The 233,271-nt window shown below is 40.2% G+C and overlaps 11 protein-coding genes across 22 annotated transcripts; 4 read left to right on the top strand and 7 right to left on the bottom strand.

Moving 5' to 3' along the window:
- The first annotated feature begins 7,298 nt into the window (after nucleotides 1–7,298).
- Nucleotides 7,299–26,355, top strand: LOC148356700 (solute carrier family 2, facilitated glucose transporter member 4-like). 2 transcript variants are annotated; one of them, XM_088346712.1, is made up of 11 exons: nucleotides 7,299–7,513; nucleotides 12,853–12,948; nucleotides 14,288–14,448; nucleotides 14,509–14,633; nucleotides 14,708–14,823; nucleotides 14,887–15,049; nucleotides 17,149–17,336; nucleotides 19,732–19,836; nucleotides 19,919–20,020; nucleotides 20,090–20,293; nucleotides 24,133–26,355. In XM_088346712.1, exons 1-11 carry the CDS (start codon nucleotides 7,481–7,483, stop codon nucleotides 24,343–24,345), a joined length of 1,506 nt encoding a protein of 501 aa, XP_088202838.1. In that variant the 5' UTR covers nucleotides 7,299–7,480; the 3' UTR covers nucleotides 24,346–26,355. The 2 variants fall into 2 exon arrangements, with proteins under 2 accessions (XP_088202838.1, XP_088202837.1); XM_088346711.1 differs by having other exon boundaries at nucleotides 19,919–20,293.
- Nucleotides 26,356–27,842: 1,487 nt separating this feature from the next.
- On the bottom strand, nucleotides 27,843–35,118 carry LOC148356699 (Y-box-binding protein 2-A-like). The gene is made up of 10 exons (XM_088348293.1): nucleotides 34,950–35,118; nucleotides 33,824–33,887; nucleotides 33,717–33,750; nucleotides 33,562–33,651; nucleotides 31,159–31,362; nucleotides 29,849–29,931; nucleotides 28,724–28,904; nucleotides 28,549–28,662; nucleotides 28,430–28,487; nucleotides 27,843–28,364 (listed from the first exon to the last, which is right to left on the bottom strand). Exons 1-9 carry the CDS (start codon nucleotides 35,041–35,043, stop codon nucleotides 28,449–28,451), a joined length of 903 nt encoding a protein of 300 aa, XP_088204419.1. The 5' UTR covers nucleotides 35,044–35,118; the 3' UTR covers nucleotides 27,843–28,364; nucleotides 28,430–28,448.
- A 3,025-nt stretch (nucleotides 35,119–38,143) lies between these two features.
- serpine1 (serpin peptidase inhibitor, clade E (nexin, plasminogen activator inhibitor type 1), member 1) lies at nucleotides 38,144–60,876 on the bottom strand. Of its 5 annotated transcripts, XM_088346854.1 has the most exons (11): nucleotides 60,471–60,876; nucleotides 57,863–58,001; nucleotides 57,604–57,720; nucleotides 49,420–49,668; nucleotides 46,777–47,015; nucleotides 43,925–44,149; nucleotides 42,604–42,798; nucleotides 42,317–42,515; nucleotides 41,424–41,524; nucleotides 40,078–40,164; nucleotides 38,144–38,472 (listed from the first exon to the last, which is right to left on the bottom strand). In XM_088346854.1, the coding sequence occupies exons 5-11, from the start codon at nucleotides 47,012–47,014 to the stop codon at nucleotides 38,348–38,350; spliced, it is 1,170 nt and encodes a 389-aa protein (XP_088202980.1). In that variant the 5' UTR covers nucleotide 47,015; nucleotides 49,420–49,668; nucleotides 57,604–57,720; nucleotides 57,863–58,001; nucleotides 60,471–60,876; the 3' UTR covers nucleotides 38,144–38,347. The 5 variants fall into 5 exon arrangements, with proteins under 5 accessions (XP_088202980.1, XP_088202979.1, XP_088202981.1 ...); XM_088346853.1 differs by lacking the exon at nucleotides 57,863–58,001; XM_088346855.1 differs by lacking the exon at nucleotides 57,863–58,001 and having other exon boundaries at nucleotides 60,475–60,876.
- Nucleotides 60,877–60,911: 35 nt separating this feature from the next.
- On the top strand, nucleotides 60,912–71,357 carry trmt10a (tRNA methyltransferase 10A). Its single transcript, XM_088346858.1, has 7 exons — nucleotides 60,912–61,318; nucleotides 63,319–63,487; nucleotides 63,547–63,618; nucleotides 65,740–65,814; nucleotides 69,172–69,321; nucleotides 69,392–69,497; nucleotides 70,711–71,357. The coding sequence occupies exons 1-7, from the start codon at nucleotides 61,131–61,133 to the stop codon at nucleotides 70,890–70,892; spliced, it is 942 nt and encodes a 313-aa protein (XP_088202984.1). The 5' UTR covers nucleotides 60,912–61,130; the 3' UTR covers nucleotides 70,893–71,357.
- Nucleotides 71,358–80,907: 9,550 nt separating this feature from the next.
- Nucleotides 80,908–123,752, bottom strand: slc1a1 (solute carrier family 1 member 1). 3 transcript variants are annotated; one of them, XM_088347625.1, is made up of 13 exons: nucleotides 123,583–123,721; nucleotides 123,335–123,418; nucleotides 106,612–106,752; nucleotides 105,094–105,186; nucleotides 104,387–104,501; nucleotides 102,029–102,071; nucleotides 101,859–101,957; nucleotides 98,943–99,127; nucleotides 96,682–96,789; nucleotides 93,160–93,282; nucleotides 90,718–90,912; nucleotides 89,538–89,672; nucleotides 80,908–87,104 (listed from the first exon to the last, which is right to left on the bottom strand). In XM_088347625.1, exons 3-13 carry the CDS (start codon nucleotides 106,664–106,666, stop codon nucleotides 86,864–86,866), a joined length of 1,392 nt encoding a protein of 463 aa, XP_088203751.1. In that variant the 5' UTR covers nucleotides 106,667–106,752; nucleotides 123,335–123,418; nucleotides 123,583–123,721; the 3' UTR covers nucleotides 80,908–86,863. The 3 variants fall into 3 exon arrangements, with proteins under 3 accessions (XP_088203751.1, XP_088203750.1, XP_088203749.1); XM_088347624.1 differs by lacking the exon at nucleotides 123,335–123,418 and having other exon boundaries at nucleotides 123,583–123,752; XM_088347623.1 differs by lacking the exons at nucleotides 123,335–123,418; nucleotides 123,583–123,721 and adding an exon at nucleotides 111,864–112,130.
- rap1gds1 (RAP1, GTP-GDP dissociation stimulator 1) lies at nucleotides 123,201–144,041 on the top strand. 3 transcript variants are annotated; one of them, XM_088347619.1, is made up of 15 exons: nucleotides 123,201–123,607; nucleotides 126,538–126,645; nucleotides 126,893–127,015; nucleotides 127,137–127,262; nucleotides 129,325–129,471; nucleotides 129,747–129,875; nucleotides 132,028–132,153; nucleotides 133,587–133,730; nucleotides 133,796–133,927; nucleotides 135,983–136,117; nucleotides 137,412–137,537; nucleotides 138,791–138,930; nucleotides 138,997–139,123; nucleotides 139,218–139,346; nucleotides 141,370–144,041. In XM_088347619.1, exons 1-15 carry the CDS (start codon nucleotides 123,604–123,606, stop codon nucleotides 141,495–141,497), a joined length of 1,824 nt encoding a protein of 607 aa, XP_088203745.1. In that variant the 5' UTR covers nucleotides 123,201–123,603; the 3' UTR covers nucleotides 141,498–144,041. The 3 variants fall into 3 exon arrangements, with proteins under 3 accessions (XP_088203745.1, XP_088203747.1, XP_088203746.1); XM_088347621.1 differs by lacking the exon at nucleotides 129,325–129,471; XM_088347620.1 differs by lacking the exon at nucleotides 129,325–129,471 and having other exon boundaries at nucleotides 138,791–139,123.
- A 10,182-nt stretch (nucleotides 144,042–154,223) lies between these two features.
- LOC148356694 (tetraspanin-5-like) lies at nucleotides 154,224–173,220 on the bottom strand. Of its 2 annotated transcripts, XM_088347631.1 has the most exons (10): nucleotides 172,792–173,220; nucleotides 167,657–167,707; nucleotides 165,869–166,015; nucleotides 161,967–162,137; nucleotides 160,157–160,282; nucleotides 160,030–160,077; nucleotides 158,830–158,946; nucleotides 158,699–158,760; nucleotides 156,549–156,651; nucleotides 154,224–154,488 (listed from the first exon to the last, which is right to left on the bottom strand). In XM_088347631.1, the coding sequence occupies exons 1-9, from the start codon at nucleotides 172,870–172,872 to the stop codon at nucleotides 156,576–156,578; spliced, it is 879 nt and encodes a 292-aa protein (XP_088203757.1). In that variant the 5' UTR covers nucleotides 172,873–173,220; the 3' UTR covers nucleotides 154,224–154,488; nucleotides 156,549–156,575. The 2 variants fall into 2 exon arrangements, with proteins under 2 accessions (XP_088203757.1, XP_088203758.1); XM_088347632.1 differs by lacking the exon at nucleotides 156,549–156,651.
- Nucleotides 173,221–178,540: 5,320 nt separating this feature from the next.
- LOC148356693 (eukaryotic translation initiation factor 5A-1) lies at nucleotides 178,541–183,588 on the top strand. 2 transcript variants are annotated; one of them, XM_088348076.1, is made up of 5 exons: nucleotides 178,541–178,828; nucleotides 180,787–180,956; nucleotides 181,083–181,187; nucleotides 181,256–181,387; nucleotides 182,090–183,588. In XM_088348076.1, the coding sequence occupies exons 2-5, from the start codon at nucleotides 180,789–180,791 to the stop codon at nucleotides 182,150–182,152; spliced, it is 468 nt and encodes a 155-aa protein (XP_088204202.1). In that variant the 5' UTR covers nucleotides 178,541–178,828; nucleotides 180,787–180,788; the 3' UTR covers nucleotides 182,153–183,588. The 2 variants fall into 2 exon arrangements, with proteins under 2 accessions (XP_088204202.1, XP_088204200.1); XM_088348074.1 differs by having other exon boundaries at nucleotides 180,784–180,956.
- A 2,369-nt stretch (nucleotides 183,589–185,957) lies between these two features.
- Nucleotides 185,958–192,262, bottom strand: gps2 (G protein pathway suppressor 2). Its single transcript, XM_088348659.1, has 11 exons — nucleotides 192,006–192,262; nucleotides 191,795–191,931; nucleotides 191,582–191,691; nucleotides 189,144–189,256; nucleotides 188,987–189,066; nucleotides 188,825–188,904; nucleotides 187,963–188,131; nucleotides 187,799–187,882; nucleotides 186,487–186,563; nucleotides 186,329–186,424; nucleotides 185,958–186,241 (listed from the first exon to the last, which is right to left on the bottom strand). Exons 1-11 carry the CDS (start codon nucleotides 192,089–192,091, stop codon nucleotides 186,149–186,151), a joined length of 1,125 nt encoding a protein of 374 aa, XP_088204785.1. The 5' UTR covers nucleotides 192,092–192,262; the 3' UTR covers nucleotides 185,958–186,148.
- A 6,015-nt stretch (nucleotides 192,263–198,277) lies between these two features.
- On the bottom strand, nucleotides 198,278–204,264 carry gabarapb (GABA(A) receptor-associated protein b). The gene is made up of 4 exons (XM_088348660.1): nucleotides 204,045–204,264; nucleotides 201,438–201,516; nucleotides 201,202–201,320; nucleotides 198,278–198,703 (listed from the first exon to the last, which is right to left on the bottom strand). The coding sequence occupies exons 1-4, from the start codon at nucleotides 204,132–204,134 to the stop codon at nucleotides 198,623–198,625; spliced, it is 369 nt and encodes a 122-aa protein (XP_088204786.1). The 5' UTR covers nucleotides 204,135–204,264; the 3' UTR covers nucleotides 198,278–198,622.
- A 4,528-nt stretch (nucleotides 204,265–208,792) lies between these two features.
- LOC148356690 (serrate RNA effector molecule homolog) lies at nucleotides 208,793–227,769 on the bottom strand. The gene is made up of 17 exons (XM_088347159.1): nucleotides 227,564–227,769; nucleotides 226,838–226,960; nucleotides 222,634–222,744; nucleotides 222,430–222,573; nucleotides 222,307–222,367; nucleotides 221,144–221,441; nucleotides 220,221–220,372; nucleotides 219,883–220,161; nucleotides 219,746–219,807; nucleotides 218,837–218,915; nucleotides 218,596–218,760; nucleotides 216,627–216,779; nucleotides 216,391–216,544; nucleotides 214,823–214,935; nucleotides 214,515–214,746; nucleotides 209,102–209,294; nucleotides 208,793–209,034 (listed from the first exon to the last, which is right to left on the bottom strand). The coding sequence occupies exons 2-17, from the start codon at nucleotides 226,954–226,956 to the stop codon at nucleotides 208,959–208,961; spliced, it is 2,391 nt and encodes a 796-aa protein (XP_088203285.1). The 5' UTR covers nucleotides 226,957–226,960; nucleotides 227,564–227,769; the 3' UTR covers nucleotides 208,793–208,958.
- Between the last annotated feature and the right edge of the window lie 5,502 nt (nucleotides 227,770–233,271).

Raw genomic sequence — 233,271 nt, 5'->3', positions numbered from 1 at the left:
GGCCGCGGCCATAGCACGTCGTTCCGCGTCATTTCCGCGTCATTACCTCGTGTGCCGCCCGCGGTTAACACGTGGTCTAAAGTTTTGAGCAGCACAAAACTTTTTCGCGCGGCCAACCACGTGTGAATTTCCGACCGCGTGTAAAGCACTGCTGTATCTCGTTTATATGGCGATCTCAAAGCGTCCAACAGCGTCTGCTTCACGGGGCAGAAATTTTTGGCCGTGATTCAGCCTCGATACACCCGTGAAAGGCTGTGTGACCGGGCCCTAAAGTTTTGAGCAGCGCAAAACTTTTTCGCGCTGCCAACCGCGTGTGAATTTCCGACCGCGTGTTAAGCACTGCTGTATCTCGTCTGTATGGCGATCTCAAAGCGTCCAACAGCGTCTGCTTCACAGGCAGTAATTTCTGACCGTGATTCAGCCTCGATACAGACGCAAACGGCTGTGTGACCGGGCCCTGGTGAGGGCAATGGGTAATCATGACGGAAGTTTTCTGTATGGGCCACATAACTTTTCCCTTCTCTGGGTCAATTCGTGAAAAAAGTGAATGTCAAGTGTGAATATTGCAGGCGGTCCTAAATGTAATCCTATGCTTTCTCCCACATATTAGTCATCCCAAAAAAAAAAAAAAAAAAAAAAGAACTCCTACATTTGCAACAGAGTCAATCAGTTTATGAGACGTCCAAATATTTGTTATGCCCCCCATTCACTCTGGCTCTTTGCATTTTGTTTTGACATTTTTAATTTGGGAACCTTTGTTTTTCCTGCCACAAAATGTGGCGCTTGGACAAATAATACATGGAATCCTTCAGGGACATTCCTTGCATGACATTTAAAACTAGGCAAAACCAAAGTTGAATCTCATCTCATCTCATTAGCTGCACCGCTTATCCTCAGTAGGGTCGCGGGGGTGCTGGAGCCCATCCCAGCAATCATCGGGCAGTGGGCAGGGAACACCCTGAACTGGTTGCCAGCCAATCGCAGGGCACACAGGGACAGACAACTCGCTCGCTCATTCACACCTAGGGACAATTTGGACCGGCCAATCCACCTGAAATGCATGTCTTTGGAATGTGGGAGGAAACCAGAGTGTCCGGAGGAAACCCACGCAAGCCCGGGGAGAACATGCAAACTCTGCACAGGAAGTCCGGTAGCTGGATTTGAACCCATGCAGGAGGTTCCCAAGACCTTAGAATTGTGCCGCACACGCGCTAACCACTGCGCCGCCGTGCTGCCCCCAAAGTTGAATATGAAGTATTATTCAAAATTAAACGTCAGGAGGTCAAAAAGGCAGGATTTGTACGAGTGCTTGAATTTGAATGTGCTCTCAAGGATTGAAAAGTGTGTGTATTTTGGGTGAAGTGGTCAGAAATGCTTGAAATTGTGGCCATGTTTCTCAACAAGTCTACTTAAAAAGGACGCTGGAACTGCTCTCCGGTGGTTCCTCTTCGCCATTACATTTCTTCTTACCTTGTTAATAACTTCAGCTGGCATTAGTTTGTACGGAATTGTTCTATGAAGCGTCATTGCCCCCTACGGGTCGTGCCCAAGAGGACAGGTGCATGCTACACCTAAAAAGGGCACTATGAGTTGTTTATAGAAAATATATGTTAAAATATAACTAATTTTATTTACCAATGTGGTAACATTTTTATTCTTTGATCTATTTGAAAATTCCAGTAATTGTTTTTCTGTAAACGATTTGCTTTATAGAAGCTCTTTGAAATCTTTGCTCTCTGAAGATTCTATGAAACATTGTTGTGTTTTGAAAATTAATAAATAAATGGTAAATGGTCTGCATTTATAAGGCTTTTCAAGTCAATGAAGACCTCCCAAAGCGCTTTACAATGTGCTTCACACTTACCCATTCACACACACTCACCTGAATCTTGTTAGTTGAGGGGATCGACCTTCTTCACTCTGGAAACTGATAAAAATAATGCTTTTAAGATGAAAAATTTTCAACACTCAAAAAACAAAGAAAATGTAGGTTTTAGATCAGGGGATGGGGTAATAATTGTCTGTAGTTTGCAATAATCTGTGGTCTGTGTAGCCCTTTGAGATTCCTTGTGACTTAGGGCTATACAAATAAACATGACGACTATCGTTTTCCAAAAAGCCACAATCAAATAACTCATCTGGATTCTTCACAGAAGATAAGTAAGACTGTTTATAAAATGAATAATAACCAAATAACAATCTGTGGGATTTCCACAAAATAAAGGTCAATGGTACTTGAACTGGGCTGCACGGCGGGGCAGTGGATACAGCGTGTGCGGCACATTTCTGAGGTCATCAGATCGAACCTTCCTGTGTGGAGTTTGCAAGTTCTCCCCGTGCTTGCTTGGGTTTCCTCTGGGCACTCCGGTTTCCTCCCACATTTCAAAAACATGCATATAAGGTTAATTGGCTGGTCCAAATTGTCCGTTAGGTATGTACAAGCAAGTGATTTGTCTGTCTCTGTGTGCCCTGCGACTGGGTGGCAACCAGTTCAGGGTGTCCCCTTCCCACTGCCCGAAGATAGGTGGTATGGGCTCCAGCACCCCCGCGACCCTACTGAGGATAAGCGGTGCAGATCTTTACAATGTACTTTACACTTTTCCCTTTTACACACTAACTAATGGATAGCAGCGTCAGCCATGCAACTACCTGCTATCGGGGGCATTACGTGTTCAGTGTCTTGCCCAAAGACATTTCGACATATAATACGGAGGAGCCAGGAATCGAACCTGCGACCTTTTGATCCCAAGATGAGCGTAGTCTTAACAGGTCTAAATACAGCTTAGTTACCAGCACACTGGACCATCAGTGGTATAGATGACCTGTGAAAAGCCAGTAGATTTCATCTCATTAACACACTATTCAGGTCACAGTACCAAGCCAAATATTAGCTTTGTTATGCACTACACATGTAACGATGAAAACAATTTCCACTCTCATCTTCTATTCAATTACTCTGATCTATTCTAAGCTCTGAAAGTCACCAATGTATTGATTGTAAAGAATTAAACGGGCCTAAAAAAAACCAATGCCTTTTCATGTGTTATCTATATCACTGGTAGTCCAGTGGTAAGAGTTTGGCGCTCTCACTGCAGCGACCTAGATTCGAATACTGTTACACGCAAACACAGCACCCAAACTTCATTTAGGTAACGCTGACGTTAACTGTTCATAATAGTCAAAAAAACTAAAAACTGTGCGCACTAATAGTCAAGATATTGAACTGGCATCCTATGCAATCTCCTGTGCAGGTGTCCAATATTATCTGAAAGGACTTACAAGTAACCGAAATGATCCTTGCATTTAAAGTTATATTTTGGTGCTTAAGCCCAGACACTATGTCATTGATGAATTAACATTTTATTTTTTCAAATCTACGGTTACAATGAATTCAAAATCAACAATTCTATGAAACGATTGAAAAAACAAAAAGAAAAACTGGCAGACATCTTGGCTGAAATGTTCTCTTCTCTTTATGTAGACTTAATGGAGCTGGACGGAATTTGCAACTTTTCTAATTGCGGGCGCCATCTCCTGGTTTCTGTCATCATTGCCACCTCGATCAGCTTTTTCAAGATTTGTTGAAAACGCTTTAATAAAGCGTTCCTTTTTCATCTCCATTGGGGTTTAGGTTGGAGTTTGGAATGTAGTTTCACCATTTTCATGCTACAATAACAAATGGAAAGAACAAAACCCAGGGACAGGCATGACGCAACTCTCCAGCACCCCTTGCCGCCTATTCCTCCTACCTAATGTGTTCCGCCCCGAAACAGCTTTGCTAATAGTCAGATCAAAGCAGATAGGCGCAGTGGAAAAGTAGCAAAAGAGATCTTTGAACTCTGTTGGGCATTGCTAACACATTATTAAAACTTCTAAAAGGACCAAGACGGAAGTTGGAGTATTTTAACTCGTGGGCACCATCTTCTGGCTTGTGTGATCATTGCAGCCTCTGTCAGCTCGTTCATGATGCACGTGCAAGTACATGCATTTGTTGGACGCGCTTAAATAAAGCCTGTTTTTTTCATCTCTTTAGGGGTTCAAGTTGAAGTTTGGAGTGTAGTTTCACCATATTCATGCTACACTAACAAATAGAAAGAACAAAACCCGGAGACAAGCATGACGCAACTCTCCAACACCCCCTCTATTCCTCCTACCTAATGTGTTCCGCCCCGAAACAGCTTAAGGGATCTTTGAAATCAGTTGGACATTGTTAATGCACACTTGATAGAGAACTTATTTAACTTCAACAGTTCTAAGGACCCCTCAAAAGATGCACCCAACCTTTAACTTTTTAGCCCCCCACCAACACTGTGAATTGGAAGTTGACGTGCAACACCTGCTGGTGGATCATGCGACTGTTTAACTGGAGCTTGATTTCAGAGCAGCTGACCCTCACACGCACACTCACCCCCACGGGACCGGTGGCGTCAAAGAGCAGGGGAAAAAACCTTCAGATACCAGGTATCAGCACGTATATTTTCGGAAGAATGTCTTCCCAAGCTACCCTAACGGCAGTGTTGGGCACGTTACTGAAAAACAGTAATTAGTAACAGTTACTAGTTACTTCATTTAAAAAGTAATTCAGTGAGTTACTCTGAAAGTAATTACAGTTAGTTAGTTCTTTGTTCCTTTATCTCTTTGTTTCCTTATCCTCACTGTAAATGTGGAACTGGAGTCATCCAATTTCGTTGTCACAGCATATCCCATGTTGTAACAATGACAATAAAGGCATATTCTATTCTATTCTATCTAGTTACAAAATGTCTTACATAATCGCATACAGGTTTGGGTAGGGTTACTTTAACTTGATTACTTTCAATTAGTTTTGGTTTACTCCAATACCAAATATGCTAATAAAAGACAAAAGAAACTAAATATGAATAAAATGATGACTCACAACACGTGGTAAGCTTTCTCTCCTGGCTTTGATCTCTTTGATCTCCGGCAAAACTAACATAAAATGCGACAGAAACAAAATGAAAATAAATCCAAACAGCTTGCCAACATCATTTTTGCCGTTCCATGTGTTCCGTTACTCCCCAAGCCTGCACAAAATTTAATCATTTTATTAATATTTAGTTTCCTATGTCTTTTATTAGCATATTTGGTATTGGAGTAATCCAAAAGTAATTCAAAGTAATCAAGTTAAAGTAACCCTACCCAACCCTGCTCACATAGAAAGCAACCCCGTTAATTGGTTTAAAATAGCCGCACAATACAAGAAATAGAAGAAAACGTGTACATTTGGGGTGTCCAAACTTCTCAGAAAGCGGACCCAATTTGGTAAACTGGCATTCTTTGAACAGTCTTTATCAAATCCACCCCGGTTTGCAGTGCTTGGCGATCAGCGTCGCGACCTGGTAGCTCACCTTTGTAGCATTTTCATTTGACTCTCAGGGTCTCTTGCAAAAGTGCTGCTGTGCTATTAAAACAGCTTCCAGTTGCTTCACGTTTTCACGGCGTTTGTTTCCAGTTAGCTTTTTGTTGTCGGCTTGTTTCGTCTTGATATGATATTCTTTGAAAACAGCCTCTTGAGGAATAAGGCAGACGCAGTTGTTTTGGAATTTGGCGGAATAATATTCCAATTTCCACTTGACCTAGAAGTGGCAGCCTTCATAATCAACTTTCCTTTATTTTATTTACAGCTGCCATGTCAAAAATCAGCTGGGCTGAAATTCTCAAATAAAGCCAAGGGCAAGGTGGCCATAAGGATACTGCCAACATCTGATGAAATGGTGGTTATAATTTTATTCTTTTTTACAAATGCTGCGGTCAACATTACTGGCAGGTCACATATTATTAGATTTATGACTGAGACCGTGGACCAGTAAAAGTCTAATCATATGCCATAACTGGCCCCCGGGTTGGACTTTGGACATGCCTGGTGAACACCAACCTGTGGAAGCAATGAACCCTTTATATTTCTATGCTTGTGCAATATTGAGAACTTTCTTACAACCACTTTTTTATATTTCTTTTTTATTTATTTCAAATCAGTATGATTAAGGTGATTTCTATTCATAACTCCCATTTGAGTTTGCTTATGTTTACGGTGAGTTGGTTCAGATGTAAAACTGCTTTTACTTAACTGTTAAAATAAAGAAACAACGTGTTTCTTCACGTTGTTAATCCATCTAAAGCCAAACATGAAAATAATATTATTCCATTGTTTGTGAAGAAATGTGTTGAACTTACAAAAGATCCATTATCATTTATGATTGAAATGTGTCGTGATTACTCATTACACTCACCTGTGCCCGCCCGTTAGGCGCCAGCTGCTGCTGGTTTCCTGATTGGTTCACCCTCCTATTTGAGCTCAGTGGTCTCACTCGGCCTTTGTCAGTCTGTCAGCGAACCTCTGTTTACACAAGGCAAGCATTTTTGACTCTGACTCCCGCCTGTCCTGTTTTGTCACCCGTATCCTCTGTTCCTGATTCCTCGTTTTTCTCCGGCTACAACTCATTTTTGACCCCCGACCACGTTCTGATATCCCGTTCCGGCTAACAACCCGTTTCTGACTACCGACCACGCTCTGATCCCCGTTCCAGCTATTGACACGTTTTTTTTTTCCCGTTTGACCACGCTACGATCTCCCGCTCCGGAAAATCCACTTCTGCATTCCGAACACGCTCTGATCCCGTGAGCTTCTTGCTTCCCTCGTCCAGCGAGAACCGGATTGCTGGCGCTTGTTATTCCTCTATATCTCAATAAACATTACGCATCTGGGTCCTCCTCCTGTTATGGTCTTGACAGAAATGTGTAGGGTAGGCTACTAAAGTAGGCTTAACGATAAAGCATAATACTGAAAATCGAAACTAAATATCGACACATGTTTTTTACTGATCCGGTCCACCTGAAAACATAAAGACTGGATCTGGCCCCTGAGCCAAACTGAGTTAGTCCCAGCAGTGGTCCCAATACCAAAAAGCAGGTGGACAAATTTAGTTTACACCTGTTCTCCTAGGGTTTTGTTGTGTGACTATTCCAAGGGGGGGCAAGGAGGGACGTGGAGGGCAGATGTCTGAACCTGTTGTACCTCAAAATAGAACATCATTTGTGGGTAGTAGAAAGTACGGACAATGGCAGGGGGTGGTGGAGATGAGACCCTCTACCGCAACCGCACTCTTCTATAGAAAGACCAGGGAAGAATATTGTCTTTTTGGACCTTCCTCTTCACAAGCGACGCCCCGACCTTGCAAACTTCCATCCCACCGCCGTACCTCCCTGCCACTCCCAGGACCAACCATCCAACACCCCTTGTCCCCCTCCCCTTTGGACAGAGACACTCACGTGGTTGCGCTCAGCCGGTGTCACTTTACAGTCCAGTCGTGGAAAGCGTTTAGTTTGGTGAAAACGCAGGAGAGGCTCACCTTTGCTCACTTGTTGGGATTGTGCATTTCTTTTTCTTTTTTCAAACCTTAAAGTCCGAAAGAGGGGAGGCGCTGGGCAAGCTCTCTCTCCGGTGGAGCTGCCAAAAGTCATGCCGGCGGGCTTTCAGCAACTTGGGGGAGAGGTCAGTGAATTGGAGCGGTCTCGAGGGTGGGGGGGATTTTGACAAAGTACTCGATTACCGTCAATGTTGAATTTGGCAAGTGTTCTGGGTGTAAAAGTCAGGCATCCGGAAGCAAACCACGTCTGACTTTGACCTTCAGGTCACCTTCTTTAACACTTCCTGCGCAATGAAACTACTTCCTGTTCTGCTACGTTATTCGGACTTGATGAAATAATCTTTTTATTGATGAATTTTGGTCAAAAAGGTCTTTAACCCTTGTGCTGAGTTAGGGTCTCCAATGACAGGTTTCAAGGTTATAAATCTGATGTTTCTCCGGGGCAATAATAATAATAATAATAATAATTTCCTTTGTATTGTCATTCTTTGTAACAATGTACACAGAACGAAATGTCGATACACCTGACCCGTTGTAGCGAGCCGATGCAGCTGCAGCCAACAGAGGGCGCCGCCATTTTACCAATGTTATAATAAATCACATTGCAATGATAAAATATGGTTATCTGTGCGTATCATATTTGTGAGGATATAGTAAAACCATATTGGGCGATACTTCTTTCTTTTTGGTGGTCGAGACTGAGTTAGACCCCGGGCAAAATTGACCCACTAACAATGGTTAATGGTGCCAATTCCTAACGCAACATGAGGGTTAAATGTAGTTTAATTCAGAATATAAATATATTTTTTTATTATCATTAACAAGAAGCAAACGTTTTGAGTGGCGGGCCTCATTTGGGTAAAAATTAAGCCTGAGGCAGGGGTTGATATGATTTTCTCGATCCTATACCCCGGCAATGCATTAGGAAAAAGAGATCCCATTTTTCCCATGTATATGTATATAAAATTGCATGTATTTTTTAACAACTTTATACTTCAAATATATCTCACTCATTTTGAATCGTTTGATTCTGCAAGTCATATATTATATTATACAATCTTGGGTCGAGTTTTCTTCCTTTATATTGAAAGTTTTAGTTTTTATACAAATAATTGCGACTTAAAGTATAGTATGATAGTAATTACAGTAATTTTAAGTAAGTATGATAATCACGATTATCACTGAGTCACTGCTTAAAGGGTATTATTCTATTACATCTAAAAGATGATTTCTTATGCATTATAATATAGTTTTATGGAAAATTTGGTAGTTATTTGTTTAAAATTTGAATAATAGTGCAAATATTGAATAATTTTCATACTATAAGAAATACATCAGGAAGCCACAATTCTAGATTTATTTTTCTCATCCTAAATGTTGATAAACACAAACAATAATCACCATTTAAAATATAATTACAAATATTTTAATGAAATACTTTTTATTCTTTAGCTTTTAAGTCAGCGTAAAGACAAGTTTTGTTGTGTTAAAGGGACAGTATTTGTTATTGGACCACTAGATGTCGCTGTACAATGTACTGCAACAGAAAACGAGTGCTAAAAAGCACAAGGATGAATCACAAAGACTTAAAGGTGACCAGACCTCACCATTTTACTTCTCTATTTTCCTACTTTTTTTAGGTTTTTGGGTACCCGTAGCAGCAAGATGGCAGGCTATTATGCCACCTCCCATCATGGAAAATACATTTCTCGACCCCCTAGCATTTAAAAAAAAGTTCATACGATAGTTTGTGTAGTTTTACTTATTATTCAAATCAATAATTTTTTACCACTAGAAGGTGCCAAATAATTCATACTGTCCGTTTAAGGGTTTTGTGAATTTACTGACACATTTGAATTTTGTCAATGTACTAAATTAATTTATTTTGTAAAGCCTCTTGATTCTATCTTATTCTCTTAGTTCATTTGAAGTTTTTCTTGTTCGGATTTCATTACTTGTAAAGACTTTAAACATACCGATAGTTTTATTAAACTGCTGTATTGATAAAGTTGAGCAATTAAAAGCTCACATTTGACATAGAATAGAATAGAATAGAACTTATTTTCATTATAACTTTTCAAATTCACATTGAATTTTAAAAATGCAAAAGAAAATAACAACAAGATAAAATACCACATTGCAATATAATAGGTTAAGTGTAATAGCATAAATAATAGTAAATTGAAAAAAAAATGAAATAATCCTTCGTCTTTATACATTTATAAAGTTATACATATACAGTGTTTTATTTTGCAGTGTTGAAGGTAAATATTGTCTTACATGCTATTTTTCAATCTATTAGTTCATGACTTGAAAGTCCTGAATTGTGTAGCAGCAATTCTGTTAGGCAGAGGGAAGAAAGTTAACTGGACTAGTTCTACGTTTGATGAGTGGTAAGATTAACAGAGGGAGAACCTAAAAAAAAATATTTGGACAATAGCCGGCAATTTAATAAACAATGGACAAGACAATAGACAACATTTAACATACATTATAATAAAAGAACACTTACTTAGTTAAACGTGTTGAATGAGAAATTCTAACTGGTTATTCTTGGTTTAATAACCTTGTTTTTTTTATATTTTAGTTTGCTGACTGGTCATCCCTAATTTCGGTTAGTAAACATATTATGAGTCGCTAGATTTACATTTATGCTCACCGATAGGCTTCTAGAAACAACCTAAATCGGTTTTCCTATCAAAACTGGTCACACTTCAAATTTGAATCCGTCACGGTTGCCATGGCGCCCAGTCTATTTTGTCCTGTTTAATATCGATCTTCAGTTTCGATCTCGTCTAGTTTGTCCTGTTTAATTTCGATATCCAGTTTTGATATCAATCTGTCCCGTCCTGTCCGGTATCGACCCCATCTGCCCGATATCTGCTCGTGCAATTGGTATTGATCTCGTCGACCGCTGGATTCCTGTCATTCCACGCCAGACTGCTGCCTTACGTCTTCCAGCGAGCGCCCAGGATCTGGTGCTCGCTGGACGCGGGAAACGAGTCGCTCTTGCAATCGGATTGCGATCCGAACACGGAAGTGAATCTTCCGTAGTGGGCGATGGCGGTGTCAGAGACGGAAAAACAGGTCGATAGCCGGGACAGGAGAGCAAAAACGAGGTCGGGGTCAGAAACGGGTCGTAAGCTGGGACGGGAGAGCAGTTGTGGTCGGGATCAAAAACGGGTCGTAGCCAGAGACAAACGGGGAGATTAGGAACGGGCAGGTGGAAAAACGGGTGCAAAAACGGGACAGGCGTGAGTCAGGGTTAAAAAAACTTGCCTTGTAACAACAGAGGTTTGCAGACAAAAGGAGAGTGACAGGGGGCTTAAAAAGTGGCTGGCGCCAAATGAGCAGGTACAGGTGATCCAAATTGGTACTCATGACAAGGCTACATGTCAAGGACATGAGAGGGGCAACTACTGCACTCGTAGCCCGAGCTAGTTACAACAACTTGAAAATTCACACGGGAAAATAAGCAAGTCAAGTAACAACATTATAATATAATCAACAGAGACATAAAATATTTTTTTTATAATTACGGCATTGAGGCAACATTTTAAAATCTACAAAGAGAAACGGAAACAAACTCGCCAAAACTCGTCTAGTTTGGATTTTTTGTTATTTGTGAATGGCACCATCAAAACGAAGGTTTTCTTTGAAAAGGAGAGATTTGGTTTGTCAAGCGATATTAACAATTGCTATGATAATCGCAGGTGTTATCTTTCGTCTACTCTGGAGTGCGTGTTTTTGGAGCTCTCTTTTAACTCCTTAATGTTAACATTGATAAACAAAGTAGTGTCTTCACGACATCACCAGTCAATAAAATACTTCATGCCACATTTCATTGCTTAAACTCTTGGGATTCAAAATGAAAATATATACTCATCACAGAAACATCACGATCAGTTTAAACAAGACACCCGAAATTTATAAAGCTGACGTAGTTCACCTATAACATTTCCTGGGAGTTAGCTAATAATACAATTCTCTGCATATTATGGTGTGGTTACATTTACAAAAGTCCAGTGAATCCACCCATGTAAAATATTTGATCCAAAACACACGATAATGCCGTCAGAAAAAAAGAAAAATCCGCCAAAAAGTATCTCTGCATCGATAGAGGTTGATAGCTGTCTGTTTAGCCCCATAATTCCTGTTTACAAATAAACAGACTCATAAAATCATTTTCTGTAGACAGTTAGCCTCTGAATCTTTGATTCAAAATCTTTTCAGCCAATTACAGGCATTTTTTCACGGCCCATACACCGCATTAGCCTATGCGGGCCTGTATTGCTAAGAAGGAGAACACTTCCTTTACTTCCGAATAACTTTAGCCAATAGTGACTGATTCAAAGGATGATTGACACATTGGTTAGGCAATGAAATTCCCAATAAATCGATATGAAGATGTCCCTATTATATTCAAATTAGACCCAGAAATAAGTGTGCGTAACGCCACTAGTGATTAATTTTTACGCACCATTTTTACGCGCAAGTGTGCAGAATAGTGATAAAGATGTGGAAAGAGAATTCAAACATTTACAACTCTTTCACAGGGTCTAAAAAAAAATGGCCAAAGTAAAATACACATTTACATAGGTTTTAGTGTTCGTCTCCTAATATCCACTTTTGGAAACGCCTAAACCTACCCTTAGAAAAATGTGTAAAATACAATGTTTAGTTTTTCAGATCGCAATCGAATTTGACAAGGCACCAGGTAAGGCCTTAGGCTATTGTCTCACCTGTTTTCCAGCCAAGATGCCCATCTGACACTCTTTTGCAGACATTTAGTTTCAAAAAAATTCAGGCGAGAATAAAAACCTTCTATTTTTGCGTGTTCCAACTCCGATTACTCAATGTTAGAAGCACTAGCAGTGATTATTTCAGTTGGGGAAATAATTTCAGAATCTTACATTTCACGAGAAACCAAAACAGTCCGTATTCTCCAAATGGTTGGCCTGGAGAAGGATGGGCGTCACCAGGCTGTACTTGCCCAAAACACACTAGATTAACTGGTGCCCCTGCGACCCTAGTGGTTAAGGGATCCAATCAACCTACCAACTACATCCTGGATTGGGAATTTAGGCGAATTTTACAGGAACTTTAAGGGGTTTTAATACAGTGAGCACTGTTCATTTCTTCAAGTTAGGAAAGGGGCCAGTTCACAATTTTCTGGGCTGTGCTGATCTTCTGAACTGTCAAACACACCATTTGTCTGAATGCCGGAATTTCACAAGCATGGCATATTATCTTAAAAGGAATTCAATATTTTATCATCTGTTTATGCCCATTATTGTGCATTGATTTACTGAGGGGTCCTATTTGAGTAAAAGATGACTACAAAGACCGGGGTGAAGGTATGTCCATCACTGTAGAAGCAGGTGCCTGCATTGTGGCCTAATGGGAATATGGGTTATATTTACTCATGTCAACGTTGGTGTGAGACTGAGTGTGCTTGTTCCAGACGGTGACTGGAACCCTCGCCTTATCCGTGTTCACTGCTGTACTGGGATCACTGGAATTTGGATACAACATCGGCGTCATCAATGCACCTCAGAAGGTACGAGCGAGAGCATCAAATTTGACTTTCTTTCCAATCCATTGAAGTAAAACCAAGTGGCTTTTGGTGGCCAATCATGTGAGCATTGTTGGGCATCTTACTGAAAATTGTCATTAGTTACTTTACTTTAAAAGTAACTCAGTTACTTGCCAGATCACTGACACCAAAAAGTAACATGTTTCCCCAAAATCAACTATATATTTACTAATTACTGTAAACACATTCGCATGACAGCCGACCCCATAAAACTGCATTAGGTAGACACATTTACGGGAAATAGAAGGAAATATGTGCGCCAACCTGTGGATCCAGTAAAGTCTTGACATCTTCAAACGATTTCTTGGTTTCGGCAATATTTAGAGCTTGTGAACAAATACTTAGCCGAGACACCCCATATCCATTTCGTCTCTGGGCTTTAAAACACTTGAAGATCTCCTTTTGCATTTCTGGGAACTGTCCAAGACATTTTTTTAATTTTTTCTCCAGGCCTGGTGTATTGCAAAATATTTTCTAAATAAATTACATTCTGTGCTTATGCTTGCCCCACTGTTTCCGCGTCCCTCCGCCTACCATTTGCTACTGGTGACCCACAACCAAACATGTGCACACAAGCTGACCCCCTGATTTTACAAATTAATTTTTGGTCGTGAATTTGGCTTGGATGAGAATTGATACAATAGGGAGATTATCTCCATGAGGAGAAATTCTGCTACCTCACACTATGTGCTTGAGACGGCACCACCATTACTGTATTCAGTTGTACTTTGTGTGTAACCATAAACAGGCCCACCCTTCAAAGAGTGTTGCTAGCAAAATAATAATAATAATAATAATAATAATAATTTCCTTGTATTGTCATTCTGTGTAACAATGTACACAGAACGAAATGTCGATTACACCTGACCCGTTGTAGCGAGCCGATGCAGCCGCAGCCAACAGAGGGCGCCGCCGACCACTTTTTAAGTCTTAGGAATGACTCGGCCGGGGCGCGAACCACCGACCTCCCAGTCTAACGAGGGTGGGCTGTGACAATATGAGTGGTGCAGGGGATTTAGCAGTCAAAAGATATCATAATACAAGATCTGCATTTAATGAGTGTCGGAACAATGCAGTAACGCACCATGTAGTAACGACTGTAGAGTTACGAGAAAAGTAATCGCGTTCCCTGAACAAGTTCCTTTGTAACACGTTAGTCCCAACAGTGCATATGACCCGTTTATCCTTGAGCAACCACCAGCTGCCATCCCAAACCAAAATAGGGGCCGATATATTTATGCTGAACACAGGCCTCGGCACACACCGAGGCTGGGCTTGTGACTTTGTGATTTTGTTTACCCAGATCATTGAGAGCGACTACAATGCCACGTGGGCGCACCGTTACGGACATGCCATCCCAGGGGGGACCCTCACTACTCTCTGGTCCCTTTCCGTGGCAATTTTTTCCATTGGAGGCATGCTATCCTCTTTCTGCGTCGGCTTTGTTTCCGAGTGGCTTGGCAGGTCAGAGTGCACTTCTTTACACTTACTAATAGTTGATAAATCCAAAATACCTTATTGCAGGAGAAAGGCCATGCTGATTAATAACCTGTTGGCCTTCGTGGGTGGCAGCCTGATGGGCCTGTCCAAGCTGTGTCGCTCCTTCGAAATGATGATCTTAGGACGCTTCGTCATCGGCGCTTTTTGCGGTGACCACCGCGGCCTGACTTTGCACTTTTCTTCGTTACCTTGCCATTTGACAGCGCTCCTACTTGGCTCCTAGGGCTGGCGTCCGGGTTGACCCCCATGTACGTTGGTGAAATTGCACCAACCAGTCTGCGCGGGGCGCTAGGCACGCTGCACCAGCTAGCCATCGTCACGGGAATTCTTCTGGCACAGGTGAGATATCCCAGCGAAGGACGGTCTGAGAACATCCAACAATTTTGAGTGGCCTGGGTTCAGATTCTGGGGCTGGAGCAACTTCTGGGAAGTGAAGACCTCTGGCCTGTCCTAATGGGGCTGACAGTAGTCCCAACCGTCCTTCAGATGGCATTGTTGCCATTCTGTCCAGAGAGCCCCCGATTTCTCTATATTGTCCGATGTCAGGAGCACCACGCCAAGAGAGGTGAGCACTCCATTTTAGTGACATAACGCGAGCTTCTCTTAAATGTAGGCATGCAGTCACAAATTGAGACACATAACGATTATTTTAAAGTCAAGTCAAGCCAAGTCATGTTTATTTGTATAGCCCTTAATCACAAAGAGTCTCAAATGGCTGCACAGACCACAGATTATTGCAAACCACAGGCTATAATGACACCATCACCTGATCTAAAACCTACATGAGGGCAAATAATACACAGATATTGTCAGCATAAAATACAGATTATTCATATTCGATAGAATAGAAGTGTGTTTTAAGTTTAGATTCAAACATTTCCACTGAGGCTGCAGATCGAATCTCAGGGGTAAGAGCATTCCACAGCATTGGGGCCCGAATGGAGAAGGCTCTCGAACCTGCGGATCTCTTCTTGGCTCTTGGGATCACTAATAGACCAGCATTTTCAGAGCGAAGGCTCCAGACCGGAACATAGGGGGAAATGAAATCCGAAAGATATGAGGGAGAAAGTCCATGCATGATTTTGTATACTACCAACAGAACCTTAAAATCACATATTAAGCTAATAGGGAGCCTATGCAGGTTAGCTAAAATGCAAACTTTCTTGTCTTGGTTAAAAGCGTAGTAGACATGCAAAATCACATCACAAAATGAACTGATCACCTGAAAGGTAAAGAGGGATTACAGGTTGAGACCAAAAATTTATAAGAGACCTGTCCCCCCAAAAACTTTGGACGCTTCTTCTATCAATCATTTAAGCAAATTATCACATCTTAACTCTTTATAACAATCATTTTTTAGTCTGTTTAAAAAGGATCTTCTTGTTTGAATCACGATATATATTTTAAAGTTTCCCCATCCTTCATTTCCTTACTGTCTAATAACAATACACTGTGTAAATCCTGAGGCAAATAGGCATTTACCGTATTTTCCGCACTATAAGGCCAGCGGGTTTTAGGGCGCACCCCGAAAAAATAGTTTTTGGTCCTATTTTTGACATACATAAGACGCACCGGATTATAAGGCGCTACAATGGGAACGTCGAGAAAACAGTCAGATAGTTCAGTCCAACTTATTACCCCCTTAACATTCCCAAAGCTTGCAAAGACGCAAATACGTGTCGAGAACACGTGCGGATGCGGTGTCCGTACAATGTCACTCAAATGCATCGTTCCATCATTCGAAAGGTTAAAGTCTTGGGATTCAAGAAATGCCAACCATTCCTTAGTTTCTCTTTTCTTTTTCGCTCGCAACTTTACTGTGCATATGACAATAAACACTTGGAATTGAGTTGAATTTAAAAATAGACACTCCATTCCATCCATTATCTGCACCGCTTATCACAGAAACATCGAGTTCAGTCTGAAACAAGATACAGGGACAATATAAAACCGGGAGTAGCTCACCGAAGTCGTTGTGTTCATAAAAATGTGCAGCCAATGTCCTCTTATATCCGTGAGTGCAGTAAATCCAGGAGAATAAAATATTTACGAATACAGAATAGAAAAAAATGCTTTCTGTGTGCCGTCAGCCACGTGCTATACGCATTCATCTTTTTCGGCTAATTGCAGCCTCTGTTTTGCTGTTTAAGCCAATGCCAGCCTGTAAATGATAAAAAGGATCCGCCCCTTGACCTCCGAATAACTTTAGCCAATAGTGATCGATTCAAATGATGATTGACACATTGGTTAGCCAATGAAACGCGGGTAAATAAATCCCAGCATACACCGCGTACTACTTGGCGTTCGGGGGAAAATCTAGTCGGCGACTGCAAGTTAGTTGGAAAACTTAATGTTAATCCATAAATGAGGCGCACTGTATTATAAGGCGCATGGTCAGCTTTTGAAAAAAATAAAGGCTTTTAGGTGCGCCTTATAGTGCGGAAAATACGGTACTTGGGAAACCTTTGAAATTAAATTGGACGTGAAACAAAAGAGTGAGTTACAAGGCCCCAACGAGACCAACGAGAGCTTAGGCCCAGCCCTTGACTTTCATTAGGTTATTTTTCGCAGAGAGAGATTGAGAGAGATTCCTAACTTTCTCCTTCCCTTAAAAAAAATGGTCGACGTACTGAAGTTTGGGAGCTGTTGCCTTCTTGTTTGCAGGCCTGAGGAGATTAACGGGCCGCGAAGATGTTGGTGACTTGCTGGCAGAGATGAAAGAGGAGAAGAGAAGGATGGATATGGAACGGAAAGTATCCATCCCTGAGCTGTTCCGATCACGGATACACCGCCAGCCAATGATCATTTCCATCTTGCTGCAGCTCTCCCAGCAACTCTCCGGGATCAACGCGGTGAGCCTTTACCAGAAATTACGCATTCAGAGTGAATCGGACTAAAACCCACTTGCTCGAATTTAGGAACGCAACTCAATTTTGTCTTTGTACAAGCCTGACCAGATTTTAAGCCGCAGGCTAAAGAAGCCATTACTTTACGACATTTTAAGCCCGCTGCACACCGGGCCCGGACCGCATGGGGAATTTGGTGTTGACGCCTTTGGCTGCAGAACTTCAAGCCGCTTTTAGCTACATCGTTTTCAGTACTGCTATGAGTTGTTCACGTCTGTGTTTTTGGATCGTTTGGCCATTCACATTGGATATTGTAAAGACGAGCACATATTTATTAATGCACGTAAAATTTGAGCCCTATATTTCTAGATACCAGCTCGGTAGCCGAGACTGGGAGGTCAAGGTTCAAGCCTCGGCCGACTTACAACATTGGTACTCATTGCCTCCCTGCTTGGCGCTTGGCATTAAGGGTTGGAATTGGGGGGTTTGGTCACCTAATGACTCCCAACACCTCAGTTGGGTTGAGCGAGGGGGCTGGGAATCCCCTCCTCTAAATCAATCTCCCAAAAAGAGTCAGAAATGACTATAGCCACCTCCCACTAGGGGGATAAGGGGCTGTGGTCTCATCTCATCTCATTAGCCGTACCGCTTATCCTCATTAGGGTCGCGGGGGGGCTGGAGCCCATCCCAGCCATCTTTGGGCAGTGGGCAGGGGACACCCTGAACTGGTTGCCGGCCAATCGCAGGGCACACAGGGACAGACAACTCATTCGCTCATTCACACCTAGGGACAATTTGGACCAGCCAATTCACCTGAAATGCATGTTTTTGGAATGTGGGAGGAAACCGGAGTGCCCGGAGGAAACCCACGCAAGCACGGGGGGAACATACAAACTCCGCACAGAATGTCTGGAGCTGGATTTGAACCCACGACAGGTTCCCATGACATGAACTGTGCCGCACAAGCGCTAACCACTGCGCCGCCGTGCTGCCCAGGGGCTGTGGTATATATAATATTTCTAGATGACAGCTGTGGAGAATAGTGCCAGATTGCAACACAAACGTGGAAGTTGTTTTTTTGTGTTGCGGTAATGAACCAAATTACATTCACTTATTATTGTTTTTCAAAGATTAAAGGAAACTTCAAAGATCTGACATAGACACAGATGACACAGAAAATCTAAATAGATAAGGTCGACTGCTGTTCAATTTGGAGGTATACATTAAGGATTTGATTTGTGGGTACGTTGTAGATATTGAAAAAAGTACTGTCAACCTCCTGTTTTGTTTGTGTTATGTATTTTGTGAATCAAAGATTAATTTCTCTGGAAGGGTGACCTAAATGTCTGCAGACGTCACTGCAGTGTATTTTGAGCGCATGAGTTGTGGAAAAAAATGCAGCCTGCCGTTTTTTTTGGTTCTTGCTGCTGCCATGAAAAAAATAATAAACCGCACCGTATTTAAGCTATCGTGTGAAAACGTAGCAAAAAAGTAGCGCCCTGTAGTCCAGAATTTACAGTATTAGCATACCTTCTAAAACTACAGCTTTACTTGTTAAGACTACGGCTTTTCGCCCCTTAAAAATAGATACCAGTAAAATCTATTACAGTGGAACCTCGGTTCTCGACCATAATCCGTCCAGAACCCTGTTCGAAAACCGATTTGTTCAATCACCAAAATCGTTTTTCCCACTAAAAGTAATGTAAAATCGTTTTAATCCGTTCCAACACCCTGAATGTTTACCATGAACGTAAACATGAAGCTAACCCAGGCTAATCGTACGTTCGCGTTAGCGTAATCTTCCGTACGAAAGATTACGCTAACATGAACGTGTAAAAATAAAAAAAGAGGATTATGAATAGGATTTCTTACCTTTGTGGTGGACGGTGGGGAGAGAAAAATCATCAAAAGTTTTTCAACTTCTTCCAAAACTTGCGGCAGTTGCTTGCTTATAGCGCTTCCTTAGCCGCATCACTCGATTTCACAGCCTCCTTATTCTTTACTATCGAACTGATAGTAGATTTAGCAAGATCGGAAATTCGTACACCTCTTTCATATTTAGCTATTATGTCTTTCTTAAAGACAATAGTTGGACGAACAACTTTTTTTTTTCACCTGTCCTGCTTGCACCGACCTTCTTCAGAGGCATAATTAGGGGCTAAAACACCCGTACGCCGCTCAGCATCGCACCCTAGCGTACCGGCGTTCGAACTCCGATTTTTTTGACCCAACAGCCAAGCAAGAATTTCTCGAAATTTTTGGTCGAACACCGATTTGTCCGAACTGAGAGGCGTTCGAAAACCGAGGTTCCACTGTACTTTTTAATGTCAAAATGCTGCCATGTATGGAGTATAATGTGAGCAAAATCCATCATGTCATGTGTTTCCATGCCTCTATGTAGATTTTCTACTACTCCACCAGCATCTTCACCAAAGCAGGAGTCCAAAGTCCTGTTTATGCCACAATTGGAGCCGGAGTAGTAAACTGCGCTTTCACAGTGGTCTCGGTCAGTCAGAACAAGTCTACATTTTCAGAAAAAGACGAAATGCTTGTACATCCGAACTGAAAGAAACACAACTTCTCGACAGCTTTTCTTTGTGGAGCGGATGGGACGGAGGACGCTCCACATGCTGGGACTGGGTGGCATGTGCGTCTGCGCAGTGGTCATGACAGTAGCTCTCAGTTTATTGGTCAGTAATTCGCTCCGTCCGGTGTTCTGCAGGCCGTTTTCTTATGCTTGTCCTTCCTGGTCTTCCCAGGACACGGTTCCTGCTATGAGCTATGTCAGCATGTTGTCCATCTTCGGTTTCGTGGCCTTCTTTGAGGTGGGACCAGGACCAATCCCTTGGTTCATTGTGGCCGAGTTGTTCTCCCAGGGTCCAAGGCCGGCTGCCATGGCCGTGGCGGGATTCTCAAACTGGACTGCTAACTTCATTATTGGAATGTGCTTCCAGTATGTGGCGGTGAGTACGCTTCAGCTGCAGGAAAAAGATCATGATCCAAAACATATTGAGTCTGAACTCTAGAAACACCCGGGTCAACAAAATATATAGGGTAAACTTAAAGGAGATGTACTGAATTTGGATTTTTTTTTACTTGCGGCCACCACTTTTGTCTTGTGTCATCATTGCAGCACCTGGTAAGCAGGTTCATGATGCACATACAGGCAATGTTCCCTGTAATTTTCCACGGGTCTGAGCGTTCACACAAAGTCGGTGAGCAACGCTTGAAACAACAGTGAGCAACCATACTCCCAAGTGTGGCAAGATAATTAATTATCAAACATGTCCAAAACTTGACATCGAGTTACATTTTGCTGAGTTTCCGGCAATGCAAAATTATTTTTCTCTTTTGAATGAATTGACTTATGTACGATTGCAAAGGTTGCAGGGCCTACAAACGTCATTTGTTTTTACAATTCTTTCACAAGATTTCCATTTATTTTATTTCCTGACATATTTTGTCGCATAATATTAAAATTTTTGGGGGCTTATTTAGTCGGTTGTAAGATACAGAACTGTACTTAATCACATTTTTTTAGTGGAAGTACAATGTTGGCAACAAGATTCACTTGATATAATTGGAAATTATTTGAATGCAACACAAACTTTTTCTTCTTTTTTCCGTGTTTTTTTTCTACTTTTTTTTAAATTCCTTTAAAAAGAATCTCATTGTGTTAATTTTTTCCTAGCTGGTCCTTTTTTATTTTTGTTCTCTATTTACTTCTTTCCTTTGTTTCTTTCTTTTCTTTTTTTCTGTTTTTTTTCTAAATTTTTCCTTCTTTTTTCTCTTCCTTTTGTTTCTTTTTTTCTCAGCTTTTCAATACTTTTTCATCTGTTTTTTTTTCTTTTTTGTTCTATTCCCCACTTCCTTTAAGTCATTTTGTGCATCATTTTACATCATTTACGTCATGTTGGAATTAAAGAAGCAAAAATAACCTGAAGAGCCGTTTAGTGAGCCGAGCCGAAGAAGCCGGTTCTTGACAAACTGTACTAACTTTAGTCAACTTCGTTCTACTTCAACTCGACTTCAAAATACCGCATTTAGGACACAATGTCAGGGGAACCCGTGTATTTTTACCTTCATGCACTGTAAATTTGACTTAAGTCGCTTCTTAATTAGTAATTTTGAGCCCTCATTTTTGTGCACGCGCGCAGCTTAGAGGGAACACTGCATACAGGTACAGTGCTGTTCAAAATAATAGCATTGCAATGTGACTAAACAGGATTTCCCTGGTTTTTGGTATATTTCAAATCTTTACAAGTTACCAGCATTCATAATGGGCACAGTCCGTAGGGTGTGCAATTGGGCAAATAGTTCAAAGGGTGTGGTAAAAAAAAAGCAGTGAAGCAACCAAAGTCTGAGTTCATCTATTTTGGAAAAACAATTTTTTTTACAATAGTTGTTTACAAAGAGTGTGGAACTCAAAGAACAGCTACATGATAGGCTAATCGTGACAGTGATGTACATAGTTCATAATAGTCAAAACAAATATGTGCAATAGTCAACGTAACAAAATAACTGGCATCTTAAGCAATCTCCTTTGCAGGTGTCTTGTGTTAAAAACTGAATAAACCTATCAAGGAGACACATTAGATAGCTCTATCAGACTGGACCCCAAAAGTATATTATACAGTGGCTTGCAAAATTATTTGGCCCTCCTGAACTGTGTGACTTTTTGCCACATTTCAAACTTCAAACATAACGATATAAAACTGTCCTTTCTTGTGAAGAATCAACAACAAGCGGAACACAATCATGAAGTGGAACACACTTTATTGGATATTTTAAAGTTTTTTAACAAATAAAAAACTAAAAAGTGGGTGTGCAAAATTATTCAGCCCCTTTATTTTCAGTGCAGCAAACTCAATGAGGATCTCTGAATGATTCAATGTTGATCTAAATGACTAACGATGATAAATGGAATCCACCTGTGTGTAATCAAGTCCCTGTATAAATGCATCTGCACTGTGATAGTCTCAGAGGTCTGTTTAAAGCGCAGAGAGCATCATGAAGAACGAGGAACACACCAGGCAGGTCCGAGATACTGTTGTTGGAGAAGTTTAAAGCTGGATTTGGATACAAAAAGATTTCCCAAGCTTTAAACATCCCAAGGAGCACAGTGCAACCAATAATATTGAAATGGAAGGAGTATCAGACCACTGCAAATCTACCAAGATCGTCCCCCTAAACTTTGAAATGTGGCAAAAGGTCACAAAGTTCAAGGGGGCCAACTAGTTTTGCAAGCCACTGTAAATATATCAGCCTTAATATAAAATATTCATTCGTCTCGCGATAAATCAGGACGATACAGACACGCTGCCGCCTGAAAGTTTAAAGGAACAGTGTGTATTATTAGGTGTAATTTAATAAGAAAAAACATTGATTTAAAATAATTAATCAATAATACATGAACTATCAGATAAACTTGCATGTTTTAAAATGCTGGTAGTTTGAGAAATTTGTTTTTATTTTACACAACCTGAATGAAGGATCTGACAGGATTCTCCCCCATCTTGCTGCTACAGGTACCCCAAAATACAAAAGCCTGGCAAAGGTCTTGCCAAAAATTGTGTGAATAATTGTGCAGTTTGGTCTCTTTGAGTCTCCGTAGTTTTAGCACTCATTTCGGTTACACTACACGATAAAGCGACATCTTGTGGTCAAATAAACAATACTGTACAAAATATGGATTCGTTTATTACCGATTGATTTTCATTTTAATTCTTGATGTTTTTTAATTTTGAAATCTAATTTGGCTTAATATTTTTAAAATAAATTGGGACCCTAGCTCCAAAGGCAACCTTATCATAGAGTTTGAGACCCCATTGCACTGGATGGTTCATCCTAAGATTTTGTTAACAAGTGGTAAGTTCCAATAGAGGGCGATGTTGTGCACTCAAGATTTTTACTTTCTTTTGATTAAAAGTGATCTATTGAACCAAATCTCACCACGTCACAATCAATGTTCCCTCTAATTTTTCACGGGTCAGAGCGTTCACACAAAGTCGGTGAGCAACGCTTGATACGACAGTGAGCAACAGCAATCCCAAGTGTGGCAACTAAGTCATTAGTAGTACGATACACAACTGTATTTAATCACATTTTTTAGTGGGAGTACAATATTGGCAACAAGATTGACTTGCAACAAACTTTTTCTTCTTTTTCCCTGTTTATTTTTTCTATTTTTTTTAAATTCCTTTAAAAAATTCTCATTTTGTTTATTTTTTCCTAGCTGTTACTTTTTTCTTTTTGTTCTCTATTTACTTTTTTCCTTAGTTTCTTTCTTTTCTGGCTGTTTTCTGAATTTTTCCTTCTTTTTTCTCTTCCTTTTGTTTCTTTTTTCTCAGCTTTCCACTACTTTTTCATCTTGGTATTTTTTTCTTTTTTGTTCTATTCCCCCTACCTTTAAGTCATTTTGTGCATAATTTTACATAATGTTTGGTCATGTTGGGATGAAAGAAGCAAAAACAACCTGAATAGCCGTTTAGGACCCGAAAGAGCCGGTTCATTTTAGTGAGCCGAGCCGAAGAAGCCGGTTCTCGAAAAACTCTGCTGACTTTACCCAATTTCGTTCTACTTCGACCTTGACTTCAAAATACCGCATTTAGAACACAATGTCAGGGGAGCCCGTGTATTTTTACCTTCATGCACTGTAACTTTGACTTAATTCGCTTCTTAATTAGCAATTTTGAGCCTTCATTTTTGTGAGCTGGCTAGATTTTAATGTGCGCAATTGCGCACACATGCAGCTTAGAGGAAACATTGGTCACAATCAACACATTCAACGCTTGCCTTTCAGGAGCTGTGCGGACCGTATGTGTTCCTCATCTTCGCCGCGTTGCTGCTCTTCTTCCTGATTTTTACCTTCTTCCGAGTTCCTGAGACGCGAGGAATGACATTTGACCAGATTTCTGCAAACTTCCACCATGGATCAGCAGACGCCATGATGGACAGGGAGCTCAATAAGACCGGCACAGAACTTGACTACTTGGGGGAAGAAAGTATCAACTGAGAACTGGGATTGTTCACAAAATGACTCAGTTTTGTTGTTCGCGTGTTGTGAATTGACAAAAGTGCTTATTTCCTACGAATACATAATGCACATATTTCTGGTTCTACGCACACTGGACTTTTTGCACTTTAAGGATAGTGGCTATTTGAAATGTTGGAGGTTTTACCCCCCCCCCCCCAAACAAAGTAACAAGTTAACATAGTGATAATGAGTTCCTTACACTTTATGGCAGTTGTAAAAAAAACTAGTCATGGTTGTTTGGCTAGACATCTACTTTTGTGACGTAATGTCACAAATATTAAAAATATATAATTGCTAGGTTTAAGGTTTAGTAGACACCAAAAATAAGGAGAGAATTCATGAATAGAATTTGCACTTGCAAAGAGAACAGGGGCGCCCAAACCTCATAAAAGAAATCCCAACTGGGTACTAAAAGCCATCTCCTGAGCCTTTTTTAAATTAAATCATTGTAAAATATCCATCATTATCTTATCCTCAGTAGGGTCGCGGGGGTGCTGGAGCCCATCCCAGCTATCTTCGGGTAGTGGGCAGGGGACACCCTGAACTGGTTGCCAGATAACTCACTCGCTCATTTACTCCCAGGGACAATTTGAACCCGCCATTTAACCTGACATGCATGTTTTTGGAACGTGGGAGGAAACCCACGCAAGCTTGGGGAGAACATGCAAACTCCACACAGGAAGGTTTGATCTCATGACCTCAGAACTGTGCCATAGACGCGCCAACCCCACAACCGCCATGATGCCGATTGTAAAATAATTTATCTTAAATACTGGTGAAAGAGAGACGCAAGAGTCAAATGCGGGCTTGAAGAATCTGGCCAACAACGTTTAATGTCTGGCCTCCAAGATTACAAAAGTAGATCCACCCTAAAGGGTGTGCAGATCAAAGAACAACAACACGATTGGCCGATAGTGACAATGATGTAAACAATGCATAATAGCCTCAACAACAGTGCACAATCGGTCTAAATAACAAAATAGAATCCTATGCAACCTTCTTGGCAGGTGTCCAATATTAGAAAACAAAATAAACTTTTTAATATTCGAAACAAATTTTTCTTATATCCTGAACACTGAACCAGGAAAAAATGAGCATTATTGACCAACCAAACAAACTTGTCCGTTTATTTTTATTAGCATACCAAAGAGAGCCTCATAGCAGAAATTAATCACTTGGCTTCACAATTACAGATATTCGTCTATTTTCAGTAGGGCTTTGGTGTCTTTGACTAATACAGAATGTATTCCATCAATACCTCGTGTAGATATGAAATTGAAAATATTTTAAAGTGTGATGTTTGTGTACATTTCCTGCCTAAATAATGTAAATAAACAGCAATGGAAACAAGTGGCAGGGCTGAATCAGCGGTGTTGCTAACAATGTTTAAGTCAAAGTGACTTTTGATAAAGGGCGTAGGTTTGGTCTTTGCATTGGTGGGGACATAGCACATTTTCTAAGTGATCATCTAATATTTTGGGGACAAAATAATCATTACTTATATTGGTGGGGACACGTCTCCTTGTCCATGCCGAATCTACGGCTTTGCTTTATATTGCACAGTAAGGCAAGATGTAGCTCTCTGGTTCCACAATGAAAGGCATGGCTTCCGGCTCAAATTTTTGTCTTTGATTAACAGAGTCCTGTTGTTCCGGTCTCATTGTCAAACTCTGTTTACTTCATATTTAGGTAATTACCGTGTCACCATTCTTAGTTGTCCACTCAACCTGACGTTTTGTATGGCCCTTCTTAAAGTTTCATTTTCCTTGCCCACATGTAGGTGTCAGATCAGGGGATGTTGTATTAGGGGGGTGCAGCCCTTTGAGACTTTTAAGAGTGTGACAAATGAACATGACTTGAAGCGTTTGTTTAGTATTGGGTTTTTCTTGCTTCCTTGCATGTGCGCTTAGTTTATTTTCCTGGCCCATTGAGACATTTGTGTTCCTTTGTGTTTTTCTGTAAATAAATCCATTTTATTTTTGTTCCAGATCTTTGTTTTCGTCCGAGTTTTGGGTTTGAATCCACAGGCATTGCATCTAACCCGAACTTCAAAATCAGATTTTAGTTCCAATTGCCTTTAGTGGGAAGCTACACATCTGTGTACAGTAAACAAGTTTAATGTCAGAAGCATTACCATTTATTTTATCAGTGTTGACACAATTTTATTTGTCAAAATATTTGAAAATATTCAGGAATTCTGGTTAATTTCACACAAGATTTTTTTTCCCAATGTGTAAATGTCCCCATGCTATTAAACATACTGTGCCTTTAAGTAACAAATTGAATAAGGCACTGTTGGTCCTTTACTTTTTTTGAATCTTTCAGACGTAACACTCCAATTCTCAGGCTCTCATGAGTCATTGATTACAAAGTACATAAATTCTTTAGCTCATGTGTAAATTACAGTCTTGAAAACAACGAGGGATTTGCATTACTTCAAGCATTTGGATCATCTTTAGACATGCAAGTTTTATGCATCTGATTTTGCCACTTACAATACCCCATGTTCTTTATATTCATGCTTTAATAGATCTGATTGTCAATAGAATGTGGCACAAAAAAAATGAAAAACTTTTAGTCTATATTAATACAGCCATTGCAGCCTGATCATTCTGAAAGAGGGATTACCTCAAAGTTTCTTCATTTTCCTCATACTGAGGTTTTGCCCTGCCCTCATACAGATTTGAAAGCAGTGGATTGTATAATAGTTCAGTTTGCAATAGTCTACAGTCCTTTGAGACTCGTGATTAAGGACTATACAAATAAACATGACACCGTTATGTTAACATACAAGTCTGCCACTACACCCAAACAATAACGATCACTGTTCTTTGTATTGATTTCAAGCAGTGGTGTAGTCTAAACATTCTTTGCGGATAAATGCATGAATCCCTTTCCTTCACACAAATTAGGTCCCCTGGAAAAAACTAATTGGGGACATGAAGATTAAATCAGCCAATCAAATTTGTCTGATATTTAGTCCAATAAGGCTAGCAAGTCCTAGAGTTCCCAAGGGTCACCTTTAATTAAAAAGGTCGTTTTATCTTGCACCTCTTGGTGGTCAAATATTGCATTCATTAAAATAATGATTTGAATAAGTTAAAATCCATGAATCACACAATTTTTTTTAAATACTTGTAGTGAAATTTTAATTTTGGTCCACATCATGAGGCCCATGTAACAAGGAGTGTACATGATTGTTCGCCATTGGTATGACTAATAAGACCTTGTGAAAGGCGGGACAAAATAGAAAAATGGCGCAATTTAAGCAAGTATCCGTAGTCTATAACACCACAACATATGGTCAAATATTACATAATGTCCCTTTACAGGTTACCAGTATGGATTAGTGCTTTTCCTGATAAAAAAAAAAAAAAAAAATAGTCAACTTTTGTATGAAACATGAAAAAATGTAAGGTTCAATGCTTGTGCCAATAATACAAACGAACAATGAAATCAATGAACAGGACTGAATATGCAGAATTGCAAACACTTTTAATTTTGACTTTTCACATTGCACATAGTCCCCTCCATGGGAAAGAAACAAAATGACATTTGAAAGTTTAAAATAAATATCTTTCCATTTATAATCCACTCTCAAACAAGTTAACAAAAAGGAACCTTTTAAGAATTTTCAGGTGGTATCCAATCCCTGCCCCGCAACACACCTGCTTTATTCCTCCCCTCTTGAACTAAAAAGTCAAATAAAAATCAAGGCTAGTTCCTGTAGTTACTACTTGATGGCAATTTAAAGAAAATCTTTAAATAGAGAATTGGACCAAGCTTAACTGGATCCTTGGCCCTTTTTTATGCCCCGTCTTAAGACAAATACACACCAGTGTCAGTCCTGTTTAAAGCGTGAAAGTTGGGCAGAGTTCTGAGGTGAGATGCAGGTTTTTTTGGGGGGAGGGCGGCGGGGATTTCTTAGGGTGAGTGCAGAGAGTGCAAGGAGGGGAGATGCACGATCGCAAACAGGGCCAGTCCTTCAAGTCATTGTCCTACCAAAACAAATAAGAAATGTCATGTAAAAATGCATTTAGGACTAAGTTCAAGACAGACTCACCTCTTTTCGCTTCGGATTATCACTCAGTGGGTACCGGGGCACTTGAGTCTTTGGCTGGCTACAAGTCAAAAAGTCAACTAACCTCTCAACGACAGCTCGTGGTTCACCTTTTACCTCACCTCTTCGGATTTGGGTGAGCCCTGAGTTGAACCCTTGGGCGATTGTGGTTTCACAGCAACCTGAGATGTCGGAGGAGGGGTACCGGATTCTGATGCAGACGTCACTGTACCGTTCTGCAACAGAGCAACATCTCAATTCCTGCCCGAAACCACAACTTTACCAGCGGTTACTCGCTTTAGAGAAAGACGACTCAGAGTTCCTCTGGCGGCGACGTCTAGATTGACGCTGCTGCTTCTGGGCCTCAGCAGTGTCTGCTTTTTCCGATGAGTCCGTTTGCTTCACAGTCCCGGTCATCTGCTGTCGAGTCTGATCTTCCTCTTTGGGCTTAGCTGAAGCAGGTCGTGGACGGAATGGTCTGGGATTGAAAACAGTGCATCTAAAATCAGTTTGACCAAACAAAAGAAAACTTAATGTTGGGACCGACATGTTACAAAAGGAATGACACCCTGGAACACAATTCCTTTCTTGGTAACGAGTAATGCAACGTGCTAGCAAAGTATGAAACTACTGCTGTTACGATGGGATACAGCGGTGTTCTGCTGCTCACTAGGTGAAGGCATGAATTAGTGTTCTGAAAGCTGAATCTGAAGAAATTATGTAATACAACCCTTGATTTGCCAGTGATATTTACTGAAAAGGTGGGCATGTTTATATCTCGCTAAAAAAGTACAACTAAATATAGTTAAGGCACCACAGTGCAAGGAGTTTTGCCTGTGTGATGTTGTTTCTACTTTATATACACTTTTAAGCCAAATTAACTATAAAATACAGAAATCAAAGGGTCAGCTAATTTGCACATACTCAGGTGCATCACCAGTAGCGAATGGTAGGTAGTGTGTGGCCTATACAGGAACAACAATCCCAAGGAAAATCCATGAGGCAAATGCAAACATTCAAAACAGTAAAAGGGGTGTTTAATTTGTTTCATTTGTTAAGTTTTGCAATACACCATGCCTGGAGAAAAGGGAAAATATCCTGGAGTACCCACAAATGGACAAGGTAATATGTGGTTTGAAAGTCTCTGCTGAGTGTTTGCAAAAGCCAATAAACTAAGGGTTTGCCACTTCCACAGTTGGTGTACATGTTCTCTTCCAGTATGTGGCCATTTTAGAGCAGTTTTGGGGGCTCAGCTTCAATGCAAGTGTATACAGAAATTTGTAGCGAGATTGTTACTTTTGGAGTAGCTTGTGACTTTTTGCTAATCTGGCAGGGAAGGGGTGTTATTTCTTAAACTAAGTCACTACAAACTAACCAATTACAGTTTCTCAGTAACGCTCCCAATACTGCTTACAACATTACCGCCGATAAGGCCGCCAGAAGGGACGCCGTGGGGGTCTTTGTGCTTGATCTCCGTCCGTGGCTTTTGGGTCATCAGCTTCACCCTAAAAATAAAAAGACAAGTAATCGGTATTACAAGAATGCAAATACTGTCAATTCCAAACTACAGAGCGCACTTTGTTAAGCCGCATGCTCAATTTTAAGCACAAAACTCAAGCTCCGTGCACACCTGGTGCCAACTGCATGGGGAATTGGGAGTCTATGCCTTTGGGTGCAGCTGATATAACTTTCAGGTCTGCTCGTCGTCATGCCTTTGTGACCTTTTAAGATTGCAATTACAAAGACGAGCACATTTACTACTGTGCAGAAAGAAAAGTCAAATTAAGTTTACACAAACTGAGCCCCATATTTCTAGACAGTGCCAGGGCAACCATACTAAGGAGAATAGTGCCAGACTGCAACACAGATGTGTGTGTTGCCATAGTAACCAAGTTGCATTCACTTGTCTTTGAAGAATTAAAGGAAGCTAGCGATCGGACATTGACGCAGATACAGAATAACTTATCACTGCCGTTCAATTTGGATGGATAAATTGCAAAATGGCTTTGCGGTTAAAAAGTTGAAATTTTATATTTTGTAATTGAATAGACCGTACAGTACCGTCAAAGTTTTGTTCCTTTAATGCATTATATGAAATGCTCCCAAAAACACATTTTTCTCAAAGGGTGTCAAATGTTTCTAGACGTCAAAGTGGCGTTTTGTATTTAGAGCAAATGCATTGTGAAAGCCGCGGATTAATAAAATATTCAGCCGCAGTATTTTGAACTAGTCTCTAGGAGTACAGAATTTCTCATCTCATATCAGCTGCACCGCTTATCCTCAGTAGGGTCGCGGGGATGCTGGAGCCCATCCCAGCAATCATCAGGCAGTGGACAGTACAGAATTTAAATTATGAAAATTCAGGTAGCAGTTATGAAAGTGTCCATCCATTATCTGCACCAGTTCTCCACAGTAGGGTGGCGAGGGTGCTGGAGCCCATCTCAGCTATTTTCAGGCAGTGGGCAGGGGACATTCCGAACCATTTGCAGGGCACACAGACAATTGACTCGCTCATTCACACCTAGGGACAATTTAGACTGGCCAATTAACCGGACATGCATCTTAGAATGTGGGAGGATCCCGGAGGAAACCCACTTCAAGCACAGGAATAACATGCAAACTCCACACAGGAAGGTTCAAACTCATGACCTCAGAACTGCCCGTTATGAAAACAATTAAAAATTGAAAATAAAAGAAATGAATCAAAAGGGCATTTATACAAGTCCACCTACATCTTGGGGCTTCGGGCGCATTGAGTGAGGCCGTTGGGGCTGCTGCTGAGGTCTGCTGTCCTCGGCATTGCCCGAGTCACCGTCTGTCGCTTTATCGCCCGGCCTCGGCAAGAAACGCCGCCGGAAGCGGCGCTTATTTGGCGCGTAGCGACTGCCCTTGACCGGCACTCCTCCGGGTCCCGTCACATTGGCAGCTTCTGAACCCTGAGAAGGCAGTTGTAAATTAAATATAAATTGGGCTTGTTTTTGGTAATTCAGAATACTCCAACTAAACAAAAACCCTGTAAATAGAAGGGGACCGTGTAACACTAGAAGTCCAACCAGTTCTGGGCCGCACAAGATAAAGCGGCTTTATTTTTTCCTTATACCCAGTCTACACACACAATTTAGAAAAAAATAAAAAAAAAACAACGAAGTTGTGGTGTGCATCATACACAAGGCTTTATGGCAGCATATGAACACATTACCACTAACCACTTTTGCTCTACATTTGATGCAACGGGAATCAAACCTGGATCATGGCGGTGAGCTTGCTGAATCCCAACCAGTAGACTATCTAGAATTGCAGGTGAAACTTAAATTTTCTCTCATCGCCACACTATTACTAACAATGCCACATTGTAACGGAAAATTATGGGAAACCGTTCAGCCAAAACAATGTTGTACAACTAGCACGGTGAGTAAAACTAGTGTGAGGAGATCCAACCTCATTCCTTTTCCAATGTCATCTGGATCAGTAGCGATCCAATAACTACACTGGATTTAAAGGTGGGGTTAGTCACCAATGAGTCCTTAAAAAGTTGAGTTAATGATTTTCTTTATCAAGTATATGTTAATGACCCGAATTCAAAGAGCCTTTAATGCTTAATTTTAAATTGCATCCATCTGCTTGCATCATTGCAGTTCTGGGCAGAACACATTAGAGGAATAGGGGGAGTGCCGAGACGTCATGCTCCTCCCATGAGTGACCAAAACACAGACTGAGGACTTTTGTACCTGTAGCAGGTAGATGGTGGACAATCAAGTCAGGTTAAATAAATGCCAAATTCTCAACCGTACACATTTATAGCAATTATTTTAAAGGGACAAAGTAATATTTAGTTCCTCTTACTGGTACCAAAATTCAGTGCATAAACCATTACACCAATGATGCAACAAAAAAAAAAAAAAAAGGGGGGGGGGGTGAAATTCGCATTTTTTTTACACCATGGAATCCCCACCATGATTGTTTTGTATCCTGCTGTGTCTCATTGGCCCTTGCTTGTGCCAGTCAACCCAGGGATCTAATATTACACATTGGGGCTTTAAACAAGTATTGCTACAACTAGAAGGCTAGACTTTCCACACACAGGTGAATTGGGGTTAAAAAAAAAAAAGCCTAAAGTATTTTAGAACTACCATCTAGATTAGCAATTTGGGGGGGGAGGGGCGGAAGTGTGCTAAAAATAGCCAATTTATAACAAAAATTAGGTTTGCAGGTGAAATGTCAAATTTGTTACTCAAGGATTGCACTTAAAAAAAATCTTTGATCATAAAAATGATACCTCCTCATATGCACACTTTGATGTTTCTTGCAGGAACCTTTTCCATCCAGGAGGTGTCAGTAATAGTGGAAACACCCATGACTACTTTTACAATGTTTCTCAACAAATAGTTAAAATTGTCAAATAATATTTATATAGCCCTTAAGCACCAAGTCTGCAAACTAAAGACTACATGTACCTTTGGATGATAGAGGTTTATTTTATAATTCGAAAGAACATTCAGGATGCCTTAAATAGTGCTTGTACCAAGACTGCTTTACTTACGAATTCTCGTCCGTAAATTGATTCAGTGCTATATTTTGCATATTTAAGGTTTATACAAGTAACCTGTATAGTTTTGTGCTAAAAACATGTCATTAAATAAAATGCTCTATAAAGATTGGCCAAGAATTAGGATAATTCCTCCTGCGCGGTTAAAAAGAAATAAGTGCGAAAAACAGATCAACCATTTTCTCAACCGCATCAAGCCTTATTCCACATTTTAAAAAAAAAAAAAAAGGCTCGCCTCTTTACATCAACCATATTGAATGGATGCACGAGATGTTAAACAAAACGGCAAAAGCGCGCTGAAGATACAGTACACCTAGTATGTTTACACACAAACTAGGAAGTAGAAGCCGTATTTCTTCGGGGTGGATGCTGGGTGATACCTGTGCCATGCAGCGGAAAGAAGCACTACATTAATGTCCTGTACTCTGAAAAAGGTGCTCACAATACAAAATCTGACTTACAGCAATGTCTGGCTATTTTGACATTCTGACAAAAAAATGTTCGTATCCATCGCTTTACGCAAGTTGAATGGTCATAAGTAGGGGAGCGTCTGTATACAAGCAACTTTGATTACAATTTTAATAAATACCTTTACAGCTTCAATCACGTCAAATTCAACCACTTCACCGTCGCCAACACTCCGGAGGAACTTCCTTGGGTTATTTTTCTTGATTGCAGTCTAAGAAAAATAAACTAGTATTAAAAAACAAAACAAAACCTGAGCGTCAAACTGTCTGGCTTTACCTGATGGACAAAGACATCTTCTTTGGTATCATTCCTGAGGAAAGAGCAACACATTACCACGTCACTTAAGCTTTTAAGAGGAACACGAAGAACTAAAAACAGACTACCTGTTTATGAAGCCGTAGCCATTTCGCACGTTGAACCACTTGACTGTCCCTTGCACCAAGGAGGCTGAAGCAATATTAGCATGTGGTGATGAAAAGCATTGTAAATAGATCAACACCCAAAATAGAGTTTGCTAAAAATAGAATAAAAACAGCTCAGGGAAACTAGTGGTGTGCAAACGCAACTCTTCTAGAGCTGGCTCCCGTCAAGATGACATTTTCCTCACCCGTGAAGGTCAATATGCAATATTGACAGATTTGTTGAGAATAAAAACGTTAAAAAAATATATACATATTAAATATAAATAGGTTATTTTTGTACATCTGAATATTCAAATTAAGTCTTTTTACGAATTTGTTGTTGCAATAAAACATATATATTTTTTAATTTACATTTAGTTGTGCTATGTGTTTTCCTGGGATTGTGTCGCTTGACTTAAGTTTTAGTATATAAAAAAATAAAATAAAAAAAAGTTGATTGTTTAAATTTTATAAAAGTTCCTTCAGGTAATAGAACACATTTTTAATGTTATTAAGTTTTGTGCATGTTACATTGGAAATCGATTAAAGCAGAAAAATCTGAAGAGCCATATGAATAGACTAGTGAGCCAGATTGCTAAAAGGGGAAGAATATCATTCACAAGAAGAATATTTTTTCTAAGAAGCATTCCAAAAGTTAGTGTGCACCAATCACTAACGATACTTGTAAAGTGCATTTAATTTAAATACATGTATTGAGTCAGACAAAGTGTTTGATCACTATATTGATGGGAAAAAAAACTCAAATCTTTAAAGCAGTGTTTGTCGAGCCATTTTACTTTAGGTCCATTCTTATGAACACTACATTTTATGTGTTGGGCTACTGCTTTTCTACCTTGACACACAGGATTTAAATGCTATTTCTGATACATTTGTGGATCTGCAAAATGCATAATTCACACCATATTTCTTTTAATGGAAAACTGATAGTCGTGAAAAAGTGCCAGAATTTGTCCATAATTAACGCCGTTTAAATATTTGTATAGACCTCATGTTAACGCCTTCCGTGGAATAAGACTACAAAAATGGCGGCGCAGGTGAACTTATTTAAGCATTGATTAGTCAATGAATGAAAGCACTCCAAATTCACCTATGACTTTCCTCTCTTGTGGTTTATCTTCAAGCGGGGCCGAAGGCGGACTGCTCTGAGGCACGGCCTCGACGGCGACTTCGGCGTCGGTCATGTTTTAATCGTCGGGTTGGTGGTTTTAGTGTCTCGTCACTCCGACACCGCAATAAAATCAATTCCGAGGCTAAACGTGAACCTGCTCAGGTTTTTAACCAGGTGGCAGCCTGGATAACTTGTCTTCTGATTGGTGGAACGAGCGAAGGGCGGGATTTTCGGACTGATGGTTAGCGGAAGTACAGATCCGTTTTTTTTGCCTGTCAATCACAGCCAATTACTCCCGTTATAAATGATCGAAATCTCCCTTTCTCAATCCTTACAAACACAACGCATCATTTTTTTTACTCACAGCAAGGCAGAATATGTAGAATAAAAACAAAGATGATTTGTGTGAACAAGTTTATTTTATTTTCAGTATCTTTCTTAATTCTTTTCCCATTTGCAGTAAATTTAGTGACCATACGAAGCAGTGCAGGATGTTACAGACTTCATTTGTTCTGCAGACAGTTTTTCTAAGTAAAAAAAGCAAGTTTCTAGCTCATTTCTATCAAAAGTTATGGTCTCATCTCATCTCATTAGCTACACCGCTTTATCCTCAGTAGGGTCCCAGCAATCATCGGGCAGTGGGCAGGGGACACCCTCAACTGGTTGCCAGCCAATCGCAGGGCACACAGGGACAGACAACTCATTCGCTCATCCACACCTAGGGACAATTTGGACAGGCTAATTCACCTGAAATGCATGTTTTTGGAATGTGGGAGGAAACCGGAGTGCCCGGAGGAAACCCACGCGGGTACAGGGAGAACATGCAAACTTCACACAGGAGACTGCGGTAGCTGGACTTGAATCCTGAACCTCCCAGATATGGCTGTTTTCGTGAATACATCTGGCTTGCGAAACCAAAGCAACACTCCTACTGCAAAAGGGTTAAGTCCAGTATATATATATATATATATATATATATATATATATATATATATATATATATATATATATAGCGCACAGTTTCAACTATAGTTTACAATCACTGTGTCACACCAGCAAACCCCGTTTTGGCTGGACATCGCTACGGAATTCTTATAATGGAAGCTCCTTAAACAATATATATTCACTGTTGACAATTCATAATGAAAACCCACAGAATAAACTGTAAACATCCATACCCATAAACACCCGCAAAGCACTCAGAACAATTTGACTGGGTGAGAAGTAGAGATGGGCGGAGCAATCCAAACATAGCTCAAGCTTTCACTTCGCTCTAAATGTCTGTATCCTTTGTTTGCAGAATTTTGTGACATTTTTGCAAAAGAACTTTGCTAGCACCTTGTTTTAAAAACAGAATTTAGGACAAAAAGATTCTTAAAACCCCAGTGTGTAATATGACCACAAAATGGCACTGTTAAACCAAGACGGCAGACAAACATGGCTTCGGCTTATGTAGCGATTTCACTATGTAAATGATACACAGTGACACACGGCAGAGCGTGGCGGCAGGACGCCAAACAATCATGGCGCCGACTCAAGTGGGGATACCACTGTAAAAAACAAATACAAGTTTCTTGACCTTTGATTTTTCTTTTCAATTAACATGCCTATGATAGTTCATGTATGAATTCAAATCAATGTTGTAGTTTTTTTACTAAATGAAAGTTTTTTTGTCCCACTAGGAGGCACTAACTATTACACACTGCCCCTTTAAATTTCTGCAAGAGGGAAACATTTTTACTGGGTTTGTTTATGATGAAATGGGACACAGGCTCTGGCATTATTAGGAATTCATAAAGGCTATCACATCATCAAATGTCACATAATGAAAAAAATGCACCAAAGAATTAGCTGTTGTCTGAAAACAGGGGTTTGGCAGTTTTGCTGAATTTTGTCTTAAAATATATGGTGAGTCTCTCTCTCAAACAATAAAAAAAAAATCTAAACATTTTGGGTCAAAAAGGTTACCCAACCCCTGCCATAGAGCATTTGTGGAAATATCAGAAAAATGCTGTGCATAATCGATCATGATCAAACCCTATGGAGCTGCCTCGTAAGGAAGAATGGGCCAATATTTCTATTTCTATTTCAAGATGTGCAAAACTTATAGAGACATATCCCAAAAGACTTCCGGCTGTGGTCGCAATAAAAGAAGAATTCAAAGGGGGTCGATCATTTTGCAACATCTACTTATATGTCAGCACAATATATTTAATTAGTTTGGTTTTGTTTGAAAATTGTGCCTCTCATGCTGTTGATTCTTAGAAATTATTTTGAGTTTTTCGCCTTATAAATGGCAAAAGGTTCTAGTAGGGGGGGACAATACTTTTGCAAAACACTTTCGATGTTTTGTTTCGTCATATATGTTTTCAAACACATTAGTTTCATCGTTATCGTTTTTAAACACTCAAATTATCATCTTGTTGCTAAGCTGCGCAATATCTTGTTAATGATTGGAATGACATGTATTGGAGCAGATAAACCACCAAAAACATGCAGGACATTGTTAGGTTTTAAATATTAAAATGTACCCTTTACCAAATTGTTTGAATTAGTTATCTGACTCCATTAACCAAACACAACCAACATTCACCCAACAATGCGCGCTTGTTTCTTGATGGAAAATGAACAAGAAAAACGGACATTTTCACACGGGGGCAGATTTAATTTCATTATTAATTTAACTAAGTGTACTCAATCGAAAATAGCCGAATTAGTCGAATTAGTGTCGTCTGAGTCTCTGGCAAGCCTTTTCTGAAATCTTCCAGCCTTTGCCTCTCGGCCCACGCCTCTCCGCAAGATGGTGTGCCGGCTCCTCCCATGGGCGTGCCAATGAAGCCCAACCAGGGCGTCGCGATGTCTGGAAAACTCAAAGACAACACCGAGCGTTTCTACGTCATCAGGGCCTTGTTCTCAAAACATCGCCTCCGTCAGAGTCCTGTTCTCAAAATTCCCTAGTCAAAATATTCTGCATTTGGAACGGCGTGACCTGTCATTGAACTATAGCCTACTCGGTGAAAATCTTCATTGCACTCAATAAATCTAACTTGTATTCAATCGTATAAAATCCTTTATAGTCAAATGTATAAAATCCTTCAACCTGGATAAATATGTCCCTTGAATTATCAACCAAAGTGGACACGTTTACCTCTTTAACACATATATCCAACCCCTTTTTCTTATGAAGGCTATAGCTTTTAATAAATAGATAATAAATAAAACAATCACAGCATGGGAACAAAACAATGAATAAAAAGGAGTAGAAAAGAGAAGTGCATCAGTGTCATTCATGTCCGAAAAGTCCCGGGTTTAAAAAAGTTGTTTTTTCTGTTGTCCAGCAGTAGTGGGGCACAGCGAAAGCCTGTCAGGATAGCTTCTTAAGCCGGATGATTGAATTGGCCCATAAACAAAATGGCCCCTGTTGGTTTGTGCTGGATCAGGAAGAGAAAGGGCCGGTCCAACGTGTGCTCCTCCACCGCCATTCGGGAAAACATCACGGCAGCTGAAGAGAATCACAAAGGCTGTCAACGATTTTCACGTGGTATAAAAAGAAATCAAGAACTTATTACTGCGATGACCAGGGTTTGTACCACAGCCTATTTTTCCGTTTTTACGGTATGATTAAAAGAAGAAAACCTGTGTTTTTGGTCGAAAATGATCATTCCAACTTCGCGTTACACAAGTTTCCTCTGGTCACTCACACGAGACTCACATTCCACTGAAAAGTTCATACAGGGTTCTTGCCGTTTCCCACAATATTCCCCCTTTAATGATTTGAATGGTAAAAGGACTCCGTTTTATATTGCACTTTGTTGGTGCCTGAAGACCTCCCAAAAGGCTTTTCAATGTATTCCACACTTTCCCATTCACACACACACCGACATCAGTCTTTCTTTCCTTTGTTTCCCTCTTTTCCTTCCCTGTTTGTTCTCTCTTACTCTTTCTCCCTCTCTCCCTCCCTTACTTTCTCTCTCTCTCTTTCTATCTCTCTCTCTCTATTTCTCTCTTGCTCTATTTTCGTATGTATTTAATTATCTCTCTTTCCCTCTCTCTTTTTACACCTCTCTCCATTTGTTTCTTTCTCTTTACGTATTTCTTTCTATCTCTCGATTTCTTCATCTGTTTCTCTCTCTCTGTATTTCTCACTATTTCTTTATCCATTTCTTCTCCGTCCCTCTCTCTATCTATATTTCTCTCTCTCTCTCTATTTCTCTCATGTTGTCTTTCTCTCTTTCTTTCAATCTCTTTTGTCTTTCAGTTTTGTTCTCTTTCTCTCTAGATTCCTCTCTTTCTATTTATCTCTACTTATTTTTTTATCTATTTCTGCCTCTCTCTATTTCTTTATCTTTTTATTTCTCTCTCTTTCTTTATCTTTTTATTTCTCTCTCTTTCTCTCTCTTTTTATTTCTCTCTTTTTATTTCTCTCACTGTCTGTTTTGTTCTCTCTCTCTCTCTCTCTCTCTCTCTCTCTCTATCTCTCTCTATTTATATATATATATATATATATATATATATATATATATACATATATATGTTTTTTTCTTTATCTATTTCTAAGTCTCTCTCTCTCTATTTCGCTCTCTCTCTTTCTCTCTACTTCTCTTTCTCTTATTCTCTTTCTTTGTCTCTCTTTTTCTTTGTCTCTCTCACTCTCTCTCTTTATCTTTCTCTCTCTTACTCTCTCTCTTTGTCTCTCTCTAGTCAAGTCAAGTCACATTTATTTATATAGCCCTTAATCCCAAAAATGTCTCAAAGGACTGCACAGGATTACAATGACACAATTACCTGATCTTAAAGCAACATGCGGGCAAGGAACAACTCAAAACCTCAGCATGAGGAAAAAGAGAAACTTTGAAAAGGGGCCTCACACGTGGTAATCCCCCTTCCAGGATGACCAGAGTGAAAAAAATCATCAACTTAATTCTTTCTCGGGCTCTCAGGAACGCTTGAACCAATCCATGCCTTGAGTCCAGTCCATACTGGCACAATATCAGAAACAGCATTGTTTTGTATGTAGCTCAAAAGTAGCGGCCTGTAGTCCGGGATTTCGGAAAATCAAACTAGTTTCCCCACAAACACACTGATGAGTTTGTGGCCATTTTTTTACCTGTTGCCGCCGCTCCTCTCGTCCCTTGCTCGTTGACCTCAAGTTTAATTGTCTGCAGGACCTTGGACACGCAAAGCTTTTCTTCAGCTAAAAGAAAGAAGCAGACAGTAAATACACTGTAGTCACAAACCGAGGGTTCGGATGCCCCCTTTAATCGGAATTCGCTTTGAAAAAAATGGGATTGAGTGACAGTTTTGGATGGAACCGGATTATTGTGTTTATGCTTCATCATTATGAATTATGGCCGAAGTGGATATTCAGGCCTCAAGTTTTACTTGCTATAAAAAGCTGTGTCTTGTAGAAGAAGATAATTTGAACCCCGTAAATTGGTGGTACTACAAAAGTTAAAAAGTCCATCAGAACAAATGTTTTGTCTTTTTTAAAGCAATATACACTCCAAGGATTTATTACCATCATTTTTGGTTAGGGATTTTAAAACAAATAAATGAGAGAAACAATTAAGTATCCCTCAACGGGACTAAAACAGCATTTGGGCATTGTTAACACATACCCAATCAAGAAATTATTTATCTTTCAACTTCTCTGAGGTGTAAGATGCATTATTTGTCCAAATTAAGCCTAATGCGATGTTATTTAAAGGAGCTGTACAGAATATAGCATTTTTTTTCTCGGTGCCGCCATCTCCTGGCTTGTGTCCTCATGAATCCTCTCTTAACTTGCTCATGATGCACATTCAAGTATGTGCATTTGTTAGATGCGCTTGAAGAAAGTCTTTTTTGGGGTTTGGGTGGGTGTTTCACCAGTACTTGAAGAAGGCCTCCTCTTACTTTCACCATTTTCACATTACAATAAAAAATAGAAAGATAAAAAAAACACAAAGACAAGCGTGACGCAACTCTCCAGCACCTTGGCCGCCTGTTCCTCCTACCTAATGTGTTCTGCCCCGATTAGCTATGCTAAAAGTAGATAGGCGCGGTAGAAAACAAAGCATACAGGCTCTTTAACCTCACTTAGGCATTGTTAACGCATACCTAATAGAGAAAATATTTAACTTTGAACTTTTTAAGGGCAACTCAAACAATGCAGCCTATCTTTAACAAAAACAAGATCAATGCTATGTTTAATATCAGAAATGGGATTGGTGTTAGAAGCCCACCAATCTTGAACAGAATAGAATAGAATAGAATATGCCTTTATTGTCAGAACTAGGAGAGAGAATGGAAAATGACTTTTTAAGTACTCGCACCCAGTTCAATAAGATATCTGAGCGTCAATGCCGTCAATCGCAGTGCATGTTTAGTTATAAAATAGTCAAACATCTTTAAGGGGTCATGGTCTATTATCTTTTTTACAAGCATTTTCATTAGATGTGTTTTTTCACTCACTTGTTATGCGGCTGAAATCAGCTGTGGCCAGATTGAACATATTCCCCATGCCCATGCTAGTAAGTGCAGCCTTCAAGTTCACCTCAGAGTTGAGAGTAAATCTAAATGGAGGAGAAAAAAACATAGATTAAGTGAACCTTGACTAAGAAGTTGAATAAAGTACAGTATATGAAATGGTAAGATACAAGTTTGTCCTTTATTATTCATTTTACAGCACATATGATTTGACCGATAATGGATAATTGATAAAGAATATAGAACAATAAACCTTATTTCAAGAAGCTTTAGCTCCTTTATATAACATATATGAAATCTAACAGTGAAGGTTTCATATTCAGGTATTCATTTTCATTAAAAAATAAAAAGCAGACACTTTTAAATCAAAAAATAAATCATTTAAATTAGTGTTTATTATCTTTTTCTCACTTTCCAGCCGGCATGAGTTAAATAAACTGTAGTGGAAATCAGTTCAATTGTTGTTTTGCCTTTTTCCCATGCATAGTTGATAAACACTACAAGAGATTAAATCTTAATAAAGGAAAAAAAAAAGAGGAAAAATAAAATATATATTTTTTTATTTTGTAATCAAATATTACATTCCAGGCGGCATGGCAGCTGAGGTCATGGGTTCAAATCCAGCTACCAGCCTTCAAGAGCGGAGTTTGCATGTTCTCCCCGTGTGGGTTTCCTCCTGGCACTCAGATTTCCTCCCACATCCCAAAATTATAACTTAGATCCGACACTGCATTTAATTTACTCGTCCGGCCGCTATGAGAATTTCCTTTCAACAATGTGGCCACCGAGCTAAAATGAGTTTGAAACACGTGCCTTACAGAAATTTGCAAACATCCTACTTATCTGATTACCACATTGCCGAATTAAGAATTCCTAACCTGGGCATGATTAACTGCCTCCGAACACTTCTTAGCTCGGCTCTCCACTGCCGGATTCGTTGACTGTTCAAGTCATCGCTGAGAGCGCTGGGCAGCACGTCGGCCTCGAAGGGAGAAACCAGCAGCATGCTCAATGAGTCGCCCTCATAAGGGACCTCCAGCACATCATAATCAATGCCGCTAGCTGTCACAAATTCCCCTGTGGACACAGCAGCAGGAGATTAGTCAATCAAGAAATACAAACACTAGCTCACTGTTCTGGACTAGATGTTTTTCCAGCGGTCTACCGTAGTTGAAGCGGTTGGTGAGGGTCAACATGTGAACGGGTATGGTGCTGCCATTGGCGCAGTGGAACATTCTCTCGTGCGTCATTTTGGGGTCGAACGGAACCTTCCAGAGTCCTTGGAAGTGGAGGGCGTTGAGGAGCACCAGGCGGGTCTCTTCGCTTAAGGATCCTGCGGCTAGGAACTCGGGAATAGTGCCTGCCACATGAAACAAGCCAGTGCAACCGTTACTATATTTCGGAGATATGATTTTTTCGGAGGAATAGAAACAAGAAACGTACCATAAATTCTGGACTACAGAGCGTACCTGATTATAAGTAAATATAAGGAAAAAAACTTGCTTTTTATACAAGCAGCACCGGATTTTAAGCCACAGATTTAAACAGCCATAAAAATAAGTCCTTCATTCATAACTCTCAAGAAAGAAGCGCAGGAATCAATAGTAATTAAATTGGGATTAATATATACGCACTAATGTGACAAAAACATTCTTAAAACAAAACTCAATGCGCTGTACTGACTAAAATTCAAAACCCGGATTAGATTATTTTAATGTACAGTCACATGATCAGTCGGATGTCTCCCCTCCCTTGCATACATGATAAAGTGATCGCGAAAAGCCCAAGTATTGTTACGACTACTACATAAAAAAGTCAAATTGGGCTTCTGAATATTAATCAGTACACTACATCGAGTTTTGTTTTGAGAATGTTTTTGCTGCACCCTCACGTATATATGTCAATGCCAATGTATTTAATATTCACTGCTGCGCTAGTTGATTGGAAGTGACGGTCTGCGAACGAGTCTTAAATGTGTTAATTTCCTATTCTAGACATTTCCGCGCTGATTCTGCCAAGGTTGCGTTCTTACTCCATAGGGACAGTTAAAATCTTGTTTATCCATTCATGAGTGTCACTAATAAGATAACATTGAATTTTTTCTACTGAATGGAGTCACAGTAATTTCCACTGTTTACCTGCGCTACATTAAACTTCTTCATATTGACATTCAAAGCACTGAGCAGAAATTACGTTGCTATGCTTTGTTTTAACTAAACAGTCGGATTCTCCTGGTCCGCACCAGTTCAGAGCCAGCTTCCAAGGTGACCCGGCCAGGATGCGCCATGCCGAGATCCACGGGAAAGGCCCGCCACTGCCGAAATTGCCGCCAAAAAAAATCCGCCTCGCAAAAGAGAGAATAAGTAGCATTGTACTGTAAGCCACAATGTTTAAAATGTGGAAAATTAGTAGTAACTTGGAGTCCAGAATCAATGGTAATCAAAAAAAGTATGACTGGAACATTCAAACTTGTTATTTTCCAGTACCTGCAGTGTGATCTGAGACCCAGGCGTTGATAATGTCCACCGCCTGGTTGGGCCTAGTGAAGTCCACTTGATGCGGGTGACTCCTGAAGGCCTTGGACAAGGCCCGCCTGTATCCTTTCTCCAGACTCATCTTTCTCTCCACCATGACTCCGCTGGCCATCTCCAAGCCCTCCTCAGCGTGCAGATCGCGCTGTATAAGACGCTGCTGTCGCGACATTCCTCGCTCTGAGGGAGAAATGGGCAAAGTTTAATTGCCATTATGAAGATTTGATGCACAGTTATTCTATTCAAGTAATATCCATCCATCATCTGCACTGCTTATCCTCAGTAGGGTCACAGGGGTGCTGGAGCCCATCCCAGCTGTCCTCAGGCAGTGGGCAGGGAACACCCTGAACTGGTCGCCAGTCAGTCGCAGGCCACACAGAGACAGACAACTCACTCGCTCATTCACACCTAGGGACAATTTAGACCGGCCAATAAACCTGACATGCATGTTTTTGGAATGTGGGAGGAAACCGGAGTGCCCGGATGAAACCCACGCAAGCACGAGGAGGACATGCAAACTCCACACAGGTAGGTTTGATCCCATAACCTCAAAACTGTGCCGCGAACGCGCTAGTCACTCAGCCGCCGTGCCGCTGCAGTATTAAATTGAATTGTTTTATTGAAATTTATGTCAACGTTGTGAAAACATTGTACGCAACAAAATCAGACATGTTATGAAGCTTAAACATGTTATGAAGACTTTAAAGAGAAAGTAAGATAGGCAAAAATATTTACAACGTAGTGCTGAGAGACTGGCCTAAGTTATAATAACAGTGCAATGTTTATGAAAAAAGAGAAGTGCAAAAACATTCAGCAGCAGCAAAATCCTCAAACAAGTCAAAAAGTATTTATTTTCACAGTTTTGTGCAATATTATTTCACTGAAACAAAAAATAGGCGATAAATCCTTGGTGCCATAGGCAAGATTAAGTTTTCCACCAACAACTACTATAACTCACTTATTCAAAACTGTGATAGCCTTATACCCACGGGGAAAGGCATGTTGGTATGACATAAAAAGAAAAAGGTATCTCAATTTTTTGTTGAATATGTGAAGATACAGTTAGTGGCGTGTCACTAAACAGAGAGTCCAACTCATTTTAGCTCAGGGGCCACATGGGAGAAAAAAAACATTGTTACGGGGGCCAGACTAGTAGTAGAATAACAAAAAACTCTTAGCAAATAACCATTATGATTCAGGGATGTAATATTCAATTATAAAGCAATTAATGAATCAATATTATTTTTTTGTTTACTAAGATTAAATTTAGTCTACTAAGACGAAAACAACAGTTGACTTAATTCCCACTAGTCTGTTCAACTAAACTCATGCAAACTGGAAAGTGACAAAAAGAGAAGACAAACAATAATTCAATGTCTTTTTCTGCTTTTTATTTTTATACAAAAATATTTATTTGAATTGGGGATTTTAGCTGTTACTTTTCACATCTATTACAGAAATGAGCTTAAGCTTCTTTAAACTTCTGCAATGAGACCTAGGTGCTATGTTTTACTTTTGTGCTTTTTGTGCTAACCAATAATTTCCAATCACTGGGAATGAAAAGCGTAGTTTAGTAGCAAATGTTGCGGTTGAGCGACATCGACGCACCACATTTGAGTGCAATCGTATTGCCTCAAACAGCACATATGTGACTTCTATTTTAAGTAAAATAGTATCGGCATGGGTGTATCCTCAAATGTTATCTGGTTGATGAATGATGGTCAGCAAATAATTTAGTATGCGGTTTTCTTTGAATGTAGTCCCTCGCTTTGGCGACTGTAAGAAAAATTAAAGTTTGATTATAGTTTTGAATGTGCCTTTGTATGATTGTATCCTCAGAAGTACCTTGAAAAAAAATATATCTAGGTTGTTTTTATTCTTACAATTGTATCACCTTGGGGCCAACTATCAATCAAGATGTCCTTCACATTAGTGCCGGGAAGTCTGGTCACAAGCTTGCCTCTTCTGAAATACTCCCTTGACTTTACAGTAACTCATTGTTCTTTTATGTTAAAAAAGTTTTAGTTTTATTGTGCTTGCATGTTATCTAGCGACCAGCATTATATCGCTCCATTTAATAATGTGATTGTGTCTAAGCCAATTAATTTTGTTTCATGTATTCATAATATCATGTTTAAGCCTATCAGATGTGTTGTTTTACGGCTGTGTTTTTAATAAATGAGCCTGCAGTTATCGGATGTGTGTGATTCCTCTTTGACCCGATCTTGGAAGCAGATCTAAGTGGGACGCGCCTTCGATGAAAGGGCTACCCAACGTCAATACCCGACTAGGAGTGTCATTCTTTCTTTACTTTAATACAATCGCAATTTTAAACCATGACAGCTACATCCAGTGGACATATATAAAAACTGCAGGTTATTGTTTGACGCGATGTTCATTTTCCTCTTGTGCTTCTGTCGGCATTGTGGCACAAGCTCGATTAAACCCTCATCAGAGACTTCAGAATAACACTTTGCTGCGGACTTGCAAAAGGCATGGTGCATTAGGTAGTAAAGACGCCTTCAGTTATTACATTTTTAATGATCTAGAAGAGTTAAGTATCAAAATTCGGGGCACAAGAATATAACACTAATAAAAATAATTACTTTAAAAAAAAAAAAACAATATCAGTGCAGTTGGCACAGTGTGTGAATAGTAGATAAAAACGGAATGCAGCCATTCGCGGATTCTTTTCAGCTACATTCAATTTGGCAAGTTGTATTCGAGTTAGTTGTAGAGTTTGCAACGTTAGGACCACAGGCCCGACACACAAACATGAATGAATGAATGAATGTTGTAGGTGTTACCTTGCAGAGAAAATCCCATTGCAGACGTCATGGCCTTGTGAGTGATCCCCGCTGCGCCGAGCTGTGCCATGGCTAGAACGGAGGAAACGCCATACGGGGAGAAAAGCACGTTCTGGTCCGACGAGGATAAGTGGCCGAAGACCTTCAAACCCAAGTCACTCTGTTTGTCCTGCAGAGAGCCAAAGGCCCCTCTGCTTACTGCCACCAGCAGGACAACACAAAGGTATCTGAAAAACATCCTGTTGAGAAAATAAAATGTCACTTTAAGTTTTAGATAAAATTCTGTTTTACAAATGAATTTACTTTGATTTTTCTATCACACCAACATGTTTTAACTACTATAAATTCCGGACTGCAAACCGCTACATTTTTGCTATCTTTTAAACACTGTGGCTTCAAATACGGCTTCTTCTTTTTTTTCATGGCGGCACCAAGAAAAACGGCAAGCTGGTCTTTTCCACAACGCATGTGCTGTAAATACAAAACACCATGGTGCAGCTGGAAACATTTATGACGCCCTTTGAGAGAAATCAGTCCAAATTTTACCAACATTATTCGTATAATAGAGAAAGGGACAGTACTTTGTTAAATATTTACAACATACTCACAATATGTCAACCTTTTTAATCAAAAATCAAGTCCTCACTTTGGACATCTTAATTGAACAGCAGTAGAAGTTCTCTAACAAATATCTACACTTCTCTTTCCGTATCATTGTCAGTGTCAAGATGCTGAAATTTCCTTTAATTCTCGAGGATCGATAATAAGTGAATGCAATTTAGTCCATTACCGCAGGAACCATCAATGACAACAACACAAATTCAGGTTTTCTTTCGGCGCAGTAGTAAATATGTGATCGCAATCTTGAATGGTCACATGATCGGAAAACATGTAACCTAAATAACTTGAAGCAGAGCTGAAAAACGACGCAGCCGAATGGCAATTTCTGATGCCAATAGCGTAGAGGGCAAATTCCCCATGCATTTGGTGCCAAGTGTGCGCCAAGTCTGAAATGTAAGAACTAGATGTGAATTAGCTCATTTTAATGGTTATTTAAGGCTGTGGCTTATAATCCGGTGAGGCTTGTACAAAGACAAAATTGAGTTTCATTCTTAAACTTGAGTATGCAGCTTTTAATCAGGTGCCCTCGCCCTGTCTTCCAGAATTTACAGTTCATTCCGAAAACAGTGCACTGCTTCCTAAAAAATCTGTCTCACAATATGACATTTTTCCATGTACCTGGGAAATCTGTCTGAGTATTTCCTAAACAATTGTAATCACACCATGAAATCGGAATGAAGAAGACATTCCAGTAAATTAGCCTCTCCAAAACATGTTCATATTTGTTCAAGTACGTTTTCCGTCCCAGACAGCAAACAGACTGATGTGGTGACCTTTCCTTCGTGTTTTATTTGTGTAATGACGGACTGATTGCGTAAGCACAAACATTGCAGTCCAATTCACAAATGCATTGACTTTTCCCTCTTTTTAGTTAGACCATATTCTCGAGTTTACTTTTTTAACGTTTTAGGGAGAAGGGTGTTAATTTATATAGCAAAAGTATTGTAGGATACAACAACTTTATACTAGTGAGAAATAAACTTGTATTAAGTAAGGGTCGGAAAGAAAATACAGTATTAAACATCCATTCATCCCTATTAAACTACATTCATTTATCTATTTAGTTTCCTACATTGAGTATTATCAATCAAGTCACACGAAGAAAGTACTTGGATCAGATCGATACTTTTGTCCTGGCATCGATACTGTCTTCTCATTTTAAATATCCCTCTAAAAATGTTGTTGATGAATTGGAAGATTATACATTCATTAGAACTTTCAAAATGGATCCGATTGTGTTTACACTTTATTTGCACTGCTGATTTGATTTTCAAATTTTTGTGAAATGGACATGTATTTTAGCTGTCGTGCTGACACTGGTTTACAGTATTTGTAATTTTCGTTACATTGCCTTTTTTTTGTTTTGACTCTGTTAATTTTGCTCTGAAACAGTTGTAATAGAAACTATTTATATTTATTCAATTAAAGTTTGAATTGTAGTTATTTAAATAGTGGCTAAAATGTTGTGCTGTGTTTATCACAAATACAAAAAAAAAACTCAAGGGGAAGTGGATCAATTCTTAACTGAGCATTTCGAAAAACAAAAAGTATTGGTATCGATTGATACCATCTGGTTATTACCTGGATTGGATTGCTTCCAAAATTCCCAGTATTTCCCACCCAAACACTCAAATATCACACACAACCACGCATGATCAATTGTGAATAGCAAATAGGCAAACATTTGAATTAAAAGAAAATTAGTAACACAAAGAGTATTATAAACGTGTTATTTTGCCCAAGATATTTTATAAGTTATTTTGTTGGGAAATTTTCACAGAAAAAAAGTGAATTATCTCCAAATGATCCATTATTCCTACGAAACGAGAAGTGTTCCTTCTCGTTACAATATCAAAACAGACTTTCATTCATCCTTACAGTGCAACGTTTAAATGTAACATATAGAACCTTTTATAAAAATAAACACTTTTTACTAATTCTACATCTCAACCTTAAAAAAATTGCAAAAGAAACACACTTGATTGAAAATATTGTGCAGGCATTCCATAAATGTCTTCTTACCTTGTCAGTGGCGTCTACTTGGAGGTTTTCGGTTGACTGTAGCAACTGCTGAATGCAAATGACTGCGAGTTTCTTGGCTTTTATAGTTTATACGCCGTCGCCGTGGGGTCTGAAGACTGGTCTCCTCCCCCCTCCTCCTTGGTTTGCACACAGAGCTTATTTTGTGATGATGTCACTTGGCGCTGTCTGGGAAGGTTTCCTTTTAGTAGACTTGACACATCCGCCCTGGTCTCTTCACCTCATACGTTCCTGTTTCACGAGTGGAAAAAAGTCACTTTGCTCTTTTCTTCTAGCCACTAAAACCACACACAAGCACACCCCCACACACATCCCTATGGTATGCTTGAGAGTCACTGTCCCCAGAGAGGAAAGTGCTCGGAGGCCTCTGTTGTAAGAATGAAAAAAAAAAACATCTCCAAAAATAGCTTTATGCTCACATAGTAGGAAAAGGAAAATTCACATCAGATAGTGAAAAATATGCAAGCATCGCTTGCAGTGGTTAAAACAACTTTGTTTTAATAATTACTGGCCACTCAAAAGCTTAACCGGTTAGAATTGAAATAATATGTCTTTATTGTCATTGATAACAAGGTAGTGAACATTGTTTGCAATGAGATTAGACACGGCACTCCAGGGTAAACATCGAATAAAGACTTAAAAGGGAAATAAAAGATAATAAGAATGTCAGGAAGGTGGCACAGCACCTGAGTGGTTAGCGTGTCCGCGGCACAGTTCTGAAGTTAGAGGTTCAAATCCAGCTACCAGCCTTCCTGAGTTTGCATGTACTCCTAGTTTGTGTGAGTTTCCTCTAGGCACTCTGGTATTCTCCCACATTCCATAAATATGCATACCAAATTGTCCCTAGGTGTGAATGAGCGAGTGAGTTGTATATCTCTGTGTGCCATGCCATTAGCTGGCAACCAGTTCAGGGTGTCTCCTGCTCACTGCCCGAAGACAGCTGGGATGGGCTCCGGCACCCCTGCAACCCTCCTGAGGATAATTGTTGCAGATAATTTATGGATGGATGGATGAACGTCAGGATAAATAGGAAAAATACTCAAAGTCTTGGAACAATTACGTTTTTCCCCAGTGATTTAGGATCTAGTATCAGTATTGCCAAATGCCGCTGGCCGTCAATGTAGAGGTCCGGGTTAATCTCTGAAGAACGGAATGAGGTTTTACACTGAAAAAAAAAAAAAAAAAAACGGCAAACAGAGGATGAATGTGTTGTATCTGAGTCAGATAAGGAGGCTTCTCCCGCTACTGGTAACTATGGAAACCAGCCTGGAGTGGGATGGTGAACAGGCCTAAGTTGTAATAATAGTGCAATAAAAAGTAGTGCAACAACATTTAGCAGCAAACCCATTTTTATTTTGCAAAACAGCTGCCGCACACTGGTTCTAGGGGAGGTTGGGCAAAATCGAGTGATCCACAAAAAAGTTTTGATAAAAACATTCCACTGTACTTTTTTTAAATTCCCTACACATAAAAAAAGTTCTCAAAATAAAAATGATTAAGAATTAATTTTAAAATAAATCAATTAATCAGTAATAAATAAATCCATAATCTGCTAGTGCTGAAGTGAGTGAAAGGAAGCTGACGGACAATTTGGAATTATTTAGTATTCATGGACAAAATGTAATTAACATCACATGATTCAGACATTTTTCGTCCAACGGAGAAAGCCTTGCAGGCCCTGACGGCCTAGCACTGATACAAAAACAATTGCCCAAAGGGAGTAGACTGACGCCAAATCTATATATTACCTCCAGAAACAGTCAAAATGATCTACCGTTAACCAGCCAGTAGAGGGTAGAGAAGGCCTCGCAGCTCTAAAGCCAGTCCGAGCATTGTGCAGCATGACCCACTAGCATGGCGGAAGAGAGAGACTCTTTGGGTGTAACACCAAAGTGTTAAATGTTATATAGACAACGGAAGTAAATTATGTTTTCTCTCACTGACCTGCTATTTCAAATGCCAGGGGCTAGAAATTGTTCTTTTTAGCACACCCTCATTGCCCTCTACTGAAGGCTCCATTTTTGTTGATGCTTTGGAATCGCAATGTGTTCAATGTTTTACATTTCAGCACGTTACGTTGACTCAACGAGAAGGTGTTCTCTCATATTAGGTAGGATGGAGCCATAATTTTAGAGAAATATGTCATGAGCTCCTGTTCATTCATTGTCTAATGTAATTTAATCATGGAAAATTATGCTCAATGAAATAAAAAATAAATTGACACACTTGAGTGTCAGAATATCAGAAAAATATTATTATTTTATCACAGTGCTTCATATGCAGTTTGGGACTGAATCATCACAAAGGACCACAATTACTTTTCTCTGTAATTATAACTAAATGATAACAGGTAACTGTACTGTCAATACGACATGGTGCGTTGCTGCATTTCACCGCTACTCGTGAAATGCAGATCATGCAATGTCCTCTACCTGCTCAACACTCCTGCACTGTTATGTTTAAACTTTGGTGGATACTCAAAATAAGGAAAGAATAAATCAATAGATTTTGAACTTGCAAGAAGTACAGGAAGAGAAGACTTCAGATAAGAAATTTGAACCCTGTTCTAAGGCCCTCTCCTGAACCCTCTCTTTTTATTAAATCGTCATGGTTACCAAAAGCAGATCAGACCTACGGGTGTGAAAGTCAAAGAACAGCAACATGATTGGTTGATAGTGTCGACAATGTAAATAAGGTATTGGCGTCCTATGCAAGTGTCCAATATTCAAAACAGAATAAACTTCTCACTCACATATTTACATACAACCCTCCATCAGGCAACAACCTTACTTGAAGCGTAGGCATGCCCCCCTTCCGTATATACTCACAATATGTTTTAACTTTAAAATAAAATACTCATATCAGGGAGTCAACTTATACGCAGATATTTGATTGTGCGTCACCAGTAGCAAATGGTTGGCAGGGCGTTGGGAAGGGTGGCGTGGCTTATACAGGAACAACAAACCAACCGGAAATCAATGGTGCAAACGTATTGCAGAATTTGCAGTAAACGTGCTGGATTGTCGTCTTCTTATTTGTAAACAGTCATTGACAGTACCCAGAATTGAAGGAGGGGATTTTCAAGTGGTCTGAAGCCCAGAGACAAAATGGATATGGAGTGTTTCGGCTAAGTGTTCGTTTGCAAGCTTTAGGATTGCACAAGACAAGAAATATAAAAACTGTTCTTTGCTTTCACAGGATGATGTACCGTATTTTCCGCACTATAAGGCGCACCGGGTTATAGGGCGCACCCCCAAAAAATAGTTTTTGGTCCTATATTTTCCATACATAAGGCGCACCGGATTATAAGGCGCTACAATGGGAACGGCAACAAAACAGTCAGATAGTTCAGTCAAACTTATTACCCCCTTAACATTCCGAAAGCTTGCAAAGAAGCAAATACGTGTCTCAGACATGTACGGAAACAGTGTCTGTACGATGTCCCCTATCACTCAAATGCATCGTTCCAAATATCATTCGGAAGGTTAAAGTCTTGGGATTCAAGAAATGCCAAATATTTTTTAGTTTCCATTTTATTTTTTGCTGGCAACTGTGTGGACAGCAAAGTAAGAATTTTATTGTGCAGGGAAACAGGGTTCTTTACTGTGCATATGACAATAAACACTTTGAATTGAATTTAGTTTAAAAATAGACTCATCACAGAAACATCAAGATCGTTCTAAAACAAGATACAGGGAAAATATAAAACCGCATAGCTCACCTAAGTTCTCTTGCAGCCATCACGTTCAATAATAATACGTAACCATGGTCTTCGTACAACCGTGAGTGTTGTAAATCCAGGAGAGTAAAATATTTACAAATACAGAATAGTAAAAAATGTTTTCTCTATGCCGTAGTGCAACCCAACGTGTGATTCACATTCATCTTTTCTGACCAATTGCAGGCTTTGTTTCGCCCCTTTAGCCTATGCAAACCTGTAAATGATATAAAGGATCCGCCCCCTTTACCTCCGAATAACTTTAGCCAATAGTGACTGATTCAAATGATGATTGACACATTGGTCAGGAAATGAAACGCCAGTATATAAATCCCAGCATACACCGCGGACGACTTCGCCTTCGGGGGAAAATCAGGTCGACGGCTGCTTGCCTTAGTTGCAAGACTTTGCAACTTAATATTGATCCATATATAAGGCGCACTGTATTATAAGGCGCATGGTCAGCTTTTGAAAAAAATAAAGGCTTTTAGATGCGCCTTATAGTGCGGAAAATACCGTACATATTTTCTTCTATTTTTTTCATTATGTTGCTTTCAGAGTAACGCACTACTTTTTGGTGTCAGTAATCTGCGAGTAACCGAATTACTTTTCAAATGAAGTAACTAATCACGATTTTTCAGTCACACAAAAAACACTGTCAATAAAAAAACTCATACACAGTTTTAACGTAAAAGAAGATTTTGTTGACCTGCATTGTTAACCGCTAACCACTATATTGACAGTTTGAGAATTGTGCAATAACAGACAAAGATAGATATTTCTTTAAATACTCTTAAGTACTGTCTATATTTTCTATTTATGAAGACTGACAAGACTACACTAATTTAATGAGAGGTCGTAAGAGAAGTCTTATTATGGAGAGTTAACCTTACAAGAAGGAGCACCACAACAAATTAAAATTAATATGAACATTTCTTAAATACAAAAAAGTGAGCGGTGAGATAAATGGAAGTATTAAAGCATTTGTAACAGTGCACTAATCCCTGAATCGGCATGTCGTTTTCACATTTTTATCACACATGCCATTCCCACTTTTTTCCCCTGAGGTACAATCTTAACTGAATTCTCGTCATATGTCGTTTTGTGAGTTTTACAGCTCTCTTCCAGACAAAATGTGTTACCAAATAGTTATTTCTGGAAGATGACACATTCAAATAAAATATTCAAGGGAATACCAGCATTCCTTATCACCATACTCACTCGCACCACATCTGGAACAAATGGGAAGTGAGACAAGTAATTCCATTCTGAGCAGGGGGTCAGATATCTGGCAACCCCTAAAAAGTCCCAATGGGCTCATTTCTTATCAAACTAACTAGACTTATCGGCACCCACACCATAAATGGAAAGGGAAAGTTTGACATATTTGGACAATAGTGGCGAACAAAGAGGCGACACATCTGCTGGCTATTATTACCACAACTGTTTTTTTTTCCCTTTTTTGTCCTTGTTTTTGTAAATGGTTACTCGTGGCGTAAGAACTCATAAGTACATTTGACAATGTCTTTATACGCAAGCTAAAATGACATTGTTCTACAGAAAAATAATGTAATAATTTTGGAGGTGTGATTATACTGCATTTTCAGGCTTGGGGAGTAACGGAATACATGTAAAAGAGTTACGTAATTAGGATAGAAAACAAATGTAATTGTATTCTGTTACAGTTACAGAAAAAAATGACGTAATCAAACGACAGGGACATTTAGTTAAATAAGGATTAATCTGCAAGATCACAACTTGTATTTACCTATACATTATGCGCCAAAGGACAAATTGTATGTGTCGTGATTTCAATCTCTGACACGACACAGACAGAGATGAGGTTTGTATACAATTTATGTGTGCATCGTGGTTGTCATGATTTGCCCATTGCCTTCACCTGTGGCCGCTTGTTTGGCCCCAGCCTTTGCCTGATTGGTTCCCCTCCTATTTAAACTCAACACTCTCATTTACTCCTGGTCATTACGTCAGCAAACCTCCACACATGCAGGGCTAGCACTTTTTGAGTCTGGCTCCCATCTGTCCCTTCCTGTCCTGTATCCTGCTCGTCTGTCCCTGGCTTCCCGATCTTCTCCGGTTACCTGATTTGATTCAGTCCTCCAACCCCACTCCGATCTCCCGTCCCGGCTGCCCGACTTGTTTCCGTCCTCTGACCACGCTCAGATCTCGCGTCCCGGCTTCCCGACTTGATTCCTTCCTCTGACCACGCTCCGACTCGTTTCCGTCCTCCAACCACGTTCCGATCTCTCATCCCGGCTGCCCGACTTGTTTCCGTCTTCCGACTACACTCCGATCTCCCATCCTGGCTTCCCGACTTGATTCCTTCCTCTGACCACGCTTCGATCTCCCGTCCCGGCTGCTCGACTCGTTTCCGTCCTCCGACCACGCTCCGATCTCGATGGCTTCCCGCTTGTCCTGTACAGCGAGCACCAGATTGCTGTCGTTTGTTTCCCCGCGCCTGACCTCCCCGATTCCTCAATAAAGCTTGGTGTGAAAAGTTACGCGTTTGGGTCTACATTCTGACAGTGATAACGTCCGTATCTGTTGCGCAGCTTGTACAGATTAGCCACTACTGCATGTTTTTCCACACTGTGTTGCAGGTAAAAGCACTTGTTTTGGTCTGTATCATATTTCTTTTTCAACGTAGCACTCATTTTGTTGAATTGGAGCGAGCCTGCAGATTCGTGAAGCTACTAACCTGTGTGCATATTGGAAAGTGCAGTTGTATGCATTCGGGGACATTGAGTAAATCTGAGTGTGTTCTTTTTGTATTTTGCAGTTAATTGTTATTCAAAATCCACTATACGATCACAGCATTGTTATGTAGTGAGAATATTTTGCTTAACAGAGTAAACTTAAATAATCTTAAGAGGTTTGGCATCTTCACTTTAAACAGGTAAAATTTGTATTCAGACGCAAGACAATCCAGAGTTTGTTGGAAATTTAGAAAGGGAACATTTGGTGTGTTTAAAACAATATTGTGTTCTTAATGTCCTCTTAATGTAAAGTAAGACAGAACATATCTGCCATGTAAAAAATCAAGTTTTATTTTGCTTAATTCACTATACTACATGGTCAAAAATTAGAGCACTTTTTTTGTATCCTTCATGTCAAGGGACCGGACCAGATCGGAGGCAGGAAGGATGAACTCAATCGCGTAACGACCAGTTACTTTTATTAAGGAAATAAAAGTCATCCAACACTCAGGGACAAAACAAAACAAAAACAGGCTTAAAGGCAAACAGGAACTCAGACTAGGAATAAAATTTTGGACTATTTGATAAAGTTTCAGGAGCGAGCAGAGAGAGTGGGAAAGGTGAGATGGCACAACATTCATTTGGACAGGTAACTTAAAATTAGTTTTACCTGGTTATATCAGTATCAGAAATTATTTTCCCCCCATTTTATTAACACTCCACTTATTGAACCATAAATATTTTGTTTGTTTGTTGTACATGATTCAATTGTTTGTTTGTTTGTACATGATTCAGATTGAATCGTTTCTTGTACATGATTCAATTGTTTGTTTGTTTGTACATGATTCAAATTGAATCGTTTCTCCGGCGCCGTCACGAATGGCAGCCACTCCAGCAGCTCCTGTGTTATTTTCGATTGTTCTCAGTTATTTTCGATTGTTCTCAGCTTAGGGATGCTGCTGGAAAAGTGAATTTCCCTTCGGGGATGAATAAAGTATCTATCTATCTATCTATCTATCTATCTACTCACAAAACAGGCTTTTACTCAGAACGGGCAAACACAGGTTTCCTCACGTCAAACAGAACAAATTAATCCAGAAAGGAAAACGCAATGAACCAGCAACCGGCAATACCCAAAACCCCCCTTAAGAAGCACACCCGCAAATTAGTCGATCTGCTACAGCCGGTGCCCAGGGGGCGGGGCCAGCTGGTCGCCACGGCGACCATGCTGGACATGACACTTCATTTCTTTTTTTATTGAAATGAAATGATCTGCATTTATATAGCGCTTCGACATGTAACACGGACAAGCCGGGATTCGAACTGGGATCCTTTGATCCCAAGACGAGCGCTCTACCTCCTGAGCTACTGCCACCCCGATTACAAGGTTACATTGTTCATTTATCGTAAGCAAAATGTAGTCATTTTATCTATATTAAGTCTATTTTGTCATATATAAGCATATTCGGTACTGGAGTAATTGAAAAATAATTGAAAGTAATCAAGTTACAGTAAAATGACAGTGCTGATTGAATATTTTAACAGGTAACTAGTAACAGTAGTTACATTTCTAAAGTAACCCTCCTAACGCTGTATATTTTATATTTGGTTATATAATATTTCATTCAAAACTTTTTTCTGTTGCTACTGGTGGCGTCTATTGCCATGGCACCCATCCAATACATACATACAAGCTATGACAGGCCGATTGTATAAGAAAAACGTGCTTGCCTTGTCTTGTGTTGAAGTTGGCCGCCGCCTTGCTGACTCAGCAACACTTCATCCTTTCCATTCCTTCTTACCGCTCATGACTCCTGCCCTGTGCTCACTTAAGTGATTTCTGAAACACTTACACGGGAATAGTAAATACAGTCAGGGATGGGTAGGGTTACTTTAACTTGATTACTTTCAATTACTTTTGGATTACTCCAATACCAAATATGCTAATAAAAGACAAAAGAAACTAAATATGAACAAAATTATGACTCACAACACGTGGTAAGCTTTCTCTCCTGGCTTTGATCTCCGGCAAAACTAACATAAAATGCGACAGAAACAAAATGAAAATAAATCCAAACAGCTTGCCGACATCATTTTTGCCGTTCCATGTATTCCGTTACTCCCCAAGCCTGCACAAAATGTAGTCATAATTGTATTCATATTTAGTTTCTTTTGTCTTTTATTAGCCTGGTTCACATCTGACCAGAACTGCAACAGCTACCCTATTTTACTACAAACAATTGAGTGACAAGGTTGATGGGGGAGGAGAGTTTAACATAGCAAGAGGACACCATTGGAAAACAAGAAACACCAAAAAGAACGCATAAAAATAAACATGACAATGCAGCAGCTTCTCTTTTTAGGTGAATGGTTGAGTGGGTCACAAGGGGATAAAACTATATGAAGCAAGAAAATAATTTAACTCAACTGTAGGAATCCTATATAATTAGGATGAATTCAAATTGAATTCTAATTCTGACATTGTAGTAAATGAATAATAAATGTTTCCAATCATCCCATCAGAGTGGTTAAGTTTTTTGTACAATCCTCTCCTGTACTCCTTGCACGTTCAAAATTCAACATCTTCCCTCCTTATTTTAAGAGTCTACTATCTTATGAGCCGTCTTTTAGGTCATTTTTTTGTCGGGGTCAACAGATGGTGATTGATATTGTGGGTCGGTCAGGTTGGCAAGTGATGTTAGCTGGAGGTCAAAAAGTGCCCATGTGTGTAGGTGAAAAACACAGGATGAGTAAGGACAAAAAGATAAAAATAGAAAAATCAAAGCCCTGTGAAACACTAAATCAATCTTAAGCAGTTGGTTCCAAATGATTCAGTTTTTTTAAGCATGTGACATGAACAGGTGTGGTGAGTCAACAACATTGGTTCGTGAACCAACAAATGTGTGTAAAGCAAATGTTAACATGATTCGGTAGTTTGAAGCGTTCGTTCGACACAGTTGAGTTGAGTGACGAATGAGATGCTTTTTAAAAAATAAACAACAATTCTGATGGTGACAATTGAATGGGGTAACAAGGATGGGAATTTGATTCTTACATAATTAAATTAAATGAAACATTTTTAAGAGAATGTATGAATCAGACTCAGACTTGCCAAGATGGCGGCACAGATGAGTGAAGCGGCAAACGGCTCTTCAGCTACTTTTCGATTTATCACTGTTTTCTTGTCTGTTTTGCATTCTCTTCTGGACACATGCTTAGCCAATAATGCCTACAGTCGCCAGGAACTTATACATTTGGGGCTGTGTCTAAATTACGACTTTTTAAGAACAAACTATGCCACCTTTGATAATCCGAAAGAAATTAAAAGGGCCACGGGATCTTAAAAAGAAGGGAAACTGTCACGGGGGCTGTGATGTTAAGCTAAAGAGAACTCTGACCTCTGAGATTTGATCTGAAACCTCACTGGAACTGTTTAAATCTAGGCTTAAAACACACTTATATTCTAAAGCTTATTGAATGATACCGATCCGATACTTTTTGCTTGGAAATGCAGGAAATGTAATGGTGCTTGAAATCATTGAAAATGCTTAGATTTAATACAAATTGCTTGAATTTGGGGTGAAGTACTTGTGAAATCTTGAAATTATTGCCATGTTTCTCAACAAGTCTGTTTTAAAATGAGTCTGACACTGCTTTCTGATGGCTTGGCTTTTCCATTGTATTTCTTTTTACCTCGTGATTAACAGCAGTTGGTATTAGTATGTATGGCATTGTCTCATAAAGCGTCATCCCACAACGGGTCATGCCCAAGAGGACAGGTGCATGCTATGCCTAAACAAGGCACTATGAAATTTGTGTTAGTGCAAGGATTACGAATCAGTTATGCACATTTATTATGGGCCATGCAAAAAAATGAAGGTAGCGTTTCCCAGTGGTAAATTGTAATGTAAGAACCTGCAACTAAAAATGTAAGCTACATATTACTGTCATGTTTACCCAACACCTATATTGGGAGAGATTTGTCTCAAAAATGAATATATTTATGATTTACTGAAGATCTAAAAATCATATGTCTTGATGAATACACATTTAAGATTGAAAATGACAGATGTAAATAGCAGATATATTTGGGGCTCTGCAAAATACATGATTCAAACCAGATTTAATTTTTAATAGTATTGGAGAAATTGGGAAATCATTAATATACATTTAATAGTGCACGTTTTAGGTGTAGCATGCACCTGTCCTCTAGGACATGACCCGTAGGGGGAGGTGACGCTTCATAGGACAATGTCATAAGAACTAATGCCAGCTGCTGTAAATCAGAAGGGAAGAAGAAATACATTAGCAGAGCGAAGCCACTTGAGAGCAGTGTCAGTCATTTTAAGCAGACTCGTTGAGAAACATGCCAACAATTTCAAGCATTTTTAAACACTTACACAAGATTGAAGCATTTTGAAATCCTTGAAAATACTTCATTACCACACAAGCATTTTCAAGGATTTCAAGCACCCTTACGAATGCTCAGAGGTTACGAACACAACTTTAAAATTAACAAGAAAAACGTGAATTTACTCTATGTAACATTTAATTGAAACGTGTAAAAGTAACTCAAATAAAATGTTTATAGCACATACCTACTTTCGGACCACCCTGTATTAGTAACTTGCCATAAAACACGATTGTAGTGACAGAAAATTGATGAGAAATCCGGTGTTCTGCCGAAACGTCCTACCTTGTGGAGACGTCTTACCGATGCCTAGTGCGCATGCGCCATAGGCTGATTTCCTACGAATTATTTACAATGTTTGTTTTGATTTATTCTTATTTGACTCTTTCATTGCTTCAAAATATTAAGCCAGGCGTGTTTATGTTGCAGCTTTTTAGCGTGGTGTTTGTTGACTACGGTAATAATGCATGCATGCCAACCCCTTGTTATATGTCATGAGTAAAATTTCTGTGTGCAATAATGTTGATAGCTTTACTTGATAAGAAATAAAACAAAAAACAGTTCTCCATAATGTAGGACGTTTGAGCAAAAGACCGGTAAACAGCACATGGCGTGGTTAAATGACGTCACAATCACGCGACGCTTTGAATAAACTTCGCCGGACCTGCGACGTACTCTCTTACGCATGGCTTACAAATTACTTTTAATTGCAATCATATGTGAGACTTTTTATGTGTTGAAACACGTCGTTTTTTTCGGGAGTGGGGATGTATATTTAAATAATCAATGATAACAAAGCGAAACGTTTAGTCAGTGCCTTTTGCGATACGACGTCAACCTTTAACAAATGGATGATGGCGAAAGTGTCAAGATCGATAAAGATACACTCTCAAATAATCTTGATATTCCTAATAACAATCCAGTGGATGCTGACAAAGAAGGCCAAGGAGTCACCATAAAGCAAGATTTGTCCAAACGCCAAAAGAAGAAGCTTCTAAAGCAGCAGAAATGGGAGGAGGAGAGGGAATTGAGAAAGTAAGATGGTAAACAGTAATGTACTGGAATTGACTATGATTTGTTGTATATGTGCTCATTTATTGTCGGGGTTTCATCTAGGGATGTGTTAAAGACAGACGCCAATAACAGGGTTTAAACTCTATGCCACGTTTAGAAAAACGTTTAGAAGTGTGTCTTTATATTTCTTTAAAATTACAACTACCAGGAAAGATATCTCCAAAAAGTAGTTTTGGGGAGACTACAGTTTTACGTTACTTAATCCATCAATACTTTGTCAGTTATTACTTGGATGGCCATAATAACAAGATATTTTACTGACCAACATGTATGCATATGTACTGTATATCATTATGGGTGTTCTCATGTGAAAATGCATAATCTCAGAACATTATAAATGTTCCAACACTAAATGGCACACATGCCTTGGCTGAGAAAAAATATATCAATCGTTCCTATCAAGTAGGATGATATTAGCTGTATACATTAGTAGCTAAAATGAATTAAAATAAATGTACAAATGCCGATGTATAAAGTGGAAACTACATTGAGCAAACATGGGACGATTACAGCCATGGCGGTCTCTTATAGCTGCACACGTGAAGCAAAGTTAAGGCTTGCTCAAGGAGTATTAAACATTAACATACATCCAGCATGTAAGTCTTGTACAGAAAAGTCACACATTAAGTCCTGATTAAGACTCCTCTGTGGACTGTGTCCAGCTGTTGATCAATAAGCCAACGCTTTCAATCATAATTTAAACTTTGTTTAAAAATACACAGTGCATCAAATAAAGGATTCTATACATTTACTCACTAAGGTTCATACAATCACAATAGCCTGTAAACATCTGGAACCATGCGACTGTTTCCCGTGTATAATCCAGGGTCGCAGGGGGTTCTGTGGGCAGGGGACACCCTGAACTGGTTACCAGGACACACCGAGACATACAACCATTCATACGATTATTCACACCTAGGGAGGGACAATTTGGACCAGCCAATTAACCTGACATGCACGTTTTTTGGAATGTGGGAGGAAACCAGACTGCCCCAAAGGAAACTCACGCAGGCTCAGGGAGAACATGCAAACTCTGCACAGGGGGCCGTGGTAGCTGGAAATGAATCCTGGACTTCCGCCCTGTGGGGCTGCACGCTAACCACCCATCCGCCGTACCACCACTGATAATATAATGAATTATTATTAGATATGTTGCAATGTTTATTAGTGTGGGATAGATCATGCCTACAGTGCTATTCAAAATAAAAGTAGTTTGATTGAAGGCAGTCTGTGCTAATTTGCCAATACTAGCAGTGAGTAGAAATATTAATCTTTGGTTTAATTTTGAATTTCTGAGTTAGTGTTTTACTCCATAAAGTTTTGCATGTTTAGACTTTTCAAATTGATACCTGTTTAGGAGGCACAGATGTCTTAAAATGTCGTTTTTTTATAGTTAAACATAATAGCAAATTAGTCGTGAATTCGCAATTTAAAAATGTTTAAAAACGAATCGTTATCCTAATCAGGTTTGCGATTTTATTTGAAACAAATCATGTCGTTTTTCAATACCTGCCACGCGCCGTCTGGAATCAATTCCAACTAGTGCCCTCTCTGAGTGGAGTTTTTCCATATTCACCCTGTGCCCGAGTGGCGGTTAAGTTTAAGGTTTAGTAAACCGGGTGGACACATACGTTGGCCTGGAAAGGGATGAGCGCCACCAGGTACAAGACACACCACAGGAAACAGTGTCCTTATGACTTTAGGGGTTAAGGGATCCACCCTAATATTTATATTGATATGGGACTATTCTTATTTCATAGATTTGAAATAAAACATGCTGAAGAATAACCTTTCTTCTGGATAGCGAGTTTGGTGGTTTTGTTGAATTTAGTTTTCAAATATATGGTGTGGCTCTCTCAAAAAATCTTTTTAATAATTTTTGCTTTTATGGCTCTTTGGGTCAAAATGTTTCTGGACCTCAGATCTAGCTCTAATGCATAACTCAATGTGTCATATTGCAGACAGAAACGTAAGGACAGGAAGCATCAGCGACGCCTGCAGAAACAGAACAATCATCCGGAAGAAGATGGCGAAGACCGTAGGGCCAGGAAGCGCCCACGACGAGACTTGACACCAACTACCTTCAGGCTGGTGGTGGACTGCAGTTTCGACGATCTCATGTTAACCAAGGTGAAACGGATCCATCCCAACCTCTGCTTCTCATCACTCAGTCGTCCCATTTTCTATAGGATGTGCACAAGCTTCACAAGCAGATCCAGAGGTGCTACGCTGAAAACAGGCGAGCCTCACATCCAGTTCAGGTGAGCTGTCTCTCCCTTAGCGCATTTTTGGTAAGATACTACAATGCTCAGGGAACTAAAACAGTGTTTCTTAACTGGTGCGTCTGAGTCACGGACCCATTTTCAGTGAGACGCAGGCTTTTCCCTGAACAAAATAATACTAAGAAAAGAAAAAGAAATATCTGAGGGTGTATATATTTATTAATACTGTATTAATAAAGCAAAACATTCTCTGTTATCCCATTAATTACTCCAAATTCATGTTAGGTTTGCAGCTTATGCGGAAATAAGTACCGCTTAATTTTCTCCAAAGCACATTTTTCTGTATGTACCTATTTATGCGGCGTTTCTGGAAAATAACTGCTACGGAAAGGATTGATTTCTACACCCATAGTGAAGTGTTGATTGTTTGGGTTTGGTGGGTGAGGTTTCTCTGTTAAAAGTACATAATTTGAGTTGTTTTGAAATGTATGGTTGGTTGGGTGGTTGGATCCCTTAACCACTAAGGTCGTAGGGGGATCATTTCTGTAGTGAGTCTTGGGCAAGTACAGCCTGGTGGCGCCCGTCCCTCTCCAGGCTATTTGAAATATCCCACAGTATTTGCACTTTAATTTCATGTCTGTGCATTTCGAGTCTGTGTTAACATGGCTTAATCTACTGAAGTGACGTGTTTTTTGACTTTTGTTAAAACTGTTGCTTACAGAGAATGTTATTACTTAAAGTTGTTCCGGTTTTGCTGGTCATTTTTTATGAACAGGAATTTAATCTTCTATTTCGGGTTTAATTAGCTTCATCCTTTCATTCAATAACTTTCAGAAGTGGAAATTTGTACTTGATTTCGGTCCCGGCTTGTAGTAAAGGGGGATAGTGGGTCCTGAAGTCAGACCAGTTAAGATCTAATGGGTCAGTTGGTTTGGGGTGGTTGCTTATCCACTTCACATCAGTTCTGCCGCAAATAACTGAAAATCTGCACTATGAAAACATCTGTGGTGACAATGTTTTATGTAAAGGGACAGTGTGTATTAGTTGACCTGTAGATATCGCTGTATGGTGTAGTGCAACTGAAAACAGCTCAACTTATTCGATTTTGTCATATTTTTGCGACCATTAGCTCAATTGTTTGAATATGCTAACATTCAGAAATTACTGAAAATTTTCTAGATTTTTTGCAATCGGCGCAGATTTATCTGCTCTTAAACATGCTGTGCCTTTCAGAGACAACTTAATGTTGTCACTGCTGTTTCCTACAGACATGCTCATTGTTTCTTGACATGTTCCGTTTTGCGAAGTAGACAAGAGTGCTACATCAGTCTCTGCCTTAAAGGGACAGTGTGTATTTTTTGACAACTCGATGTCACTGTATAGTGAAGAGTGATCGAAAATAAGTGTTAACAAGCACAAGGAAGAATAAAATGTACGGCGACTCAAAGTGACTAAAACATCTCAATTTTTGGTCAAGCATTTTTTTTCTTTTTGGGTACCCGGCGCAGCAAGATGGCAGACAATTATGTCAGTCCCCTTTTGGTGTGGCTCATATTATGTAAAATAATGCTTATTTCATGAACAACAAGAATTAAAAAAAAACAAAACATTCATATAATAATGAATGGCGCAGTGGTTAGCGCGTGTGCGGCACAGTTCTAAGGTCTTGGGAACCTCCTGTGTGGGTTCAAATCCAGCTACCGGACTTACTGTGCGGAGTTTGTATGTTCTCCCCGTGCCCGCGTGGGTTTCCTCCGGGCACTCCGGTTTCCTCCCACATTCCAAAGACATGCATTTCAGGTGGATTGGCCGGTCCAAATTGTCCCTAGGTGTGAATGAGCGAGCGAGTTGTCTGTCCCTATGTGCCCTGTGATTGGCTGGCAACCAGTTCAGGGTGTCCCCTGCCCTCTGCCCGATGATTGCTGGGATGGGCTCCAGCACCCCTGCGACCCTACTGAGGATAAGCGGTGCAGCTGATGAGATGAGATGAGATAATAATGAATGTATTTTTGCTTATCATTTAGAACAATTTTGTTCTTTTAATGGATGTTTTTTACCACTAGGAGGTGCTAAGTAACACATAGTGTCCCTTCTGCAATGAGAAATTGGGCGTATTTTAATTTGACATTAATGTGTAATAAATGTCTCCCCTTTTTCCAGTTTTATCTGACAAGCCTTGGAGGACAACTCAAACAAAGTATGGATGAAAAAGACAAAGGATGGATCAATTGGAAAGTGAGTAGACTTTGCACTGTTATAAGAGAAGAAATTAAAGACTTACTCTTAGAATTTTTCAAGAACTAAATGTATGTTTTGAAAAAAAAAAAAGGAAATATATATATATATATATATATATATATATATATAAAATAATGACTGTAAATTCTAGACTACATGCTGCTACTTTTAGGCGATATTTTGTGTCTTTATATATATGCTGCGGCTTTTTCGTTTTTTTTTGTTTTTTCGCAGCGCCTCAGAGGAAAATGGCGAGCTGCTCTTTTTCACAAAGTATGCGCTCCAAATACAAAATCCTGCAGTGACGTCTGTAAACATTTATGACGCCCTTTGAGAGAAATTACTCCATGGTTTTGCCAACACTATTCAAAAAAACAGGAGAAAAACGGGCGGTTTGACAGTACTTTACTCAATATTTACAACTTGCTCATATTTCAACTTTCTACCCACAATTTAAGTCCTCAATTTATATATCTAAATTAAACAACAGTGAAAGTTGCCTTTTGTATCATCTGCGTCAATGTCAAATTGTTGAATTTTTCCTTTTTTCAAGGTTTGCACAGGTGCTTGAAATCCTTCAAAATATTTGAGTTTTAATTTTGTGTTGTCAAGTATTGAAAGTGCATGAGTTTTGGGTGAAGTTCTTATAAATGCTTGAAATTGTAGCAATGTTTCTCAACAAGTCTACTTAAAAAATGACGCAGACACTGCTCTCTGGTGGCTCAGCTTTTTCAATGCTGTTCTTCCCTCGTGTTATACGGCAGCTTTTATTAGTTTGTAAGGTATTGTCCTAGGACGTGTCATTTCCCCCTATGGGTTGTGCCCATCAAGAGAGGTGTATTCTACACCAAAACAGGGCACTATGAAATCTGTATTGGTGCAAGGATTATGTATCAATTATGGACATTTAGCATATTCGCCTAGCACGCGAAAGGTCCCCATTTAAATAAGCGTGGAAACATTTCTTGGCCTGGAGAGGGATAGGTGCCACCTGGCTGTACTTGCCCACGACACACCACAGGAAATTGTGCCCCTACAACCCTATGTCACGAAATGGAGCGGGAAACAGAAAAAAAGGACCCATTCGCGTTGACGTACTCACAATTTATTGGGGGAAGGATGAGGAGGATGCGCACACTCGATCCGGGGATCGATGGTCGCGGAGTGGATTAGAAATCCAAACAAAAGACAAGTTGTTAAAAACAAACAAACGGATCAGACCAAAAACAAAACAGGATCAAATACGGGCAGATTCACAGAACAAGGCATTTAACAGGTTTTAACAGAAGTCTCACGGAGTTTAACCAGGTTTAACAAACGTTCCAGCCACGCGCAGTACAAAGGAGCGCGCTTAAGTACTCCAAGAGCAATCAGTCCAATGCGTCTCAGCCGGTGTCAAGGGGCGGGGCCAGCTGGGCGCCATGACAACCGTGCAGGACATGACACCCTAGTGGTTAAGGGATCAAACCAACGGTAAATGTTTCCGTAACTTAGTGGTTAGCACAATCGCCTAACACTTGACAAGTTGGCCTGGAGAGGGATGGGCGCCACCATGCTGTACTTTCCCACGGCACACCACAGGAAACTGCCCCTACGACCCTCGTAGTTCAGGAATCAAGCCAACCAGTTAACAGTAAATATATCCGTAGTGCAGTGGTTAGCACATTTGCCTAACACGTTAAAGGTTGGTCAGGAAAGGGATGGGCGCCACCAGGCTGTACTTGCCCACAACACACCACAGGGAAATTGTGCCCCCACGACCCTAGTGGTTAAAGGATCCAACCAACCAACCATATCACAGTAAATGTTTGCCTTGTAAATATTTCCGTAGTGCAGTGGTTAGCACATTCGCCTAATACGTGACAGGTTGGCCTGGAGAGGGATGTGTGCCACCAGGCTGTACTTTCCCATAACACACCAGAGGAAATTGTGTCCCTACATCCCTAGTGGTCAAGGGATCCAACCAACCAACCAACCAACCAACCATATAACAGTAAATGTTTTCATAGTGTAGTGGTTGGCACATTTGCCTAATACGTGCCAGGTTGGCCTGGAGAGGGATGGGTGCCACCTGGCTGTACTTGCCCATAACACACCACAGGAAATTGTGCCCCTACGACCATAGTTGTTGAGGGATTCCACCCACTGATCATTCTGGGTCAAATCTTTACTTTCTGCAACTGAAAATGTAAGTGATGGATTTAAACTCTAAAGATGTTATTCTACTATTGCACAAGCTTCTTTGCATACAATGCGCCTTTCTTGCTTGTGTTTGAAGAAGGAGGAAACAGGATAACACCTTATCTGCGGCGAGATAAGGGACTTCTCTGACCGCAGGCCCACCTAGTTTTGTTTGCTATAGATAACATGTTATCGTATAAACAGGTCTCAACTGTTTGTTTTGTTACTCCCCTTCCCTTAGCAGAGGAGACCTTATGTAAATTAGGGCCTTCCGAACACAATAAATAGACAAGGAGCATAAGAATATTTCAGAGTATCCAGCAGACTGCCTTAGGGTAGACTATGGATATTTCTCCTTGCAAGTAAATCAAATATCACGTTCTCTCTGTCCTTTTTGTATATAGGTTTTGTACATCTGTTGGGTTAAACCTGACAGTAAGCTAAATATTTAAGTCATTTTTACCCAATACCTATATGTATTGTTTAGATCTCCAAATATAGTTGTAATTTATTCAAGATTAAACAAAAAAATACAGTGGGACCTCGGTTATCGCGTTTAATGGGGACCAAAACCACCCGCGAAAAGTGAAAATCTGCGAAGTAGCGGCGCCCCTTCAAAAAAAAAAAAAAAGATTATTATTTTTTTTTAGACCCGGTTAATGGGGACCAAAACCACTCGCGAAAACTAAAATTCTGCGAAGTAGCGACGCCCCTTCAAAAATGCTTAAAAAAAAAAAAAATATATATATATATATATTTTTTTTTTTATAATTTTATTCTATTATTATTATTTTTTAGACCTGCGAAGCTCTGAACCCGCGAACGTGGAACCACGAAGTAGCGACCTCCCTTCTAAAATGCTTAAAAAAATAAATAAATAAAAAACTTTACTTTATTTTATTATTATTATTTTTTAGGCCCGCGAAGCTCTGAACCCGCTAACGTCGAACCGCGAAGTAGCGAGGTCCCACTGTATTGATAAATGCACACCAAGATTAAAATCGCAAATTTGAATCGCAGATATGTATTTGTCTCTGCAAAACACATGATTCCCACTGGTTTTCTTATATTGGTACTGGAGGAATTGGCAATTAGATTTTGAAAGTCCTTGAGTGCTTGAATTTGGCCATGAATAAGGTGTATGAACCCTGTTCAAATGATTTATTATGGCAGGATATTGACATCAAATCGGAGCACTATAGTGAAGTAATGGCCAAGGAAGATCTAGTCTACCTGACGTCCGACTCCCCCAACGTACTGACGGAACTGGACCCCAAAAAGGCCTACGTGATAGGCGGACTGGTGGACCACAACCACCACAAGGTCTGGACCATAATGCAGACAGCAGCATCCTGCTTGCCTTTATTTATATCTCACATGCGTATTTTTGCAGGGGATCACTTTGGAGCGGGCTGAGAAACTGGGAATCTCTCACGCCCAACTTCCCCTCAACAGCTTTGTCCAGATGAACAGTCGCAAAGTTCTCGCTGTGAACCACGGTACAGAGACACGTTCCATTCTTACTTTCTTGTCGTTGGGTTTCAATAGTTCGACTTTTTCCTCCTCCATTAGGGTTCAGGCAGAGGGATATCCGGGATTTTACGGGTGCTTGAAATCCATAGAAATGCTTGAATTTTGATGTTGTGTTTTCAAGGATTGAGAAGTGCTTATATTTTGAGTGCTTGTAAATGTTGCACAAATTCAGTGGCAGCCTACTTACTCGCTCATTCACACCTAGGGACAATTCGGACCAGCCAATTAACCTGAAATGCATGTTTTTGGAATGTGGGAGGAAACCGGAGTGCCCGGAGGAAACCGACCCAAGCATGGGGAGAACATGCAAACTCTGCGCAGAAAGGCTGGTAGCTGGATTTGAACTCATGACCTCAGAACTGTGCCACAGACGCACTAACTACTCAGCTGCCATGCCAGCGAGGCGTTAATATGAAATAGTAATTACAGGGCTTTTACCGGTGATTGAAATCCTTGAAAATGCTTGAGTTTGAAAAGTGCTTAGATTTTGGGTGCACTTCTTGCAAATGCTTGAAATTGTTGCCGTGTTTCTTAACAAGTCTTCTTAATAATGACGCTGGCACTGCGCTCTGGCGGCTTCGCTTTGCCATTGCCTTTCTTTCCCTGTGATTAACAGCAGCTGCTATTAGTTTGTATGGCATTTTCCTGAGAAGTGCCATCGCCCCTATGAGTCAGGCTTAAGAGGTCTGGTGTATACGGTACATAAAAAGGCAGTAAGAAATGTGAATTAGCAGATCCACTAATACATCTGCTATTTACATACATGATTTATAATCCTGCATTTGCATTCATCACGACATAACATTTTAAGATCTCGAGTAATTTGTGAATATGCACAATACGAGTGTACATTTTTTTGAGACATATCTTTTCCTATATAAGTGTTGGGTAAAAATGAAGGTCATATGTAGCTTACATTTTCAGTTACAGGAAGTTCTTCCCTTTACAATTTACTACTGGGAAACGCTACCTTAATATTTGCATGGCCCATAATAAATGTCCAGAATCGATACATGCAGGATTAAAAATCACATTTGTTGATCTGCACAATAGATGCTTCACACTGAATTTCATCTTTTAATGATACTGGAGAAATGAGAAAATTGGCTTGGAAAATCCTTAAAAGTGCCAGAATCTGTCCATGAGAAATGAGTGGGAACCCTGTGTATTTCCGGTCAGTGTTTGAGATCATCCTGGCGTACGTGGACAAAGGCAGCTGGCAGGACGCATTCTTCTCCGTGCTGCCTCCAAGGAAAGGGGCCAAGGCTGTGGCCCCTGATGCAAAAGATGCTAACGGAGATGAAGAGGACCAACAAGAGAGGCACTCGGACAACAAGGTGCCCCAACCGAGCGATATGTGAGTCTCCAGATCTTGCAACCAGATCACCACACGGATACGTGTGGACATCTTTTGGGTTTTATTACTCGGTTCGACTGTCAAACGCAGCTTTGCTTTTGGTTTCTGTATTGATTTTTATTTTTGCCCGATTGTGCCAAAATTGGTTTTCTAGTAGTTTGGCATCACTGCTGTGTATGTGTCACAGGAATGAAGTTACAATATTGAGTTGGGGAAAGGAGGAGCGGAAGTGTTTTTTTTTTTTTTTAATAAGAAAGTACATTGTGGTATTTTCAACTAATAATCTTAACACTTACAAAAGTTAATCAGGGTTAATCTTGGTTATGTCGCTCCTCCTCATTCCTTGTAAAATTTCAGTTCGACACATTTACTCTTGTGAATTGTTTTGCTTTTGCTCACGAATTCAAAATCAATTTGCACCAAATAATGCAAATTACTTGCCAAATAAACAATATTTTGGGAACATTTACTATGTTTATTTTTTTCTTCTTCTACTTGTATACAGTGGAACCTCGGTTCTCGACCATAATCCGTTCCAGAACCCTGTTCGAAAACCGATTTGTTCGATCACCAAAATCATTTTTCCCATTAAAAATAATGTAAATCGTTTTAATCCGTTCCAACACCCTGAATGTTTACCTTAAATGTTTAACGTAAACATAAAGCTAACCCAGGCTAATCGTACGTTCGCGTTATCGTAATGTTCAGTACGAAAGATTACGCTAACATGAACGTGCACAACAAGTGGTGAGCGGTTCATTAGAAAGGGGGCTGTATCCCGACACCCTGAATGTTGGGCACCGTTCCAACACCCTGAATGTTTACCTTGAATGTTTAACGTAAACATGAAGCTAACCCAGGCTAATCCTACGTTCGCGTTATCTTAATCTTCCGTACGAAAGATTACGCTAACATGAACGTGTAAAAAAAAAAAATGATAAAGAAAATAATTATGCATAGGATTTCTTACCTTTGTGGTGGTCAGCAGAAGGCGCAGGTGGACGGTGGGGAGAGGATCAGACACTCGCACACCTTCATATTTTGCTATTATTTCTTTCTTAAATGCAATAGTTGTACGCACTACTTTTCTTTTTTCACCTGTAGCAACTTTGCTGCTTGCACTGACTTTCTTCGGAGGCATAATTAGGGGCTAAAACACTTGGTACACCTATATTAAAAGCGAAAGCAAAACGAAGCACGTCCGCACGCGATAACAGTTGGTCACGAAAAGAGTCATCTACACCCGTACGCCGCTCAGCATCGCACCCTAGCGTACGCACTCACGCATTACCGGCGTTCGAACTCCGATTTTTTTGACTGAACAGCGAAGCAAGAATTTCTTATATTTTTGGTCGGTCTCCTATTTGTTCGAACTGAGAGGAGTTCGAAAACTGAGGTTCCACTGTATTCCTATTCTTCTTAGTAAGATTTGTTTTAACATTAAAGTATGATTATCAATAAGAGTATTTTTGCCACACTACTTTATTTTTAATGTCTATTATTTGACCGCTTGATGTCGCTGTATTGTGTTGTGCAACTTAAATCAAGTGCTAAAAGTAACAAGGAAGAATATAAACTATAGAGACTCAGTGGTTCAACTGCACCATTTTTCCTCAGCCTTTCCATACATTTTTTGTTTTTTCAAGGTACCGCTAGCCGCAAGATGGCCGACCATGTTCGGCTCACTTTAGGTGAGGCTCATGTAAAAGAAATGCTTATTTCTCAACCTACATGTATATAAAAAAATGCAAGTTTATACATAGTTGTAGTCTCGCAGGGGGTAGATTCTTAAGGTTTAAGAATCCTCCGTTGAAAAGGAAAATCTACGGGGGGTAGATTCTTAACAGAAAAACCCTGACAATTCTAGACTCTATCAGGTAAACAAGCGATGTAAGAGCGTGATCACGATAAAAAAAAAAACAGGACGTCTGTGTGATTGAGAAAGAGCGAATGAAATATAAAGTTGTCTCTGGGCAATTGTATTTTATATATAAAAAAAAAATAATAATAATAAATACTCAATGAACTCCAATGTGAAGACTGGAGAGTCATTTATAGGGAAGATCCAACCGCAATCGAGCCTCTGTGTTACTGGATAAGAGTGAGAAATTTAGGAAAAATATAAATGAGCTATTTAGATGCGTTAAATCAAAATAATGCCAGAATAATACCGAAAAAGATAAAATATTCCTGTTTTCAGTTCAAAAAATTGATAAAAAAGGACTGGGAAGACTAGGAAAAATCTAATTGAGTGAATTGGAATAGATTAATTTGAGATAAAGGCATTTTTATACAAAAAAATATTGAAAAAAATTGTTTATAAATACTTTTTTTTTTTCAATGAAAATGGAAAAAATTGATTGAGTGGAATTCAAATGAGTAAGATAACTCGTAGATAAATACATGCCATTTTCACATTAAATAGGTGAAGCTAAAATAGTAGATTTAATTGGTTTAAAGGAAAAAACAAAAAAGAAAGAGAAACATAAAGGACCAATTAAATGTTAGGTTCAAGTCTCCAACATTTATAATAAAACGCTCTGAAATAAAAGAATAAAGAGAATCGGTTCTTTAGAATTGGTCATTTTATTAATCATCATTATGAGAGCCGCGGAGACCAAGCTGTTACGAATCTCCTCCTCGCTCGCTCTGAAGACGTCTCCGAACCTCCCTTCTAATATTAAGGTTCTTGGAGAAAAACAACTTGAGTTATGGCATGCACAGGTCAGGGTGCACCCACTGGGATGTGAAACAGACTCGTCAAGTCAAGTCAAGTCATTTTTATTTGTATAGCCCTTAATCACAATAAGTCTCTAAGGGCTTCACAGATTAGTACACTATGTTACACAGACTATTTTTCAGCCGACAAGAAGAGTAGGTTATTATTCATATGCAATGGAGTAGAAGTGAGTTTTAAGTTTAGATTTAAACATTTCCACTGAGGTTGCAGATCGGATATCAGGGGGAAGAGCATTCCACAGCACCGGTGCCCGGATGGAGAACGCTCTCGAACCAGCAGAACACTTCTTTGCTCTCGGGATCACCAGAAGACCGGCACTCTCAGATCGTAGGCTTCGGACCGGGACATAGGGGCAGATCAGATCTGAAAGATAAGAGGGAGCAAGTCCATGTATGATTTTGTACAATACTAAGAGAACCTTGAAGTCACATCTTTGACTAACTGGGAGCCAGTGCAAGTTAGCCAAAATCGGTGTTATGTGATCGTACTTTTTTGTCCTAGTTAAAAGCCTCGCTGCGGCATTTTGTACTAGCTGAAGAGACTTGATTCTGGACTTCGGGAGACCGGAGAGTAGTGCATTACAGTAATCGAGACGGGAGGTAACAAATGCATGAATTATAGTTTCCGCATCAGACTGAGACAGTATTGAACGAATTTTGGCAATGTTACGAAGATGGAAGAAAGCGGTTCTAGTAATTTTCTTTGCATGCATATCAAAGGTTAGATCAGGGTCAAATATGACACCTAAATTTTTAACTGAGTCACTCTGTGTGATGTGACATTTGTCAATGTTCACAGCAGTTTTTGAGAATAAGTCACGGCATTTAGATGGACCAATGACTAACATTTCGGTCTTTTCAGAGTTAAGAGGCAAGAAATTGAGTGACATCCACTCTTTTATCTCAGTGAGGCAGGCCTCCAAATTTCCACAGTTTAGTGTGGAAGATTCCTCCAACGGAAGATAGAGTTGAGTGTCGTCTGCGTAGCAGTGGAAGCTGATATTGTACTTGCGAATAATGTCACCTAATGGAAGCATGTAAATGTTGAAAAGAAGGGGGCCAAGCACTGAACCCTGCGGAACACCGCAGGTAACATTAAATGGCTCAGATGTCATTTCACCATATTTAACACAGTGCGTCCTATCTGAGAGGTAGGATCTGAACCACGAGAGGACGGTTCCTGAGAGACCAATCCATTTTTCCAACCGTTCTAGTAGGATATTGTGGTGCACTGTGTCAAAAGCAGCACTAAGATCCAGCAGCAGCAAAAGTGATGAAGCGCCAGAATCCATTGACATTAGGAGATCATTTGTTACCTTGATCAGAACTGTCTCAGTAGAGTGGTTAGCCCTGAATCCTGATTGCATGGATTCAAAAAGGTTATTCTCGGATATGAAAGCATTCAGCTGCTGTGCCACTACTTTTTCGAGTACTTTAGAGAGGAAAGGTAGGTTTGACACAGGTCTGTAATTACTTAATATTTCTGGATCAAGGTTGGGTCGTTTAGTGTGGGTTTAATAACGGCGGACTTAAAAGCTGTTGGTACTACACCTGAGGAGAGTGATATGTTTATAATATTTAGAACTGAAGGTCCAAGGACGCCAAAAAGACTTTTAATAAGTGAACCTGGGAGCGGGTCGAACTGGCAAGTTGTCGGTTTGGCCGCATTTAACACCTGTTTGAGATCATCAAGTGACAGTTCACTAAAACCGGCCATTTTCCCAAGGCAGCCACCCTGTCGTGCATCTGTAAATTTCAGTCCTTAAAAATGTGTGGTATTAATAATTTCTTTAGCAATTTCTTCCTGTATGCATTGAATCTTCTTAGTAAAGAAGACCATTAAGTCCTGAGCAGAGTGTGTCGAACTATCTGCGATAGTCTGTTGCCTTGTAAGCGATGCTACAGTGTCAAAAAGGGCTTTGGGGTTTTTCTTTTGAGACGCAATCACCTTAGAAAGGTAGGCCGATTTTGCAGAGGCAAGGGCCGCTTTATACTTTAACAAGCTGTCACACCAGGTTTGATGGAAAACCTCAAGCTTGGTAGCGCGCCATTTTCTTTCCAATTTCCTGCATTCTTGTTTAAGGGTTCTAGTTTCATCAGTAAACCAAGGCGTGCGTCTTTTAGGACATGATTTTAGTTTTATGGGCGCTATTGAATCCAGCACACTAGTCAGGGTGGTATTGAACTCATTCATGAGTGAGTCAATCGAGCCATTGTATGTAGGAAAGGACGCAACTGCTCCAGGAAGGAGTTCAAAGAGCTCAGAAACTGTGCCAGTGCTTATATTGCGTCCGCTAAATACTTCAGCTTTTTTAACACTACACTTAGCTTGCACCTCAAATGTAACTAAATAATGATCCGAGATAACGGTAGTACACGGTAACACCATAATGTTTGAGGTTAAAACTCCTCGAGTCAGAATCAAGTCTAGCGTGTTCCCATTTTTATGGGTTGGCAAATCAACCAGTTGATTAAAGCCAAATGCATCAATTAGAGACCTAAACGCAATAGTAAGTGAATTGAGTGGGGAGTTCATATGAATGTTAAAGTCTCCCATAATTATAATTTTGTCTGCATAGGACAGACAGAAACAAAAAACAACCTTGAAGAACAGCTTAGGCTGAAAACTATACAAAAAGGGCTGAGAACACTTATAACATATTAATGTAAACTGTAGGATAAATATATGTATATAACTCCAACAATTATTTGCCCTCATGTAAGTTTTAGATCAGGGGATGTTGTTATAATAGTCTGTGGTTTGGAAAAATCTGTGGTCTGTGCAGCCCTTTGAGACTCTTTGTGATTAAGGGTGTCACAAATAAACATGACTTGACTTCTTTTAAATAGAAACCCCTATTTGGCCCAACCTCACCTTGACCAAAGCTCCTGGCCCTCCCCAAAATAATGGCAGATATGTATTTTTCTCTGCAAAATACATGATACATGAGTCTGATTCATACAGGGTTGATAAGGGTGCTTGAAATCAGAGAAAATGCTTGAATTTTAATGTTATGTTTCAAGGATTGGAAAGTGCTTGAATTTTGGGTAAGGTTCTAGTAAATGACATGTTTCACAACGAATCTGCTTAAAAAAGGACATTAACACTAGGGATGGCGGGATGAAGCCCCGTGAATGTATGGAGTCTTTTGGGGCAATTGCTTTGCCAAAAGCCTGATCCATCGAGGCCTCATTTAATATCTCATTTAGCAGTGCTGAAATCTGTTGGTCATTTGATGTAACACAGATGTTATGTGGTTGACAGGCAACAAACCGGTAAATATGTGCAAGTTAAGTCATATTTATTAGTGACACCCTTTATCACAAGGGGTCTCAAAGGGCTGCACAGACCACAGATTATTGAAAACCACAGACTGTTATTACACCATCCCTGATCTAAAACCTACATGTGGGCAAGGAAAAACTCAATAACTTAGGCATGAGGAAAATGAAGAAACCTTGACAACGGACTGCACATGAATAATGTTAGTTTTTTCCATTAAATATTGTCCGTATATTTGTCAGTTGTATGTTCAGTAACTTGATGTGCTTGTGTCACTGGGACACACATTTGATCGAAGGAATAGTGAAATGAAATGAAATGATCTGCATTTATATAGCGCTTTTCAAGTCAATGACTCCCCAAAGCGCTTTACAATGTGCTACACATTTCCCAATAGCGGCCTTGCAGCCATCTAAGGCGCTAACCTGCTTATTGGGGGTATTAGGGGTTCAGCGTCTTACCCAAGGACACTTCGACATGTAACACGGGCTAGCCGGGATTCGAACTGGGATCCCTTGATCCCAAGACGAGCGCTCTACCTCCTGCGCTACTGCCGCTGCATAATACTCCTGGACATTTTTGTGCCGGGAGGGTGGGGCACATTTCTCAGATTGATAATAATCTCACATGTTATTTTTGATGCCTCTTTATTTTTGAGGGACTTCAGATTACTCCTGGACATTTGTATACATGGGGGCGGGGTAAGGTTGCAATGACTTTAAAGACACCCATGAATTCATGCTACACAACAAGCTAGCTGTAGGGTCGTTGTGTCAACCAGTCTGTTTACTCACCCTACAAGGGCACTGACTTTAATCCATGCAATTGTAAGTGCTACTTGTTGGGGTAAAAACACATAGTTGAGCTATGAACTGAACAACATCAAACGGCACTACTCTGTAAATGCAACTGCATAACTTGGATAATGTTTTTAGCAAACTGTGATGTCCTCAAAGGTTGCACTGATGTTTTTTTATTCTCATAAGTGCTTCCTTTTGGGGTTGTCTCAGCTCTGCATTATCCGACTGATGGGTTTTTCTGATTGATAGCAATCTAACATGTTATCTTTAATGGCCTCTTTATTGTTGAGGGACTTCAGATTACTCCTGGACATTTGTATACATGGAGGGTGGGGTAAGGTTGCAATGACTTTAAAGACACCCATCAATTCATTCTACACAACAAGCTAGCTGTAGGGTCGTTTTGTCGAACAGTCTGTTTACTCACCCTACAAGTGCACTGACTTTAATCCATGCAATTGTAAGTGCTACTTGTTGGGGTAAAAACACAGAGTTGAGCTATGAACTGAACAACATCAAACGGCACTACTCTGTAAATGCAACTGCATAACTTGGATAATGTTTTTTAGCAAACTGTGATGTCCTCAAAGGTTGCACTGATGTTTTTCATTCTCATAAGTGTTTCCTTTTGGGGTTATCTCAGCTCTGCATGATCGGACTGATGGGTTTTTCTGATTGATAGCAATCTAACATGTTATCTTTAATGGCCTCTTTATTGTTGAGGGACTTCAGATTACTCCTGGACATTTGTATACATGGGGGGCGGGTTTGGTTTCAATGCTTTTAAAGACACCCATCCTTTCATGCTACAAAACGAGATAGCTGGAGGAACCTTTTGCAGACCAGTCTGTTTATTCACCCAACATGAGCATTGACTTGTAATTATGCAATAGTAAGTGCTACTTGTTGGGGCAATAGCACAGACATGAGCTATGAGCTGAACAGCATGAAACAGCACTCGTAGAGGTCATTGAGCATGGAAATGCCTTAAATGTGTCCTTTTTGTTTTGTTTTATTTCAATACCATCAGTTCATTTGTCACCAAAATTGCTCTGACAAAAGCACTCGGTTGAATTTTGAGAATAGTAAGTGCTTCTTGATGGGGTAGTTTTGTTGTCTTTGTACATTGACTGGTCAGAAATGAAAATGTCTTCTGTGACCACAACCCGACTGGAAGCGCTGACTTAAACTATTTCTGTGGTAAGTGCTTTGGTTTAGGTGATGTTTACGCACAAGTGCCTTGCCCCATTCAAGAAAGCTCGGCTAAGCTGTCTCTTAAGGAAGAACTACTCGATAGATGCAGCCGCATATTTTGGATGTTTTTTGCAAATTGTGATGTCCTCAAAAGTTGCACTGATGTTTTGTTTTCTCACAAGTGTTTCATTTTTAGGGTTGTCTCAGCTGTGCATGATCCGACTGGCGGGTTTCTCATATTGATAACATTCTCACATGTTATTGTTGATGGCCTCTTTATTTTTGAGGGACTGCTGAATACTCCTAGACATTTGTATGGATGGAGGGCGGGATAAGGTATCAATGCCTTTAACGACACCCATCATCTTCATGCTAAACAACGAGAGCTGGAGGAACATTGTACAAACCAGTCTGTTTATTCACCCAACATGAGCACTGACTTGTAATTATGCAATAGTATGTGCTACTTGTTTGGGCAATAGCACAGACATGAGCTATGAGCTGAACAGCATCAAACAGCACTTGTAAAGGTCATTTAGCATGGAAATGCCTTAAATGTGTCCTTTTTGTTTTGTTTTATTTCAATACCATTGGTTCATTTGTCACCAAAATAGCTCTGACAAAAGCACTCGGTTGTATTTTGAGAATAGTAAGTGCTTTTTGTTGGGGTGGTTTTGTTCATTTTTATTAAGGAATAAAACCTGACATATCTACATATATTATGTAGTAAATTATAATTATTATATTTTGTGTGACAGACAAGCACACAAAAAGTGTATGTCTATAAATCTAGATACCTAACCTGTGCTAAATTATACATATCTGGTCATACCTTGTTAGGAGATATCTGTTCAAAATGCTCCCAAACTGGTGAAGTCTTCAGTTTTTGGGTGGCTCCATTCTCATGGGGTGGAAGTAACGCAGCAATGATTCAAGACTCACGTCAGTCATGCAGGGGACTCCTCCTGGGTTTTCTGCACCTATTTGTTGAGCGCAAATCACGACGCGAGTCAGTCACGTGAGCGCTAAAAACGGGGCCTCGTTTCCCTTCGCTCACGTGAGGAAAAAACGAGACGGACCTCGATACAGGCGACATTTAACCAAGCCCCCTTTGTGCGGGGCATGACTTGCAACTCTAGATCCATTCGTAACACCTTACTTAACACTGCTCTCTGGTGGCTTGGCCATTGAGTTTCTTCTTCCCTCGTGATTAACCGCAGCCGGCATTAGTTTGTACGGCATTGTCCTATGAAACGTCATCGCGCCCAAGAGGACAGGTGCATGCACCACCAAAACGGCGCACGATGAAACGTGTATTGGTGCAAGGATTATGTATCGATTATGGACATTTATTATGGGACAAGAAAAAAATTAAGGTAGCATTCTGCGGTGGCAAATTGTAATGGGAAGAACTTCCTGTAACTGAAAATGTAAGCTACATATTACTGTCATTTTACCCAACACCTATATGGGGAGAGATTTGTGTCGAGAATATTTACACACGTATTGTTCGGATACACAAATATATTTTCGATCTAAAAATGATATGCCTTGATAAATACACTTGCTAGATATATTTGTGGCTCTGCAAAATACCCAATTCAAACCGGATTCTTGTTTTAATGGTTCTGGAGAATTTGTAAAATTGGCTTTGAAAGACCTTAATAAGTGCTTGAATTCGCAAATGGAAAAGGTTTACCAACCCTGCGTCATAGTTTTGCGTCTCTGGAAAGGATGAGCACAAGGCGTGTTGAGCTGCGGCTTAGACTTTTTACGGGGCTGCTGGATAACTGCAAAAGCTGGCGTTAAATCAGCGGCGAGGCCATTAACGGCAAAGCGAGCATCTGAGGTTGTACATCAGCAGCTACAAGAGGAACATTAGGATCTATTGCTCAAGATGTGCTGAAGCAGCCTTCTATTACCATCAGCGTTTTTGTCCCCAAACCACCTTGTAAATAACTGGAGCTACCGAATGACCTGTTCGGCAACAATCGATAGTCATCTGTGCTTCGGAAGCGAATAGTTTTTATTCATATACAGGACAGCGAATACATGAATCGACAAAACCTTGTCAATTGCTTTGAAGGACCTTGTCCACTTTCAATGGCAAAATGCATTTGAGGGTATTTACAGTGTTTGTGTAACTATGGACACTGACAGGTGTTCTGGAATTCCTTCCTACCTATATAGACGTCCTACCAATGCCCAGTGTGCACGCGCAACACAGATAGCGATTTGTGCCTTTCAAAGTTACGATGTTCGTTTTTATGTATTGAATTTTATTTGACTCTCACACTGCTTCAAAACACTGTTTTCTGACATAGCCTTTAAGCCTAGTGTGTTTTTCTATGGTAGTCTTTGTCGTAGCCTTCTAGCAAGTCCGAGTTTTAGTGTTGCTAGTCTTGATCATAAAGAGAACAAAATGGCTGCTGTCGGTCCATCTCACTAGAGTTCTGTGACCCTAGAGTTCTGAGTTTCAGTGTTGCTAGTTTTACTTGATTATAAAGAGACCAAAATTGCTGCTGTCGGGGGATCCCAAGGTAGGACGTCACCAGAGGCATGGATGGTTTGGCAGAACACCAGAGTTACCGAGGATAAAACTGTACAGTATGTCGGGCTTATCGCTGTGTTTGTGTGGGTTTACAATTTGGACTGCTTTACAACATCCAAAAAAAAACAAAAACATAAGCACTCCCCAAAAAAGTTTTTCTCGTACAAGGGTAATGAAGCTATGAGCTAGTAATTGTTACTGATTGGCATGAAGAAATACCAGTTTGATGTTGTTAACCTCATGCAAAAATGGCATTATTGATGATAATTGGTTTCGAGAAAAAGGCTAAAAATTAGGGGTGGGATTATCGATTCCAAATACCGATATAATTGATACTAAGTACTCGGATCAGATCGAAACTATTGTCATCGGATCGATGCTTCACCCCTCCACCAATTTCCTCCAAACGTCGCTTCTCTTTGTAAATAGCGCAGCCCCTCTCTCAGCCTTTGTGTGACTGACAGGCACACATTTGGCACCTCTCCCGACCTGGCCTACTGGTGCATCATGCCTGCCACGCAGAAGAGGGCCAAATATACACCCACCCTTATCAGAATTGAAATATGACAGGGGGAAGCGCAGCGTGATGTGGATAATGCCAGGTGTAAAGTCTAGAGAGAGCAACAAGCTGCAACCTAAACTGTAAACATGTTACTGTTTCTGAACAAAACCTGTAAATCCATTATTACTATGACAACAGAGCCAAAAGGACTTGTTTGTTACATTGATAACTTTAGGGTTTGACTCTCTTGACTTTTCTCTGTAACATTCTATCGAGTAGATGAATTTTATTCTTTATACTGATAAAGGATTTTGGATTGGATTGTTTACACCGATCACAGTTTCTGACTTTACTTTCAAAATATTGTTTTATGTAAGGCACATTTGACATGTCGACATTGTTATATTTGTATTTTCGATACATATCTGCTTTTTATTGGGCTTGTTCTGAAACAGTTGTAAAATAAATATCGCTATATAATTTTTTATAGTGGTAGTTTATTTAATAAAAAATGAAGCATTTTTAATGGCTAGTATCTTTGTGCTGTGTATATCGTACATATAAACTAACTCAAGGGGGAGTGTTCAATATTTCAATGCTCATGACATTTCCAAGCAAAAAGTATCTGATCTGTATTGATCGATACTAACCGTGTATTGACTTGGATCGGATCAATATTAAAATTCCCAGTATTGCCCACCCCTGTTAAAAACTGTTCAATTTTGAAAACAATAGTTGCTCTTAGTTATATATTTTGAAATCACCAATTAATAGGTATTGTTACCGCACGAGTTTGTCAAAACAATCGCTAAATAGCCAATAATTAAAACATTTTTACAGATTTCTCCTGCGATAATGAATTTGCATGAAAATACTGGATTTCAAAATATGTGGAATAATAGCCTTAGGGCTGTTATCAGATACTACTCATGTAAGTATTTAAGGCCATTATCGCATGCCAACAGCTAAACTACGGAATTTTGAATATTAATCATTCAAAATTTGAAAAAAAAACGAAAAAAGTATGAATAACTGAGCCAGTCTTCCGACCTCCCGTGCATGAAACAAAAAATTGAAAACAATTCACCAGTGCTATTTTCACATGAGGTTTCTAAAATAACATATCATGTTATTACTATGTTGTTACTATGTTATTACCAGGTTGTCGTAACATCATACCGGTTAGAAACCTAATTTCCTGGAAAATCACAATGACTCATCACTTGTGAGCTATATTCCAAAGCCGCTGGCGGGCTACTGGGGTGTTCCGCAGGGGGCTACCTGTTGCCTGCGGCCTCCCGTTGCAGACCCCTGATCTAGTTTGTAACAACCTAAACACAAGACTCCTGAAAAAACCCGTTTTTTGAAGGTTTTTAGGCTTCATTATTTTTGCATTTTGTATATTATTTTATTGTGTCATTAAGAAATCTCGAAACCATCAACCGTTTTTCCCGCCTATTATCATTCACATATCATATCTTTCAACTTTTTCCCGATATTTGATCATTTCAAATTGTGTACGCTGAATGAAAATTTTGTACAGGAATTTTTTCAAATTTATGTCTAATTTATTGTCTATTTTAGCCCTAATCTCTCATCTGCTACACATAATAAGCAACACAAAATTGACTGCAAGTGGGGAAAGAAATATGAAAGATGCTGATATATTTATATTTGGTAAACAAAATAAAGCTATTAATATGATTACCTTTGTTTTCTACATACTCTGCCTTCATCGGTAAATATAAGAGGGCAATAGAGGTTTGCGTTTGACACGTATGTATTATTGTATTTTTATACATATATACTATATACATTTTTTTACAATAAATATATAACTTTAAATATAGGATGTTGACATTCTCGTCCTTTTTTTTTTTTTTTACATTTCTGCATTTTTCATGTCGTTTTCCATACAATTTTGGGGGGATGGGGGGTGTAATTTAACTAACCTTTATTTGTGAAGTTGCTGTTATTCTGTAATGTTCCTGTATTAGGTTCAATAAGTTTATATTAAATATTTGACATAACATATGATGCCAGTTCGTTTTTTTGATTATTACTGAGCTTTGTTAATGTTTTTTGACATTATGTTGTTGTTCTTTGATTCCCACACCCTTAAAGGTCGATGTGGTTTTTGTAGCCTTTTGTAGATTGAATAGAAAGAGGAATTCTCTGATCTGAAGGACCATCTCCCTATTTCTCCTTGCAAGTTTAAAATCCATTGATGTCTTCTCTCCTTATTTTGAGTGTCTACTTGTTTTTTCATTGAATTTAATTGCAATTATTCCTTAAAGATATCTCATTTTTTTTCATCTGCAGCGCTGACTTCCTACAATAACTCTTTTTGACACCACTTCTTTCTGATTTATTATAGCATTTCGAATGAGAACTCTCTCATTACCATTGCAACTTGTTTTTTGCAGCATTTGTACTTCTTGCAAAATGCTAACGATGTCACTCCATTTCCTCTCACGACTTTTCATCGATATTTACAACCCCCCAACCTTGTAACTCTTTCCACAGTTTTCATTTTCCTCGATCTCATCATTTACACCCACTGCTCGTAACGTGTCAATTTCCTGCAACGTTTCCCTCTAAAAAGGACTAAATTCTCCCGGGAACATAGTGTTTCTCTTATGCGGCCAAATTTCACAGTGTTTCGCCTTCAAGTCAACTCACCTCGTCACAGGCTTGGCACAGTTGTAACATTCTGTACAAATAGTTAACAGTAGCCGTGCGTTTCTACTCCGAAGCAAATAAAGGTGCGTGGCCGAATGTCCCTGCTTAATAAAGACGTCACACATCCGCCCATCCGCTAGAGCAGTGGTTCTTATCTCGGGTTCGATCGAACCCTAGGGGTTCATGGAGGCTTTCTCGGGTTCGGTGGAGGTCATGACATACTGGCTCTTCGTGTCTATGCGAGGAAAAACAAAACAAGAATCACGTCCATACGCGATGACACGCCCCAATTGGCCGTCACTGGCTGCAGATGATCACGTAACATTGCTTGGCCAATCAGTGCGCCCGAAATTTAGCGCGTACAGGGGGCGATACGTCGTGTCAATCTATGTAGTAGTTGTGTAATTTCTCGTACTATAATAGGAGTCAGCGTCCTATCTTCTTATTTTGTTGTGGATTAACTGTAAATCAGCTGGCCTGTTGCGTGCAGACATCTGGCAGAATGTTTTGAGATAATGTTGATACAAGAAATCACAAGTTGTTGACTAAGCGAGCCGAGGCCAGTAAAAACACTTTCGATTCCGGGAAAAAACATCACGTGATCTTGTTGTAAATGCCAGCATCTCTCGGACGAATTTTGAACGTGGCTTGAATGTTGCTGAATAAAGGACGTTCCCTCTCTGTCATATTTCTGTCTCTGCGTGTATTTTGGGGCGACGCCCAACGACGTCCTCTCCAAAAGATTTGTGATGCAAAGTGGAGCGACTCCAGGAACACTTCGATAAGCATGGTGAATTCAATGTGAAGAGAGCCAGATTCGACAATCAGGCCACTTTGCCAGCTTTAGGATTAGTACCTATCAACTCAGCAATCCTCACAACATTGTACAAAAAGTGCTTACTTGATCACAATGCAAGGCAAACCACACACCACTTGTGAAGCCAACTGCATCTAAGTTGGCCAATCCAATACTTGAAACCGCTGCCGAAGGTAAATTATCACAAACTCCTCAGAATAAAGGACATGAGTCTGACTACCAGGTCGGAGGTGCTAGGTGTGTAACTAGTAGGGAGACACCTACATTGTGTGGTAGGAACACTGCTACATAGAACGTCCGCACCTTGCACCAACAAGGAAGGTTGAAAGAACTCATCTATGAGATGGAAATATACTCTTGGGATCTCTTGGGTCTATGTGAGACAAGATGGAAGAACTTTGCAGAGAGGACAACTGATATTTGATGTTATGGTAATCTTCTTTGCATCAGTTACGTAGCCGATGTGACAAACGAAACGGTGCGCAACGCCCTAAGAGGGCACATTGGACCCCACGAAGAACTGTTGTCAACTGTGCGCAAATGGGAACTGTAATGGTATGGTCACGTCACAAGATCATCAGGACTGGCCAATGTCATTCTCAAGGGCACAGTCCAAGGGGGTAGGAGCAGAGTAATACCATCAACAAATGGACTGGTGCTTACTTTGCCACAACACAAAAACAGACCAGGAACCTTCAGCGGTGGAGAAAGCTGTCCAGAGTTTTGTCCTCAGCTGTGGCCCGACGAACCAGGCGATCCGTGAACCGAGAGGACATGAGTAAAGACATCTTGGCTCAAGTTGTCGGAGATGAGTGGATGTGACGCTCCATGTTTGTTTGCAGTTATAAGGTGATCGAATTTGCCTCTCTTAACTCCGACGCAGTGGCCGCACTTCTGTTAGCCTGCTAACTTGCATGCGTTGCATGGCGCGGGTAGGCTGGGCAATACCAAAAAATGGCTGCAAAGCTATCATTGGCTGGACACCTGCCGCTCACTAAACTATAACGCAATGACTTTGTTTGCTTTATTAAAAAAAGCAGATATCTTCTTGTTCTCAGAGATGCCAGACTCCTTCATAATTGCGCTGATGGGCAGCTCAGAGGGAACATTGGTCTTAAATTTAAAAAACCAAAAAAAAAACCAGACGTAATTTATATTACACGATAGCAGGGGTATGGTTAATGCTCACATGAAACTGGTGGGGTTCGGTAGCTCCAACAGGATGAAGAACCACTGCACTAGGGACTTTACCAGAAGTATAAATGTATCATTTCAGTGTAAAAAGGAAGCACTTGAAATCAGCGGTAAATGTCAGTGATAAATGGAAGCTTCTATTGCTGATGATTGGCGCTGAAAGACTCTGTATGGCACTTTCTTCAGGCAAGAGCGAGGGGAGGCTGCAGGGTTCTAGAACTGCGACGTTTCAGTGAAGGAGATGGCGTCTGTCTTGTCGACCGCGAAGCCCCCGTTGACGTAGGATTTCTTGTCGCAGTCGTCACCATCCGGCGAGACCTCCAGGGCGAAGGGGTTGGCCACGTCCACGTCCGAGATCAGGTCCATCCTCTCCAGCTCGCGCTTGGAGAGCTTCTGGACGATTCCGGCGCCGTATGCGTCGCCGAGCACATTGATCATGGTGCGGAAACGGTCGCTGTGGAAGAAGCACATGCGGGACCTACTTCAAGATTGGAAAATTTGGAGGCATTTCCTTGTGATTTTAAACACAATTTCTTGAAATATCCTATTCATTCATGTTTTTTTCTTACTTAAAAAAAGGGCTCACAATTTGGTTTTACGATATAAAGTAATCCCTTACTGGTGCGGTTTACTTTTCGCGGTTTCGATACTTTGCAGATTTTCATCGTGCATTGTGTTCTGCAGCAGACAACACAGCAAATGCCATCACGGGGGCAGGTCGCCAAGGGGTCTGTGTATGTGTGTGTTGGAGGGGCCTGACTGTGATAGGCTGGTGGGTCAGTCAAGGAGCAGGGGGGCGCACAAGGCAATGGGTCGAAATGCAAAGCAAAGCAACAGCAGTATTATAGCAGCCCGTTACATTGAAAATAACTTCATAAATTATATCAGTTTATAATACCTTTGTTACTATTGGACCAGTGCAAAGGAGATTTCATGGGATGCCAGTTCCTTATTTTGATTAACTGTTGTTCGTTGTTTTGACTATTGTATCATTGTCACTATTGGCCAACCATGTTGCTGTTCTTTTATTTCCACACCTTTGGGGGCTGATCTGTCATTTGTAACCTTGAAAACCTTGAAGATGTAATCAAAATGATAAGGCTCGGAGGAGCGCTTTTGGAAGGGATTGGATTTTTCTTATCTGATAGCCCTTCTCCCGGTCCTCTTTGCAAGTTACAAATCAATTGATGTCTTCTCGCTTTGAGTGTCTACCAACGTTTAAACTAAATTTGGTCCTTCGAGCCGGATGTCTGCGTTACGCCTGAGGCATCCAGTCACAGTGGTTCAAGTCGCGCTCCTTTCCTTGGGCATCTGTACTGTGGGGGATTTTGAGGCTGCGCAATACCAGCATGTTGGCACCTGCTGAATTGCCTGTGAGTATTGATGAGGGCAATGATGTCCTGTCTGTTTTGGTACAGGCTTAAAATCTTGTTTACGTCATTGATCGTCCGCGGCACACAAGCGTATCAAATTATTCTTATTCCGAGAGACTTAAAGTAAAACACAAGCACTGAAATGGTCATGAGCTAGTCACAGGGGCAAGTACGTACATACACCCTCACATTTATTCTGCACTGCAAATATGTAATTCAAAAAAGTTCTAAGAAAACGTAATCTTCCCGAGTAAACATTTCTTGTTCCAGTCAAACAATTTAGCTCATTTTAAATATTTGCACTTAAAAAAAGATTTTAACACTATTTTTGACTAAAACTTAAAATACCATTTTAATTTTGATTTCCAAATTTTACAAAAAAAGGTAAAACAATAGAATATTTAATCATTTTTATCCCTATTGTACAAAAAACAAAAACAAAACATTTAAAAAATAATTCTTCGAATTTTAAACCAATCTAAATTTAGTTTAAAATATGGTTACTCTCCTAATCTTAGTTTAATAAAATATTTGAACATCTGTTGGTTAAAAAAGAAAAACGTGTTTCATATGCTGGGAAACAGGTAAAAATAGTAATCCTGAAGTATGCTTTTTGGGCAGCATTGGCTCGGGAGGTAGGTCTTGGGGTCAAGAAGTCGCAGGTTTGATTCCCAGCTCCTCCGTGTTATATGTCGGTGTCCTTGGGCAAGACACTGAATCCCTAATGCCCACAATAAGCAGGTAGGCGCCTTGCATGGCTGACTCCCTATTGGTGTGTGAGAGTGTGTGTGAATGGGTAAGTGTGAAGCACATTGTAAAGCACTTTGGGAGGTCTTCATTGACTTGAAAAGCGCTATATAAATGCAGACCATTAACATGTACATTCTATTATAACATATTTTTTTCTCATCTTGAAACTATAGGAGTTAAAATATAGTATAAAATATGGTAACTGCTTATTCTTAGTCTACCCCTAGAACTTGTTAAACGTATCCACCATAATAAGGTTATATTTACATCAAATGAGCAAAACTATGTTAAAGTAACACGATCTAATTTTCAGAAAACCCAGAACTTTTATCAAGGTGTCTTAATTTCCTTATACTGAGGTTTCGAGTTTTTCCTTGCCCTCATGGAGGTTTTAGATCAGGGGATGGTGTAATAATAGTCTGTGATCTGCAATAGTCTGTGCAGCCCTTTGAGACTTCTTGTGATTAAGGGCATCACAAGTAAATATAACTTGACTTAAAACCCTCAAAATACTAGTCCCTATCAGGTCATCTATAGCTGATGGCATTGTCCTGTCTTTAGTTGACTTAAATTTAAGAGTTTGTTTGAAAAACCACCGAGGAAGTTGCTTCAAATTTGCCGAAGCGTTGAATCGTTCCATGCTTGTTGGAAAGGTCAATCGGCTCGCTACAGAGCTTGCTCATGAATCAGGCGTGTGTAAAGGGAACCTCTAAAACGTGTAGAGCTCCAGACCTTTTGGGAATCGTTTGACGTAGGACACTTACAGCAACCAATCCACGGCGACGATGAGCGTGACATCACTGGCAGGTAATCCGACGGCTGTCAGGACAATCACCATGGTGACGAGGCCGGCGTTTGGAACACCCGCAGCTCCAATACTAGCCACCGTTGCAGTGATACTACCAAGATGAACATAGTGATATGTCATATAGGGCAGTCCCCAATAATGATGACATTCTTGTTTTAGAAGGTTATGAAAACACACAGAAAAGGAAAAAAAAGAAAGCAAGAGAGTCAAATACAGTTAAAGAAAAAAGAAGTATAAAGAAAAAGACAGAGGGACAAAGACAGACAAGGAGAAGAGAAAAAGAAAGACAAAGAGAAATAGAGAGAGATGGAAAAGGCAAAAGAGGGAGAAAATGAAAGACAGAAGATGAGGTGAAAAGAACAAAAGAAACAGAGCGAGAAATTAAGAGAGGAAAAGAAACAAAGAGAACAAGAAGAGGAAGGTACAGACAAAAGAGATTGAGAGAGGGAGGAAAAAAAGGGGAGTGAAAAAGAGAAAATACATATATATAGAGAGAGAGACAGCGTGAGAAAGAAAGAAGAAATGGAGAGAGAGAGAAGAGAAAGAGTGAATAAGAGAGAGAGAGAGGAAAGATAGTCAGAAAGAAAGAAGGAGAAAAGAATAACGAGATATGAGCAGGAAAGAGAAATTAAGAGAGAGAAAGAAAGGGAGAAAGGTACAGACAAAAGAGAGGAAGCGAGGGAGCAAGAAAAGGGGGGAGAAAGAAAAAAATAAATCTATATATATATAGAGACAGAGCGAGAAAGAAAGAAGAAATGGGGAGAGAATAGAAAGAGGGAATAAGAGAGAAAGATAGAGAGTGAGAAAGAAAGAGAAAGAGAAGAAAAAGAAAAGAAAGAGGAAAAACGAACGAGATACAAGCAAGAAAGAGAAATTAAGAGAAAGAATCATACTTTTGTGTGGCTCGGAACGGATTGGCGCATTTACATTCAAAAGGCGTCTCAACTTACAAATGTTTCAGGTTATTACAAATCTACTCTCAGAACCAATTCAATTCATAAGTAAAGGTACAAATGTATTACAAAAAGTTCTTGCGGGGCCAATACTTTCGCGAGGCACCGTGACAACCTATACTAATCTCACTCCCTCAAAAGAATGCGTTTCGAAACCCTGCGGTAGGTGAGTAAACATCTTACCTGATGGTGACAATCTGCCCTACGTCCAAGGCGTAGTCATTGAGCTGTGCGATGAATATGGCGGCAACTGCCTCATAGAGCGCCGTGCCGTCCATGTTAATAGTTGCCCCCACGGGGAGGACGAAACGGGTGATCCGCTTGTCCACGCGATTGTTTTCCTCAGCGCAGCGAAAAGTGACAGGGAGGGTGGCAGAGCTGCAAGACAATTCATATAAAAAGCAGTCCTCGAGGATTACCCCACTGGAACCAGTCCATAACGTTCAACCACGGTAAATTCCGGACTACGAGCCTCTACTTTTACTACATTTTAAACACCGCGGCTTTTGATACAGTGCGGATTTTTCGTGGGGGCACCGAGGAAAACGGCGTGCTGCTCTTTTCCACATCGCACGCACTCTAAATACTACACACCGCAGTGACATCTGGAAACATTTAAGATGCCCTTCCAGAGAAATGAATCCATGGTTTTGTTAAGATTATTTATATAATACATAACAGGAGCAAAACAGGAGGTTTGACAGTACTTCAATTGATGTTTACAACATACTCACGATATTTAAAATTTTTCACCCATAAATCACGTCCTCAATTTATACATTCGAATTGAACAGCAGTGGAAACGCTACACTTTTATCAAGGGTTCATACACTTTTTATTGGCAAATTCAAGTACTTTTTAAGGACTTTCAAATCCAATTTTTCAATTTCTCCAGGATCATTCAAAGAAGAAATCCAGTTTGAATCATGTATTTTGCATAGCCACTTGTCATGATTACCGATATGCTTCACCTGTGCCCGCTCCTTTGGCGCCAACTGCCTCGGACTCTTATTGGCTCACTGTCCCTATTTAAACCCACTCCTATCTGTCCCCTGTGGTCAGTCCGTCTGTGAACCTCAGTTTACTTTAGGCAAGCTTTTCGACCCTGACTCACTCCTGTTTTTGCTCCCGTCTGTTTCCCGGCTTCGACCCGTTTTTGATCTTGACCACGTCTACTCTCTTCTCCAGGCTTTGGACTCGTTGCCGATCCCGACCACGTTTTTTGTTCTCCTGTCCCGGCTACTGACCCGTTTTTTCCCGTTGTCGACACCGCCATCGCTTGCCACTGAAGTGCCACTTCCGCGTTCTGAGCGACCTGCTTCCCGTGACCAGCGATCACCGGATCGTTTGCACAACCCTTTCCCTTTCTTCTAATAAAACTTGTGAGAAACGTCATGCAAGTGGGTCCTGTCTCTGTTCTGGTCCTGACACCCTAATATATCTGTGATCTACATAGAGTTTAAATATCCTGCCTATGCATTTTTTAAAGACATAAGAGTTTTAGATCTTGAGTAAATCGCAAATATATTTGTGGATCTGAACAATTCAAGTGTAAATATTTTTTAGATGAATCTCCCCTCATATAGGTGTTCAGTTAAAACAACAGTAATATGTAGCTTAAATTTTCAGTTGCAGGAAGTATGCCCATAACAATTTACCACAGGAAAACACTATCCTTCATTTTTTATCATGGTCCATAGTAAATGTCCATAATTGGTATATAATCCTTGCATACAAACTAATCACAAGGGAAGAAGATATGCAATGGCAAAGCAACCAGAGAGCAATGTCAGCATCATATTTAGGGAGACTTGCTGAGAAACTTGGGAACAATTTCAAGCATTAACCAGCACTTTACCTAAAATCCAAGCACTTTTCAACCCTTAAAAACACAACTTTAAAATTCAAACATTTTTAAGGATTTCAAGACCCAGTATGAACCCTACCCATCATTGGCATCAAGGTCAGGTTGCTGAGGTTTCCTTTAATCTCAGAGAAACGATAACAAGCGAACGCAATGTGGTCCGAGACTCCAGAAACCACCAATGACAACACAAAAAGACAACTTCCATGTTTGAGTTGCGATCTGGCACTATTCTCATTATGGTTGTCCTGGGGCTTTCCTCTAGACATAAAGGCTCACCATTTACGCGATGCAGCTCTTATTTGCGTTTTCTTAAAGCGCAGCAGTAAATATGTGCTCGTCTTTGTAATCGCTAACTACAATGAAAGCTCATGACGTAAACAACTCTGAGCAGAACTGAAAAACGTTGCTGTTCTGCAACCAAAGGCTTCGATGCCAAATTGCCCACGCAGAGAAATTTATGTGAATGAGTTCATTTTAATAGCCCGGGGCTTTAACTCCAATGTGGCTTGTACAAAGACAAAATTGAGTTTGGTTCTTTAATTGGAGCTTGCGGCTTTTGAACAGATGCACTCTGTAGTCCGGAATTTACGGTAATATCTTTAGGTTTACTGAGACAGTGACAAATAATAAGAACATTTTGGACTGTAATTTGTAATTTTTAGAAAAAAAAACACGAACAGGATTTTTTTATAATGATTCTTCTACACCCGCATGGGTCAGCAGCTGGTATAAGAAAGTTCCAGAAGAGTGCTTCCTACCTGGATGAGATCATGAGGGCTGTCACAAGGGCCTGTGCCATTCCCAGGGTGAAGGTGTAAGGATTCTTCCTCACAATGACGAAAAAGATGAGCGGCAGACAGACCAAGGCGTGGATAGCGAGTCTATTTGGGCACAAACATGCATCGTGAGTGACGCTGCTTCCTTTAGATCACTGGTTCTTAACTGTTTCGACTTCAGGACCCACCATACACCCTAATAACAAGCTGAAAATGAGAAAGGAAATCCACTTCTCAAACTCATCCAAAGAATTGTTCAAAAAACAAACTGACCAGCAAAAGCAGCTTTAAGTATACTCGTATACACAGTATTTCATAAAAGTAGGTACACCCCTCACATTTCTGCAGGGAATTCATTATAATGTTTATTGGAAGGTCACTGAAGCAACATCACTTTGACACAATGAAAAGAAGTATGTACAAAGGCTATGGTTTATTGGAAAGATATCCTCTGATCTAATGAGACAAAGATTAATTTATTTGGCCTAGTTGGTGTGAAGCATGTGTGGCAGCAACCAGGTGAGGAGTACAAACATGTTCTTATCGTGCCTAACGTCAAGCATTGTGTTGGGAATGTCATGGTTTGGGGCTGCATGAGTGAATTGAGAAGTTGCATTTCATTTTGTTTTTCATTAAACTCAGGTTTGTACTGTGAAATACTGAAGCAGAGAATGATCCCCTCCCTCCAGAAACTTGGTCACAGGGCAGTGTTCCAGCCAGACTTCCATCCATCCGTTATCTGCACCGCTTATCCTCAGTAGGGTCGCGGGGGTGCTGGAGCCCATCTCAGCCGTCCTCGGGCAGTGGGCAGGGGACTCCCTGAACTGGTTGCCAGCCAGTCGCAGGGCTCACAGAGACAGACAACTCGCTCATTCATACCTAGGGACAATTTGAACCAGCCAATTAACCAGAAATGCATGTTTTTAGCATGTGGGAGGAAACTGGAGTGCCCGGAGGAAACCCACGCGAGCACGGGGAGAACATGCAAAGGAAGGTTTGATCCCATGACTTCAGAACTGTGCCTCGGACAAGCTAACCACTCACCCGCCGTGCTGCCCTCCAGGCTGAAAATGACCCCAAATACACTGAACAAGGCTTTTCTAAAGGGGCTAAGGGTAAAGGGGATGGGCGGGCCAGGCATGTCTTTGAGGCATCCTGCAGTGGAAGGTGGAGGAGCACAATATCTTGAATATCCCCCCCAGCTTAGTCATGTTGTCATGGAGGAGTGGAAAATTGTGAGGCGGTGGTGAAATCCATGACCAGGAGGATTAAAGTGCTTCTGCAAAATTATGGTGGCCACACAAAATAATGAACTCCAGGATCTTTTACTTAGGGGTGTACTCACTTTTTGTTACCAGGGGTTTAGCTACTAATAGCTGAATTTTGAGTTTTTTGAATGTGATTTTTTTAGACTGGTATATAAGCTTTACACAGACTATCTTTCATTGTGTCAAAGCGATGTTTCTTCAGTGTTGTTCAAATAAACATTATGATGAAATCTGAGGGGTTGTACTCACTTTTGTGACTTACTGTAAGCCTACATTGCATATAAGCAACCATCTAAATAAAACTGCTTTGAAATAGCCACATCCTAAGAGAATTTTCAAAAAATTATATAATGTGTAATTAACATGGATATCCTTTTATTATGTGTTTAATAAAGACTACTGGCAAAAAAGCTGAAAATATACAGATTTTAAACCATTTTCTGTACCTTCCAGCAGCACTTCAATGGCAGACACTCGTACACCATTTTTGTATTTCGTTTCCTTCTTGGAATCGATCATTGTTGTCACTGTTTTCCACTTTTGCTTCCCCTTATTACTACCTTTCTTAGCACTTATTATTTTGGGCAGAAAAATAATTTAAACCAACGAAATCATAATAAATTGTATGTGGTCCATCTCAAACGCAACAATTGACTGTACAAGAGAGATTGAGCAGGGCATTTTTGCTTACTCCTTGGGACTGTTATTGAGCCTCTGTTTTCCTTTTTCCTAGTTTTATTTTGCGGGTCTGTGAGCCACTTTTGGGTCCTGACCCACCAGTTGAGAAACACTGCTTTAGATCAGGGGTATCAAATATGCAGTTTTTTTGGTCTGTTTTCTTTTATGGTTTTTGTCATATTTGTTGTTTTTTTGGGGTGTCATTTTGTTTTTTTTTTGTGGTTTTTCCTTGTTTTTTTTCCTCCTTTCTCGGTCGATTTTCATTTTTAGGTTTGCCTTTCAATCATTTTTCATTGTCATTTTTTCAGTCGCTTTTTGTGGTTAATTTTAGTCGATTTAGTTAATTTCATTCTTTGGATTAACATGTGTTTTTTTAACTAAATTTTTCAAATTCTTCATTTTTGTTTTTTTGGCACTTACTGCCTGTGTTCATTTTTTAAGCATTTTTGCCGTGATTTTGGTTGTTTTCTGTTTTTTTTAATTAATTTTTTGGGTTGATTTTTATTTTTATTTTTGTTTTTTTGGTCATTTTTCTAGCAATTGGAAGGCAATATGAGGATAATGTTAACTGTTCCATTCATGTTTAGAAAGTTACAGAACTGTTAATACAGGCAACTTAACATTATTGTAAATATTTAACGCATTCGCCACAAATATTGAACATTATAGAGACCTTACAGTTAAGTATTTTCCTTGCTTCAGAAAGTCTTATCCTCTTGTTATATACTCAAGCCCATTAACCATTTGCTAGAGAAGACAAGCTGCATTGTCGTGTTGGTGTGATGCCAGAGTCTGTTTGATGTTCCCTTTTTACGATTGTGTCCCTTTGTAGTGTTAGTTATCCCTCTTAAATGATGTGACTGAACTGTTTGCAATTAAAAAAGGGGAGATGTCGAGGTTCAGGTCAGATGAGAATCAGGACTTTAGCTGATCGCATCGCCTCGTGGGCTGAAATTTATGTCTGTTTTCTCTCATTGTGTGTTTTATTCAGACATGTATGGTATTAGACCTAATATTCTATTTGGTCCTTCGAACCGGATTAAAAAAACACCAGAAGATTCCTAATTCGAGAGTCGATGTCCAGGGTGACCGTGGCAATTGAGACCTGTTCAAGGGCCGTTGTTTATATCTTCTTTATACCTCCTGTATTATTTTTATTTGATTTATTAATTTCTGATTGATTGATTTCCTTATTTTTGTCATCTTATCACATGTTAAAAATGAAAGAAATTTGAGAACATTGTAGTGTTTTTATCAGAGCTTTTCTTGTTAAAAGCCTGATGCGGCCCAGCCTCACCCAGACTCTGTTTCCAGGTAAATTAAATTTGAGACCCCTGCTTTAGATATTGGCTAGTAGCCTAGGCGTATACCTGTATCCTTCTCGAGACCTTACCGCAGAGATTGCACTGACCCTTTCTTAGACTTACAAGTGTGAACTTATAGCTTTCATTACGCTATGTGCAGCTTGAGCAGTTTCAAAATGTCCTTGCCTTATCTGTGACCACTGGACGGGAGAATTGGCCCAAATGTAAAACATAAATCCCCGCCCACGGCTTACCCGCTCAGCACCGTCACCATATAAAGCCCCATCTTGCGGAAGATCTCCCAGTCTTCTACTTCGATGATCTTGGCAGCAATTAGGAACAGAATTCCAATGGGCATGTAACTGGTGGGGAAAAAGACAACCATTAGAGGTACCTTTAATCATGTAGCAAAACAAATAGATGTTTTTCATGAACAACTGGAAAAAAACATCATTATTTCTAATTGACATCAAATTATGTAAAAATTTTGAAGAAAAGGTAAGCTCATTGTAACAAGGACAAAAACATCACTGGTAGATCTAAATCTAAACCCCAGTCGTGTTGTTTTACTTGCTATACTAGTAATAAAAACCAGGAGTCTGCATTTTCTTTTTTAACTATTTACTGGATGAAAGAAAGATTGAAAACACAGCCGTGGAGTTTTTTTCAGCATGACGCAGAAGAAGTTTGTTTAATCTACAATAGTGCCTGGTCATATACTTCCTTGCGCGCCCACCCACGCAGGCCTCTTCAATGTGCCTATGTGACTCAATGGTCTTAACTGGTTCAAACGGCATCATGTGTGTAAGAGTGCTTTTAGATAGGAAAACACCAAAGCAAGGTAGGTCACAGCAACCTAGCGGATCAGCTCAAGTCTTTGAGATGCCTGATCTAACAGAGCCGCCGATAATTTTAAGCTGCTCTATGTAAGAAAGAAACTGTATGGTTGAAAATAAAACATCACATTCACTTCTCCGTATGCATTCAGTCTGTAGAAAAAAATGGGAAAAGGTAAGCAGATTAAAACAAGAACAACTACTTCATCTGGAAATATAGAGCATTTTGTGTTTGTGTGCTGCGTTATAAAGAAACACATTCCTGGAACACTATTCCTTTTCTCAGTGACGGGTAGAGTTATTAATGCAATATGTAACCTCTACTGTCATTAGTAGATAATGGGTTACTGAGTGATTCCACTACTTTTGAAATGCAGTTGGTGAAATACAATTTCTTCAAACCGCTGAACACCCCTGCATCACTCATATTGTCACACACCGGTACAAACCTCCATCCACCAGCAAGGTTATATTAAGTGTGGGCGTGTTTATACAGTCTCTTGCAAAAGTATTAGCCCAATAGTTGTCTTATACACACATGGTCCAACCTCAGCTGTGTATGTCTGCATGGGTCTCTTGGTTGCTTCTCTGATGAGTTTTCTCAGAGATAACAGGGGGCCAATATTTTTGCAACACCTACTTTTTACGTTTTACTTGTTAGCACAATATAAAATGTTAAATAAATTTGGTTTCCTTTCAACAATTTTGTTTTATCTGTTGTTGATCATTCAGAAATATATATTTTTTCAAATCTGTAAGGTTGAAACCTGAAATATGGCAATATGTTAAACGGTTATACGGGGGGGGGCAATACTTTTACTAGGTACTGTATTTACATACAAAGCACAGTACAACTAAATACATTCATGCTAAACCTATCTCAAGCACAGAGTATGAGAACGCTGAATTTCTCATCATGGAGATCTCCCTTCCGTATATAAGCGCATCCAAGCCAAATATACTATATAATCTCATCTCATCTCATTAGCCGCACCGCTTATCCCCAGTAGGGTCGCGGGGGTGCTGGAGCCCATCCCAGCAATCATCGGGCAGTGGGCAGGGGACATCCTGAACTGGTTGCCAGCCAATCGCAGGGCACACAGGGACAGACAACTCATTCGCTCATTCACACCTAGGGACAATTTGAACCGGCCAATCCAACTGAAATGCATGTCTTTGGAATGTGGGAGGAAACCGGAGTGCCCGGAGGAAACCCACGCAAGCACGGGGAGAACACACAAACTCCACACAGGAAGTCCGGTAGCTGGATTTGAACCCACACAGGAGGTTCCCAAGACCTTAGAACTGTGCCGCACGCGCGCTAACCACTGCGCCGCCGTGCTGCCCTATTCTATATGATATAAAATATAAAACTATAAAATACAATACTGAAATCAGGTGATCAACTTATACGCACATATTTGGTTGTGTGTCCCCAGTAGCAAATGGTAGGCAATGCGTAGGGAAGGGGGCGTGGCTTACACAGGAAAGCAACGGGGCAAACGTAAGCAAAGAATTTATGGTAAACATGTTTTTTTTTGCTTATTAATTATACTGAAATGTTTTTTTTAATGAATTAAGCTTTTCATTTTACCAGTAGGGGGCACTGAGTACTACACACGTTCCGTTTAAGATATGCCATACATCTTAAAAAGGAAAAAGCAGTGAGCAGGACCTACCACATAATTAAATGCACCAGTTTCATGGTGGCATCGTTGAGAGCATCGAAAAACTCCAGAAGGATGCGTCCCTTCTCCCCCATCTTCCCGATCACCAGTCCGAACGCCACACAGAACACGATGAGGCCCAAAACGTTGATTCCGTCTGAGTAAGAGCCACTGATTTTGTAATCTTTTGTGATGTTCTGACAACGACAAACACAAACAATTATGGTTGTCTCCCCTAATGAAGTGAATGAATAAACAGCACCTTAACTTCACAGCATTTTGTTGTCGGCAACATGCATTCCTACGTTCCAGGAACGCATTTACTGCTTCGTGTTATTCATAAATTTTTGTAACTCTTTTGTTGTCACTACATGGTGCGTTACTGCATTATTCCACAACTCATTAAATGCAAATCATGAACTACAATGTCCTCTGACGGCTGCATCATTCACCTTGTCGCATATAACCCTCGATCTGCTAGCAACGAACGCTAAAGGGTGGTCGTATTCATATTTATCTACAAAGTAGAACTGAATACAGTCGTACAGAGAATATGAAGCTGAATTTGGAGATCTCCATACCATATATACTCACATCCAAGCCGAATTTCCAACTATAAAATAAAATAAATCAAGTCGTGTTTATTTGTATAGCCCTTAATCACAAGAAGTCTCAAAGGGCTGCACAGACCACGGATTATTCCAAACCACAGACTATTTTTACACCATCCCCTGATCTAAAACCTACATGAGGCCAAGGAAAAACTCAAAACCCCAGCATGAGGAAAATGAAAAACCTTGAGAAGGGACCGCTAAAGAGGTAACCCCCTTCCAGGATGTCCAGGCTGCAATGGATGTTACAATACACACACATCGTCAACCTGAAACATAGGTCATTCATAAGCTATAGGATATAAGTGTGTTTGAAGCCTAGATTTGAACAGTTCCATTAGGGTTGCATATCAAATCTCTGAGGGCAGATCATTCGACACCATTGAACAACAACACTATTGAACCTGTGGATTTCTTCTTGGCTCTTGGGGTCACAAGCAGACCAGGATTTTTGAGCAGAGTCTAAGGAGGTTCACCTCATATGCATATTTGGTTGTGTGTAACCAGCTGCAAATGGCAGGCAGCATGTGGTGAAGGGGGCACGGCTTATACAGGAACAATAAATCTCAAGGGTATACGTAAGAACAGAATTTACGACGAGGGTGTGCTGAATTTCGGTCTTTTTATTTGTTAAACTATTTTTGCAATAAACCATGCCTGGAATGAAAAAAATGGAAACATCTTGAACAGTACCAAGAAATAGAGAATGAGATGTTGTGGTTTGAAGCCCAGAGACAAAACTGATATGGAGTGTCTGAGCTAAGTGTTTCTTTTACAAGCTCTCAAGATTGCACAAGCTCCAAAAATATAACAAGGGTTCATCGCTTCCACATGTTGTACACGTTTTCTTCTACAGCAAACCTGGATACTCAAAGCCTCGAGGGCCTCATGTCTTGCATGATTTTAAAGATTTTTCTGTTCCAATTGTAAACAAGACTCCTGCCATCGTGTAATGAGATGATAATTTGTATAATCTAAGTAATAGACGAAAAACCTCCAAAATAAAGAAGGACGTAACCCTCGAGTGCCGAGGTCTGTTCTACAGGGTGTTTCAAAATGTTTGACCCAATTTTGTCAGCCAATAGCAGAATTAGTTCACCTATTTCATGGCCAAATCCAAGCATATTTTAAGGATTGTCAACACCAATTTTCCAATTTCTCCAGTACTATTAAAAGAAAAAATCGGGTGTGCATCATGTATTTTGCAGAGCCACAAATATATCTGCAATATTCATATGCGATTTTTAATCTTGTTTTTGAGACAAATCTCTCCCTGTCTACGTCCATCCATCCATCCATCCATCCATTTTCTTTCACTTATCCGGGGTCCGGTCGCAGGGGCAGAAGCCTTAACAGGGAAGCCCAGACGTCCCTATCCCCAGCCACCTTCCTCCAGCTCATCCGACGGGATCCTGTGTTCCCAGGCCAGCCTAGAGACATAGTCTCTCTAGCGTGTCCTGGGTCGCCCCGGGGCCTCCTGCCGGTGGGACATGCCCGGAACACCCCCCGAGGGAGGCGTCCAGTAGGCATCCTTATCAGATGCCCGAGCCACCTTAACTAGCTCCTCTCAATGCGGAGGAGCAGTGGCTCTACACAGAGTCCCTCCCGGATGACTGAGCTTCTCACCTTATCTCTAAGGGAGAACCCAGACTCATTTCAGCCACTTGTATCCGGGATCATGTTCTTTCAGTCATAACCCACAGTTCATAACCATGGGTGAGGGTAGGAACATAGATCGACCGGTAAATTGAGAGCTTTGCCTTTTGGCTCAGATCCCTCTTCACCACGACGGACCGGTACAGGGTCCGCCCCTGTTTACGTGTTGGGTAAAAATATTTATCTTACATTTTCAGTTGCAAGAAGTTCTTTCCATTCAATTTTACTACTGGAAAACATTAACTTTATTTGTTGCATGCCCCATAAAGAATTTCCATAATTGATACGTAATACTTGCACTTATACACATTTTAGATTGCCCTGTTTGGGCGTAGCTTGCACCTGTTCTCTTGGGGGCGACCCGTAGGGGGGATTATACTACATAGGACAACGCCATAAAAAATTATTAACCACAACGGAAGAAGAAATGCATTGGCAAAGTGAGCCCACTAAAGAGCAATGCATTTTTAAGCAGACTTGATGAAAAACATGGCAACAATTTCAAGCATTTACAAGCACTGCACCCAAAATCTAAGTATTTTTCCATCCTTGAAAACAAAACATTAAAATTCAAGCCTTCCTAAAGATTTCAAGCCCCGTACAAACCCTGTAATTAAGATTTATAGTAACACACCCAACACTGGTCAGTTTGGTGGCTTACCTCCACTGTAGCCATGAGGGTCGTTGCAAGAGGAGGAATTTCCGTGTTTGTGACCGGATCCCTCTGAGGGGGCTCAAACTCCTTGCGCTTGGTTTTGTACTGCAATGAGACTTGTGTTAGCGTTAGTTGCTCATGATCTCAGATGAACCTCCTGGTGTCCCTTTTCTTACCTGTTGGAAACAAGCTTGCACCAAGTTTTCTGGAAACATGTTTCTGTTCATAAGAAACAATTACAGTTACAAATACAATCATACCTACCATGTGTCATTTCACATGAAAATTTACATATCTGAGATTTACAGTGCCCTCTGAGAGAACATAGCCAAACAAGGGTACTAATAACTGTTTTTCACTTTTTTTTTATTTTTATTTTTTCGACAGATAAATGACTCGCCATTCTACAGCACAGTCATCCAGGTCTATGCACCAAACTTAAAACACAGTGACGAAGAAACTGAGGACTTTTATGCCCAGGTTCCAGACGTCATAGACAAAGGATCAAAGAAAGCTATCATCATCCTGCAAGGTGACTGGAAGGCCCAAATTGGTGTCAGTGCTCATAGAGACAGGGAGGAAAACATGTGGAACTAGCTCTAACCTACAAACCCATGAAAGAGGACATCGGCCTCTTGAACTGACCAGCTACAACAACTTGGTGCCGGCAAACACTCTTTGCAATCACAAGAACTCCAGAAAAGGGACATGGCACCATCGGAATAATGTTCTCACAACGTTTCAAAAGTGGAATCAAAACAGCAAGCACGCGCACAAATCCAGGAGCCGATGTGGGAAGAGATCCCTCCTGGTCATGAAGAACTTTCACGTCTGCTTCAAAAAAGGCAAGAAGTCACGGAACCCAAGGATCAACTTTGACCTTTAGTTATCTTGGATACTTTTAGAAAACCGGAACCGATTAGTTCATTTTCAATTATTTCATATCGGGTAAATTCACTCGTCACACAAGCAATTCGAGATACGAGCATGATCCTGGAACAAATTACCGTAAGCTCATATGTAGAAGTAGCACTGAACAAACTACTAACGAATAAATACTTATAACAAGAAAAATTTCGAGGTACCAGTACTTGCCACAGCTTTTGATATTTGTATTTTGTTGCAGTTGTGGCCGTAAAATCAGACAAAGAAGGCAGATCTATTGCATTAGGACTTTGAAATTCCTTTTATTGTGTTTTCTATAAAACATTTTCTTTCATGAACATTTTTCATTTCTTTTTTATCAAAAATGACAAAAAATACTAAGAGGAATCTGCAATTGGAATTGGAATCAGTGAGTCCAAAATTGTGTAGTGAGTTGGGCGCAATCTACATCCGGGCATAAATCTAATACACGATAGACTATTTTTAACATTAACATTAAAAATACTCCACTCTAATGTTTCTCGACGTTTTACTTATCAGGTTTACAATGAATCTAAAGTATATGCTACGAAAATTGTAGCTTTCCCATGTTGTTTCTTTAAAAAAAACTTTTGCTCTCAGCTTTGATCATTTAGAAACAAAAGTAGCGTTCCATGTAGCACGTCAGCGCAATAACAAATTAAAGACCTCCAAACTTTGTAAATAAAAGGTACGTATAATGTACAAAACTTAAATACGTTTTTTAAATAATGATAACTTTTTGACTTATGATATAATGAGTATTTAATGATTAAAAGTTCAAATAAAATGTAATACATACCTTTGCATTTAAATTAATGTCTCTTTAAGATTCATTCAAAAATGAGACCCCAGCGAGAATAAGCGGTTTGGAAAATGAATGAAATAATGAATGAATGTGTCACAAAAAAGAAAAAATTAAAAAAGACTGTGATTGAAAATACTATACATGTTGGGATTTTAAATGTATAAGTGGGTAATTTCTTGGTTGTTGTTTTGACATTTATCAACTATTTTTGTTATTGTCACTGTCGGCCAATCATGTTGCTGTTTTTTGTATCCCACACCATTTAGGGTGAATTTGTTTTTGTAACCTGGGAGATAAATAATAATAAAAAAGGGCTCGTGGGATGGCCTTTGGAACAGGTTGGAATTACTTATCATAGATTAAGGCTCCACTGTTTTCTTTGCATTGATGTCTTCTCTCCTTATTTTGGGTGTCTACTAAACCTTAAACTTACAGTACAGTACAGTACCTTTTTATGTTAAAAAAGGCTTGAGACTGTAAAAAGGTTTTGTTATTAGTTTTTAATGTTCAATAGAGTAGTTAAAAACTCATATTGTTGGGATATGACATAATTAAATTGTGTGTTTAATTGCTGTTAAAAATGTTAAAAATTGTTAAAACGTCATATTGTCAGATATGCTTGAATATGCTTAATTGCTGTTAAAAATGTCTTTTTTATTTCGGATTTAACCTATCGCGGGTCCTATTGGAATGCGACCCTGCATGAAAAACAAGGAATTTCTCTACTCTTAAGGTGATATAAATTCTTCCTGATAACGACATAGAAATCATATACCGTACGTACATTTATTTGTAGTTTAAGGAAAACCATGTAAATGTTCACCTGAGGAGGTCCAGCAATGTGTCAATGGTGGTCACATTAGGCGTGGTTCCAGCTCTGTCAATGAACTGCGCCGTTTGGGACACTCCGGGCTTGATGGTCATCACCAAAATAATGCCTGAGAAAGATCCAGGGTGATTCCCTCTATTATTTTCACTTGCCGTTATTTCACCATTTACTCTGGTGGATCTGCGCGATAGATTCCGTCTCCACCTCGCCCCGGTACGGAATCCATTGCGCGGATCCTCCACAAAGAAAAAGGAACAGAGAACAATGACGGGTGGAGATTTTTTTTTTTTTTAAGTCAGTAAAAGAGAAGCCCGGCTGGCTCGAACCCAAATGTAATGGTTAACCGTCAAGGTCCGATCCAAAATTTGGTGAGGGGTTGGGTCTGGTTTGGGCTTAAGCTCTTACCTCAAGCACTGGGTAATAAGGCGGACTTTCAAATTACTGGCCAAATCGGGGATTTTAGATGCAACTTGTGGTCAGAAGAATACGATACTATCATATATTTTGTCATGATATTTTCCCATTTTTGCGGGACGGATGAAAAAGTCTGATGGAGCCTGATGTACACTAACCCAAAACCACAAAAAACACCCACCACCTTTTTTTTCTTAAATCAGCATTTAAAAGTTCAATGGGCAAATGTAAGTGTGTTGAAAGTTGATGTTAGCAACCAGTTATTAAAATACGCAAAGTTAACTCACCAAGAATAACAGCAATAATAGTCGTTGAAAAATAGTAGATGACGGCCCGGAGTCCGATCTTGCCCGAGACTTCTGAGTCCAGGGCAGCGACACCTGTACGTGTGACGCACATCACAGATGACACATGTAAACTCCGTTAAAAAGCGAATCATGGATAAATGAATAAATGGATGATTCGACGGTCAAATAAATATTAAAATTGGATAGCAAAGACACCATTGTAAATATTTGATTTCAATAAAGTCTTGTTAAAAAAAAAAAAGACAGCAAGAGGCAATAGCACATTGATCGCTGCTGGCAGAATACGCACGCCAGCAAAAATAACAGACAGGACTTGGGATTATCAATAACAATCGTTTGCAAGACATTTCTTGGAAAGCCACATCTTTCCTTTTCAGACAAAACTTTCATTTTGACTCTACCCGGTTCAAGTGTGATTCACAAAGGACGAAAAACCCGATCTAGACAAGTTTTGGCCATGTTGTTTTCCTTCCTTGGACGATTTGAGATCTCGGTGATCCAAGTGGAGAGTTACCCAGACCAGGAATCCAACAAGGATCTGATTCATCATAGAGATCAACATCAAGGTCACGGTAGGAGTTTGATTTCTTTTACATTTAACGGTTGACTGCTGAACCAGTGTGTGCTTACAACACATACTCATGGATTCAGGATTCCCCAAACTGGGGTTATGTTTTATTTGCTTAGTTGATGAACCCTCTAGTCATTCATTTGAATTATCATTGCAATTTGAACTGTACTTTAAATTCCGACACTAAAACCGATTTAGGTTGATTCTAAAATCATATTTATACACATAAATGTCAATTTTGCAACTAATAGGCTTATCAACCAAAATTAGAGTGGAATACCGGTCATTAAACTGAAACACAAATAGAACAGGGTTAGTAAACTAAGATTCACTAAACTTAGCTTGTCTCATTCAACATCTTGAATTAATGACAATAAATGTATGTTAAATGTTCTCTATTGTCTTGTACATCCATCCATTATCTGCACCGCTTTTCCTCAGTAGGGTCGCGGGGGTGCTGGAGCCCATCCCAGTTATTTTCGGGCAGTGGGCAGGGGACACCCTGAACTGGTTGTCAGCCAGTCGCAGGGCACACAGGGACAGACAATTCTTTCACTCATTCACACCTAGGGACAATTTGGACCGGCCAATTAACCTAACATGCATGTTTTGGAATGTGGGAGGAAACCCACGCAAGCACGGGGAGAACATGCAAATTCCACACAGGAAGTTCGATCTCATGACCTCAGAACTGTGCCGCACATGCGCTAACCACTGCGCCGCCATGCTGCCATCTATTGTCTTGTATTGTTCATTAAATTGCCAGCTATTGTTCAAAAGAATTTCGACTCTGGTGTTTCCTCTATTGATCTTACCAAACATCCAACCTAGAACTAGTCCAGTACCTTTTTCCCTCTGCCGAATAGCATAGGTGCTACACTCAATTTACACCAGGTGCTTTTCTGTTTGTGTCTACATGTTTTTACCTGTTATCATGCTGGAAATGATCAATGGGAGGATGACCAGCTTCAGCATTCGCATCAGAATCTCTCCGGGAAAGCCGAAATACTGCTTGTGAAGATGGGAGAGGGAAGTGTACTCTCTTACCGCAACACCCAGACTGATCCCTGCAATGAGAACCAAATTGAGGCTTAATGCAACAACAATGCTCTAATGCAATTAGAGACACACTAATGGTGTCCACATACAGTACAAGAATTGTGTCCCCATTAAAAAAGGCTCAACTCAGCTATTAGCAATCGATCGTAACAACTGCATATGGCTCGTATACTGCCGGTTTGATTCAATGCAACGATTACAAATGACAAAAGCGCACGAGGCTTTAACAAATCCTTTGAGACTTTAAAAGACTTTTATCCGTAATGTGACAGGAGTGAAGTATTATCACTGTAAAGTCATGATGTTTCGACGATAAGGTAGTTATATGCGAAAAAGGTTGGCTGTACAGTATATTGTACGAGTGAAACCATATATTAATGTTATGAAAATACTAGGGCTGCAACAATTAGTCGACGTTCTTGAAAAAAATCGATCTAGAAATGTGACAAGAAATTCAATGGTCGACTATTGTTGCCAGACACGCTTTCCCAACAGGAGGCATCTCTACGTCTGTATATTTTTTGCTGAGAGTCGTGCATGAGCTATGTAGACGCTCCCCTACTTACGAACATTCATCTTACTAAAAACGGTAGATACGGACATTTTTTTCAGGATTTCGAAAAATATCCGGACATTGCTGTAAGTTAGATTTTGTATTGTGTGCATATTTTTCAGAGTACAGGACATTACTGTAGTGCTTCTTTCAGCTGTGTGGCGCTGTGAGAGGTCACCCAGCATTTACCCAAAGAAGAAATCAGGCTTTCTCTTCCTAGTTCGTGTGTAAACATTATATACTGTATCTCCAGCACGCTAAAAACTTTGACATTTTTATTGATTCATATCTTGAGCATCCATTCAATATGGTTGGTGTTAAGTGTAAAGAAGAGGCGAGCCGTTTCTTTTCAAAACAAAAGTGGAATAAGAAAGCTTGATGCGGTTGAGAAAATGGTTGGATCGCTTTTTTTTTCAGCCACTTTCTACCACGGAGGAGGAAGTTGCTTAACTCTTGAAGCACATCGTCCAAAAGTAAGTTAAACTCAACTTTATTTATCCTTATAGAGCATATTATTTTATGAAATGTTTATTTTTAGTACAAACCATACAGGCTATGTATACAAGCCTTAAACATACTTATATAAACCTTAAACACACATTCCATGCAAAATATAGCACTGAAGCAACTTACGAACAAATTCAACTTACGAACGATCATCCGGAACCTATCTCGTTCGTAAGTAGGTCAGTGTGTGTGGTTAATAGCGTCTTTGTCTCGAGCGGTGACATAAACATACACAAATGGCGGCCTCAACATGAACTATGTGTACAAGCACTTCTTAAGTTTTGGAGAATTGTAGCCTCGTAAGATTCAAGTAACGTTCAAACTAATGTGGTTTTGATGACATGCATTTTACATTTTATACGCATATACTCAAGTGTAAAAGAGAGCTTGAGTGTTATGCTGGACTGCGCCTGAAAAGCATACAGTCCAAAGAACAAACATTAGTTGTTAAAATGACAAACGTCACTGGTTAAAACCGTTTGATCTCAAACTGTTGAAAACCGTGACTTTTTTTTATTACAGACTTGACCACTGAATGTACCTTATAAAATGCACACGGAAAATTTGGGGGGTTTAATGTTCTGCTAACGAGCCTGTTCTTAGTTTACAGGGATAAAGATGTTTTATTTAATTTCAAATTAATTTATTTCCCTGTTCCTAAAAAAACGAACAGGGGTTTATTCATGTCGCTACTAACCGAGCACTATGCATAATTTGTTTTAGATTTTTAGCATTTTTATTTATTTTTTGTACGAATGTGCAGTATGTTCAATAAAAAAGTGTATTTTTCATTGTACCCATTTATCTTGTGTTTATTATCAGTTTTCACATCGTGCTAAATTTAAGAAAACTATAATAATCATTCGAGTATTTAACTAATTGTTTCAATATTCAGTGATTGGTCGACTATTAAAATAGTTGTTAATTACAGCAATAGAAACTACACAGACAGTAGTTGTCAACTAAATGAAATGAAGCTATCTACCTAAAAATATCGTAATCGTGAAGAGAAAATTTAATTGGAATTCAAGAGTTTATTTTGTTTTTAATATTGGACACCTGCAAAGAATATTGAATAGGATGCCAATTTATTATTTTGACTATTATTGTGCACTGTTGTCAGTTGTTTTGACTATTATGGACTGTTTACGTCACTGTCACCATCAGCCATTCCTGTTGCTGTTCTTTATATTTCACATCCTTCAGGGCGGATCTGCTTTTGTAATCCAGTAGATTTCACAAAATGAAAGCGCTCAGAGTAGGGCCTTTACGGCAGGTTTGAATTTTTTATCTGAGATATGGGCTCTCTCCTCTGTTCTCCTACTTCTTCTACTTCGTTTTCCTCGCCTTATCCCTGATTTATCAGGGGTCTGCTCCCATGCACACACATGCGACTGTGTACAGTAAATGATGCGACGACAGATCTGCCCAACCGATGTGTCGCAATACCTGTCTTTGGGAGTCATAAGGTGACCAAACCACCCAATTTCAACCACTAATGCCGAGCACCAAGCAACAGGGCAATGGGTGCCAATTGTATAACTCGGCCCAAGCGCAAAAACAGCAACTCGAGACCACCGGCTGGTTCTCCTTGCAAGTTCAAATTCCATTGAAGTCTTCTCTCCTTATTTTGAGTGTCTACTAAACTTAACTTATCAGCAATCTTCTTAGATAGCATCAGAATTATGTAAAACGTCAATGTTACTTGAATAAAGTCTGTATTTTGTGAAGCTTTAAAAAACACTACATTTCTTGATTCCAGGGGTCAGGAACCTATGGCTCGCAAGCCATTTATGGCTCTTTTCATGGGTACATATGTCTCAGAGTTAAAATAGATTTGAATGATCCACCCCTTTTCGAACATGTTATGTGAACATTATTTTGTTGTCGAGTCATTGTTTTTGTCCTGTTTTTATTTTAATGTTCAAAATTAAAAAAAAATTCATACAATTTTTTAAAATGCTACTTTACGCATAGGCAAGATAATGCTGTGTACTTCAGGTTCGGTCCACTATATATAGGACACAATTTTAACTTCAGTTTATAGTCAAGGTGTCACACCAACAGACGCCGTTTTGGCTGTAAATCGCTGAATAAGTCTGTATACGGAAGCTCATTTAACAATCTTTATTCATTGTTGAGATACTTCATGTTAAAAAGCCACATAACAAACTTTGACCAAAAACAACGTTTTTCCCAGAAGCTCTAGAACTATTTGATTGTGTGAGGGGCAGGAGGGGGCGGACCTATACACAGGGCACGCACACTCTTTCTCCTTTGCCAGGCGCCTTCTGCACTAAAGGTTAATAAGGTGGTATCCTCGTTTGCAGTATTTTGTGACATTTTCGCTAAAGAACTTTGCTTGCACCTTGTTTTGAAACCATTATTTAGGACAAAAATGACAGACAAAATGAGCCTCAACACTCTTAAGTAATTGTGGGAGGGATTTGAATTTTAAGTAGCCTATTTTTATTGATAATGGATAATTATTATTACCTAGATTTGATCAAATAATCTAACCTCTCACAGTGAAATAAAATGTGTTGAGGAATTAGCTTTTGTCTGGTGAAAAAGGTTTCCGATCTCTGCTGTATTATTTTGACAACATTTTTAAGGTGGCTTTAAAGTCTGAGAAAAACAAATATTTTTACAAGAACAAATCATTTCACGAAAACTATTTCAATGGACTAGAGCTGTAATGAAAATGCAATATCAATTTTGATTTTTATGTGATGATGAATTTAAATTTTACCCAGCAAATGGGGTAGGGTGGTCAGTGAGCAAAACACAGTGATTCCCATTAGTCATTCAGAGCAGTCGCCGACTAGGACCGATTAAGATTCATTAGGATCTAGAGACAGGAAGCACCTGAAATCCCCAATAGCTATCTCCCTTTGACTGGAACAAATATCTGCACTATTACAAGAGTGATATCATCCGACAACAAAAGACTGAATCATATGAGATGACATTCCTGTCAACGTATTTCATAGGTTTTTTGATTTAATGCTCGTGCTCACGATAATATTTTCATGTAGCATGAGAATGGTGAAAGTAAGAAAAGGACTGTTTCAAATACAGTCTAAACACCAACTGAAAGCCCCAAAAAGATGAAAAAAGAAGAGTTTATTCGAGCACATCTAAGATATGCACGTACTTGCACCTGCTATACCGTTTGACAGAGGGTGCAATGATGATTGAAGCCAGAAAGTGGCATCAGCGAGTAAAAAAATGTCAAATTACGTACAGCGCCTTTAACATTTTCATTGTAGATACTGAATTGATAAAAAAAAATACAATTCTAAGTGTCTAAAATCTTTGTGCAAATAAATTAATGATCATCCAAGCAGAAAATATTATATATTAGTATAAGATTAAGTCAGGTCATGTTTATTTGTATAGCCCTTAATCACAGAGAGTCTCAAAGGGCTGCACAGACCACAGATTATTGCAAACTACAGACTATTATTACACCATCCCCTGATCTAAAACCTACACGAGGGCAAGGAAAAACTCAAAAACCTCAACATGAGGAAAATGAAGAAACCTTGAGAAGGGACCGCACGTGAGGTAATCCCGGATCAACCCTGTATTTATTTGAATCGGATCGATACCAGAAATCTTGGTATCACCCACCCCTAATAATGATGTGACAAGAATTTGAAGAGGATGTTACAAAGAGAACATCTCACCAAAAAGTTGAAATGCCAAACATTTACATGTATGTGCAATACAACAAAAGTCATTTTATTACATGAATTAAGTTCCTAATGACTAAGGATAAAAATTCTGGTAACACAGATATTATATTGTGGTTGTATTATTTATCTTTAGGTATACGCCTTTTTGTTCTAAATGCAATTTGTGGCATGCAGTTCATCTTAAACCATAATGAAAATTGAGCATGTGCTTGTTTGGATGTTTGCATTCACATTTTAAGTATACATAACCCCGAGAGGGCTGGCTTGGGAAAACGCTCCGACACCCTTCATCCAAAGCATCACGTATGCACAGCGAAAGAAGCTGGAGGATAAGATGGAGATGGATGCGCATGCATACCGAGCATCACCGATACAACCGTGGCAATCAGCAGCCAGTTCTTCTTCAGTAATCCTTTACAACTGAGGCGTCGCCGCTCTTTGTCGCCCATCATGTCCATTGCGGTCTACGAAGGTGGTCTCCACCCCTCCTCGCTTGGACACAAAAGCCGGAATGTCACGAGCAGATGAGGCGTCAGACGCTGTTGATGGCCAGCGACAGTGTGAGCGAAGGAGCTAAAGGGGGGACGATGGGGGAGGAAGGCTGTGGGCAGGTCTGCGTGTTCATGCGGGCGCGAAATAGGAAAGACGGAATATCCCCCTCCCTAACCTCGTTTCCCCCAAAACCCCCACAAGGTGTCCGAGAGACTTTCGCCTCAAATACCACTGTATGCTGCAGTCCAGCGCAGAAGAATAAGGAAAATAAAAATCATCTTTTTCAGGGTCAAAAATACACTGTCGAAGAACATCCGTGATAAAATTATATAATTTTGAAACATTAAGGTTATATGAGGTGTAGCAAATATGGGTGGTAAATAAATTATTCTAACAAACAATTTATTGACCGATTGGATTTAAGAGCCGAGTTTATTCTTTTCAAAACTCATCTCGCCTTTTTGGAGCACGACATACGTTTTTAGATCATTACGTCTGGAAAACGGATGAAAAACCTTGTTTAGTTATTCTGAATGGTGGCTACACACACTTTAGAGGAATTCTATGATAGTTCGATTTACTTTAATCAAGACACACACAATCTTCGATTCTTTCACTAAACATCTATTGATGAAGCTCGAATAGAAAACAAAACAATAATAAGAAAATAAAACAAAACAAAACTAGACGTTGAGAACTTAAACTGTCACCATTCGGATAGACAACAACATTGGCTTGATTATTACGATATTGTATTTTGATAGGTCCCCATTTTACGTCACACCAATACCCAGAAAATACAAGATGTTCTGCGAAGTTAATGATGCTGATGGCCCAGTCTTTGGGTCCTTGGCTGTAGAGTGATGAGGAATGCCGGTAGGCCTGAGAACCGGTTGGGACGAGGACCACAGGATGCAGAGTGTTGAAGGAGAGGTTGACTGCTGGTGGCTTGAGGCTTCTCTAAGGTCGCTGGCTTTGTCCCACCGGTTTGGCCGTTAGCTTGATCAAGCTGACTTGGCAAGGTTCTCTGGCTGCTTGTTGAGCTGAGTCTTGGTCTGGACCGTACAGGATTTTGATCCAGTTCTTCTTGTTAGGATATGCCCTCTTCCCTTGTTGCTGGCTAAAGTCAGACTGCCCTTGTTAGGTAAAACGTGTACCAGCTCTGGGTTCCTGGGAGGGGCGGACCCCCTGTGGTGGAGTGTTCACGACAACCTTTGATGCGCAAATGCAACTACTGCCCCCTTCCCCAACTTCACATTCCAGCTGTATCAGTCAGATAACATATCTATGTGATTGATTTAAAACACAGTATTCACTTTACATGTTTTGACATTGTTTGATTCTTTTCTGACTTTGCAAAACGGAATTCTGACCAATCGTTGAATAGTCTACAGAGGGGAAAAGGCACTGTAAATGTGTTGATGGTTAGGTAAGGGGAGCATATAACAAACAGCTTAGTTGATCTTTAGTATTTATTTGAAAAGGATGATGTGGAGTCCTGAGGAGAGTGCAGATCAGAAGGCAATCAAAGCTGTAACTGATGCTGGAGAATTGATTTGTCTTTATTGTTATTTATAACTAAATTAATGCAACCAACTTAAGGCTAAATACACAAAAAAATAATAAACATATCCTGTTCATTACCCCACAGAATGAGTATTGCATAAAACCAAGATCCCGGTAAGACTAACTTGTCTCACGACGGTCTAAACCCAGCTCATGTTCCCTATTAGTGGGTGAACAATCCAACGCTTGGTTAATTTTACTTCACAAAGATAGGAAAAGCCGACATCGAAGCCCTCTGAGTTAAGATTTGCAATCTCAGCGAAGGTGTTTAAATCTAGACTTAAGACACTCTTATATTCTATGGCGTATGATTGATGTCGACCTCATACTATTGTTTTCGTGTCCTTTTGTGCCGCCTGGCTGGTGGCTGAGCGAGAGAGAAGGAAGAGCCCGGATGTTACACAACACATCTATTTTCAATCAGTGGACCAGCACCTGGACCTGATGCATGCCATCATCTGGAGTCTAGTGCATTTACCGGCTGATCGAGATTGGAAGTTTCATCGTGGCTGTTTGGGACTTTTGTTATTGTTAATGTTGACTATGTTTTGGGGATTACATCATGCCCAAGCTTTCCTCAAAATGTTTAAAATTTCATCATGCTGGGTTTTTCTTTTTTAGTTTCTCCTAGTCTTCACATAGCTTTCAAATCAGGAGATGTTGTAATTGTGGCCTTCGAAGCTTTTAAGATTCTGTGATAAAGGGCTTTGTGAGTGAATGGGACTTTATTTGACTCATTGAGTGGCTGCGGAACAACACATTTAATTGTTATTGGCTAGTTTATACAGTGATTCCTTGTCCTGGGCAAGGTGTATGTCGGGGTCCTGTTGGACGCATGCACCATAGCTGAACAAACACCATCTTCAATTGGTAAACTTTCAAGTTAAGCAGGCGTACCCATGCCACTCCCCCACCAACCCCAACTAAAAAACCAGACTCTTCACAGCAGGGAGACAGTTCCACAGCGGGGCTGCCACCTCAAGGTCTAATCAAAAGATGACACAGAGGAGACTCTGTGTCCCTTCATTCTTCTACCATAGAAGAATGACCTGAAATGTCATCGGTCAGGTCTGTTCAACATGTCTAAAGTATGAGGGACGGGCACCAACAGGCTGTAGTTTCCCAAGACACACCTCAGAAAATGGAGCCTCTACCACCCTAGTGGTTAAGGATGACATTACCACTATCAGCAAATGTGACGTTATTATTTTACACTGAGTGCAAAAACCAGGCCCATTGCTTGTCGTCTCTCACAAGTCTCGTTTTCTACAGGTACAAAGGAAAAAGCTATTGAGTGTCCTCAGTTTTCAGCCACAATTACAGTCAGCTCAAAGTTTGGACTGTCTTTTTGGTCGTCTTTTCTGCTAGTGGGTTACCAAACCCTCCGTTGCTTAGCAGATGCTAGTAGCTTATTGGCTAACATTAGCTTACTTTAGTGACTTGTCAAGTCCATCCATCCAACCATTATCTGCACTGCTTATCGTCAGTAGGGTCGCAGGGGGGCTGGAGTTCATCCCAGCTATCTTCAGGCAGTGGGCAGGGGAAACCCTCAACTGGTTGCCAGCCAATCACAGGGCAAACAGGGACAGACAACCATTTACTCGTTCAGTCACACCTAGGGACAATTTAGACCACCCAAATGACCTGAGATGCATGTTTTTAGAATGTGGGATGAAACCAGAGTGCCCGAAGGAAACCCACGCAAGCACGGGGAGAACATGCAAACTCCACACAGGAAGGTTTGATCCCATGACCTCAGAACTGTGTCGTATACACGCTAACCACTATGCTGCGGTGCTGCCCGACTTGTAAAGTCTTAATCATTAAATATGTTTCTGTTTCCTATTTTCAGTCTTCTTACACTTTACAAAAACAATACGTTTTTGCAGGTCGTAGGTACTTAATCATGTGACCTTTACTAAGGAGAAGTTAGTTTTTGTATTACCCCAACTAGATCCCCTCTATGCGAATTGACAATTAAATTAGCTTGCTTGCACAGTATACCCACTGTTGTTGGAAGGTTGCAGCAGAACTTGAGCGGAAGAGTTTAAATCTAAGCTTAAAACACACTTATATTTAATAGCTTGTGGGTGATGTTGACCTCATACTTTTGTCTCCTTGTACTTGAGAGAGAAGGATGAGCCTGGTTGCTGCAGTCTGCATGCGTTTCGAGTCATTTTACCGGCACTTGGACCTATTGTACGCCATCATCTAGACAAGCTTTCTCAAACTTGCGGCCCGGGGATCAATTGCGGTCCACGGAGGACGAGGCCCCCGCTTTAATATGAAAGTTTAAAAGGGACAGTATGCATTACTACGAGCCTTATGCTGATAAAAAAAAAGTCATTCAATTAAAAAAAATATTGATTTAAAGATAAGGAAAAACACATTAACTATGATATAAACATGTATGCTTTAAAATACCTGTAGGTGGAGAAATTTGCATGTATTTGACATAACATGAAATAATTGAGGCGGCACGGCGGGTGAGTGGTCAGCGCGTCCGTGGCACAGTTCTAACGTCATGGGTTCAAATCTAGCTACCAGCCTTCCTGTGCGGAGTTTGCATGTTCTCCCTGAGCTTGCTTGGGTTCCTCTGGGCACTCCGGTTTCCTCCCACATTCCACAAACATGCATGTCAGGTTAATTGGCCGGTTCAAATTGTCCCTAGGTGTGAATGAGCGACTGAGTTGTCTGTCCCTGTGTGCCCTGCAACTGGCTGGCAACCAGTTCAGGGTGTCTCCTGCCCACTGCCCCAAGATAGCTGTGCCGCCTCTTGAAGATAAGCGGTGCAGATGATGGATGGATGAACTCATTGTTCACCATCGTACTGACAAGGGTACCTGAATAGAAAAAAAAGAAACATTTTTCCTTTTTTTTTTAACCTTTTTTTGTTCTTCGGTTTCCTTTTGATTTTTATCTCTTCTTTTTTCCCCTTTATCTTTTTTTCAGGCTTTTCTGTTTCCTTCTTTTTTCCCCCTCGTTTTTCTCTTTTCTCTGTTCTTTATCATTTTTTATTTCTCTTTCCATTTTTTTCTTTCTTTGTGAAAGGAAAGTGCTGCTTTTTGGTTACTTGGAGTCTCTGCAGTCTGTATTCTTATTTGTTCTTTTTAGCACTTCTTTTCGGTTGCACTACACAATACAACAGCATTCAGTGGTGAAATAAAATGCATTGTCCTTTTCATGTAAGTGCAGCCCACGTAAACTATTACTGATTGATTGATTTACATATTAATTCTTAATGTTTTTAGATCCTCTTCTGTACAGTAATACACACATACATACATACATATATGTATATATATATATATATATATATATATATATATACATACAGGGAGTGCAGAATTATTAGGCAAATGAGTATTTTGACCACATCATCCTCTTTATGCATGTTGTCTTACTCCAAGCTGTATAGGCTCGAAAGCCTACTACCAATTAAGCATATCAGGTGATGTGCATCTCTGTAATGAGAAGGGGTCTGGTCTAATGACATCAACACCCTATATCAGGTGTGCATAATTATTAGGCAACTTCCTTTCCTTTGGCAAAATGGGTCAGAAGAGGGACTTGACAGGCTCTGAAAAGTCAAAAATAGTGAGATATCTTGCAGAGGGATGCAGCACTCTTAAAATTGCCAAGCTTCTGAAGCGTGATCATCGAACAATCAAGCGTTACATTCAAAATAGTCAACAGGGTCGCAAGAAGCGTGTAGAAAAACCAAGGCGCAAAATAACTGCCCGTGAACTGAGAAAAGTCAAGCGTACAGCTGCCAAGATGCCACTTGCCACCAGTTTTGCCATATTTCAGAGCTGCAACATCACTGGAGTGCCCAAAAGCACAAGGTGTGCAATACTCAGAGACATGGCCAAGGTAAGAAAGGCTGAAAAATGACCACCACTGAACAAGACACACAAGCTGAAACGTCAAGACTGGGCCAAGAAAAATCTCAAGACGGATTTTTCTAAGGTTTTATGGACTGATGAAATGAGAGTGAGTCTTGATGGGCCAGATGGATGGGCCCGTGGCTGGATCGGTAAAGGGCAGAGAGCTCCAGTCCGCCTCAGACGCCAGCAAGGTGGAGGTGGGGTACTGGTATGGGCTGGTATCATTAAAGATGAGCTTGTGGGGCCTTTTCGGGTTAAGGATGGACTCAAGCTCAACTCCCAGTCCTACTGCCAGTTTCTGGAAGACACCTTCTTCAAGCAGTGGTACAGGAAGAAGTCCGCATCCTTCAAGAAAAACATGATTTTCATGCAGGACAACGCTCCATCACACGCATCCAAGTACTCCACAGCGTGGCTGGCAAGAAAGGGTCTAAAAGAAGAAAAACTAATGACATGGCCTCCTTGTTCACCTGATCTGAACCCCATAGAGAACCTGTGGTCCCTCATCAAATGTGAGATTTACAAGGAGGGAAAACAGTACACCTCTCTGAACAGTGTCTGGGAGGCTGTGGTTGCTGCTGCACGCAATGTTGATCGTGAACAGATCAAAGCACTGACAGAATCCATGGATGGCAGGCTTTTGAGTGTCCTTGCAAAGAAAGGTGGCTATATTGGTCACTGATTTGTTTTTGTTTTGTTTTTGAATGTCAGAAATGTATATTTGTGAATGTTGAGCTGTTATATTTGTTTCCCTGATGAAAATAAATAATTGAAATGGGTATACATTTGTTTTTTGTTAAGTTGCCTAATAATTATGCACAGTAATAGTCACCTGCACACACAGATATCCTCCTAAAATAGCTAAAACTAAAAAAGCCCCACTCCAACATCCAAAATATTCAGCTTTGATATTAATGAGACTTTTGGGTTCATTAAGATCATGGTTGTTGTTAAATAATAAAATTAATCCTCAAAAATACAACTTGCCTAATAATTCTGCACTCCCTGTATATATATATATATATATATATATATATATATATACAGTGGAACCTCGGTTGTCGACCATAATCCCTTCCAGAACCCTGTTCGAAAACCGATTTGTTCGATCACCGAAAATCGTTTTTCCCATTAAAAGTAATGTAAAATCGTTTTAATCCGTTCCAAAACCCTGAATGCTTACCATGAACGTAAACATGAAGCTAACCCAGGCTAATCGTACGTTCGCGTTAGCGTAATCTTCCGTGCGAAAGATTACGCTAACATGAACGTGTACAACTAAAAAAATCAGGTCATTTACAGGGGCGGCAGTAGCTCAGGAGGTAGAGCGCTCGTCTTGGGATCAAGGGATCCCAGTTCGAATCCCGGCTTGTCCGTGTTACATGCCGAAGTGTCCTTGGGTAAGACACTGAACCCCTAAGACCCCCAATAAGCAGGTTAGCGCCTTACATGGCTGCACGGCCGCTATTGGGAAATGTGAAGCACATTGTAAAGCGCTTTGGGAAGTCATTGACTTGAAAAGCGCTATAGAAATGCAGATCATTTCATTACACGTCATTTAGCACCCGGGTCTCCACAACAAGTGGTGAGCGGTTAAAGGATAAAGAAAAGAATTATGAATAGGATTTCTTACCTTTGTGGTGGTCTGCAGAAGCCATGCTCTATTCCCTCGAAGGAAGGGAAAATCGCACACCTTCTTCATATTTTGCTATTATTTCTTTCTTGAATGCAATAGTTGTACGCACTACCCTTCTTTTTTCACCTGTAGCAACTTTGCTGCTTGCACCGACCTTCTTCGGAGGCATAATTAGGGGCTAAACCACTCCGTTCACCGATATCTAAAGCGAAAGCAAAAAGAAGTGCGCGCACGTCATAACTGTTCTTCACGAGGGGTGGGGGCAATCTACACCCGTACGCCGCTCAGCATCGCACCCTAGCGTACCGGCGTTCGAACTCCGATTTTTTGAACGAAAAGCGAAGCAAGAATTTCTCGAAATTTTTGGTCGAGAACCGAATTTTTCGAACTGAGAGGCGTTCGAAAACCTAGGTCCGGCTGTATATATATATATATATATATATATATATATATATATATATATATATATATATATATATTCATTTATTTATTTATAAATACTGTATAAATTTGAGAACGGTGGACATATTTATCAGAGGTTTCTTTGTGGAAAATCCTATTCAGCCCAAGTTCATCAGGCCCCCCGAGTCGACTCAGTTAGAGACCCCTGATCTAGAACGTGGTCAAGATTTTGGGACAGAAAGCTGTCAACTGGACATTTTATTATTACCTATACTTCATGTTGATGATGCCTGCTTATTACCTGTTGATGCCCTTTGCAACATTGGGGCACCTGACGTGACTCGTACCTACTTAAGATTTAATTGCTCGGAAATAAATCAAACGTACCTTGTAAAAAATGTTTGCTGAAAATCCTGGAATACTTGAGGACTGCCAATCTTGTCCCTCTGTTTGACTGCAGATAAGCATTACCATCTTCTGTCTTCATCAACAGGCATACAATTCCAAATCGGGCTTAAGAGCACAGGAAATAATCATGATGGATAAAAAGTGGTTGTTATGTTCTTCGGTCATGGTTATTGGTATTTGCTTCAACTCAATTGCCTGTTAACTGCCATGCACTCAAGTGCCTCTTGCTGTCCGTCATGGGTCTCGTTTTGCCGGTAAAGGCAACGTGATGTCACGTGCAAAGGGTCAATACTTACATTTTGGCTTGCAATGTTTGAAAGAACAGTGTGTATTGTTTAGCACCTCCTTTTAGTAAAAATAGTTCATCAACGCATTCAATGTCCATCTGTCCATCCATTATCTGCACCGCTTATCCTCAGTAGGGTCGCGGGGGCGCTGGAGTCCATCCCAGCAATCTTCGGGCAGTGGGCAGGGGACACCCTAAACTGGTTGGCATTCAACGTCATAACGTTGCTTTCAGAAGTATTGTCCCTAAGTGCCAAAATGTACAAACAAGTTTTTCTTGTTTTATTTACCAAATTGTTCGAATTAGTAATCTGATTCCATTAACCAAACATATCCTTCATTCAACCAACAATGCATGCTCGTTTCTTTTCGGGAAAATATGGGCAAGAGACCGGCATTTCCACACGGGGGCAGATTTATTTTCTTTAAGTATTTAACTAAGTGAATTCCATCGAATTAGCCAAATTATTGTCGCTCTTCGTCGAGCCTCTCTCTTGATTGTCCCTCGGGATCGATCTTCTGAAGTCCTTTCTCTGCCCACACCTTCCTCTAAAGCCGGCGTGTCGGCCACCCCCATGGGTGGGCCAGGAACGCCCACGTAGGCTCCACCTCGTCGCCACCTCGTCTGGAGAAACTTAAAACAACACCAAGCGCTTCCACGTCATCAGGGCCTTGTTCTCCAAACATCGCCCACCATCTGCGTCAGAATTCTGTTATCAATAGAACTAAACAAAACATTCGCATTCGGAACGGAGCAACCTGTCATTGACCTTAAGCCTTCTCTGTGAAAAATCCTTATTGCATTTAATAAATGTAACTTGTATAAAATTCTTTGTAGTAAAATGTATGAAATCCTTCAGTATCAAGCCTATGGGAATGTTTTCAGTATGATAAATCACTTAGATGGCAGGTGTGAATTTTATCAGACATTTGTCCACACATCAAGGAAGCTCAACTTCCTAGTGTTGCTTCCTGTATCCAGTGAATGCGCGTGTGTATGGCTCCATATGGCGAGTAGGGTTAGTGAAGCAGTGTGGTGAGAGTTGAGAAATATGGACACATAGTAATGGGCAGTTAACTCTTCAACAGAGCTTTTTCCTTAAGAGTACCATTGTCATCTTCTGGTCAGAGAGGGGTGACAATTTGTGCACTTCTGCAGGAACGCTGTCGTCTCAGGCAACGTGACCGGCATGGTGACTGAAATTGTGTGATCTCCCCACCGAAAACAGCGTTGAAAAGTTCTTGCAAAGTTCATGCATAAGTTTAGTGTTTTTGCAATAAATTTTCATTTTGAAAGCAGAGTTGTGTGTGTTAGTGGGTGTCAATGTTCCCTCTAAGCTGCGCGCGTGCGCAATCGCGCACTGCCCGCACATTCTCAGCGCACAAGAAAATCTAGCCAGCGCACAAAAATGAAGGCTCAAAATTGCTAATTAAGAAGCAAATTAAGTCAAATTTACAGTGCATGAAGGTAAAAATACACAGGTTCCCCTGACGCTGTGTTCTAAATGCGGTATTTTCAAGTCAATGTCGAACAAAGTTGAAAAGTAAAGTCAGTAATTTTTCGAGAACCGGCTTCTTCGGCTCGGCTCACTAAAGAGAACCGGCTCTTTCGGGTCCTAAACGGCTCTTCAGGTTGTTTTTGCTTCTTTAATCCCTACACGACCAAATATTATGTAAGATTGTGCACAAAATGACTTAAAGGAAGGGGGGAATAGAACAAAAAAGAAAAAAATACCAAAATGAAAAAGTAGTGAAAAGCTGAGAAAAAAGAAACAAAAGAAAGGAAGAGAAAAAAGAAGGAAAAATTCAGGAAAAAAGCCAGAAAAAGGAAAAGAAATAAACAAAAGAAAACAAGTTAATAGAGAACAAAAAGAAAAAAGTAACAGCTAGGAAAAAATAAACACGATGAGATTTTTTTAAAGGAATTAAAAAAAAAATGGAAAAAAAACAGGGAAATATTTTGTGTTGCATTCAGATAATTTCCAACATTGTACTTCCACTAAAAATGTAATTAAATGTAATTAAATACAGTTTTGTATCGTGCAACCGACTAAATAATGTCAGTATTATGCGACAAAAGATACCAGGAATAAAAGAATTGGAAATCTTGTGAAAGAATTGTAAAAACAAATGACGTTTGTAGGCCCTACAACCTTTGCAATTGTACATGAGTCAATTCATTCAAAAGTGAAGAATAATTTTGCATTGCCGAAAACTCAGCAAATGGTACAAAATGCCGCAGCAAGGCTTTTAACTAGGACAAAAAAGTCCGATCACATCGCACCGATTTTGGCTAACCTGCATTGGCTCCCAGTTAGCCTTAGATGTGATTTCAAGGTTCTTTTAGTATTATACAAAATCATACATGGACTTGCTCCCTCTTATCTTTCAGATCTGATTTCCCCCTATGTCCCGGTCCGAAGCCTACGTTCTGAAAGTGCCGGTCTTCTGGTGATCCCAATAGCAAAGAAGTGTTCAGCTGGTTCGAGAGCGTTCTCCATCCGGGCACCGGTGCTGTGGAATGCTCTTCCCCCTGAGATCCGATCTGCAACCTCAGTGGAAATGTTTAAATCTAAGCTTAAAACTCACTTCTACTCTATAGCATATGAATAACCTACTCTTTTCGTCGGCTCCAGAGCAGGGGAATGTATGATAATACTCAGAAAAATAGTCTGTGTAATATAGTGTAATGATCTGTGTGAAGCCCTTTGGGACTCTTCGTGATTTAGGGCTATACAAATAAAAATGACTTGACTTGACGTGATGTCAAGTTTTGGACATGTTTGATAATGAATTATCTTGCCACACTTGGGATTGCTGTTGCTCACTGTTGTTTCAAGCGTTGCTCACGGACTTTGTGTGAACGCTCAGACCCGTGGAAAATTACAGGGAACATTAGCGTGTGTATGTGCGTGCGTGCAAACAATCAATGAATTCAAAAGCGTCAGGGATTTATTTTGTAGGTGAGACCGGAAAAGTTTACTGACTAACTTATCGCCGTCTTCACATTGAAGGGAGTGTCACTGTCAGCGTTTTTTTCTATCTTTAATTTTGAAAGCCAAACCGGACAAGTTACCTCTCACTAGAAGACTGTTGTTAAAATAAAAATAGTACTTATAATAAAACACAGGAAGTTAACTCACGGATTTTTACCTTTTTTTAGGGGGTGGCGGTGGAGAGGGAGTTGCTGACGGGCTGAGTGTTAGCGGGTTAGCTCACTCGCCACATCCACGAAGACTTGTGTACATTAGACACGCGTGGCGAGAAGAGGAAGAAGCGAAAGAAGAACCAAAAACGTGAATGTTTGCATGGGGGGGAAATCGTCCTTTCTTTAAACGCCGCTAACGACGACCTGGAGCGTTTCTACACTGACACCCCCCCTCCCACTTTTGGTTTCTTACCCGGTGTAGCATCCCGTCGAGATGGGTGAGTAGCTAGTAGCCGTGCTAGCATGTCAATAAAGTCACTATGCCGTTTTGATGCCCTATGCATTATGACGTAATCTCAGTTGGGTTTATAGTTGCAATGTTATTAGGGACCTCGGAGAAGAAACGACAGAGATATGTTGTGTGGTGAGGGTGCTGCATTGCAACGACGTTTAAATAGTACTCTGCTTTTGGGGGAGTCTTGGGTGTGGGCTCCATCCTCCGAAATGGCAACGCCGCCTCTGCCGTTGTTGGTGGTGCAGATGGCACTCCTCCATCTTTACAGCTGTTACGCAACGCATTCATTCTGCATATTACTCCGTTGGAGCATTTTCTTTTTCATTTAGGTCCCGGGCTCTGGTAAAAGGAGAGCCACGTTCGATCTAATACTCAGTAAATCGACACTAGCAATCCCTCTCATTTGGAATTAAAATTATGAATTACAGAGGGAATCTATTGCCTGTACTACCCTCTGTGTGTGGAGATTTGATTTATTGGTCTAATAAATAAATCTAATTCACAACTCGATAGCCTGCTGCTTTCCAGGCAGTGCAAGTCGAGTGGAAAATCACCTCTGCATATAGAATCAAATAGAATAAAATAGAGTTGTCCTTATTGGCATTGATATCCATCCATCCATTATTTGCACCGCTTATCCTCAGTAGGGTCGCGGCCACCCCAGCTATCTACGGGCAGTGGGCAGGGGATACCCTGAACTGGTTTCTAGCCATTCGCAGGGCACACAGAGACAGACAATTCGCTCGCTCATTCACACCTAGGGACATTTTGGATTGTCCATCTCATCTCATCTCATTAGCTGCACCGCTTATCCTCAGTAGGGTCGCGGGGGTGCTGGAGCCCATCCCAGCAATCATCGGGCAGTGGGCAGGGGACACCCTGAACTGGTTGCCAGCCAATCGCAGGGCAAACAGGGACAGACAACTCGCTCGCCCATTCACTCCTAGGGACAATTTGGACCGGCCAATCCACCTGAAATGCATGTCTTTGGAATGTGGGAGGGAACCGGAGTGCCCGGGGGAAACTCACGCAAGCACGGGAGAACATGCAAACTCCACACAGGAGGTTCGATCTCATGACCTCAAAACTGTGTCGCACACGCGCTAACCACTACGCCGCCGTATCAACATGGTTAAACATGGTATCCAACGACATTAGACATGGCCCTGTAGGACAAACATGTAGTAAAGAATCTAAAGAAAAAAATATGATTAAAGATTGTCTGAATAAATGGGGAAAAATATTTTCAAAGTAGTGTTCATAGATGGGCCTAAGTTATAATAATAGATAGATAGATAGATAGATAGATACTTTGTTCATCCCCGAAGGGAAATTCACATTTCCAGCAGCATCCCTGAGCTGAGAACAATCGAAAATAACACGGGAGCTGCTGGAGTGGCTGCCATTCGTGACGGCGCCGGAAGAAAAGATTCAATTTGAATCATGTACAAACAAACAAACAATTGAATCATGTACAAACAAACAAACAAACAAAATATTCATAATAAAATGGGGGGAAAATAATTTCTGATACTGATATAACCAGGTAAAACTAATTTCAAGTTACCTGTCCAAATGAATGTTGTGCCATCTCACCTTTCCCACTCTCTCTCCTCTCACCTTTCCCACTCTCTCTCCTGCAGTTGACTTGCTGCTGCTCGCTCCTAAAACTAATACTTACCTCTTTGTGTATGTGCAAAGAAGTTGAATCCAAGACAAACGTGATGGAGCAGTAATGTCATAATTAATGTAAAAGAACTTTGGTTTTATTAATTATTGAAATGCTTTTAGATACCTTTGTTTGTATGTGTCTGATGTGTGTTTTCCAACTTAATTTATTGTCTATTATGACCCCTAAAAACTTAATTTCTGATACAATGTCTATCGTGACACCATCCATTTTTACTTCTAAATCTTGATTTGCCTTACGATTACCAAAGAATATTACTTTGGTTTTATTAAATTTGAAGATAATTTATTTATATCCATCCATACTTTTAGGTTAATTAGTTCACGATTAATACAGGTTACCAAATCCATATAGTTATCATTTGAATAGAAAATGTTAGTGTCGTCTGCAAATACTACTATTTTCAATAGTTTTGAAACATTAAAAATATCGTTAATATATAAATTAAATAGCTTTGGTCCCAGTGCAATGAAAGAATACTGCATCTTAACAGTGACATGAAAAAAAATCCCAGATAAGTCGCAAGAAATTCTTTTTTTTGCAATTCGGTACGCTTGTTTAAGGTGTAGTTGTCCCTGAGGAAAAAAAACTCTGAGCCTACTAGAGGGAAACAGGTTAAATAAGTGGTGGCTGGGGTGAGAAGAGTCCCTTGTAATGTTGACAGCTCTGCTGCGGTATTGCAAGCTGAGAATCTCCTACAGCCTGGACAGAGAGCAGCCAATGATCTTCTGAGCTGGGTTGATTACTCTCCCAGCATAACACACCGTGACTCGTATTCTCAACTGTGGCGTAGAAGAACAACACCAGCAGTTTTTGTATGTTTGTTGCACAATGTAATTTATTTTTGAGTTTTTCCTTGCCCTCATGTAGGTTTTAGATCAGGGGATAGAGTAATGATAGTCTGTGGTTTGCAATAATCTGTGGTCTGTGCAGCCCTTTGAAAATGAACATGATTTGACTTGACTTGGCAGGTCTATCTTTTGAATACAGCTTTGTTTTAGGAAGCTTTTGAAATGACTCATATTTCAATCATTCCAATGGGGAAACACGAGCTAATATTTTCAGCTGGTTTAAATTCCAAACTGATCTTATTTGACATCATTTAATTAAAATCCACAGTTTTAGCGATGCCACCACTGCACTGAAACCAGTGTGGTGATCATGATCACAGAATACAGCCTCCGCTGTCTCAACACAATATTTTTTATTAATTTTGCTTCCAGACAACTTGAGTGACGCCTTGGGCAAGCTGAAGCTGGAGTCCACAGACAGCACTTCAGCTACTGTGCAGAGCTGCCTAGACTGCCTGCTGAAAGAGTTGGTTAACAACAGTAAGTATGCTTCCAGATTTGCTCACCTGATTGCTGGACATTCTGTAAGGGGGGTTACCCCATGTGTGGCCCTTCACAAGGATTCGGATTTTCCTCATTTAGCTTTTCTTGGAGCACATGAAGGTCTCAGATCAGGGCATCTTGAAATTGTGGCCTGTGTATCCCTTCAAGACTCTGTGATTAAGGGCTGTGCAAAAAATGATTATGATTATTGACGATCACTGTTGCTGGGGTGTGGTTACTACAGATACAGAAGCCAGCTTGAAGATCCAAGAGATGGCCGTTCTTCCCCTGCTTTCCACCTTACTAAGTCCTCAGTCATCCTGCTCCCCAAAAGTCGCCAATATCATCGCAGAGGTGGCCAAAAATGGTGAGGTTAAAGAGATGTACGCAGTTTTGCTGTTATTTTGAATTATGTCCATGGAACAGAAGTGAAGTTTAGTTCAAGGGAAGTGTTTATGACTTCAGCATTGAGAGTCCTTTCCCCTTAGAATTCATGCGGAGTCCCTGCGTGGAAGCTGGCCTCATCCCTCCTCTCATTCAGCTGTTGAACTCCACCGATCAAGAGGTTCTACTGCAGACGGGTCGGGCTCTCGGCAACATCTGTTACGACAGCCGTAAGTAGCTCTGCCGTACGAATGTGTAATCTCAGGAACTAGTGCTGGTTTTGGGTTTCAACACCCATGGGTTTGCATGTATTCTTTGCTTTGGAATGTAACAATTACTGCAGTAAACAGCTGAGCCATCAGTAACTCCCAGCATTGTGATGGATTGGATACAAGTCACTGGTGTTAAAACTTTCGATTCTTAAAATAGAAATGGACATATATAATACATGAAAGGGTTTTTTCCGTTCATTCTTTGAATTGTGAGAATGATAATCAAGTGTTTCCAAGTTTGGGGATTTCGGAGTACATGTTAATGATTGATTGAGGCTAGCCTGCTGTTTAGCCTCTATACCAGCTGTCTGTTCTTTGGTGAAAAGCTTTCTCATCTCGAATCGAGAGGGATGCAGCATATTTTGAGCTTGATTAAGGACTCAATAGTGGCAGTGTAAAGAAGTGTGTCCCTATTCCCTTTAGTGTCTGAAATGGTTGTGAGTAAATAATAGTCCTTGTTATAGTAGAGTTCAAACATGAAATGTTTCTTTATCAACATGGAACAATAGAGCACAATAAAATAACATGGATTCATCGTCCCACAAAGACTTTAAATGTTTAACTAATTAAGATCTGCAAAATAATACGCCTCCTGTTTCGAGTTTAGCTACTGGATCCAGCTTGGCACGGAAGTGCCCATCCTCAAATTCTTTAAATCATTTAAATTGATCAAAATATATTAGATCAGAGATCTCAAACTCAATTTACCTGGGGGCTCCTGGAAACACAGTCTAGATGAGGCTAAGCCGCATCAGGTTTATCTCAAGAAAAGCTGTAATAAAAACATTCCAATGCTTTTATTATTTTTTATTTTTTAACGTAAAAGAAAAAATGAATTAACATATTTAAAATTGACCAATCAATCAGGAATAAATAATTAAAATTACAATAAGTTATATAAAGGGGCGGCATGGCGGCTGAGTGATTAGTTCGTCTGTGGCACTTTTCTGATCTTATGGGATGAAATCCAGCTACCAGCCTTCCTTTGTGGAGTTTGCATGTTCTCCTTGTGTTTGCATGGGTATTCAGCGGGCACTCCAGTCTCCTCCCACAATCCAGAAGCATGCATTTCTGGTTAATTGGCCGGCCCAAATTGTCCCTAGATGTGTATGAGCGAGTAAGTTAATTGTTTGTCTCTGTGTGCCCTGTGACTGGCTGGCAAATGGTTCAGGGTGTCCCCTGCCTACTCTCCGAAGACAGCTGGGATATGGGCTCCAGCACCCCCGCGACCCTACTGAGTATAAGTGGTGAAGTTAATGGATGGATAGATAAACACAACTGAAGAACCCACTTATAATTGCTGACTATGAAAAATAAATAATTTTTATATTGTTCAATTGCCTGTATAAACAGTTCTTAAACTTTTAACTTTATTAACATTAATGAAACATTAAACATGAACTGTTGGCTTCTCTTGCTTACTTCTTGCTACTAGGAAATGACCAAAAATAGAGAAAAAAAACAACCACAAAACAACTGTAGAATGACCAAAAAATGAACCTTAAAACTTAAACCGTCCAAAAAAATGACCCTAAACAACTGAAACATGACCAATACGACACCAAAAAAAGAACTGGAAAATGTCCCCCAAAAACAAAATGTCCCACCTGCAAAAACTAAAATGTTCTGAAAAGTATGTAAAAAAAAAGTGCAAAAGCTAGAGAAAGGTGTGGAAAAAAGACAGAAATTGAACTAAATAATATGAAAAAGCATTAAAGTGTTGAAAAATATGTAGAAAGTACATATTACTCAAAAGTAGGAAAACGACCTAAGGAAAAAGGACAGAAATTATGTTTTTTTTTTTAAGACTGAGGGCCTAAAACTATAAGAATATGTACCCATTAATTCCTTGCACATGTTTTTCAGTATTTGTTCTTTTTTTATTAAGCTCTAGGGATAATATATAGATCTAATACAATACATGATGATACTTCACATGTATCTTTTTTGTTCTTGCGTTTTTTTTTTCAAATTATTTTCCTTTTGGTTGATTTGTGTCTCGGCCTCTTTTGTTTTGCAGATGAGGGCAGGAGTGCAGTTGACCTGGCAGGAGGGGCTCAGATAGTAGCCGAACACATTAAAAGCCTCTCCCAAAATACAGAGCCGGGAAATGAGAAGCTCTTGACAGTCTTTTGTGGCATGCTGATGAACTATAGCAATGATAATGGTAATGGCCGTCAGAACAATGGTCGTAATCAAAGCGGAACCTTTCATAAAGGTGCAGGATTTTCATTCTTCCTCTATTTCTCCAATGCTCTATTTTCCAACTTAGCCTCTGAAATTAGGTCGACTTATACAATATTCTTTATGAACTAATGACAAAATGCCGCTCGCGAGCCATTAGCGTCGAACCTACCACACATTTCGGGGCCCTCTGTCTTTATGGTATACTTTATTTTCACAATAATTTGATTCTATCTACATTCCTCCCTTTCTTTGTAGATGCTCTACAAGGCCAGCTGATTAGCATGGGTGTGATCCCCACCCTAGTGAAGCTGCTTGGCATCCATTCCCACAACGCTGCCCTGACGGAAATGTGCCTCATCGCCTTTGGGAATTTAGCCGAGCTCGGTGAGTTGAGCTGCTCATCCCACACCAAGTTCATGTGTGTAAGTGCACAACCCTAAAATGGCTGCCTTACACTAAACAGCTGATAGCAGGATATACCTAGCCACAAAGTACAGACGCTGCCCTACTTACAGACGAGATTCAGGACAATCGTTTGTTAGTTGAATTTGTTCGTAAGTTGCTTCAGTGCTATATTTTGTATGTTTAAGGCTTATATAAGTATGTTTAAGGCTTGTGTAAGTAACCTGTATTATTTTGTACTGAAAAATAAACGTTTGATAAAATATGTTCTGTAACGTTTCAAAGCAGGATTAATGATAAAACATAGTGCTGAAAAACACATTAGGCGTTGACATTCTGTGGTCTGTGAAGCCCTTTGAGACTCCTGGTGATTAAGGGCTATACAAATAAACATGACTTGACTTGACTATAAAGATAAATGAAGACGAATTTAACTTACTTTTGGAAGAGTTACGCGACTTCCTCCTCTGTGGTAAAAAGTGGACAAAAAAAAGCGATCCAACCATTTTCTCAACTGCATTAAGCTTTCTTATTCCACTTTCGTTTCAAAAGAAACGGCTTACCTCTTCTTTACACTTTACATGAACCACATTGAATGGATGCTCAAGATATTAAACAATAAAACGTCCAAGCTCTTGGCGTGCTAGAGATACAGTGCAGTGTGTATACACACGAACTAGGAAGTAGAGGACTGATTTTTTTTCATTGGGGTGGATTGCTGGGTGACCTCTCACAGTGCCACCACATGCTGGTAGCAGCGGAAAGAAGCACTACAGTACTGACCTGTACTCTGAAAAAGGTGCACACAATACAAAATCTAACTTACAGCAATGTCCGGATATTTTTCGATATCCCCAAAAAAATGTTCGTATCTACCTTTTTGCGTAAGTCGAATGTTCATAAGTAGGGGAGTGTCTGTACAGGGTGTTCCAAAAGTCTTGGGCACGCTTCGACATTGCAAATTTCAGAAGCTCTTTAGAATATAAAAACCCCTCTGGTTAATTCCGAAAGCTTGTGATGTAAATTTTTACATGGAATGTTAAATATTGAATATGAGCACACTTGGGCCCATGACACACTGCAAGCTATTGGTCAAGTTCTTGCCAAACTTGTCGTAGGATTGCATTGTCAATGGTAGCAACAGTTTTTGTTGTTCGTGCCTTTAGCTCATCCACGTTTCTTCGAATAGTTGGCACATAGACAAATCCTTTAACAAATTCCCACTGAAAAATCACATGATGTGAGATCTTGAGATTTGGGAGGCCAGGACATAAAATTATGATCATTCTGCCCAGACCGTCCAGAAAGGCCGAGGCCTAGTGTGGACTCTTTCTCACTCGATTTATCCATTAACCAGTTTTCCAGCATGTTGAGGTATGTCTCACCATTGGCTGTTGCTCTTTCTCGGAAGAATGGTCTGTAGACAGCTTTCTTTGACATAGCACAAAATACAGTCTTGGGAAATCACGCTGATGCTCAAAAAGGTCATTTGGGTTCTTAGTACCCCATATGCAAGTGTTATTCTTGTTAACTTTGCTGTTTACGTGGAAAGCCGCCATATCGCTACCTGTCTTTAAATTCGTCATCTTCCATCTTCTCTTACATTGCAATGCAAAAGTCACAACGAGCAAAAAGTTGTTGTGGGACACTGAAGTTCCCTACTGGCTCTTCTGATCGTTTTTAAAGCAGTTCCAACTTTTTCAATCACAACTTCTGAATTTGAGGGGCCTCCCGTTTTTTAGCTGGGCATAGGCACCCATTCAATATGAATTTACCATACTATCACAGTATGCACTTCCACTCTGGTGGATCTTTTCTGCATTCTCTGCGAAATGCACGTTGAACAACAGTCCACGATTCCGTTTTTGCTAAAGGCAAGCACACAAAACGCCTCTTCTGTTTGAGTTAATACGTCTGAAAAGAAATACAAAAAATCAATAGCCTTGCAGAAACATATTGTAATTGGCTTCAAAATGGCACAACATTTATCTTGCTACCATTCATAGTTAAGGAGATATGGAAACTTCAAATGTGCCTAAGACTTTTGGAACTTCTTGTAAAATGTGGCACCTTTACACACCCTCCAGAAATGTGCTCATTTATGATCTGAGACCTGCTGTTGTTGTCTCTTTAGAGTCGAGCAAAGAGCAGTTCGCCTCCACTAACATTGCCGAGGAGCTCGTGCGCCTTTTCCAGAAACAAGAGGAGCATGAAAAGAAAGAAATGATATTTGAGGTCCTGGCTCCTCTTGCAGAAAATGGTAATGTGCATTATGTCTTTCCAACGTTCCTGTATACATGTGTGTTAATCAATTTGTGTGTGTATATTATCTATATAAAACTGTTTTTTCATACTGATACCGGTAACCGATTGATAAGATTATAGTTTAGTAGACACTCAAATTAAGGAGAAAAGACATCAATATTTTTATAACTTGTGATTAGAACAGGTGAGGACCCAAACTTCCAATAAGAAATTCCAACCTGTTATAAAAGCCCTCCCCTGACTCCTTTATTTTATTTAAAGCTTGAGGTTACAAAAAGCAAATCCATCCTAATTGATGTGAAAATCAAAGAACAACAACATGATTGGCCGATAATGACAATGATGTAAATAGTCGAAACGCACATAATGGTCAGGCGTTGCCAAAACGCACACATACAAATCAGGATTTAAGCAGTTAAGATTTAAATTAGATTAAGATTAGTTGGATACATTTAGATACATAACAAAAAATAATGACTTATAATAGTCCAAATAAAAAAACAGACATTCTATGCAGTCTCCGCTGCAGGTGTTCGATATTAAAAACGGATGAAACTTATCACCGATATAATCCTAGTACGGTAAACGGACATTAATGACCAATAACCTTTTTTTTGACTGCATACTATATTCAGAGGAAAAATACTCCCAGAAAATCTTTTTTTTTTTAAACGTAATTTATTTTTGTTCACAATTCCAGTAACATTGTCTTCAAAAGGTAATGTTGGAGTAGGAGTTTGAGTTTATCAATCAATACTTATTTTTTTGTCAGTTGTAACTATAAAAAATACAACAAGATATTGTCATGAGCACCATTTTGGTGTCTGTAAAGTGCTGTACAAACACATTTTGATTTGATTGGGTAACACATCTTAATATTATACAAGTGCTCCAACACTGAATGACACGAATGCCATGGCTAAAAGAAAATATCACTTGTTCTTATCATGTCACGTTATCTTAGCTGTACACATTAAGTTCAGTCACAATTAATGCACTCATTTTGAGACTGTGTCCCCAGCTATCAATCTTAATTAAATTGGCGTTTGCAAACAAAGTTTCATGCCTTGTTTGTAATGATGCAACGTTAAAAAAATGATTTAAAATAATTGTTTGATCCTTTTTTTAATAAAAACAGTCCCCAGGCGCCCTCTACTGGTCCAAAGTGGTACTACAACCCTCAACTTCACAATGGAATTCAATGCACTTATTTGCATTGATCTGATGTGCCTAATGGCACTTTAATCGCGTGACAAGACAAATTGATGATTAAATTGTTGATCTTAAACTATTTTATGGATTCTTTGTTGCAGCCTTAGATACCAATTTTACTCGCAATAAATATGTCATCTCTAACTTCCCTTGTTTTGTTTATGCTGTGCGTCCTCTCTACGATTCCTGATTCAACCTTACTTGGTTGTTGTCCAGATGTGATAAAGTTGCAGATGGTGGAGGCAGGTTTGGTGGAGTGCCTCTTGGAAGTGGTTGCTCAAACAGTGGACGGCAAGCGGGAGGAGGAAGTGGCTCAGCTGAAGACGGCCTCAGACCTCATGGTCCTCCTGCTGCTCGGAGGTACGCTGACGTTTTCACCTCGTGCCTGCTCCGATCCTGTTCATAATTCCCGTCTCTCTGTGCAGATGAGTCCATGCAAAAGCTGTTTGATGGAGGGAAGGGAAGTGTCTTCCAGCGGGTCCTTTCCTGGATTCCATCTCACAACCACCAATTGCAATTGGCTGGCGCGCTTGCCATTGCAAATTTTGCCCGTAACGGTAATCTTCAACAAACCACTGGATTGGATTTTGATATTTTTAACCTGTTTACAGGGTTCGGACATGTGCTTGAAAACCTTGAAAATGCTTGAATTTGATACCATGTTTTTCAGCAGTCTTACTCTTTAGACCACGCATTAAATAAAGATAGATTAAACAAAAGACACTGACACACCTGCTCTGGTGGCTTCATTTTGCTATTGCACTTCTTCCTCATGATTACCTGCAGCAGGCGCCCAAGAGGACAGGTGCATGCTATACCTAAACAGGGCACTATGAAATCTATATTAGTGCAAGGATTACGTATTACAGATGTCTGTAAGTTAAATTTTGTATTGTGTGCACCTTTTTCAGAATACAGGATAGTACTGCAATGCTTCTTTCTGCCACTACCGGCATGTGACGCTGTGAAAGGTCACCCAGCATCCACGCGGAAGTGAAAAAATCCGCTTCCTATTCCTAGTTCGTGTGTAAACATTCTATACTGTCTATATCTATACTATCTCCAGCGCCCTAAGAACTTTGACATTTTTATTGTTTATTGATGCATCCATTCAATGTGATTGGTGTACAGTTAATGCTTCACAAGAAATTAGTTTTATATCTTTAAGTTTGAAGTCTGAAATGTGGCAAAAAGTCACAAAGTTCAAAGGGGACAAATAGTTTCGCAAGCCACTTATGTTTTAGGATCTGGTATCCGTATTTTAAATTGCATCCCAGAAGGCTTTGAGGGCAAAGTGCGATGCGATGGGCAAACGTACTTGCCGGGGCCATCAATGCCAAGGTCCGGAAGAAAGTCGCTCTACATTACATTATAGGTGAACAGATAATCTCATCTCATCTCATTAGCTGCACCGCTTATCCTCAGTAGGGTCGCGGGGGTGCTGGAGCCCATCCCAGCAATCATCGGGCAGTGGGCAGGGGACACCCTCAACTGGTTGCCAGCCTGAACAGATAACGAAGATGCTTAATGTGAATCAGACCAGGAGGCTTCCCCTGCTACTGGTAGCCCTAGAAAGCAGTACTTTATGTTTTACGTGGGGAAGCAAACGCGCAAAACAATGGCCCGGAGCGGAATGGGCGCTGCCAGGCTGTACAGGAAGTGGTGTCCTGACGACCAAGGCAGTTAAGGGATCCATAAACAGTGATTGTTGCAAGACAGTAAGGAGAAGGGTGAAGTGCAAAGGCTCTGACAGGCCATCGTGGCTTGCTCGTTCAGATGAATCACATCCAATCCCATTTTATTAATTCACGGGTGAACATGCCTACTTGTCTCTGAGGTTTTTTTGGCAAACCATTTACATTTAAAGTATAAAGAAGAGGTTAGCCTTTTCTTTTGAAATTAAAGTGGAATAAGAAAGCTTGATGCGGTTGAGAAACTGGACGGATCGCTTTTTTTCTCTAACACGGAGGAGGACCTATTAAAGCTTAGCTTCCAAAAGTAAGTTATACTTAACTTTATCTTTATAAAGAATATTATTTTATGAAAGGATTATTTTTTAGTACAAAACAATACATGTTACAAGCCTGAAACATACTTATACAAACCTTAAACATACAAAATGTAGCACCGAAGCAACTTGCGAACAAATTCAACTTACGAACGATCGTCCAGAACCTAACTCTTTCGTAGGTCGGGCAGCGTCTGTGATCATGGACATTTTTCATGGGCCATGCAAAAAATGATGGTGACGTTTCACTGTGTTAAATTGTACTACCTGTATCCAAAAATCTAAGCTACATTTTAATGTCATTTTTACCCAACACCTTTATTTGAAGACATTTCCTCAAAACAAATTGATTTGCAATTGACTTGAGATCTACAAATCTTTATGTATATATGTATATGCACACAAGATTAAAAATGGGATATGTAAATCTCAGTTATATTTGTGGCCTTGCAGAATTCTTGTTTGATACTGGATATTTTTATTGAAATGGTAATGGAGAAATTGGAAATTGGCTTTGAAAGTCCTAAAAAGTGCTTGAATTTGGTCATTAAAAAAGGGGGAACAGGCCCTGTATTTCAAAATGTTTTTTCCCCACTGTGACCAGATGGCAACTGCATCCACATGGTGGACACTGGTATAGTACAGAAGCTATTGGAGCTGTTGGATCGTCACATCAATGAGGGCAATGTCACTGTTCAACACGCAGCTCTCAGTGCCCTTCGAAATCTGGCCATTCCCGGTGAGTTACATTTTCACATCCCTTAAAAGCTTTGATATGGTTTTGTAAATTCCGGACTATAAGCAGATTCTTTAAACACTGGCTTTTCTTTTCTTTTGTGGCTGAATAAACATTTTGCCCGGAAACAAAAAATGAATAAAATGAAAGCGAAGTTCACAGAAGTCCAAATAAATTGTGTGATTTATCACATCTTGTGTTATTTTAAATCAGTAAGGGTGCGTGGAGGCAGTGCGTTTGAATTAAAGTCAATGGTCGCCCTGGCTGAAATTGTGTAAAATTGTAGATCTTATCTCAGCATCACAGTATTAAATGTCAGAGAAAGGAGAAAGTTGTCCTAAAAGATGTAAAGAAAGGCAAAAAGCACAATGAGGACCCAACTCTTTGGTGTATCTGATGATGAATCAGACTTTAACGGACATTAAAAATATATGAATCATGGCTGCATGAAGTCAACGGTTGTCACTTTCAATGCTTAGTTTAAGCGAAGTCAAGCAAAACTTAATAGCAATTTTCAATCAAAAATTAAGGGTGCATGTTATACTCCAATAAATACGGTGTTTTCTTCACACTCTTCACTATTTAAGCCCATTTGCACGTCTGATAACAGGCTACGTACTCATATTTCAACTCTTTCACCTATGAATCCTGCTCAATTCATACATTTGAATTGAACGGTAGTGGAAGTTAACTATCAAAAACACTTCTCCTCTTTATCAGAGTCATTGTCAGGTCACTGGAGTTTTCTTTAATCCTCGAGGAATGATGACAAGGCAGTGATTTTTGTTTTGTTACAGTGGCAACCATCACTGGACAACAGCACAAAAAACTGTTGCAATCTGGCACTATTATCCACATTTTGGTTGCCCTGGCCCAGTCGTTTAGAAATATACGGCTCACATTTTATGCTATGCAGCACTCATTTGCGTTTTCTTTCAGCTTAGTCGTAAATATGTGCTCGTTTTTGTAATCGCTCTGGTAGTCGCCATGTTGAATGGTCACGTGATCTAAAAACACGTGATGTAAACAACTTGCAGGAGAGCTGAAAACGACTTTAGGTGTGCGTTAACCAGTCAAAGGCGTCGACGCTAAATTCCACACGCGGTTGGCACCAGTGTCTTGGCCAGAGACGAAATGGAGTTTTGTTCTTAAATTTGAGCATGGAGCTTTTAATCAGGTGCCCTCTGTAGTCCGTGATTTACAGTTTATGAAAATTTGCGAGAGTACACTAAGCATGGTACTTTTGCATACGAGTGCCAAGATTCCACCCTGAATTTGTTGTGTTCTGTTGCTTTAGTTGTGAACAAATCCAAGATGCTGTCAGCAGGAGTGGCGGATGTGGTGTTGAAGTTCTTGCAGTCGGAGATGCCGCCGGTCCAGTTCAAGCTCCTGGGAACCTTACGCATGCTCGTTGACACACAAGGTGGAATTCTTATTAGTCTTCGCTATACTTAGCAATGCAGTGAAAGCCCCCCAAAAATAATAGGGGATTCAATTCGCACCCACCTGCAGATGATGATAATTTGCCACAAAGATTGATCTATTTTACTGTATAAAAGAGATAGATAGATACTTGATTCATCCCCGTAGGAAAATTCACACTTCCAGCAGTATCCTTGTGTTGAAAAATAAAATAATAAAATAAAGACATATATTGGGTATTTTTGTATTCTAACGTTTTGCTATAGAGTATTTAAATATTGCTACAAAAAATACTCACTGTAATAAAAATAGGGTAATATGGAAATGTAGAGGTGGGGTTTAATGTAGCCTTTTCCTCCCCTGGGTAGAGTTAAAGATGAAAATCCGCAACACAGTGAACTGCGAAAAGTAGATAGATGGATAGATAAATAGATGGATACTTTATTCATCCCCATAGGGAAATTCACACTTCCAGCAGTATCCTTTTATTGTTTACTAACAGATTAACAGGAGGCCCCCGGGGTGCTGTGTTGTAGTTTAGCCACAGCAGAGTGGATGACGTCACAGGCTAGTCCAAAAGTTCGACGTCCCTGCAGCAGATGGAAATCTTTGTGCCCAGGGTTACACTACCTCGTGTTCACTTAGATAGCGAGTCCACCTCCTCTCTGCATCCCGCAGGCTTTTGTGTCTCTGTCTAACGGCGCTGAAGCCGGGGAGCTCTGGGTAGCGCCACGTTAGCTTCCGGGATGCTAGACGTGAGCCACGTTTCCGTAAAACACAGCAAATTGCACTCCCTGTACGCTTTGATGTTTTTCACCAGCGCAGCCAGCTCGTCTGTCTTATTTGGTGGAGAGTTCACATTTAGCATGATTACGGACGGTACCGAAGACTTATAACGCCGCTAGCCGCTTAGCTAGCTCCAGCTCTCCATCCATGATAGGGCCCCCTCATCACGCCGGCACGAGAATACTTCAGGGCAAGGAGTTGATTCCTCGAATAAACACATTTTTGTGCGTTAAAACCCATTACGATAGGATAAGAAAGTAATCCAAAAGTGTAGTTGTCAAGCGGGACGAAAAACTCAGAGGATAGAAGCAGACACTTAAAACAATAAATAACAAAAAGAGCGAAATAACACGGAGCTGCTGGAATGATGATATATATGATATATATAATATATATAAAGTAAAGTATATAAAGTAAACGGCGATAGAGCAAGGGGTTAGTGAATAAAGTCACGAATGTTGCTTACAGTGGAAGCGGCAGTCCAGCTAGGCATCAACGAGAAGCTGGTGGAGCGTCTCGTGGAGTGGTGTGAAGCCAAAGATCACGCCGGAGTGATGGGCGAGTCCAACAGGCTCCTTTCTGCTCTCATTCGACATAGCAAGTCCAAGGTACGACCGAGGTTTTTGGTTCAAGAGAGCCCGTTCGGCTTGGTACAGTTCCAATTGTACTTTCAGGAAGTCATCCGGACGGTCATTCAAGGAGGTGGAGTCAAGCACTTAATCACCATGGCAACCAGCGAGCACATGATCATGCAGAACGAAGCGCTGGTGGCACTCGGTCTCATTGCCGCGCTGGATTTGGGTGAGGACGATGATAACGAATGACTTGCATGGAATCGGAATTCACCCCCTTAAATAAATGTGTGTTGGTTTTTTTTTGGGTTACAAATTCTCAGTCGGTGCAGAGAAGGACTTTGTGGGAGCCGACCTTGTGGCGGTGCTTCACAAGCTCTTATCAGATGAGCGCAGCGCTCCCGAGATCAAATACAACTCCATGTTACTCATCTGTGCTGTCATGGGCTCCGGTAAGATGCAGTTTGGTGCTTCTAGTTAACCTGAATGATGGGGATACGCCACGAAACAGGTTTCGGACGGGTGAAATATGTGAAAATGCGTGAGTTTTAAGGCCGTGTTTGCAAGTATTGAAAAGTGCCTGAGTTTTGGATGAATTGCTTGTAAATGCTTGAGATTGTTGCCACTTTTCTCAAATGACACTGCTATCTCGTGGCGTCGCTTTGCCGTTGTATTTCTTCCCACGGCAGCCGGCATTATTTTCTATGGCATTATCCGATGACCCGCCATCGCCTAATACAGGTCTCTTTAGGGGTAAGATCTTGGGCCCGGGCTTAAAATGTCAATCATTAAGTCGGGCCGGCCAGGTATCTCCCTCGTCGTTTTATTTTTTCCTTCCCCCCCTGGAGGATCTTCCTGTATGCATTTAATTTTACTCAAATAACTATTTAGATAAAGAAATGCTTACTAAACTATCAGCTTAACTCAAAATCACTAAATTCAAAGAAATTTTCATCCTCGGTGTTGCTTCCACCTCCCTCACATTAGATGTCATTTGCGCTTCTTGCTAATAGCCTACAAGCTTTTCCTTCTGCTTTTCGGCGCAATCTTTCACTATTGGTAGCTTGTAATCTGCAGAATATGATTTTCTTTTTTGTGCTATTTCGTTCACTTTCGCTGGCTGCACATCGCCGCAATGCGCACCTCGGCGCCGAACCATTCACTTTGGCGCTGATTCGTTCACTTTGACCTCGGGGCCTCGGACCCAAACTAAACTCCAAGCTGCAGAGTTCAGCCAAAACGCACAGTTCAGCGTTGAAGTCTGTAAAGCTTCCTGTTGGCGGCAAATTAAAGCTTCAGGTAAATCAGTCAGGTATGGGCGGGTTCGGGTTTATATACCTGCGACTCGGGTCGGGTCAGGCTGAATTCTAGGTCGCGTCCAAGACAGTTGCATGCTAAGCCGAAACAGGGCACCATGAAATGTGTATTAGTGCAATGAATAGGGTGGCGTTTCCCAGCTGAAATTTGTAATAGGAAGAACTTCCTGCAACTGAAAATGTAAGCTACATATTAGCGTCATTTTAACAAGGGAAAGATTTGTCTCAAAAATATTTACACACGTATTTTTCAGATCCACAGATATGTTAAACAAATGTCTTGGCACGCAAGATTAAAAATCGCATATGTATTGTTGGGAATTAAATATCAAAATGTAGCGTTTACCAAATTGTTCGAATTGGTTATCTGACTCTATTAACCAAACACAACCTATATTCACCCAACAATTTATGCGCGCTCGTTTCTTGAGGGGAAAAAGATGAACAAGAAAGCTGACATTTTCACATGGGGGCAGATTTAATTTCATTTACAATTTAACTAAGTGTACTCCATCAAAAACGGCCGAATCAGTGTTGCCGTCTCTGGGAAGCCCTCTTCTGAAGTCCTTTAGCTCTTTTCTTATTGGACCACATCTCCCCGCGAGATGGTGTGCCGGCTCCCCCCATGGGCGTGCCAATGAAGCCCGGTGGGCTTCACCATCTCGGAGAAGAGCGTTGCGATTTCTGGAATACTTAAAACAACACCGAGCGTTTCTACGTCATCAGGGCCCCTCTGCGTCTGGATGTGCTGATTATCTTATCAGCCTTGCGTCCCGTTTCTGCCGTTCCTGTAAACAACATTTTCTACCAGGGTGCGCCAACATTGAACTACACCCCAATCAGTGAATATCTTTTGCACTAAATATAATTTGTAGTCAATCGTATAAAATCTTTTGTCGTCAATTGTATAAAATCCTTCAGTAGAATGACAATATATTTGTGCGTCTATATAATACACGATTTAAACTGGAGTTCTTCTTTTAATGGTACTGGAGAAATTGGAAAGTTTGCTTGGAAAGTCCTTAAAAAGTGTTTGAATTTGACCATGAAAAGGATGCCGAGTTTTTAACGTCTCCGATTGGACCCGGAATTTCGACGTTATGATATATTCTACTGTTTGCCGATCATCCGAAGACCATACCGGTCTGTGTTTTCTCAGAACCCCTCCACAAAGAAGTCAAAAGCCGGGGCTTCATCGACGTGGTGTCCAAGCTTCGCACGCACGAAAACAAGACCGTTTCCCACCAGGCCTCGCTCACGGAGCAGCGGCTAACGGCGCAGAGCTAGACGACCCCTCCCGCACTCGAACCCGTCACCCCGACGCCCCGCACCCCTCGAATGCGCCACGCCGCCCCCTCGTACAGTAAGCCCATCGTCATGTGCCAAGGTACCACGTTGCATTGACTGCCCGACCGACATCCTCCTGACTTTTGCTAAAGACGGTTTTCATGTGTGGAAATGTCATGACATATTTTCATTGGCTACCGTAAATTCCGGACTACACGCCGCTACAATTTCTGCTTCTTATTTTTTTCTTTTTTGTATTGAGGAAAACATTTTGCCCAGCAACAGTAGACCAATTAAATGAAAGAGTAGATAACAGAGGTCGAATTAAATTGTATGATCGTTTTGGCGCTCGTTCGCTAAATTCCTGTAGAGCTCAAGGAACAGAGGAAAAACGGCAAACTCTCTCTTCCACAACGCATGCGCTCTAATCACAAAATACTGCAGGGAAGTCTGGAAACATTTATGAAGCCCTTCTAGAGGACAAATGTATCCACAATTTTGCAGACATTATTCCTATAATGTGTATCGGGACTAAAATGTGGGGCTTGACAGGACTTGATTCCAGTGGTTTCTGACCAGTCTGATGTCTGACAATATCCTCGTGGCCCAGCCCACTAATAACATTTGTTGTAACAACAATAATAACAATACTGGTAAGCCGAAGTCCACTGTGTAATCCCTGGACCACAAGGAGTCTAGATTTCATATGAAAAGGCATGTTTTAGCTCATTATCACAGTATTTATACTCATGCTACCATCCTGAAAGATAAACATGAATTCAAAAAAGCACGATGAGGGTAAAAAGTCTTGTGTTCATAGTTTGTTGTCAATAAATTATTTTAATCATTAAACGTGTGTACAAATAATGCGACGATGAGATAAAATGCCTTTTCCTATGTCATCTACATCCCTAGTGGTTTTGTGGTTCAAATTTGGTGCTTTCAATGCAGCAATCCTAGTTTTATTCCAGTTGTGCAAATGTGGCAGCGATAATTTTCGACCGATCAAAGATGTCTTAAATATGGTCATCTAATGTAAAACCCCGCGTGTATCACAAACCCAAATATGGGGGTTCTTTTTCCGGATTTTTATATTATACACGAGTAAATGCGATAAAGGCATAAAATAAGGCAACCTTTTTTCCCCTCTCTGTGCTGCCTGGTGCCAAACGACCCGCAGCCCAGTGTTTGCGGACCTCAGCTTTATTCGATATTGACCAAGCAACCACAACATTTCAACTTTTTCAGCCACAAATCAAGTCCTTGATGTATACATGCAAATAGATGATTTTCACTGCCGTTCTATCGAAAACGCTTCTGTTCTCTTTCCGTATCATCAGAGTTATTGCGAGGTCGCTAGAGTTTCCTTTAATCCTCGAGGAATGATGACATGTTAACGCAATCGGCTTCAACAGCACAAAAACAACATCTTTGTTGCAATCTGGCACTATTCTTCACAGCATGGTTGCCTTCACGCTGTCCTCTAGAAATATAGAGCTTTCGCGTTTCCTTTCAGCGTAGTAATAAATATGTGTTCGTTTTCACAATCACCCCCTGGGTTCTTTATCTGGAATGGTCACGGATCCGAAAACCTGTGATCTAAACTACTTACAGAAGAGCCGAAAGGCCTCCAGGTGTCGAAGGTGTTCTGCAGAAAAAGGCGCTGACGCCAATTCCGGGACCAAGCCTTTGGTTTACAATCTAGTGAGGCTTATATAAAGACAGAATTGAGTTTTGTTTTTAAACTTGAATATTCGGCTTTTCCGTGGTCTGGAATTTACAGTTGTCGAGTTTACCGAGGTGAGGTAGCAGCAAACCTTGACGCACGAACTATTGTTGCCACGGTAGCAGCAATCTGCCGCATAAAGTAACTCTCCATTAATATCAAAACGAAATACCCGAAATGCATGGGCGCTCCTTGTGGCCTATGAGGTCTTTAGGCCAGTTTACCTCCGATGCATGATTTGGGGACCTTTTCATTTTCTCCTTTTGAGAATTCATCCAATTTTATTACACCTGGAATTTTCAAAAGGGAATACCAGCCCGTTCTGGCCATACTCCATACATGACTGACGGAGTAAGAGCGCCGTCTATTTTCCGGAGCAGGGGTTTCCAACCTGGGACCCGCGGGGACCCGGGTGCCCTCTGAGGACAGCTGAGGTTCCCGCGGAACTGTTCTGAAAATACCCCACCAGTTCTGGGCAATTGTGTTTTTTTTGTTGTTTTTTTGTAAAATGAAAATGTTTATGGTTGACTGAGTTGAATTAACCCTCCTTCCTATTTATCTTTCTTCTTCTCTTTCTTTTTCGTCTCTTCTTCTCTTTTCTTGTTTTCACTTTCTTTTTCTTATGTCTTTCACTTTTTTCATTATTTGTCTATTTCTGTCTTTCTTTATCTCTCTTTCAGATTCCCAACTCTTGCTTTCAATGTCTCTCTCTTTCTCCATCTATCTATTTCTGTGTTTCTCTCTCTTTCTTTCGCCTCTGTCGTTCTTTCTTTCTCTTCTCCCTTTTTTTCTCCATTTATATTTCCATCTTTCTCCCTTTTTTTGTTCTTTCTCTTTTACTTTCTCATTCTCTTTTTATCTCCATCTCTTTTCATTTCTCTCTTTCTGTCTTTTTCTTCTTTGTCTTTCTCCATACTTCTTCCTTTCTCTTTTCTCAATTCCTTTGTCTCTCTCCCTTTCTTTTTCTCCATTTACATTTCCATCTTTCTCCCTTTTATTTCTCTCCTTTTTTGGTCTTTCTCTTTTACTTTCTCATTGTCTTTTTTATCGCTCTTCATCCCTTTTCATTTCTCTTTCTCTGTCCCTCTTTCTTTCTCTTTCTTTTTCTCTCTCTTTCATTTTCACCATTTATTTTTTGATCTTTCTCCTTTTTCTTTACTTCCATTTCTTTCTCTTTCTTTTCTCTCTCTTCTCTAACCCTAACCCTCTTTTTCTTCTTTCCACTTCCACTTCCAACCCTAACCCCTCCCTAACCCTAACAATTGACCTGGTTATTACATAGTAACAACCTGGTAAGTAGTACAAGATTTGATTTTAAAAATGTATATCAAACCGGGTGCCCTTTGCTCTACTAAGTAGGAAACGGTAGCTCTCAGCTTGAAAAATGTTGGAAACCCCTGTTCCGGAGATTGCTTAATTTATTGTGAAGTATACTTGGCAGGTGGTAAGCAGGTTTTACAGCCTTGCTTTATAACAGATTCCCAACACTGGAAATGAAACCAAACGCTATATTTTGTCAAGTGGTTGCATGGAAGTTATTGAAATCCAGATTAAATAAAAGTCTGAATTTTCACGGTTTTATCGTCTACCACTCGTCGAACTAAAATGGAGTCGATTTAACAAATTGCGAAATCGGTGTATTATGTTTGATCTCTTTGAACATATTCCTGACACGATATTACGAATTGACAGCCGTCTTATTGTGAGAAGAACCGCGGAAAATTTTGCAAAAGGCCCCTGCCCTGATTGAAAAGGCACAAAAAGCCCGAAATCCCAGCTTTAATCGCGTTTTTCGAGTAACTTCGAGTACTCGGGCATGAAAATATCTCTTCTTTTGGAGAAACTCAGTTATGAAGTCAAAAAGGGTGACCTATGCGAATTGTGTAGATCCAAGGTGAAAACGTTTTAAGGGGAGGAAGTGGGGTAGGTGATGTTTCGCATAGAATGAACCGTCTGAAAAGCGAAGATCACTGGCTGGGGAGGACGCAGCAACAGATGACTCCAACAGAGTGTCTGTTTCTAGCCAATCGGTGTGGAGAATGGTCAACCCGCGACCCATACTTTGTGACGCATCGATTAGATCGTAAAAATAATAGGATCAATGCTGATTGCCAAGATCAATCATTGCAGTTCATTAAAACCAGACATTGAGAACCACAACACACTTTATTTGGTGAGTTTCTATTTTTAATTTCTTGGATTGATGTGACAGAGTTATTATAGTGACCAGAGCGTGTGGCAGCATAGAGTTGCCCAGTGGGCAGGATTGCACAAAAGTGGAATAAAGAAATCCAGGCTAACTGATCCTTCATAAAGAATAAACTTCTCTCTGTTTGACAAGGGAACAGATGATTGGGAATTGGACTTGTATAGACTATACAGTGGAACCTCGGTTCTCGACCATAATCCGTTCCAGAACCCTGTTCGAAAACCGATTTGTTTAATCGCCAAAATCGTTTTTTCCCATTAAAAGTAATGTAAAATCGTTTTAATCCGTTCCAACACCCTGAATGATTAACATGAACGTAAACATGAAGCTAACCCAGTACGTTAGCGTAATCTTCCGTACGAAAGATTACGCTAACATGAAAGTGTAAGAATGAAAAAAATCAGGTCGTTTACACGTCATTTAGCACCCGGGTCTCCACAACAAGTGGCGAGCGGTTAAAGGATAAAGAAAAGATCTATGAATGGGATTTCTTACCTTTGTGGTGGTCTGCAGAAGCCATGCTCTATTCCTTCGAAAGAAGGGAAACTCGCACATCTTCTTCATATTTTGCTATTATTTCTTTCTTAAATGCAATAGTTGTACGCACTACTCTTCTTTTTTCACCTTTAGCAACTTTGCTGCTTGCACCGCCCTTCTTCCGAGGCATAATTAGGGATTAAAACACTCCGTTCACCGATATTAAAAACGAAAGCGAAAAGAAGTGCGCGCTCTCGTGACAACAGTTCTTCACGAGGGGTGGGGGCAATCTACACCCGTACGCCGCTCAGCATCGCACCCTAGCGTACCGGCATTCGAACTCCGATTTTTTTAAACGAAAAGCGAATCAAGAATTTCTAGAAATTTTTGGTGGAGAACCGATTTGTTCGAACTGAGAGGCGTTCGAAAACCGAGGTTCCACTGTATTACCCTTGTCAAAAACTTCATGAAACCTAGAAGTCCCAGGATTTTTCGTACCCCTCCAGAACGACCAGCAGACAGCCAAAAGGTGTTGTTTCAAACTAACAACTCGACGACCTATCTTGTCACCATTGTTCTGTAAATGCAGCAAGGAAGGTTGTTCAAATGGAATGCGGTGGGTGTGGCATTAATAGATATATAGATAGATATTTTATTCATCCCCGTTGGGAAATTCACGCTTCCAGCAGCATCCTTGTGTTGAAAAATAAGATATATAGAATACAAAAATACCCAATATAGCGTGTTAATAAAGAGCATTTAAATAATGTTACGAAAAATACACACTGTAATAAAAATAGGGTAATATGCAAATGTGAATTGGGGTTTAATGTGGGCTTTTACTCCCCCAGGTGGAGTTAAAGAGCTGAATAATAATATCTGAAAAAAGATTTAGTTGGCAAAAAAACTACAGATTTACTTCAAATTTACTATAAAACTAAATATCAAATGTAGTGCTTCAAAACAGGGACTTAATATTTTGTTTTCGTTCTGGTAAGAAATACTATAGAAATACTACTACAGTAAAACTACGTTACAAAAATATTATTACGGAGTTGTTACAACAGAAATATTACAAAAAATAAACTACAGTAAAACAAATGAAATACTAAAAAGATACTAGTATGGAAATATTTCGAAATACTTTTTACAGAAATACTTCTTAAATATCACTAAAGTAATACTGTAATACAAACCTACTGCTATAGAAATATTACGGCAGAAATACTACAAAAATACTGGTACCGAAATTTACGACATACATACTACAAAAGTACAACTTCAGTAATACTACAGATATACAACATAAAGGTCCTATGGAAATACTATAAAAACACTGAAGAAATACTACAAAATACTTCAAAATAAAGGTACAGTAATTCGATAAAAAAATAGTACAGAAATACAACAGACTTCTACAAAAAAAACACAAAAGTCCAACTAGTACAAAAAAACCAGTCTGGTTACGCCCCCACCAAACATTCTTTTCTTCACATTAGCATGCGAAGGGTCATTACTGAGTTGTGTTCTTCACTAGCAGTTTATATAGGTCAATGAAGACCTCCCAAAGCGCTTTACAATGTGCTTCACACTTACCCATTCACACACACACACTCACTCATCCAATCAGTTGGCTGTCCTTTGGGCATTCTGTGTAGTAAAGCCAAATAGCTTGGCTTTGGTACTTCTAGTGTTGCGAGTTTAGCGTTTTTAGAACAATACTGCTAAAATAGACATCTTCATCAAAGCGCTGATGACAATTTGAGAAGCATTTTTAATTGGCATTGCACATGGCCTTAAAACGACTGCTGCAATTACGGTACACGGTCAACACAACACAATATACTCTACATGTAAAAGTTACATTGCATGATGGGTAAAATGTTGGATTTCATCAAGAAAGTCCTCGGATGTCCTATAAAACCCATTCCTTTTCACACGCGAGACTGTAGAAGCAGTCTAGCTGTAGGGAGTAACCGAGCTAGGCTTAATCTAACCCGCTTTCATGCAAGCGACTTGAGGCTAAATTTAGCCGGGATAAGAAACATATCACTATTTTGTTGGGTCGACAGTGTAGCGGACACCCTTCTCACCACTTAAACCACCAGAACCGTTTTCATGCCCGAGTACTCGTCCTCGTTGTAATCGACTCGATTGCCAAAATATTTGCGTTTTGCATTTTTTTCCCTGGTATCTTTTCAGATGCTAGGTCTGCTCCTGTGTATTCTGCCTCAGGAAATGAACTCCGGTTAGCATGAAGTGCAGTTTCCACTCTAGATAACAAGAAAATACTCACTCCACAAATTAAAAACCACGATTTATGTTTGGTATCACACCCATGCTTGTGTTTACATGTGAATAGTCCGATACCCGTTGCGCTATCATCATTATTGTTTGAGAGAAAGAGCAAAAAAAAAAAAAGCTTTTTTAGATTCAAAACAAAAATATTTGCAACGAATAAAGGCGCAGTGAGCGAAACGCATGAACCGCCACTCAAAGGGATCTCCGAAGGTGACTTCATCACGCCGTATTGAAAAATACCAGTACATTTAGGAGGGTTGTTTTATTTTTGAAAAGGTATGATTGTTATTTATCAGATTTGTGCTCTTAATGACTTGTATCCATAGCAACGCCATAAAAGTACTATAAATGTTTGTTGTAAATGTCAAAAAGTTGTACATTTGGAGGATTGTCACCACGTCATTAAAAGATGATAGCTATTGGGTTCAGTCTCCGTGTCTTCATCGCCGGAACTAGAAAACGTGTTTTGTTTTCTTAAGAGTATATACGATTTAGCTAACCCCAAACTGAAAGCAGAAACAGAAAGGGAACGTGAAACAGGGAGAAATAAAGGGAGAAGGAGAGAAAGAGTAAGAAACAAATAGGGAAAGAAAGACAAAGAGAAAATAACGAGAAAAGAAAACAAATAAGAGGAAGAGACCGACAGAAAAAGAATCGGAAACAGAGAGAAGTACAGAAGAAGGGAGATGGAGAGAGGAAATGAGAAGAACAAGTGGAAGAAGAAGAGAGACAAAGATAAAGAGAAGATAAGACAAAAAGGGAGAGACAGAAAGAGAAAATGAGAAAGAGTGGAAAAAGGAGAGACAAGGATAAAAAGAAGGTAAGAAAAAAAAAAGATGATAGAAAGACTTAAAAGAGGGAGAACGTGAAAGAGAGATAAAGAATAGAAACGAGAGGGGCAGGAAAAAGCGGGTGTGCCCTTTAGGGACGGCCCTATTTTATAGGTTGAAGGGCACTTCCCCCTCAGTCTTGAGAGTATTGGGAAGTATTACACCCACACCTGCACACGCAGAACCGAGTGCTAGGGGAAGTGAGAGGAATGGGACGAAGCCTTAGTCATCACCCTACAGAAATACAACCACAATAATATTATTATACAAAATATTACAGGTATACTACAAAAATCTACGAGAATACTACTATGGAAATACTTCAAAAATACTTTCTCAGAAATGCTACAAAAATACAACCTTAATGACATTATTATACAAAATAGGACTACAAAAGTACTACAAAAGACTACAGATACAATACAAAAATCTACCAGGGAAATACTACAAGAATACTACTATGGAAATACTTCCAAAAAACTTCTACATAAATACTGCAAAAATACCTCTACAGTAGTACTTTAATACAAACGGACTACAGCTAAGAGATTATGACAAAATACTAAAACATACCACAGATATACCGTATTTTCCAAACCATAAATTGCTTCGGATTATAAGTCGCACCAGCCCAAAAATACATCATTAAGAAGGATAAAACATATGTTGTACCCCTAACCAAACTATGAAAAATAACTATTACTTATTGTATAAATACGGTAGTACAAATATTACTGTGGAAATACTACAAAAATACTACCAAATGAATACTACAAAATATTAAAAATAAAACAACAGTACTATAAAAAAATGACAATTTCCGACACATGGTATAAGTTGACAAAAGCAAATGTCATTGGATCAGTTTTTCAAAAAACACCGCTGGGGACCAGTAAAAGAAGAGGCCACTTCAAAGGTAAAATAATATTTGTATTATTTCCCTTTTTTGTTTTTTACATTTCGTGCCCCTCGTTTTATGTTTATTGTACCGTAATCTAGTTGTAAAATGTATTTGTTTCATGTTCTGATGCCCTTTATGATGTTTAAAAAATATATACTTTTACGGGTTTCTACTTACAAATGTTTTAGGTTACAAAGCTACTCTAAGAAAATTAAATTTCCAAGTATAGGTACCACTCTATTGGTAATCCTGCAAAACGGCAATGCTTAACTCACCTTTCAGCGTGGAGTCGGAAATCTTTGGCTTTTTTCATGAGTTCTTAAGGCTTGGAGATAAAATTGTAAGATGTGTCTCTGTAGGGTTCCAAGGTCAGGGGAATGGAAATCCAAGGTCACCCTTCGACTCCAGTTTACAGTCAATATGTCACACCAACTTACCCGGTTTTGTCAGTAGGTCGCTAGGAGATCCCATTATTGCAATCACATTAATCTATGTATGTTCACTGTTGCGATACTTTATGATAAAAACCCACAAACTAATTCTAAACAGGTGAAACGCCAGAAAACCACTCAAAGCAATTTGATTGGGTGAGCGGTAGAGGTGGGCGGATCTCTGCACAATCCACGCCCTTCTCTCTCTCTCTCGCTCAGTGTCGTCTACGCCAAAGGTAGACACGATGATAATCTTGTTTGCAGTATTTTGTGACATTTTTCCAAAACAACTCTGCTTGCACCTTGTAATTAAGTGGTATTTTTTGAGATGGGACACAGGCTATGGCATTATTATTTCACAGATTTGTTTAAATCATCAAATGTCTCTCATTGAAATAAAATGTGCTGAAGAATTAGCTTCTATCTGGAGAGGGGGTATGGCGGTTTTGTTGAATTTTGTCTTAAAATATACACTCACCTGCCACTTTATGAGGTACACCATGCAAGTAACGGGTTGGATCCCCTTTTGCCTTCAGAACAACCTCAATTCCCCGTAGCATAGATTCAACCAGGTGTTGGAAGTATTCCTCAGAGGTTGGTCTATATTGACAGGATGACATCACACATTTGGGGCAGATTTGTCGGCAGCATATCTGTAATGCGAATTTCCCGTTTCATCACGTCCGAAAGATGCTCTATTGGATTAAGATCAAGTGACTGTTGAGACCATTTGAGTACAATAAACTCATTGTCATGTTGAAGGAACCAGTCTGATGATTCCAGCTTCATGGCATGGCACATTATCCTGCTGGAAGTAGCCTTTAGAAGTTGGGGACATTGGGGTCATAAAGCGATGGACATGGTCAGCAACAATACTCAGGTAGGCTGTGGAGTTGGAAGGATGCTCAATTGGTACCATGGGGCCCAAAGAGTGTCAAGAATATATTCCCCACATATTTAACCACCACCAGCAGCCTGAACTGTTGATACAATGCAGAATGGATCCATGTTGTTGACCCTACCATCAGAATGTCGCAGCAGAAATCAAGACTCATCAGACTAGGCAACGTTTCTCCAATCTTCTATTGTCCAATTTTGATGAGCTTGTGCAAATCGTAGCCTGTTTCCTGTTCTTAGCTGAAAGGAGTGGCACCCAGTGTGGTCTTCTGCTACTGGAGCCCCTCTGCCTCAAAGTTTGACGTACTGTGCGTTCAGAGATGCTCTTCTGCCTACCTTGGTTGTGAGAGGTGGTTATTTGAGTCACTGTTTCCTTTCTATCAGCTCGAACTAGCCTGGCCATTTTCCTCTGACCTCTAGCATCAATAAGGCATTTCTGCCCACAGAACTGATCTAGGTGACACAGATGTAACATATGAAATAAAGTGTTTGGCTAGAGAAGAATGAAGGATCTGTGCCCCTTCTTTTTGGTATAGCATTTTTTTGAAGCCGGATTCCTATATACAGAACGTATCCAGAATATGAACTTACTTCCAGAATAAAGACCGCGGCCACAGCGACTGAGACCCTTTCCGGAACTGGATCTGGCCTCAGTTTCTGGGAGCTGAAGGTTTGACGGAAATCCGGAGAGGGTTTGGTGAGTAGGAAAACTCATCGTTGCTTTTGTTATGCGATTTGACCGGAAAAATACTGGGAAATGGGACTGCTCCTACATGTAATTGCACTATTGTTATAATGCACTATTTTCATTACGCTACGAAAGAAAACGACACAACTTAAGCAAAAATATTTACAAGGTAGTTCTTGGAGACTGGACCGTCTCATTTTTGTCCTTTCAGTCTAGATTATGTGTTTATCTTGTTTATTTAGAGTGCCGTGTCTAATGCAAAGAATGTCCACTACGTTTTTATCAATGACATTAAGACTATTCAATTGTAAATGAAAAATGGTTTGCATTTATATAGCGCTTTTCAAGTCAATGCAAAGCGCTTTACAATGTGCTTCCCACTTACCCATTCACACACACTCACACACCGATAGCAGCGTCAGCCATGCAAGGCAACTACCTGCTTATCGGGGGCATTAGGGATTCAGTGTCTTGCCCATGGACACTTCAACATGTAACACGGAGGAGCACGGAATCAAACCTGCGACCTCTTGATCCCAAGACGGGCACTTTACCTCCTGAGCTACTGTAAAAGTGTCCAAAAAAACCTCAGACAAGTAGGCATGTTCACCCGTGAATTAATAAAATGGCATTGGATAAATGTTAAGGCTTAAACATATTTGCTTAAGGTGTGTATTTCTAGCAAGTTTGATGTTCCTTTTGGCTGTCTTAGTCTTCCTGTCTATGTTTAAAGATGTTGGTACTTTTCCAGGGGGGTGGTCTTTTGTCTCAACATACCAATACTTTTCCATGTGTTGTGATTTCAATAAAACATCGAGGCAGACGGGGGGTGAGCAAGAGTGAGTGAGAGAGTGGACGAACGAGTTGCTTGTCCTCTCTGCTTCTCTCCCTGCTGCTGGTTAAAAAACTTAACAAGTCTTTTGCCTGATGTATTTTCTACCGTTAGCCAATTTATAGCTTTCCCACACGTCAGTGGTCTGCCTTTTAGACCCCACAATGTAATTCAACTCAACGAGCAAGCCACGATGGCCTGTCAGAGCCCTTGCCCTGCACCCTTCTCCTTACTCTCAGGCAACGATCACTGTTTACGGATCCCTTAACTGCCTTGGTCGTCGGGGCACCACTTCCTGTACAGCCTGGCAGCACCCATTCTGCTCCGGGCCATTTTTTGCGAGTTTCCTTCCCCACGTAAATAACATATAGTACTGCTTTCTAGGGATACCGGTAGCAGGGGAAGCCTCCTGAACTGACTCATATACAGCATCTTCATCATCCGGTCACCTATGTTGTCGGTGTAAAGCGACTCATCTCTTCAGAGATGAGCTGGACCTCGGTGGCCAGAGCGAGTACGTTTGCCCATCGCATCGCACTTTGCCCTCGAAGCCTTCTGGGATGCATTTTAAAATATGGATACCAGATCCTAAAACACTATTCACTTCTAGTTTGCAAAACATTAAAAATCGGACAATGTGATTTAGTGGATTCCTTTCATAATTCTGTCATAGTTGAGGTATATCTAAGATGACAATTACAGGCTTCTTTGAGAGGGAAAACTTGCACAATTAGTGGTTGACCAAGTACCTGGTTTTCAATTGCAAGCTATGTATTAGCTGCGTTAGCTCCAAATGCTAACATCATGCAACGAACAAAGGGCCAAATAACTATTAACTCATTCACTACCAATGGCGGTTGCAGGTGTCAAAAATCAATTTTAATTTCAGTGCCATCAACGGATTTGGATGTTGATCCTCCACTTAGTTAACTTAGTAGTTAAGTGGGCTGATGGTGAATGACTTTAATGCTACAATAAATTAGTTATTATCTGTTCGATAATCAGGATTAGCTTCAAATTGTTCAAACGCATCTTTTACATTTTTTAACCTCCATTTCACTATTCAGGATATGTTACAGAGATCCATTTTCATTTCAACGATGGATTTAGACAATCTTCTATTTCCCACTTAAGTAGCTAACTTGGTAGTTAAATGGAATGGCAGTGAAATTGATAAATGCCACGATTGACCAATTAGTAGCTATTGGTTGATAATCAGTACTAGCTTTAAGTAATTCAAATGTATCTTCTGATTTCCTATCCTCTATTTCACTTTTTCAGAAATGTTACGAGGGTCAAAGATTTTCAATACACTGCCATGGACGAATCTAGACTTCTTCTAATTTGCCAGTTAAACGGTTAACTTGGCAGTTATTAGGGCTGGCGGTTAATCGGCATTATATGCTTATCCTGGTGAGTTGACTAGGCAACCTCTCGGTTTCCAACATTTATTAAACTCTTATTGCTCTTTTGAATGATCACAAAAGGTAAACGTGGAACTAACCAACTGATGTGAGAACTGTCTCCACTACAACAGTAACTAAAGTCAAGTGCTGTTCTTTTTACAACATGTCCATCAATATTTGAAGTCATACAGTGATTAAATCGTTGCTGGCTCAGGGAGTAGCGGTGCTTAATGTCTTCTCCATTGATGTCCTCGAGGAGTCTTCAAGTCCCGTGCTTGAGTCTTCAAAATCCACTACAACAAAATTAGAGGAAAGAAGAAATGGTTTATGAGCTGCAAATATAAAGTACTGTTGTTTACCTTTTATACATTCTAAATCAGTTCTTGAATGAAAATGAAAAGCTTCATTTAGGATCTGCATTTCGTGAACCCCTATGGAAACCCTTGTCACCTATTTTAACAAAGTGGATATTTCTACAATAAGATCAAAAGTCTTTTTTTTTTAATATATTTACGTCAGTAATCGGCAACCACCGGGACTTTAGAATTGCCTTATTTTTTGGGTGCGTGTTATACTCAAGGTTGAACGGTAGTATATTACCAGATTCGAGCTATGACTACCACATACCATATACAGTGGAAGAATATCCCTGATTACATTTGCACAACGTTGGATGAAAGCAGTGTGCCAAATTTGAACCGCTAAACCGGTGTTTCTCAACTAGTGGGAAAAGAAAAAAACACAAGTGTCCATGACACTCATTAACAGTCTATAGCAATGATGCCCCGCTCATTCTCTTCTTCTTGTTCAATCGCCACTGTCTCACATCTCATTTTATTGTGATTCTGTCTGTTTTGTTCACGTTGTTTTGCCCATGAAAATGGGTCCGAAGAAAGTGAGTGAAAAGGGGAAGGAAAAGTGGAGAACATTGACAAAAACGATCCCAGTCAAAGAAGGAAATGATTGCGAAATACTATTATGGTGTACAAGTGTCTGATATTTGAAGCGCTCCTAAAAGGTACAGTAAATGGTTTGAAAATGTTATATATTTAGCTCTTAACCAGTATAGGAATCTTTTGATAGCTACATAATACAATAATAATGTTTAGGTACAGGGTTTATTCATATTTTGGCTTCAATTTTTTTTTTTAGTATGTGGCTATTTAAAAGCAGTTCTAGGTTGCTTATATTCAAATATACATGGTACTTGAAGTCCTTTTGGTTTTGCTGGTCAATATAGGTGAATATATTCTATCTCTGATTTTAACTACACAATCCTTTCATCCGATTTATTGGAGAATTGGATTTTTTTTCATGATTTGGAGCTTGTCATTAAGGTGTAATGGTATGTCCTGAAGTCTGACCAGTTGAGAACCATTAAATTAGAAGATGTATATCTTATTCAGATTCAGATTTACTTTATTGTCATTCGTGTACACGTGTATACAGAACGAAATGTCGATACATCTGACCCGCACAGATATCAAATATTGCTAAAAAAATATCTTGGGGTTGAATTCTCAGTAACAATCACAATAGACACACAACGCTGCGAACAAACTACTACTAAAACAACTAACGTACTGGCTATGCCACCAACTTAAAGGAACAGTGTGTATTATGTGATCACTAGATGTCTCTGAATATTGTAGTACAACCAACTAATGAGTGGTCACAACCACAAAGAATAATACAAACTACGGAGACTCAAAGTGACTTTTAGCTACAAGATGGCAGACAAATATGTCAGCTCCCTTTAGGGGAGGCTCATTGTATATAGAATAAATGCTAATTTCTTGACCTATGAGTACGTGTTTTTTTTTTTTAAATGTATGTTTTTATGATAGTTCATGTATCTTTGCTTATTATTTAAATCAGTATTGTTTCTAAATTTAGTTTTTTTTACCTCTTGGGAGCACTAAATAATACACACTTTAAATACTACAACTCTGCCGGACCAAAGTGCTACAAGTTTTTCACCAAATCTAAGAGCACGCAAATCGTGATCTCAGGTCACCGTCTGCTGGATTGAAGTACTACAAGCATATCCCCTCAACAGCCCTCCATTGTCACAAAAAAAATTCAATGCAGCTGTATTTGCATTGAATCAACGAGTGACACATAAATCGCGCAACAACGAATCGATAATGAAATTAGTTGCCACTGCTATCAATCATCGATTGTATCGATTTGTTGCTGCAGAGAGACATGGTTTGCCAACCTCTGTTCTAAATGATACACACTGTCCCTTTAATAACCACATGCGCTGCATTCTATTGTCAATAAAATGTAGGAAGGCTTTGGTACAAAGGGGCTGGTGTTGTAGTTATAAACATTTCACATCAACACCCACCAAAGACAAACTCGAATAGCATTTGCATCATGCGTAGTACGCCGGAGGAGGGTTCTTGCCCATGTATGGAGGGGGTCGACGTATCGAGAGTTGGGGGGGCACCCTGATGAAGATGTGAAGGGGTGAAGAAAGGTGAATGAGTGAAGTGCGCACCTGCTGGCGAAACCTCTCAAGTCAAATGTAGTATTCAGGTAGTAAAAATGTTTAACTCAATCAAAGCCATAACTTAACACTTGAATGCCAAAATGTAAAAATATTTATTTGAAATGTATTTAAAAAACTATTATAAAGAGTTTGGCATAGCTCATCAGTAAGTAACAAGCCCCTGGGAATGATTTCAGTATGGATCTGTCCGCACATTGAGAAGACATCCCTATCCAACAATTGAGTATGTAGGCAGCCCAAATGGCTAGTAAGCTCAGTAAAGCAGTGTGGTGAGAAAAGCAAAGCTATGGATAGGTACTTAATGCTTCAACTGAACTTTTCTAATTTCTTCGTCATAGTCTGGTTGGAGAGGGATGACGTTTCGTGCACGTCCGCAGGAACGCATTTGTGACCGAAATCGTGTGATCATGTCACCGGAAACATCTGGCGCAGAAAGGTTTTTGCAAAGTTCGTGCATGAGTTCAGTGTTCTTGCAATAAAATGTTAATTTGCAAACAGTGCACTCCTTAAAGTAGATGGCGATTATGCTATGCTCGATCTCGTCTACCTGTTCATTCAATCGGCGCATTTGAGATGGACCACATCTCATTTTTGTGTAATTTTGTTGGTTTTATTTCCCCTTTCTGCCAATAATAAAGGGTCTCGAGAAAGTTAGTGATAAGGGGAAGTAAAAGTAGAAAACAGTGACAACGATCAAATTAAAGGTGGAAACGAAAATGGTGTTCCAAGTGTCTGCCATTGTAGGACTGCTAGAAGGTGCAGTAAATAGTACATTTGTATTATTAGCCTTTAATCAGTAAATTACTCTTAGTAAGTGCATGATTACATAATTATTGATGTTTAGGGTTCACACTCTAATAATATTTGGAATTTCTTTTAATATATGGCTATTTAAAAGCAGTTTTAGGAGGTCGCTAATATGTGCTGTAAGTTTGTCAGTATAAACAATACTTTGAATCGTCTTGCAGGTTATTTTGTCTGTTTTAAACTGCACAATCCCTTCATGAGATACATCTGATGAGTGGAATTTTTTTCTTGATTTGGGTTGCAGCTTAACACTCGTTAGACCAGTTCAGAACCAATAGTCTAGTGCAGTGGTTTTCAACTGGTGTGAATTGATAGGAGTAAAACTACCACGTTTCACCCCAATGACAAGCTGCAACTTAATTCCAGAAAAAAAGACCAATACTCAAATGGATCCAATGAAGGATTGTGAAGTTTATAGCAGAGGTAGTAGAATATATTCTAATATTTCATTTTTCCCCAAAAAACAAAATGACCAACAATACCAAAACAACTTCAAGTACTGTATATACTGACATAAAAGTCATCCTCTAAAATTGCCTTAAAATACCCACTGTTTCCAACTTTTCATTCACCTTATCGCTATCTTTCTTGGGACCCATTATTATGGGCCATGAAAAGAAATCAAAAAGAATAAAATCACAATATAACGAGATGCGGTCCCTCTCAAACACAATTGGGGCGGCGCCTATCGACTTAAGTGCATTATTTTGCAATGAGGCAAAAGGCCCGCAACCCACAGAAAATTACTTCTTGCCCACACTGAGATCTTGTCTTGTCATGGTAACTTAGTCATAATACCAAATTGTTAATGTTATTATAAAGCCGGGCTACTAAAATATTGTTGACATTAAACTGGTCCGCGTTACAGACGACTCGCAAAGTCTTTAAGAAGCGCAAGTGATTCTGAACTGAATGACAGGAGAGGCATTGTGGGAAGTAATTCGGTCTTCAAAATTCCATCGGACGTAGGTCCAAACCCCCTGCTCCGATTGAATGAAAACAATTCAAATTAGTGCTGCACAATCCAAACCGAAAATCAAAATCGTCTGGGTGTAAAACACCGGATGAGTTAAAATGGAACGACCCTACTGTATATTCCACTTGAGAGGTTCCACAACTTCGTGTCGAGAAGAGGGAGGAAATGAAAAATATCTATCAGGGTCCGATCATTTCCTTACCAGCTTGCGCGCACAGCTTCAATGTCACTCACTAGGTTTTGTGCCAGGCAAATTCCAAAGATCTGAGGACAGCAAATTTTAATTTCTCAACATGTTCAAATAGAAATCAATCATTTAAGTTGGATTCTGACCTGGAGCAATGCGACGCCGATGAATATTCCCGCCACTAGTGTAAGGTTTCCCTGTAGCCATTTCTCAAACTGCGGCACGCAGCCTTTCACATTGATGTGATCCTTCTGCTCAGAATCCTGCATAACACAAATTGTTAACTTGTAAAATTGAGAAAGATAATGGTGAAAATGATCGGGCAAAGTACATGATATGTTACTTTCACCATTTTCATTTAACACTAATAAATAAAAAAGGAAAACCCATGGGGCACTTCCCCACCCCACATTCCTGCTACCTAATGTGTTCTGCCTCGAACAGCTTTGCGAAAAGTAATGTACAGGTTTTGTAAATATTTTGCCCAATTTCAAGTACTTTTTAAGGACTTTCAAAGCAAATTTCCCAATTTCTCCAGTACCATTAAAAAAAGAAACTTGGTGTGAATCATGTATAATGCAAAGCCACCAATATATCTGTGATTTACATATGCCATTTTTTATTTTGCGTGTCCATTTATCAAGACGTAAGATTTTTAGATATTTGGGAAATCATAAATACATTTGTGGATCTGAATAATAATTGTGTAAAGATTTTTGAGACAAATCTTTCCCGATAAAAGTGATAAAAATGACGGTTACATGTAGCTCATATTTTCAGTTGCAGGAAGTTATTTCCATGACAATTGACCACTTGGAAGTACTACCTTTTTTTTTATGCATTGCCCATAATTGATGCATAATCTTTGCACTAATACAAATCTTCAATTAATGTGTGGTCTATTGAGTCAGACTGCCGAGAAAAATGGCATCAGTTTGAAGCATTTACAAGCAATTCACCAAAAACTTAAGCACTTTTCAAAACTTGAAACTACAACATTAAAATTCAGGCATTTTCAAGGATTTCAAGCATCCGAACGAACCCTGAAAAGAAAAGCAGATCGGCGCGGTGGGAAAAAACGCAAGGGCTCTTTGAACTCAGTTGGGAGTTGTTAACACAGAAAATATTTAACTTATCGACTTTCTTAAAGGACAGCTCAAACGATGCACCCCAACTTCAACATGCGTGCATATTAAAATTTGTTACATTTTACTTTTAATTAGAAATGTCTTAGTCCTTTGCCTGTGCGCTACAATTATTAGAGGTCATGGCCAAAGACGTGATCTTGGTAAAATACTCGTTTTTGATGACTTGATAATGGAATAAATATTTAGAGACACACTTACTGGTTTTGCTCGGACATCATAACCACACTGAGTGTTTATCACATCCTCCTGGAAAAAAAATGTTTTTTTAAATCAGTATTAATAAAACCGGGATTTGTCCGGCTAGACGACGGCTTTGGGGACATACTGCAGGGTCCTTGGTGCAGCAGGAAAAAGGAACACCGCACTTTTCTCGACTGGGATTTCCATCCGTGCAGTTAAAATAGATGTTAAGATTCCAGTCGTCCGCCCCGAAAGCACCGCAGCACTCCCACTGAAATACAGTCATAGCAGAAAATGGGAAAAAATAAAATAAAAAACAATAATAAAGAAAAAAGGAACATACATTATCTATAGATTATATAATTAGATACTAGGATGCACAGAAATTAAAATCTTGGTCCAAAACCAAAAATGACTGTACCGCGAGACCCAAAAAATAATAATCAAATTACCCAAATTTAAAATAAAACTTATTTTGCAGATCCACAAATACATCTGCGATTTACACATGCCATTTTTTCTTTTGCGTGTGCATTGATCAAGACGTAAGATTTTTAGATTTTGAGTAAATTGCAAATAGATTTGTGGATCTGAGCAATACTTGTGTAAACATTCTTAAAAGTGTTGTGTAAAAGCTTATAGTTTCAGTTGCAGGAAGTTCTTCCTCTTACAAATTAAAACTGGTAAACGCTACCTAAATTTTTCGCACGGCCCAGAATAAATGTCTATAATTGTTACGTCATTCTTGCACTAATACACATTTCATAGTGCCCTGTTTTGGAAGAGCATGCACCTGTCCTCTTGGGTGCAACCTGTAGGGGGCGATGATGCTTCGAAGACAATGCCGTACAAACTAATGCCAGCTGCAGTTAATCACGAGGGAAGAAGAAACTCAAGGGCCAAGCCACCAGAGAGCAGTGTGAAGGTAATGTTTAAGCAGATTTGTGGTGAAACATGGCACCTACAAACACTTCACCCAAAATTCAATCACTTTCGAATCCTTCAATTCAAGCATTTTCTCTGATTTCAAGCACCCTTATTAACCCAGTATGAACCAAACTCAATTTACATTGTGGAGGCCGCTGGGGCTCTGGCCAGGGTGAGGTTGGGCCAAATATTTCAAAGAGGCCTGTTTAGGTGTAGCTGGCACCTGCTCTTCTGAGCATAACCCATGGACCAGGGCTGGGGAACACATGGCTCTAGAGCCGCATGCGGCTCTTTGCCTCATCATATTTTCTATATACTGTGGCTCTTTGCCTTGTTTCATGTTTAGTTTTTTTTTGTGTGGATTGAGGGTGGACACTTTCCTTGAAATCAACACAAGAACGATACTTGTATTGTAAGGAGAGGAGTGTGTTATGGGAAATAATATGTTTTTAATTGTGTGTGTTTGTGTGGAATGCTCTTTTTCCCCTGAGATCCGATCTGCAACCTCAGTGGAAATGTTTAAATCTAAACTTAAAACTCACTTCTACTCCATAGCATATGAATAACCTACTCTTCTCGTCAGCTGAAAAATAGTCTGTGTAATATAGTGTAATAATCTGTGAAGCCCTTTGAGACTCTTCGTGATTTAGGGCTATACAAATAAAGATGACTTGACTTGTGTGTCTGTCTATCATGGCAGGTCAGTGCGTGGTGTGGCTCTTTGACTCTCACAGTTAAAAATTTCGTCTCTTTGTGTCAAACTTGTTCGCCACCCCTGCCATAGACCCTTTTCTTAGGAAATTGCCATACAAACTAACACCAGCTGCTGTTAATCACAAGGGAAGAAATGCAATGGCAAAGCAAATCTACCAGAGGGCAGTGTCTGCATCTTTTTAATGATTTCAAGAAAGCACTTTTCAAACCCTTAAAACGCATTATTAAAATTGAAGGAGTTGCAAGGATTTCAAGCACCGGTACGAACCCCAAATACCATGCACTGTGTAGGTGACTGCACGATTCACACGTACGTATTCCTGAGTAAAATCGATGAGATTCTGCAGGTCGATGTCATCCCGGTAAGCTCGAATGTTGTTGTTGATGAACAAGTTTAACTGGTCCTTTATCCAGTCCTTGAAGACGAAAGCCAGGATCCCGGTGGTCAACTCCAGAAAAAAGATGATTCCCAGAAACACTGAGAACTGCGGGAGAAAAGGGTTTCCACCACAGGTGGAAAGCAGTCAGTCGGTGGACTGTTCTAGCACATGAAAGATGATGAAGATATAGTGCATAAAGAGAGCATTTACAGCGGTTCCCTTTTTTCACATGCTACAGCTGTGTTCCAAAATGTATTTAATTCATTTTGTTCCCTAAGTTCTAAACACAAAACATGAATAAGGTTTTGGATGATTTTTGCTAATTTATCTAAGTGTAAGCAACTTTATGGATCTCGATTTGTTTGTGTGTATGTGACTTGTAGGGTCCTAAACGGCATTAACGATTTTCGTGAAAATTTTCACAGTTCCTTCTTGAGTCTCTTTGGATAGGTTTCGTGTCAAGGCACCCCCAAAAGAAACCAACAAAATATATAAACATCTTATTGTGTGTGATCTTCTTTCGTAGGGTATCTAATGCCCTCTGATGACCAGATAGGATGCTGCAGCTCCTGACCACCAACTACTCAAAATTAAATGTATCGGCATGGCAGTGCCGGGCCATTATGCTCGTTCCAAATTTATTTTGAGAATTACGTAACAGGGCTCAACATATCAAAAAGCTCGATCCGCGGATCATCGTCATGGATCGGATGAGGGGAAAACTAACATAACTTCCATTTATTTTCTTAATCAACTTTCAGGTAAACGCAAATAGAATGAACTTCAACTGGAAAAGTGTTAAAATATAGACTACAGTGGAACCTCGGTTTTCGAATGCCTCTCAGTTCGGACAAATCGGTGTTCGACCAAAAATTTCGAGAAATTCTTGCTTCACTGTTAGGTCAAAAAATCGGAGTTCGAACGCCGGTATGCTAGGGTGCGATGCTGAGCGGCGTACGGGTGTTTTAGCCCCTAATTATGCCTCCGAAGAAGGTCAGTGCACGCAGGACAGGTGAAAAAAGACAAGTTGTTCGTACAACTATTGCCTTTAAGAAAGACATAATAGATAAATATGAAAAAGGTGTACGAATTTCCGATCTTGCTAGTGAATACAGTATGGCTAAATCTACTATCGGTACGATAGTGAAGAATAAGGAGGCTGTGAAATCGAGTGATGCGGCTAAGGAAGTTAGCGTTATAACCAAGCAACTGCCGCAAGTTTTAGAAGAGGTTGAAAAACATTTGATTTTTCTCTCACCACCGTCCACCACAAAGGTAAGTAAATCCTATTCATAATCCTTTTTTTTATTTTTACACGTTCATGTTAGCGTAATCTTCGTACGGAAGATTACGCTAACGCGAACGTACAATTAGCCTGGGTTAGCTTCTTGTTTACGTTCATGGTAAACATTCAGGGTGTTGGAACGGATTAAAACGATTTTACATTACTTTTAATGGGAAAAACGATTACGGTGATTGAACAAATCGGTTTTTGAACAGGGTTCTGGAACGGATTATGGTCGAGAAACGAGGTTCCACTGTACTTGTATGTTTGTGAACAGTGGGGATGTTATGACACGTACCCAAAAGCACATGTAAAATTGGTTAAAGAACATTGTGCATCATTTAGCGCCTCCTAGTGGTAAAAAAACATAAAATCAAAATAATAATATTGATTTAAATAATCAGCATACCATCATATAAACGTGCATTACTCGAAGGGTGAGAAAATTGTATTTATTTTACAACTAGATTCAACTAGAGCAAGGGTTATTAACCCTATTGAAGCCGAGAGCTACTTTTTGTTAGAGTGAAGCCCATCCTTCTCCAGGCCAAGATAATTTTCCACTATGTTATAACTGTTTTTTTAATTAGGTTGTAGTTTTTAGAAGTTACGTCAACCACTTCAAAATCACGTCAGTCAGAAATCAAATTCATCAGAAAATCACAATGAACCATCACTGGTAAGCTATTTCAGAACCTGTCTGCAGGCTACTCAGGTGTTCTTAAGAGACTACCCGGTGCCAACGGACACCATGTTGGAGACCCCTGTCCCAGAGGGAGCTGACATGAGGCCACATTCAAATTAAACGGTTAGATTAACAGACACAATTGCTGCTACTAGGGACCTGAGAATCAAATATTTCCTGCTACCAGTAGAATTTTAGAATAGATAAATACATTTCCTTTCTTCACCGTCAAGTCTGGTTGCCGTCATTTGGTTCAATGGGTTCAGTTTATATAGAAAGAATAAATAATTAAGTTGCCCATCTGTAGGAATGCGATCCCCATGGTGACTGGAATCATGCAAGATCACTTCACTGGAAACATCGGACGAAAGCAAATCACTCTATTGTTTATGGGAAGCATGGTTAAGATATTGGAGGTATTACAGATGCATTTTTTTTTTAAAACACTAATGTTAATGTCCTGATTAAAATGCATCCTTTCACAGAAAAACAATTTTCTCTGAAGAGTTCTTGCAAACAAGTATTTTCAAGAAACTCGAGCAATTTTCAACTGTTGTTAACTAAAGAATGGCTAAATCTAGAAACATACTTTTTTCCTAACGAAAGATGAGGGTTCAAGCTTTCTTTTGATGTGCCCTATGCCTATATAGCTACAGAACCACATTTTCTGGAGGTCTTCAAAATTGAGTGAAAAAGGCAAAAATTGTCTGGGACCCACACTTCCCATTGGATGAGTTAAGGGGTGTTGTGTGTAGAATTTTGAAGGAGGGCAAATGGAATTAATTTTAGAATAGTCCTGTAAACAAATTCAAAATAAAGCTCCGTAAATACCGTATTTTCCAGACTAGAAATCACACCTAAAAACCCCAAAGTTGCCTTAAATTTGAAAGTGTGCATTGTAAACCAGTGTGCCTTATATATCGTAAAGTAAAGTGGATGTTATGCGCTCAACCAGGAAATTATTTAGTTTCTCCAGCTCTTCTAAAGGCTGTAGCGGCTTAAAACCTTCAGAGACAAAGATTTTGAAATCTTCTGCATTGGGGGTAGAAACACTCCCCTCCGTTCTGTTTTTTGTTTATTGGCCAACTTTTTCGGAAATGCATACAGCACTAAACAAAATTTTACGCAATGGATTAGCAAAAGTTGTAATTTATTGTATGCAATGGGAGTTGAGCCTGGGTGTGACGGTGAGGGTGCCTAAACCTCACCACTAGACCACCAGTAGTACAAATGGCATACGACCATGCAGAGATTATCTTGTTATCCCACTGTTTTTACTCACAGCGACTGAAAAACTAAATTGCATAGTGCATTTTGTACTACATTGTTTTAGGTTTAACAGTTTATCCACTTCCACCTGTGCGTCAAAAAAGTTGCGAAAGACAGAAAAAGAAAACAAAAATTCTCAAGAAAACACTATTCAAGCACGTTCGTGTATGTATACACATTAGTCACGCAGAACAAAATGGACTAAGCAAATCAGTGCTTCTGGCACAGTTAGTAAAATGATTGATAATGAGATAAGGTCTAACGCTTTTTTGTATGTCATCTGTACCACTGGTGGTCTAGTATTACATTTTCGGCGCCCTCACCTTCGCGACCCGGGTTTGATTACCACCGCAAACAATGTTTTGCGATCCTTATCAGTGACACTTATTGACTGATCAATCATCGCACTAATATACAGCGTAAGTACAGCTATACAAAAATAAACATGGTGGCTTTTACTACAACTGCATGCGCCTTATAGTCCAGTAGGCCTGTTGTATTAAATATATATAACAAAAGACTATTTTGTCAGGGTGCGGCTTATAATGCGGAAAATAAGGTACTTTCCAGATGCACTGTAAATTGCATGTAACGTACAAATTTGAGCAGGAAGGTATTCTCTCGCAGCGCTCCAATGCATCCGGCGAAGCCCAGAATGAACATGACGACGCCGACCACCATGAAAAGCCAGACCGGGTCCAGACCCCCGAAGTCTGTGATGGATGAAATGTTGGACAAAACACCCTCGAGGAGACAAAAGATCACACGTCAAACACTGGAAAACTGGTCTCACAAAATGTCACATATAAACTAAATCAACCTTTAAATCACAATGAAGACATTTGATTGGATGATGAAATCATCACACCATTACGTTGTTGTAATATTGAAATAGTTACTGTACATATGTAGTCATGATTGTAAGATTTCTTCATGGTCTCTTTATTTCAGTCATTTTAAACATCATTCATTTCATTGAATTGTCTTTTGTCATTGTTAAAAACGTAACAAACATTATATGCGAAGAGATGAAACATGGCACCCTAGGGTAAGCATGTAATTTAGTCGCAATTAAGTAACTTTTTCATTTGTTTATTCATCTGGTTGTAATTATTTGACTTCTGGATTTATTCAATCATTATTCTCCAGCTTCTCCATTGTTTTAGTTTGTTTTGTTTTTTAAGTAGCCAGAAGATGGCCTTGAATGATACCCATAAATGGTGAATCCAGCTTAAACAAAGCGTTATGCAGTGGAATTTTACACTACCACTTTACCTTATTTTGTTTTCATCAAAGTGCAGGTTTTGTTTTTACTCATGGACACCCTCGCAGTATAAAAGTATTTGTCAGCCAAGATTTATTATGCACTTGTTATTTTTACAGCCATTGTTCTTTACCACATTTGCGCTCAGAATATTATATAATGAAATCCTCAACCAAACTGCTCTTCACCACCTCTTACTTTGCCCGGCCTTATAACCCAAATATAAACGAACATGGGAAGGAAGAAAATAGGTTCCTCTTCAACGTGCACAAAATCTTTAACAGAGTTTTTTTTTCTAAACATGGTTAAAACTTAATAATTTTAATCATTATTATTTTTCACATGTAGAAAATAACCCAAATTTTACAAATGTAAACTCCCCAGTAGCAAATTAAGATTTCTAATTAATTTTTCCATGTAAAGCAGGGGTGTCAAACAGGCGGATCACGGGCCTGCTAAGGGATTGAACCCAGCCGTGAGACAACGCTGAGGGAAGCGCTACTTGTATTTCTCTCTCTCTCTCTCTATCTTCCTCCCTTTTCCTCTCACTCTCTCTATCTCTTTCTCTCTCTGTGTCTTTTTACCTTCTTTTGCTCTCTTCCTTTTTTCCTTTTCTCTCTTTACCTCTCTCCCTCTTGCAATCCCATTCTCTCTTTCTCCCATTCTCTCTCTCTTTGGATTTCTTTTTCCCTCTCTCAGTATTTTTCTTTTTATCTCTTTTGTTTCTCATTCTCTCTCTCCCTTTTCTCTCGCTCTCTTATTTCTCTAACCTACTAGTCCGGTCCCCGAGACAATCTTCTTTGTTATATCGTGTGGCCCCAGAGTTGAAATGAGTTTGACACCCCAGATGTAAAGTGAGTTTTTTTGTGTTAAATTAAGGACATTTTACTGTTAAAACTGTAATCATCACCACAGTTGTTTATTTTCTAAAATGTACCAAATCAACAATTGATTCACAATTTCCTTTGTCATTTTTGCACTCTTTAAACTGTCAATGTGGAATTTTTTGAGGGGTACTGAAGAAAGGGCTTCCGATCCGTTTCCCAAAAAATAAGAATCTGATTTATTAATAATATAATCAAGTATTAAAAAATGTTAGTTTAGCCCTAGCCTCCACTCACCTTCTCACTCCATGCCCACAAGCCAATTCCAACCAAGGCCATGCCTAGCAACTGCAAAAAAATGCAAAAATAAAATACTTAAGCAAAAATCTGAAAAACTTCATGGTACCATGTGTGCAAAAACATATATGAGGTTAAGATGTCTACCCTATTATAAAACAGTGGTCCCCAACCTTCTCTGTACCACGGACCAATTCAAAGTCTGACAATGTTCTTGCGTCCCGGCCTAATTATAACATTAGTAATAACAACAATAAAAATAACAGCAATAATAGTTAAAAGTCTAAATCCACTGTGTAACTGCTATACCGCTAGGGATATGGATGACGTAAGAAAAGGCATAAGATTTCATGTCTTTGTCACACTATTTTTACCCACTGTACCAGAGAAGAATAAATTGAACAGAAAGTCGACGAAACAACTCTCTGGTGAATCTGCTGATGAATTTGACTTAAATGACATTAAATAAATATATTTTTTTATTTTATTTGCGTATTGTGTTCAATATTTACGTCGTCAATAAATGATTTTAATCATGGCCGCACATATTAACCGAATGCCTTTTCCTACATCATCTACATCCGGTGTGCTGATGTGGTTAGGAATCGGCGCTCCCATTGCTGCGGTCCGGGTTCGATTCCTGTTGCATCACATGTCATGCAATTGTGGTCTGCAATATTTTCCAACTGCTCTATCATTGCTCAAATACGATAATTCAGATAGACTATAAAAAAACCTCGTGTATAAAACACGGACAAACTAAAGTTATTTTACGGGTAACAAAAATGTGCATTACACACGGAAATGGTCGGTAACATTTTCTGCACCACGGACCGGTTTGATGTCTGACAATATTCTCACAGCCCACTATTGAATTAGTAGTAATAACAGTAACATATAAAACAATAATATTGAGCCCAACTGCACTGTGTTATCACTAGACCACTAGGAATCTAGATGACATAAGAAATGGCAGTAGATTTTAATCTCATCACTACTTTATCATTACTCTTGGTTCCACGTTGTATCGCATTTTTAAAGTTAAAGTCGAACATTATTAGCCAAATTGATGTTGTATAACAGTTGACCAAACACTTTCCCATAATGCTCTTATGTAATGAAGCAAAAATAGAATGATGCTGAGATAATATCTAATGTCTTTTGATTTTAAATACAATTATAGTGGACTTGTGACTAGAATGAGGCACTCTCAAAGTACTTTCAGAGTCAATTCCTCTAGAATCATGTATTTTGCAGAATCACAACTATATCTGTGATTTACATTTGAGATTTTTTATCTTGTGTGTGTAATTTTAGATCTTGAGTAATTCACGAATATATATGTGGAACTGAACGATACATGTGTGAATATTTTTTAGATGAATCTCTCCCCATATAGGTGTTGGGTAAAAACTACAGTATGTAGCTTACATTTTCAGTTGCAGGGAGTTCTTCCCATCACAATTTACTACTGGGAAACACGATCTTAATTATTTGCACTGCCCATAATAAATATCAAAAAATTATACGTAATCCTTGCAAGTGGTACACATTTCGTAGTGTGTGTAGCATGCACATGTCTATTTAGACGCGACCCCCAGGGGGAGATGTCGCTTCATAGCTCAATGCCTTACAAACTAATGCCAGCTTCCGTTAATCACTTGGGAAAAAAAATGCATTGGCAAGGCGAAGCCACCAGAGAGCAGCGTTGGCATGATTTTTAAGCTGAGTTTTTGAGAAACAAGTCAAGTCATGTTTATTTGTGATGCCATTAATCACAAAAAGGGCTGTACAGACTACTATTAGTATTTTTGTAGAATTTCTGTTGTGGTATTTTTGTTTTATACTATTAATGAAGTAGCGTTTCTGTAGTATATAATTAGTAGTTTTGTAGGATATCAGAGTATTTCTTTAGTTGTTATGTAATATTTCTGTAGTAGTATTTCTGTATTATTGTATCACTGTATTAATATTTTCTTAGTTTTTTTCCTTTTTGGTGTAATACATATTATTATTGATGGTGTAATTGTAGTCTGTACAGCCCTTAGATACTTCTCGTAATTAAGGTCTAAACAAAAAAACATAACTTGACATTAAAACGCACCAGAATCCCATCACTTTTCAATGCTTGAAAACAACATTAAAATTCAAGCTTTTTTGAGGATTTCAAGCACCCGTACAAACCCTGCTGATAGAAGTAAGTATAACTGGGGTAGAGGGGATAAAATATGAATAAATGGAAGATAATTAATATTATCTCAAGTGTCTTGCAGCTTCATGTGTGTACTTATATTTTAGTATCATAGTATTACTCTAGGGGGATTTTTGTATTATTTTTGTACTATTTCTTTAGTAATTTTGGAATATTTTTCTAGTGGTATTTTTGTTTTATACTAATACTGAAGTCATATTTTTGAGTGTATCTGTAGTAATGTTGTAGTATTTCCGTAGCAGTATAATTGTAGTATTTCATTAGAAGTTTTGTAGTATTTTCGTAGCAGTATTTTTGTAATATTTCATTTTTTATTTTGTAGTATTTTTGCAGTTGATATTTAATATTTCTGTAGTAGTATTTTTGTATTATAGTATGTAAAGTAGATCATATTTAGTTAATTGTGTATTTCTCTGTGTTCTATGTTACAAATAATCCTGATGAAATTAACCCACATTTTAACTTATTTCTTATTTGTATTTACTATTTTTCCATTTTGAATGTATGAGTAATCATTAAAACACACACATAGTCTGATTTGAATACACACATATACTTCAGTTATTTTTCCTTGTATGTATGGAAAGATGTATTTGTGATGTCATTGATAACTTCCACGCATGCGCGAACTTTGAATAAAACTCGGTCGCTAGCTGCAAACAGTGTGAGGGGAGTCTTGGTACCACCTGGAACGGGAGATACCACGTCTGTGTCTCTCCCCGCTGCGCAGTGGTTTCTGAAACTGCATTTGCATTCCTGTCTGATCACTCTAGCCATTAGTGTATTAATATTTTAATAGCTCTAACATAGTATCACTGTAGTAATATTTGTGTAGGTTTCCTAGGTTTTTTCCTTTTTAGTGTAATTAATATTACTATTGATGGTGTAATGGTAGTCTGTACAGCACTTTGATACTTCTCATGATTACGGTTTACAGAAATAAACATGGGTCGACATTTACACGCACTTCACCCAGAATCCCATCACTTTTCAATGCTTGAAAACAACATTAGAATTCAACCTTTACGAGGATTTCAAGCACCGTACAAACCCTGCTGATAGTAGTAAGTATAACTGGGTAGAGGGGATAAAATATGAATAAATAGAAGATAATTAATATTGTCTCAAGTGTCTTGCAGCTTCATGTGTGTACTTATATTTTTGTATCATAGTATTACTCTAGGGGGATTTTTGTAGTATTTCTGTACTATTTCTTCAGTGATTTTGGAATATTTCTCTAGTAATATTTTTGTTTGATACTAATACTGAAGTAGTATTTTTGTAGTGTTTCTGTAGTAATTTTGTAGTATTTCCATTGCAGTATATTTGTAGTATTTTATTATGAAATGAAATGATGAAATGGTCTGCATTTATGTAGCGCATTTCAAGTCAAGACTTCCCAAAGTGCTTTACAGTGTGCTTCACATTTCCCAATAGCGGCCGTGCAGCCATGTAAGGCGCTAACCTGCTTGTTGGGGGCATTAGGGGTTCAGTGTCTTACCCAAGGACACTTCGACATGTAACACGGAGGAGCCGGGATTCGAACTGCGATCTCTTGATCCCAAGACGAGCGCTCTACCTCCTGAGCCACTGCCGCCCCTTTTAGAAGTTTTGTAGTATTTTCGTATCAGTATTTTTGTAATATTTCATTGGTAGTTTTGTAGTATTTTTGCAGTATTTTTTCAGTTGTTATATAATATTTCTGTAGTAGTATTTTTGAATTATAGTATCACTGTATTAATATTTTATTAGGTTTTCTAGGTCTTTCCCTTTTTGGTGTAATAAATATTGTTATTGATGGTGTAATGGTAGTCTGTACAGCCCTTACGTACTTCTCGTAATTAAGGTCTAAACAAAAAAACATGACTTGACATTAAAACGCACTTCACCCAGAATCCCATCACTCTTCAATGCTTGAAAACAACATTAAAATTCAGGCTTTTTTGAGGATTTCAAGCACCCGTACAAACCCTGTTGATAGAGGTAAGTGTAACTGGGGTAGAGGGGATAAAATATGAATAAATGGAAGATAATTAATATAGTCTCAAGTGTCTTGCAGCTTCATGTGTGTACTTATATTTTAGTATCATAGTAATACTCTAGGGGGATTTTTGTATTATTTTTGTCATATTTTTGAACTATTTCTTTAGTAATTTTGGAATATTTCTCTAGTAATATTTTTGTTTAATACTAATACTGAAGTAGTATTTTTGTAGTTTTTCTGTAGTAATTTTGTAGTATTTCCATAGCAGTATAATTGTAGTATTTTATTAGAAGTTTTGTAGTATTTTCGTAGCAGTATTTTTGTAATATTTCATTTGTAGTTTTGTAGTATATCCGTAGTAGTATTTTTGCAGTATTTTTAAGTTGTTATATAATATTTCTGTAGTAGTATTTATGTATTATAGTATCACCGTAGTAATATTTGTGTAGGTTTCCTAGTTTTTTCCTTTTTAGTGTAATTAATATTATTATTGATGGTGTAATGGTAGTCTGTACAGCCCTTTGATACTTCTCGTAATTAAGGTCGAAACAAAAAAAACATGACTTGACATTAAAACGCACTTCACCCAGAATCACATTACTTTTCAAAGATTGAAAACAACATTAGAATTCAAGCTTTTCGAGGATTTCAAGCACCCGTACAAACCCTGCAGAAGTAAGTGTAACTGGGGATAAAATATGACTAAATGGAAGAGAAATAATATTGTCTCAAGTGCCTTGCAGCTCTGGACAAAACTTGCGCCTGACGTCTTTGCCGAAAGAGAAGGGCATCAACAAGCCGATTAGCAACTGTCACCCAGCTTTTGGTATTGCACCAGCAGGGTTCGATTCCCTTATTTCCCCGTGCAAAATGCGCCTCGGGAATGATTTAGGATTAATCCCGAAATAAAACGGAACAGATGTGAATGCGTCGGCTTACCCAGAAGAGGATGTTGAATCCAAAAATGAAGTATTTGATGCAGCAGCTGACTTCGTGGCCTTTGTAGTGATTTCCTGACATGTTTGCTCATCATCGGCTGGTCGAGCGAAAACAAAATAAAAAAAGAGAAAAGAAACAAAATGTAAATGGAGCGAATTGAAAACAAAAACCAGGGTGGGCCTTCTTCACGCTCTTTGTGAAGCAGGTTCAAGAGGGATTCCTCGGATACATAACATCACCGCTAGTCGAAATTTCCTCTAAAGTCGTCGCCTTGTCGGTTCTGTGTCATTATCAGACGTTAGTAGAATACGTATGCGAGCCGCAATTCGAATGGGACGGAAGTTTTCTGTCGTTTTTCGCCATTTTGTTAAAAACGCGGTCCTTTGCTCTGGGATAGTGTGCCCAACGAAAGGCGGATCGTTAAAAGCAGGTGCTACGCTCTCATTCGTCGAGGCCAAATTGAATGATATCCACCTCAGCCAATCAAAACGCGGAGAGAAGTTGCTTTTCTAGTGTACTGTTTTTATGTGTAACGTGCTTTTCATAGATAGATAGATAGATAGATAGATAGATAGATAGATAGATAGATAGATAGATAGATAGATAGATAGATAGATAGATAGATAGATAGATAGATAGATAGATAGATAGATAGATAGATAGATAGATAGATAGATAGATAGATAGATAGATAGATAGATAGATAGATAGATAGATAGATAGATAGATACTTTGTTCATCCCCGAAGGGAAATTCACATTTCCAGCAGCATCCCTGAGCTGAGAACAATCTATTCGAGTTGTATCATAAATACACTTTTATTAATCAACATTAATAATTTAATCATTTAATTTGAAACGGCTCAGTGGTGAGTGGCTACATACCTGCCAACCTCAGCCAATTGCTGCCCTTATTACTGATAGCAATTCCCCTTAGTAAGCGATAATAAACCTCGCAACATAACGCAGCATATATTTACCCACAAAAATACAGACTATGTAGGATAAAATGAAAAATACAATGATATTCCTAATGATGTCCTAGGTCCAGTCAGTTATTTTAACGACTTGCGCCCACAGGTGGATCCTTCAGTGCTTTTGAAAAGGCGGGTTTCCTTTGGAATTGCAAACAAAATGTGTTCATTAAAATTGGGATTTGTGTACCCCGTACAAACAACAGCTGTGTAGGTTGTTTTTGTATATTGCGACTCTAAATGCGAGACTCAACTGTTGGGAATTAAATATCAAAATGTACCGTTTACCATATTGTTCAAATTAGTTATCTGACTCCATTAACCTAACACAACCTACATTCACCCAACGATTTATGCGCGCTCGTTTCTTGATGGAAAAGAAACAAGAAAAGAAACAAGAAAGCTGTCATTTCTACACGGGGGGCAGATTTAATTTCATTAACTATTTAACTAAGTGAACTCCAACGTAAACGGCCGAATTAGTGTTGTTGGAGTCTCAGGGAAGCCTTCTTCTGAAGTCCTGTAGCTTTCTTCTTATTGGCCATCTTCTCCCCGCACAATGGCGTGCCGACTCCTCCCATGGGCGCGATGTCTGGAATGTTCAAAACAACACCGAGTATTTCTACGTCATCAGGGCCCCTCTGCGTCTGGATGTGCTGAATATCTTATCAGCCCTTCGTCCCGTTCCCGCCGTTCCTGTAAACAACATTTTCTACTAGGGTGCCCTGACCTCGCCCCACAGCCCAGCCAGTGAATATCTTTTGCATTAAATGTAATTTGTATTTGATCATATAAAATCCTTTATACTCAAATGTAGAAAATCCTTCACAACCTAAAAAACCTTCTCTCGCTCCTGTTACGTTTGCGGAGAGTGGACCCAATGCAGGGAAGCCAGAATGGAGGCAGGTGTGCTCAACAGAGCATGGTATTCTTAAGTAAAATCCGGAGACAACAAATACCAAACCGGTCATGATAACAGGTAGGAAATAGCATGGAAAGGGCAATGACCCGACCCTGCGTGTGGTCCAAACAGTCATTATAAAGGGTCAGGGAAAATATCAGGTGTGGGGATATTGGGCGGAGGTGTGCACAGCTCCGCACCACCTGGATGGTGCCCTCTGGTGAAGGTGATGTGCCTGACAACTCTTTTCAAACTACAGTGGAACCTCAGTTTTCGAACGCCTTTCAGTTCGAACAAATCGGTTCTCGACCAAAAATGTCGAGAAATTCTTGCTTCGCTTTTCGTTTAAAAAATTGGAGTTCGAACGCCGGTACGCTAGGGTGCGATGCTGAGCGGCGTACAGGTGTAGATCGTGTAGATTGCCCCCACCCCTCGTGAAGAACTGTTATGACGTGCGCGCGCACTTCTTTTCGCTTTCGCTTTTAATATCGGTGAACGGAGTGTTTTAGCCCCTAATTATGCCTCCGAAGAAGGTCGGTGCAAGCAGCAAAGTTGCTACAGGTGAAAAAAGAAGATTAGTGCGTACAACTATTGCATTTAAGAAAGAAATAATAGCAAAATGAAGGTGTGCGAGTTTCCCTTCTTTTGAGGGAATAGAGCATGGCTTCTGCAGACCACCACAAAGGTAAGAAATCCTATTCATAATTCTTTTCTTTATCCTTTAACCGCTCACCACTTGTTGTGGAGACCCGGGTGCTAAATGGCGTATAAACGACCTGATTTTTTTATTTTTACACAGTCATGTTAGCGTAATCTTTCGTACGGAAGATTACGCTAACGCGAACGTACGATTAGCCTGGGTTAGCTTCATGTTTACGTTCATGGTAAACATTCAGGGTGTTGGAACGGATTAAAACGATTTTACATTACTTTTAATAGGAAAAACGATTTTCGGTGATCGAACAAATCGGTTTTCGAACAGGGTTCTGGAACGGATTATGGTCGAGAACCGAGGTTCCACTGTGTTGTGGTACTCCTACTCCAGCTGTTTTGGGTCAACAACGCGCTCGCATCTTGTAGTGATCCGTGGATAATGTAGGCTGTAAAGGGCTGTATACAATTTGAAATGGTAAAAAAATTGAAAAGAATACGGGGGAAGTGTATAGGTTAACAGGTATACAATATTGTAGTAACGACACTTGAGTTACTTAAGCATTCTGGCATACGCTGTTACTGTGTCATATGCTGGGAGCATAGTAGCGGACAGGAAAAACATACAGAGAGTAATCGCCACAGCCCAGTAGATCATCGGCTGCTCTCGGCCCAATCTGGAGGGCATTGGCAACTTGTGATTCCGTAGAACAGGGGTGTCAAAGTCATTTTAACTCGGGGGCCACACGATAGAACAAACATTCTGTCGGGGGCCGGACTAGTAGATTCAAGAGAAAGAAAAAGAGATAAATAAATGAGAGAAAGAGGGAGGGAAAAGGAGAGAGGGTGGGACAAAGAAAGAAAAAAGGGAGAGAGCGTGAGAAACAAAAAAGATAAAAAGAGGAATAGCGAGAAAAGGGGTGGAAAAAAGAGATAAGGAAATAAGAGAAAGAGGGAGGGGAAAAAGAGAGAGGGTGGGACAAAGAAATAAAAAGAGAGAGGTAGAGAGTGTGAGAAACAAAAGAGATAAAAAGAGGAATAGTGAGAAAAAGGGTGGAAAAAAGAGATAAAGATATAAGAGAAAGAGGGAGGGGGAAAAAGAGAGAGGGTGGGAGAAAAAAAGAGAAAGAGAGAGCGGGAGAGAGTGTGAGAAACAAAAGAGATAAAAAGAGGAATAGTGAGAAAAGGGGTGGAAAAAAGAGATAAAGATATAAGAGAAAGAGGGAGGGGGAAAAAGAGAGAGGGTGGGAGAAAAAAAGAGAAAGAGAGAGCGGGAGAGAGTGTGAGAAACAAAAGAGATAAAAAGAGTCATGAGAGGGGGGAAGAAAAGGAGAGGAATAAAGAAATCCAAAGAGAAATAGAAAGACAGATAAAGAGAAATGAGAAAAGAAAGCACAAAGGGTAGGAAGAGAGTAAGAGAGAAAAGGAAAAAAGGGAAGTTAGAGCAAAAGAGGTTCAAAGACACAGAGAGACAAAGAGCAACAAAGGAAGAGAAAAAGAGAGACACAGAGAGTGAAAGAGACAGAGACAGAATGGGAGAAAAGGGGTGGAAAAGAAAGAGAAAGAGAAAGAGAGAGAGAGAGAGAGAGAGAGAGAGAAAGAGAGGGAGAAAAGGGGTGAAAAAGAAAGAGAGAGAGAGAAATAAATACAAGTAGAGTGTCTTTGTTGGAGGCACCTGGCTTTGGCAACATCAAGTGGACATATTTCAACCTGCAGCTTGTTTTTCTCTTGCGCTTCTCCGATTGCTGTCTGGCGGGCCGGATTCAATCCCTTAGTGGGCCTGATCTGGCCCGCGGGCCGCCTCTTTGACACCTGTGCCGTAGAAGATCCATCAACATTATAAAAGACTCTTCCCACCTCTTTTTGACCTGTTCCCCTCTGGTAGGCGCTAGTGGTCCCTCAAATCAAGGACAAACAGCTCAGAAATAGTTTTTTTCACAAGGGCCATCACCAGAGGTGGGTAGTATCGAGTTAGATTTAATCTGTTATATTTACTTGAGTAAGTTTTGGGATAGCACCACCGGGATGAGTTACCTTCACAAATTGGTCATTTGGGCTTTCGTAGTAGTAAGATGGCGGCCTAACAAGTCAGCTTCTTTCAGGGGAGTCTCGAGTGGCGTAAAATTATTTTACATTTCTCAACATCCATTGCAGCCTGGTCATCCTGGAAGGGGGATTACCTCATGTGCAGTGCCTTCTCAAGGTTTCTTCGTTTTCTTCATGTTGAGGTTTTTTATTTTTTTCCTCATGTAGGTTTTAGATTAAGGGATGGTGTAATAATAGTCTGTGGTCTGTGCAGCCCTTTGAGACTCCTTGTGATTAAGGGCGTCACAAATAAACATGACTTGACTTAAACCTTTGAGTCTTGGTAATAAAATCATTTTAATAAGATAGAAAGAAACACATGCACTAATGATTTAAATGAAGAGTTTTCCATTTAAAGTGACATTGTATAATATTTAGTGCCTCCTAGTGGTAAAAAAATACTCCTCCAGTAAAAAAACAACAACTTGTTTTGAATACTGGGCAAAAATACATGAAAGGTTCTATAACACAATTACCTATCTGTTCTTCGCTATTCAATTTACATGACTACTACAATGGAAATTTCTTTGACATAGAACTTATTTTGAAAGCAACGGAAATCGATGCTTACCCTAGATACTTTTAATAGAAAGTAACTCAGTTCCTAGCTCAGTTTCTTTTTGGAAGAAATGGTGAGCAGGGTTGGGTAGGGTTACTTTAACTGGATTACTTTTGGATTACTCCAATACCAAATATGCTAATAAAAGACAAAAGAAACTAGATGAATGAATAAAATTGTTAAATTTTGTGCAGGCTTGGGGAGTAACGGAATACATGGTACGGCAAAAATGATGTTGGCAAGCTGTTTGGATTTATTTTCATTTTGTTTCTGTCGCATTTTACGTTAGTTTTGACGGAGAGCAAAGAGATCAAAGCCAGGAGAGAACGCTTACCACGTGTTGTGAGTCATAATTTTATTCATATTTAGTTTCTTTTGTCTTTTATTAGCACATTTGGTATTGGAGTAATCCAAAAGTAATTGAAAGTAATCCTGTTAAAATAACCCTACCCAACCCTGAGTAATTCTAACTCATTAACGTGCCCGACTGCTCTGTACACTACCTGTCAAAACAAATGGACTTTTATTTTGTAGGTCAAAAGCGGACGTTCAGATCCACTTCCTTTACAAGACAGTCAGCTGGGAGGTGGCAGGGTTGTGGGACGGACCAGGGCCTCCCTCGTACGCCAACTAAAAACCAGAACGGTTCGGCGGGCGTGTGCTCTGACTTTTGTCGCTGGTTGAGCTGAGAGGCGAAAAAAGGCGCACCGGCGTGCTCATCAAAGACAACAAAGCCCACCCGAAACTGAGATGAAAGACTAAAAACGAACAGCTTGCCTGCCAGACGAGTGAGCGCAAGTGGACGACGAGGCCACCCCGCAGGGAGACTTCGAGGCAAGCCACACACGAGATTCTTTGTCCAAAAAGGGTGAGTAACGGATCCAAACTTATCACATAAAACTTACAATAAAGCAGAACAAATAATTGCATTCGCTTAAGAAACAAGCCGGAGTGCATCCATCCTCCCCAACGTAGTCTCCACACCTAACATTAAGATAAATAAAGATCGACATCAAAAACTCTTTCCCGGACGTTTACATTTTCAGCAAACTTTGAAAGGTGAACTGGTGAATTTCGAAAAGTAAAGCGGCTGACGTGAAGTACAACGATGAGGGAATGAGAGTTGTAGCATCAGGTAATGCCTTAGTCATGACAGCTGTAGCTTAGCTCGCGGCAGCTCGGATAGCGGGCCAACATTTGCATCCAAGAGTCTGGAATATTTTTGTTGTCCTGCGGTGACGGGAGGATGTTGAAGATGCGACCGTTCCACTGACGTGGGACGTGCAACCCTGGCATATCATGGTTGGACTAGGTTTAGGACATCAGAAACTTGAGTTGTACCCACTTGTCAAGTAATGTTTATTTGTATAGCCCTCAATCGCAAAATGTCTCAAAAGGCTGCACAGACCATTGCAAACTACAGACTATTATTACACCATCCCCTGATCTAAAGCATACATGTCAAGTCAAATTTATTTATATAGCCCTTAATCACAAAAATGTCTTAAAGGACTGCACAGGATTACAATTACAAAATTGCACAATTACCTGATCTTAAACCAGCATGCGGGCAAGGAACAACTCAAAAACCTCAGTGTGAGGAAAAAAGAGAAACCTTGAGAAAGGACCTCACATGTGGTAATCCCCCTTCCAGGATTGACCAGGGTGAATCACAATTAGCATTACTGTACACAGAATAGTAAACACTAGGTAAGATGTTGAAAATGTCCGGAAAGAGCATGACACCAACGACGTCCCTAGCCTGTAAAGTAGTCCAGAAAGTCTATGACGGCCACGACGCAGTTTCCCATCTCTGCCAGCTGGTAAATGCAGGGGTTGACATGCTTCAGGCCAGACGCTCTTCCGCTGACTCATCTAAAATCGTCCTTCTCCTTCGTATCACCACCAGGCAGGTAGTCGGAAAAAGACAGGACAATACAGAATATGATTTGGGCATCAATCATAAGCTGTGGAATAGAAGTGTGTCTTAAGCCTCGATTTAAAAACTTCCGTTGAGGTTGCAGATCTTATCTCCGGAGGCAGGGCGTTCCATAACACCGGGGCCCGGATGGAGAACGCTCTCGAGCCTGCAGACTTCTTGGCTCTCGGAGTTGCAAGTAGACAGAAAACAGCGTCAGGGGAACCCGTGTATTTTTACCTTCATGCACTGTAACTTTGACTCAATTCGCTTCTTAATTAGCAATGTTGAGCGCTGATTTTTGTGAGCTGGCTAGATTTTCTTGTGCGCGGAAAAGCTCTGGGTAGTGCACAATTATGCACACACGCAGCTTAGAGGGAACATTGCGCTGGATAGATTTTCTTGTGCGCTGAGAATGTGCGGGCAGTGCGCGATTGCGCACGCGCGCAGCTTAGAGGGAGCACTGCTTGTGAGCCGCATAAAATCATGTGGCGGCCTACATTTGGCCCATGGGGCGTGGGTTTCACCCATGTGCTTTTGCATGTAGACGAGTCAAACCTTGTTGGCGATAGAAAGCTTTCAGAAAAAATTGAAACATCTTTACATAGTGCAGTGGTTGGCATTCGGTTCGAGACCGGTTGATAACATATGTTGGCCTGGAGAGGGATGGGCACCCCCTGGCTGTACTTGCCCAAGACACAGCACAAGAAATGGAGTCCCCACCACCCTAGTGGTTAAGGGATTGAACCAACCAACCAATGTAACCTACATCAAGCTGTTATATGTACATGTACAACTTCAACTTTATAGACGCACAGCCTGAAAAGGGGCGGGGCGAATATCTTGCCAGTCAGAAAGCAGAACACAATGCACGATATATATCACAAAACCCTGTGATTCTACAGCAGAGATGGCGGATGCCGAGTTGGACTTCCAGACGGGCGATGCGGGCGCATCGGCCACGTACCCCATGCAGTGCTCCGCCCTGCGCAAAAACGGCCATGTTGTGCTCAAAGGTCGTCCCTGCAAGATTATGGAGATGTCCACCTCCAAGACTGGCAAACACGGCCATGCCAAGGTAGTTCCCAATATTTTCTGGACTATGAGTGCGCCTTATAGTGGGAAAAATAAGGTAGTGTTTCCCAGGCCAGTCCTGCAGTTGGCATGTAAAGCTTAAATAGTTTTTTTTATCTCACTTCCTCAGGTCCACCTCGTTGGCATCGACATCTTCTCCGGAAAGAAATATGAAGATATCTGTCCTTCCACTCACAACATGGATGTTCCTAACATCAAGAGGGTTGACTACCAAGTAAGACTATGCAAACACTTGTTAATAGCAGATCAAATATGCACAACTCACCTTTTCTGGTCTCCTAGCTGATTGGGATCCAAGACGGCTACCTTTCCCTGCTCCAGGACAGCGGGGAGGTACGAGAGGACCTGAAAATCCCAGACGGCGACTTGGGCAAAGAGATAGAGAGCAAAAATGAAGCCGGGGAAGAGATCTCGGTCAGTATTCACTCAACTGCAGAAATTCAAATAGGTGTTTTCCATACCACCACCACGCTCTCATCAACTTGTATTATTAGAAATAAAATAGTGTGTATATATATACATATATAAATGCAAAGTTGATCCAAGTAACTTTAAGATCTCATTTTCTAAAAGGTCGCAGACACCATGGTGTGGTCTCTTGAACGCTTTTTTTGTCCTCTCTCGCTTTTAATTGGTTGATTGGTCAATATGCTTGGTTTCTTCTCTGATGCTACGCTAATTTGTTTGCTGACCAGAGGGGAGGGCTCACGTGACGGAAGGAACGAGTCAAAGGGATTAGAGAGAGTACATACAAGAACAAAAAAAGGAAATTTCAAAATATTGTCAAAGCAGGAAAATAATCCCAATTTAGACTTGATAAATCACACCTGAGTGTGATGCACCTGGAATGAAGATAAGAACTTCCCAGGCGGGGACCATGATTCGTAGACAAAGGGGCTGCGTGTTCTATCAGGGTCATGGATGAGATCTTTCCCATGTAGAGGAGATCAATTCCGAGGGCTCTTGTCCAAGAGCGAGGGCAAGATGGAACGGGGGATTCACAGGCGAATCGTGCAGCATCTCTGTTAAGGACGGGGGGCCAAAAAGGAAGTTCTCAGTCCAAAATTGCATCAAGCAACAAATCTGTCCTCATGTAATCATCGTTTTGTCTTTCAGGTGACTGTACTTTATGCAATGGATGAAGAGGCTGCCATCGGCATCAAAGCTTTGGGGAAATAAACATTAGCAAGGTTAATGGCATCTGTTAGCATTTCAATTAACGCATTTTCCATGCTATAAAGTGCACTAGATGACAAGGCGCACACCCCAAAATTAAGCTTTGGTTATATTATTTTCATATACAAAGCCTTATATACGATAAAGGGTACAGAATTTTACCCTTATTTGGTTTTAGGGTCTCCAGTGAACTGTTTGAAGATTATAAAACGTAATAACTGATATATCTCAGGGGCCATAGCAACCTCCCAGTCTCGGGGCGGACGCCCTACCCGCAATGCCACCAGCAGTCTTGACTCGATAGAAAAATAAACGGATTCTGCTTAAAAATGATGCTGACACACCTGCTCTGGTGGCTTTGCTTTGCCATTGCGTTTCTATTTGCCTCGTGACTAACGACAGCTCGCATTAGTTTGGTGTTGTCACGTGAAGCGTCATCGCCTCCAACGCGTTGGGCTCAGGAGGACAGGTGAAGAAATTAGAAAATTTGGCTTTGAAAGTACTTAAAAAGTTCTTGAATTTGTCCATGAGTAAAGGGTGTGTCACTGTGTCGGACATTAAACCATTTTGTGATACAAAAGGTTGGGGACCACTGAAATACAGTAATGTGTCGCTGACTCGCAAAATCTTTACGAAGCGCGCAAGATTCTGAATTGAATGAAGAGATGGTGGGAAGTCATTTGGTCATCCCGAAGGATATGAATGCTTTGCCGCACAAATTCAACGTTTGTAAGTTGCAATGCTTAATTTATACAAATTTTCTCATTTCTCTCACATTTGTTTCTGGTACCGTGACTAAAAATAGTGTGACGAGATACAAAATATTGCCTTGTTTCACATCATCTACGTCCGTAGTGGAATAGTGGTCAGGATTCGTTGCTCACACCGCCGTCATACGGGTTCCATCCCCGTTACCACCACCATTATTATGCAGCAGTCAGCAATTCATGATGCAAATTCTGGCTTGTTTGGGGTTTTTCGGTGCACCTTATAGTCCGGGAAATACGGTATGTTACCAACTGTGTTTTCCCTTGCAGTTGTGTTGCAGACAGTGATGGGGGGAAAAAGGAGAAAATGTTGCCATTCTCCTTTTATAAGTTCTTTTTCATAGCTCTCCCTCTATATACTTTTGAGCACTTGTTTCTATTTTTTATTGTTTTTGTATATAATGCGTGTTTGAGATTAAATGTACTCTGTGCAATTGGGAATATCCACTAAAACACAAAAAAGGAGGTTTCAGATGATAGAGGTTTAAAGTAGCAGTGATGCTACTCTATTTTTATTTCCTTTTTTTAACTCGTTCCCGTTTTTTGATGGGCTTCATTGCAAAAATAACGAAAGCTTGCTGCACACAAAGCTCTCTTCCTGCGGCCATGTTGTTTTCCTCGTGTTTCTTTTCCGAAGGCAGGAAATTCAATAAAAACAGGTTAACAACTTGAGTTCTTGTTTCGTTTCAACTCATTTACTGCTTAGTACGAGGTCGAAAACATATGGCCTTTGGTTAGTGTGGGGTCTTAAGCTTTACAAAAGGACCACATTCTTGGAAGGCAATTAATTTTCTCGGTAACGAGTACTGTAACACGTTATTCAAATGTTGTAACTGTCAAGGTTAAAACTTGATATTGTAGTAGAATGAAGAAAAGAACACTGATTTGGAGATTTATGTTTTTGATGGCCCCTTCCATCATTGGAAATATTAAGAATTAAACTACACATCAACATCAAGTACAATTTATGGTAAAAGTGTGCTAAATGCTGGTGTTTTGTTAAGAAAACTGATTTGTAAAAAAAGAATGTATTGTACCGTATCTAGAAATGGAGGATTTATTTGAAAATATCAAACACCAAAATTTTAGATGTTATCTTAAAAGTTAAAATAAAAACTTACTCTTCTGCGTGGGGTCCATTGTGAATGATAACTCTTCACAAAGGTACCATACAATAGACTGTTCACAAAGCAGGAAGGGGACATGAACAGCATGCAGGGATTCACGTTTACGCACCAGTTGCCAGGTAGAACTCGGAGTGGTCCTCAACTCGAGCCTGGGTGAAAACATATGTTGGCCTGGAGAGACAAGGATGCAACCAGGCTGTACCTGCCCAAGCACACCACAAGGAAAGGTGCCTCTACGATCCTAGTGGTTAAGGGATCCAACCAACCAACCAACTGTACTGTATTGGCCTTGTATTTTGAAACAACTTATTTATCAGAGCATGGGTGTCAAACCCATTTTAACTCGGGGGCCACACGATGCACAAAACATTCTCTCGGGGGCCGAAATTGTAGGTTGGAGTGAAAAAGAGAGTAAAATAGGGAAAAGAGAGAAAGAGTCGGGGATAGAACGTGAGAAACAAGATAAAAAGAGAAATAGTGAGAGAGGGGGAAAAAAAAAGATAAAGAAATCCTGAAATAAATAGAGGAGAGAAAATAGAGAAAGAGAGAGAAGGAAAAATGGAAGAGAGCAAAAGGTAAAAAGACACAGAAAGACAAAGAGGAACAAAGAGAGAAATCTTTTTGTCTGTCATCATCAGTGAGTATCATGGATAAAGTGGTGTGTAATATTATATACTACTGTAGTATTTCATATATTCCTCCATCCCCTTGGATGATTGAACATTTAGTTGATCCAAGTGGCAAGCTACTCCAGACCAAGGTACAAACCAGGATCTGATTCATCATCGATCTCTGCATCTAGGTCACGGTAGGAATTGGATTATTCCTTTGATCTTGACTGTGCACTCATGAATTTAGGGAAACCCGTAATACCCTGGATTGGAAAACATAGGAATTGTTTTCTTTGCCTATTTGATGAAGCTTCTTGTCATTCATTTGAATTGTCATTGAAATGTGTCACTTTAAATCCTGATACAAAAACGAATTTAGGTTGATTCTAAAATTACATGTATAGGCATAATAATACATTTTGCGACTACAGACGCTGCCCTACTTACAAACAAGATATGTTCCGGACGATCGTTCGTAAGTTGAATTTGTTCCTAAGTTGCTTCAGTGCTATATTTGATATGTTTAAGGTTTATATAAGTATTATTAAGGCAAGTAACCAGTTTTGTACTAAAAAATAAACATTTCATAAAATAATATGCTCAATAAAGATGAATAAAGTTAAGTTTAACTCACTTTTGGAAGATGAGCTTCAAGACCTCCTCCTTGGTAGAAAGTGGCTGAAAAAAAGCGTTCTGAGCATTTTCTCAACCGCATCAAGCTTTCTTATTCCACTTTCGTTTTAAAAGAAATTGCCTGCCTCTTCTTTACACCAACCAAATTGAATGTTTGAACAAGATATTAAACAATAAAAATGTCAAAGCTCTTAGCGTGCTAGAGATATAGTACATGTTACACGTTCCAATTCATTTTGACCCTGGTATTTCCTCAAACAATCTTACCACTCATCAAACCTACAAGTCCAGTGGCACTCAGCTCCCCAAGTGGCGTTCTCCTGCTACAACCGATTCCCACGTCTCCTTCCCAATCATGCTGTTATATTCCAGCGTGTAAGCGCAGAGGAGCCTTGGGTCCCTTCGGTGTCGATTTGTTGCCTGAAGCCCGTTTGCACGGCCATCCTTTGTCAGCCCTTCCTAAGTCGTACTTTCGTTGTTTACCGTGACTGACTTTGGTTGGTGCACGCAATGTTAATGGGAAGAAGCTAAACGCAAACCTAAAAAAATAAAATGGCAACATATGCAATCAGCACACACCTCACAGAGTTTTTAGAAAGTATGGTAGTACTATAACTACTTTGTTGGTATTAGTCCATAAAAAAAGTCAAACATCCTTCAATGGAAACACTTCCTTTTGAGATTCTCATTTATTGAAACGTTGCAAATGCCGCTTCTCTTTTGCAAAAAGGTTGAAAGGGAAATGCAGCTACAGACACTGATACGATGCTTTTGTAAACAGGCCTTTTAGCGTTTCCCTAAATGGCTTTTGTGAAACGGATCCCATCATAAGAGTTGGAAAAATCCAAGAACTGGAAAGAGTCACTTAGCGTGGTGGTAAAACCTTTGGCCACTCTGGGCATGGGGTAAGAAACTGTGACGGGGAGCAGGCTGCGTTGAGCTCTGGAATGCGGCCTGGGCGGCAACAGAAGAGGGTTGGTTACATGGAGTGTGTCATGTCACGGAATAAGCCAAGTGGACGACACGCTGATGGGGATTCACCTTTGCTGTGGGAATCTGGACAGCCATGGATGGGGTGGCCATCAAGCCTTGAGCAGATGGATGCATAGCGGACGGGTGCATGGGCCTCAGGGTACCCTTCGGGAACAAGTTGGGTTATAAATTGAGCGGGCCACCCTTACTGAAATGCAAACACTTACCGCATCAGTAAAGCCCGACTGCTGATTGGCATGTTCCAGCTGCTTCTGGAGAGGGATTCCCCCACCTGGCATGTAACCTGACACCCAACACGAAGTCACATCCATTACTGTAAATTCAGGACCACAGGGTGCACCATAAAAGCTTCATGCTCGAATTTGGGAACAAAACTTGATTTTGTCTGTGTACAACCGCAAGGGGAAGGGGAATTACCACTTGTGGGGCCCCTTGTCAAGGTTTATTTTCCCCGCGCTGATGTTTCGAGTTTTTCCTCGCCTGCATGTTGGTTTAAGATAAGGGGATGGTGTAATTGTAACCTGTGCGGTCCTTTCAGACTTTTTGTGATTAGGGGTTATACAAATAAATCTGATTTGACCAGATTTTAAGCCGCAGGCTAAAGCCCAGCGCCAACTGCGTAGGGAATTTGGCTGTAGAACACCAACAACGCCATACACCTGCACACCAGAAGCAGTTTTTAGCTCTACTGCAAGTTCTTTACGCCACACTGATCACGGGACCATTCAAGATGGAGACTACCGGAGCGATTACGAAAACAAGCACATATTTCCAACTATGTCTTAAGAAAACACAAATAAGTGCTGCTTGACATAAAATGGAAGACTTCTATTTCTAGACGACAACGCCAGGGCTACCATACTGTGGAGAATAAGGCCAGATTGCAACACATACTTGTTTTTTGTGTTGGTGTCAATTGTGGTTCATAGGACGAAAGGAACCTTCGCGACTACAGCATAATTCCAATGGTACGGAGAGAGAACAGAAGCATTTTTTATTGATACATTTGACTGGTGTTCATTTTGAGTGTATAAATTGTACTTGATTTGGGAGTATGTAGTCAATATTGAATAGCAACCTGTCAACTCCCCCTTTTTGCTCCCGTCATGTATTATAGGAATAGTTCTTCCTTCTGGCGCCTCCACCTTCTCTCTATTGATTCATTTATGCCAAATTTCTGGGTGGCAGCTCAATCTTCTTTTATAACTGCCAGAGTGATCGCTTTTAACTTAACGCCGATCACACGCTTTTGTTCTCGTGTTCTCTATGTTGATGAGGGTGAGAACAAGTGAATGATTTACAATAATGAAGTCGTGATTGATCATAGAATTTAAATGGGTCTCTGTGAATAACTCATACGTTTTACTGGTCTACTGTGCTGGTGGTTGGGAGCAGCACGAAAAAAGAGAATGAATTGCACCGTAGTTCATGCCCGTGGTGTCGTAAAAAAGTGGCGGCTTGTAGTCCGGAATTTACGGTACTCATCCCATCATACAAGTTACAAAGTTTCAAACTGACCAGCCTGGGAGGTGAAATGACCGTGGACTGGGAATCCAGGCTGCGGGTGTGGCAGATATTGCATGGCTTGAAAAGCGGACGCTCCTAAAGAGAAGAGAAGAGAGATTTTCCCCAAAAATTCGAACAATTCAAAAGGCGTTCCAACTCCCCATCCGTCGCGGTACCTCTGATCTGAGAGCCGGCGAAGCTGACGGGTACGGACGGTCCTGGGGCATAAGTGGCAGGATGCTGGGCCTGTGCCACCCCGTAAGACTCGTGGACCCCCTGGGACCCACTGAACTGCCCATGCTCCGCTGCACTGGAACTGAACGAGGGCGCTTGATAGTGGCGTGTCTGTTTTTAACAAGTAAAACAGATTCAAAATCCCTTCGAACCTGGCTAATCTAGCTTGTAGTCATGTGTAATTTACACAACACAGTGCATAAAGCAGGGGTGTCAAACTCATTTTAGCTTAGGGGCCACATAGTTGAAAAAGCACTCTCACTGGGGATGGGACTAATCTAATTGAAAATCTATGGAGGAAGCGGAAGTTCAGAGTAGGCAAGCAACAGCGCACCAACCTTAATGATTTAGAGAGGATCTGCAAAGAAGAGTGGGACAAAACATCCTTTGGCATCTGTGCCAACTTGGTGGTTAACTACCACTAAAGTCTTTAATGCTGTGCAAACAATGGTTTTAACACCAAGTAATAAGTGCTTTTGGCTAGCAGGATACCATACTTATTTCCCTCAATAATATACAAATTAAGTAAAATATATTATTTAAAGCTGATTACTGAATTTTCTTTTTGAAGTTTTGTCTCTCAATGTTAGAATGCATATCTTTCAAAGAATAGAATCATCACAAAATCTGCAAGGGATCAAATACTTTTTATTCTCACTGTAAGCATACCCAAAGATTGAATAGGGGATGAATATCGCTTAATTTTTGAAAAAAGCCCGCTTTTGTGAGTGGGTCCATAGCCAGGCGTGTTTGTCCCTAACTGGTTCGAAGTGATCCAAGTATGACTGACTGGCAGCTACTTACAGGAAGAACAGCGCTTTGGAAAAGCTGCTTGCTCCGGTCGGCGAGCAACGCGCCAGGTCGACTGTGGCCAACGGGACTGCCTGTTAAACAGGATGAGAAATTCTGCATCACTAAGGAATTTGTTTTCCTTGTTTGTTTTGGGATATCCAGGTTGCAACTTACCCTGAATGTTAAGAAGGTGCTGGCCCGCGTGCATTGGTAGACTGGCCTGGTAACTGGCAGACGCTAACGTTGTGATGTCGCTGATAAAGAAATCGACAAATGACGTGTCGGGTCCTTGTAACACAAAATCAATTCTACAAAATTAAGCCGTGCCCACCTTTGCTCCTTGCGCCGTCTTTTCTCCTCTTCATGGAGGACTTTCTTGAGCTGTAAGAAAAGCTGATGTTTCTCCTCTTGAAGCCCCTGAAGCTTTTCACCCATTTTCATCACCTTAACAAGGGTACAGAGATCTCATTTATCCAAATTATCTTTAAACGTAACATAAATGTATCTGCAAAAAGCAATGGCTGACCCAACATTTAATTTGTTTTATACAACACAAATAAAAACAAGAAACACTGGCCAGATATTCAAATGGCCCCAGCACGGTAAAGACACATCCTGCCTTTATGCGCTTACTTCCTAATTTTTTGTCCGTTTCCTTCCTCGGGGAGCAGATAAAATACTTACCCTGAGGAAAGAAATGGAGAAGGACTCAACATGTGTCAAACGATAAAAACTATACCGAATGGCATAGAGCAGGGATGTCAATCACAGTTTGGCTCTTGGGCCAGATCTAGACTTGATGTTCTCAGACGGGCCAGATTAGTAAAACAATGTCAACTCCAAATTTTTAGCTTTGCTATTCTTCAGTTTTACGTTTTGTCATTCGGCCTACATTAGTAACCTACCCTAGAAAGTATAATCACGAATGAAAAGGGATCATTTCTAAACAAAACACATTTAAATGCATGCCAACACTACCGCTTTTCGCTCCTTAAAATCGCCTACAGCTTTAAAACAATTTTTTTTAGCTTTTTCAAATTTGAACAACAAAATGACTAAATAATTTAACCAGCTCGGGGGCCTTGTGGGTAGGGCGCCCGCTCTGAGACTAGGAGGTCGCTGGTTCAAGACTCGGCCGAGTGATACCTAAGACTTACAACATTGGTACTCATTGCCTCCCTGCTTGGCGCTCGGCATTAAGAGTTAGAATTGGGGGGTTTGGTCACCTAATGACTCCCAACACAGCAGTTGGGTCTAAAATGGCGGCGCCCTATTCGGTTGCGGCCGCATCGGCTCGCTACAGTTTAACTGGGCGGGTCAGATGTATTGACATTTCGTTCTGTGTGCAAGGGCACAAGAATGACAATAAAAGTAAATTCTTCGTCTTCTTCTTCTAATAGAGCCATGATAAACTACCACAAGTTGTCAAGAGTTATGATTTTTTTTTAATAATGCCAAACCAAATTCTCTGATTGCAGCTAGAGGCCAGTTTTGAGTTTGTATAGAGTGGTCAGTTAGTTCAGGTGTAAAACTGCAATCAGTCAACTGTTAAACTAAATCACTTAACACATTCTATGCCAAACATGAAAAGATTTGTTCCCGATTGTTTGTGAATAAATGTATTGTGTTTATGTAATTGTTACTACTGGCTAAAAATTGGAGTTGACCATGTTTTACTGATCTGGGCCTTAGAACAGAAAGTCTTGATTTGGCCCCAGAGCCAAACAGAGTTAGACATCCCTAACTTCGATGCAAGGTGGCAGACAATAATGTTGGCTCCCTCTAGGTGAGCCTCATGTAATATGAAACAAATGCCTCAACCGACATATATTTTTTAAAAAGTGCACGTCTTTATGTTCGATCATGTATTTTTGTTCATTTTTTAAATCAATATTGTTTTTTTAAATTAGTGGAATTGTTTTAACCTTAAAGAGGCGCTGAGAAATACACAATGCCCCTTTAATAGTGATAACAATATCCCCCCTTCAGCTTCTAAATTACAGACGCTGCCCGACTTACGAACAAAATAGTTTCCGGACAATCGCTCGTAAGTTGAATTTGTTCGCAAGTTTCTTCGGTGCTATATTTTGTATGTTTAAGGTTTATATAAGTATGTTTAATGCTTGTATAAGTAACCGGAGTTGTTTTGGTCTAGAACAGACATATCATAAAATAATATGCTCTACAAACATAAATAAAGTTAAGTGTAACTACTTTTACACTACGAGAGGTGCTCCTCTGTGGTGGAAAGTGGCCGGAAAAAAGCGTTGCGACCATTTTCTCAACCGCATCAAGCTTTCTTATTCCACTTTCATGTCAAAAGAAACGGCTCGCTTCTTCTTTACACTTTACACCAAACATATTGAATGGATGCACGAGATATTAAACAACAAAAATGTGAAAGTTCTTAGCACGCTGGAGATACAGTATAGAATGTAGAACACGAAACTAGTAAGAGGAAGCGGATTTCTTCTTCAGGGTGGATCATGGGTGACCTATTACCGTGCCACACGCCGGTAGCGGCGGAAAGAAGCACTACAGTACTTTGCTGTACTCTGAAAAAGGTGCAAACAATACAAAATCTAACTTACAGCAATGTAATGTTACAGCAACATCCCGAAAAAAATGTTCGTATCTACCGTTTTACGTAAGTAGAATGGTAGTAAGTAGGGGAGCGTCTGTACATTTCAATTGCCATTTTGATCACTGATTACCTATTTAGTACTTTTCTCCCTCATTTGTTTTTGTTAAGATAATGTCGATCCAAACCTGCTCCTTTGTTTCCTCCAAAGACATCCTCTCCTCGATTTCCTTGGTCCTCTTCCTCTCCTCTTCCTCCTTCATCTTCTGCTCCATCATTTTATCCACTTCTTCCTCCTCTGGAGAAAAGAGACAGTAGACACAATGTCACGTTTGCCTGTATTCTGAAAGTAAGCAAAAAGATGTGCGTTCTCGTGGTTATGGCTTGAAGTGGGGTCTCACCCTGTCGCTTGCGTTCTCGCTCCCTCATGATGTGCTTGTGGAGGGCTCGGGCCATTGCGTTGGAAAGCTTGGGTCTCTCCAGCAGGGCAGGCATGGTGACGGGCAGTGGAGGGGCCAGCTCAAAAGTAACCGCACAACTGAATATTTATACTGAAACAGTTACACACAATGCACAAGAGCGGCCCGCGGACCGGTTCTAAAAGTAGCTCACCAGCGGTATCGGGAATAACTTGTTACAAAGGAACGCCTTCCTTGAAGGCAATTAATTACCTTTCTTGGTAACAAGTACCGTAACATGTTATGGATACAACTTTCTAATTCAACTGCAATTACAAGAAGGTGTTCCGTTTAGAAGCAGAGCTGATCCGGACAAAAACCCACTTTCTGTCTGCAGTTTGGGGCCGTATCAAATGTCATACCTTTGGGCAAACAAAATGGACGTTTTTGCTATTCCAAAGTTCATTTTAAGGGTGGGAAATAAAACTAAACAACTGTGTGAGTAAGAGATGGAGTCTCAGGTAATTTAGTATCAGCTGTGTTTTGGTTTGAACAAATTTATTGACACTAAAAACAGAAAACAATCATGACAATCTCAACAGCAATTAAGCACATTCACAATATTATATTCCAATATTACGTTTTTAACAGCAAACACAAAGTGAGGTTTGAACAAACCTTCTCAAAAATCAAACATATTCACAATTTCATTATATAACATCTTTGTTAGTGTCAATAGATCCGTCCAGGCCAAAGTCGATTGTCCTCGGTCTGAACAAATCCACCGACACCAACAGCAGCAAAACACAGCCATCAAGCATATTCACAATTTTTTTATATTTGACAATATGACGTGACGATATGAAGTTTTAACATTTTTTCCTGACATTTTCAACATCAATTAAACAATTTCTGTACATACCTGTCACGCGATACGGTTTCCCCATAATTTAAACGTTTTTGATCATTTCCAATTGTGTACGACGTATAACCATTTATATACCGGTTTTTAAAAGACTTTTGTTGGAGGAATATCGTCTTGCCTATTTCTGCTCTCCTTCGGATCTTCTCGGTCACTCGTAGAAGACAACCTTACCCACTCGTAGATTGCTAAAGTTGTCGCTGTATTTTGTGTCATCTGTTTTGCTGTGAGTAAATAGGCGCCGCATTGTATTTGCAATGTTTATTGTCGCTAAATACGGGGAATTCAAATCATCAATTTAGGGAGAAATTGGCAGAGATGGACAGGTATAAGATTCAGTCCCAGTAACATCATTTTGTAACATTCATAATTCAAGACAGTGTAGCGAGCAGAGACGGGAGTCGTAGGCGGAGTGTCAAACAAAGGTGCCAACGGACGCTGCTTTAATAACATGTAAACTTGCGATAACCAAAACAAACACCCGAGAGTGGCTAGAACCGGTCGAATTAAGAGTCCCCCTAGGACCTCGCCAACTAAACAATAGTTCCGTGGGTGAATTATGTACAACCCACTACACAAGCCCCCCCAGAATTCACCCATAGTCAAAGTCTCTGTGCCTGGTTGGGACGCTGACCCGGCCACTGCGGGTACAAGGAGTTGGAACAGCGGGGGGGTGAGAGCTTGTGGACTCAGTTGGAAAGCCCACAGTTGCTGGGGGCGGAGGGTCAGAGTGGGTACCCACGGGACCGGAGGGTCGTGCCGCAGGAGGACGGCCGCGCCGTGGGGCTTGGGCCAGTTCCAATGGCTTGGACATATCCATGTGGGCAGGCTTAACCCTGTCCACGGAGACAGTCTCTGGCCTACCACCAATGTCCACGACCATGGTCTTGTCGCCATGCTGCAGGACCTTAAACGGTCCATCATAAGGAGGGCGCAATGGTCCGCGGTGGGCATCGTGGCGAATGAAAACAAAACCAGCCGAGCGCAGGTTGGAGGGAACCCGTGAAACTGGCCTGCCGTGTCGCGATGTGGGGATAGGCACAAACGCTCCCGCAGTGCCCTGCAAGATGGACTTCTCCCTGGATGCAGCCCAGGGTGTCGTTGGGTCTGGGATGAAATCACCTGGCACCCGCAGCACTTGACCGTAAACCAACTCAGCTGAAGAGCACTGAAGGTCTTCTTTGGGAGCGGTCCTCAGTCCCAGCATGACCCAGGGTAGCTTATCGACCCAGTCCCCATCGGTCAGGCTGCCGCGCAAGGCCGCTTTCATCGAGCGGTGGAACCGCTCGCACAACCCGTTAGCCTGGGGGTGGTAGGCAGTGGTGCGGTGAAGTTTGACTCCAAGGCTCTCGGCAACCGTGTTCCACATCTCGGAGGTGAACTGTGCGCCCCTGTCAGATGAGAGATCTGCAGGGGGTCCAAAACGGGCGACCCAGGTTCCGATGAACGCCCGGGCCACATCGACAGCTGAGGTGGAAGTCAGCGGAACTGCTTCAGGCCAACGGGTCGTCCTGTCCACCATCGTCAGGAGGTAAGTGAAACCGTGTGAAGGGGGCAGTGGGCCCACCAGGTCAATGTTAACATGGTCAAACTTCCGTTCGGGGATGGCAAATGGTACCAATGGGGCCTTGATGTGACGGTGCACTTTGGCGCGTTGACATGCCACGCATGAGTCGACCCAGTCCCGGACGTCCTTTCTCATCCCTTTCCACACAAACTTCTGGGCCACTAGCTTAATGGATGCTTTCCTGCCAGGATGAGACAGGCCATGTATTGCCTCAAAAACAGCCCGACGCCAGCCAGCAGGGACAAGCGGCCTAGGCCAACCCATGGAGACGTCACAACAAAGCTTGGCCCCTGAGTTTCCGACCGCAACCTCCTCCAGCCGCAAACCAGTGTCTGAGCTCTTGAGCGTTTGGATGCCGTTATCAGAAGCCTGGTCCACACTCATACTGGAATAATCAAGCCCCAATTGCACAGCGCTGATGGTTGCTCTGGACAGGCAATCCGCAACCACGTTGGACTTCCCAGCAATGTGCCTGATGTCAGTCGTGTATTCCGATATGAATGACAGCTGGCGCTGCTGGCGGGCAGACCATGGTTCGGACGTCTTGGACATGGAGAACGTAAGAGGCTTATGATCAACAAAGACGATGAACTCACGGCCCTCCAAGATGAAACGGAAGTGGCGAATCGCCAACCAGATGGCAAGTAGTTCTCTGTCGAATGCACTGTATTTACGTTCTCTGGGGACCAGCTGGCGACTAAAAAAGGCGAGTGGCTGCCAAGCATTGTCAACCCACTGCTCGAACACGGCACCCACTGCAAGGTCTGATGCGTCTGTAGTCAGTGCGACTGGGGCTCCGGGGGCTGGGTGAGCCAGCATGGCTGCCTGGCACAGCGCGGTTTTTGTGTCCTCGAATGCCTTGATCCTCTCAGTGGTCCATTCAACAGCTTGATTAGGTGACCTGCCCTTGAGGGCTTCGTAGAGTGGGCGCATGACATCAGCGGCTCGGCGAATAAACCTATGGTAGAATGTCACCATGCCGAGAAACTCCCTGAGGCCCCGTGCTGTTGGCGGCTGAGGAAAGGTGGAGACGGCCTCTACCTTAGACGGTAGGGGGGAAGCCCCATCCTTGGTGATGAGATGCCCAAGGAAGTGGATGGAGCGTACGCCAAAAACACATTTCGCGGGATTTATAATCAGGCCATGCTGACTGAGCTTGGTGAAGAGGTCTCTGAGGTGCTCCAAGTGTTCCTCTTCTGAGGAGCTGGCAACCAGGACGTCGTCCAGGTAGACGAACACAAAAGGCATGTCCCTGAGCACTGAATCCATCAGCCTTTGGAAGGACTGAGCGGCATTTTTCAGTCCGAACGGCATCCTGAGAAATTCGAACAACCCAAATGGAGTTATCACGGCCGTCTTCGGTATATCTGAGGGATGCACTGGCAGTTGGTGGTATCCGCGCACGAGGTCCACCTTGGAAAAGAGAAGTTTGCCCGCCAGGTGTGCAGAGAAGTCTTGAATGTGCGGGACTGGGTAACGGTCGGGCGTGGTAGCCTCGTTAAGGCGGCGATAGTCCCCGCATGGGCGCCAGCCACCGCCTGGTTTCGGGACCATGTGTAGTGGAGAGGCCCAGGGGCTGTCTGATCGGCGAATGATGCCGAGACGTTCCATGTTAGCAAATTCGGATTTAGCAACTGCCAGTCTGTCTGGATTGAGTCGTCGGGCCCTGGCATGAACCGGGGGCCCCTTGGTTTCAATGTGGTGCTCAACCCCATGTCTGGTCGTAGAGGCTGAGAAGGTGGGCTTCGCCAGACTGGGGAACTCGGCGAGGAGCCGGTGGTAAATATCACCGTCCAAGAGAGAGCTGGACAGACCCTCAAAAATCCCTTTGTCGCGGACACACGCGAGAGAGGAGAAATTCAATACGTCAACGAGGCGGCCATTTTTCACATCGACGAGTAATCCATTGGCACACAGAAAATCTGCACCAAGAAGAGGAAAAGCAATATCCGCAGTGACAAAGTCCCATGTAAACTGCTGACCCCCAAAACACACGTCCACTGTCCGTGTCCCATATGTGCGGATGGGGGTGTCATTGGCAGAAGTTAATGGAGGTCCATGTGTTCCCCCCCCCACATCGTCCACAGTGGCAGGGAGGACGCTCCTCTGGGCGCCGGTGTCACACAAGAACTTTTGGCCGGAGATGGTGTCCCGGATGAACAGTAGCCGGTTTCTTGCGCCTACACTCACGGCCGCTACAGAGTGCAGGCCTTGAAGTTTCCCGTCGCGTTGGAGGTGCAAGGGGGACGGCACTTCTTGGCCCTGGGCCCAAAACGTGCATGGTAGTAACACAGACCTGACACATTCTGATCGTCGGTGGCCGCGCGTGCCTTGCTGGCTGGGGGCGTCGCACTTGATGGTTTGTAAGTGCGTGTAGGGGCCAGCACCTCATGTGTGTATCTATGTGTGGCCAGGAAAAACCGGTCCGCTTCCTCTGCCAGTGCACGCGGATCTGTAATGGTTGTATTCGCAAGCGCCGTCTGGACATGCGGCGGCATGTGACGCAGAAAAAGTTCAATGAAAAGAAAATTTGGCTCTTCGGTGCCAAGCAAGTTTAACATAATTTCCATGTGATCCGATGGCTTACTGTCTCCTAAGCCCTGAATAGCAAGGAGGCGTCGAGCACGCTCAGAACGCGACAGTTCAAAGATTCTGAGGAGATATGCCTTCAGTCCCTTATATTTATCCAGTTCAGGAGGGGATGTGATGAAACTCACCGCTCTGGCTGCAGTTGAGCTCCCCAGAGCAGACACCACGTGGTAATAGCGAGAGTCATCATTAGTGATTCCGTGCAGGGCGAATTGAGCCTCTGCTTGTGCGAACCACGTTAGCGCTGATGACTCCCAGAACTCGGGGAGCTTGAGGATGGGCGCGTATGCCATGACGGTATGCTCAGTAGTATGCACAGCCTCGGAAACTTCCACGAGACTAATGTCGGGGTCACCAATGTAGCGAGCAGAGACGGGAGTCGTAGGCGGAGTGTCAAACAAAGGTGCCAACGGACGCTGCTTTAATAACATGTAAACTTGCGATAACCAAAACAAACACCCGAGAGTGGCTAGAACCGGTCGAATTAAGAGTCCCCCTAGGACCTCGCCAACTAAACAATAGTTCCGTGGGTGAATTATGTACAACCCACTACAACAGCTCGATTTCCATGTGTTCGCTCGTTCATTTACGTATCGCTATCATGGCCGTGGATAAGGACGACTGCACTCAAAAATGCATGCGAAAATGTATTTTATTTCTCATTGAATTTGTTCCATTAATGCTGTTAATACAGGTAGTACGAAATCCAGTCAAGAATAAAATGAACTAAGCGTGTAAAAATACAGTACCTGCTAATTTTGTTACTTTTAGGGAGGGGTACACACATACGTGCAAGAAGCATAGTATTAATACAGTGGATATAAATTTATTAATACACCGTGGTTACAGACTACATTTTGATTTTAGAGAAAAAATACAGAAGGCATTCGAAGTTGTTACCGCCTCAAATGTGGTGAAACGGAGAGTTAGCTAAATGTAGCTAACTATGTAGCTACACTGTTTGGACGGCAAAGAAACGTAAAAAGAAAAAAAAACATAAAATCCTTACTTTTGATGTCGTGCGCGTCCTTGAAGGTTAAATTGGTTGACGTTGTAACGTTTATGCTTTGCCTTAAAATAAAAGACAATTTCACCAAATGACCATTAATACGTCGTCTTCTGCGTCGTTCCGTCGGTTATTGTCACGTGATCAACCATGGAGGGTTTCTTCCTAATCGGTCATGCATTCTGGGGAATGTAGTTTTGTTTTTTATTTTTTTGGACATTGATTTTTTTTTCCCGTGACCGTGATGTTTTTTTTATGTCGCATATTTTTAATAATTGTCTTGAATGACTGAAACAATTACACCACCATTTTTTCCTCTCACCCAATGTCAATCCATATTTTAAGAATAGCATTCATAATAATGGTACTCATTGACATGTTAAGAATGAAGAGACAAAGGTATCTTATTCATAGTATTTTAACATTTTATGCTTACAAGTGGGGAGAAAGCGCCATTAATGCAGCTCTAGAGAATTCTTTAAAAAAAAAAATCTTCACAATAGTCAATAAAGCCATCTAAAATTAACAATAACCACAATGAATCATAGCATAATAGTTCCGTAGCAGTTCGGAGATAAGAAATGGAGGCCGATTGATACAACATTATGATGTAGAGTAATGGAGATGAAAGTGTATCTGACGCCTTTTGCCTTGTGAACTCCCAAGCTACTGAGCTAGATTAAATATATCCAACAGATGAATGTGTGCATCACGGGAAGGTGGTTTGGGAAAACATCAGAGAGGAAATCACATTTCCCTTTGGCTGCAGCCGTACACGCTTTCGTCGCTGTATGCAATGTAGAGGAAAAAGTCTTCTTCATGGTGCTCCTAATGTAACAGAAAAAAACAAAAAGACAAAATGATATGTATAAAAATTGACAATGACATCATCAGGCATAAAAACAGGGTTAAAAAGGTGAAGAGGCTGTGGAGGAAATATGTTACGGTCCACTGTAAGAGGCACCACACACAAACACCTTGGGCATATTGCATGAAACATAGATAAGGGATTAAACCTAGATATGTTTTCTTTTTTGTCTGAATGTAGCCTCAAATCGGGTGCATAGGAAAAGGTTCATTTTGGCTCGCTTTAGTTACTGTGGCGATTTATTCTCTACAGTTAGTCTGCTCCAGACCAGCCTAACAAGCAGGCTAAGATTATCCCCTGCAATACATCTGGCACCTTTACTACCTATCTTGTGAACATTTAATGGCTTTCATGGCATATCCATAGACTTGCTTAATATGTTTTCTTACCGACTCACCCCTACTTGCGACCATTGGACTTACGTCAAACGGTAGATACGAACATTTTTTTCTCGGGATGTTCAAAAATATCCGGTTATTGCTGTAAGATAGATTTTGTATTGTGTGCACTTTTTTCCAAGTAGAGGACATTACTGTCGTGCTTCTTTCCGCCGCTACCGGCGTGTGACGCTGTGAGAGGTCACCCGCCATCCAACCGGAAGAAAAAAAAGAATTTGCATTTTTATTGTTTAATATCTTTTGAATCCATTCAATATGGTTGATAAAAAGTGTAAAGAGGGGAGTTGTTTCTTTTGAAATGAAAGTGGAATAAGAAAGCTTGATGCGGTTGAGAAAATGGTCGGAACACTTTTTTTGGCCACTTTTTACCACGCGAGGACCTCTTATAGCGCATCTTCCAAAAATAAGTTAAATTCAACCACTGCATTTTTCGTAGACCTTTGAAATCGAGTCGAAATGGTGATAACTGTCTGGCACCGGCTCTCCCAATTTGAGAAAAACGTATGGCATTGAATGTGTAAATATTAGTAATCAGCTTCTCGGCACAAATCCCTGAAGTATCTGCAGAGTATTTTAGATGAGTGGTTCATGAACCGCAAGTGGAGGTGTGCGTCGATTACATAAGCAGTGACGTTTAAAGCCCCGCAAAGCGGGGGTACCACGTGAGTGAATCAGAAAATTATTCCCTTGGTTTGAGTGTAGTTTCGAAATAAAAGCGGCAAAGTAACGCTGTGTATCCCCCTTTACTTCCCCCGAGTCCAAAAACAAAAAAAACAAAAAAAAAGATCTGACATCGTATGAGATTAAAAAAAGGAATAAGCACTTAAAATTTTACCTCCTCATTTTGCATATTCACTTGTTGCAAAAGCACAACCATAGACAAAGTAACACAGAACAATTCATGTGAAAAAATACTCTTCAAATATATAGATATATTTTGTATTCAGAGAATACACCCCATTAACAGCTCGGTAGCCTAGATGGTAGGGCGCCCGCTGGGGAGGTCGCTGGTTCAAGCCTCGGCCGAGTCATACCTAAGACTTACAACATTGCTACTCATTGCCTCCCTGCTTGGCGCTCGGCATTAAGGGTTGGAATTGGGTGGTTCGGTCACCCAATGACTCCCAACACAGCAGTTGGGTCTAAAATGGCGGCACCCTGTTTGGCTGCGGCTGCATTGGCTCGCTACAATAACTGTACGGGTCAGGTGTATCGACATTTCGTTCTGTGTGCATGGTTACAAAGATAAAATAAAAGTAAATTCTATTTTATTATTTTAGTGCATGCACCAAGCATGTTATACATTATTGTGTCCACATGATGGCGGAATCGAGTAAATGATTCATCTTGAATCCCCTACGTGTGCGCAAAGCATTTCCCTTCACTGCTTTATGGGGCTTCATCACTAGCTAAAAGTTAACATATAAGTTATAGTCATTACATTAAACCCTGTTGACTGTATTATTGCATCAGTCATTAATAGATATTCATTTTGCATACAGTGAAGAAAATAAGTATTTGAACACCCTGCTTTTTTGCCATTTCTCCCACTTAGAAATCATGGAGGGGTCTGAAATTTTCATTGTAGGTGCATGTCCAGTGTCAACTAAAAATAAAAATCCACTGTATATAGATTACTGTCAGGCCATGTGTTTTATTGGTATGCCAATTAAGAATGTTTGATAATTTTGTTGTATATGTTTATAATATATGTATAAAAAAACAATATTTGGTCCCCCATGGCAAGCAAAAATGCTACCACTGAACCACTAAAAGCGAATACTAATCGGACAAATTTGCACTAGGCACTTGTTCAATTGGGATTTCTTTATCCCACTCGTTTTATTTAGAAAATAAGTCCTCCTCAAATTTACAAGATTTAACGTAGGTCACCAGACCATACTTGCCTAGGACGCACCACAGGAAATGGTGCCCCTAGGATCTTTGTGGTTAAGGGATCCAACTGACCAACCAACCACCCATTTTGACTTCGAAAGGTGAGGGATTTTCATAACTTCATGCAATATTGAGAAAGAGAACGAGTAACAAAATGAATTCACCTGGTACAGCAATCCCATGGTGGCAGAGGTGGGTGGAATGACGTTGTTTACAAAGAAGAAGAGTGCATCCTCGGCTCGCAAGTGGATTCGTTTTCGGATAAGAAAATAAAACTGGCCCACTGGATTTCAGAAAAAAGAAAACTTCAGCATTTTACAACATCTTTTCTGGCGTATTGATTACCAGAAAAACAAATAAGATAGAAAATACAAGTAGAAATATTACAAAGTTTGTTCACCTGTCAGATCGGACGGGACAAGATACTTTTTCTTGTCCAGATCACCTATTCTGGCTTTTGGAGCTTTCTCCACAATAACCTGAAAAATAAAAAACATAAATCTCAAATGCATTATGAAATCAATGAATTGTTGATATTGATATATTATATTGTTAGTTACACATTCTTAATGATACAAGGCAGGGGTGTCAAACTTCAAGCTCAGGGGCCACACAGTAGAAAAAAATAATTTTTACAAGGGCCTGACAAATAAATTAATAGCATAAAAAGAGTGTCTAAGCTGGAGGGCTCATAAAAACATTTTTTTCCAATTGACTGAAAATGATTTCAGTCAATTGCAAAAAAAAGCTGTCATTATATTAATTTTTATTATTACAATTTTGAATTATGTACAAAATAGTGATGGGTCGTTCGTGATTGTCATGGCTATATGAGCTGGCTCTTGAAGAGAACAGGAGTCAGTTCCCTTCGAGACACTTTTTTCTCTCCTGCTGTTTTTTCTTTTGAAGACCTACGTGATTGGTCAATATGCGGGGTGTCGTCTCTGAGAGTGCAATACGGAGGACAAAGAGAAATGTGTCAAAGCAGGAAAGGGAGTCAAATTTGGACTCATTTCAACGGTAAGTACACATTTTAATTTCTATTTTTTACTGTTTTTATCAGGGGTCATTTATGTTTCTAATTTGTTGAAAGCTGAATTGCAAACAGTTAGAATTTCCTTTGTTTTATAGTTTTCCTATAGACCTTAGGAGTAAACAAATTCCTTCTTTTTTTTTGCTTGGTAAAAATGTTCGTGTTCTTGACTCCAGCCACCTCCCCCTAGGGGGAAATGGCTCCTATATACATATATATATATATATATATATATATATTTATAAAAATAAAAGGTTGATTGTTTAAATTAGATTAGTTCATTGTTGTATGAAAACATAGTATGCTATAATACATTTTAAAAAAATATCTATTGATTCATTTTGTGGTCAATGTTACATAATTATTGGTTACATATGGATTAACGCAAATGAAACAAATTTGAAGAGATGTCTTTAAAGCAGCAGCACACTGAGCACAAGAACAGTTCAAGAGAGATTGGAATACGGAGGGCAAAAAGGAAATTTAAAAGAAGGAAAAACAATCCTTATTTGGACTAATTTTAATTAATGTCCCTAAAACATTGTGCATTGTCTACCACTGACAAAGGAATCTGACTCAGTCCCTAAAAGGTTAGCACTTTGTTTTCCTAAATGCTAATATTCAGTAGAGTCCAATTATATATTTTTTAAACATTTCAATTTGCGGGTTTTTGGGGGATTCTGTGTAGTTTTAGTCAACATTGGTTAGAAGTTGAATTGTAAATAGTGAAAAGTTCTTGTATTTTTTTTAATAGCACTTAAGTGTTAATATATCTAATTGTATTAAGTTGTATAGTTTGTCTTTCAGGAATTCTGGGTTGCTTGACTTTACAGTTGCTTTGTGTAAAAGGTTTAAATTAGTTAAAGATTCACTATAGAATGAAAAAAAAAGCCAGTATAATATAGTAGAACAATATATTTTTTACTCATTCATGTTATGCATCATGTTGGATTATTATTGGTAGTATGTTGATTAAAGCAACAAAAAATCTGAAGAGCCGTTGGGGAGCTGAGCTGAAAAAAAAGAACCGGAATTCCCATCCCTAATAGGTTGCGCTTTACAATAGCATACCTGTCAACTTAAACGTTTTCCCCATATTTTTTTGATCATTTCATATAGTGTACGGCGGGGAGGGTTGGTGAATGCAGGGGGCACGCCCCCAGACACACCCCCCTCGACCATCCACACACTGGGGTCAAGCAAAATTGTATGGGGACCGCTGTCTTTGTTTTTATACTACTTCAGGGGTCTTTTACAAACTGAAAGCTCCTTTTTGACACTAATTAGCTTGATTGGTACCCAGAGTGATATGCATATATAAAGAAACTTATTTAACTATTATGTTGTTAATATGTTCTTACCAAGTTAATTATTGAAAGTAGGGTTAAATAGGCTCAAGTCAACAACTATAACTTTTATTCTACTAGAAAATCACAATTAACCAGCACTGGTTTAGAACCGGTACGTGGGCACCTGAGCTGTCATTATGGGGCACTCTGATGTCCGCAGACACCACGTTAGAGACCATTGTTTACAATAGTATGTCTTGCTGTGAGTAAATAGGTGCCGCGTTGTGTGTGTTATTGCTTAATAAGGGGAATTGGCTGAGGTTAGAAGGTATGGGGTCTTCATATTCTCGTTATTTTGTAAGATTTTCAACATATTTCTGATCGTTTTTAACAATCCGGGAATAATTAGCACGTGTTCCTCAAACACAACGATCAATTTGGTAAAGAGTGTCGGAAGAAACGCGGAAGCTTGTTACTACGACGTGTTTAAAGAAGCTAGCGGCCTGATGTTGCCCAACGACGGGGCTATTATCGTCAACGCCACTACCAATGCCAACATTTTTTATTTCATTTTCACACTTTTGAAAAACAACGGACCAATTTGGACAGTCGGTAAACACAGATGCGTAATAAAATGGCTTCAATTGCTAGGCAGGTTAGCCGCTAGCGTTAGCCGACTACTTACAGGAACCCTATCGGGGTACTTCTTCCGAATCTTTTCGCCCTCGGACCGCCTTTTCTCGAAGGGGTGCTCTTCTTTATACTGGAACTTCATTATTTGAAGAGATGTCAGGAAGGTTGTCGGGAAAATTTGAAGGTTTCGTGCTCAAGTTCGTTGAGATCAAAATCGCTGACAAACGGCCACAACAACAAACGACGCTAAAGTGGCTAGCAATGACGCGCGGAGGGATATACAATAACAACGTGACGTAAGGGGGGCTATGTCCAAGTCACATTGACTTGTGACGAGAAATCGTCTGATATGCTAAGAAATGTCTTTTTTTATATTGCAATGAACTCAAAAGTCGCGCGTGCTGTACAGTTTTTGTGTGTTTATGAGAAATAGGTAGGAGAACTACTTTGTTTTGATCATGCGCCGCACCTTACCACATCGGAACCGAGAGGTGATTCGGTCGCCGTCCTTGTCATATGACACTGCGGTTTGGGAGGACTTCCGCTTTGATTTCAAAGCTTTGAAGTGCCACTTTCAAATTAATAATAAAAAAAGAAACCTGGATCGTTTGTTAGGTTTGATCAGATATGGTCACATGGCCAAAAGAAGTAAAAAGAAACGTATAATTTCACATCAAACCCACATAACGTCTCTACATTGTGACTGCAAAATCAGAATTTTCCAGTCTTTAAAGTTAAAATATATTCTTATGTCATGCTTAAAGAGGCATTGTGTATCATCTAGCACTCTAGTGGTAAAAACACCTATACCTTTAATATTGTAATGTCTGCAATATCTGTTACTTTTGTTAGTTGGCTTTATGTTTGTGTACGACCCTTTAAGGGGGCGTGACGTCAGAGAGGGAGGCAACTTGGGTCAAAGTTCGTCTCTCTGGGTCAGTCGGTATTGAGCACGAATGAGCGTGCGAGACGCGGCCAACAGTAACTCCTGTTTGTTTGAGTGCGTTTACCGTTTGTTATTTGGTTCATTAAATAGGCCATTAGACTCCAGCAACGACTTTGTGCATCTTTGAGCACACGCAGGGGCATTACAATATGTTACAAAATGCAGGGGCTCCAAGCTTATTTTAATGTGGGGGCCACATGATAGAAAAAAATCTCCATAGTAGGCCATACTATTACTCAGGGGGAAAAGAGGTTGAGAAAGAAAGAAGGAAGGGTAAAAGGACAATGGGGTTGGGGGGACAAGAGAGAAAGAGAGTGAAAAGGGAGAAGAAAAATGAAGAAATGGAGAGAGTGAACTTGGGGGAAAAGAAATGGAGAAAGAGAGCAAGAAGGAAAGCAAGAGAAAGCGAAAGACAGAGAGGAAAAAGTGATTGGCAGACACGGAGTGATACAGATGGATAGAGAGACAAAGAAAGAAAAGAACCCGCAACCCTCCATCTGCAGAGCTGCCCAAGGTGCCTGACGACCAAAAATGACTAACCAAAAAAGTTGCAAAACCAACAGAAAAGTGCAATATAATATAAGTGCAACTAAGTCAACATTAAGAAACAAGTGTGAACTACACAATATCCATTCATTCACCTTAAGCATTCACATGTTTACTTATACCTAATGCACTTACAGAATTGTCTGACCAAGAAGACAAGGTTTTCCAGTTTTCTTGGATATTTAAAAAGTGAACACTTACCGTTTAAAACAATATTGGGTTTTTGATGCGCTCTCAATGTGAATTCAAAGAAAGGACAAGACATTTGTCCGCCAAAATTTTCTTTTTGCTCAATACACTATACTACATGGTTAAAATGTGACCACTTTTTTGTTGGACTGGCTACCCGATCTTGCTTTGAAATTCATCAATTATCTTAAAGGAAATTTGGCAATTTTATTTATATTTAATCTTTCAGGGGCATATATGGCATTGAAGTAATCAAAAAGTTATCAATTTAAGTTCTATCTATCTACCCTGGTCATATACCTCAAGAGGGGTGACCGACAGCAAGACAAACACATACACAAAAACAAAGAGAATACAAAGGGAAAAAGTAGCAAAAAGCACACAAAAAGATTTGACCATGGCCAACCCAAATGCCCAAAGACCCAAACAATTTAAGCACCTCGGCACCCAAGTTGGTCATGCTTTTGGCTTCCAGATGAAACGGCACACAAGAAAGCGGCCGTGTCACTCGGGTCAAGGTGACACAACACACTCTTCTGTTCAACAGCAGAGCGCCAACAGCTTTCACTGGTTTACCCCTTCCGCATCATGCAGGTGCCTTGCCCATCCCTTGGAACATGTCCTCTTTGTCTCCCTCGATTTAATTTTGCGCTGTAAATTCTCTTCAACATTCAGTTACATTACTGCCATATCATTTATTGGACTACATTATCGATTATGTTTTTCATCTGGTATTGAGTAACTGTATTCGATTATATTTTTAAAGTAATCCTCCCAACCCTGTCAATACACATACAGCAACATCAAGTGGTTGAATAATAGACACTGTCCCTTTATCCTAGAAATGTGTGCACCATTAATTAAAAAGCCCCATTACATTTAACTCACTTCAAAGCAGTTGATACAGACTTACAGTAGTTAATGTACCAGTCTCTCCGTAAGTTTAATTCAAATAAAAATCCGTAAGCTAAATAGTTGACATACTTACAGAATAAAAGGTAATTCGGTTTATGAGAAATGTGCTTGGTATTAACTTTAAACCTGTGCTATCGTAAGGAATTAATCACGCACCAGTCAAATTTACAAATTGAAACTATTTTATTTTGAAATAACACTAAATGCAGGAACTTATATCAAGAGTTGCTAACCTCTCCAAAGGGTTGCAGTCCCGGATATTTTTGGAGTTTCGTTGGTTTAAAGCAGGTGTCCTTCAGAGTTTGTTAACAAGTTTATCATCTAGATCAGTGTTTCTCAACTGGTGGGTCAGGACCTAAAAGAGGTCGCGGAGCAGTTTTCAGCGGGTCGCAGGACTTTGGTCTGGCAAAATAATGTCTAGAAAAAACAAGAGGGTTAATTACACTCCTTAACAGTAGATGGCGATGATGCCCGGCTTGATCTCTTCTTCTTATTCAGTCAAGCAGCGCCGTTCCAGTTGTGTCTGAGAGGGATTTCTCATTTTATTAAAATATTGTTTATTTCCAATTTGAAATAAAATAGAAGGTAACGATTGCAAAATACGAAAATGGTATACTAGCGTCTGCCATTAAAGAACTGCTGGAATGTACAGTAAATGGTTTAAAAATATTATCGTTTTAGATTTTTAACCAGTATAATCATCTTTATAAATGTATATTTTGAATTTATTTTAGTAAATGGATATTTTAAAGAAATTTCAGGGGGTCGCTTAGATGCGATGTAGGCTTATATGCGAGTATATACGGTACTTGAAGTTGGTTTGGTTTTGTAGGTCAGTTATTATTACTATTATTTTAAAGGAGAATATATTCCACTATATCTGATTCCAATCAAACAATCCTTTCATTGGATAAATTTGAGAAGTAGAATTTATTTTTATGATTTGGGTCACAGCATGTCATTAGGGTGGAATGGTGGTTCCTAAAGTCTGACTAGTTAAGAACCACTGATCGAGATCACCCGTGTTGGAGAAGAGAAATCTACAAAACATGCAGGACATACAGTGATCGAGAACAGACATGATCGACAAAATCAATAAAAATGAGAATAAAAGATATCAATCTAAAAATAGAAAACGTGGGTGAAAGTCATTCATGGTCAGCATCACTTGATGAAGTTGACGATGTTGGTGGAATTCGGCTGCATTTCAGTCCAAAACCCTGTATTTTTCCTAGATGAGCTGGGAAGCATTCTTTCTCATTACAGTACTGTCTTTGCTGTCAATTATTCTCAGTGAAAAGGCAAAACACACAAATACCTGCAAAGAACTGCAAAAATAGTGACAATGCAATTTTTGAAAGAATTTATATATGGAAATGCTCACTAGTTTGATTATAGCACCTATGCACGGTAGTGGTCGGCAACCTTTGCTGTACCACGGACTGGTTTCATGTCCATTATATATTGTCTACCATATTTTCACAGCCCTGACCAATAATTACATTAGTAATGACAAAAAAACCTAATTAAAAAAAAAAACACTGAATCGCTAGAACACTAGGGATCTAAATAACATAGGAAAAGGCAGATTTTATGTTATCATCACACTAGTTTAACTCACAGTACCACGTTGTACTACGTTCATTTGGCTACACTCTTTTCCTTGATGTTCCATTTCAACATGTACAGCGTGGCACAGTAGGTAAAAATTGTGTGATGGGATAAAATATAATGCCTTTTCCTTTGATATCTACAATCATAGTAGCCTCTTGGTTAATATTCAGTGATCTCACCACGGCGATTCGGGTTCAATTCTCGTTGCATCCAATGCTAAGGAAATGAGGCCAGTGGTATTTGTCGGCTGATCAATCATTGCTCAATCATGGTGATATACTACCGTAAAACCTCTGTATTATGTGCAAGCTTTAAATTTTATGGGGGGGGAGTTAAAAAAAAACTGTATTCACATATAAATACGTTAGAAGCAAAAAATAGGGTATTTTTAATGGGGGGCCCAGTACCTGTCCGTGGCCCGATGGTTGCAGACCACTGACGTACTGAACATTTAACCTATGCCATAAAAAATCTAAAATATTCCCTATTATTGGGTGAATAATCCAAATCTTGTCGAATTTTGCTTTACACATATTATGCTTGCCTTCAGTTTTCTAAATGAAATCGTAATAAATCAAAATAGCTCCCAATAAAGAGGAATGTCTGGTCGTTCTTTTATTTTGACACTTTGATTGGCAAAAGTAACCTTGGTCCAGTTTAGAGGAAGGAACGAACAGACCCACACACGCAATGCATACACTCACCACACACACAAAAGCAAAAACGACATCTTCGTAAACAAGGTTGCCAGTTTTCTTAAAAGAAATCCAGGTCATCCGGAGCGTCCAAGTCTCTGTACTCTATGATAGAGCGTGGATCTCCTCTCATACTCCTACAGACGCAACACGCACATAAAATTAGACTAACTATACACGAATACAGCTGCTCAGAGTGTTTACCTGTTGTTTGGATGTTTCCCCGGGAAACCCAAGTTGCCCCTGAAGTTGTCATAGTGACCGCGTCCTGCCCCAAACTGGTTGGCGGGATAAGGAGGATTGGCAGGGAAGCCAGGCAGCAGAGGCCTGATGCCGGGCGGATATCCCAAAAGACTTTGGGGTTGAAGTGACTGAGCGGGAAAGCTGGCGGGTGGCGCTAGGGGCAAGAACGCGAAAAGTTACAAAATTGAGAGGCGTAAGAAACCCTGGATCACAATAATCCCTCAATGTATCACGGTTTACTTTTTGCAATTTCCATTGTATATTGTGTTCTGCATTCTGATTGGTTAAACTGTCGTCCTGCCATTTTCCGGCTTCCTTTGAGTCAATAACGTTGCGGTTTAAGTTGTACACATACAGTTGGGCAGCTAAGTATTTAGAGAACCGCCAAAAGTTCTCCTACTTGAAACGATTAGAAAGGCCTGTATTTATGAGAATGTGCGAAAAAAACAGAAAATCACATTGTTTTATTTTTAAGAATTTATTTCCAAATTAGAGCAGAAAACAGGTATTTGGTCACCCTCAACACCAAGCAAGATTTCTGGCTGTCAAAGAGGTCGAACTTCTTATAAGGAAGTCTAACGGTACTCTGTTACCTGTATTCATGGCACCTGTTTTAACTCTTTATCGGTATAACATACATATGTCCAAAATCTCAGTTCGTCACACTCCAAACTCCATTATGGCTAAGACCAAAGTGCTGTCAAAGGACACTAGAGACAAAATTGTAGACCTGCACCAGACTGGGAAGACTGAATCGGCAATGGGTTAAACACTTGGCGTAAAGAAATCAACGGTGGGAGCAATTGTTAAAAAAATGGAAGACATACAACATCACTGATAATCTCCCTCGATCTGGGCTTCCATTCAAGATCTCACCCCGTGGCGTCAAAATTATAAGAACAGTGAGCAAAAATCGCAGAACCACACGAGGGGACCTAGTGAAGGACCTAGAGAGCAAGGACCACAGCAACAAAGACTACCATTAGCAACACCATGCACCGCCAGGGACTCAAATCCTGCATTTCCAGACATGTGCCCCCTACTGAAGCCAGTACACATTCAGACCAGTCTGCGGTTTGCTAGAGAGCATTTAGATAATCCAGAAGAGGACTGGGAAAATACTTTATGGTAAGATGAAACCAAAATGGAACTTTTTGGTAGAAACAAGGGTTCTCAAGTTTGGCATAAAAATAAAACTGAATTGATTCTGAAGAAAACGATGCCAACTGTAAAGCATGGGGGTGGAAACATCATTCGTTGGGGCTGTTTTTCTGCAATTGGACAAGGACGACTGATTTGTGTAAAGGACAGAATGAATGGGGCCAAATATCAAAACATTTTGAGTGAAAATCTCCTTCAATCAGCAAGGATATTGAAGATGAGACGTGGCTGGGGTCTTTCGGCATGACAACAATCCCAAACACACAGCAAGGGCAACAATGGAGTGGCTTTGTAAGAAGCATTTCAATGCTCTGGAGTATCACCCATAGAAAATATGTGGAGGGAGTTGAAAGTCCATGTTGCCCAAACACAGCACTAAAACACCACTGCTCTAGAGGAGACCTGCATGGAGGAACGGGCAAAAATACCAGCAACAGTGTGTGAACAGCTTGTGAAGAATTACAGAATATTTGGCCTTCATTCATGTCATCAAAAGGTACAAGGTACAAGTATTGAAATGAACTTTTGGTACTGACCAAATACTTATGATCCACTATGATTTGCAAAAAAACGATTTAAAAACCAACCATGTGATTTTCAGTTTTTTTTTCTTCCACATTCTGACCCTCATGGTTGAGGTTCACCCATGCTGACGATTACAGGCCTTTCTAATATTACAAGTGTGGGGACTTGCACATTTACTGGTTGACTTAATACTTATTTGCCCCACTGTATGCTTACGAGTTTGACGAACCTACATTGTGTACGCTCAAATATTTTTCAATTTCGAGTTCCTTTGACTCACCACCGACAAACGACGGAGGACGATGCTAACTATCGCCCTAAAAGTTAGACTTCTGCATATGCTAAAACGGTGGATATTGTCCTGAATCAATAGTTCAATATATCAGCAAGACTATTTTTTTAGTATAATTTGACAGTACAGAAGTTATTTTTCAAAAGAAACATTTATTAAGTACAGTTCTTTTATTTGTTGTCCAGAGACCCTCTTTGATAAAAGGCTGTTCCAATGAATGTGACTTGACTTCACTTTTTTTACGCCATATTTTTGTTTCCCAATAACGTCCACATGATGGCGACAAAATATCTTAAGTAAAACAGTTGATCGTGTCCTGAATCAATATTATAGCGGCAAGATTATTTTCAAAATTATAATTTGACAGTACAGAAGATATTAGGGAAAAAAGTACATTATTTTTAATGCCTAAGTCTGTAGATAGGGTTCGTCTTTTGGTTTGAATGTTTAACAGTGTTTAATAAAGGAATACAGTGGAACCTCGGTTTTCGAATGCCGGTACGCTAGGGTGCGATGCTGAGCGGCGTACGGGTGTTTTAGCCCCTAATTATGCCTCCGAAGAAGGTCGGTGCACGCAGGACAAATGAAAAAAAAAAAACAAGTTGTTCGTCCAACTATTGCCTTTAAGAAAGACATAATAGCTAAATATGAAAGAGGTGTACGAATTTCCGATCTTGCTAGTGAATACAGCATGGCTAAATCTACTATCAGTACGATAGTAAAGAATAAGGAGGCTGTGAAATCGAGTGATGCGGCTAAGGAAGTTAGCGCTATATGCAAGCAACTGCCGCAAGTTTTGGAAGAGGTTAAAAAACTTTTGATGATTTTTCTCTCCCCACCGTCCACCACAAAGGTAAGAAATCCTATTCATAATCCTTTTTTTTATTTTTACACGTTCATGTTAGCGTAATCTTTCGTACGGAAGATTACGCTAATGCGAACGTACGATTAGCCTGGGTTAGCTTCATGTTTACGTTCTTGCTAAACATTCAGGGTGTTGAAACGGATTAAAACGATTTTACATTACTTTTAATGGGAAAAACGATTTTCCGTGATCGACCAAATCGGTTTTCGAACAGGGTTCTGGAACGGATTTTGGTCGAGAACCGAGGTTCCACTGTAAAGGTTTCTACATGGGCAGCACGGCGGCGCAGTGGTCAGCGTATGTGCGGCACAGTTCTGAGGTCATGAAATCGAACCTCCTGCGTGGAGTTTGCATGTTCTCCCCGTGCTTGCGTGGGCTTCCTCCGGGCACTCCGGTTTCCTCCCACATTCTAAAAACATGCATGTCCGAATTGTCCCTAGGTGTGAGTGAGCGGGCGAATTGTCTTTAACTATGTGCCCTGCGACTGGCTGACAACCAGTTCAGGGTGTCCCCTGCCCACTGCCCGAAAATATCTGGGATGGGCTCCAGCACCCCCGCGACCCTACTGAGGATAAGCGTTGCAGATAATGGATGGATGGAAGGTACATTGTGGGTTATGACTATCACTGAACACAACCCACACAGAAAAAGAGATGAATACATTGAATACCTTTCTGCATCTTTCCTGATTAATGTGCAGTTGTTTTTTTCATATTTATTACTGGGAAAGGTTTTAGCTCATCAGACCAATTTTAGAAAATGTAGTTTTGAGAGTACCGTAAATTCCGGACTATAAGCCACTACTTTTTTCCCAAACGTTCAACCCTGCGGCTTATTACGTGATGCGGACAATTTATGTAATTTTTCTAACATCCGCCAGCGGCGCTTGAGTTCAAGGCACATGACGCAGCTTACAAGCTAAACGCAATCGAGCAGTCCGATAAAGAAGGAAACAGAGCTACTGCACACACTTTACCTTGCAAGCGTGTCGCTAGCGTGTTTTTGATTAAGGGAGCGTGGGTCGACGACTATATGACAAAGCCTCTTTCCCATAATAAAGGAGGACAGCTTAGATGAAAACAGTTATATGGAGGAAGATGAGAACGGTTTACCATGATTTCTACATGTACGGTATGTTTTTTTTTTAACAGACCCGTTAACTGTTTTGCGAGCGTGTTGTTAGTAGCGTTTTGCTACCCTTCACAGAAACGGTTTGGGATGAAAGTTATAATATTATTATTAAAGCTTTGAAAACTCTCTCGGTGTACCCTCTTTCTTTGTAAATATGTGTAACCATGTATAATATGTATTTGCAACTGTATATTTTTGCAATGTATTTATTTTGGACACTTATTCTGATAAGTCTTGCACTGACCAATTAAAAAGAAGGGGCGTAACAGACGCGGGGGATGACGGGAAGTGGGGACCGGTAAAGGTGATTACAAACAAAAGTAATTGTTTGTGGATTACTTTTAACGGGACCTGGATTCTGTAGGTCTGCATCATATCTTAAGTACCGGTATCATTTTCCGTTCCTTCTGCCGGCTGTGGTTGTTGAACTGAGTACATTATGCTCAGTTAAAATCGCGGGGCTCAAAGTACGGTTTGGGTTAATTTTGTGATTGTGTTACAAGTTTTAGCGTGGGCGCACGCGGCTTATATACAGGTGCGGCTTGTGTAAGTACAAAAGCGGTTATCCTCTTAAAATGTGGTGGGTGCGGCTTATAATCAGGTGCGCTCTATAGTCCGGAATTTACGGTAATCAGTTCAGTTAATATCAGTCATTGGCCATGTAAAGAGGAATTTCTTTCCAAACCTGACGTGCAACCTTTCTGCAACAATTATAAACCATCCAATTAATTTAAGAAATTTTGGCCCTCTCTTCTTTGCTAAACTTTCACCTCAGCCCCATTGGAGGGTGTTCTGGCATGAACTACTCATTTAGGGTTAAGTCCGGCGCCAACCGCGGGCGACACTCCTGACGATCAGCATTTTACCTTTAAAAGTTTTGCGCAGGGGCACTTTTGGAGGGAAAAAAACACAGCGCTAATTGGCGTTGAGTATCAAACATGTTTTATCATTTTGGCGCTCGGTTGCAAAATAAAGGGCGCAGGGGACAGAGGAAAACAGCAAGCGCAATTTTCCTCAACGCATGTGCTCTAGATGCGAAACCTCACGACTGGCGTCTGAAACATTTATGATGCCTTTTTAGAGGAGAAATTTGGTTGATGTTTCTGCCAAGATTATTACTTAACAGAAGCAAAAAGAGGTTTGGCGGTAGTTTATTCAATATTTACTACATTCTAATGATATCTCAACCAGCAGTGATCCCCAATTGCCAGGTCGTGAGGCATTTGATTACAAACCACACGAAAAGAAAAAAAAATCCATCATTTTTTTCATATTATGGAACCTTTACGGGTTTGTGTGTTAATAAATCGAAAAGAAATTTAGAAATAGTATCAGAAAGGGGGCAAATACTTTTTCACAACTCTATGCGATCTTCCCCAAGACTAATTCTTTTAGCTTACTTTGAGTAGGAGTTGGCGTGGGTTTGTTCTCAGGCAGTGCCGGTCTCTTGGCGTCCATCAAGTAGTTGTTGAAATAATCCACTTGTTGTCTGACAGCTTCTACCTTGTCGCCATGTTTGTTGAGGATGTGCTTACGCACAAACTCCGGGGCCTTAAACTTCTTGCCGCTCAGAGGACAAAGCCACTTGTCTTTGCTGAGCTCTTGAGTGTTGGCCGCAAGGAACTTCTCCACCTCAAGGTCCCAAGATATAGGCCGTAAATACTCAGGCACACAAGACAAAATGGTGGAATGGCGGCTCAACCCACACCTCCTGTTCCGGGTCTTTCTTTCCAAGACGTGCTGCTTCATCTGCACTCAGTACCTCGGGTGGACTCAGCAACGGCGCCAAACGTTCTTCACACATCTTCAGGTGTTCACTCACTGGTCAATCACAGTACATCAAAGTAGGTTTAGCCACAGAGGTGTGTGTACTAGAGGTCGTCTGATTATTGGCACCGATATTTGGGAATTATCGCTATTGGCGTTTTTTGCTGATTATTATCAAGTCATAGATGTGGCTGCCTGAGACGATTGCTCTTGCTCCAACAAAGAGCTACTCTTTTGTTATAGACTACCGCGAAGGGCTACCAGTTTGAAATTCATTTATAAAACAGCAATGTATGTTATTACTATGTCGCTACCATGTTTTTATAGATTTATTACCAGATAGTAAATAGGGCAATTATTTTCGTAATCGATGAATCGGCTGATTATATTTTGGATTAATCGGATTTTTAAAAAAAACATTTTCAATTTATTCTTTATTGAAATATTGAGGTTTTGGACGGACAAAAGAAAAACAGAATATTCTATAATATAAAACAGTAAAAATTCCAAGTGTTTTTCAAATAGCTAAACAATAAAGAAAGTATATACAAATGTTTGACATAAGCCTGCAAATATGTAAGATACATTTTTATAAAGTGAAAAAAAAGAGAACATCGGAGGGGAATGAGTGTACTTTTTCGGATGTTTGCTGCTTTCTATCTATTACAACTATACAGTTCTCAAACATGTGCCCAAAGGGAGTTGGGTAAAGTAGAAGATTTTAGGTGCCTACCTCTGTTCCTTTAATATCTATTAAATACATTTGGACTTTGCTGTAAATGACCTGCCTGACTAAACAGGTGCTACATGCATGCTCTCTTATTTGCATTGACTACATGTGCTGAGAGACGAATAACTCAATGTCGTTGCCAACGCTTTTAAAAGTCGATTATAATCGATTTTGTCAATTTGTTGTTGCAGCCTTAGTTGTAATAAGATGTAGGGTTAAAATAAACACAGTCAAACACTAAGATAGCTTTTAAAGACACCGAGCATGTCAATGATTTCTCATGCCAGTTGGCAATGGAGGAAAAATTGATCATATCAGTTTAAGGATGCATGAAATACCGATGTCAGGAACATCTAATACTATGTCAAGAACAAAAGGTGCACACAGACCATACGCCAAAACAATTTTTGAGAGTCTAGATCTATTTTTTGAGTGTGTATTTTTGATTTGATACGAAATGTTACCATATTGACCAGAGTGTAACGCAGTGAGTTGGCACTGGTTACTCATGTCATGTAATGTAGGTGTAATGTTATAGAGACACTCTGATATTGCAAATGATTACACAGTGAATTTATAAAAAAATTGTTGCCATTGTTTTACTATTCATGTTCTCGTTGTTATTACAAACCTGTTTAATGTCAACCTTGGTCCAAGCAGTGATAATATTGTCAGACATTGAACCGGTCCGTGATACAGAAAAAGTTGGGGACAACTGCTCTAATGCAACAACCTTTGTTGCGACCAAAGCCTTCTTTTAAAACTAGTGTGAGGTCTACCTTCAGTTGCTGTAATCTTGGCCACAGGCAAGGGCCCTCGCACATGGATGAGCCCACAGCGATGAGGCATGTGGTCCTCAGCCGGGTACTGGCAGAAGTTGTAATAGTCAAGTGAGTGAACCACACGCAAGTAGAGTAGCAGAGTGTCCAGCACCTACACATACAAACTTGTTTGTAACACAGCACAAAAGATTCCACACAACTAAAATGACAGTCCTAAAAGTAGGCAGTCCTACTTTTAACAAGGGCGCATCCACGTCCACCGCAACTTCCGAGGATGTGATATCTTTGGAGTCTCCTGCCTCGACACCCGTCAGTTCCTCCTCCTCAGCGCTCACCTCCTCAATTAGGTAATCAGTGATGTTCTTGAGGACAGGGTTCGTGTCCGCCTGTATGTGTGCATTTGCAGGCGTTTTGAGAGACATAAAGGAAGTGGTCCCTTTAAAAAAATAAAAATAAAACACACAATCCGACAGGCATTTGCTCCCTTGTCTCTGGCATGAAAACCGTATCATACAACTACAAACAGTAATGAAAACAGTAAGTATGCTCTGTATCAGTGTGTCATCTTGGGTAATGCAGTACATGTTATTAGGCACATAACATTTTAAAAATAAATAAAAACTAAAGTTGACTACATATTGACCCCGATAAACAAAACTGTATTACATGTATACTGTACATTCTTATACTATCGCCTCTTTCCTTAGTACAGAACAGCAAATATTATTGTTAACCAGAGGTCCACCCGATATTTGGAAATTTAGCAGATATCGTTATCGGCTTTTTTTTTGTTGCCAATGATTATTAGGTCACAGAAGCAGCCGCCTGAGACCATTTCTCTTGTTCCTACAAACCCTGTTCCTTCCCCGCTCTCCTCTCCCTCCCTCCACCCCGTGCCTTTTGATTGGATAAGCGACCAGGGCAGAGCCACTAAAGCAGGAACATTAGAGCAAAAGCCCTGCTAATTTACCCTGACCAGCCTGTGACGGTGACATAAAGAGTAGCAAAAAACTGTCATTACCTTGTTAGAGAGGAACGTTCAGGTTGAGACTGATATATTAGCTCTTAGTTTAACATTAGTTCATCAATAAGGCGTGTGTGTGAGTGTGTGATTTGAGAAAGAACAGAAAAAGCATTGTTAAGTGGAAGTGAAAAGCTCCCTTACCATAACATTAGTTCATCAATTGGGCTCTAAAACAGGAGTGCCCACACTTTTCCAGTCGCCATTGGCCTGGAGAGGGATGGGCCCCAAAGGCACCAACACACATCGCAAGAAATGGTGCCCGTAGTGGTTAAGGTATCCAACTAACCAACCAACCATTTAAAAAAAAATCAGGCAGCCATTTAAGATTTTATGTACCTTTATAAAAGTTGCTGCTAAACATTTTATTTCCTGCACTGTTACTTTTTGATTTAAGTGAAAGATTAGTCATGTTAGTTGTGTAGAAATTCTTATTTATTTACTGTAAAATGTTTCAGAGTGATTTAAGTTTTATTTAAATTTGTAACTAATATTTTTTCTTTTTACAGGAAATGAATATCAGTTCCAAACATTTGTTATCGGCCAACTCTTAATTTTAATAGTCTGTATTTGTCCTGAAAAAGCCACATAAGTTGATCCCTATCGTGGACTTGAGGAGATCCAAAAAGAATGATCACGCCCCCCTCCTTCTGGATGGAGAATTGGTGGAGAATGTGGATAACATCAAGTTCCTGGGCCTCCACATCACACCAGACCTCTCCTGGGCCACTAACAATCTCTTCCCTCGGCTGTTATGCAACATCTACAGAGCAACAATTGAGAGCATCTTTCTGCCTCAACATAACCGATTTGTGTTGCACCTGCGTGGCACAGGAAAAGAAACAACTGGCATGGGTGGTAAGGACTGTACGGGGCATCGTAGGCCACCCCCTCCCTGACTTGGAATCCAGACATGCATGCAGAGTCAAAAGGAGAGCAAAAGCCATCTTCATGGACCCTAGCCACCTAGGCCACAGTTTGTAGCACTTCCATCAGAAAAGCAGTACAGAAACTTCCACGCCACCACAAACAGACTGTGAGGTTTTTTTCCTCAGAGCCGTCAAGCCAATCTTTATAAACACTGTAAACTGGGTTTGCAGATACAATGTAATTGGCAATGTACGTTAATGACTATAAAGAGAATCAAGGATCTTTAGGAGGGTTGTTATAGTAAATCACACCTGATCTTGCCAGAGCTCCGCCCTTTGATCCAATGTGTGCACCAGCCTGGCGGCCAGGCGGATGTCGTTCCTCGCCACGGGCTTGTGCTGGGTCAGCCCGTTGACACTGCGGACACGCCGGCACAAGTCGCGATTGACCACTGGAGACAGCTCACAGTCTCTGAGCTGCCATGAATCACAGTACATGGTATGAGTTGACAGAAGCGAGAGCAATGGCGTCAAGGTGCGGCAAAACAGTTACCCGAATATTCTGTAGGCTCCAGCACGTCTCCTTGATGTTGACGCCGCGGTCAAAAGTCAGCCAACACCGACGGTAGAACCTGACACACATTTAAACTGTGAAGCGCCACTTTCTCATTTAGGAATTTCTGGGAATTCTGGACTACAAAGCACACCTGATTAACAGCCACATGAGCAGATTTAAGAATGATTCTCAATTTTGTCTTTGTACAGGCCGCCCCGGATTTTAAGCGACAGGTGCAGTGCATCGTTTGGGGTGTCCTTAAAAAAATCTAGTTAGGTGTGTAATAACAACGCCTAACTGAATTCAAAGAGCCCTTTTTTTTCCCTACCATGCCTATATGCTTTTATTGTACCCTTTTGACAGCTGTTCAAGGGTTAATTCTTATGGTAAAAGGAAAAGCGGAGGAGAGTGGTTTTGCTGGAGAGTGACGTTTTCAGCTGTGCAGTGTTCCCCCCAACCCGAAGTTATCTCTGTCACGTGATTTCAGGTCATGTGAAAATTCAAGATGGCAATTTCAAAGCCAGCACATATTTACTACTGCACAAAAAAAAATTGCGTCTTGCGATCACTGTCTGTTTCGGAGCTTCTTTACATCTTGTTTAAATGTGATATGCCATTTTGAGAGTGTTGTGTTTCTTCAATTATGTCACAGCTCGATAGGAAAACACCTAAACGAAATGACCTAGGTCAACTTTGAGAGTGAAACTAAATTTATCTAGTCTGCCAGCGCGCGGAATTATCTACAACATATTAGCCGAATTGTGTGGAGGAACACTACACATTCTGAGCGTAGTTGTAAAATAAATGTTCTGTTTTGAAATACCTTTGAAGGCCGGTGTTTAAGATTTAGGAAAATAGCAGGCAGTAGTCCAGAATTTACTGTACAAATTCTACTCTTCTACTCACCCCCTCTCTGGCTGAGGGTCTGACAGCGCAACCCGCAGGAAGCCTGGGTATCTACGACAGAGCTGCAAAGACCACAATGATTAATAAAGTCAAATTATGTCAGGGGCAGCCCGATGTCAACCAATTTTGTCACTTACTGCTGCTATCTCTTCTTTGGAGGCCTCAGGTGGAACGCTTCTGATGAAAAGCGAGGTAGTAAGGTGCAAGGGCCTGGGAGCAGCCGGCAACGCGGGCTCCTTTTCACCATCAGAGTGTGAAGAATCGGAGGCTGAGCCCTCGCCGCTGTCGGCAGACATGCTCCGCTTCCTCTTTCGGCTTTCCTTTGATTCTTCTTCAGTCTGTTCTTTTTCCTCTTCCTCCTCCTCCTCCTCCTCATCATCATCCTCTTCCCCGTTTTGCTTGGTGTCTTCATTGTTCTGAAGGGTAAAATCATTAGTGCCGTTTAATGGTAAGGAAAACCAACGGTTTTTTTCACCTTCAAAAGACCCGAAGTCTTTGCCACATCGCTTTCTGCCGACTCCTTGCTTGGACTTGCAACTAAATCACTTCCAGCAGCACTGGCATCCTCCCTACCTGGCTCCAGTACCTTCAAGTCCAAGTCTGTGCCACCCTCCATCTTGATGACGGCTGCAGATAAGAATTTAATGTTAGATGACACACCTCTGTCCAACCTGCTGAACTAGAACTGATCTCAGTTAAAGTTACCTTAATGTTTATAGAAATGAATAAGAAGAAATACTTAAAACCCCAAATTAGCCCAGAATTTGAAACTGTGCCTAATAACCACCTGGTGTGCATTTTATACCGCAAAATATGGTGGATAAGATTGGAAATGTATTCAGTGTAGCTGTGCAATACTACTTGAGGTTTCACAGCGAACGTTTTTTGAGCAACGACTGAGCAAATGTTCAATCTGATTGAATCGATATTGCTGGACCAAATCGCAGTGCGAACCTAGACCAAGTCTGGGGGCTTTTAGTAAGCACTCATAATAGGGGCAAAAAAATGCAACTTTATTTTAGTATTTTGCCAGCAGTCTTTTGTAATGGTTTGATCATAGTAGTCTTAAGGTGCAAAATAAGATAAATGTTTCTACCTCCATATCTGTTATACCACCTCTGCAAGTGCTCGTTGGAGACATGAGGCATGGTTGATAGAATTACATTTTAGCACTAGGTGTTCCGTACCTTACGAGTGAGTCAAGCATAAACCAAACTGTACAGAACCCGTGTTTGATTTATGAGTGTTTTCCCCCAGATATTTTATCAAAACTACAGAAAAAAATCGAATACAAAAAGGAAACTAGCGATTATAAAAATAATACGTTTTTTTTTACTCAAAATAAAGACCTAAGAGAGAAAATTATACAAAATATGCCCAAATTGTTATTAACCTGACCTGCATCCAGCACTTTGATTATGGCAGTGGTGTGCTCCATGTCCAACGAAACATCTTCCAGCCACTTGTTGTCCCACAAGAAGAGAAACACGCCCAGACGGCGTTTGAGTGCGGCCAGGGACTCAACTTTACGGCCTGTGATGTCGTCAGGGTGATACTTGGAACGGAACCACTCTTGCTCTTTGTGCTGAATAAAAAAATCTTGCAGTTGCTGGCGCCGGAAATCTACTTTGTACTGGTTGTATCGCTTGACTGCCTCAGTCTCATCCACACTGTCCTCAGTGTTCAGTAAGAAGTCCTGTAATCATGAGTGTCATTGGAAGATTGCACCAACATAACATGATATGAGCAACATTGTCTTTTCTAAACACACTCAATGCAACCCTCTCTGGTTGCTATCAAAATATTTTAACCCAAATTGTCACGTCGAACCGCAAGCCAAGCCAAATAAACCAACACTCGCTAAAAAATTAATGGTATAGTGTAGTCCCTGTGCACTAGCTAGACAAACTTGCCAGATAAACAGCCATTGCAGCACGTTTCTCCCTTGAAACAATCACCTTTTTAGATCAGCCTGGATGCACAGAAGAGTGTTGTACAAACTGTGGATGTTTATCTCTTGTCCTCCATTAATACACTTTTTTTTCATCAGTTACTGCACGTTTGTTTACGTGAACGGCTCCTGCATCATTTCCACAACATGACATAATTGTACCCTTTTCTTCACCGATTGCCTTTTGCTTATAATGTTGAATTAGTTCTAGAATCCCGCAGCTGTTTGCATGAATCAGATTTGTTTTATTTCAAAGGTTCTGCACCAAACAGAGTCAATCGTGTTCGGTTATGTCCATAAAATAATTCAAATGCACTGCTCTAAATGCCAGGTTCACTTTTAGTTGCAATAAAAATAAAAACAACAATAAATAACAAAAAAATAATGGAATGTATTTTTCTTTCTGAATGGAGCACATCAGACTCCTGTCTTGAGCGCATTTAAGACAAACTTCAAAAGGTAATTTGAGACACCTATCTTTTGCGACCCAATGTTTTTTTAACCCGCACATACTATGACATATGTCTGCACTTACAAATTGGCGGCAGAATGGGACAATGTTGAATGTATTCAACTTTTTGGTGATGCAGTGATCGGTCACTTAACCCACCTTGAAGCTTCTCATTGTTGGGGGTCCGGGCGGAGGCAAGTCAGGATCCACCAGTGCCAATCTGCAATTAAGTAAAGGTGCATCTCTAATCCCGCTGAGTGATAACATGTACAGTGTACTTACCTGCTCTGAAGCGGATGTGCGCCATGATGCATGGGCAGTTGAGGGATATCAGGAGGCCAGCCCTGAGGCCCCACCCTAGGGAACAAAGCTGCGCCTCCTCCAAAGGGCTGCTCAAATCGGTAAGGATCTCCCCGGTGGTCATCCCTGACAAAACGAGGGAAACCCTAAGATGCAGTGTTAAGTGCTATGCAAGGTTCCACTCACCAGTCTCTCCTCATGCGTTTGTGTTGAGGGCTCATATGTCTTGGCGGCGAAAATCTCTCCCTGCGACCTCGATCGTAATCCCGTCTTCTCTCTCTGCCACGATCCCAGTCCCTGAGTGCACATTTACTCCTCATTAGCCATCCATTATTCTTGAATGCTAGCCAGGTTTCTCAATCATGCTGCAGTCATAATTTGAGCACTTACAGTGCCTTGCAAAAGTATTGCCCGCCCAAGAACCTTTTGACAAATGACCATATTTTAGGCTTCAAACTTATAAATACAAACTCAATACATTTTCTAAGAATGAACATTTTGTGAGACACAATTCTGAAAAGAAAATAATTCTATTTAACATTTGACATTGCGCGAACAAGTTTTAAAAAAGGAAAAGTAGGTGTTGCAAAGATATTGCCCCCTTTTGACCTAATACTTTGTGCAACCTTCTTTTGCTGCGAACACAGCCACTAGTCTTTTAAGGTGTAGGTCTATAGGTTTTCCACATCTAGAAACAAATATTTGCCAATTCTTCCTTACAAAACAGCCCAAGTTCAAGATTTGATGGTGATCGTTTGTGCAAAACATATTTCGGATCTTTCTACAAATGCTCTATAGGATTAATGTCTGGGCTTGGCCATTCTAACTCTTTTATATTGTTAGTGTTGAATATTTCATTGTAGATTTTGCTTTATGTTTAGGGTCGTTGTCCTGTTGATAGGTGAACCTGCGCCCCATTCTCAGGTCTCTTTTGGCTCAGTACATCAAATAACAATCTTCCCAGACCCAGCTGAAGACAAGCAAATCCAGAGCATGATTATGCCACGACGTTTGAAAGTGGGGATGGGGTTTTCAGGGTGATATGCAGTGTTACTCTTACATCAAACGTAATGCTTTGCATTCAGCACTCAATAATATATTTTGGTCTCATCTGACCACAAAGCACCTTGTTCAACTCCCATGTGGTTTCTTGCAAATGCCCAACTGATCTTTTCATTGTATAATTTCAGAAAGGGCTTTTTTGTCTTCACTTTTTTTTTGCCACACCTACTGTTCAGTTTTAGTTGTTGTGATTAATACAAAATGTTGAAATTATTTGGCTCCACTGCACGATTGTGTCTCTCATGTTAATTTGCAGAAAATACTTTCGTTTTTTTTAGTTTGAAGTAGGGGTGAATTTAGGTTGAGCTTTGGGGGTGCAAAGTACTTAAAGTGTCTGGCTGGTCAACTTTTTTTTTCCCATTTTACTTAAATTTATTTAGAATCATTCAACACTGCTCAGAAGTGTCACTTTACATTTACAAACAACACATTATACTTTGTGGTTAGCAGAAATACTATTACTACGCCCTGCCCAGTTTTTACTCATTTATTTAAGAGAGTACACACATACAGAAGAAGCTCGGAACTTGGTCAAGCACATCTTTTTCAACTCCCAACACAGTCGTTCAAAGCCAGGTATGGAGCCGACGTAATGCACCGAAAGAACTTTTGCAGCCACTTATTGGTATTATAAGCCAAATCTGAATAACTGCCTTAAGAGCTGGAAACATTGCAATATCCAGGAGATTGTGCACTGATAGTGTGTCTTCAATGGCACCAGACTCCCTCTTGCTCTTCAGAAATTATTTTGCAACCAATACTTCTGCTGACTCAAATTCAATACAGTAATGCCCTGCCAATTTTGAAAAATAAGGCAGACACAAAAGAAATGTCATAAGTAGAAATGCATGCATGAATCCCATTAAGCAATTCCTGATTCACACCAGAAAACCGCTTCTGAGTTTTCAAACACAAGTTGTATTATTACTAGGAAGATAGGAATTCAGTTTAATTTCATTACTTCTTTAAAAAATAGTGAACGGTTACCAAATGAATCACCACAATCTGATGACAATGTGGCCAACTGATGAGAAGAAAATACATATTTACTAGAACACATCTTAAATTTTATTCTGGATGGGATGTTTTTAACCTAAGTCGCTGTTCATATTTTGCTTCTTCGTGAGAGTGTGTCTGGTTCTACAGACAGTGTTGGCTTTTTTTACAGAAAAAAAATGCAAATATTCATCCACACACATAGCTTACATACACACTCAACAATTAAGGTAGGCTGATCATTGTTGCGTTTGATTCAATGGAGCTAAAATGGGCTGACTAATATCTGTTGATGATAACAAAGTCATGGTATTAGGTGGTAAAATAGTGGTTCAACATAACCACTGACAATAGCCAAGCGGAAAAAACAGGGAGGGTGGTGTTCGCGGTGCTAGGAATCAAATGGACAGAACCATTTCAAGCCAGTGGAGTGTTTCCAATGCTGCGTTGTTGACGTTTTTGTTTTATTTTCCTTTTTTTCCCCAATTATCTAGCGTTGCCACCATGTTTAAACATATCATGTCCTTTATTAAGGAAAGAAAGTTTTTAAAATGCAATAAATTTTGGGGATGCTTGGGTTGAAATTGGGAGTGCTTGAGCCTCCGGAGACAAAATCTGCAACCTTAGTGGACGTTTTTAGATCTAGACTTAAAACACACTTCTTTTCTATAGCTTATGAATGAGTCCTACCTCATACTTTTATTTTCCTGTCTTTTCCAGCTGCCCTGCTGGTGGTAAAATGATAAGCCAGGGGACCAGCACTAGGACCTGAATCATGTCAACATCTGCATCGACCAGCCAGCATGGGTCAATGCAGTCATGGATGTTTTGGCTTGATGCATATATGCTGTAATGGATTTTTTTGGGACAATTCTTACATATTACTTATGCTTTTCCAATTGATGTTCACTATGTTTTGTATATTGTTACCAGCGTTCCCTCTAAGCTGCGCGCTTGCGCAATTGCGCACTGCTCGCACATTCTCAGCGCACAAGAAAATCTAGCCAGCGCACAAAAATGAGGGCTCAAAATTACTAATTAAGAAGCGACTCAAGTCAAAGTTACAGTGCATGAAGGTAAAAATACATGCGTTACCCTGACGTTGTGTCCTAAATGCTGTATTTTGAAGTAGAGTCGAAGGAGAACGAAGTTGAGTAAAGTTAGTAGAGTTTGTCGGGGAACCGGCTTCTTCGGCTCGGCTCACTAAAAGGAACCGGCTCTTTCGGGTCCTAAAAGGCTCTTCGGGTTGTTTTTGCTTCTTTAATCCCAACATGACCAAATATTATGTAAAATTATGCACAGAATGACTTAAAGGAAGGGGGGAATAGAACAAACAATAAAAAAATACCAAAATGAAAAAGTAGTGAAAAGCTGGGAAAAAAAAACAAAAGGAAGAGAAAAAAGAAGGAAAAATTTAGAAAAAAGCCAGAAAAAAAGAAAAGAAAGAAATGTAGGAAAAAGGTAAATAGCGAACAAAAAGAAATAAGTAACAGCTCGGAAAAAATAAACACAATGAGATTTTTTTAAAGGAATTTAAAAAAAAGTAGAAAAAAAAACACGGAAAAAAGAAGAAAAAGTTTGTGTTGCATTCAAATAGTTTCAAAACACATCAAGTGAATCTTGTTGCCAACATTGTACTTCCACTAAAAAATGTGATTAAGTACAGTTCTGTATCTTACAACCGACTAAATAAGACCCCAAAAATGTTAATATTATGCGACAAAATATATCAGGAAATAAAAAGAAATGGATATCTTGTGAAATAAGAACAAACGACGTTTGTAGGCCGTACAACCTTTGCAATAGTACATGAGTCAATTCATTCAATAGATAAAAAATAATTTTGCATTGCCGGAAACTCAGCAAAATGTAACTTGATGTCAAGTTTTGGACATGTTTGATAATTAATTATCTTGCCACACATGGGATTGCCGTTTCTCACTGTTGTTTCAAGCGTTGCTCACCGACTTTGTGTGAACGCTCAGACCCGTGGAAAATTAGAGGGAACATTGATTGTTACCCAATGCAAAATCTATTGAAGCCTGGTCATCATGGAAGGAGGATTATCACTTGCGAAGCCCCTTCTCTGGGTTTCTCATTATCCTTATGTTGCGGTTGAGGTTTTCCTTGCTCGCATGTTGGCTTCAGATCACTGTATGGTGTAATTGTAGCCTGTGCAGTCCTTTGAGATAGTATGTAATTAAGGGCTTTAAAAAATAATGTAACCAATATATACTTTCACTGGCCACTGTAACAACCTTGAAAACCACGCAGTTCGTATTTTTTTAAAGAAGAAAATGGAAACAAAAAGATTCGCATTCTTAAATTCCACCTGTCGGGCCAGTCGTCGCGACGCCTCTCTTCACGCTCTCGGGATCGCTCCATATCACTTCGTTCTCTTCGAAACTTGTCCCGCCGCCTCCTGTCGAATTCATCGTCGCTGTCCCCCATTGGTCTGCACACAAATCCACATATTAACTGAAGGATTTCGTGATTAACGGACCTCCATTGGGCTGCAATAAGCGCGCAGAATAAAAAAAAACCCAGCGCTGTCAGTTAGCAGGCTACTTCCCAGTTTGGAGACGATGTTCAACGAAAAAACAGAAAGTACAATAACCATGTGCCTATAAAGAACAGGATGAGCGTTGATTTTGAGGAGTGAATTAACAATACAGCACCTACTATTGATGTAAAATGTGTCTACCCCCAACAGTTGCTAATATTCTTGCGAGTTGTACACAGTAAACAAATGGGAGTAAACTAGCCGCCGGATAACCACTCACGTGCCTAAATGATAGGACGATTACGGCACGTTATGTATTAGCGTTAACTTTTAAATTTTGGATTTTAATGCAAGTTGTTTCGTATAATATCGAATAGTACGGGGATACTAACTTTCTATTAGCGGCTAACACCTAGCACGACGCTAGACTGCTTACAGCTTTAGCTAGTTAGCTATACTTTCAGTCAATTCGCATGTGACCAGGAAACTAGCAGTTTTAAAAAAAAAGAAACGCAGTTAAAACGTTTAAATTATACATTTTGGAGCACAATTTACCCGAAAATGTCGCAGAGAAAGACAAGGCGAGCTTAAACACATACAGGGTCCCGCCGACTGTAGTCCGCCACGCCGACCAATCAGGTGGGCCTTAGCTGTCCCCCACCGAAACATTGAAGGAACAAAAATCTGAAAATGATGACGTGTATTTTTTTCTTTAAAATACTGAGAAAATATATCATTTAATTGTGGTGTCTATGTATGTATTTTGGTCGATTTTCTCGTTGAGAGCAACTTTATGAAGACCGTGTGCGCAATGGTTCACTAGGTGGCGGTATAGCGCTTTTGCAACGAGCCGCTGTGTTCGATATTATGCGAGGAAGAACAAACCAGACGAAACCAAGTAGAGGAAAACACCTCCGCCCCTTGTTTATAACCGCATATATATATATATATATATATATATATATATATATATATATATATATATATATATATATATATATATATATATATATATATATATATATATATATATATATATATATATATATATATATATATATATATCATCTCATTAGCCATACCGCTTATCCTCATTAGGGTCGCGGGGGGGCTGGAGCCCATCCCAGCCATCTTCGGGCAGTGGGCAGGGGACACCCTGAACTGGTTGCCAGCCAATCGCAGGGCACACGGGGACAGACAACTCATTCGCTCATTCACACCTAGGGATAATTTGGACCGGCCAATTCACCTGAAATGCATGTTTTTGGAATGTGGGAGGAAACCGGAGTGCCCGGAGGAAACCCACGCAAGCACGGGGAGAACATACAAACTCTGCACAGGAAGTCTGGAGCTGGATTTGAACCCACTCGGAGCCCTCTATATATATATATATATATATATATATATATATATATATATATATATATATATATATATATATATATATATATATATATATATATATATATATATATATATATATATATATATAAAACCCGGGTGGAACCATGCGTCCACCTGGAGTGGGATAGGCACCACCAGGCTGTACTTGCCTAAGACACACCAAAGAAAATGGGGCCCCTACGACCCTATGGTGGTTAAAGGATCCAATCACCCAACCAAATAATATAATATGTGTCCGTAGTGCACTGGTTAGCACCTCTAATTTTCCACAGGTCTGAGCATTACCACAAAGTCGGTGAGCAACGCTTGAAACAACAGTGAACAACAGCAATCCCAAGTGTGGCAACCAAATCATTATCAAACATGTCCAAATCTTGACATCACGTTACATTTTGCTGAGTTTTCACTTTTGAATGAATTGACTAATGTATGATTGCAAAGGTTTCAGGTGTAACAGAGTTGAAATTTGATTGTTTTGAATGTTTTTTTAAATTCTCACAAAATCCGTGTTTTTGTTGTATTACTGTTAATATTCCGGTACCTCATTCAATTGTTAAGTCATGGGCGTCTGCGACTGTCTTTTTCGTTTGGCACTTTATGGGCTTCAGCGCTTGCCGTAGCTTCAGCCAATTTGCATCGCGCTGAAGATGATTGCAGTCGTGAACAGATGCCCTGACTTTTGTATTGTTTTGTTAACAGAATGCAGGCAATAAACCGAGTGACTGTGAAACCTTGTGTCGCGCATGATTGAGGGTCGTTACACAGGGCCTACTAACGTCATTTGTTTTTACAATTCTTTCACAAGATTTCCATTTCTTTTATTCCTGGTATCTTTTGTCGCATAATATTAACATTTTGGGGGGCTTATTTAGTCGGTTGCACGATACAGAACTGTATTTAATTACATTTTTTAGTGGAAGTACAATGTTGGCAACAAGATTAACTTGATATAATTGGAAATTATTTTAATGCAACACAAACTTTTTCCCATTTTTTTCCCCCTTTTTTTAAATTCCTTTTTTTAAAAATGTCATTGTGTTTATTTTTTCCTAGCTATTACTTTTTTCTTGGTTTTTGTTCTCTATTAACCTTTTTCCCTTTATTTGCTTCTTTCTTTTCTTCAGGCTTTTTTCTGAATTTTTCCTGTTCTTTTTTTCTCTTTTTCTCTCCTTTTGTTTCGTTTTCTTTTCTCAGCTTTTCACTACTTTTTCATTTTGGTATTTTTTCTTTTTTGTTTTATTCCCCCCCCCCTTACTTTAAGTCATTTTGTGCACAATTTTACATAATATTTGGTCGTGTAGGGATTAAAGAAGCAAAAACAACCTGAAGAGCCGTTTGGGACTCGAAAGAGCCAGTTCTTTTTAGTGAGCCGAGCCGAAGAAGTCGGTTCTCGAAAAACTCTATTGACTTTACTCAACTCCGTTCTACTTTGACTTCAAAATACCACATTTAGAACACAGCGTCAGGGGAACCCGTGTATTTTTACCTTCATGCACTGTAACTTTGACTTAATTCGCTTTTTAGTTAGCAATTTCGAGCCTTTATTTTTGAGAGCTGGCTAGATTTTCTTGTTCACGGAAAAGCTCTGGGTAGTACGCAATTGCGCACACACGCAGCTTAGAAGGAACATCGGTTAGCACACACGCCTAAGCAGTGAAAAGTTCCTGGTTCAAGACCGGGTAAAAACATGTTGGCCGGGAAATGGATGGCCACTACCAGGCTGTACTTGCCCAAGACACACTACAGGAATTGGTGCCCATATGACTAAAGTGATTAAGGGATCCAATCAGAACATCACTGTATCCCTATTGTAATGTATGTTACTTTTATTGCTGTTGTTTGTGTCCACGCATGGTTCAGTTGAAGAAAGGACGTGTCGCGAAAGGGGGGTGACAGATGCTGAAGCCTTGTGAGGATTACATTTTTGGACTTCTCCAGTACTTCAACACCTTACAGTCTCTGCTACTTAGTGGTAAATTGACAGAGATTGGAGTAGGCTCACACCTTGTGGCATGGATTACGGACTACCTGACTGGCAGACCGCAGTATGTCGGACAGGAGGGTAGTACATCTGACACTGTGGTCAGCAGCACGGGAGCACCGCAGGGAACCGTGCTCTCTCCTGTCCTGTTCACCCTGTCTACGTCGGACTTTCAGTACAACTCTGAGTCTTGACACGTGCAGAAGTTTGCTGACGACACTGCTATCATGGGATGTATAAGGAGTGGGCAGGAGGAGGAGTACAGGAAATTGATCCAGGACTTTGTCCAATGGAGCAACACTAAACACCTGCACCTGACCACCAGCAAGACCAGGGAGATGGTGGTGGACTTCAGGAGGCCTAGACCTCACCCGGAACCTGTAACCATCAAAGGAGAATGTGTAGAGTTTGTCCAGACCTACAAATACCTGGGTGTGCAGCGAGACAATAAACTGGACTGGACTGCCAACACAGAAGCTGACTCTACTTCCTCAGAAGGCTGGCATCCTTCAACATCTGCAAAAAGCTCCGGCAGATGTTCTATCAAACTGCTGTGGCAAGCGCCCTCTTCTATGCGGCAGTGTGTTAGGGAAGCAGCACAAAGAAGAAGCATGCCTCTCGTCTGAATAAACTGGTAGCGAAGGCGGGCTCTGTTGTAGGCACAACCCTAACCCTAACCCAGCCTTTTTGCTTGCAGATTGGGGACATTTCCTGCACAGCCTTGGTGGACACTGGGTCTTCAACTGACAGTCATAAACTGGCCCTCACAGAACTGAGGACCTGGACAGGCAAAACACATTTGCATGAGAGGAAGAGGGACATTTGTGTTTGTCCTGGGTGGCTGATGTGTGTGACTCTTGTATGTTTGTTCGAGGCTTTTTGAAAGCTGCAAAAATTGTGGTGGACTTTGGAGATGGGGTGCTCATCGTGCCAAGTGGTCAGCATGTGAAGCTGATTTCGGCGTCTCAGCAGGGAGCTGAGGGAGCGACAGTCAACACCACAATTTTAAAAGTGACAAGTCCTCCGGGGGGCGGGCCAGTTATAAATCTACAGCGATGAATGGAAGATAGGGTAGAATTATCAATAGAGAAAGATTGCTTTGGAATGGCTTTCACCAATTTGATAAATTCAGATTTGGATGAATTTAAGTCACATTTGCTTTTAAAAGTTTCATAACTTAACATTCCACACTTATCGTCCATCGGGTGTGATAATGACCACATGTTTCTCTCAAACCAATCCTTAAAAAAATAGTGATTAGTTCCTATGTGGGTGATTCTTTTTTTGCAGCAACATTTTGGTGTCATGATTTTTGAAATAATAATAATAATTAATGAATAAACAACAACAAAAAGATCCTGTTTCGTGTTTTCATGATGTAATTACAACACTAATGTGTTTAACAATAAGAAATACATAGTAGTCAAGTTCAGGTATGTATACAATGATAATTAAATGGTTTTCTTAAACAGTGTCCCTGAAAATCTTCCACCCTGCCAATTCCTAACAAACATGGAATCGTTTTAACGACAAAACTTTTATTATATTTCTAAATATTTTGTTCATAAATACATAAATCCAGCTATACTATGTTGTTTTTTTGTCTGGATCCCTTAACCACTACGGTCGTAGGGGCACCATTTCCTGGTGTGTGTCTTGGGCAAGTACAGCCTGGTGGCACCCATCCCTCTCCAGGCCGACAAATGTTTCCATCCAATTTGAACTCGGGCCCTATCATTATTTTAAAAAATAGAATATTATTATTTTTATCACATAATTCCCCCGTTAGTTCCCCACTCCAACCTGTAACTAGGTGGAGTATAATTTTAGCTAATCCAGCTGTAGCTCTTTAGCTGATCATTTTGGAGCTAGCTGACATTTAACAGAATAACAAAAATTAAAATATAAATCTAATGTGTTTTTTTTTTTTTAATATATTCAATTAAAAAAATGCCAAGACAGGGTGGAACGTTGAAGGTGCTTCATACAACACATTTAAAACAAAATAAAAAGTAAGGAAAGTAAAAGTTTATGCTTTACCTTTTATTTCAAAGTTGAACTCCCGCCAAAATCAAACGATGTCACTCCTGCAAATGGCTTTTATGGAAAGGTAGTTTTATCGGGGAGCATTGTAACACATCCTATCAGGGTGGACAATTACTACTAGGATATGTAGAATTTGAACAAGATAGCAAATACAATTTTAAGTTCATAATGTTTAATTGCGTAAAGACATTAAGTTTAGTGTTGTTGATCATGTTTTAAATTTAAGGGCTACACCTCTTGAGCAAGTTTATTAGATTGCACTGCAGACACAATCAAATTGTGCACGTTTGCCACCACAAAACCATCCTAAATACAAAATGATATTTTAAATGGTTTTTATTCAGGATTAACGATTGCAAACACTTTCAGTGAATAATAAAAGTACTTTTTATTCACATTTTGCAGATTTGAGAGAATGATCAGGGTAAGAGAAAGCTGCAGACACGAAATGCTCCTACAAACAGCGAATCACCAAAGTAATACAAGGCGGGGTTAACAAGTATTGCAGAGTCGCACAACAAACGAGCTTCTCTGGTTGCTAGGCTACAGAGGCTTTTCCGTAGGGCTTTTTGTTGGCTAGCTGTGACTTTTGCGCGATCTGTAACGCGCATGCGTTGCAATCTACGGCGACCGCAATGCACAAAAGTACTCGTAATATTTGTTCAATTACGTACGCAAATGTAAAAGAAGATGAAAGGCCAAAACCCTGTGTATTTTTCCTACTGTCTAAATAATATAATTCTAAAATACACATGCTGCTGTTAGAAGAAATTAAAATATATATTATGACGAAAACACCATTCAAAATAAAAAGAATACTGTGAAAAACACC

Source organism: Urocampus carinirostris, chromosome 11 (genome assembly GCF_059441175.1).
Source record: "Urocampus carinirostris isolate Australia breed hairy pipefish chromosome 11, RoL_Ucar_1.0, whole genome shotgun sequence".
NCBI lineage: Eukaryota > Metazoa > Chordata > Actinopteri > Syngnathiformes > Syngnathidae > Urocampus > Urocampus carinirostris.
Note: the sequence above shows the minus strand (reverse complement) of the source record. Positions and strands in the feature narration are given on the sequence as shown.

Bases quoted from the DNA above. Each gene is read 5' to 3' on its own strand.
- LOC148356700 (XM_088346711.1), top strand. From the start codon at position 7,481: ATGCCGGCGGGCTTTCAGCAACTTGGGGGAGAG. The intron at 14,449-14,508 runs GTCAGAGTGCAC...ACCTTATTGCAG, and splicing joins GTTTCCGAGTGGCTTGGCAG to GAGAAAGGCCATGCTGATTA. The intron at 19,837-19,918 runs GTCAGTCAGAAC...ACTTCTCGACAG, and splicing joins GCGCTTTCACAGTGGTCTCG to CTTTTCTTTGTGGAGCGGAT.
- LOC148356699 (XM_088348293.1), bottom strand. From the start codon at position 35,043: ATGACCGACGCCGAAGTCGCCGTCGAGGCCGTGCCTCAGAGCAGTCCG. The intron at 28,663-28,723 runs GCGAGTAACCGC...GCTCTGTTGCAG, and splicing joins CTGAGTCGTCTTTCTCTAAA to AACGGTACAGTGACGTCTGC. The intron at 28,488-28,548 runs GTGAGGTAAAAG...TTTGACTTGTAG, and splicing joins GCTCACCCAAATCCGAAGAG to CCAGCCAAAGACTCAAGTGC.
- serpine1 (XM_088346854.1), bottom strand. From the start codon at position 47,014: ATGTTTTTCAGATACCTTTGTGTTGTCCTGCTGGTGGCAGTAAGCAGA. The intron at 44,150-46,776 runs GTAACACCTACA...TTTCTCCCTCAG, and splicing joins AATGGGATTTTCTCTGCAAG to AGCGAGGAATGTCGCGACAG. The intron at 42,516-42,603 runs GTAGACCGCTGG...CTGTGTCCACAG, and splicing joins CACCAACCGCTTCAACTACG to GGGAATTTGTGACAGCTAGC.
- trmt10a (XM_088346858.1), top strand. From the start codon at position 61,131: ATGGATGATGGCGAAAGTGTCAAGATCGATAAAGATACACTCTCAAAT. The intron at 61,319-63,318 runs GTAAGATGGTAA...GTCATATTGCAG, and splicing joins GAGGAGAGGGAATTGAGAAA to ACAGAAACGTAAGGACAGGA. The intron at 69,498-70,710 runs GTACAGAGACAC...ATTTCCGGTCAG, and splicing joins AGTTCTCGCTGTGAACCACG to TGTTTGAGATCATCCTGGCG.
- slc1a1 (XM_088347623.1), bottom strand. From the start codon at position 111,963: ATGGACATGATGGGCGACAAAGAGCGGCGACGCCTCAGTTGTAAAGGA. The intron at 105,187-106,611 runs GTAAAAACATGT...TCACACGTACAG, and splicing joins CATTTCCAGCATGATAACAG to GTGTCGCTGCCCTGGACTCA. The intron at 87,105-89,537 runs GTAAGTGTCCTA...CTTCTTCCACAG, and splicing joins GTCGCCGTGGATTGGTTGCT to CGACCGTTTCCGCACCATGA.
- rap1gds1 (XM_088347619.1), top strand. The intron at 133,731-133,795 runs GTACGCTGACGT...CTCTCTGTGCAG, and splicing joins GGTCCTCCTGCTGCTCGGAG to ATGAGTCCATGCAAAAGCTG. The intron at 138,931-138,996 runs GTACGACCGAGG...TTGTACTTTCAG, and splicing joins TTCGACATAGCAAGTCCAAG to GAAGTCATCCGGACGGTCAT.
- LOC148356694 (XM_088347631.1), bottom strand. From the start codon at position 172,872: ATGTCAGGAAATCACTACAAAGGCCACGAAGTCAGCTGCTGCATCAAA. The intron at 160,078-160,156 runs GTATGTCCCCAA...TTTTTTTTCCAG, and splicing joins GCTGCACCAAGGACCCTGCA to GAGGATGTGATAAACACTCA. The intron at 158,947-160,029 runs GTAAGTGTGTCT...TGTGTTATGCAG, and splicing joins ATGATGTCCGAGCAAAACCA to GATTCTGAGCAGAAGGATCA.
- LOC148356693 (XM_088348076.1), top strand. From the start codon at position 180,789: ATGGCGGATGCCGAGTTGGACTTCCAGACGGGCGATGCGGGCGCATCG. The intron at 181,188-181,255 runs GTAAGACTATGC...CTGGTCTCCTAG, and splicing joins TCAAGAGGGTTGACTACCAA to CTGATTGGGATCCAAGACGG. The intron at 181,388-182,089 runs GTCAGTATTCAC...TTTGTCTTTCAG, and splicing joins AAGCCGGGGAAGAGATCTCG to GTGACTGTACTTTATGCAAT.
- gps2 (XM_088348659.1), bottom strand. From the start codon at position 192,091: ATGTTACGGTACTTGTTACCAAGAAAGGTAATTAATTGCCTTCAAGGA. The intron at 188,132-188,824 runs GTAAGTAGCTGC...TGTTAAAAACAG, and splicing joins TCCAAAGCGCTGTTCTTCCT to ACACGCCACTATCAAGCGCC. The intron at 186,242-186,328 runs GTGAATCCCCAT...GTTGCCGCCCAG, and splicing joins TCCAGATTCCCACAGCAAAG to GCCGCATTCCAGAGCTCAAC.
- gabarapb (XM_088348660.1), bottom strand. From the start codon at position 204,134: ATGAAGTTCCAGTATAAAGAAGAGCACCCCTTCGAGAAAAGGCGGTCC. The intron at 201,321-201,437 runs GTGAACAAACTT...TCTGAAATCCAG, and splicing joins TGTCCCGTCCGATCTGACAG to TGGGCCAGTTTTATTTTCTT. The intron at 198,704-201,201 runs GTGAATTCATTT...CTGTTACATTAG, and splicing joins CCATGGGATTGCTGTACCAG to GAGCACCATGAAGAAGACTT.
- LOC148356690 (XM_088347159.1), bottom strand. From the start codon at position 226,956: ATGGGGGACAGCGACGATGAATTCGACAGGAGGCGGCGGGACAAGTTT. The intron at 222,574-222,633 runs GTGAGTGGAACC...TCGTTTTGTCAG, and splicing joins AAACGCATGAGGAGAGACTG to GGATGACCACCGGGGAGATC. The intron at 218,761-218,836 runs GTAACTGTTTTG...GATTCATGGCAG, and splicing joins GGAGCCTACAGAATATTCGG to CTCAGAGACTGTGAGCTGTC.